General features: G+C 39.9%; 11 protein-coding genes across 11 annotated transcripts; 6 read left to right on the plus strand and 5 right to left on the minus strand.

The window, feature by feature from the left end:
- Positions 1–15097: 15097 nt before the first annotated feature.
- On the minus strand, positions 15098–22459 carry LOC137286754 (uncharacterized). Its single transcript, XM_067818734.1, has 5 exons — positions 22216–22459; positions 18987–19187; positions 18140–18240; positions 16239–16401; positions 15098–15171 (listed from the first exon to the last, which is right to left on the minus strand). Exons 1-5 carry the CDS (start codon positions 22457–22459, stop codon positions 15098–15100), a joined length of 783 nt encoding a protein of 260 aa, XP_067674835.1.
- Positions 22460–33828: 11369 nt separating this feature from the next.
- LOC137287249 (pyridoxal kinase-like) lies at positions 33829–51318 on the plus strand. The gene is made up of 10 exons (XM_067819477.1): positions 33829–33959; positions 40991–41045; positions 41306–41410; positions 43487–43570; positions 44552–44586; positions 46823–46908; positions 48010–48158; positions 48791–48909; positions 49277–49343; positions 51028–51318. The coding sequence occupies exons 1-10, from the start codon at positions 33858–33860 to the stop codon at positions 51141–51143; spliced, it is 918 nt and encodes a 305-aa protein (XP_067675578.1). The 5' UTR covers positions 33829–33857; the 3' UTR covers positions 51144–51318.
- Positions 51319–56867: 5549 nt separating this feature from the next.
- On the minus strand, positions 56868–67818 carry LOC137287250 (calcineurin subunit B-like). The gene is made up of 5 exons (XM_067819478.1): positions 67731–67818; positions 64940–65000; positions 63396–63638; positions 62686–62870; positions 56868–58866 (listed from the first exon to the last, which is right to left on the minus strand). The coding sequence occupies exons 1-5, from the start codon at positions 67731–67733 to the stop codon at positions 58819–58821; spliced, it is 540 nt and encodes a 179-aa protein (XP_067675579.1). The 5' UTR covers positions 67734–67818; the 3' UTR covers positions 56868–58818.
- A 1230-nt stretch (positions 67819–69048) lies between these two features.
- Positions 69049–79087, plus strand: LOC137287288 (translation elongation factor 2-like). Its single transcript, XM_067819525.1, has 13 exons — positions 69049–69233; positions 70883–71097; positions 71392–71579; positions 72413–72621; positions 73678–73911; positions 74096–74336; positions 74538–74739; positions 75563–75701; positions 75943–76167; positions 76540–76683; positions 76909–77301; positions 77543–77675; positions 78221–79087. Exons 1-13 carry the CDS (start codon positions 69231–69233, stop codon positions 78412–78414), a joined length of 2520 nt encoding a protein of 839 aa, XP_067675626.1. The 5' UTR covers positions 69049–69230; the 3' UTR covers positions 78415–79087.
- An 8759-nt stretch (positions 79088–87846) lies between these two features.
- LOC137286424 (translation elongation factor 2-like) lies at positions 87847–100494 on the plus strand. The gene is made up of 13 exons (XM_067818280.1): positions 87847–87922; positions 91370–91584; positions 91872–92059; positions 92939–93147; positions 93926–94159; positions 94435–94687; positions 95061–95262; positions 96153–96291; positions 96776–97000; positions 97878–98021; positions 98245–98637; positions 98946–99078; positions 99619–100494. Exons 1-13 carry the CDS (start codon positions 87920–87922, stop codon positions 99810–99812), a joined length of 2532 nt encoding a protein of 843 aa, XP_067674381.1. The 5' UTR covers positions 87847–87919; the 3' UTR covers positions 99813–100494.
- A 3220-nt stretch (positions 100495–103714) lies between these two features.
- On the plus strand, positions 103715–111410 carry LOC137286702 (dynein light chain Tctex-type 1). The gene is made up of 5 exons (XM_067818683.1): positions 103715–103860; positions 104119–104160; positions 105775–105898; positions 108488–108565; positions 110858–111410. The coding sequence occupies exons 1-5, from the start codon at positions 103834–103836 to the stop codon at positions 110926–110928; spliced, it is 342 nt and encodes a 113-aa protein (XP_067674784.1). The 5' UTR covers positions 103715–103833; the 3' UTR covers positions 110929–111410.
- Positions 111411–124079: 12669 nt separating this feature from the next.
- Positions 124080–139197, minus strand: LOC137286918 (coiled-coil domain-containing protein 174-like). The gene is made up of 11 exons (XM_067818950.1): positions 139006–139197; positions 137402–137500; positions 136383–136486; positions 135038–135099; positions 132602–132773; positions 132016–132114; positions 129676–129833; positions 128937–129031; positions 126906–127032; positions 125411–125575; positions 124080–125218 (listed from the first exon to the last, which is right to left on the minus strand). The coding sequence occupies exons 1-11, from the start codon at positions 139045–139047 to the stop codon at positions 124131–124133; spliced, it is 2211 nt and encodes a 736-aa protein (XP_067675051.1). The 5' UTR covers positions 139048–139197; the 3' UTR covers positions 124080–124130.
- A 159-nt stretch (positions 139198–139356) lies between these two features.
- LOC137286995 (transcription initiation factor TFIID subunit 12-like) lies at positions 139357–152839 on the plus strand. The gene is made up of 7 exons (XM_067819071.1): positions 139357–139427; positions 142652–142843; positions 144204–144296; positions 145130–145369; positions 146610–146724; positions 147864–147952; positions 148433–152839. Exons 2-7 carry the CDS (start codon positions 142697–142699, stop codon positions 148469–148471), a joined length of 723 nt encoding a protein of 240 aa, XP_067675172.1. The 5' UTR covers positions 139357–139427; positions 142652–142696; the 3' UTR covers positions 148472–152839.
- Positions 152840–157413: 4574 nt separating this feature from the next.
- LOC137287100 (EF-hand calcium-binding domain-containing protein 6-like) lies at positions 157414–194433 on the minus strand. The gene is made up of 30 exons (XM_067819235.1): positions 194368–194433; positions 191126–191256; positions 185455–185564; positions 184557–184676; positions 183472–183584; positions 181997–182063; positions 181258–181394; positions 177673–177791; positions 176191–176336; positions 175102–175250; positions 174303–174413; positions 173649–173769; positions 173092–173262; positions 172348–172422; positions 171088–171248; positions 169913–170080; positions 168340–168511; positions 167833–168087; positions 167450–167685; positions 166391–166487; positions 164863–164984; positions 164182–164412; positions 163036–163191; positions 162048–162252; positions 161272–161460; positions 160660–160890; positions 159520–159726; positions 158846–159047; positions 158377–158564; positions 157414–157839 (listed from the first exon to the last, which is right to left on the minus strand). Exons 2-30 carry the CDS (start codon positions 191253–191255, stop codon positions 157531–157533), a joined length of 4698 nt encoding a protein of 1565 aa, XP_067675336.1. The 5' UTR covers position 191256; positions 194368–194433; the 3' UTR covers positions 157414–157530.
- A 2552-nt stretch (positions 194434–196985) lies between these two features.
- On the minus strand, positions 196986–203168 carry LOC137287347 (smad nuclear-interacting protein 1-like). Its single transcript, XM_067819601.1, has 2 exons — positions 202997–203168; positions 196986–201853 (listed from the first exon to the last, which is right to left on the minus strand). The coding sequence occupies exons 1-2, from the start codon at positions 203090–203092 to the stop codon at positions 201041–201043; spliced, it is 909 nt and encodes a 302-aa protein (XP_067675702.1). The 5' UTR covers positions 203093–203168; the 3' UTR covers positions 196986–201040.
- A 48-nt stretch (positions 203169–203216) lies between these two features.
- LOC137287280 (biogenesis of lysosome-related organelles complex 1 subunit 3-like) lies at positions 203217–209659 on the plus strand. Its single transcript, XM_067819515.1, has 6 exons — positions 203217–203503; positions 204626–204734; positions 205545–205644; positions 206126–206145; positions 207563–207684; positions 208089–209659. Exons 1-6 carry the CDS (start codon positions 203435–203437, stop codon positions 208203–208205), a joined length of 537 nt encoding a protein of 178 aa, XP_067675616.1. The 5' UTR covers positions 203217–203434; the 3' UTR covers positions 208206–209659.
- The last annotated feature ends 23611 nt before the right edge of the window (positions 209660–233270 follow it).

The raw sequence follows: 233270 nt of genomic DNA on the forward strand, positions 1-233270 counted from the left end.
TGTTATGATCAATGACTGATGCAACAGCTGCACTCATACAGCTGCTTCCAAGTTATTCATACACATACCAATGCCTCTCGAACAGTTCAATGATAAGGCTCACAGTTTCTAGAATGTCTCTCAAACAGTTCAGTGGTAAGGCTCACAGTTTCTAGAATGTCTCTCAAACAGTTCAATGATAAGGCTCACAGTTTCTAGAATGTCTCTCAAACAGTTCAATGATAAGGCTCACAGTTTCTAGAATGCCTCTCAAACAGTTCAATGATAAGGCTCACAGTTTCTAGAATGCCTCTCAAACAGTTCAATGATAAGGCTCACAGTTTCTAGAATGCCTCTCAAACAGTTCAATGATGCGACTCACAGTTTCTCGAAAGCCTCTCAAACAGTTCAATGATAAGGCTCACAGTTTCTAGAATGCCTCTCAAACAGTTCAATGATAAGGCTCACAGTTTCTAGAATGCCTCTCAAACAGTTCAATGATACGACTCACAGTTTCTAGAATGCCTCTCAAACAGTTCAATGATAAGGCTCACAGTTTCTAGAATGCCTCTCAAACAGTTCAATGATAAGGCTCACAGTTTCTAGAATGCCTCTCAAACAGTTCAATGATACGACTCACAGTTTCTAGAATGCCTCTCAAACAGTTCAATGATAAGGCTTACAATTTCTAGAATGCCTCTCAAACAGTTCAATGACAAGGCTCACAATTTCTAGAATGTCTCTCAAACAGTTCAATGATAAGGCTCACAGTTTCTAGAATACCTCTCAAACAGTTCAATGATAAGGCTCACAGTTTCTAGAATGCCTCTCAAACAGTTCAATGATAAGGCTCACAGTTTCTAGAATGCCTCTCAAGCAGTTCAGTGATAAGGGTCAGAGCTTCTAGAATGTCTCTCAAACAATTCAGTGATGAGGCTCACAGTTTCTTGAATGCCTCTCAAACAGTTCAATGATAAGGCTCACAGCTTCTAAAAAGCCTCTCAAACAGTTCAATGATGAGGGTCGCAGCTTTTAGAATGTCTCTCAAACAGTTCAATGATAAGGCTCACAGTTTCTAGAATGTTTCTCAAACATTTCAATGATACGAATCACAGTTTCTAGAATGCCTCTCAAACAGTTCAATGATGAGGGTCACAGCATTCAGAATGTCTCTCAAACAGTTCAATGATAAGGCTCACAGTTTCTAGAATGTCTCTCAAACAGTTCAATGATGAGGCTCACAGTTTCTAGAATGTCTCTCAAACAGTTCAATGATAAGGCTCACAGTTTCTAGAATGCCTCTCAAACAGTTCAATGATGCGACTCACTGTTTCTAGAATGCCTCTCAAACAGTTCAGTGATGACGGTCACAGCTTTTAGAATGTCTCTCAAACAGTTCAATGATAAGGCTCACAGTTTCTAGAATGCCTCTCAAACAGTTCAATGATACGACTCACAGTTTCTAGAATGCCTCTCAAACAGTTCAATGATGAGGCTCACAGTTTCTAGAATGCCTCTCAAACAGTTCAATGATAAGGCTCACAGTTTCTAGAATGCCTCTCAAACAGTTCAATGATACGACTCACAGTTTCTAGAATGCCTCTCAAACAGTTCAATCATAAGGCTCACAGTTTCTAGAATGCCTCTCAAACAGTTCAATCATAAGGCTCACAGCTTCTAGAATGTCTCTCAAACAGTTCAATGATACGACTCACAGTCTCTAGAATGCCTCTCAAACAGTTCAGTGATACGACTCACAATTTCTAGAATGTCTCTCAAACAGTTCAATGATACGACTCACAGTTTCTAGAATGCCTCTAAAACAGTTCAGTGATGAGGGTCACAGTTTCTAGAATGTCTCTCAAGCAGTTCAATGATAAGGCTCACAGTTTCTAGAATGTCTCTCAAACAGTTCAATGATGCGACTCACAGTTTCTAGAATGCCTCTCAAACAGTTCAGTGATGAGGGTCACAGCTTTTAGAATGTCTCTCAAACAGTTCAATGATACGACTCACAGTTTCTAGAATGTCTCTCAAACAGTTCAATCATAAGGCTCACAGTTTCTAGAATGTCTCTCAAACAGTTCAATGATGAGGCTCACAGTTTCTAGAATGCCTCTCAAACAGTTCAATAATACGACTCACAGTTTCTAGAATGTCTCTCAAACAGTTCAGTGATGAGGCTCACAGTTTCTAGAATGCCTCTCAAACAGTTCAATGATACGACTCACAGTTTCTAGAATGCCTCTCAAACAGTTCAATGATGCGACTCACAGTTTCTAGAATGTCTCTCAAACAGTTCAATGATAAGGCTCACAGTCTCTAGAATGCCTCTCAAACAGTTCAGTGATAAGACTCACAGTTTCTAGAATGCCTCTCAAACAGTTCAATGATAAGGCTCACAGTTTCTAGAATGCCTCTCAAACAGTTCAATGATACGACTCACAGTTTCTAGAATGCCTCTCAAACAGTTCAATGATAAGGCTCACAGTTTCTAGAATGCCTCTCAAACAGTTCAATGATAAGGCTCACAGTTTCTAGAATGCCTCTCAAACAGTTCAATGATGCGACTCACAGTTTCTAGAATGCCTCTCAAACAGTTCAATGATGCGACTCACAGTTTCTCGAATGCCTCTCAAACAGTTCAATGATAAGGCTCACAGCTTCTAGAATGCCTCTCAAACAGTTCAATGATACGACTCACAGTCTCTAGAATGCCTCTCAAACAGTTCAGTGATACGACTCACAATTTCTAGAATGTCTCTCAAACAGTTCAATGATACGACTCACAGTTTCTAGAATACCTCTCAAACAGTTCAGTGATGAGGGTCACAGTTTCTAGAATGTCTCTCAAGCAGTTCAATGATAAGGCTCACAGTTTCTAGAATGTCTCTCAAACAGTTCAATGATGCGACTCACAGTTTCTAGAATGCCTCTCAAACAGTTCAGTGATGAGGGTCACAGCTTTTAGAATGTCTCTCAAACAGTTCAATGATAAGGCTCACAGTTTCTAGAATGTCTCTCAAACAGTTCAATGATGAGGCTCACAGTTTCTAGAATGCCTCTCAAACAGTTCAATGATGAGGCTCACAATTTCTAGAATGCCTCTCAAACAGTTCAATGATAAGGCTCACAGTTTCTAGAAAGCCTCTCAAACAGTTCAATGATACGACTCACAGTTTCTAGAATGCCTCTCAAACAGTTCAATGATAAGGCTCACAGTTTCTAGAATGCCTCTCAAACAGTTCAATGATGCGACTCACAGTTTCTAGAATGCCTCTCAGACAGTTCAATGATAAGGCTCACAATTTCTAGAATGCCTCTCAAACAGTTCAATGATAAGGCTCACAGTTTCTAGAATGCCTCTCAAACAGTTCAATGATACGACTCATAGTTTCTAGAATGCCTCTCAAACAGTTCAATGATAAGGCTCACAGTTTCTAGAATGCCTCTCAAACAGTTCAGTGATAAGGCTCACAGTTTCTAGAATGCCTCTCAAACAGTTCAATGATACGACTCACAGTTTCTAGAATGCCTCTCAAACAGTTCAATGATAAGGCTCACAGTTTCTAGAATGTCTCTCAAACAGTTCAATGATAAGGCTCACAGTTTCTAGAATGCCTCTCAAACAGTTCAATGATAAGGCTCACAGTTTCTAGAATGCCTCTCAAACAGTTCAATGATACGACTCACAGTTTCTAGAATGTCTCTCAAACAGTTCAGTGATGAGGCTCACAGCTTTTAGAATGTCTCTCAACCAGTTCAATGATAAGGCTGACAGCTTCTAGAATGGAATTCAAACAGTTCCACGACATGGTAATCTGGCTTCAAAGAACTGAAGCAAAATGATTCTGATTCTATACTTGTCCACTCATTCATATGAAACATAACAAGATTGATTTGAGACCAAATTACAAAACATTCATCCACATACCTGGTGACATAGCATTTAATGTCCATGAACAAATGAGTGTCAACATATCACTTAAAGGCACCATTGCAAACTCTTTCCATAATAGTCTGGTCTATGATATATATATATATATATATATATATATAGAGAGAGAGAGAGAGAGAGAGAGAGAGAGAGAGAGAGAGAGAGAGAAATATAGATATATAGATATACATATATATTCATTCACAGTGTCATCTGTGTCGTGTGATTATTTCAGATACTTTTTCATACCAGACACACATATCAGGGCATGTGCACTCAATGAACTTCCTATTAATACAATAAAAGACTTCTAATCCTTACAGCTTGACTAAATTGATAACTGAAGGTTCGAGGTGAATACCTTCCAAACAATTAATATGTGCCATATATGGAATGTAAATTGCTCTGTACATCCAAAAGTATCACACGTGATGTTGTGGGAGTTTTTTGAAATGGCCTCCATCACAGGTTGCGTAAAAGGATATACGTAAAGAGCGCTATAACGGAGGTAACTCTAAGGCGTTTTCTTCAAATAAAGATCTTCCGGTAGAGGGTATGGCAGTCGATTTAATACAACGTTGAATTATTTAATTTCAAACTGTAATCTTAATACGCAAGTGTTTATTTCTGAAAAGTGTGGCGTGACAGTGTACCTCTAATGTTCGGGACTAATGTTGTTCAAATTGAGAGAATCAACTGACAAATACTCTGATTATACACAAAACATTGAAAAAGCATGCTCAATGTATGCATATACATGTTTACTGGATATATATTTAGTAACTGATGAACTTACTGTTATCACAGAACACATATCAGCTTTTCCCTGTAAATGTTTAAACAATTACAATATACACTGTCAGTGAAATAAGGAACCCTTCCATCAAACAATTCATCAATTTCACTGCAGCGCTGGGGTGAAAAGTGTTTTCAACAGCTGTGATGCAGTGCGCTCATACCGCATGGGAAGAGATTAGGTTCGCGCGACTCCTAAAACCACAGCAAGTTATGCGTGCAAGGATTATCGCTTCGGTCGAGGTTGGAGAACAAAGATGTTTCTAGTGATACTTGCATCTTGGCTCTGCTGTAATAGAGACACTAGTTCCATACTTGGCTCCAGATTTGCAAACCTCGTTTCAAAGAAAGCTTAGCTGTAGAAATACTAACTGCATTGTTAAAAATGCTCAGCTTGAAACTGAAATGTTTTAATACATGACATGTTATTGTGCCTGTTGGTTAGAACAAACAGCCTTCATTTTTCTCGAATGTCGGGATCAGACAGAAACCGGCGCAGTCAGATTGTCAGTTTCAGGTTCTGCTTTGTACTTTGAAGAACGACGGTTTCTAGACAGTAGTTTACTATCTCAGTATTTGTTGATTGGATCGGACACAAATGCAGACACCATGTACATGTATTTACAAAACCCAACATAATAATAATCAGGGAAGCTGTACAGCACAACAATCCACACAATTAAGTATACTCAAGGCGCTTAAAAGAAGGCAAGAAAAGAGATGATATATGGATTCACTTTGGGCAAGATTAGAGAATGTATCGTTTGAGTAGTTTGTACATGGTAGGGGGAAGAACTCTTGCGTGTACTCGCGGTAATGAAGCCACCGTCCCGTCAGCACAGATATTCCCGCCCCACTCCGACTACAGTGACGTCCAAGGCCCACAATACCCTGTAATATTTCGTAATGCAAACCGAGAATAATTCGCCCTTTAGTTTGAGAAGACACGTCCACCATCTTCACGCAGCACTTCCCCATCCCATGCCTCCAGTGTCGCCCGCTTTCCTCTTCATTCGTCACCACTCGCCCATTTCACAATTATGGCTGAAACATCGCCAGCGTGACTATAAACTCATTCACTTTGTACATCTAAGTCAATCCATCTCACTGGCCTCCTGTAGGTCCTATATATTGTGTTATATTCTGTCATTCACTTGATGAAAGGACAACAGGTAGTAAATCAATATCATACGTTGCTATCAAAAATACAGTTATGCGTGTTGTTGTTACTCTTTTCAGACATGTAGAGATTTCGTCAGCTTCACATCTCTTCTTTATCTTTCTCTCTTCATTTATATGTGCACACGTATGCATCTCAGCACGTTTAGTGTGTGTGTGTGTGTGTGTGTGTGTGTGTGTGTGTGCTACTTTTAATTGTTATTCTAATATGATAATAGCGTAACGAAACCCAGTGTTTCGTACATACTTTCATACTTTGCTATCAGTGTGTGTTGCATATCGGCATGTGACACTATAACAAAATGCATTGCCTCGTCTTCTCTTAAAATGTACTGCAACTACATAACAGATCTTAATAATGATGATAATACTAATAATAACAATTCAATCATATGGCGCCTAGTATGTATCTGACTATTTGCTCACTTGACGCTGTAATCAGAATCTGATCATCATTACCCCGGATAACCCAAGGTGTCTGTTAAGTGCTAGAAGGTTATAGTCACCTGACGTTATCCAACCGGGTACCCAGTTTCTGCTGGGTGAACAGAGGCAATTTTGAACATACACTTGCGAGCATAACATGTACTTCGTTATGCGGCAGGACTGAAGTTCTTTCAGGAATCAAACTACTTGACACGGTCACCCATCAAAGGTCGCTCCGAGTTCGACGCCCCTTAACTTCAAAGGATTCGTGACCTTAACTCTATGCCCAGGACTACACACACGTTTTCTCTGGAACAATTTGATAAAACCTGGTAAATGCCATGATAACTTCATATCAAATTATAACCTTCCGAATGTGTCTCAAATGGATCGGGGAACTAAATGTTTTGATATATTGGACGTTTATGAAATATGAGGAATTGAGCAATAAAAAACGACAATATGACACATTTTTCAAGAAAATGAAATGACGTCGATGCAGTCTTTTAAGTTACATTTTAGTCTTTCTTATTACTATGCAGCTTTTCAATTGTTTTGTCCATATTTCCAATGCGATATGCATCATAATGTCTGCTGTTTTATAATATTATGTAATTTGCTTTTGCCATGTGTCATAGTCAGTTGTAACCATGTAAAGTGAATTAAGAAATATTTAAAACCTATAATGCTTAGAAACGTTATGCTGGCGTATGATTTACTGTGAAATAGCCTTGGTAACATGATACGTGCGAAAACCACAGGTATCTGTGACAAACTAATAGACAAGGAAAACGATCGGGAACATGTAGTTCTCACAGAAAGATAAAGGGAACACATGGTACAAGTATAAATAGGCCATTTCATTCTGTGGTCCTCACAAAATGTTCAATTTTTACTGCTGAAATAGCATATAATGTACCCTCAAATATCTGTCTCAAAGATTAACTATAATCTCAAATATTACATTACAGGATGCTATTTGCGCTTATCTTGTTTTCGATATAGTCAGCATTGTATCGGAGTATCGTACACTGACGGGTCTAGGCTAACTGCCTAGAATCTTCAAGGTTCAGTAAGAACACACTTTTCAGAATGTTCATCAATATCACTTTACTTCACCTCCACAGATGGTGGGAGATGGTTCTTAAAAATTTCAAAATGTCTATAGAGTTGTATTGTTCAACAACACGTGCAAGTCTTTTGGAACTGTAACAGTAGGCTTTTCCTTTGGGGGAGGCAACACAACACATTTATTTCAGTTTAACAATCCAATCAAGATGGAAGCCAGTTTCCTAGATAGCCAGTTAATATAATGTAATTAAGTTGTTACTTTAATCACAAGTCAACACATGGTTTAAGACTGCGTTTAATAAAAACAGGTCACTTTTCGTTTTGATAGAGGGCACCTGTCCACTTTGTATTTTAAAAACCAATAAAATTATTGCACTTAAGTGATAACCTAACTGAACTTTACAAATGTCAGACAAAATATTTTCTATACGTTATATTTTCTATACGTTTCGTTTAGAAAATAGCATTTCAGAATTATTAACTTTTCAAGACGGGTGATAATACAGAACGTTTATGTCCAGCAAGTGTTTCATTAGAAATCGAAAACGAATGGAGACACATTAAACGTCTTCACTTACGGGCATCGTGTTAGTTTTACTACAAATAACAAGCTACAATATTGAATTTGGACTTCACGCTCAAGGTCATAATGAAATATATCCTTCAGCATTGATTTTTGTGACAAAAGCGAAAGCACATGTTGGTGTATATGCTTTGAAAATCAACATTACATGGAATAAAACGGTAACTGTAACACACTTTGTTCTGAATTCAACAAAAACAAAACTGTGTATGTGTGAAATTGAAACATGGTAAAACATTACTCCAATCTGGGTAAAATATACAAAAACGAGAAAATTAACAATGGTGGAAGGTATGGTCGCCATGACTACACCACAAACCTGATTGTCGTCCAGTTATCATACAGTGGTTGTTCAGATGTATGAACCACCACAGGCAACCACACCAGTATCATGTGTAGCCTTCCCACAGACTTTTTAACATCTGCCCAACTCATGGAGCCTACCAAACATCGTGGTATCTGCCGTTCCCATGTATATGCCTCGGTTTATTTTAAACAGGATAAAGTCCACCTCGAACTTGGTATCTAACACCGTCCGAAAGAAGGTCAATGAGGTTTCCATCGAGGCTCCTTGTAGGCCATGGTAATGTTTCCATGAACCTGTTCTCTGAAAAGGGTGATGACAGCACAAGCCAGCCATGGCGTTGTCATCAATAAATATGTGACAACTGACAAATTTAACAAAATGTGGTCTCATTGCCGCATCCTCTATGTCCTGTTGAAAACGTTCTCCTTTGTGTTTCTCGGGTATTGTGGTGGCTCTGTGCATAGATCTCAGGTCATAATCAAGAGAAGGAGAAGACAGCACTCGGATGGTTGACCATGTTTGGCAGCTTGAGTCCTGAGAGACTCTAGGACATGTCCTGCCCCACAACGAAACACATGAGACTTGGTCTGACCTTAGGCAAGGGAGTTTGTACAAAACTGCCTCTGTTCACCCAGCAGAAACTGGGTACACAATGGGATAAGGCATGTGAATGCTACCCTTCTAGCGCCCTACAGGCGGCTGTTCTTAATAATAATAATCAGATTGTATTGTATCGCTTTGATGGTGTGGAATTCAGCGCATTGCATATGCCCCTATTACTATCACTGTAATGAAACTTACACCAAAACTCAGCCTCACTATCACTGATGGGTTCAGCTGCATAGATCATCTCCTTATGACACGATGTCTCTATACGTCACAACGCTCTTGAGTAGTGTAGAAGAAAGCGACGTTCACGAGAACAGTGAACCGGTGAAGTTGAAGTTCTTGGAGTTTACACTACACCTCTCTCTGCCTGTTTCTAGTTGTTAGGAAGGGGCGTCTGACGGGACGGCATACCCTCAGATGTCTCAGTTTCTTTCTACTGGGAACGAAGGAGAATTTGTGAGAATCCCATTCCCCACTGCAGCCCATCATACTGATGTGTATTGCCGAATGTACACCTGATCATCATTGTCACTGATGTTCATCAGTCTGCCAGGAATTGGACGACACTTAACTTCACCGTTGGCCATGGGGTTTCTCATAGGCCACAAGAATCATCTTATTTAATTTTGTACACGTACGGCAGGATATGACTGCACCAATAGTTTACCATCATGTTTTTGCATTTCCGAAAATTTACACTCTACTTACCTCAGGAGCACGGCATCACGTGAAAATGGAACCGGTTTGAGAACTTTACAAAGCAAGGTTTGTGCACAGAACTGAGGAACAGTGTGTCTCTTTAACGAGATAGTTTTGCCGTGTCACTGTTCAAAAGTTGATACCTGGTTCAGTCCAACATTTCATGACCACGTCTTCACTTGTCCCTTATCTACATTGTAATTCATGTTACTCGTGCAGCAAAACATGGCCATGAAAAGATTATGTTACGAGCAGTAGTTGCAGTGATTACAGTGACGCTCTAAAGATGCCTGACAGGGACACGTTTCACGAAGCTGTCGTAGCTCTAAGACGGCCGTAGTTCTACGTTCTACTAAAGCTCACATGAAGCACTAAACACAACTTTGCAGATTCTGATACATTTCGGTATGGACTTACAATAAGAAGTTATCAAAAATGCAAATTCACCGTACAGAGTTGAAAATAACGCGATGAACAAAACCATTCAAACAATTCTTTTTTTTCTTTTTTTTTCGCTAGAATATTTTTTTTATTTACGCTGAATGATGAGTCTGTCACACAAATTGCATTCTCAACTACACATACATACATATTCCAGTGTCTTACAATGGAGAGCATGCAGTGTACTGAAGGATCAAACTGCTGTTAATAAGATCACAGTGAAACACATGTTCTGTTATGATCAATGACTGATGCAACAGCTGCACTCATACAGCTGCTTCAAAGTTATTCATACACTTACCAATGCCTCTCAAACAGTTCAGTGGTAAGGCTCACAGTTTCTAGAATGTCTCTCAAACAGTTCAATGATACGACTCACAGTTTCTAGAATGTCTCTCAAACAGTTCAGTGATAAGGCTCACAGTTTTTAGAATGTCTCTCAAACAGTTCAGTGATGAGGTTCACAGTTTCTAGAATGTCTCTCAAACAGTTCAGTGGTAAGGCTCAGTTTCTAGAATGTCTCTCAAACAGTTCAATGATGCGACTCACAGTTTCTAGAATGTCTCTCAAACAGTTCAATGATACGACTCACAGTTTCTAGAATGTCTGTCAAACAGTTCAATGATACGACTCACAGTTTCTAGAATGTCTCTCAAACAGTTCAGTGATAAGGGTCACAGCTTTTAGAATGTCTCTCAAACAGTTCAGTGATGAGGCTCACAGTTTCTCGAAAGCCTCTCAAACAGTTCAATGATAAGGCTCACAGCTTCTAGAATGTCTCTCAAACAGTTCAATGATAAGGCTCACAGCTTTTAGAATGTCTCTCAACCAGTTCAATGATAAGGCTCACAGCTTCTAGAATGCCTCTAAAACAGTTCAGTGATAAGGTTCGCAGGTTTTAGAATGCCTCTCAAACAGTTCAGTGATAAGGCTCACAGCTTCTAGAATGCCTCTCAAACAGTTCAGTGATAAGGTTCGCAGGTTTTAGAATGCCTCTCAAACAGTTCAATGACAAGGCTCACAGCTTCTCGAATGTCTCTCAAACTGTTCAGCGATAAGGCTCCAGCTTCTAGAATGCCTCTCAAACAGTTCCACGACATGGTAATCTGGCTTCAAAGAACTGAAACAAAATGATTCTGATTCTATACTTGTCCACTCATTCATATGAAACATTGAGACCAAATTACAAAACATTCATCCACATAGCTGGTGAGATAGCATTTAATGTCCATGAACAAATGAGTGTCAAAACATATCACTTAAAGGCACCATTGCAAACTCTTTCCATAATAGTCTGGTCTATTATATATATATATATATATATATATATATATATATATATATATATATATATGTATGTATGTATGTATGTATGTATGTGTGTGTGTGTGTGTGTGTGTGTGTGTGTGTGTATAGAGAGAGAGAGAGATAAATATAGATATATAGATATACATATATATTCATTCACAGTGTCATCTGTGTTGTGTGATTATTTCAGATACTTTTTCTTACCAGACACACATATCAGGGCATGTGCACTCAATGAGCTTCCTATTAATACAATAAAAGACTTCTAATCCTTACAGCTTGACTAAATTGATAACTGAAGGTTCGAGGTGAATACCTTCCAAACAGTTAACATGTGCCATATATGGCATGTAAATTGCTCTGTACATCCAAAAGTATCACACGTGATGTTCTGGGAGTTTTTTGAAATGGCCTCCATCACAGGTTGCGTAAAAGGATATACGTAAAGAGCGCTATAACGGAGGTAACTCTAAGGCGTTTGCTTCAAATAAAGATCTTCCGGTAGAGGGTATGGCAGTCGATTTAATACAACGTTGAATCATTTAATTTCAAACTGTAATCTTAATACGTAAGTGTTTATTTCTGAAAAGTGTGGCGTGACAGTGTACCTCTAATGTTCGGGACTAATGTTGTTCAAATTGAGAGAATCAACTGACAAATACTCTGATTATACACAAAACATTGAAAAAGCATGCTCAATGTATGCATATACATGTTTACTGGATATATATTTAGTAACTGATGAACTTACTGTTATCACAGAACACATATCTGCTTTTCCCTGTAAATGTTTAAACAATTACAATATACACTGTCAGTGAAATAAGGAACCCTTCCATCAAACAATTTATCAATTTCACTGCAGCGCTGGGGTGAAAAGTGTTTTCAACAGCTGTGATGCAGTGCGCTCATACCGCATGGGAAGAGATTAGGTTCGGGCGACCCGTAAAACCACAGCAAGTTATGCGTGCAAGGATTATCGCTTCGGTCGAGGTTGGAGAACAAAGATGTTTCTAGTGATACTTGCATCTTGGCTCTGCTGTAATAGAGAGACACTAGTTCCATACTTGGCTCCAGATTTGCAAACCTCGTTTCAAAGAAAGCATAGCTGTAGAAATACTAATTGCATTGTTAAAAATGCTCAGATGCAACAGCTTGATACTGAAATGTTTTAATACATGACATGTTATTGTGTCTGTGGGTTAGAACAAACAGCCTTCATTTTTCTGTTGGGATCAGACAGAAACCGGCGCAGTCAGATTGTCAGTTTCAGGTTCTGCTTTGTACTTTGACGAACGACGGTTTCTAGACAGTAGTTTACTATCTCAGTATTTGTTGATTGGATCGGACGCAAATGCAGACACCATGTACATGTATTTACAAAACCCAACATAATAATAATCAGGGAAGCTGTACAGCACAACAATCCACACAATTAAGTATACTCAAGGCGCTTAAAAGAAGGCAAGAAAAGAGATGACATATGGATTCACTTTGGTATGCGGCAAGATTAGAGAATGTATCGTTTGAGTAGTTTGTACATAGTAGGGGGAAGAACTCTTGCGTGTACTCGCGGTAATGAAGCCACCGTCCCGTCAGCACAGACATTCCCGCCCCACTCCGACTACAGTGACGTCCAAGGCCCACAATACCCTGTAATATTTCGTAATGCAAACCGAGAATAATTCGCCCTTTAGTTTGAGAAGACACGTCCACCATCTTCACGCAGCACTTCCCATCCCATGCCTCCAGTGTCGCCCGCTTTCCTCTTCATTCGTCACCACTCGCCCATTTCCGTAACCTCCTACTCGTTCTTGTTCCGGAATAACACGCGTTGGTCACGAATGTCCTCTTCACACCGCCACTACCGGTGTTACCGTCCTTTGTCAGTGGATTTTGTGCAATGTAATTGCGTTTGTTGTCATTTTATACTTTTTATGTCACAGTTATGGTTGAAACATCGCCAACGTGACTATAAACGCATTCACTTTGTACACCTAAGTCAATCCATCTCACTGGCCTCCTGTAGGTCCTATATATTGTGTTTGCAAGTTATATTCTGTCATTCACTTGATGAAAGGACAGCAGGTAGTAAATCCATATCATACGTTGCTATCAAAAATACAGTTATGCGTGTTGTTGTTACTCTTTTCAGACATGTAGAGATTTCGTCAGCCTCACAACTCTTCTTTATCTTTATCTCTTCATTTATATGTGCACACGTATGCATCTCAGCACGTTTAGTGTGTGTGTGTGTGTGTGTGTGTGTGTGTGTGCTACTTTTAATTGTTATTCTAATATGATAATAGCGTAACGAAACCCAGTGTTTCGTACATACTTTCATACTTTGCTATCAGTGTGTGTTGCATATCGGCATGTGACACTATAACAAAATGCATTGCCTCGTCTTCTCTTAAAATGTACTGTAACTACATAACAGATCTTAATAATGATGATAATACTAATAATAACAATTCAATCATATGGCGCCTAGTATGTATCTGACTATTTGCTCACTTGACGCTGTAACCAGAATCTGATCATCATTACCCCGGATAACCCAAGGTGTCTGTTAAGTGCTAGAAGGTTATAGTCACCTGACGTTATCCAACCGGGTACCCAGTTTCTGCTGGGTGAACAGAGGCAATTTTGAACATACACTTGCGAGCATAACATGTACTTCGTTATGCGGCAGGACTGAAGTTCTTTCAGGAATCAAACTACTTGACACGGTCACCCATCAAAGGTCGCTCCGAGTTCGACGCCCCTTAACTTCAAAGGATTCGTGACCTTAGCTCTATGCACAGGACTACAAACTACCACAAAAGTTAAAATTATTACCCACTGATCAGAAATAGTAGAGAACACAAACTCCACAAGCACTCTGCAAAGTACCAATAATGTCTACCTTTCAAATAAATTATCACTCGTCGTCCCACACGTACCCGACATGTTAAGAGTCTTTTGAGAGACTCTGAGTCACGCTAAGTACTAAATGAACCAAAATCCTTAATGTTCACCCACTGATCTGATGTATGAACTTTCTAAATAGACATTATGTTTGGGTCAAGAAAGCCCTTGAAATTATAGGTGCTCAGTCAAGGGTATCATTTCGCCATCTGTTTCTAATGATCTCAGTGATTCATGACGTGGTCGGGGTGCTAACGACGAAGTTTTACTACCAAATACAAGTTATATTACCCATTGACCCCTTACCAATCATTTACGCTAGTATGAAATATATGACAGACCTAACTCTGATCATACGCGGTTTAAAGGGTATTCAAGTCCGTGTCCTACAACCACGTACGGCAGTTATGCTTGCTACACATTCTAGAAAACACAGGAAACAATGGCTAGATTTACACAATTAATAAATACATGAAAATACAAAGTCTTTGTTTATTTCAACACCTAGGTAAACGTGTACTACTCGGACAGCCAAATTATACGTAGATTCAAACGTTGTTCATGTGGCCGCCGTATGAAAGGTTTATTTATTTATTTATTTTGTTTGGTTTTTTGGGGGTTTTTTTTGCCGAAGTAAATTTATGGAATACCGTTCATTCGTGTGGTGTATACGTATTAACCAATCAAAGTCAATGCTTGTGCATCAAAATCATACACGGTGAAGCCCGTTTATTACGGAAATGCCTGATTTCCAAACACACAGTTATCTATCTATGCAATTATTACAAATACGTAATATTAATCTTGAAATTTGACTCGTGGCACACTATAATTAGTTGAACCCGTGATGACGTCATATACAGCTGAGATTGATGAACTGGATCTCTTCAACTTCATCGCTGATATTTTCCACTCTTTTTGACCGAACTGAAAGTAACAAATATGATTGAGTATGCCCGGTACTAACACGAAACCCAAGTCATGCAAGTCCCCCGCAATCTCTACAACGGTTGTGAAATGCTCCGCAAGTCGGATTTTACGCCACTTCTAGCAATGGTCAAGTAATATCACGGCGGAGGACAACAGATATGGGTTTTATACATCAAACCGTAACTTCCACAGATCAGCCTACCTTTTCATCTAACACTAACCATGACTGGTCTAAAGAATGCTTTCAGCGACCATGTCGTTTTTGTTAAATTTGCTGTTGCGCCTGTTTACTTTCACAAGGAGATTTACAAATCCCCTGTGCTAATTGCATGAAGAGTGAGTGAGTGAGTTTAGTTTTACGCCGCACTCAGCAATATTCCAGCCATATGGCGGTGGTCTGTAAAATAATCGATTCTACCCCGTGACCTTCACGGGTCAATTGCATGAAGAACATGTAGAGACCATTCTTGCCAAGGATACTGACCGGTATGATTTGCCTGTTTGTGTCATTCACATGGCATTGACACGAAAGGAATCAACTGGGACCACCAAGTTATGCTTTGTAAAATTTGCTTTTCATATGTTTAAGTTTACCTCACAATAAGTAATTCTTTGATGAGAGTATTTTAAGACCTTACCTCAGTTTCCTATTTTCAATACAGGGCTGGTTACACGTTCAGGGGGCCAGCAACATTTTTGAGTTATCAACCCGGTGGACTTCCTAGTACGTTTAGGAGTTTCATAGACTGTTAACAACCATACGTTTTGTCGTCTTTCCAGTTAACCGTGGCGCATTAACACGTAAGGATGATCTGTGATGTTACCCTGGTAACTACTCATACATAGTAATTATAGATAAAAGATGAGGTTTGAATTTGTCTATCGCTGAAACATTGCTAAAAGCGACGTTGAACTAAAACTCACTCACTCACCCCTAAACTTACACGCGGATTCTACAATGGCATAAACGTCTATTAACTGCGTTGCTTTGGGCGTAAATATTGGCAGGCAGGCGATTAACGTTAAACGTTAAACTCGTCCATTCCATCACCTTTCCATCTTACATTGTTTTTGAATGAGCTGATCCGCCGGAAGTCGCAGTTCTTCCACCTGGGTTGAGACATCCCGTTTTTCAGAATCACGTTCATCCCTGACAACGGGGTGATCACGCTTGGCGTCACGTCGCCGTGGTTGACGGCGGAACGTTCTGCTGAGGACGTTGACAATCTGGAAAAAAAGAATCGCTGTTATCTAAAGATAGAATATGCATTTACTATAATATAGGTCGCCCTTAGCGACAACAAAGACGGTTTTGTTACACTGTTTAAAGACTAGGTGACAAGTGGGGTGATATTATTTATACAGGAAGTTTGTAACTTTGTAGAATTAGAAAATGCTTCTTTGTGGGGCAGGACTGAAGCCCTAGAAACTCTCAGGAGTGAAGTTGCCAAAGACGGTGTCACCATCGAAGGTCCCTCCGAGCTTGAGGACGCTCAACTTCAGTTGATTCATGATCGGAAATCTAGGCACAGGACCACACGTCACCACAAAGTTACAGCTATTACCTACTGATTAGAAAGGGCACAAAATCCCCAAATACTCTGCAAAGTACCAATAATATCCACCTTCCAAGCATTTATTACTCATCGCCCTACACTTACGCTACAGTAAAATTTTAAATTTACTGTGAAACGTTCTGTGTGGCGCAGAGCAGTTCAGTAGATCATTGTGGATTTCACCCCAAAATGCAGTCAGTCCTGAAATGAGTGACTAGGCTTAGTTTTGCGCAGTACCCCATGCTTGTCGGAAGAGGCGACTAACGGGATCGAGTATTCAGGCTCGCTGACTTGGTTCATGCATATTATCGGTTCCCAATTGCGCAGATCGATGCTCATCATCATGTTGTTAATGATCACTGGATTGTCTGATCCAGGCTCGATATGACGGATGCCATATAGCTGGAAAATTATTGAGTGCGGCGTAAAACTAAACTCATTCATTCCCATTAAAGCAAGGCTGTTTGAAAAAAAAATGTGCAGAAACGTGGACTTTCTCAAAGCCTTGCAGACGACCCTAGTGTGACAAAACTTGTGTGCTGTGCCGTTGTCCTTCCCATAGTGCACCTCGACAGTCAGTGACATGTGGTTACATCACCAGCGGATACAGCTGACGAAGGGTTCAAGGGCTACGTCACGACTTACTGGGTTGAAAGTGACCATGGTCGTCAGATACGTATAGTCTTGTAAGATGTCTAACGACATCTTGTATCAAAATTCCACGTATCAAAATATTTGGTCTTGTCTCCAGCTCATGGGTATCTAGACTGACCCAACACCTGTTGTTTTATGGGATTGTCACGCTTGACTGGTTCATTTACGTACGGTTCCAGATAAATCCCTGTGCTTCAAATACTCATTAATACCCGGAAATTGGGCAACATATGATGCTTATCTCCTAACTGCACATCAACTTTGGAAAGAGTTCCGCTGGTATCCCCATCTTTTTGCTCCAGGGAATCTTGTTGGATACTCCGACACTGAAATAAGTTCACTGATTGATTTTTCTATACCTGTTCTAGTTTATTGAATGTATATTATGAGAGAGGTATACACGTCAGTGTGTAATTTTGGTTTCTGATGGGGGTTGGTGTTACAGGCGGAACTCACCCCAACTTTAGTCATTGTTGTTTATATATTTGTCTGTCAGCAAAACATGCTTGCCATAAAAGGCGACTATGATTGTCGTAAGAGGCGACTAACAGCATCCGATCAGCCTCGCTGACTTGGTTGATACGTCATCGGTTCAGATTTGCGCAGATCGATGCTCATGATGTTGATATCTGGATTGTCTGGTCCAGACTCGATTATTTACAGACCACCGCCATATGGCTGGAATATTGCTGAGTGCGAAGTAAAACTAAACTCTTAGTTTCTACCTTGTTTGTTATTAGTTAGGACAACTTTACCGATCTGCCGAACTCCCGGAGACGGTCTCGGCCAGGAGGTCTTTGGTTTGTTACTGCGCCCTCGCTGTGAGCCGCACGCCGGACGTCACGTAATCTGCCACCTGGAACACGGAAACAGAATTACGCTTTTTTTTTCTAGATTTGGTCTTATGTTTTGTGAAAGGTTTACTGCCATGTGTGATTGGTTGTGTAAAGGTATACTGTCTAATGATTGGGTTGAGTGAAGGTTTTACTGTCAAGTAATTTGTTGAATGAAGTGTTTACTGCCTACTGATTGGATATGTGAAAAGGTTTACTGTCTAGTGATTGGTTGGGTAAACATTTTTTTCAATTTACTTTTTGGGTTTTTTGTAGGGCTTACTACTTGTGACTGGTTGTGCGAAGGTTCTTACAATTTAGTTAATGGGTTGTGTCAAGCTTACTGTAAAGCGATAGGGTTGTGTGAAGGGTTTACTTCCTCCTGTAGGTATGTAAAAGGTTAACTGCCCAGTGATTGGTTCAAGTCAAGGGTCTACTGGCTAGTGATTGGGTTATATGTAGGGTCTACTGACTTGATTGTTGAGTGAATGGTTTACTGCCTACTGACAGGTCGTGTGAAGGCTTTACTGCCGAGAGATTGGGTTGAGTGATGACTTTACTGATTGGGTGCAGTGAATGGTTCACTTGCCTAGTGATTGGTTGGATCTACATATTCAGTATCATCTACGGTTCCTTAGAAGAGCTAATTGTCACCAATTACCTCAAAGGTTACAGTCAAGTGTTCTGACGGTACGAGGGTATGGGGCTAGACATATGGCCTGGACATATTGAGACCTATCACAACTTCTGCGATGTGTCTACTACAGACCTTCACGTTGGGTGACGTCACTGGTGAAGTGCACGGCCCTGTCTCGATCGGCTGCTGACTGCTCACGCACGGCGGCCACTGTTGGTTCAGACGCAGTTACCTCCCCAAGATCTGTTCCTGATGGTCTTGTGGATTCGAAAAGTGGATCACTTTTTCTTGATTTGAAAGCCTTCATCTGGGGGAACTGAGGCCCGTCAACGTCTGTGATTATGATGAGAAAGGTTATTTTGCTAATAATTTCACAATATATACTCATGGAAAAATTTAAGGGAACGCATGTTTCTTTGGACAATTCAATATTTCTGTTTACTAACTTCAGCGTCGTGTATTGTCGTTTTCGTGAAGAGCAGTTCACTCAAACTCACCATAATGCTTTCCATGCATGTGCACTACATGCTCTTAAAGTTACATGCACTTAGATTTACACGTGACGTGTATGTGCTCTGTCAAACACAACGGTTAAAAACATTGTTAACATGGCGAGACAGTACTTAACTTTGGCACAGAAATGGGAGGCAACTGGCATGGTTAATGGTGGAAGCTCATTAGGACAGGTTGCAACAACTTTTCACAAATCTGTTAGCATGATATCCAGACTCTGGAATCTCTATAGAGCGACTGGTGACGTCAAAATGAGGCGTGGTCGGGGACGGAAAAAGAAAACCACCCCACGGGATGACCGGACCCTACTCCTTATTGCTCTGCGAGACAGGTTCAAATCCTCCTCCAAAATCAATACGGAATTCAGGCGAAGAACAAACGTCAGAATTTGTTCACGTACAGTGCGTAATCGTCTTAAATCTAAAAAGCCGCAGTCCATTGGCTAGAATCAACATGACTGAGCAACACAAGCGCTTGAGACTGCAGTGGGCACGGAACCGTGGAGGAAGAACCGTACCTCAATGGAGAAACACCATGTTTAGTGATGAGAGCAGGTACACACTTGACCACAATGACGGTCGAATTCGAGTTTGGAGACGCGTTGGGGAACGTCACAGTGCCTGCACCATTAAACAGCATGATCATTTTGGAGGGGCTCTGTTATGGTGTGGGGCGGGTTTCCCTTTAACCACGAAACAGATCTTGTGCGTCTTGATGGCAGGATAACAGGTGTACGATATCGTGATGAGATCTTGAACTCGACTGTGATCCCTTTTGCGCGTACAGCAGGTCGAATGTTCGAGTTCCAGCATGACAATGCCCGCCCTCACATCGCTCATGTTTGTCGGGACAGACTGAGGGCTGCAGGTGTCCAGGTGTTGCAATGGCCGGGTAAAAGTCCTGATCTTAACCCCATCGAACATCTTTGGGATGTTCTTGGCCGCAATGTTCGGGACAGACCTGTTCAACCCCACAATTTGGATGAACTTTTCGTGGCTCTCCAGGAAGAATGGCATAGAATTCCCATTGGTACCATCCGTACACTCATTCGCAGCATGCCACGACGATGCCAAGCAGTTCTCCAGAGACATGGAGGACACACTCGATATTGATTTTCATCACTTGACATAAGCCTTTTCATCTGTATGAACGTTTCTCTTACTGTTTCAAAGATTAAAAGTCACGGCTATTTCATTCGTTCCCTTAAATTTTTCCATGAGTATATAATCTACTAATTCCGAAATATATAATCTGTCTTCAAGGGAGGTTTTCAATCTCTTTCTTCTGCAATATGTATTTTGTCTATATTTATACTGAGAGAGGTATTTAATCTCCATTTCCTACAACAAATATTCTGTCTATATCCATACTGGGAGAGGTATTAATCTCCAATTCCTACAACAGATATTCTGTCTATATTTATACTGAGAGAGGTATTAATCTCCATTTCCTACAACATATATTCTGTCTATATCCATACTCGGAGAGGTATTAATCTCCAATTCCTACAACAGATGTTCTGTCTATATCCATACTGGGAGAGGTATTAATCTCCATTTCCTACAACAGATATTCTGTCTATATTTATACTGAGGTAGATTTTCATCTTCTTTCTTCCCCATTAAACAGTCTATCTATATATATAGAAATTGCGCTGTCTCTCCTACAGCTACATATTATTATGCCGTATCTTCCGTGGTTACAACATCGTGCTGTTGCTCCCAGATTTACAAATTATGTTATAGCTCCAGTATTTGCAAACTTGCTCTGTCTCTACGTTTCTCCGTCACCCAGATTCCCTCTCCAGTCTCCTTTGTAGGCCCGGGTTTATATTTAATCCTCGGCAACCTCAGCTTGCATTGCGATCAGCAATATTTCAACCGGGAGGTTTGTAGATAATAAGAGTTTCGTGCAGCTACAGTCTAAGTAAACTTAGTCTCAGTATTATTCGTTACCCTCCCCTACTAAGCCTAACAACCCTAGTAGGTGGTCTCGTCAGGTAACCTTTGAGACTGACAAATCAGAACACAGCTTACCAAATCGCGAAAGTGGACATTCGCACATACAGTCCCATTTGAACTTTTTCCTCGAAAAGGTTTGTACCAGAACTATTTCGAATGTTCTTTTTCATACGATCACTCCAAGGTGATGCACCTGGAGCACACTACAACACTGTCAACAGTCGCCGAAAATAGCGTTTTTGTCAATATTCAAGGATGTCAGAAACATTGGCTAATGGTAACTATGTCATCAGAAAGCCCTAAGCGTATTTAATGCAGGTCAAATATGCGGATTTTCATTTGCTGGAAATTTTGTAAGTCCCGCCAAATTCTAAACAGTAATCGTTGCCTGATTGATTAAATCCGTACGGCCGTCTCGCGTTTGATTGGACCGTCATAGGTCGCTCAAAGGTTACCTAACGCGACCTCCTAGGCTCCAACTTGGGTTGGTTAGACGGAATAGAGGAGTGTAAAGGATAGCACTGAGACTAAGTTTACTCGGACTGTTGTTGCACGAAACTCGTTTATCTACAAACCACCATCATATGGCTGACATATTGCTGATCGCGGCGTTAAAAAAACAAACTGACACAATCTCCCTCCATTCCCAAATATTGTTTCTCTCGACAGACACATTCCCTCTTCTGCCACACACATCCTCCTTGACTTACCCTCTGTCCATTTTGATAGAAACAAACAATTCTTGTTACATCGAAAAGGAGCCCCAGTGAGAATGGATGTCTCGAACCTGGGAACCTGGTTCATTTAGGACCCTAGCATTGCCGAATATTGGCAAGAAGGGATAAATGGTTCTGGGGCTCAGACTAAAATCCTCCCTCTGAGGAAACGTCCCTCCGTACCTTCATCCGTCCCTTCTGCATCCTCCATGTCTGTTATCTGCAAGCTGCTTTCTCCTTTCCAATCCTGATCCCTCTCTGAGTCCACAGAGGCGTAGTCCCTGTCCTGCTCATACCCTGTGTAATACAGCGTGCTTGTCGGTGCCGAGACATTGAATGCCTCCTTGCTCCTATGAACCGATGCCCCGACATGAAATGTGGCGCCATCTTGTGGTAAATGGTGGTCACGTGGCATCTGTGTCCGGTCAGAGGAGGTTGTAACAGTGGTTTCAAAATACATTACAACATCCCTGTAATTGCAAAAGGAAAGAGTGAGTGAGTGAGTTTAGTTTTACGCCGCACTCGCCAATATGCCAGCTATATGGCGGCGGTCTGTAAATAATGGAGTCTGGACTACACAATCCAGTGACCAACAACATGACCATCGATCTGTGCAATTGGGAACCGATGACATGCGTAAACCAAGTCAGCAAACCTGACAACCCGATCCCGTTAGTCGCCTCTTACGACAAGCATAGTCGCCTTTTATGACAAGCATGGGTTGCTGAAGGCCTATTCTACCCCGGGACCTTCACGAGTGCAAAAAGAAAGAACACAAATGTGATATGAATTAAGATATCATGTAACATTTCTTCATATTCAATGATACGTTTTCAAACTAAACCGATTAAGTGACAATGGTTCTTGCGCAATGATAATTCATTTCAGTTTCACGTTGTGTTAGTTTCTTTGTCTGTATGTTTCTGAATCCATATATTCCAGGTAAGTGACACCCTCGATATCTCCAGGGCATACGTTCCGAAAAGTCTCCACTATACCCTGGACGCATCTACGGCTCTGTCCGATAAATTTATTACCTCCCTTGAGTGGCTTTTTATCCAATCAGGTGTCTACGCTGGGAAGTTGAGCGAATCAATCACAACTCACTCTCGCTTGTTAAATTATCTGACCGATTAAACTTGGCAAATAAACCATGCAGAGGTTCTCTGAAAGAGGCAGATGGGGTTCTTCCATATATAGTTAAAAAGTTTCGGACCTATAAATTTGTGTGTATGATTTCCCCAAATTGTGAGTCGCAAGGAGAGTAAACCTTCTCAGTTGCGACTGCTGCCTTTGTTGACACTGGCAAGCTCGGTTATAACGGCGGTCTAGCTGATTGGCTACTGTGAAAGTGCGGAGCCAGCAAAGGGAGGTAATAAAATTATCGGGCCGACCCGTAGATGCGTCCAGGGTATAGTGGAGACTTATCGGAACGTATACCCTGGAGATATCGAGGACGGGTAAGTGAAGGCGGCCTACAAATAGTCAACCAGAAACTCCAGTGACTCAGCTTCGATCCACGAATTTGAGACACTCTGAATGAACCACGTCACCGGTAGTGACCATTAGATCAGATTCTTGTGACCTGAAGCATGTAGAGGAAATCGATTTTACCCCGACCTTACCAACGTCAGTGAGTGAGCTTATGTTTACGCCGCACGCAACAACATTCCAGCTGTATGGCGACGGTCTATCAAAAATAGAGTCTCGACAAGACAAACCAGTGAGCGACTGCATGAGCATCAATCAGCTCATTTGGGAAATGCGTCAACCAACTCAGCGGGCGCGACCTCCCGATCACGTTAGCCGTCCTTAACGACCAGCATGGGTTACTAAGATCAATTCTAACCAGGATCCTCACAGGTGAGCAACGTTACTACGCCTTTTGTGAATTACAGAAACCATATGAAACGCATTGCCTTCCCATGTGATATTACACTGGTAGCACAAATCGTATTTTTGCGCATGAGCACAAGGAAACCTACGGTTTAGGTTAGACTCCCATATACAACAACCGGAAGTAGCTAAAATGCGACCGGTATAAGTAAAGCACTCCAGAGTGTGCGGTATCTGAAGCTGTATTCGTTGTAAGGCGAATTCATGGATGTTATTGAGATGTTTTACTGACGAAAATTCATGCTATGTCTATCAGTATGAGGCTGTGCATTATCCTGCTGCAAAATCTGCCGCGATCTGGAACGATTATTGTTCTCAAGTACATGTATTATAAATCACTCTCAGGAAATTTCAAGGTTTTTTTTGTTGTTGTTGTTGTTTTGGGGGTTTTTTGTTTGTTTTTTTTGGGTTTTTTTTTTTTTTGGTTTTTTTGTGTGTGTGTGTTTGTTTTTTTGTTTTGTTCTTTTTTTTGTTTGTTTTTTTAATGAGAATATAATATTTCAAATGACAGTAGGCCTTCATAATCCTAACTGGGAAACCATAACTTCTGCTATAATAAGGGGCTTCATGAAACTAGTGTTATACTTCAGTGATGCGGGGTTTACATACTGTCAAATCTACATTCGATGTTTCCGTCTCGTAGGACCATCGGACAAGTATGTAACAACGGAGACTGACTATGTTCACTTACTTGGTAAATGTAAGAACATGTCCCAACAAAGATGCAAAATACTAGTCATACCGTTTCATCTAACCTTTCGTCACAGATATTATGACGTCACAGTACCGTCAGTCACAGAAACACGGCTGGTCAAATGTTGCACACATAAAAACACGAACGATGCATTGTGTCTTGAAAATGCAAAACAGTTATTCGCCTGTTCAGAATAATATGCACTACATTTGCACAAAGGCGTACTATAAATACCTTCTTGTTGTAGGTTTTTGGACGAAAGAACCTGGGTTTATGTACCAATTATCACATGAACATGAATACATGACACGTTTTATGGACAACTTCTTTGAGATTTGGGATTTGGGATTTGGGATTTCACCTTCTTAGTAAAGTACAAATATTGGTACTTTTTTGGTTGAGTCCCATCCGGGGTTCGAACCCGCACCCTCAGAGTCAGGCACCTAATCGCCAGCTCACAAAGTCAGCCGCCTATCCTGCTCAGCCACCGCGAATTCCACCACTTTGGGACTCAACCAAAAAAGTACTAGAATTTGTTTTTCACTAAGAAGTAAAATCCCAAATGTGACAGATTTTGCATTGACTACTTTCTAGGTGGCAACGAGTAATCATACTACATGACTGGGTGGTTATAGCTGTCTCTGACCAATCAGCTGCCGTGTGACTTACAGCAAAATAGACTGTGTATACAGTCAGATAGTGACATGCATATATGAAAGCAGTCACTGTTAGGTTCGACATGGCATAGGACTGTGAAAGTTATTGTTTAAACGTAGGTAGAGTCTAATCTTGACTCTGTGACTGTATAATATCACAGTATAAACGTCAACATATCTGTGGGGGGTGACCCTGAGATAAGTCTGAATTATTTTCAAAGAACAAAATTCTAAAAAAACACATGAATATGAAAACACAAGGGACTGTAAGTTCCAACCTAAGTGGACAACAGAATTGTTTACATGCATCATGACAATGACTTGAGGCTTGAGCATTGTCTTTGAAGGCCGAACAAGCCGCCTATACACATCTGTATTTCAGTACTAAGTTCCTGTATTAAGTTATCTGAGCACAAACATAATATTTCAGAAATTCATACATGTGTTCTCGTATTTTATTTTGATGGTACTTTATGTGCTTTAAAATCTTTTGCATTCAAATTTCGGGCTGGTATTTTATGGCTAGTAACTTTAGGGTACAGTTAGCCCGACTAGCTTGGGAGGAAAACGCAACTGGCCAGCAACCAGTTATAGTCGTGTACCAGTTATCGCCAACGCCTGGATGAAGCGCTTGAGTATACAGCTTGGCTTGTACTTCCCTAGTATTTCACACGTTGACACATTACAAGAGAGAAAAATCACTGTCGATATTTTACACTGTAGATGTTACAGATATGAATCCCTCGTAAGACTAGACCCAAACACATCGAGGATGATGTCACGTGACCATTAGTGTGTTGTCATGATGTTTTATAATTGGTGAGAATTGAATGAAAACCATCCTGGTGCTTCTTTCTTTAAACATACCCATAATGCCAATACGCAACCACTAAGTTTTTAACTGAACTACATTTCAATCTCTGTTTTATGGCCTCGACAGGTACCATGCAAACGATACTGACAAAATAAAACTGCCAATTTATGCTACTTGATATGTAATATGAAAATTAGTAATGTCTAGACTCTATATTCATTGAAGCACTCTAACAGTTGCTTGTAGAAATAGTTTAGCCTTTGCCATCCATATCTAAGTCGACTTCGGGTAACAAAACAGTCTATAATCAGCTACTCCAAATCATCCTCTACAGCCAAGGTACTGCTCCGAGAGGGCTCCAGAAATACTGTCTTAGGTTTTCAGGCTATGCTGTGTCGTGGAAGGGTCCTCTGATGTTGTGGGTGGCATTTTCTATATCCATCTGACCATAGTGCATGGCTGGATGTCGTATTCGGATCAGGTTGTGGAGGCAGACACTGGTTTCTGTGATGTTACACACAACGTCAGGTTGTTGCAGTAATGTCCCTAGAAGACACTGGAATCTGGCAGCCAGTATCCTGAATGCGTTCTCCACAACTGGGGGTCAACTTGTGTAATAGTTATATGTCAGCTCTGTAGGAGTCAAATTCCTTTTCGAGTAGGGCGTCATCATGTGGGTTTGCAAAGCAATGGCGATCATGAAGTATGACATGTTGTGGTTGTCGCTGGTCAGTGGCTTAGGTGGGGGGGAATCCTATTTGACACAACACTCTATCTCTTTTAGCTCAGATGCATTGTATACCTGTGAATGGGGTAGTATACACACATTCTTGTATTAAACAAAACACTATTTTTAAATTAGCGTATCCTAATGTTTAAGATATAAAGTAGGAAGCTAAAGATGCGTGGATATTTCTTATACCATTTTGAGGACTTCGTTTTCGCACTAAACAGACCAAGGCTACCTCCAGGACCCAAAACTTGTACAATGGAGAGTAGAATGTTACATGAAACCGCGCAGGACACAAACTATATTTGTAAAATTAGGCATTAGATCCATTCTCTTCCCACAGAGGTTACTACTGTCATAACTTCCTACGTAACCTCAGTTCTAATACGGCCATATTTCCCGGTCATAGAGAAATCCCCTTGCGGCAAAAAATCGCAACGGGAATTACCTCCCTTGTTACTATCTAATCAGAACTCGCGTTAAATAGACTTAACTCCAATATGGCGGCCCCCATGGAGTTGGTTCATCAACGAGCAAAGGAAAGATTCGGTATTTCATGTTTATCTGAAAATCAGAAACTGGCAACAGAGAGTGCAGGGATCAGTCACCATGATGTGTTTGCAGAAACAAAGACTGGTAGTTGCAAGTTTTCCCGATGCATTCGGAAATTACCCAGATCTTGCGAATGATCACTCTTGAAACAACGTCTCTGATTGCACAACTAAATCTGAACGCCTCCAATCGCGAGCCTTGAACACTCGCACCATGAAAGGGCCGTATTAGAACAGAGGTTACGTAGGAAGATATGACAGGAGTAACCTCTGTGGGAAGAGAATGCATTAGATCTAGCCTTCATCGAAAAATGGTAGCGTCGTACCAGGTGACTTATTTAGGCCTCGTCCCAGCGGTAGATCTGTGATGGCCGTGCCACGGGGAAGACGGAGAATTAAGTTGTCTCCAAAGTAAGCTGGATCCCAGTTCCACTTGCAAGCGCCAACTTGCAGTGTGAGTCAGTGTGAGTGAGTGAGAGACTTTCTGCAATATTCTGTACTCGGGCCTCGTTGTATCGCGGCATTCATGGTATCGCGGCAAATCGGTATTTCCGGTTTTGCGCGCTAGACATGGCTCTCTGAGGTGATTTTGTATATAAATCGACAGCCTAACGTCAGTGGTTTGTTTACTTTTGTACCGACGGCATGCATCGAATCCCCGTAAGTTGTATCCAGCAGAATTATTACGATATGAGTTATCGATCCCGTGGGATGAGCGAACGATTTATACCTGCTGCTAGTGGTAGTACTTCCGAAATTATTTTGACCTTTTTCATTGTTACTTGTTACAAAAGCCGCAGGGGCCACTGTCTATCATCGTAGTTTGTTCGATTTAAGTCTGTAGTAAATAGAGGGTGCTGCCAATAGACTAGGCGATTTTATTCCAACGTTTCTGAAGCAATTTCATCGAAATGCTAACGGATGACCTTACCTGTTGTATAATTCTAACAACTTATTTCGGAAGTACATAGCTTTACCCTATCATTCCTTTCTATCCATGCTAGTTTTCAACAAGCAACATACCTGTTAGTCACGCTGGGAAAATGGTTGCCACAGAATCAGATGACCCTGACCTTTATTGAGGCAGGGGCAGCTAACGTCCTTTCGAACATGAGAGTGACCTCCCTTTGACCGTAGGTTTACAACTTCCCAAAAGACTTTCTATACTCGTGCTGTCCCAGTCAGTGTTCTCCGGTGTGAGGAATAGCCACGTTTGTTCATAGAGTTGGACTCACAAACAACCGAACTAATATTTAGGAACAGGGGATGACTGCGCTTCCCAATTCTTCGTTTCCCAATTCAAATTTCGAATTCTGTTTCGTTTCACCATTCACGTGATTCATAGTGACTTTTCCTAAGATTGGCAACGTAATGTGATTAGTATGTTCCATTTTGTTCAAATGCGAAGAGAAGATTACTTACGACAGACGTTCTTTTTATCCAATACTTTTGAGAGAGTCTCTCTGTATGGAATAGCCGTTAAAGATAGATATGGTGTATGGTGGTAGTGGGGGATAGGGTACCACCTAGCTAACATATAGTCTTTCTGTGTGGAATAATCTTTAAAGATAGATATGGTGTATGGTGGTAGTGGTGGGGGTGGGGTATCTGTAGGATGCCACCTAGCTAAGATGCATAGGGTTCACGTTCATGTATGTGAGCACTGAAATAATCGACCATGTTTTCTCATAATCAAACACAAACGTTTTTGGAGTTTACATTTCATAAGCATTTTAAGCTGTTCCTTGTCATGATTTAATTTATCCTTAAGACTCCCATTCTCTTCCCACAGAGGTTACTACTGTCATATCCTCCTGTTAGTAGTGTGTGTGTGTGGTAATTGACGCTAACCAATTAATTAAAAAGTTAAGATGTAAAAGATGTTTTCTACCCAATAAACTTTTTATTCAACAGATGCTAAAGGATACATACCTGTGGAGCGGACATGAACTTTCCCCGAGTCATGTGATAGACTACTGATGAGAAGTGGGACACATTACTAAACAGTTTAACCAGCGTAAAGATGTCATCTGTCTGATGACTCCATGTCCTGCTACAATCGCAACGAACAGGAGACTGCTATCACCATAATTCATTGTGTGTAAGGGCGTGCCTGCTGTAGTAACGAGCACCATGTTGTGATAATGATAATGATAATTATTCACTTATATAGCGCCTAGTATCCATGTGACTAGTTGCTCACTGGACGCTCTAATCAGAATCTGATTATCATTACCCCGGATAACCCAAGCTGCCTGTTAGGCGCTAAAAGATTATGGTCACAGGACTTTATCTCACCGGGTACCCATTTTCTGCTGGATGAACAGAGGCAAATTTAAACAAACTCACTTGCCTAAGGTGAGACCACATGTTTCTCATGTGCTTGTTGTGGGGCAGGACCGTAGTCCTAGAAACTCTCAAAAGTTAACCTATTGGACACCTATTGGGTACTTACATTCGTTTGTTTTTTTGTTTTGTTTTGTTTTTTTTTGTGCACTCATATCTGTAATCCCATCTTCTTTACTCATATAATCCTCTCCAAAAGCAGATGGTGCTTGGGCCGTTCAGACATTTTAATACAGTGTACTGGTTTAGCATCAGTGATTGAGTCGAGTAGGGTTTTACGCCGCTTTCAGCAACTTTCTAGCAATATCACGGCGGGGGCCACCAGAAATGGGCTTCACACATTATACCCATATGGGGCTTCGAACCCGGGTCTTCGGCCTGACGAGCCGACGCTTTAACCAGTAGGCTATCCCACCTGTCCGATTTACCATGAGAACTCCGATCGACAAGTGAAATAAGCACTTTCTGGATATTCTTTTGTTCAGCGTCTACAAGACGTGACTACAATGTCCATGACTCAAAGCGTTTCTAGGACGATGTATTGCAGGATATATTTCAACATCTACTCAGATAAATTGCGTACCCGATTTGAATAAAAAGTGTACGTTCGAGGAACAATTCAAAGATTTATTAATTAACCCGGCCTTCGATTGGAACGGTTCAACCGGTAGACTCATCCACAGTCCACTAGGGGCGGTTGGGTAGTCTGGTGGTTAAGCGTTCGCTTGTCACACCGAAGACCCGGGTTCGATTCCCCACATGGGTACAATGTGTGAAGCCCATTTTCTGGTGTCCCCGCCGTGATGTTGCTGGAGTATTGCTAAAAGGGCGAAAAAGGGCGATTTCATTAATGTCATGCAAAAATGTAAGTAATGCAGCCACGTTTTATTTAGAGACAGACGTCACCGCTGTTGCTAGTACCACCACTGAATCCGAGCAGTGGAGCCAATGGACACGCCAAGGATGGTCAGATGAATCAGAATGTCGCACTTGACACGTTTCTCTGGAACATATTCAACATGGATGACCAAATTGTATGCTGCTTTGTGTGTCATGCATCCCTGTGTGTAAATTGTACTGTAGTTGTGACGTTGGAATTCTACTACACTTTTGAACACATTTTACATTTCAATTGTCAATATCTCAATGAACAAAGCGAAATGTTTGTTCCATTGAACCGTTGATAAAGGCCAAGCACGTTACCGTGAGACGAACTTGAGAATAATGCCGACTCGTCATTTGAACCCGTGAATCTGAATAGCGGTGCAGTTCATTTTACCATTAAGGGGCCGAAGGTGTGGAAAGGGATAAGCTGTTGTGTAGCGTGTCAGTCTACTCTGGCTCTACTGGAACTGGTTCTGTGTGCGGAGGACGATTTCCATACACAACCAAATTCAACACTCGATTTTTTTAATGTTTAATGATAAAAAAATACCAAAAGGTTAACTTCTGTTCTAGCCTAGGCTGTGTGTGAATATTTTATGGATAATATGCTTGTGCTGTCCTCGAGGGGAATGAAATAACGTTATGTAAATTCAAAAACGGTGTATTCACAAATAAAACAAAAAACTTAGTAATTTGATAGCTCAGTGGTAGTTAATCTTGGACCTGTCCCCGATGGTACCCGAACACCGCCAACTGCTCCCTCATCATCATTTTGCCAACATTCTGATATTGTGTGATGAGCGTGTGCCCACGTTCCGTCGATGTACACCATTTACGGTACTTAACGAATCACACTGAGATATCTCAAACGCCATGCAACAGAGTCTTTTTGCTCCAGGGCTCTCTAGGACCTGTCTGTCTGAACGAGTTTTCGGCCATTTGAAACCAATTTTTCTTGAACATTTACGCACTTTTTCTTTACTCGATCCCTGTATATCCCGAATCATCAGTAGCCATTTTCATAATGCCTGTCAGTGTTGGCATTGTCTTGGTTACTATGTAGCAATGTTGAATGTACTGCCGAATTGCGTATTTATCAAAATCATCAAATTTTCCCTTCGGTACGAATACGCACTTTCCTTAGTCTTGTGAACTTACTGATACCCATCGCGGGAACCATTTACCTTCGTCATTTATTATGCGCAAGGCACTGGCAGATTTACCATCGCTGACCCGAAAAGCTGTGTGTGTGCTGTCGGAAATAGTACACACAGACTGAATGACACTGTATGCAGCCTCACATGTTTGTGTATAAATGACTTGACTCCGTTAACCCAATTTAGAATGCGACATGTTAACTTTCAAATAGTAGTCTGTTCACAAGTATACAAATGCTCGAGCAGAAACACGACGCTTCCGAATTATGGGGTAGAAAGTGATTACTGTAAGGATCACAAATCACGTGCGCGAAGTTTTCAAACCTGTTTGCCCTTCGAATAGGCAGTGGATCAGTTTACGGCACGCTCCCCACTTTCCTCTCACAAGCGCGTCTCTCGCGCACCCCATTCTAATGTTGGTTCAAATAATGCTTGTTTGTTGCGGGTAAAGCAGTTCTGTACTCTGTAAATGCTTGGGTCAGACAATCCAATGGCTGAAATCATGAGCATGGGTATGCGATGGAATACGATGACGTGTATGTTTTTAAAGATTGTTTGGTATACTTGTTCTGCTCTTGACCATAACATGTCACGATTTGTTGAGATATGAAAACTGAATGACTGATTTTATTCAGTGAGTGAGTGAAATTGGTTTAACGCCGCTTTTAGCAATATTCCGTAATATCAGTTCAAATGACATCGGGAATGGGCTTCACACATTGTACCCATGTAGGGAGTCAAACTCTGGTCTCCAACGAAACGAGCAAACGATTTAACTGCTAGGCTATCCCGCCGGCCAAATAGTGTTCAGAGCATGGTAGGTCGATGCAAGAGTAACCTTGCAGGCAAATCAAAGTTCATAACTCACTTCCAGCAGATCCTGATACGGGTCATCCTCGACATCTCTCTACGCTCCGATAAGTCTCCACTATACCCTGGACGCATCTACGGCTCTGCCAGATAAATTTATTACGTCCCTTTGCTGGCTCCGCCTTCTAGCCACACTAGCCAATCAGCTAGGCCGCCGTTATAACAGAGCTTGCCAGTGTCAACAAAGGTAGCGGTCGCAGGTTTGCCCACAGTGCGTCCCAGATTTTCGGGATGTCATACAAACAAACTGACAGGTCCGATACTTTAAAACAACATATGCAAGAACGCCTTCTACCTCTTCCAGAGAACCTCTGCGTGGTTTCTGTTGCCAAGTATAATCGGTTAGATAATTCAAAAAACGAAAGTGAGTTGTAATTGGTTCGCTCAACTTCCCAGCGTAGACACCTGACTGGATGAAAAGACAGTCAAGGGAGGTAATATATTTATCTGGCACAGCCGTAGATGCGTCCAGGGTATAGTGTAGACTTATCGGAACGTATACCCTGGAGATATCGAGGATGGATACGGGTGAGGCACTCAACTTTGAAGGAGATATGACTTCCATAAACAACTGTTCCCGTTCCCCAAGTGAGCTGACGAAATACACATTTAAATGTATTGAATGTATTTGGAAAGTGGTAGAGAGTATATCAGGATCACTAGTGACAGATAGTATTTGATTGATATAATCTAACAAGCAACGAATTTGCATCATCAATATGAACAACATTGTAACCTACAATCGAACCATCAGTTGGATTATCTTGCATCAATACTTCACAGGTTGCTTAAAAATATTAATATTATTGCAAACCTTACAGTAATGTATATTGGCGCAGTCCATAATTTAAAAAGTGAGCACTCTACTCGGTCTTTCAACGCTTAAACAAAACAAAATAGATGCTATTCCTGAGGCAAAATCATTTGACATACAAACACCGGGAACTGAGAATTCCGTCAGACTGACCTTGACATTTAATATTACTTACTTGATATAAACTAGTCACAATATTTCACTTTGTTTCACATTACAGTAGAATAAATGTGATTTTAGTGTACACTTGTGTTGAATAACTTGAACAGAAAGCCGAGTCAAAGCGCATAACTCCAGTTGCGCATCGCCTTAATTGAACGCAGTCTAAGCAGATGCCCCGTTGAACCGGAAGTAAACACTACCATGTGTTCAGAGGTCAGTCATTAAGCACGAAGGCAACATGTCGAGTAGGATGGACACTGACGATCGCCGGGTCTTATCAATTCAGAGCACAGTGGTTTACGGTTATGTCGGCAACAAGAGTGCGACCTTTCCTCTCCAGGTAACATACATGACTCGTAGAAGGTATCCTGATAGCTTAGAAAACAGCAAAGCACTTCATACTCTGGCACTCGTGACTCTTGAAACAACTTGATGCGCTGTGTCATGTGCCATGATGTGGTCAACACCACAGAAGAGGGGCGTGGCTGGAGTGGGTCAACATGGGTCAAACATTCCCTTTTGAAAATTCACGTATTCCTGCGCATAGTACTGTAGGAATATGCTGTGTTTATGCTGAGACCAACTTGTGCTAAATGCATGTTTAACTTTTTGAAAGCTTTCGGATGCCGATATAAAAAGCTCACTTTAGTACGTTTTATTACTTTTACCCATTGAGACGTGAAAATCATGAAATATATGGGGTCCTGTTTAACATATGAGTGCATGTGTCATTTTGATATGACATGATATTTCATACAATGATTTTTTTATTCTTTTAAAGCAGCAGACACTGAGTCTCCTCTCTGCTATTACATATTAAGTGCACATGCTTAACCTGAAAAGAGAATGACAATGATTATAACTGATAATTAATGACAGTATAATGTATAGTGGTGTTCCGTTTCGTCAATTTTATCAATGACTGATCGTTAGAAAATAGAATCTAGTAGTCAATGAATCGATCATGATTTCTGTGAATGATCATGATTGGTTAATTAGTATGTGTATGATGTAAGCCAGTAAGTATTTACATTGTGAATTTCCATCATTTGATGCTAAAGACTATCCATCTCAAGTCATGTATGTCCGCATCTTGTAATAAAGGCAAGCATATAAGCACATAACAAGGGGCTCCCTCATGGGCTCACACGACTGCATGGACCGATAACCGCCAATGACATGACTAATAATGGTCTCGTGTCATATCACCTATGATCAGTTATTAATCGATGGTTTTGATAATCCAAAGATCAATCATGATACTTCATCCAGGTTCCAACACTAATAATGTGATATTAATGATGCCTTGCAGGTTTAAATAACAGTCTCAGTGTAGTCTCATACCCATGAAGTTCAGGGTTAAAATAGATCTTCAGCAACCCATCCTTGCCATAAAAGGCGACTATCGTAAGAGCTTGTCATAAGAGGCAACTAACTGGATCATGTGGTCACACTCACTGACTTGGCAGACACAAGCCATCGGTTCCCATTTTGTACAGATTGATGGTCATGCTGTTGGTCACTAGATTATCTGGTCTAGACTCAGTTATTTACGGGCCACTGCCATAAAGCTTGAATATTGCTGAGTGCAGCATGAAACTAAACTCACTTAATCAGTGTAGTCTCGATGTGGGTTTGTGTTTTGTGTTGGCAACTGCATATGGACTTTCCCTGTGTGTTTGATACCCTTTAGATACCCTTGTTTAGTTTCTTGTACATACCACTTTGTTGCAACAGTCTTTAAAACACTGACATTTACATAATTGTTAGGTAAACTGTTCCTCATCTTCATGCCAGTGTCTTACTTTATAGTGACCATTTGGTTTGGACAATCCGTTATTGTCGTTAAAATTTTATTAGGCAGGGTATCAACAAGGACCATCTTCAAACAAATTTTTTGTATGACATGTCCAGGACAACACTGAGATTATTATGAGAAATAGTTACAATATATAAATAATTATCTCTGCAAAAAGATATATAGATTCAAGTAATATTTAAAACATACAACCAAAATCCATTAGTTTTCAGATATTTTGGAAAGAGATATTTATGGTTAAGATTCACCTCAATGAAGAGTGTATTAGATAATTTCAGTTGCAAATGATTTCTATTACTCACAATATTCAGTCTTTGAAACTGGATGGGTTCTCTCTTGTAAACAAAAACATTATTGTTACCTTTGATACTTGTTTAACTAAATATCAATCTATTGTCAATAAATATCTGGGGTAAAAACAACCAGATAAGTCCGTAAGAAATCAAGATATTTCTCTTCACTACTGGATGATGATACATTTGTGTATGGAATACCTGCAAGAAAAACTGTCAAAGTAAACTTTGTCACAGTATAATTCATTACACTCCCACACCTAATCTAACAAACCCTAGTAGGAGGTCATGTCAGGTAACCTTGGGCGACCTGTGACTGACAGTCCAATGAGATGCATGACAGCTGATCAGATTTAACCAATCACACAACAGCTTTGTTAACTGTTCAGGGGCTGCTCAGATCTCTCAACAAACAGAAAAAGGCAAAAACCCACAGATATTTGACCTGCAGCATATGCACTATGGTGTTTCTGTTGACATGGTTACCATTAGCTAATAATTCCACAAGCTGACATCGTTGAATATTGCCAAAATGCTGTTTTCAGCAACTGTTAACTCGCTGTTGTGGCATTCTCCATGTGCATCTCTCAGAAGGGATCATGCATCTGCATTCAGAATCATTTGGTAAAACCTTTTTGAGGTAAAAGATGAAAAGGGATGTGCAAATGTCATCTTTCGTGATTTGGTAAGTTGTGTTCTGATTGGTCAATCTCAAAGGTTACATGCTTTACCTCCTGCTAGGTTGTTTTAGACTCAGTATAGGAGTAAAATGAATAATAATGAGACTAAGTTACTTAGACTGAAAACAAATTAAAAGGGCCCTGAACAGAATTTAAAAGCAGAACATGAGTAAAGACCTAAATATGTGCATATATGAAAAATTATTCATGGCAAGGGTTTATATATGAGATTATTGATTGACACAAGTTTGATATTAATGATAATGAGTGATTCTCCTCATCAACAGTATTTATGATTATTGGTCTTTACAGCCAGTTCGATGTGTGAATTCTTGGTGGTGGGGCAGTCTTGAGGTTAAAGCGTTTGTGCATCATACCAATTATCCGGGGTTCGATTTCCGATATGGGTACAATGTGTGAAGCCCATTTCTGGTATCACCCACAGTGATATTGCTGGAATAGTACTACAAGCAGCATAAAGCCATACTAACTATGTGTAGATTCCAGGGCAGACATTTAGATACTTCACTTCCCCATGTTTGTGCATCATCCAGACAGCAGACCATGTTGGCACTACACTCTCCCTTCCAGTGTCTTGTATATGATTATGCTCATAAACACTGAGTAGCAAAGTGGAAGCCTAATGGCTGCAGCATTATCTCTTCACACTGAAGGCCTGGATTCAATTTCTGGCATGGGTGAAATGTGTGAAGCCCTTCTTAAAACCATACTCACCAGCTCACCTGCTCACCTGCTCACCCGCTCACCCGCTCACCCACTCACCCACTCACCCATTCACCCACTCAAAACTAGGCTTGAACTAGCCATCACAGGGCTTGACTTAAGCATTTAGAACTTTGAAGCTGTAAAAGGCAGCCTTATATCCCTACCATCTTGCACCCTTAATGTTTTACTGCTCAAAGAATGCAGTCTTTATTGAGAGCAGAATGTTGAAGAAGTCAAATTGATTAGGAACAAGCTTTGACTAGTGATTCTGATGGCTACACAAACAATCTAAATCTAAATCAACAATACCCAAACTAAAGCAAAATTTGTGATTATATATTGGGCAGCAGGTGCAACCTGTTTTTGTCTGGTGCAACAAGTGTACCTGAGGTTGCACTGGGTGCCAGTAGGTTTCATTTCCCTAAACTATCTGTATACTCATTTCCTTCAAAACTTATCTAAAAGAATTCTGATGCCATCGTTATAGTGGCTAATTCAGGACATCCATCGTCCAAATATTTATAGCAAACAAAAACTATGTATTCACGCCGTATGAAACTTATTTGTTATTATTTTTTCTGTATTCTTAATCTTTATCACTACTGCAGTGTACATTGCTTGTCAGCCAAACTCTTTGTCACTTCCATTAATTACTGTATATAACATTTATGGCTTTATTGGTCATCCCCCTTCACTGTGTCTGTAATCACACCAACAGAACAAGGAAGTGCTATTGTTTCTCTGGCTGTCCCTTGCTGAGTCTTTACCTGTCCCTTTTTGAATCTTTGCCTGCCCCTTGTTGAGTCTTTGCCTGTCCATTGTGGTCAAAACCTGTATATGTAAGCTCACATCTACATATATTGAAAAAGAGTCCAGAATTCTGACTGTGTAGAGACGACCGCAAGCAGGAGTACGCCAGTCACAGGGAACGCCAGGGAGTTGATCTGGAACTCCGCTCACCTCATTCATGTATACTTGTCTTGTGGAACCAACTAAAGAAGTTTGAATTCAACGTAATCTTTCATCTTCATCAACATGTTCATCTTAATCTTGAGTTAATTCCCCAATCATTGACCAAAACAGACATTGACACCAGGTTTGTAGGGAATTGTACTTGGAAGTGTTTTCTTTTTACCAATATGATATATTCCAGTATTGCCAGCTGCAGCTGCCGTGTTGATGTAGACCAATAGTAAATGTAAATCAGTAGTCATAATCATAGCTCTCCGCTTCAGTTGGTAGGTGGATATGTTGTTGCAGTTGCATGAGGGTTCAGTAAGTCCACAGATAAAAGCAAATGATGCATATAGTTTGTTGTGAGTGTGTGTTTGTAAACTTGCTTTTAACCAAAGGTAATGTTACATGCCAGAAATGATATCTGTGTACATCTAAAAATTTCACCAATTGATGACATTTTGGGGGTAATGATCAATCATGAGTTTTTGTTGAACTACACACAAAAAAATACACTGCACAACAACTATAGTCACAAAACTTGGAAAATAGTAAGGAACACTTGTACTTTCGTGTGTTCCCTTATTTGTTTCCATGGAGATCTTGGGCAAGCAGAGGTCCGGAACCTGGGAAAATTTTGACCTGCTTCATTTTGGGGGTTAGCTTTGTAGGGAGGGCTTGGCATTAGGGAAATAATATGGTTCTGGGACTGAGAGACAGGCTAGTTTCAAGTGACCTAACCTGGATGAACATGATGATCACTAGCTTCCTGAGAAAACATTTGGTAAGTTGACTGTCACTTACAGTTCATTAAGTTCATCTGTGTAGAAACATTGCCGTATGAATACCTGTGTGTATGTATGTGTGTTCCGTGAAGTGTACGTGAGGTTGCAAAAGTAATTACCCTGTGACTATGTCCGTGAATAACGATACTTTCACAAGCGTATCAATTTAGCAATTAACATGTCTAGAACATACAAATATATTGCTACAAAAATGCCATGTGAATTTATAATCTCTGTTGCGATGAGCAATTTGCTTTTAACTGTAATGAGGAAACAGCTGATGAATTGCCAACATTGACAGATGGCAGTGCATAGTTAGATGGAGGTAGGCAGGTTGGTGAGTTAGAGACAGTATAGATGGTTGTGCATTGTTGAGGTCGAGACATGCAGGTCAATGACATCAGTACAATGGGGGCAGGTAGCTGGGTCTTGTCCATACAGCCATCGCTTGTTTGGGGATCATCAGGAAGCAGCCTAGCAGCGTTCATACTGCAGGTGGGCTGGAGTTATGTGTGGGATTTATCTGTTTCTGTTATCTGTGCAGGCAGGCAAGTTTTACCTTTTCTGTATATCATGAGGAGAATCACGTGACTCTGCAGTTTCTGCGAGTCATTGTGGATTCATCCGCTCTAGTGATGACTGAAGGTTATTGTTGACTGAAAGAATTTTTAATGACATTATCATCTGTTTGCATGTGGAAATTGTGTCACTGAGAACATACTGCATAAAGTGTTGTGATGATTTAAAGTTTTAATTTAGGCACACAATACACAAAAATGCCTGCTTCTAAATTATGTTCAGAATGCAGCACACCTGCTAGTGACCAATGGATAAATATGTCACCACTTTGTGACATATGTGTAATGTGAAATATGTTGATTTCCTTTTAATGTTTTTACATAATTTATCACACTTACTGCACTGATATTTTAGTTAATTATTGTCACATTGTGACACATTACGCCAGCAGTTGTGTCACATTGCTACAGCATATGGCACATTTCCCCACCACTTGTGTCACATTTCTCCAACAGTTGTGTTACATTCTTCTACCAATTGTGTCACCATCCTCCACCACTTGTGTCACATTCCTCCACCAGTTGTGTTACATTCGTCTACCAGTTGTGTCACCATCCTCCACCACCTGTGTCACATTCCTCCACCAGTTGTGTTACATTCGTCTACCAGTTGTGTCACCATCCTCCACCACTTGTGTCGCATTCCTCCACCAGTTGTGTTACATTCCTCCACCAACTGTCACATTCCTCCTCCACTTGTGTCACATTCGTCTGGTTGTGTCACATTCCCCCAGTAGTTGTGTCACATTCCTCCACCACTTGTGTTACATTTGTCTACCAGTTCTGTCACCATCCTCCACCAGCTGTCACATTCCTCCACCACTTGTGTCACATTCTTCCAATCACTTGTGTCACATTCCTCTGTTTGTGTCACATTCCCCCACCACTTGTGTTACATTCGTCTACCAGTTGTGTCACCATCCTCCACCACTTGTGTCACATGCCTCCACCAGTTGTGTTGCATTCGTCTACCAGTTGTGTCACCATCCTCCACCACTTGTGTCACATTCCTCCACCAGTTGTGTTACATTCATCTACCAGTTCTGTCACCATCCTCCACAAGCTGTCACATTCCTCCTCCACTTGTGTCACATTCCTCTGGTTGTGTCACATTCGCCAGTAGTTGTGTCACATTCCTCCACCACTTGTGTTACATTTGTCTACCAGTTCTGTCACCATCCTCCACCAGCTGTCACATTCCTCCACTACTTGTGTCACATTCTTCCAATCACTTGTGTCACATTCCTTTGGTTGTGTCACATTCTCCCACCAGTTGTCACATTCCTCCACCACTTGTGTCACATTCCTCTGGTAGTTGTGTTGCATTCCTCCCACAGTTATGTTACATTCCTCCAGTTGTGTCATATACCCCCAGTAGTTGTGTCAAATTCCTCCAGCATTTGTGTTACATTCCTCCTTCAATTGTGTCACATTCCTTGAGTTGACACATCCTTCCTTCCATCCTTCTCCATTTTTATCTACTAAATTTGGGTTGTGTTAACATCTGTGTCATAACTGTCCTTCTTAATGTTACAGGTACATGGATTTGACGTCAGCACTATCAACTCAGTTCAGTTTTCTAATCACACAGGTACATGTCACTGATTTTGGACCCAAAAAATAATACAACTTGAAATATTATTTATTGTTATGATATATCCTCAAATGAAAAAGTCCAATTTTGAAAAACATGTTAGTTGATTTGTATAACAAAATGTGATGACGCTCACTGATGCATGTCATAGCCATACATAGAGAAGCAGTTTTCATGAATATTTCAACATGATGATAATGGACACCTCGAAGAAGGTAACCATATATATCCCTTTCTGTATATCACTTTGATTCCAGGGTATGGAAAATTCAAAGGTCAAGTCTTAGATGATGAGGATGTCACCGATCTGTATGAGGGTCTCAAGGTCAACAATTTACTGCAATTTTCACATATCTTAACAGGTAAATACACAAAAAATAACTTGCTACCCCTTTTGTTAGATATTTTTGCAGCATGTTGCTTTGTTTCCTTAATGTACAGCACAGTATAGTGAGTGAGTTTAGTTTTATGCCGCACTCAGCAATAGTACTGCTGTATATAAGCAGTCTGTAAATATTGAAGTCTGGACCAGACAATTCAGTGATCAACATCATGAGCATCGACCTTTGCAAATGGGAACCGATGACATGTATCAACCAAGTCAGCGAGCCGGACCACCCAATCCCATTAGTCGCAGTTTACGGCAAGCATAGTCGCCTTTGTGGCAAGCATGGGTTGCATAGCCTGGAACTTCACACGTCTGCACCACAGTATATCTGAAAATGGTGTGTATTGATTTTATCATGTCTAGTGAATTTTCATTAACAGAAAATGGAGAAACACAATTAAAAATATGTTCCCAATATTCCAATTCTTGTTTCCATCAACTGCAGAGCATAAATGGACTGACAAGTTATATTGATGTGGTATCTAATTAATTGTTGTCTGTGACATGTGTACAGTATATATCAGCTGATATTTAACTGTCACTTCCTCATACTTCTTATTTCTTAAATTGAGTGAGTTTGGTTTTATGCCACTTTTAGCAATATTGCCGCAATGTCACAGCGGGGATTTGTTAAATTGAATCCCAACGGTCCACTCAATATATTGTGATACATTTGTATTTCTGGTCTAACAGTTGGATGTTCTGCTGGATCAGTGATTGATGTCATGAGTATTAATCAGTGGACCTAACCACTTGACCCTATTATATGCCTCCAGGTAAGCATAAGTTGCTAAAGACCAATTCTATCTTCCATCCTCTCTCGTAATATGGTAATATGATTCCTGAGAGCATTGACTCATCAAGATCTGAGTTAGAACTGGTCTTCAGTGACTCGTGCTTGTCTTAAGAGGTGCTTGACAGGATCGGGTGGTCAGACTCGCTGTCTTTGTTGACAGATTGTCATCATATCCGATGATTAGTGCTGTTGATCACTGGATTGTCTGCTCCAGATTCAATTAATTACATACCGCAGATATAGTTGCAGTATTGCTCAGTGCAACATCATAAAATATGCTAACCAACCACAAGCAAACTTGAACTGTATACTCCACAGGGAGTTGAGAGAAAAAACTGAGTGCACACTGATCCATGGACCAAGATGTTAGTTCTTTGAGTATGCTTAATTATGAATTTGACATTCTCCAAATCCGCATTAGTATTTTCTGGTACTATATATTTAGTTTCAGTATTTAAGATCAAGACCAAGAAGAAAACATTGTGTTTGCGTAGTGTTTCCTCCAGAGCGTTTTAAAAGGGCGCTGCGCCCTCCCTTTTTTACGGTGCCCTGCCCGGTACTTGCTAGTTTTGACGGAGCACAGACTGAAAGTCAGCAGCTGTAACAAGCATCTTATGATCAGCCTAAACACTGACAGCCACAATGACACTGACTTAGAGACTGTTGTGAAAAGCTTCCTGAGAAAAAAGCAGATGAGACTGTAGGTTAATAATACATGAGGCTCAATCATTTCAATGATCATTTTGTTTTGGTTTTTATTGTGGTTTGTGCCCTTTTCAAACTAGGGTGCCCTTTTCTGTAGAAACTTCACCCTGCCTTTTTGTGGTCTGGAGGAAACACTAGTTTGCGGAATATCTGGATATCTTTATTTCTGTCATCGAGGCTTTGGTGTTGAAACAGTAGCAAGCATTCTGTTCCAAAACACCATGGTCGTTTGGTTTTGTCAATTACAGTTTACTCAGTGTCAGATAGACCTAGTTCATGTGGATATGTGAGTCAATTTTGCGTTGATTTCACAGGTTGGTTTTTAACATTCGCAAACGGAAACCTCATATCGGTCATAGACAGTCACTTTTATGACGTAAGAGATTGGCATCCGTCATAGACGGTCACTTTTATGACGTAAGAGACGTAAGCTGGTTTTCATGAAAAATGATCATAAGGCAAGGTTGCCAGATATCTTGCGTCTGTTTATCTCACTGTACGTTGAATATGTTGCATTCCATCAAATCTAACTACTGTCTTTCATTTCAGGGTACATAGGGTCAAAGTCATTCCTAGAAAAAGTTAAAGAAATAATTCAAGAACTGCGGAGTCATAATCCTAGTCTTATATATGGTGAGTTCATTTCAACAGTTACAGTAAGTATGTCACACGAAGTGTCAAATATACAAAAAAACATGTCATACATACTTTTTGAAATATTGACTGGTCCCTGATATGCTGGGTGAAAGAAATAATCTTTTCTAAGGTTCCTTCACAAGCTATGTGGTATACAGCTTGTGAAGAAATATGGACAAAAACATAGGAACACTTGTGTTTTCATGTGATCCTTTATTTTCTTCACTCAGTATATATTTCTGGGTGTTGTACAAAGTGATCATAGCGTGAAAATTGAATGTAACTCAGAACATTTCCGTAGTCAGTCTTAACACTGAGGAAGCTTTGGACAATAGTACCTTGTTCTTTTTATGCACTGTTAAGGAAGAACTTTGCATATATGCTTTCATGTTTGGAATGGATTCTGACTTTTGAACAAACCATACCAATTTTAGTATGTCTGATTCCAGTGTATGATTGTAGATTGTGTGGTCAGAAGGGGTCCTCCGACACATTTGTGTCACATTTAGATGTTTAATTCTAAAGAAATGTAATAAAGTCGTAAACCTTTCCTTTTTTATTCTTTCTTAAAGAAAGAATAAGATACTAACATGAACTGAGATATAAATTATCCCAACTTTGGAACATTCACTGAAATTTGTTATGGATTTAGTGATGAATGCCGGCCTCTGGTCTGTCTCACAGTCCTGAACCATATTACTTCCTCTTCAAACCAGCACATATGTTCTAAAGGAAAGGAGTTTAGAATTTCCCTTTGTCCCCCTTTTTAATTTTAACACTATGTCTAAATTGAGGTCTAGACAAAGTATCAGACAATATTCGAAAATATTGATGAAAGCTGCTAGGCAGAATGATTTGAATGCTAGAACTGTAGCCAAAGTCTACAATTCAATTCAGTTAAATTAAATTAATGAAAAGGCAACAGCAAAATGGAAACATGTAACTGTATTTGAAAGCCATGCCTTCTGTTTGTTTCAGTGTGTGATCCTGTTATGGGGGACAATGGGAAAATGGTAAGACTGTAGAAACATTGTGATAGTTTTTCTTCCAAAACTGGCATACACAAGAGACATCACTTAGCTGGAATATATTGATGTCTTCTTGGAGATTTTGTTCCAGTTATATGCATGACAACATCATGCAGACAATGGTGAGGGCGTTGGTTGCCATGATGTCACAATCAAATGATGTCACAGCTTTATCTAACATTGAGTTACATTTATATGCACTGATGGAAACAAGAAAGGAAATACAAGTAAAAGAGTTCCTAAATCTATTTCGATATTTTCTCCGACAGTGTTATGCAAAGCAAATACACCTGGAAAAGAATAAAGGTAAACATATGCTGTCCTTCTTCGTTCCCATCAGTACATTTTATTTTAAAAAAACAAATGGGTGAAATTACATGTAGATTAGTGAAAAATCTACTGATGAGAGTATTTTACTTGTGTGAGGTTTTGAATGATGTACCATATTGGTCCTAGTCACAAGCCTCCATGGTTAGCGACCCGTAAAGGTCTGGTGTAGAATAGGTCTTCAGCAACCCATGCTTGCCATAAAAGGCAACTATGCTTGTCGTAAGAGGCGACTAATGGGACCAGGTGGTCAGGCTCACTGACTTTGTTGATGCATGTCATTGCTTCCTATTAGCGCAGATTAATCTTAGATAGCTGGAATATCGTGGCGCAAAACTATACTCACTCCCTTCATGGTTAGTGCTCTCTTTGGCAAATTTTGTTGATCGTTATTCTGCATTTACATCACAGTGTTTGAACTATGTAACTGTTTAGACCATTCTGTATATGTTTGAAGTATGTAAGCAATGTTGTAGTGCATATACAGTATGGTTCAAAATTATTGAGAATAGCTAAAGCATTTCATATTATTAAACGAGAACAAATCAGATAAAATTGAATGTATTGTGAAAATGAACTGACCTTTTCATGTTGTGTAGGTAACAATTTAATATTTTATCAAGTCTCCTTGAGCTTCACGGCACAGTCTAAGACGGGTAGGCATACTTCCTATCAGAGAGGTTAGTGTCTCGTGAGTTATGCTGTCCCAGTATCGGACCACTTCTCTCTTCATGTCTTCAATTTTTGTCAACCCCTTTTGATTCACACATTCCTTCATCATCCCCCAAATGTTCTCAATGGGATTTAAGTCAGGACTATATGCAGGAAATGGTAATGAAGTCATATTTTTCTCCTGAAACCACTGCTTGGCATGTTTTGCGGTGTGTTTAGGATCATTATCTTGCTGCAAAATCCAGTCATTTCCATAAAACACATGTGCACTTGGAAGGAGAAAATTATCTAATATGTTAGTGTAGCGTTGACTTGTCAGATTTCCCTCAAACACACACAGCGGGGTCGTTCCTAATAAGGATATCCCTCCCCATACATGAAACTTTGGGCTGTATTTAGGTCGTCGATACAACGGTGCTGACGCAGACTTTGTCCATATTTTCACATTATTGGGATATACCCATATTGAGCTTTCATCAGTAAAAATCACATTTTCCCAGTCAAAGTTTTCATGTGCCAAACACCACTCAACACGCCTGTCTTTATGTTCTTGTTTCATGAGAGGAGAAGGAATTCCAGTCTTTTTCTCCCATCCAAGATCAATCAAATTTCTTCTAACTGTAGATTTTGATACAACTGTTGATCCCCTTTCTATCATTTCATACCTGATGTTGGAGATGCTTGCCCTTTGCTTTATAGACGCTAAAATTCCCAGCCGGACGCGATCTGAAAAGTCCAATTTTCTGGGTCTCCCTGCTCCTTTCTGGTGCCCAAAATCCTTTCCCTCTCTAAAATTCTTCCTAATCCTATACACAGTAGAAAGAGGAGTTCCTGTTCTCTCTGCCAATGTATTTACATCATCAATTCCTTGATTACACAACTCAAAAATCAACCTTCTTTTATCTTCAGCAGACATTGTTGACAGTGCTGAGGAAAATGACGTCTGCTACAAATTCAGGGGAGGTAACTCTAATTGTACTATACTCAGTAGGCCAAGATGAGTTACCTCCCTTATACCATTACTTAGTTTTAAGTATCAGTGAATCAGTTGAGGTGTTAGGATAGCTCAAAGTAAGAAGAAAAATTCTCAATAATTATGAACCAGACTATATATGTGGCCACATGGTAAAGTATCATTTTAAATGTTACTCTGGAGGAAGGTTGGTAAGAATTGGTTGATGTGAAATCATATGGTGTTTAACTTTGTTCACTCTCTTTGCAGTATGTTCCAGAAAACTTGCTGGAGGTTTACAGGGAGTCCATCGTTCCTTTAGCAGACATTGTAACACCCAACCAGTTTGAACTAGAGTGAGTACACATACTGTGTGTAACAGTATACTTTGGAAACTGTCTAAACCAGCACTCGTTGGGACTGAAGAAATAATCCGGTTTAGACAACATGCTGGATTGTAGAGCTGATGATAAATGTACATGCCACGGACAGGACAGGATTTTAACTTGCTGGATTGGACAGATGCTGGTTTTGACAGCTTCCACTGAATACAGTCGTGCCCTATTTATCCGAATACATCCCTAGATTATATAACCCCATCCTAGATTATCTGCACCCCATCCTGCATTATCTGGACCACATCTTAGATTATTTTGAGCCATTTGATTATATGGACCTATTCTAGAGTTTTTTACCCAGCCTTCATTATCCAGAGTCCATCCTGAATATCTTTACCCCATCGTTGATTATCTGGCCCCCATCCTACATTATCTGGACCTCATCCAAGATTATCTTTACCCCATCCTTGATATTTTGGACCCCCCCCATCCTAGATGATATGGACCCCATTCTTGAGTATTTGGACCCCATCCTAGATTATTTGGACCCAGTCTAGATTATATAAACCCATCCAAGATTATCTGGACCCGTCTGAGATTAACCCCATGCTTTAACCCATCATTCTGATTGCAGATTACCTCATTCTCTGAGACCTCATTCACTGAGACCTCATTCACTGACAGCATCAATGATTGTTCCACGCAATATTGATCGCCAGTTTTGACTTGATTTATCAGTTATTACAGGCCACCATCACATACCATATATTATTGTTGATAAGCTAAATTTTGAAGGCCAAAACAAGCAGGTTGTAAAGGGGGGGTCAGCTCATCTACAGCTTACACTATCGTCAAACGTTTTTTTGCTGCAGACCAGTAAGAAAACAACATTGCATTATTTCACATGAATGAACAAGAGAAAACTTTGTCAGTGAAGATGCCAAATTTGCAATTAAACATTACTAGACACGATTATTTACCTTTTCAGATCTAATTTGCTTATATGCATTGCTTATGATTATTGAATGCATTTTTAGAGCTGCAAATAACAATCACCTATGTACACATTTCCTAGATTTTTAGGTGATTTAGTTCGATCTGTTTTCGCTTGTGTTTCAGACTTTTAACAGGGTCCAAGGTAACAAATGAGAGTGAGGCTCTAGCTGCAATGGAGATGTTGCACAACAAGGGGGTGAAGACTGTCGTCTTGAGTAGCAGTAACCTAGGCAGGGATGGGGTGCTCATCTGTCTTGCCAGTTCAAACAGAGGTGATTTGGGTAGTTTAAACTATTTGCACTGGATATATGATGTATATCGAGATACATCCTCTATAATCTCCAGGGTGTGCATTCCAAATAAATCTCCAGAAATACCTTGGATGTAATTGATGCTGTTGAACACAGGATTGTCTGGTTGATTATTTACAGACTGACACCATGTAGCTTGATTGTTCACTCTTTCACGTAAATCTGGCGTCCCCTGACATGATATTGCAGAAATGTTGTTACAGCTGAAACTAAACCCAGTCATTCACTTTGTAAGGGAAGTAATCTTACAAGAATACAAGGTTAATTCCTATGTCACCTCTCCATCATGTTGTATTTGTCCAATAGAATAGACAATCGGTGTTCACCATTATTAAGGGACACGTGAAGATCTGTTAGAATTGGTCCTCTGCAATGGATGCTTGTCATAAGAGGCAACCGATGGGATCAGGTGGTCAGACTCATTGACTTGGTTGACATGTCATCCCAGTTGCATAGAATGATGCTCTTGCTGTTTGTCTGGTCCAGACTTGATTATTTACAGACTGCCGCCATATAGCTGTGATATTGCTGAGTGCAGCATTAACAACAAACCAAAAGTCATTATGTGCAATCCTGTGATGTTCCCTCTACAGATGGTGCTAAGGAATGCTACCGTATAGAAATACCACTGTTGCCAGCCATTTTTGTTGGAACTGGGGATCTGTTCGCTGCGTCACTCATGGTATGGATGCAGAAAGACAACAGTCTCAAAGTAAGTGGAACCTACTATTGCAAATGTGTTCCCATGTACTTCATGCATGATTAACACTAAAATTAAAGGCAGGGAACACTGAGTAGTTTTAAGAGAGCAATAATCATTCCTGCATTACAATTGTCATCCCAAGTACACCCCAAAGTTATTACTCTAGAATCCCAAGAAGATAAATGTTTATAGGCCCAGGTCAATCTCACAGTAAAGTTTTGTTGCAACAATCTAATGCTAAGGAAACATTCTTTTTCCCAATCTGATTGATGACACTCTCATTTGCTGAACAAAGTATAAAGGAATACTGTTTGTATTATGTTGTGTCTTGATGATCTATATACAGTGTTCCTATAAAGGGAGGAAATTGTTCCAGGTTGCTTTTGAGAAGACAATATCTACTGTACAGGCTGTGATAAGGAGGACTCTAGACTATGCCAAAAGTAGGTACCATTGACCACTAGCGTGTGCCCAGATTAAACACAACAAAACTGTCAAAACTGTCAGAGTTTGTCTTCAGCAACCCATGCTTCGTATTGGAGACAACTGATGACACTGGGTGGTCAGGATTGTTGAATTGTTTGACACATGTTGTTGAATCCATTAGCAGGGGTTCAAAAATATTTTGTAAAGCCTCATGCCACAGGGCAAGTGACTTCAAGAAAGTGACTCGTCTTGACTAATTTTCCACTTGCCCTGATTTTACGACACAATGCGTGATGTTAATGTTTACTTTAATAGCTTCTTTATGAGCAGATATGAAATGTAATCCAAAATTATTTGCAGTTTGAAACCATAAGTGAAAATTAGTAGTCCATGGACAATTAAGATAGCATTATTTGATTGCCCGAAATGAAAAGTGACTTGTCCCAGGTGATGAGATTTTTTAACCCCTGATTAAGTAGACTGATGCTCATCTTGTCAGTCACTGGATTGTCTGGTCCAGTCTCAGTTATTTACAGACCACTGTAATATAGCAGGAATATTGCAGAGTGCAGAGTATGAGAATACATAAACCACATACTACCCTGAGACTGTGCTCAAATTGGGTACCTTTGGTAGCACTGATGCTAGGCCTATTCAAAAAGTGGGAACCAGATGCATTGCCTGTAACAAGTAAAGAAATAACCTCAGGGTGTATGTCTGCAATATGTTTGGGGAAGTGGGGTAGCCTAGTGGCTAAAGTATTCAGTAATCACACTGGAGACCTGGGTTCTATTCCCATCATGGGTGCAGTGTGTGAAACCCATTGCAGATGTGCCCAGCCATGATATTGTTACTGTTAACAAATTGCCATGACTACAGGTATAAGAAATCCCCTCTGAACCATCAAAATAGAACACAGACAAGTATAAAATATTCAATAATATATTGAGCAAACAATGAGCAAGTTGCAACGAATCACAATATAGATTTCTAGAACAATGCATTTGAGTCACAAGTCTAAGGTAATGAGTCACGAATATAAAATATCAACTCACCAGAATGGTGGCATTTTACAGTGAGATCAGATATACCAACTGAAGGTAGTTTCCACTGTGAGCAGTCAGGCATGGAGTGTCAATGTTGAATATGATGCTGTTGACAACAGACGTTGATAGGCACAGACACAAAACTCTGTAATTTCAAGTGTAAGTATGTGTGTGTCCGTCATTACGACAATCAGCCTTTATATATATTGATACAGTGTCAGGAACATTCCAGCAAAATGTGAATGTATTCATTATTCAGTCAGAACATTCACAAACAGGAAGTAAACAATAGATTGCCAAGGGCCAGGTAACTGGAACTCTATCAAAAAGGCCTGCCGCTAAAAGTACTATTGAACATGAATGATAATAAAAGTGACCCCACAGTGCCAACTCAAAACTCTAAACTCTTATGACCCAGTGGTAACTATCACTTAATGAATAATAATAGAAATTACACAAAACACACACTCGTAACAATATTGCTGGCATATTGCTAAAAGCAACGTAAAACTAAACTCACATTCTCACTCACTCACTTGAAATATATTTCACAGGCACTCTCAACGCGGATGTGTAAGTGCTACACCCAAACTCTGGGATGTAAGACCTCATTGACAAATGATCGTAAAATCTGACTGTAACCTTTTTCTTCCAGAAGTTGCTGGTGAGAATATGAAACCAACTCCAGCCCAGATGGAGCTGAGACTGGTACAGAGCAAAAACGATCTGGAAAATCCTGAGATACTATACACTGCAGAACTGTTCTCGTGATGATGACCCCCAGATAGGAGGATCAAACACAAGACAGTGGCACTTCCGACTGTGCTATTATTGTTTTCTATATTCTTCACAAAGAAACTGATTATGTTTTTGATGTTTGAAAGCTGTTATTTATGTGAGAATGTGAACATTTTTTCTTGGATAGATAAAAAGAATATTTACCCAAGAATTTCAAATTAATCAACAGATATCACAGATGTATACATAAATCAGAAACATTATACACAGATAAGACCATTGTCATATTGTCCTTAAGGTTTTCATCTGCATTTTGTCATGTTTCTTTTGTGTTACAATTGTGAAAGAACATAATAGTAAAGACTGATGTCAACTCATGCAAGCACATATCAACATTGTTCAAACAGAAATAGTTCTTGTGTTTGAAGAAATTCAAATTGTCTATCATGGCAATGAAACATTTAGTATACATTAGTTCTGTGCATACCAGCATTTTATCAGAAAAAAAAGAATTCATTATTTTTCCTTTGCGATCGTGCAGAAATTCATTTTTTTTTTTTCTCAACAGACTGCTTCTTGATATTTCCAGTGAAACAAACAATATATTTTGTTATTTTTACAGCTCAAGACAATTCAGGCCAACATACTCTATTTTCTATAACTGTATAATGTTTCAGCAAAACCTCAAGAAAGACACAATCTGATGGGTTGTTTATACAAATTAACAAGTGTTTCTGAGGCTTCTGTATGAATTAGTCCCTAATAAATTAGATCTACAGTAACCTCCTCTTCTTCAAGCACAAATTCAATCTGTCGGGGTATTTCAGAGAAAAACCTTTTATCTGCAGATTCATTTGGTCCGGCCCCAGTTACAAAAGGGATATTTCATATTATATTATGAATGTTGGTAATAATATATTTCTTACTGCCTATTTTTCTAAACAAAGTTTTGATATATCTTGTACAGACAAGATCAATGAAGTATGAATGAAATATGAATAATTTTTCAGTTACAAAGAAATGTTTGTGCATTATAGGAAGGAAAACAGTACAGTCAAACTCATGCAGCTCATCTGTGACAGGAATTTGAAGTTATACTGGATTATATAATTATAGTGAGCTATGCAGTAGTTCTCTTTCTCTTCCCACAGACGTTACTCAAATTATCTCTTCCTCTGTACCACTAATCAAATATTACCATATTTCCCAGTTCTCGTAAAATCCCTAGTAGCAAAAAATCACAACGTGAATCATCACCCTTCTTTCTATCCAATCAGGACATGAGTTTGATCAACTTTGGTCTAATATGTTGGCCACCATGGAGATAGTTGATCAACTTGTTAAGGAGAGATACAGTATTTCCTGTTTAACTGGAAGTCAGAAACTGGTAACTGAGAAAGCAGGAATCAGTTGACACGATCCTTTTGTTGATGTGACACACAAGACTAGTAATGGCTGGCTTGTCCATTGTCAACGAGTGTGATGGAGATGGCACTGCACCAATGTAACATGACTGAGTACTGCCTGAAAGAAAAAATTTGTGCATAGTGCAAGAAAGAGGCTCTAGTTTCTCGAGGCATATGGAAATTACAGAGGCTTTGCAAATGATCACTTTTGAAACAACTTTGCTGATTGCACAACTAAATCTGATTACAGCCATTTAGGAATCCAGAAAACTCGCACATGAAAGGGACATATTAGAACTGAGGTACGTGGGAAGATATGACATGAATAATCTCTGTGTGAAGCAATTGTAATGTTGTTAGAATAATGAAATAAAAGAAAAATGGCATCAGAGTTCCTAGGACAACCACCAAGTATTGTATAGTGAGTTTATAGTTGGAAGTGGCCTATATTTACTTTAAGAAACACCAAATCAAAAGGTGTTACATGTTCAGATAATCCTTTCTGTTATATCTGTTGACAAGATGCTCCAATCTTTACAAAGCTATTTGTATTTGTTTGATCATTTCAAGCCGAGATCTGTTCTCATATACCCCACAGTTTTGCCGGAGTTGATTGACAGGTGGGAGACGCAAGAGCTTTTTTATCGGATATATTTGACGATATGTGTTCATTTCCCACCAAAAGCGAAGACAAATCTTCAAGATTTGGCAAACCTGTGAATAGTGTAAACCGTAGAAGTTACATTTCCTTGTTGCAAACCTTGACTGACAGAAATTGTGTACGTTGAACAAAGTTAAGTTCAGTCGGCTTGCCATGGAGCATGGTTTTTAGGAGCCAATGGCAGATGAAATCTGCCTTAAGACAAAACTGTTGTCTTCCAGCACATACACTATGGGTAATATCAAAGGAACCAACACTCAGGCGTGGTACAATGATAAATACCTCATTCAGCACCAGTTATGTTTTCGGAATAATCAGATCATCTAAACAGAGCCCAGTTTGTATAGAACGTGTGTTTCAACATGCTTCAGTGTTGTGTTCGCATGTTCACTTATCCAGTGTATAAATATCTGCTGTAATTAGATACCAGATCCAGATCCACAACAAAATTGTAAAGTTTGTAAACTGTTCAGTTTACCATAGACTCGCAAATCCCGTAGCACTATGAACACATGGTGGATCAGGACCATTGCCGCAGGTTTGTATCTGGGCCCAAGTGAACAATGCTAAAAATAACAAGCCTGTCAGATTACTCAGCTGAAATTCCCCAGATAGCATTTAGAGTTTGGCCATCATTGGCAGACATTGGCCCAACGTTCTAACACTGGGCCAACGTCTCAATGTTGTCTTGGTCTAGGTCAGCTGTAAATGGAACAGGGTCTGTGGTATTTCTCAAAATTCAGTGGGAAGATATACGCTGGATGATGAAGCAGGACTGTTGTTGTTGTGACATACTGCTCATGTGTCCAGTGTAACCATAAAGCTTGAATTCTTGGTGAAAGCAAAATGTGTATTCCGTCTGCTAGAAGCTTTAGACAATGCATGAAAACACAAGGGACCTGTCACTCATTTGCAGGATTTGAGCAGGGATCAGGCAAGGTCCAAAAATAGCACAGCCGCTTTTCAGGGATAATCAAGTACATGACACGAGGAGCGGCCTTGAAAATATGTCAAGTGTAAAGGGATCTGTTTGTGTGTTCACAGGTCTTAATGCCATGGTATTAATGACTGGTTCCTGGTCAGGTGATGTTAGTGACAAGGGGAACATTCTTCGAAACTATGGCAACCATAAGAGGAGAGAGGTTCACTAGTTTGTAAACAGCCTGATTCCCTTCCCTCCTGAAATACTTGACCTGGAGGATTTTAACCAAAATACATTCCATCTGAAATTTATTGCAGCTTCAGACTTCTTTATCATACATTATCTGGAGAAAGCATGTGTCAATGAATGTTTAAGATCCCCTTAACTGGAGGGATACATTCCAGGGCCCAGATTTTCAAAACTCTCTTAGTGCTGAGGCTGTTGTAAGTAGCTGTTAACTTACAGCTGTCTTAGCGCTAAGATATCTCTGATAATTTATGCCCAGGGTTCTTGGCCCTGTCATTAAGTCATGTTAAGGTATCGGAGGACGTATCTCCTTAGAGTGAAGATCACATATCAGGTCCAGAAGCAATAAATTAGTTAGTTTGGTGACCTTTTAGCAATATCACTGCAGGGGACACAAGGTATTTGAGCTCTCAGACTGGAGGTCATTTTTCAGAACAGGGCCAAAAGCCATGTGTGCATGAGTTTAATTTATACAGCATTATCACCACAGGGCTATGGGCTTCACGTATAGGGAATTGAATCCAGGCTGTCTGCATGACAATCAGACAATTTAACCATTAGGCCACCCCAAACCCTCCAAAGTCTATTAAGCAGTCAGAGAGCTTTGTAACGTGTATGTTATATAATTCAGATATTTTTATTAGCATTACTGTTGTTATATTATTGTGATGTCATTTGCAGATACAAGCTATGCATTGCTCAGCGTGGCAGTATTCAGTAGCAATATTTGTGTGAAGTGATGTTTGTGTGCAAGAATTACCACTGTGTTATAGTGTACTGCGACTGTAGATACGCTGATCTCATATTTGACAGAAATCCTAACTAAACCTTTGAAATCTGCATCAAAATGGGAAGCCCAGTACATGAGTGAGGCCACTAAAATACGGTCTAGTTGTTTTTCCAGTATGTGTTCATGATTAACATAGAGATTTTTCTGAGTTACATCTTCTATTTATTCTGGAGTATGCTGTTTTAGGGCATGTTCTAGCCCAATCATCAGGTTGAACTGAACAGTACTTCAACAGTTAAATGTTACAGTTCAGTTCTACCTGATGATGGGGCTAGAACAATTCTGAAACATTGTACTCCAGAATGAAAAGAAGATGTAATTGAGAAAAATCTCTATGTTCATCAAATAACACCTTCTAAAATGCAAATCAAGCATTTGTGTTTGTGTTTGTTCTTAGTATGTCACTGGCGGATGCAGAGAGAGAAAATGTGTGAATATGTGAAAACCTGATGGCTATTTCAGAGATTTTTCTGACAGCTCCAGGATTAGGGGGAAAGTGGGATGCACTTTAAAGCTGGAAATGACCCTCCGGGATTTTTTTAGTGGTGGGGAGGGGTGGAGTTGTGGTGTGTGAGAGAGGGGGGTAGTGTTCATTGTATGTGTAGCAACAATTCAACAAACTGCTGCTAATTAGGCTGAAGGTTAGTAGATAAAGGGAAAGGTAATCCAATGTGGGCTCAAACCTAGACTATTATTAGTATATGTCCTCGTGTGTTAGAAAGTGGTTTTTGTTGTTGGGGGATGAGGTCATTAAATAGCCAAGAAAAGAAAGTAAATGAGCATGTGAAAATGTCAGTCGATGTTATTCATGAATTTCTAGTTGTCTAATGGACAAGGTGTTAAGTGTATTTCATCAGAGGAAGTAGGAAACTGATGTTGCTGTTATTCAGCCGAACTGATTGTGAGGCAGTATGATTAGAGGTGATATTGTTTTGGATGAAACAATACTATTTTATTAAACCTTTTTGTAGAGTTATTTTCATGTGGGTCATGCAAGTATTATGTTCAATGTAAGGGTGCTCCTCATAATCTCACCATGTGCTGATGTGATGTTATTTATGCGGGTAGTTTAATATGATCTGAAAGTTGTGAGCATTTTGTATGTAATTCTGCAGCTTTGGAGACGAATGTCAAGTCACGGATTAATATTTGATGAAAGACAAAATTTGTGTAGCTTTGAAGAACTTACTGTTTTGCCACACCAAACTGGCATTTTAACACATGACAGCTGATTTAATTGTAAGCTCATCCTGATTAGCTAAGGGACTTAACTCTGCATATCATGATGAGCTTGTTGTATCACTAGACCATCAGCAAACCCACCCAGACTGAAAATAAATTTTTAACTATAACATTCAAATCCTAATCAGTGTAAAGTTATCTCCCTTAGCATCCAGGATCTGCTTAATTGCAAGATTTTCCAAGATTAGTTTTACTAGTGTATGATATATCAAAGATCTGCTTTCCCTTAGGACAAATGTGATAATACTAAAATATTGCTACAGTACAGAGTGGCTGAAATATAAAGAGAATGCTGCTTTCACTCACAACTGTTGTTTTCGTGTACCACAGAACAAGCATCTTTAGCAGTGTTAGAGCATCCATATTGTTCCTGATGTAAGAGTAGTTTTGTAGGTTTTCTTTTATAGTGTCTGTTGCATCACAACTTGATTCAGAGATATACATCAGTTATACTAGAGATATATTCAATTAAAAACATTAAACATTCTTGTTTTTTATGTTTTATGTTCATATAAATAATTTATGTATATTCATGTTGCATGCCACAAAGCACATTCAGTCAAACAAAACAGAAAAATTAAATGGTGTGCTGCATGGGTTTATTCATCGTTCATGAAAACATCCTGTGGAGTCTGGATTGAATTTGAATGCAGTACCCATCAACATACATCAACATACTGCATGTCACTGCAACATAATTCCACATGCTGCATTGTCCCTTCAGCATACTACAACATATTTTCACATGCTGCATGTCAAACATGCTTTGGCAAACATTCAACATGCTGCATGTCACTTCAACATGTTTCAAATTAATGCATGTCACTTCAGCATACTTCACACCAAAAGATGTCACACCAAAAGACATTAAAATATGGTGCTTATTGGTCCCTGCCTGGCGCTCGGGATAAATGGTATAAAAAGAACTGGTTGTCTCAGAGTCTGAGTGGGGTATGCATGCTTACCTGTGGCATAGTATTTCAGCAAGCAGGCACTATAGCTGGCACTATAGCTGGCACTATAGCTGGCACTATAAAATCAGCTGAAGTCTGGGCTAATGCAAGCAGACACATAAACATGCATGCACAACATCATATGAGCGAAACGTTCTTAAGCATGATGTTAAACATGATTTCATCTCACCCTATTCCCCAGAGGTGACATTGCATTTCAAGTCTGAATGGAGCTAAGCTAGGAGTAGCCATTCAATGAAATGGGAACAAGAGAAATTTGTTACTAAGCTTGAGACAGGAGAAATAATGCCATGGTGTTAAATGGGTCTACGGTAGAAGTACCTTACATTTACATGGAAACTGAATAACTGAGGATGTAGGTCATGAATGTTTTGTTTAACAAGTAGGATATTGGTGCCGTGTGGGATAGGATTTTAGGTGACTTTTAACCTCACTGGCAGCTTGGATAGTATACATCTGGGGAGCTGATAACATATCAAAAGCACACTGATCCACAGACTTCAAGCAATGATGTAGTGCTTTGAGCATAAATATGCACACAATTAGTAGTATTCAAAAGAGTGACTTGCAGTGAGAGTTCCGTCTGTAACCCCACCCTGAAATGTAGCCCATTTATTAGGATTATTTTGGGGATTTAGGGTTAGCTTTAATGTCAGGTTTTAGGGTTAGGGTTTAGGTTTAGGGTTTAGGCTTTTTATCCAAAACACAGGATACTCTTTGGCATAGACAAAATCAAAAGCAACTACGGGTGAATATGGGTGGCCATCTTTCCTTACAACTGTATCATAGTTTGTACACTTCGGCAATTGTTCCATCAGTTCCTGTGATGTCAGACAATTCAAAACCTGGGTCTACTTGCACAAAGCGATCTTAGCCCTACGACTATTGTAAGTCTATGTTGGAGAATGGGTGTTACAATCATTGTAGTAGCACTAAGATCACTTTGTGCAAGCAGGCCCTGGACTGCACACAGATACTACGCTTTTCATGATCAACAAGTCAGCAGTTGTTCACCACATGATGAACCAGAACTTATACCACTCAGTTTCCACAGGCATTTCATGTGTGTGCCCCTGGCATTTCATGTGTGTGCCCCAGGCATTTCATGTGTGTGCCCCTGGCATATCGTGTATGCCCCAAGCATTTCATGTGTGTGTCCCAGCAGACCAAGACCATGGAATTTGCATTACACAGTTGTGCCTTCACCACCAATGCTGTGTTTGCATCCAAAATTTCTCTCCAATTCCATTAATCAGCACATCACAGTGCTCATGAGTGGGACTTCAAGTGGAAAGTTTGCCCGATATATCGTTCAAAACGGAGCTGCACAAAATTCATCCATTCCCTCACAGCCTCAAGGTTCAGGGCTCATCTTCCAGCACATAGATAGATCCAAGGAAGCTGAACATTGTGCACGATGCTACTTTGCTGCACTGGCAAGGTCTCAGTGACATTTCTCATGGGAGTCTAGAGGTCCACTGTCATCCGCTGCATGATTTCACTGTCTGGAATCATCTGAAAAAGAGCATGTTGTAAACAGACATTATAGCTAAAATGGATAGAATTATCATGAAAACGACCGCTCGTTATCAGAAATGCGCGGTCCACTGTAACTTGATAACGCCCGCAAAATGCTTGACGATGGGCCATTATCAAGCCCGTTGTTAGGTGACGTCATATTTAGCTCAGCTGTTGAAGTTCAATCACCTACGGCTCGAATGAACTTGGGTTCATTATTGACCATATATCTGGCTCACATTCGTCACATGTGCCTGTGCCATTATGCACTTTCCTGCTTGTGCCATCCATAACGATTGTGCCATAAATGGCAACATACAGCAATGAAAGTATCGACTTGAAGTCTAACATTGTTGACCACTGAAAACAATGGCGGCTGGTAGTATGAGCAAAGGTCAAGGTCGAATGTCGTCACTTTCAATAGTGACATCATCTCTGTTGTTCTATGACGTGACTATATTTGTAAAATGTGTGTCAGTGACCTCTGTCGTTTTGTTGTTGGCAGTAAATGCTTCTAAACCGATGCCGCTGTTTTTATTATTCTTTTATAAAAAATTCTATTCATTTTAGCTATAATAACGGTAACGCTATTTTTCAGGGCATTATCATTTGCAGAAGCCCTTGGTCTTTTCAACTGCCCTCCTTCGTCGGGCAGTTAATGAAAGACCTCAGGCTTCTGCAAATGATAATGCCCTGAAAAATAGCGTTACCCTTATAATAATTTACAAGTGATGAAGAATGATGGATGTTCATCTGAAAAAACATAAACAATGGGCAAGTGAATTAACAGAAACAATTATGCATACTCATAACAGTTGAAATGAAGAGTTTATGTTTCTCTGACACCAAAAAAAAATATGAAATAATTATTGACCTGAGATCATCATGTACAATATCTAGGAAAGAGTACCCCCTGTACCCGTCTCTTTATACATAGAATATTTCAACCTTCCCTTGTGTAATATTCCACCACTGAAATAAGATCATTGATTGTTTTTCATACCTGTCTTAGTTTAATGAAAGCATGTTTAGGGTTCGGTATCCATGTCAGTTTATAATTTTGGCTTTTGATTGGGGTGGTGGGTACAGGCAGAACTCTTGCCCAATATCAATCTGTAGAATTTTATCATATGAAATTTCAGATTAGCCAGTCAGTGTCGGTCGGTGCTTCAAAACTCTCACATCTGACTAATTAAGGACAGTTAATTAATGATATCTACACAGACGGCTGGTACAAGATGGTGGTTTACAAGTGTGCTAAGTGAAAAGGGCATTCTCTTAGCAATGATATTTTGGGCCAAAGCAATATGATATAGTAACCTTCCATAACTGTGTACGTCATGAATTCCCAGTTTCTCATTCTCCATATTTGTCACAGTCCTGACATGGGTATAAGTTCATGAATCACAACTGAACATGCACATCATGCGTATCCAAAACAACTGGCAAAAAGTCTAGTCCCCAAACTGCTTCCCAACCAGATCAGAGCAACACAGCTTCTCCCCATATGCTGGCTGACCATTACAGTCAAGTCTCGATATTTCAGCCTCCATGTAGCTGACAACTGGCTTTATCCACTGCTTTTGTTACTAACAAACTGAATAAACATAATTTAGTCTCATTTATTTAGGCTGACATCCTCATTAATCCGACAATGTCCTGTGCAACAGACGAGAGTGACAAGACTTGACTGTTGCTGACAAAAGCTGAATTCATTGAATCCCAGTTACATGACAATTTGTTATGCTCATGTGAAGGCCTCTCACCTGAAGCTAAAGCTAACTACACCAAGTATACTATCACGATCTAAACCTGTACATTATATTTGCAAAATATGTTTGATCACCCATAACAATAGTTCTAATATTTTAATGATAAAATATGATGAGTACGCATTATCAGTCAATATTTATAAGTAATAATTATGGAGAACACTTCATTTGATATAGAGAAAACAGTGCAGATCAGTGCAAAGGCTGACTTGCAGTACATTTTAACAACATTATGCAACAATGTGCTTGATCAGTTCATAATGAAACACACCTGTTAGCATACGTAAAGACTAAAACATTCAAAGTAAATTTAAGCTGAGGCCATCCCCTGTTTTTTTCCCTGCTGCCTTTAGGTTTTCTGAGGACAAAGATCCATGAAACAAGACATAAAATTGTTCTGGCCTTCCAAACTTTCTAAAAGAAGAACATTTTTTAATTTAAATGAGGGCTAAACTTTCCTACAATCGCCAGTTGCTGAAGGGATGGTGTAAATCCAACTTGGGTCCATGCAGGTAGCAAAGTCCCATGGTTCCTAGTAAGGTGATCTACCATCAGTTGGTGGCGATATTTGGTCCATTTTCACTATGTGTTGTAGTTTATTAATATATACCTTTAAATGTTGTCAACTAGTTCTAACTTGTAACTGTGATAATCTAGCTATTCTATGGTTCATCGATGAGGTTTCTTATTCCTAATATATTTAGTATTTAAAATCGAATTCCCATCCCAATATGGCTGAAATATTGCCAATGTGACATTAAATTTTAATGTAATGTAAGTTTGGTTTGGTGGTTGTTTAATGTCCCACTAAGTGGCAGTGACCTATAAATAATCCAGTCTGAACCAGACTATCCAGTGATCCAGCATCATGAGCATCGATTTACACATCAGCGATATGATGACACTTCAGCGAGTCTGACCCGCTAATCCCATCAGTCCTATTACGACAAGCATGTGTTATTAAAGGCCAGTTCTAACCTGGACCTTCACGGGTGTGCCCTGAGTGCATATGGTTTTACGCCTCTTTTAGCAATATCACTGCAGGGGACACCAGAAATGGGAATAGCAGGGTTGAACCTAGGTCACCAGCATGTCAAACGAACACTTTAACCACTAGCTACCAAACTGTCCCCAGGTATGCCAAGACAAATAAACCCTGGGCCAAAGCTTAAACCTAATCATACTATCCCAGTGTTCACAAATAGTGTCTGACCCTCTGACAAATCCTGCAGATTTGCCAACGGTCAGACAGAAGTCCCCAACCTGCTGGCCCTAGTGTCTGACTGAATATATCACAATAACTTTGTCTGAAGTTGTTATTTGTGGCATGTGACACTTGTTCACTGTTTATAAATTTATGTTTATAATGTTTGTCATTGTATAATGTTAATAATTCCAATGCCAATTATGAGAAATGTTAAATCTGAAATGTGTGTTTAATTTTATTCTTTGGGTCCTGTGAATTTTCAGTGGGTCAGACAGACATTTGAAACTTACAGGACCAAATGTCATGTTACTTTGAAACACCATTCATGAACACTGCTATCCCCTCTGGGAACCAGTTGCTAACCTAATCTGCACTTACGACATGATGATATCTTAGATTTATGACAATTTAATGACATTTTCAGGTTACCATAGTTTCAAAGAAAGGTTATACCAATTTTTGTACAATAATTTTGTCATATTTTGGGGGCTAAAATCATTTATAAGATCTGGGCCCTGTGCTGCCTACTCAACTGAATCAACTCTTAAATAATGGTCACATGATCAGAATGATATCGAACACAGACATTTCAATTTGATAAGGACACCCGGAAAGCTTATGCGGAAGAACCAACATTGAAAATAAAAGACAACACACTTTAAAAATAGGATCAGCAAGGCCAGTTAATACTGGATTTTGCATTAGGATGTAAAATCAGGCCAGACCAATTTTATTTCTTGTTTCACAGATCCAACTGCCATATTTTCTCAAGAAATACTTTCTCATACTAAACTGTACAAAAACAGAACTATTCACAAGATATGATTTGTAACTCACTCTGATGAATTCATCCTTTCTTATCTCTCCTTCACTTGCAAGGTCAGGGTGTCTTAGTGCCCGAAATGTAAGGTCAAGAATGATGTTGTCACTGACAGTAGATCCAAGCAGGGTCTTGTAGATGCGGAACATTTCATCATGGGTGAACACATTTGTCTTGTAAACATCAAACATATCAAACAGATCTGAAAACACAGAAGCACATATTCATCATTCCAAATGCATAATGCAGAAAAAAAGAAACACTTCCTATGACCCTTGTAATGGGGGCAGAGATTTTAAAAGTCTAAAGAACTGTTTGCTTGTTTGAAAGGTTGGTTGATAGAATTTTCCTGAAACATACTTGGTAAGTAACATAATTAAGGTGTATTGGTTGTTTGGTTGTTTTATTGTTTAACGCCACACTCAGCAATATTCCAGCTATATGGCTGTGGTCTGTAAAAAGTCAACTCTGGACCAAACAATCCACTGATCAACACCATCAGCATCAATCTACATAGCTGGGATACAATGACGTCTCTACCAAGTCAGCGAGTCTGACCATCCGATCTCGCTATTCACTTCTTATGACAAGGTTGCTGAAGACCAATTCTAACCAGGATCTTCACAGGTAAAAGTGGACTGAGGAGCCTAGGAAATAAAAGTTCATCACAACATTTCAGCTCAGTGAAATCTTTATGGTACTTTGTAGGCAGCAATCATAAACTTACACTCTTTCTTCTTCTGAGGAGATGTCTTTGAGCTTAGAATGGCACAGACTAACAGGAACTGCTTGGGGTAGATTTTCTTGGAGCTGGGGTCCTGATAGCTTGCAATCACCTGAGGGGCAAACTTGTTTCCACAAAACTCAGGAATCGTCACACATACGTCATTTGTGATGCCACGAATACCTCTCTCTGAGGGATCATAGTTGGAATAGCGCTTCAACAGACGTTCCAGATCTCGTGGTTTGACTGAAATAGTTATATTTTCACTAAGTGTTTCTTTCAAAGCAGGATTATCAGTTAAGGCATTTGGTTGGTTATACGAGTACATGTGTGCAAGTGCGTGTACTGTGTGGGGCATGAGTGCCAAGTTCTACAACAATACATGAATTTTCTTCAGTACAGCCCATACCTCCTCTGTCTCTTTTTGAACATGATATGCAAACAAAAAAACTTCATCATATCCCAATTCAAATAATAAATATGATTTATAAAAATTGGAAATTTCAGCCAATTCACACCAATCCACACAGATGTCCTTTGAAAAAATATGTGCACTTTAAACAAGAAAATATGATGCTAATACTAGGGTACTTGCCAAATAAATGATTGAAAAAAAAAGTAAACCGACATTCTGTCTGCAAAATCATGGCAGTAGTTCCTGTGTGCACTGGTTTTGCCACAGTATTGATTAATTCAACACCTGGGTCCTGTTCCAGATAGTGGTCTCATACTACAATTATCCTCAATATTTCAGGGGTATACATTCCTATAAGTCTCCACTATACCCTGGATGCATCTATGGCTTGGGCCGATAATTTTACTACCTCCCTTTGCTGGCTCAGCTTTCTCAGAGTAACCAATCGGCAGAGACGCCATTACAACCGAACTTGCCAGTGTCAACAAAGATAGCGGTCGCAGCTGTGAAGATTAATGCACAGTGTGACTCGAATTTGGGGAAATCATACACAGAAACTGACAGGTCCAAGTTACACTTTAAAGCATATATGCCAAGAACTCCTTCTACCTCTTTCAGAAAACCTCTGCATGGCTTGTGTTGCCAAGTTTAATGGGTTAGATAATTTAAGAAGCAAAAGTGAGTTGTGATTGCTACGCTCAACTTCAAAGCTGAGACACCTGACTGGCTAATAAGTCAGTCAAAGAAGATAATAAATTCATCCAGCCGAGGCGTTGATGCATCCAGGGTTTAGTGGAGAATTATCAGAACGTGTTCCCTGGAGATATCGAGGATGTGCAATGAGTGCCATATGCCAATGTTCAGGAGTGGGAGTTACGATCACCTCAAGGATGAGAAGTCTTTGTGGAACGGGGCCCTGGGACCTATTTCACAAAGCAATCATAGCCCTAAGGTAATCATAACTTACATTCATTAGCATAGACTTATGACTCTTATGACAGCGTTCAACAGTTTTGTGAAATGGGGCACTGGTCCTTTGGGGCTTTTTTCCCCATCAAACTGACATGCCGTAATAAAATTTGATACTACTTGAACTCAGACCAAATTATTGTTGCATTATCCAAAGACTTACACGGAGTTATCTGTGCCAATTCTCGTTGCTGAGCCTCTGTTAGTGCAGAACTGGCATTCCCCTGCAATATGTCAACATTAGATTAGTCTCAAAACATGAGCAGCACCATGTCAAATATTACGTTTGTGAGGTACTGTTGAAATCTTGTTCTTTCACTTGAAGCTGTTGTCAGCAATATCTCATTATGGGGAAAGCTATGAGTCCATGTTTGTTGTAAGAGGGGACTAATGGGACCATGTGGTCAGACTCTTGGAATAGATCCATTCTGATGATATCAAAACAGGATTTTCTGGGTTTGATTATTCACAGGCCACCATCATACAGCTGGAATATTGATGACTGCAACACTAAAAGACAAAGATTTGACATTGTGCTCGGCGATATTTCAGGTATATAATGGCAGCTTGTGAGCCATGACACTTTGACCAGACAATTCACTGTTTGTGATAAAATTTAATTCATTTTACAGGTGTAGGAGAAACCATTCCTACTCGGGTTTATAAGAGATTGTGAACCCTGTGAGGAAGGATGTCCCGACTCTCAGCATTCAGTCTCTCGTTAACCTGAGGATTGTTTTCTTCAAATTATCAAACATTTATGTGTAAAATATTTTTAAAAATAATATATAACAATTGGTATCACTAAACCCTAGAGCCTTAAAATTGATCTCCATGGTTCAGATGTTGACATCACATGGCCGTAACATGGCTGATTTTCATGAAAAGCTTGTGTATTCCACATATTGCACGTGTGCTGCCCACAGTACACTTCTTGTGAGGAACACATGGATCATATCATGCTTCACAGCGATCCTTTGTAGCCTAGTGGATAAAACAGCCAAGCTGGAGAGCAGAGGGTTGTAGGTTTGAAACCTGGTGTCACCACAATATATTGGAAGTTTCTAATGATTATTTTATGATCAGTGCACAAGACAAAGACATTGCTTTAGAAATTATCATGGCAGTTTACAAATCACATCCTAGGAATTACAATACCCATACCTGATTATATAGTGTGATACCATCATGAAAAGACTGAAACGAGAGCCAGGTTGATAACTGGGATTACACTTATCAGAGGGGTACACAAAAAACATAGTGTAGACTGTGTCCCATTTTTGTGGAAGCCGAGGTGGTTGAGTGGGTTAGATGGCTGAATTTGTGTGCTGGTGATTAGGGATTGACTCTGTGAATGATGGTTCAAATCCCTGCTTAACCTAACAAAAATACTAGAATCTGTACTTTCACTGAAAATGCATAATGGACCCAAATTAGCATGTGTTACATCTGACCACTTTCCAAATGGCATGTTTAGTCATGGCCAGGGTAGCCTTGAGGATAAACACCAAGATTCTTATTTATCAAAGAGGATACATGTCAAATCTTCCTATGAACCTCTGTTCTAATACAGCCGTATTTCCCAGTTCTCATAAAATCCCCTAGTGGCAAAAAATTGCAATACAAATTATCTCCCTTCTTTCTATCAAATCAGAACATGTTACATTGACATAAATTCAACTTGAGTAATACAAGCAAATGTGGGGACACAAATATCCCTCATCTGTCTGAGGACATGTTGATGTGACACACAAATATCTAATGACTAGCTTGTCCATTGTCAAAGAGGGCTATGGAGACGCCATTGATCAGGCCATTACAAGACTGAGTTCTGTCTAGGTGAAACTATTTTGCGCATCACGCTGGGGAAGAGGTTTTACTTTTCCTGAAGCATATATTAATTACCGAGACCTTACTAATGATCAGTTTTGAAACAACGTCGCTGATTGCTCAACTAAATCTGATTGCAACCAATCATGAATCCTGAACACACCATGAAAAGGTCATATTACAACAGAGGTACGTAGGAAGATTTGGCAACTAACCCCTGGGGGAAGAGAACGCAAAATACTGTGTCAGATTCCCCATATGGATAGTGTATGAAGTACATGTAATGTGTAATACACTACATCAATATTAGCACAAATGGTGTAACTCCATTCACATTAACTTTACAGGTAGATGGAGACCAAGTTTTCCCTAGAATCCTGACAGAAGGCCTTCAAAGGTCATAACCTTTCAAATACACTGAGTTTGAAACATATAGTTACGCACCCTAGATCACTAAGACTGCTTATGCTTGGTTATAAACTGGCAATATGTATACCCTGCATCCCAGTAAACCTAACTAGAATACTTCAATTAAATATTTTTTATACCACAAAACAGACAGAGAAATGGTCTAAAGAAAGAGATAAAAAATGACAGGTGAGTTTACTTTTGGTTAAGGTTATAGGGTAAAGTTTAGGTTTAGGTTTGGGTCTAGTTTTAGGGTAAGGGTAAGGTTAGCTTTAGGTTAGGGTTTGGGTTTGGGTTTGGGGGTTTTGGCTAGGGTGATGTGACACTAAACAATGGTAGGAATGGTAGGCTGGTATGTATCCGGTATTCTGTAGGTGTACCTGGGGTTGCTATAATAATGATGATGTTTGGAGCTATGAGTGTGATAGTGACTTGATATAGGAGTATAAGTGAACGAGTCTGTGGTCTTTAAATAATCGAGTATGGATCTGACAATGCAGTGATCAAAACCATGAGGATCGATCTGCGCAACTGGAAACCGTCGCGACAACCAACCTGACCACCCGAACCCGTTAGTCGCCTCTTACCCCAAATTTTCTTAACTTCTGAAGGCCTTCGCGTATAGACTTGATAGGAATCGATGATTAAGCGAGTGTCAGTTACATTACAGATATAGTCATTCATAATGTAAAGAAAATAACTGTAAATTTTCAGACCATTTTGTCAGTCAAGTCCTTTATTCAAACTTTCGTCGGCTGTTTACTTGTTGTCAAGTCGCCATTTTACGCCAAGGGATACAACTCTAACTTCGTCACTCCACAAACTTGGTTTCTGTCTACTGCCTAGATGCGCATTTCAAGTAGCGATACTAGATGGCGTGACCGGTCTCTTTCATCTGGTTATTTTGATCATGAGCGCGTCCTGCCATCCGTGACAGCCATTAGAAACTCCAATCATTGCTTGACATCCCCAACACGCCCTCATTACTTTGAGAAGGGATAACAAACTATCACTGTGTGGAGCGTAAATGCGCTGGTAAGACTGTACACCAGTCAAACCGCGATTTCGCAATACTTTGCAATCTATAGTCTGTTTTAACTTTAACTTTCTCAGTACATTCTTTTTGTGCTTATTTACTTTTTCATATGTTATCATATCAGTTGCGATGTTTTAAATCTTTTCACTGCTGCGTTAATCTAACGACCTATGCACCAAACCTTGATTCACTGGGTTTAAAATTAGTTGCATTCACTATTGTTTGTGTAATCTGAGCTTGGTAATTATATTGTTTATCATCACTAGTGTCTTACTACAATAAAGAAAAAGAACTCGGAGCTATTTCGGCCTAGATAAAAATGTAACAATAATGAGAGTATGAGAAAGATTTAAAAACAAGCTATACGAGATACTGCACATAATTCATATATCTCCATGCGGTGATATGTACCGACACTGACTGCACGTGATATATTGTACTATCAGGTGAAAACTCAGTGTTAGTGAAGATAAATTCCTGAAATCTAAATACGAGCTCTCAAAGTGGCATGCATTATGTTTACAAGTTATTATCTCTCGAAATATTATTTGAATATTGTCTGTGTAATATGCACCAGCTAAATCTTTTAATAGCACGTGGTAAAACCGTCGTATAATGAAGATATGAACGACGTATAGACTTTATTATTTTCAGTGGTGCTGTACAAATGCTAGTGAACCTTCATTCAACAACTGTTTCGTAATACAATATTCAGGTTATTGATTGCTGATCGGTTGCTTGTTTAATCATGTCCAATCCAGTGGCTGATCAATAAATAATACATTGAAATCTGTCGGATCACACCACAGTGACCAATTCTTGAATCATGGCAGATGAACACGTGTAATCAGTATTACATTTTCTGTGCACAACGAATCTGTCTCAGTGATACTGCGACACGACTTGTCTATACCTCGTTTCAGAAAACGTCTAAGGTTGCTTTTATGAGAAACTACACGTATGTTTCTATTAATAGCTACTCCGTTTGCCAGCAGACTGAAATTGCGAAATACACTCGCCTGGAAAAGCGAATTTCGCAATCCGCTAGCCAGGCGATATATAAGGCTCGAGCCTGCGTTGGGTCTTCATTAGAGATGTGATCTTTAACAGACAGGCGCAACGCGCTCGAGTTTAATTCCTACAGATCCGCAGGCACTTCGGGCTGAAAAACACCATAAACATGGTGAGTACTCTTTATCGTTTAACAAGGGATAATCTACACCATGTATAGTCTCCCTCATTACATCGATGAAATTAAAGTGCAATGATTTTATATTTGATCAACTATATTATCCATCGGTACTTGCCTCGTTTGCAGTTTGCGTGAGTTATCTTTTGTTTCTTTGTATATAGGGGGGTGAGTGAGTGAGTTGAGTTTTACGCCGCACTCAGCAATATTCCAGCTATATGGTGGCGGTCTGTAAATAATCGAGTCTGGACCAGACAATCCAGTGATCAACAACATGAGCATCGATCTGCGCAATTGGGAACCGATGACATGTGTCAACCAAGTCAGCGAGTCTGACCACCCGATCCCGTTAGTCGCCTCTTACGACAAGCTGAATCGCCTTCTATGGCAAGCATGGGTTGCTGAAGGCCTATTCTACCCCGGGACCTTCACGGGTCTTTGTATATAGGGGTTTGGGGCGTTGTTTCTGTTTTGTTTTTGTTTTTATTTGTTTTTATTTGTTTTTATTTGTTTTTATTTGTTTTTGTATTTTGTTTTTATTTGTTTTGTTTTGTTTTTTTGGTTTTGTTTTGTCGTTGTTGTTGGAGTTGTTGTTGTTGTTGTTGTTGTTGTTATCGTGTTTGTGATATGAAGTGAATATTAAGCGATGTAAAATAGTAAGGAAGCGATATTCCACGATGGGCATTTTACATTTGTTCTCATGTTACCCGGTGCAATAAGCCTCTCAGACAGATTGGGTTATTCGGGGAAATATTTCAGCGCTTCTTAGCAGTGCTACATTGGACTAGGCGATCTACAGATGAATAGTATTATCATTGTTATTGTTTACTGATTTTAACTATGGTAATGCAGTTTGTATTGTGCTTTGATAGAAATTAACGAACACGTGAATTTTTAATTATTCGTTGATCTAGGACATGCGAAATACATTCAAGAAGACTTTTTCTTCAGCATCAATAGATATCAGTAAATGCTGTTGTCTGTCTAATTCAGATGACTGTTAATTTTTATCTCATATTGTATGACAGTTGATGTATATACTTTATAATGGCAGCCATACTGTTCCAGGTGAATGCTTGTCGTTCACTATGAAAAACCTTAATATCACATCCACCAGAATATTGACCTAAATTCTTAAATCTGATTGTAGTAGGTTTTGCTGAGAGGAATACTTGCAACGCACGTTGAATGGATAGCCTCATGAACAAATTTATTTATTTATTTATTTATTTATTTATTTATTTATTTATTTATTTATTTATTTATTTATTTATTTATTTATTTTGCATTACAAGTCAACGTTGTTTGAAACGTTTTCCCACGCACAGGCCGTCGTGTGATTGCAATGATTAAAGGTTACAAAAATATATATATATATATTTTGAGATGACCCCCGACTTGAAACGCTTAACAGTACACTATACCTGGAGGTAAATATTGTAGCGTTTCAAGTCAGGGGTTACCTCATGTGCATGTGTTTATTGCTCCGGCTTTGGATGTGTTTCAGACACCACAAAAAGCTCCTGCATGCTGTTTTATTCACAAAGACTCAAACTACTCTCCATATTGAAGTTAAGATGGATTTTAAATGGCGATTAAATTATTCGAAATATTTATCGAAATAATATTCGTTTTCCTATCAGGTGATCCTGACAACCGAGCAGAAGATGGAAGTGATGGAGCGGAGAGACAACATCCGTAACATCTCCGTCATCGCCCACGTCGACCACGGCAAGACGACCCTGACCGATTCCCTATTGGCACGCGCAGGGGTGATCTCAGGCTCTCAGGCGGGGGAGAAACATGCGACAGACACACGGGCTGATGAACAGGAAAAAGGCATCACCATCAAATCAACGTAGGCATTTTATTGATAGGTTTCGAACGTATCATTTCATTATCAGAAATATTTAATATGTTACAGTATCATCTGCCTGGACGTAAGAGAACAAGTCACGATGTGTAATTATTTTTTAAAATTAATTTATTTATTTATTTATTTATTTATTTATTTATTTATTTATTTACGTGAGTTCATTTTGCGTCATGCGGCAGTACAGCAGTTATAAAGCGCTAGCCACAATGGTTAACGCGTTTTTCGAAAAAAAAACACAATAAATGTTTATAATCTTTATATCTTCATTTCATATAGCGCAATTTCCCTGTTCTATGACGTCGACGTGGAAACGATGTCGCATGTTCCGGGTGTCAACGCTGACGCCAACAACTTGTTTGTCGTCAACCTCATCGACTCCCAAGGTCACGTGGACTTCTCATCTGAAGTGACGGCAGCGCTCCGAATCACCGACGGCGCAATGGTCGTTGTCGACTGCATCAGTGGTAAGCAGCCAGTTTCTCGATCGTTTGGAGATATCTGACCCGGATTGTGTGTATCAAATTTTGACCAAAAAATTTATTTAGTTTTTATTTATTTATTTTATTCTCTTTTTCGTTTTTGGTAAAACGTTTTATTTAATCCTCTTAAGGGTTCAGGAAGTATTTTTAATTATTTTGGTATATTATCACACATGCAAGTCACGATTTAACATATTTTCCTTACAAGTTCACGTGAACAGAGGTTGCTGATACATTACATGTTTGACAGTATGTTTGTGGTTTCACATAATTCGGGAAAATGGAAAATAGTAGAATTGCCAGCTCTTACTGGCCCTCAATATCTTACGCCTTCCGCTAGAGGCGATTGAAACAAATCGGATATTGAGAATTTCTTGGACCCACGTCATTATACCACTACGGTGTGTGACGCTTATGATGTCAACCATTAGAGTCGATTATAGTTTGGCCGCCATGGATGCTGGAATACTGGCAAATGTAGCATGAAACAAAACTTAATATATCAACGTGAAATGTAGATCAAAATGCCTCCGCGTTCCCGTCAAACTTTGAGTAGTATATATTGAGGGCGTGAGTTTGGTTTTACACAGCTTTTAGTAATAATCAAGCAATACACGGCGGGAACGCTTTTTAGCAACATTCCAGCAGTATCACGGCGGGGAACACCAGAAATGGGCTTCACACATTGTATCCATATAGGAAATTCGAACACGAGTCTTCCGGGTTACGAGCAACAGCTTCAACCACAAGGCTACCCCACCGTCCATAGTTTGTATTGAGAAATAGCCAGATGGTGACCAGTGTTACCTCTTCCTTAGGTGTGTGTGTCCAGACAGAGACTGTCTTGAGACAGGCGTTGGTGGAGAGGATCAAGCCGGTGTTGATGATGAACAAGCTAGACCGGGCCTTCTTCGAGACGCAGTTGGCGCCGGAAGAACTGTACCAGACGCTCAGGAAGATTGTTGAGGATGTGAACGTCATCCTTGCAACGTACGAAGACTCCATGTCTATCATGGGGGACATGACGGTAAGGGATCGGTTACAGTGGTATAATCTGTAGACAGAATACGGTCATCAATATTTCTTAGACTCAACTATTTTGTGGTGGTAAGTGGACGTATGGATAGGACTCGGGTCACAAATCCGTTGAAGTTAAGCACGGGGAGTTCTTGGATGGGTAACTGTGGCAGAGTTTCTAGGGCTTCAGCCTCACCCCACAACGATATGAAACGTTCTGTCACCTTAGGCAAGTGAGTTTGTTCAAAATTGCCTCTGGTCACTCAGCAGGAAATGGGTACCCGGTGGGACAAGCCATTTGAAGTTAAGCACGGGGACGTGTTTGGTAGCTTCACTCCTGAGATTTTCTAGTGCTTCAGTTCTATCCCACAACGAAACACATGTGATACATATACTTTTACCTTAGGCAAGTGAGTTTGTTCAATTTATCTCTGTTCGCACAGCAGAAAATGGGTACCCGGTGGAATAAGTCATGTGACTATAAACCGAGGTAGTTATACGGGGTAGTAATTATCCTGGGCTATGAGCATGCTGTCGATGTGGAGTTATTATACATGGACTAATTATCAAATTAACATTATAGATTATTATTATTACCAACACACTGTAATTTTACTTCCTAACAACAAATGTTCGGGACATCTGTTCGCACATACAGTCAAATGGTCAGTTAGGTACATATTCGTTTATCCTTCCATTTGTTACACCGCAAGAATTTTACTGTCCAGATTAAGAGCTCTCGTTGCCTGATAACATGAAACATGAATTCAAACACTTTCCTGAATGTAAAACTGTAATTTGAACAAAACTGTTTATTTATAATTTCTATATACACAGGTTTTATGTGAGCTTGTTATCCATGCCAGTGTTATCATGGTCATCAAACTGTCGTAGCGCTACGAGCGTTTCATGGATCGGGCCTCAGGGTCCCTATCCTCAAAGTGTTTGTAACATTACGACGTGTCGTAACTCTGTAGTGACTCACTGACTTGCGAATGTTGCAGCGCTAAGAACCTTTTGTGGATCAGGAACCATGTTCTTATGTTCACATTTCATTGTCTGACAGTTGAGTCCAGCCAAAGGTAACGTCTCCATGGGCTCCGGCCTGCAGGGCTGGGGCTTCAACCTGCGGCAGTTCGCCCGGATGTACGTCAAGAAGTTCGGAGTTAAGGAGGAGAAGATGATGTCCCGTCTATGGGGAGACAACTTCTACGACCCCACGACCAAGAGGTGGCGCTCCGAAAAGGGAGAGAGTGGAGAGAGGGGTTTTAACAAGTTCGTGGTGGAACCTTTGTTCAAGGTTTGCAAAATATCTTACATTGACGCAAATACTATACAATCAAAGTGAAAACCGATCGTCTTGCGTGTTATGGCTGTATATGGATGCCAGATTCGTGTCATTTTCATTCAAGTAAGAGCAGACTTTTCGCCTGACTTAAGGACATCTTGATTTCACTGTTAAACATTTGCCTGTTTGTCGCCAGGTTCTGTCTTTGGCAAAGGCTGGAGAGAAGGAGCAGACGAGAAATCTTTTGGAGAGGCTTAACGTGAAGGTCAAGGGCGAAGACATGGATCTGGAGGGTAAGGAGTTCATGCGTGGCATGATGAAGAAGTGGCTGCCAGCAGCTGACGCCATGTTGGACATGATCCTCACCCATCTGCCGGCTCAGAGATACAGGACGGCTGTGCTCTACGAAGGACCGCAGGATGATGTTGTTGCGATTGGTAGGTTCTTTGTGGAGATTCACAACCCTCCTCAAATGTCAGAAAGTGACAAACTCGCCCACCACACTAGTTTCATATATCGGCTATAAACCCCTACAGTAAGGAGTTTCAATACAAGGTCAGATTACCTATGTCGGACTGCTTCACAAAACAAATACATTCATCTGGAATACCTCAATTGCTTTTTGAATGTGCCTTCAGGAATGAAGAACTGTGATCCTGAGGCGCCCCTGATGCTGTATGTGTCCAAGATGGTCCCGTCTACGGACAAGGGCCGCTTCTACGCCATAGGCAGGGTGTTCTCCGGCCGGACCTTCACGGGTCAAAAGGTTCGCATCATGGGCCCCAACTACAACCCGAACGTGGAGAAGAAGACAGACTACTACGACAAGAACATCGCCAGGTAGGCAGATTCCAGTCATATTGTGATCGGAATACATGTGATCATACTGATTGAGACAGATGATGTTTCAAGGAGTTCTTTGAAGATCATTCAGAAGCGATGGACTTAAGCCAAAGAGTCTATTTAGACATCAACTTCTTTATTTGTAAACACTACGTTTTGGAAAAAAACTGTTGACAGTCTTTCTTCATGAGATCAGTCCTTTCTCAGTACTATATACTCATGTATGTCAGTAGTGTATGTGTCACAGTTTTCGAGCGATGGGGTAGCCTAATGTTCACTCGTCACGTCGGAGGCCAGAGTTCGATTCCCCACATGGTCACAATGAGTGAAGACCATACATTTCTAGTGTCCTCCGCCATAATATTGCTGGAATATTGCTAAAAGCGGGGTAAAACTAAACCCACTCACTGCGTATAGCTGACAGCAGATTAACCAATGAAGCTGCATTAATTCAAAACGACAGTTTTCGCAATTAATAGACAATGACTGGGAATCTTGGAATGTTTTATGAAAGCTTTCCTGATCCTTTTTTATAGTTTGGTTCTTTCATTGATCTGTAATTCAACCAATAATAGACACTATTTACTGATTGAATCAGGCTTTTGGAATCTTGAAGTCTTTTTAGAACGTTTTGCTGATCTGGAATCTGTGTTGATGATAAAAATGTCACAACCTGAATCTTTGATGTTGTTCATTTTCTTTTCATAGTTGTTATTTATCAAATAACATGAATCGAGCTTGTTAAGCAGTGAATGTAAATTAGTTGACGATGTGTTGATTACGATGCTATGTTTGTATCTCTCTGTCAATATGTTCACAGCACTGCTATAATGATGGGAGGAACGGTTCTCCGTGTGGACAGTGTGCAGTGCGGCAATCTGGTCGGACTGGTTGGTATTGACAAGTATCTTCTAAAGACAGGAACAATCACTACCTACATGCAGGCTCACCAGCTCAAGGTAAAACTATTGTCTTCTTTTTATTAACTGGCGGGGTGGGGGTAGCCTAATGAGATGAATGTCCCTTTACAACGTCCGGGTCATAGACGAATTGGGTTTAGAACGTAAGTGAAGATAAGCCCTCGCTATGCACTTTACAACATTACGTTAGTGTGTTCGAAATACTTCCTGTACTGACAATGTTTGTCGTCTTTTATAGAATCCTGTTTAAAAATGTGCTGAGTGTGTATATTTGTTCCAGGTTCTGAAGTTTTCCGTGAGTCCGGTGGTGCGTGTCGCCGTGGACGTGGTCAACCCAGCCGACTTGCCGCGTCTGGTGGAAGGACTGAAGCGGCTGTCCAAGGCTGACCCTATGGTGCAGTGCAACTCTGAGGAGGGGCAGCACATCGTGGCGGGGGCGGGGGAGCTTCATCTTGAGATCTGCCTCCAGGACCTGGAGAAGGACTACGCCTGTGTCCCGATCACGGTGAGTTGTTATTCTACATTAACAACAGACGTCATATCACCTGTCACCACGAATCGGGCTTTGTCTGGAGTAAAGGTAGCCAGGGGTAGCCACTTTCCTTTTCTTGAAGTTAAATGGATAAAACTAATTTGCGTTTACAGATGTTTTCTGATGTGGACAGAGATATGGGTGGAGATTAGAAGCCTTTACTTTTTGTCACTTTCATGAATTCCTGTATGAATTCAAGAGACACAGATTAGTCTGAGTCCTATTATGACAAATTCCTGGAAAGAAACGAGGCATTCCCTGGCATTGTGAATTTCCGCAACTCGAACATCGTCAGTAGAATTTAATACCGAGTCCTGATTACTAATTTTGAAATTCATGTTCAAGAAATCCGAGCCAGTGGTGAGCTATCGGGAGACGGTGAGCGCCGAGTCAGACAGAGTGTGTCTGGCTAAAACTTCCAATAAGCTGTGCCGGCTGTACATGACTGCAGCGCCATTGCCGGAAGGACTCGCTGAAGAGATTGACGAGGTATGCGGAACATGTGATCGAATTATTCTGCAGTAATATCCCATGCAACTGTTCCTTTTTATCACTATTACAAATAATTACAGACATCAATGATTATTTTTAGTCCCATCAACCTGCACCCACCCTCTGCACATCTTCCCCAACTAAATAAAAGCAAAGAAGGTTACACTGGTGAACTGATCTTCCCTAGGAATATTTCAATATGTTCTACCATTATTTTTCCAGAACACCGTAACAGCAGTACAGGAAAGCAAGGAACGTGCGCGTTATCTTGCCGACCGTTTCGACTTTGACTTGAACGAGGGAAGGAAAATCTGGAGTTTCGGCCCCGCCGGAAGTGGCCCTAACATGCTCGTGGACAAATCTCGAGCAGTGCAGTATTTGCAGGACATCCGGGACAGCGTTGTGGCTGGCTTCCAGTGGGGTTCGTCAGAGGGAGTTCTCTGTGAAGAGACCGTACGTGGGGTCCAGTACAACATCGTGGACGCCAACATCCACCGTGACCCAAGTCACAGACGTGGAGGTCAGATCATACCTGCCACCAGACGATGCATGATGGCCGCCATGTTGACAGCCAAACCGAGGCTGATGGAGCCCATGTTTCTCGTTAGTGTCGAGGTGAGTATTGTGGAACTGTGACCTACAAACGTCAGTGAGTGGGCTGGGTTTTGCGCCGCTTTAAGCAATATTCCAGCAATATCAGGAAAACGTTTTAACCCCTGGGCTTGCCCATCAGCCCTTGACGTGCTTAAACTCACAATTATCATCAGTGAAATAAAACAGATGTGTGAAGTAGTAGTTGTATAAGTGAAGTTTTTATTTTACGGCGTAAATTAAGCATCTCCTTGTTGTTTTTCAGTGTAACGAGTCAGTGGCCGGCTCCGTTTTCAATGTGTTAGCGAAGAGACGAGGTCTGATTGTTGAAGAGATCCATCATCCAGGCAATCCAATGTGCACCATCAAGGCACACATGCCTGTCAACGAGTCGTTTGGTGAGTTATGAATAATTTTCATCACTCACAGTTCTCAGACATTAATACTACTAAAGAACAGAGCCAACAGGTTGTGGGTGCCCACCCACCATACTGCAGGCAATGGTCCTGTTTGCTATATTGTTCTAAGTGAAGTGTGTTAGTGACGGGGTATGGTCGTACGCTGTTTCAGCAAAGTCAAAGCGAGGGGAACACCTCAAATGGGGTTCACACGTTGCACCCACGTGGGCCATCGAATCCACCTCATGAGCGAACCCTTTAACTTCTAGGCTGCTTATGTGTGCGTGCGTGCGCGTGTGCTTGTGTGTTTGAAATTGGTTCCCACATGTTTGTAAAGGGCAGACCTATGACCAGTTTCATGACGGAGTTTTGACTCGCTCTCCCAAGTATTCGACATTCTTGGTCTCTGAAGGCAGCGTTGTGTTTCAAAAGCTTATTGCAGTATATTTTGTTAAAACTGATCTTCAATACAATGTTTTCGTGTTTGATAGAATTCTCCATATGTATTAACCAACAGCCTCCTTATCTCCATTGCAATCTTCCAGGTTTTACTAGTGCGTTGAGGGCCCATACAGGTGGACAAGCATTCCCACAATGCCTCTTTGACCACTGGCAACTACTTCCGGGTGACCCGACTGACCCAACGTCACGGGCTGGACAGGAAGTGTTGGACATCCGCTCGAGGAAACAGATAGCAGCTTCGATACTCCCTCTCGAGAACTATTTGGACAAACTTTAGACTGTTTAAGTATTTGGTCATATTTAGCACAGACGGGGAACAGGTTCTGAAAGTTTGGTTTGATTTGTTTCTTATAATTCAACACGCATTAAGGGACTAGTCCTTTGTTACCTTTAGGGATGAGGACAAAATTATGTATGATAGTCCCTTGAAGGGGGTTGGAAGAGCACCATAGAGGTTCTTTAATTTTAGTACGTTAGAACATCAGGGACAAACACAAAATCCTCCTCTACCACCCCATAAGAAATAATCGGTCCGTTGTTCAATTACAAATATGTTCACATGTATCGAAATAATTTATGATCGATACGTTCTCTTCTTTGTCATCTTTAAGGTAAATATGAAAACGTAATATATTAACTGGGAAAACGTGCTGTGTTGGATTCATTGTACTAAACAAAATGTTATGCACAGATAAATCCCCTTCATCCTTTTGCATTTTTCGTTAAAACTGTTTCATGAACAGTTTCCATGCGGGGGGCTTAGTAATGAGCCTCCGTTTTGTGAAGGGACATTTTAAGACGCAGTGTTCTAATTTTGTTAAACTCTACGTTCCTCGCTGTAAATAAGACCAAATCCAAAGTGTGATTTTCAACAAGAAAATGTACGGTCAAAGTTATAGATGTTTCTGAAAAGGAAATATGACAAGAAAATAAAAACGAGATGAACACTTCTGATTCTTATTTGTTATTGAGATCGTTTCATACAATCCCTGTATTGTCTGGTCCAGTCTTGATTATATACAGACCACCGCCATATAGCTGGAATATTGCTGAGTGCGGCGTAAAACTAAACTCACTCACACAGTCATTGGCCACATGCAATATGAACTTAATACCTATCAGCTATAGACCATAAACATAATAAATTGCTTTATGGCTCGTGCACATGAGTTCTGTCTCTGCCACATTGTGTAATTACACAGGCAGGTAGGTGTGATACGTGTACACGTGACATGCCATTATGTCTTTGGGTTGCAAAAAAAGTGCATCTAAACTAGTATCCAAAAGAAACGATACCACTTGTTTGCAACGACATAAAATGAAAACAGAACAATAGACACGGTTAAGATTGGTGTTATTCTTTTGATAAATCATTTCTCAATATCTGTAAACGAATTCATTGCGGTCACATTTGAACACTGAATTTGACAAGACTTTAAAGATGGGTGGGGTCGAAAAATGAACATTTCCCTAGAGCACTAATCAGAGAAACAATATGAAATGTCAACTGAAACGTCTCAAAGTCAAGTCAGTAGCGGGTATGTCCACCATCAGCCTCAATACACGCCAGAACACGCCTGCGGATTGATGACGTCAAACGTCTGATGACGGTGGGAGTGATGCGTTGCCATTCCTCGAGAAGATATCGTTCCCAGTCCTGAACGTTGACTGGAGACTGATGGCGACGTCGGATTTGCCGATCGAGGTGGTCCCATAAGTGTTCGATGGGATTCATGTCCGGTGGACATGTAGGCCATGGCGAAACCTGTATGTTGGCGTTGTTAAGGAAGTCCTGTGTCAATCTTGCTGTGTGTGGCCTTGCATTGTCCTGTTGGAATATTAATCCACGAGGTTGATGCTGAAGAAAGGGCACCACAACAGGTCGTAAGATGTCATCACGATAACGTTGCGCATTCAGATTTCCACGAACTACGACAAGCCTTGTCTTGACGTCACCACATATGCCATCCCAAACATTAACGTTGCCAGCGTCGGACTCACCTGGCCCACATCAATCTGTCGTGTCGATGTCGAGGCGTAAGGAGCAGTTGGGATGACGGGGCAGGATACCATACTGCCGTAGTCTCCTGTAGACAGTCTGTCGACTGATCCGGTGACCCAGTGCTGTAACCGCCGTGGACGTCGCTGTTGCGGTGCGGTTCCTCAGGTGAATTACCCGGATGTAACGATCTTCACCGAGTTTGGTTACTCGTGGTCTTCCACTCCTGGGCCTGTCTGACGTGTGACCTGTCTGTCGTAGCCGCTGCATCAATCTGGTGATGGTGATGCGTGCGCAGCCTAACCTTCTGGCGACGTCGACGTGTGACGCTCCTTCTTGGATCATTCCATCTCTCTCTCTCTCTCTCTCTCTCTCTCTCTCTCTGTGTGTGTGTGGCTGTCAAACGTGACATGTCTTGTGTTCCTTTTGTTGCTGTGATATCAACGGATAGACCCATCCGTTTTATACAGTTTTAATGCACGTGCAGAACATGCTAGAACGAGAAACGTCACTTTCACGACATTTACGTTTTTCCCGTAAGTGGTAAAGTGTTCCCGAGATTTTACATCAAATACGGTTTGTTTGGGATATGCAATGCGGATTGGCTCGTTTTTGTAAAACAAAATCACTTAGTAATAAACTAATTTGAAAAAAAAGTTGGTATCGTTTCTTTTGGACACTAGTTTGTTTTCATCGGATTACTGGATTGGACGGAAATCGTTGCAAACTCAGATTGTCAGCTTCAAGATCTGCTTTGTACTTTGACGAACGACAGTTTCTAGACACGCAGTAGTTCACCATATCAGCATTTGTTGATTGCATGGATCGAACGCAAATGCACAGAGCATGTATTTACAAAACCCAAGAACAAACCTGATCTTAAGCTTGTCCATTTTGCTAAAACCAATGAAATTATTTATATCATTGACGTTTCTAACCCTTTTGGGACCAATGTGATAGGCAAGATTCAGGAAAGCATTGATAAATATGCGGATATCGCCCTTGAAATGTTTCACTTGTATCTCAAGTACTCTGTCGTCAGCTTACCGGCCTGACTGTGCCAGGATCACCGAACCCTCTCTGCTACATTTTCATCTTAATCTGTAAAACCTAATAATAATTATTTATTACCGTGTCATATGTTAATATGGTAATACCCTGGGCACTTTACTTCATACAAACACCGAGTCAGTTCTTGCCTAAATGACACCAGATACATACATGCATACACACACACACACGCACACACACACGCACGCACACACACACACACACACACACACACACACACACACACACGCACGCACGCACGCACGCACACACATACATACATACATACATACATCACGCCCATTCACTTTTCATGCTGAATGCTAATAGCCACTTTCTCAACTCTCGTACAGTATTTAACACACGTTTAAGAGACACTTGGTAACATGCAACTAATCAAGGAAAGAATAAAATACATTCAAATATGCAGAAAGAAACGCTCATTCACATACAAGTCACATAGATTGTGGTGGTATATATACTAGGCACATAAAGAACGTGTGCATAAAAAAATCCAAAATCGAAAATTATCAAACCTGTGTAGACACATGAGGATTTAAACTCAGAGACAAGTGACATGAGTCTAACATGCCAAGTTCCGTGACGTCTGTGGTTTTGTCCTTGAGCCGTGCAATACGATGTTGCACGTGCATTCCGGGAAAGAGAAACAGAGCAAATGAATGCCACACAATACTGTCACCTTGGAAAGCTCAACACCTGCCCTTGCGATCGTTCAAAAACTAAACGGCCATTGAAACGCATAGCATGCCAAGGCTAACGTCTGCACAACCTCATGAGGCCATTGGGATGGCCCGAGGGGGGAATGTCTCAACGACAAGTGGCTGCACATTTCCACTACCACCGGAACACCATTTCTGGACTGGTGAGATGCTAGGAACTCAAATGACGTCATCGATCTGCCACGCTCTGGACATCCACGTGGAAAAACGCCAAGACAGGACAGATGGATAAGGGTGACCCATCTTCGCCACAGGTTTCAGACTGCAGTGACGACTGCCCGAACCATCCCAGGACCTCGCCATATTCACACCAACACAGTTCGACGACGTTTACGTCATCACAGGATCTGACCAAGACGTCCCGCCATACGTCTTATCCTGACACAACGTCATCGACAAGCTCGCTTAATGTGGTGCCGAAATCATGACCGCAGACTTTTGATTTGGTGACGAAATGTTGTTTTTACAGATGAGTCCAGGTTTCACATTTCCCATAGTGATGGACGTCAACGTGCCTGTAGACGTGTGGGAGAACGTTATGCACAGACCTGTGTCTTGGAGAGGAATCGCGTTCTTGGTGGTTCCATGATGATTTGGGGTGGAATAACAGCACGCCAAAGAACTCCTTTGGCGATTGTTCAGTGCAACTTAACGGGTGTGGGCTATAGGGATCAGATTCCTCGACCTGAGGAAATTCCTCTACTGCAACGTCATGACCCTGGGTTAACATTGCAACAGGACAAGCCCGCCCTCACACGGCAAGGGTTGCTATGGATTTCTTGCAATACCACAGAGTTGACTTACTGCCTTGGCCTGCAAATTCACCGATTCTCTCCCCGATAGAGCATCTTTGGGACGAGATGGATCGACGTCTGCGCCGTCTTCCTCATCCGCCAGAAAACGTCCTTGACCTTGCAAATGAACTTAATTATCCCCAGCCCTTGGGGGAAGTGGTTTCGACATCTATATTGCGCTGCGCTCATAACCCGGTGAGTGGGTTTGCGGAGCTTGAAACAGTATGCCTGTCAGGAGTATGGGGTCGTGATCAGTTGTCTAATCTTGGACGTGTACATAAACAAGTAAATCTACTCGTTACATAAAAAAGCCATGATGATTGTGATAAGCAGACTCTGTCACAGAGAAAACTGTATGTCTGTCTGCCTGTGTGCTGATGACAATATGCAATGCACAACTTCAATTACTGACCATTTGCAATTTGAAATTAGCACCTATCGGGCTTATACGCCATAAACAAAAAGCCGACCAATCATATCGGCAAATGAACCAGTGGCCAATGAAAAACCCCGTTACACATGAGTGCACACCCAACGGTATTGATTGGGTTCGGTATCGCAGCTGCTTCGTTTCGAGGGAGGTAAACCCAAGTACAAAATATTGCACTTATTTGCGATTATACGCTTATAATTCTGTTTATTTGTTTTTTCACATTCACCAATGCATTTTATATATCATGAACAAGTGATAACTATGTTTTACTATGTTAATCTATGATATTCTGGTTGCATGTGACCTTTAATAGAATCTGGCGTGACATCCAACAAGCCTTCCTTGCACGTTTGATAGGCTCTGTGCGTCGTCGATGCATTGCTGTTCTCAATGCCGATGGTGGACATACCCGTTAATGAGCTTGTGACATGGTCGTTTGACCCCTGTCCAGCTTGTGGGTTCCTGACGTCATTGTCAATGAGTATCCCATTGAAATGTTTCCGACTTGTTAAGGTCTCATGGTCCCTCCATTAAAGTTTTTATGTACCTTTGACATTGTTGTCGTACTTATCACGTGGGATAATATTTTCACAAAACACAATTTCTTTATGAGCCTAGTATAGATAGAAGCTAGCTTTGCAATAACCTGCTATGATACATGGGTTGTAGAGATTTACAAAAATCATATGGATATTGTCTGACAGGAGAGAAGCAGTGTTTATTCAAGGTCGAATGTCGCTGCCTAGTGATTGAGTGTTTGGGGTACCACGAGGGTCAGTCCTGGGCCCAGTGCCTACTGTCTACACAATCCTTCTTGGTGATATAGTCAGATCCTTCAACCTCAGTATGCATCTGTGATGAGCTTATTTCCACAATCGGAATATTGATCTGATCCGCAAGTACCTGGACTAGATTGTAAACATCTTTGGAGAGGGGTTTTATAAGTTGAACGAACTTGTCCCAAATCCTTTTCAAATTGTGAAATGAACTAACTAAATCTTGACTAGACAACAACGAGTGATTTGGTGCAGGCGTATGTGACATTGTGCATTGATTACTGCAACTCGTTGCTTAGCGGTTTTCCGGAGCGATGCCATCAAACTTCTCTGTTCTCTTGTGATAGATATTCTTGTGTAATGACACGTGTTAATGTCTTGTTTACACAGTCTGTACGTTCTTAATTTGTTGACATTTAGCTAGTTTTGATCTTTAAATAAATCTTGATACCACTTGGCTCAGTCTCTTGAATCAAGTACTAAACTAAAACCACGAAGTTCAAGCTTTTGTAACAAACTTTAATTTTATTCGAACAGACCAATTACGTAAAAATCTACAAAGCGAGTTTGGTTCCGCAATACATAGTTTGTGAAAATAACCGATCACCGCAATCTTTATCTTTGGATTTTAACACAACTAACCTAAATCACCTCTACATGCTACTGAGGAAGAATGTTTCCTCACACCAAGGGACAGTCTTGCAGCTTTATTCTGAGTTCTTTATGTTGATTTATTCCCAAAACACTGGCACTGTAATTCATGATGGGTTTCACATAGTTGTTATACAGCTTTATGAAAACATAATGTCTAAAACCTACAAGGAGATTGATTTTTACATTATAACACCCACGGCTTTGTTGAAAGATTCACACACCTCCGTCAATGGGGATGATCCCCACTTAGATGACCAATTGTACAGATAGTGTAGAAGTTGTTGTAACTCAGTAGCATCTGGAGCTATCAACACAATGTCACCTGCATATAGTAATATGGATATAACCACTCTATATCGGCTTTTACCAACTTAGGTAGCTACGTCATCAACATATATAAAGAAGAGTTTAAGGGAAAGACCACATCCTTGTTTTACTCCACTGGCCACACCACACCATTCAGTTGTTTCAATGTTAATTTTTACACAACATTGCACATATTGATAGACTGACTGTATGGTAAACAGAAAATGCCCATTTATCTTAAAGCGGCTTGTCATCTTTAACCGCAACTGATCTCTGAACGGAGTCAAATGCCTTTTGCATACCAGCTAAGCATAATTATGTACATAACTTTGAGATTTTCCTGTTGTGCAAAATTTTGGTTCTAGAGTGTAAGTGGTCTTGGCAAGATCGCCCTTTTCTAAATCCATTTTATAGATCATTAAGCATGTTGTTTTATTATATTCAGAATTTTGGCGTAGATCTTGCAGGTTCTGACAATAATGTTATACCTTTGTAACTTAAGGGTATACGTGGATCCTCACATCATGATTCAGGTATAGGGCTAATGTTGCCTTTTCTTCACATCTTAGGGACCAGCCCTGATGCAAACATGCAAAGTATCAACACTAGCGTTATTCTTTAGTACTTCTGCTTGTAAGTGATCGATTCCTGCAGCTTTATTATTTTTCATAGCCTGTACTGCTCTTAAAACCTCTCTTCTTGAGATTAGTGTATTAAGGTCTTCACATTCAAAAGTTTGTTTGTATTTGTATGAGACTCCCTGTAGTGAATTATATGCTCCGTACCTGGTGTTGTATCAGCACTGTTTCAGGGTGGGTTCAGTAGGTTCTGAAAGTCTCTCTTCTCCGCGTATCCATGATGGCTGTCTTGTCGTTGCTCACTTCATTGTCACCAACACTTCACTAGGTATTAGTACTTTTCTCTCATTCTGATTGCCCATTCTTCCAATATTCTTCCAAAATAGTTTCTGGTTTGCTTAAAGAATCACACAGTTGATCTTGTGTGTGCTTCTGGGAGGCTCCTTTGTGTCTTCTTTGTAGCTTAAAAAATGTCTGTCTAGCCAAGCAAAATCCACTCCTTAGAGCTGTATTAATTGGGCATGTTTTCCTCCTTTTAAACCATATCTTTTCTTTTTTATATGCATTATTCCATGTAGCTTGTGTCATCACTGCAGTCAGGGTTGTTTCTTGATTTACATGATTTACATGATTTGTAATGTTGATTACCTGAATACACTTATGGCACAAACTGCGATACTTGTAGCCACTGCAACTAAGGAGAAGTATTTCACTGGTTCACGTGTTGCAAACAACAAACTGTTAAAGGAGCACTGATTCGGGGCGACTAATGTTTCTCGCCGACGATACAATTACGAAACCAAGCTGCAAGTAGGTCAGCACCTGCTCCTTCGACCGTGATGGACACGGGGACTTGGCTACAGTCGACGTTGGAACTATTTGTGCCAATGTAAAAATGTAACAATAATAAAGAAAAACGAGAAAGATTTAATCTCAAGCTATACGATATGCTTCAGATTCTTATACATATCCTTGCGCTGATATGTACCGGCACTGACTGCATGTGATATTGTGTCATCAAGTGAAAACTCCTTGCTAATGAAAATATATTCCTCAATTCTAACTATGTCCTCCCGAAGTAACATGCATTATGTTTACAACTTCTTACGCCTCGAATGCTATTTGAATATTTTCTGTGTAATATGCACCAGCCAAACCTTTTAATGGCATGGTTTTAAAATTATCTATAATGAGGATCTGAACGATCTATAGATTTTATTTCTTTCAGTGGTGCTGTACAAATTTCATTTCATTCAACAACTGTTTCGCAAAACAATATTCAGGTTATTGATTGTTGTTTGTTTAACCATGTCTAATCCAGTTGCTGAACAATAAACAATACATTGAAGTCAGTGAGATCATACCACCACGACTACTTTCTGAATCATGTCAGATAAACGCGTATGAGTCTTACATTTTCTGTGCACAACAAATCTGTCTCAGTGATACTGCGTACGACTTGTCTATACTTCGTTTCAGAAATGTCGCAGGCCGCTTTTATTACAAACTTTATTACCCAAGTGGTCAACGTATGGGTAGTTGCATACGAATGTCGTACGTCACGAGTGTCCTATCGCGTTCACCTGTGTCGTAACGACCTTGACCTGAGATTCTAACGATTTGACTGGACAACAGATGACCTCTCAGTTACGTCACGTTGCGGCGGAACTACATTTCCATTCATAACAAACACGTGAATTCCTCCATTCTGCAACTTATATTTGATTTAATACCGAACGCGTAGCGTGAGGTTCTAAATACAAAAGTTAGAGCTATTATAACTTCTTTATATACGTCTGCTTTTCCATCACATTACGTTTCTCTCCATTCTACCATAACCGCATTATTCAGATTTTAAACAAACACGTAATGTGTCGGAAATTCAGAGACATATAATGTGATTATATACCTCTGAATGAGTTTGATTAACCAATCATTGAAGTCACGGTAGAATGTATGCATTGTGGGAATGCAAACATTGCGAACGTTGCCGTGTCGCTGTTTACTTGTGAGTCGAACTGTGACGTTAAATCCCTCGAAACCATACGTATAGCAAAAATACGCTATTTTGGCAATTTAATGCATGTAAGACGTGGGTAATGAATAAAATACCACACGTGGTCTCATTACATACGAATTATTTCGCTCGTTCAGATACCATAGCAAGGCCACTCGTTTCGTATAATTCGTATGCAATGAGACCTCGTGTAGTATTCTCTATATACGTATACGTTGCTATTAATAGCTACTCCTCCGTTTGCCAACAGAATGTCATTCCGAAATACACTCGCCTGGAAAAGCGAATTTCACAATCCACTAGCCAGGCGGAAAATAAGGCTCGAGCCTGCGTTGGGTCTTCATTAGAGATGTGATCTTTAACAGACAGGCGCAACGCGCTCGAGTTCAATTCCTACAGATCCGCAGGCATCTCGGGACGAAAAACACCATAAACATGGTGAGTACTCTTTTCGTTAGATTAATTATGTCAATGTTTTTTATTTTATATTTGATCAACTACTATGTTTTAATTGTCAATACGTTTAAGCATTGTATCCTTTCATAAGAGGTATGGTCAATTCTGAAATCTTTAAGTTTACACTGAAATTACCATTCTTTGGGAAAACTCATTTTCGGTATTCACCTGCTTTCCACTTTGTCGAGGGTTGGTGTTTGTTTGTTGATTGGTTCGGTTTTTTTGTTTGTTTGGTTGGGGTTTTTTTGGTTTTTTTTTTTTTTTTTTGCTTTGTTTTTGTTGTTGCTTTGTGTGTTTTTTTGGGTTGTTTTGTGGGGGGGGGGGGCTGTTTTGTTTTTTTTTGTTAGGGGGTTTTTGGTTGTTTGTTTTTGTTTGCTTGCTTTTGTTTGATTGGGTTTTTTGTTCGTTTGTTTTTGTTTTGTGTTTTTATTTTGTATGTGCAAATATTATATTAGTCAATATTTTTTGTGGTACGAAGTAAATATTAAGGGATATATAGAGAATCTCACCCATGCGTGTGCTGATATCAAACATATCAACACGAGTTAATACGAGGCTTGCCGATGATATTTTCACCTTTATGAACGAGAGTTGATATACTTGACATCAGTAGACACGAGGGTGAGATTCTATTTATCATTCAAAATCATTTTTCATTAGGTTTCAATGACAAATGTTCATCTAGGAACACAGCACTGCCATTAGATTTGCAATGCAGCGATGTCATATCTTTGTCAGGGCATTGTAGCAAATCTACTGTCAAAACGATATCTCGTAGCAGATATCGTCTGATCTCACACAAGGGATATCTCCCGTGGAACACAGTTTTGGATGATAAAATAACTTAATAAGATATTCCACCATGGCCATTTAACATTTGTTCTCATGTACAATGATTTTACGTTTGATCAACTATATTTTCTCATTTTCATTACGTTTTAGCCTTGTATCCTATCACAAGAAAGTATGGACAACTTTGAAATCACTAAGTGAATATTTACATACCACTCTTTGGGAAAAATCATTTTCGGTACATGACTCAGTTGCAGTTTGTTTGAGGTACGTAGTTCTTTCTTTGTATTTGGGGCGGTATTTTTATCTTTTTATCAATGTTTATTTGTGATATGAAGTAAACATTAAGGGATATAGAAATAGTAAAGATATTCCACGATGGGCATTTAATAAATGATTCAACGCTTTGGAACATTGTTAGATTGGAAATAAGCGATCCACAAAAGAGTAATATTTACTATTTGTAGCTATGGTAGTGCAGATCTAGGACATGCGAAATACATTCGACTAGTTATGCCTTTTCTTCAGTGTCAATAGATATCAGTAATTGAAATGCTGTTGTCTAATTCAGATGGCTGTTCATTTTTCTCATATGTTATGACATGTTGATGTATGCACTTGATAATGACAGCCATATTGTTCCAGGTGAATACCGGTCGAGTCATGTTTCACTGGGCATGATGAAAAACATTATTATCACACCCACTTGAATATTGACCTAAATTCTTAAATCTGATTGCAGCAGGCTTTGCTGAGAGGAATGGAATTTTCTTGTTTTTTTTCTTCTCTTTTTTTTTTCTTTTCTTTTTTTTTTCCTTTTTTGTGTGGGTGGGGTGGGGTGGGGGTGGGGTCAACAATGTTTGAAGCATTGCCCCTCATGCTTTCTAATTGTGATACCTGATGTGCTTTTTGTGTTTGACCGTAATAGCAAATGTTCTTCGCAAAATATACATATGGAAATTAATTAAGCAACACCAAATTCAAAGACACATAAAAACTTAACAAAGTTTAACGAAGTAATTTTGATGATTGATTATTCAATTTTGATGTATTGACATACAGCATGAGCTTTTCATGGGTTGATATGACGCGCGTGAAGCTTGCACAGCGCACGTGCATTGCTTTAACCTCAACTTTCGAAAAATGCACTTTTTCCCTGGGGTGTTTACAAGCGCAGGCTGTCGATTGCATTCGGTTTTTCATTCATTTCAATGTCATGGCACGTAGGAAATTATCAGAGGCCACTCGTTGGCAAATAATCGGCATGAGGAATGCTGGTATGTCTCTAAGACAAATCGGGACTCAAATCGGACGACATCATTCCATAATTTCAAAACTTTTGAAAAAATACCGGGCCACTAATGAAGTTAAAGACCTGCCTAGACCAGGAAGACCCAGGAAGACCACAGTCCGGGAGGACAGAGCTTTACTGAGACTTGTACGGCGCAGGTCCTTCGACTCGAGCTCTCGGTTGAGACAGGAGTGGCTTCCAGGGAGACCCATCTCGAACAGGACTGTTCGGAATCGTCTGAAAGCTGCAGGATACCGGGCAAGGAGGCCAATCAAGCGACCCAGACTGTCTCCAGCCCATAAGGCAGCCCGACTGGCCTGGTGTAATGACCGTTTGCACTGGAACATTGCCTCTTGGAGGAAGGTCCATTTCTCAGATGAGAGCCGGTTCTTGCTGCACATGGTGGACGGTCGTACTCGGGTCTGGAGGCAGAGGAACACAGCAATGGCTCCACGGAACATCCAGGAGACTGTGGCCTTTGGGGGAGGTTCCGTTATGGTATGGGGGTGCATTTCCATGAACTGCAAGTTGGATATCATTACCATCCGTGGCAACCTTAACGGTGTTCGTTACCAACAGGAGGTTCTTGACAGGGCTGTGGTACCTCATTTTGAGAACCATCCTCTGGCAACGAGACCCATATTTATGGACGACAATGCTAGACCTCACAGGGCGCATGCTGTAAATGATTTTTTGCGGCAAAATGCAATTGACAGAATTCCATGGCCTGCCATGAGCCCTGACCTCAACCCCATTGAACATTTGTGGGACTTTATTGGCCGTCGTGTGAGGCAGAGAGACCCACCAGTCCATAATCTCAACGAATTGACGGCTGCCCTGCATGAGGAGTGGAACAGGATCCCCCAGAATCAGATCCGGAGACTCATCCAAGGAATGAGGAGGCGTCTGGAATCGGTGGTGCGTGCGCAGGGAGGACACACTAGATATTGATGAAAGTCGGTGTGCAGACTCTCAGATGACTGTTCTTTCTTTCCATGTGACATTTGTGTTAATACACCTGACAACAACGTCTGTGGATGAATAGTAAATTGTGTCCATTTTTTCATGAATTTAAGACAGTTTTAAGAATTTGGATTTCGTTGCAATAAAGCAAAGTCTTGATACTTTTTCCCTTTAAGTTGTTTGTCAGAGATCGTCTGTTGAATAAAAAAGTGTCAAACTATATCAACCCGGCATATTTTGATTGTCAGAACACTTCAAAGTTGCTCCAATAGAAAAAATTGGGGTGTTGCTTGATTAATTTCCAGGTGTATATATTATGACCTACATGTAATGCTAATATCGACGTTATTCGAAATATTTAGCCGTTTTCGTTTCCCTGTCAGGTGATCCTGACAACCGAGCAGAAGATGGAAGTGATGGAGCGGAGAGACAACATCCGTAACATCTCCGTCATCGCCCACGTCGACCACGGCAAGACGACCCTGACCGACTCCCTGCTGGCACGTGCAGGGGTGATCTCAGGCTCACAGGCGGGGGAGAAACATGCAACAGATACACGGGCAGATGAACAGGAAAAAGGCATCACCATCAAATCAACGTAGGTATTTTATTGAAACATGTTTTAGAGTTTATCATTTCATTATCAGAAACATATATGTTTGCAGAGTTATCCGCAAGGACGTCAGAGAACAACACACACACTCTATCTATCTATCTATCTATCTATCTATCTATCTATCTATCTATCATCTCTCTCTCTCTCTCTCTCTATATATATATATATATATATATATATATATATATATATATATATATATATATATATATATATATATATATATGCATGAGACAGAGGTTACTGAGACATTACATGTATGCATATAGGGCCATTTCCCTCTTCTATGACGTCGACGTGGAAACGATGTCGCATGTTCCGGGTGTCAACGCTGACGCCGATAACTTGTTTGTCGTCAACCTCATCGACTCTCCTGGTCACGTGGACTTCTCATCTGAAGTGACGGCGGCGCTCCGAATCACCGATGGTGCAATGGTCGTTGTCGACTGCATCAGTGGTAAGCAGCCAGTTTCTCGATCGTTTGGAGATGTCTGACCCGGATTGTGTGTATCAAATTTTATCAAAAATCTATTTATTTTCACTTATCTACTTAATACTTTCTTTCTTTATTCATTTATTTATATAATTTTATTATCTTTTTATTTTTTTTATTTTTTATTTTCATTTTTTATTTTTATTTACTTATTTTTTTATTTTTTTATTTTTTGTTTGTTTCAGTTTGATTTAATCCTCTTTAGGGTTTAGGAGGGGTGGGTTATTTTTATTATTTTTGTATATTATCACACATACAAGTCACTATTTAAGATATATTTCTTACACGTTCACGTGAACAGAGGTTGCTGAGACATTACTTGTTTGACAGTATGTTTCAGATAATTCGGGAAAATGGAAAATAGTAGAATTACGAGCTCTTACCGGTCCTCAATATCTTATGCCTTCCGTTAGAGGCGATTAAAATAAATCGTGTAGTAGTTACGATTTGTTGTACATACGTCATAGAACAAAGGCACGTGACGCTTATGATATCCAACATCAGTTTGTATAGTGAAAACCCGAATGCTGGAATATAGCCAAATGACGGATCAAACACAAATGAATATGTCAACGTGAAAAAAAGATCTAAATGTCTCGGTGTTCCTGTGAAACTTTGAGCAGCATATATTGAGGGCGTGAGTTTGGTTTTATGCCGCTTTTAGCAACATTCCAGCAGTATCACGGCGGGGAACACCAGAAATGGGCTTCACACTTTGTAGCCATGTTGGGAATTCGAACACGGGTCTTCCGTGTGACGAGCAACAGCTTCAACCACAAGGCTACCCCACCGTCTAGTATGTATTGAGAACTAGCCAGGTGACCAGTGTTGCCTCTTCCTTAGGTGTGTGTGTCCAGACAGAGACTGTCTTGAGGCAGGCGTTGGTGGAGAGGATCAAGCCGGTGTTGATGATGAACAAACTGGACCGGGCGTTCTTCGAGACGCAGCTGGCACCGGAAGAACTGTACCAGACGCTCAGGAAGATTGTTGAGGATATGAACGTCATCCTTGCAACGTACGAAGACTCCATGTCTATCATGGGCGACATGACGGTAAGGGATCATTTACAGTGGTATAATCTCTAGTCAGAATACGGTCATCAATATTTCTTAGACTCAACTATTTTGTGGTGGTAAGTGGACGTATACATAGGACTCAGGTCACAAATCAGTTGAAATTAAGCACAGCGAGTTCTTGGATGGGTAACTGTGGCAGAGTTTCTAGGGCTTCAGCCTCACCCCACAACGATATGTAACGTGCTGTCATCGTAGGCAAGTGAGTTTGTTAAAAAATGCCTCTGGTCACTCAGCAGGAAATGGGTACCCGGTGGGATAAGCCATTTGAGTATTAAGCTTCTTGTGCCTCATTATCAGAGTGATAATAATCCTCCGTTCTGCGGATGCTGTCGATGTGGATTTAGCGTAATATTCGTGGACAAATTATTAAATTAAAATTACAGAATATTATTATTATTTATCGCAGCCTCAGGGTCATCAAACTGTCGTAGCGCTACGAACGTTTCGTGGATCGGGCCTCAGGGTCCCTATCCACAAAGTGTTTGTAACATTACGACGTGTCGTAACTCTGTAGTGACTCACTGTCTTACGAATGTTTCAGCGCTAGGAACCGTTTGTGGATCAGGGTCCCGTTTCACAAAACTCTCGTAAGCCTAAGATCTCGTAACTTTTCTCGTAACTTTCCTACCTCCTATACTGTAACATTGGAAGTGGGAATGCTGCGAGAGAAGTTACGAGATCTTAAGCTTACGAGAGTTTTGTGAAACAGGGCCCAGGAACCATGTTCTTATGTTCATATTTCATTGTCTGACAGATGAGTCCAGCCAAAGGTAACGTCTCCATGGGCTCCGGCCTGCAGGGCTGGGGCTTCAACCTGCGGCAGTTCGCCCGGATGTACGCCAAGAAGTTCGGAGTTCAGGAGGAGAAGATGATGTCCCGTCTGTGGGGAGACAACTTCTACGACCCCACGACCAAGAGGTGGCGCTCCGAAAAGGGAGAGAATGGAGAGAGGGGTTTTAACAAGTTCGTGGTGGTACCTTTGTTCAAGGTTTGCAAAATATCCTACATTGACGCAAATAGCATTCAATCAAAGTGAACAATAGGATGTTGAACACCTGATTTGCTTTGACAGGCACGATCCGCGAATACTGGTATGGCTCACACCATGCAAGAAAATGGTTTTTTTTATACACATATGGATTTGTCTTGCGTTTATGGCTGTATATTGATGCTAGATTTGTGTCTAACATTTCCATTCATGTGAGAGAAGGCTTTTCGACTGACTCGGAATCACTGTTACCACATTTGCCTGTTTGTCGCCAGGTTCTGTCTTTGGCAAAGGCTGGAGAGAAGGAGCAGACGAGAAATCTTTTGGAGAGGCTTAACGTGAAGGTCAAGGGCGAAGACATGGATCTGGAGGGTAAGGAGTTCATGCGTGGCATGATGAAGAAGTGGCTGCCAGCAGCTGACGCCATGTTGGACATGATCCTCACCCATCTGCCGTCCCCGGTGACGGCTCAGAGATACAGGACGGCTGTGCTCTACGAAGGACCACAGCAGGATGCTGTGGCGATTGGTAGGTTCTTTCTGGAGATTCACAGCCGCCTCAAATGTCAGAAAGTGACAAACTCTGCCACCAAACTAATCTCATATGTCAGGCACAAAACCCTGGTCTTCTAAAGTGACAGATTCTTATCATGCATATCACTGACTGGTGTTCAGAATTCGAAAATTAAAAAAGTATAACTACATTGCTCGGAAACAACAAACGAAACATTGCAGGCAATAACCATTTGAAGAACGCTTGGAGAAATATATGTCATCCAAAGAGGATTTGTTTTTAATATGAATACGACCTCTATAATAAGAATTTTCAATTCAAGGTCAAACTAGGTATGTCAGACTGGAATACTTTACCTGATTTTTATATGCGCCTTTGTGTCATTAAGGAATGAAGAACTGTGATCCTGAGGCGCCCCTGATGCTGTATGTGTCCAAGATGGTCCCGTCTACGGACAAGGGCCGCTTCTACGCCATAGGCAGGGTGTTCTCCGGCCGGACCTTCACGGGTCAAAAGGTTCGCATCATGGGCCCCAACTACAACCCGATCGTGGAGAAGAAGACAGACTACTACGACAAGAACATCGCCAGGTAGGCAGATTCCAGTCATATTGTGATCGGTCATACTGATTGAGACAGATGATGTTTCAAGGAGTTCTTTAAAGATCATTCAGAAGCGATGAGCATAAGCCAGAGTCTATTTAGACATCTTTTCATTTGTAAACGCTACGTTTTGGAGATAGTTGTTGACATTCTTCCTTCAGGAGATCAGTCCTTTCTCAATACTATACTTATGTATGTCGGTAGTGCATGTGTCACAGCTTGAGGGCGATGGGTAGCCTAGTGATCACTCGTCAAGCTGGAGACCTGAGTTCAATTACCCACATTGGCACAGTGAAAGAAGCCGATCTCTGGGGTCGCCCGCCACGATATTGCTGGAATATTGCTACAAGCGGCGTAAAACTAAACTTGCTCATTTTGCATAACTCACAGCAGATCAACCAATGAACCTGCAATAATTCAAATCTTAAAGTGCTTCGTGAAAGCTTTCCTGACCCCTTATATATTTTGGTTCTTTTTTATCTATAATTCAACGAAACGATAATGATGGAAATTGACAGTATTTACTAACTGAATCAGGCCTTGAACTCTTGAAGTGTTTTTAACGTTTTGCTGATCAAGTTTCACATTTTGAAGATGTACATGATCTGTATACCGTAAATCATGAAATTAAGGCGTCTCTAATTTAACGCCAGTGCGACGGTCTAGTTTGAAATGCGTCACGACATTAATGCGAACTCAGTAATCTGTTTTTGATGATAAAATGTCACACCATGAATCTTTGATGTTGTTCATTTTCTTTTGATACTTGTTATTTATCAAATCACATGAACTGAGCTCGCCAAGCAATTAATGTAAATGAGCTGACGATGTGTTGATTACGATGCTATGTTTGTATCTCTCTGTCAATATGTTCACAGCACTGCTATAATGATGGGAGGAACGGTTCTCCGTGTGGACAGTGTGCAGTGCGGCAATCTGGTCGGACTGGTTGGTATTGACAAGTATCTTCTAAAGACAGGAACAATCACTACCTACATGCAGGCTCACCAGCTCAAGGTAAAACCGGTGTCTTCTTTTTATGGACTCTGGCGAGGGGGTAGCCTAGTGGTTAAAGCGTTCGCTGGTCACGCCGAAGACCCGGGTTCCATTCCCCATTGTGTGACGCCCATTTCTGGTTGCCCCGCCGTGATATTGCTAAAATATTGCTGTAAATCTAAACTCACTCACTTACTGAACTGATGGACTAACCCTTGAAACCCAACATACGAAATTACAAATTTGTCTCGTCTCATCTTTTGTCTGTACTTTCTGTAATTTCTAATTTTTCCAACTTCCATAAATATTCTACGAGCTGTGTTCACTTTGACATCAAAGGATGATACTGTATATATGAGATGAATGCCCTTATAAAACGTCCGGGTCGTAGACGAATATGGTTTAGAGCATTAGTGAAGATAAGCAGATCCTGACGCACGCACGCACGCACGCACGCACGCACGCACGCACGCACACATGTGCTGAGTGTGTATATTTGTTCCAGGTTCTGAAGTTTTCCGTGAGTCCGGTGGTGCGTGTCGCCGTGGACGTGGTCAACCCCGCCGACTTGCCGCGGCTGGTGGAGGGACTGAAGCGGTTGTCCAAGGCTGACCCTATGGTACAGTGCACCTCGGAGGAGGGGCAGCACATCGTGGCGGGGGCGGGGGAGCTTCATCTTGAGATCTGCCTCCACGACCTGGAGAAGGACTACGCCTGTGTCCCGATCACGGTGAGTTGTTAGTCAACATTAACAACAGGCGTTGTTTTGAACAACAGACGTCATATCATCACCTGCCACCACGAATCGGGCTTTGTCTGTAATAGTGGGTGAGTGAGTATAAGTTTACGCAGCACTCAGCAATATTCCAGCTGTATGGTGACAGTCTGTAAATAATCACGTTTTGACCAGACAATCCAGTGATCAACAGCATGACCATCAATCTGCGCAGTTGGGATGCGATAACATGTGTCAACCAAGTCAGCGAGCCTGACCACATGATCCCGTTAGCCGCCTCTTACGGCAAGAATAGTCGCCTTTTTATGGCAAGCATGGGTTGCTGAAGGCCTATTCTACCCTGGATCTTCACGGGCCTTGACTGAAATGAAGGTTAATACATAATAATGCTAGAATTTGCTCCTAGAATCCAATGTGATGCTGCTTTCTGGCATTGCATATTACCCCGACGGAATCGTACTTTCAAAGCTGCTTCTCAGCGCGGTATAGATCAGAATAGATCGGTACATCTGCTTTTCAGGTACCAATTTTAAACAGATGGGCGAACAGAGTGCAGGGACACAAGACAGTATGAGACCCAGGTCACATATTTTGGTGTCTCGATCGGGATTCGAACCTGGGCTTTTGGCATTGCAGACAGAAACGGAAATTGGGAGCCTTTACTTGGTCTCGCTTTCATGAATTCCGACAATATATTTGAGATACACAGATTAGTCTGTCCTCTTATGACAAATTCCTTTACATCTTAAAAAGGAAATCTTGAAAAGGAACCTTCCCTTGACCTGGCGTTCATAAATTCCCGCAATTCGATCACCGATCGGTATTAGCGTTTCGCCAGGCCTGATTACCTATTTTTAAATTCGTGTTCCAGAAATCCGAGCCAGTGGTGAGCTATCGGGAGACGGTGAGCGCCGAGTCGGACAGAGTGTGTCTGGCTAAAACTTCCAACAAGCTGTGCCGGCTGTTCATGACTGCAGTGTCATTGCCGCAAGGACTCGCTGAAGAGATTGACGAGGTTTGAGTAGCATGTAATTGAGATAGTCTGCAGTAATATCCCATGCAACTGTTCTTTTTTATCACTATTACAAATAATTACAGATGTCAGTGATTATTTTTAACCCCATCAACCCGTACGTCATCCCTTGCACACCTTCCCGAAACAAAAAAAGCAATATAGGTAACGCTGGTGAACTGATCTTCCCTAGGAATATTTCAATATGTTCTACCATTTTTTCCAGAACACAGTAACAGCAGTACAGGAAAGCAAGGAACGTGCGCGTTATCTTGCCGACCGTTTCGACTTTGACTTGAACGAGGGAAGGAAAATCTGGAGTTTCGGCCCCGCCGGAAGTGGCCCTAACATGCTCGTGGACAAATCTCGAGCAGTGCAGTATTTGCAGGACATCCGGGACAGCGTTGTGGCTGGCTTCCAGTGGGGGTCGTCAGAGGGTGTACTCTGTGAAGAGACCGTACGTGGGGTCCAGTACAACATCGTGGACGCCAACATCCACCGTGACCCAAGTCACAGACGTGGAGGTCAGATCATACCTGCCACCAGACGATGCATGATGGCCGCCATGTTGACAGCCAAGCCGAGGCTAATGGAGCCTATGTTTCTCGTTAGTGTCGAGGTGAATATTGAGGAATTGTGACCTGCAAACATGAGTCAGTCAGTGAGCTGAGTTTTACGTCGCTTTAAGCAATACTCCAACAATATCAGGACCGGGGACACCAGAAATTGGCTTCACACATTGTATTCATGTCATGAGGAATCGAGGTCTTCGTCGTAACGAGACAACGTTTTAACCCCTGGGCTTCCCCATCAGCCCTTGACGTGCTTAAACTCATAATATCATCTGTGAAATAAAACCCAAATGAGAAGTAGTAGTTGTGTAAGTCAAATTTTACGGCGTAAATTAAGCATCTCCTTGTTTTTCAGTGTAACGAGTCAGTGGCCGGCTCCGTTTTCAATGTGTTAGCGAAGAGACGAGGTGTGATTGTTGAAGAGATCCATCATCCAGGCAATCCAATGTGCACCATCAAGGCACACATGCCTGTCAACGAGTCGTTTGGTGAGTTATGAATAATTTTCATCACTCACAGTTCTCAGACATTAATACTACTAAAGAACAGAGCCAACAGGTTGTGGGTGCCCACCCATCATACTGCAGGCAATGGTCCTGTTTGCTATATTGTTCTAAGTGAAGAGTGTTAGTGACAGGGTATGGTCTTAAGCTGTTTCAGCAAAGTCATTGCGAGGGGGACACCTCAAATGGGCTTCACACGTTGCACCCACGTGAGCTATCGAATCCACCTCATGAGCGAACCCTTTAACTTCAGGAGTACCTATGTGTGTGTGCGCGTGCGTGTGTGTTTGAAATTGGTTCCTACATGTTTGTAAAAGGGCAGAACTATGATCAGTTTCATGATGGAGTTTTGACTCGCTCTCCCATGTATCCGACATTCTTGGTCTCTGTAGGCAGCGTTGATTTTCACAAGCCTATTGCAGTATATTATGTTAAAACTGATCTTCAATGCAATGTTTTCGTGTTTGATATAATACTCCATATGTATTAACCAACAGCCTCATTATCTCCATTCCAATCTTCCAGGTTTCACTAGTGCGTTGAGGGCCCAGACAGGTGGACAAGCATTCCCACAATGCATCTTTGACCACTGGCAACTGCTTCCGGGTGACCCGACTGACCCAACGTCACGGGCTGGACAGGAAGTGTTGGACATCCGCTCGAGAAAACAGATAGCTGCTTCGATACTGCCTCTCGAGAACTATTTGGACAAACTTTAGACTGTTTAAATATTTGGTCATATTTAACTCAGACGGGGAACGGGTTAAGTAAATTTGGTTTGATTTGTTTCTTATCATTCAACACGCATTAAGGGAATAGTCCTCTGTTACCTTTAGGGATTAGGATAAAAGTATGTATGATAGTTCCTTGAAGGGGGTTGGAGGAGCACCATAGAGGTTCATTATTTTCATGATATTAGAACATCAGGGACAGACACAAAATCATCCTCAGCTACCCCATAAGAAATAATCGGCCCCATATTTAATTACAGTTATGTACACATGTATCGGAAATAACGGTTATGATCGATGTTTTCTTCTTTGTTATCTGTAAGGTAAATATGAAAACGCAATATAAAAAGGAACAATTTACGATCAACTTGGAAACATGCAGTGTAAGTCGCAAAATGTTATGCACGCTGCAGTTTAACCCTCTTCATACTTTTGCATTTTTCGTTGAAACTGTTTTATGAACAGTTTTTGCATGGGGTTGGGGGAGGGGGGTGTTTGGCGGCTAGCATTGAGCTTTCGTTTTGTGAAGGGTAATTTTAAGACGCAGTGTTCTAATTTTGTTAAACTCTATGTTCCAGAATATGATTTTCAACGGGAAAATGTACGGTAGGCGGTATGGGTGTTTCTCAAGACGAAATGTGACAAGAAAATAAAAACGAGATCAACATTCCTGATTTCTACTGTCTTGTTATTGAAATGGGTCCAAGTGTTATTGTTTGCAATATTCCAATGACACTGTCGCCAGTTCACTGTCAGCAAAGAGCAGTTGGGTAGCGTTCGCTCGCCACGCCGAAGACCGCGTTCGATTCCCACATGGATATGTAGCAGGGCGGGGAACCATCCCACAGACGACATCCCTACCTTGTCAGCTGGTCAGGATCCGTTGTTTCGTAATAGGAATTTCATTGCCGCTACAGGTACAGAGCGTGAATACCATTCTGATTTGACATTGCTGGAGTGTGGTTAAAAGAGTCGTAAAACCATAATCACTCACTCACTCACTCTCACTCACTCACTTACTCACTCACTCAGTGTCAGTTACACCTCCAATGACGATCGTGAGTAGATCACATTAACAATCACTCACTCCCTTTCAATCACCAAACCTCACGAGGACACAAGCGTTAGAGGCTGGAAACCTAATCTGAAGCCCGGGGAAGGATAAAGGGCGTCGCATAAATCCACCAGCCCAGTATCAACATTTGAACTATTGACCTAATCTGGTGTAACACCCCGTTGTTAGTATATCAGGTATGTTACAAGTGACAGCTTAATGTTGGACGAAACCTGTGAAGATTAGGACTACAATCGGTCTTCAGCAACCCATACTTTTCCTAAGAGGTGGCTTAGTTCATCGGGCGGTCGACACATGTCATCGTATCGGATAGATTGATGGTTATGATATTGATCACAGGATTGTCTAGTCCAGACTTGATTATGAGTGTGACAGTTTCGAAACAATGTACAAATAAGTGAAATAACGGCTAAAACGTAATTTATGCTACCAGAATTTATAGGTCTGCATTACAAAATGTAAAGTCCACATTCATAATGAAAAAGAGGATATCAAATTCAAGTGAGTGAGTATGTTTAGTTTTATGCTTCACTCAGCAATATTCCAACTATATGGCCACGGTCTGTAAATAATCGAGTCTAGACCGGACAACCCAGTGATCAACAACATGAGCATCGATCTGCACAATTGGGAACCGATGACATGTGTCAACCAAGTCAGCGAGCCTGACCACCCGATCCCGTTAATCGCCTCTTACGACAAGCATAGTCGCCTTTTATGGCAAGCATAGGTTGTTGAAGGCCTATTCTACCCCGGGAACTTCACGGGTCGATATCAAATTCAAGAGGCAGTTTTGTCTACAATACAGCTCCAGATATATGTTATAGGCGGATCCAGATTCTTACAATTAAGCAAAGGTCAGGCTCGACAGTCGTGATGCAACCAGGGCGGTTAACAAGACTAGCCTTATGTATTCGAGCCGAGAATAAACAAGAACGCGCAGGACCGTGCTTACAGGAAATAAACATCACGTGTCTCATTATCACCATGGTTACGTATGAATCATGAGCTTTTGTCATTAGTCTCTTTCCTGCACCCCAAAGAGGATTAGTTTACCGCATACCCTGTGATCATCACAATCGCAGGCATTTTAATCTTCTTTCAGATTAACGAGGGATAAAGTGTGCTACGGCTGGGTTATAATCTCATGGAAACTCACCAGCGACACAGTTTACAAAAATATCATTTACCTCGATAATACTTACACCTGTGTAGATGACACTTACACCTGCCTAGATGATACTCACATCTGCCTAGATGATCATATCTGCCTAGATGATACTCACATCTGCGTAGATGATACTCACATCTGCGTAGATGATACTTACACCTGCCTAGATGATACTCACATCTGCCTTCATGACTTACATCTACGTAAATGACATTTACATATGACTGCGTAGATGATACTGTCGTGGATTATTCCGTTTTCGACCGTGGCACTGATACTTCCGTACAATCTCGTCTTTGTCGGTTAGGAAGTTACTGCCGTGTGTAAAACTGGTACATTGTTGTTTTGAATGTTCGTTTTCAACCACAGTGCAATATATAGCATGCAAAAAAATCTTGGAAAGGACAAGAGGACACATTCGTTCCTTCACACGACACGTGTTCCTTCACATATTCCATTCAGTATATGCGTGACACACACACACACGCACGCACGCACGCACGCATACACATACACTTTTACCACGCACGGGTATTTCTAACTAAAACGAATATGCTGATTAGAGAAATAGTCACCTGATCGTCTGGTCCAGAGTCGGAATATTTTAAGGGCAGGCGTCACATGTCTGTATGTCGTTACACACTTCAACGCCACATCATGCAGCTGGTTGACTTTCACGACGACCAAAAGATTTATCTTTAGCATCGGGTTGGTTTTATGCGTGTGTGGACAATTATGTTTTGTGCGTGAATTGCTATACTAGTAGCCGCTGGAATTAAGGAGAAATACTAGACAACAGTTCACGTGTTGCATCTAACAAACTGTCAATGGGAAGCAACGCAAATCATTCAATTAGCCCACGTGATCAACAGGTGTCAGTCAGCGACCCAACATATTGGGCTCCGGACCAGGATTGGGGGACCGTATGTTAAAAACAATGTGGTATCCCCTTAATTGAATCCAAGCAGAATCCCCTGTCATGTATACGTATGTCCATTTCCCACAGTGTCGTGTAAGTGGTGTCGTTGCCGTCGTCGTGCATGTTGTTGTTGTAACGAAGTCTACATCATTTATACGTTTAACTGTTTTGGTGAAAGGGATATTTGTCACGATGTTTTGACTGAAATCACAAACAGAAAACTTTTAATGCTTAGAAACGGCGAGTCCACCACTTTCAACAATGCATTTTTTCCAAGGACCACATTGCATTGTTTTCGAGTGCTTTACAATCAAAATTATAAGTGAGCTTGTAAATAAGAAGCATTTCTGGTTCAAAAGAAAGATTATAATTTATGGACTGAAAGAATGCGAAAGAAATATGGCTTTGTCTAATCGCTGTTACAATTATCCAGAAAACGTGTTAGGATTACACAATGCCATTTTAGAAAGTGTTCAAATGTAGCCTATGGCAGCCTATGTTATACACTTTTTTTATGCTAGTCCTAGGAACGTACAGATTCTGGCACTATTGTTGAGTTGAATCTCATCCGGGATTCGAAACCACACCCTCGGTGTCAGGCATCTAATCGCCAGCAGCGGCACACCAAATTGAGTGACAATGTGTGCTGTCGATTAATACGTCGGATACGAACCAGCAAATAGCGTGTTGAAACTGATATTGAGAGGAATAAGTGGCAGAGTTATGCCCCTTGGATTTACGAGATTTTGCGAGAGGTTGTCGTTGTCAGGAAACGGGCTAAAACGGGTACCTGTTTGCAAACAGACGCACTTTTCAACGGGATCTCGACCAGGTAGCATCGAAAATGGACGATTTTCAGTCAGCAGAAGAGGTAACATATTCGCTCTTTCTTATTTGTATCATATGAGAGCTACCGTTGTGGCAAACACAAACAGGTTGACTCATGCATTGCTATCTTGTGTCTGACAGACGAAACAAGATGGCCTGATGAGAGTGTTTTTCTCTTTCGGTTTTTATTCAGTTCTTCAGTAGTCCTTCAGTGATTAGTATGTTTGTAACATGTTAAATCATTTTTCCTTTGAAATACAGATCTGGATTCATACTTTGACGAATAATATTTTCGTTTCAGACCTCATTTGTTGTTGATGAAGTGACAAACATTATCAAAGAGGTAAGTACATTACAGTTTACAGTAGTATTTCCACATACAGGCTTCTTTAATCCCTAACCTTTCTTTGTTTGCCTACCCCTGATTATTTAATAGTACCAATCACCATGCATTATATATGCTGTGTCCTTTGATGACAAGCATTATCATGGTCATCATGGTAACCGTTTTATTGCGTAGACTTACAGCTAGAGAAACACATTGAAAACAACTCATTCTGTGGTAGAAGTGCAGACTACAAGCCAAACCTACCTCCTAATAATGTAGCAAACATTTAAAATCTTGGACTTTTAGAATGTTACAGATGGGATGCTTTGTTTGTTTGTTTTATCTTCACAGAATACATTACCATGCCATCATATGATTCCGTGGTACTTACGTTTCTAATGACATAATTTGTCATGAACCACTCACCAAACTGCCACATATCGATTGATTACGCTTATTAGTAGGTCATCACGGCAGTGAGCGAAAAATGTTCAGACTTTCATCAATTTGTGTTCGAACAGTCGTCTACTTGTAAAGACTAATGTAACTTTACATTTTCCATAAACTTGTTCAGTTCCAAAATTTTCCAAACATCACAAGTTTGCTAGCTGATATAATCATAAAAAATATTCATGTCACCTAAGGAGGAAACCCTGCTCTATTTTTTTTAAACTATGGAAGCCCGATAGGGTCATGTCTTAAGTTGTTTCTTCATGTTCTGTTTCATGTATTCCATTGATCAACTCAGCATATTCTGTGAACTGGAAATTTATTCTGAAGAAATATGACTATTCTGTTAATTCTAAAATCGTTGGCTGTATCACAATTTATCAACTTCATTATTACTGTAATCCTACTTTGACACTTCCCGATTGACTGTACATAACATGTGAGATTGTGACAATTGGCATGCACCTGTAAGTTGTTCTGTAGGGAACACCATGGAAACATATGTCACCAGAGTTTATGCACAGTGGCTGTCTGTCGTCCGATACAGACAACGACTTGACAATATCAGCGATCGTATTCATAGTTGTAAATTTCTTAATACCACGGAAACCCATGAGGGTATAAGCTGTGTCTTATAGTACATCATTTGAGAAATAGTTAGAATATAAACATAAGACATATGAGATGAATGTGGTCAGTGAGATGTTTATTATCACTACATAAAGCAATATGTAATTTATAATATAAAAGTTCAGGTCTTTATTGCTCAGCTCCCACATTCTCAGTTTTTCCAATGTTGTTTTTCTAACTATGTATAGCTAAATTTAGACATAAAGTAACCATTTTCTATTCCAAGTGCCTATAGAATCTTGCACATACCATGTGAATTGTGATTCTGCTTTTTATCAAAGTAATTACAAATGCACCAAAAATATTTGAGCATTCTTGTCAGAGTTTTGCCCAAGAATAATTTTCAGTAGATGTTTGTTTAATAATATTATTATTTGTGCTCACTAAACCAGAAACAAAACATTTTTCAAGATCTTGACTTCTGAGTAGTCTGTATCGATCGAGCTGCAGATTGTGTAGGATATATATCAGATTTCAGATTTCATCTTCCTGATAATTGTCTAGTTTTTACAATCTATTGAAACATTGCTTTTTCCATGTCCATTTCAGGCTATTGAAGGAGCAATCGGTGGCAATGCCTATCAACACAACAAAGTGAATCAGTGGACGTCAAATGTGGTGGAACAATGTCTAAATCAGCTTACAAAACTGGGAAAACCTTTCAAGTATATCGGTATGTTTTTTTCCGTTACTGAAAGTGAATTTTGCCTGTATTTTCAGTAGGGATGCCACAATACATCAATGGATCAATATTTTTTCAGAAACGATTCAAAACTATATCTGTGTTTAGTTTTGAAAGTATCAGTTTAAATTTGTTTGTGTATTGTTTACATTTTTATTTATGTTACAGTTGAGCGTTGTAATATAAATGATTATTCTTTATCTCTGAGAATAAAAACTGTTGGTCTTTTCATGGATAGTTATAAAATGTGAAATATTATTAAATGTTCAAAATGTAACTATATTTATGCTATATTGTTGCAAAACTATTGTGACATAGGTATCATGATACATATTGACTGATGACACACATGTATCATAATACATATTGATTCATGACACATGTCTATTATGAAGTCCTATTTTTCAATCTAACATTCCTAAAAAGCTACAGAGTTTGTCTTTAGGATTATATTAGGAAAAGATACTTAGATATCTTCATTGAGGATAGGAAACACATCATGGTATTGGTCTGTGGTTGACACTTTCTTAAATATCACATTGAATCAACTGTCTTTCAATGATTGCATTTTCTACAGTATTATACTATCAAGCCATCATTATCTTAATCTAATATCATTTTTGTATTAAAGAAACAAAACAGCACATCGTTATTACACTACAATTAGAGATAAATATGACATAGAGACAGATATGAAGCTGTCAGTGTAAGCTAGCTTTTGCAATACAGTGGAATCTGATAATCCAGACTTTTTGTAAACCTGTCTTCTCCATAATCTGGACTGCTCTCTGAGTGCTGGCAAAATCTGCCTTCTATCTGTCATTAAACATGTTAAAGCTTGATTTATATTCTAGACTCTCTCAGTTACAGGTTACAGATAAAAGTAACAGACAGACAGTCCCGACAATCATCTTTCTGTGAAAACAGTGCTTTTTAAAATTTTATGTGGACTAAATGACAGTCCATTGAATAAACATCTCTATTACTTTCGTTCTCAATGATTAATTGATTCTTAATACTCAAATTACCTAATGTGACAGGATTAAGTCAGTGTCAGTTTAAAGACCTATAAGTGAGGGATTACAGACTGACCAGCATAACACCAAGATATGTGGTAACAGCCAAAATATAACTAATCCGGACTACTTTATATTCCGGACAAATGAGTCGGTCTCAGGGTAGTCCATATTAGACAGATTCCACTGCACTTTAAAGTAAACTTTGCCATTTTAAACCCAAGTGACTTAGTACAGAGGTTGTAGGCTCGATGTCTGATTTGGTTAATATCACAATGGTGGTCCATTAACATAATATGCTAGAAATATCTCTCTCTGTTCATTACGCAGTGACTTGTACTATAAAACAAAAGACTGGTGGAGGGCTCCATGTGGCCTCCTCATGTTTCTGGGACAGTTCATCTGATGGTCAGTCCAGTTCAACAGTAAAATAGCTCTGTGGTGTTATGTGTTGTTCCAAAGCTTACTGTCTGTCAAACTGATTATTACTGTTGTCACCAGAGTCTGCTGCAGCATTGTTTGTCACATGAACTACATGTTTGTCAAACATGTTAATTGTAAGACGTCAAACCTATTTATCATAAGATGTGAACTTCTTCCTCAGCAAAATCTCAGACCATACCTAATACATTTACTTCAGATGTTCCATTACCCTATTATATTTTGTTCCATTGCCCTAGTGTAAAAATCAATTTGTTTTAACTTAGTGAAGACATTTTGAAAGAGAACTCTTACCTTGCATTTGAAGATGCTATAGTGAAAGATCAAAGTTGGGACAGACTTTATCAGAAGATAGAGTACCCTTTTTGTGAAATGTATTTCTTAAGTATTGGAAAATGAGTGACAAACTTTCATTCACTCCGCCAGAATGTTGAGATTTTATTTTGATCCATTAGTTGTCAATTAGTGATAGGCTATAATGGGCATATACACCTTTTTGAGAAAGGGGGTAGAACCACATTATTTTGCCTACTGCTGTGCCTACTCTGCAGTGCTAAAGCCTCTAATGAAGCAAGTCTAGATTTCCTCATGTTCAGGTCCTGAATCTCTGGTCTCCCTGGCTCTCCTTTTCAATTAAAATGGGTTTGTTTGTTACTATAAAAATTATATATATTCAGAGACTAGTCCTTAGTCTAGAAAGATATCTTTAGCCGTAGCTATATACATAATGATAATAATATTATATATATTCAGAGACGAAGCCTTAGTCCAGAAAGGGGAGTGCACAGTTCAGAAAGGGGATGTGCACAGTTTATTTTCAAATATTTTCACAGGTCATATAATGAACTTTCAGGACAAAAAATCTGGATCTTCCTATGACATTGCAGTGAGTTTCAGTGGTTATCATGGTTAATGGGGGCTTGGGGGAATGAGAGCAGACACAAATTCACCCCCTCTGAGGTTGCATAGGTGTGTAAACAACTTACTTGACTGTGGATGTCAGCCTAATAATACTTAACCATGGCTTTTATACATGGTAGTACCAATAGGAATGATTCTTGTTATGGAGGATACATCGTTTTGTGTTGTTATGTATGTTTGTATCGCTGTTGTCTGCTTACAGTGACTTGTGTGATCATGCAGAAGAATGGCGCTGGTCTCCACACTGCTAGTTCCTGTTTCTGGGACAATTCCACTGATGGTTAGTATCAGTCACAGCTGCAGTCATTGCAACCATGACAATACATGGATTCATTAAAGGTTCAATAGTACAAAACTATCAGCTGTCTGGGAAGCTACCTCATAATGTATTTTTGAAAAATGATACATGTATAGGTTACAGTGTAAAATCAAAATGTTCGAATGAATTGATGAAACATGGGATTAAATCGACTCTCATGCCCTCTGCCGACCAAACATTATTTCAAGCCCACCCCATAGAGCTATGTCCCTTGGAGCACTCATTACAAATATCCTGTAACACAAGTTGTGATTGAGCCAGTTTCGCAAACCCCAACAACAGTGTTTGCAACAGCTTTCAATGTACAGAGTTTTCGTTTTCATTCCATATATGACAAGTTTTCTTGTTTGGAAGCTGTTCGCCTCAAAGTTTCAATCATCGATTTTATGTAAAGGATAATATAAGTCTCTCATTGCATCAATGGAAAGATAAAGTGAATGCATGTGTCCCCAATAAATAGAATAAAGGCCAAAATATTGTCCGGAATTTGTTACATTAGGGTTTTAAACCATGCTAATAGGAGTATTCTTTGACAGAATAGGTACCGATATATCCCATGCTTGTCTCCCTGTGCTATTTCCAGGATTGGTGTACCAAGAAGTACACCATGTTTGTTCTTCCAAGGTGCAGGTGCTTCTTGGTCGGAATAATTACCCTGCTACCCCTGTAAACCTCTGGTTTCTTTTGGCAAATCTCAACTGAATTAGATTACCAGTACGTTGTGTTGGTTACGATGACTCCCTGATGAGATAGGTGCCCCCTCCACAGTGTCTTTACTAATATCAGAATCAAGGCACTTTTTCTCAACACTGCATAGATTTCAAGATGGAATAATCCTTCAGCGTCTCATGGTTTTTCACTAGTGTAGATTCCATAGTCAGTCTGTGTTTCATGGTTTTCTGTTTCTACACATTCCACTGCCAGATAGGTGCTTCCTCCACAATGCTTCTGTCTTGGTAACACGGTCAAGGTTGATAAGTCTCCCTGAGTGTCATGTTTTTCTCCCAGTGAAGATTGCTGGATGGATTAGGGCCCTGTATGTTGTACTAATCTCCCAGCAACTGTTCTTTTGATGAGATCACAGGTCACACCCTTATATGCATAATAACTGTAGTATTACTGATTTCAGTCACTGCTAATTTGTAATTCATTGCACATGACTTTATATGCTTCTGTGGGCAGTTATTCATGTAATGATATGTAACATCATTAAGAAGAGTTGAATAAACATGAAGGTGTAGGATTTTACAAAGAGCAATTTTTCATCATATTCACAAACTGAATACTGTAAAATATGTTTAAAGGTTTTACATGTTCAGTATATTCTTTGAAATTTCTGAATTTGTCAAAGGAAAGCCAATTATGTTTGCCTATTTGTTGTAGTGAACACTCTGCATTAATATACAGTGCATATTCTTTAACCATACTCTGAGTTAATTGTCTGATCGCCTTCAATTTACTGTCACGAAGGCTTATCTGTATTATCAGTAGAAGTACAGGTTATGATAAGCATATTCTTCCTATAGGCTGGAAAATAAATATGTATGATAACTGTGTATTATTTGAACTGCATTTATAGAATTTTCTGTTCCACTCAAAGCAGGCTAGGGTTACTTTTCTTTTAGTTTTATGCCACATTTAGCAATATTCCAGCATTATGACATCAAGGGATACCAGAAATGGTCTGCCCACATTTTACCCATGTGCTGAATTGAACCTTAGTCTGATGCGTGAATTCTTTTACAACTATGCTACACCACTGCCTGAATGTCATTTGATAAAACATTGGTAAGATTTTCGAAATCATGTGAAGCATACCATATGTTATTTGGCTGTGGCACCCATGTTTAGGGCTGGGTACCATTAATATAACATTCATTACTATTTCCATTCAATAAACCAGTCGCCTATATTGGTTACACCTACATCGGTTGTCAGTCCAGATTTGAGGTACCATGTCCTGCTTGACTGTCTTAAATTCTTCTTCGTTGACAAGGTTTTATATATTGCATGTATGTATTATGAATATAGAACTAGTTATAGTCACAACACAACTCATTACCCACCCGTCCCAGGTATCTGGTTACCCGTCCCAGTCTTACCGTTGTTCATGCCTTGGTCCCCACTAGCTAATGTTTAAAGTTCCTGAATGGACAGACCCCTGAACGTTCACTTGCTCTTTACAGTACAACTTATTATGTTTAATGATATTCCATGGCTTGTGGTGTGATTATTTTGTTGAATTGTTCACAGGTAGCTGCACAGTTAGGTGGGAAAACAAGATGATGTACTGCATCGTCAGTGTCTTCGGCCTGGCCATCTGAAGAAACAACACCCAGGACTTGTACAGATACATACAACATACATCATTCATTCACAGCTTGTGATACACCTACACTTTATTTATGTGGACTGTTTGATTGTAATGTTTGTGGAGTTACCATTGTCCCATTTTCTGACTGGGATGACTCAAGAAGAGTTAGCTTGTGGTGTAGATCTTGTTTCCTTGAATGTTGGACAATGGAACATTTCATTACTTATGTCATCAAAGACAGTGTTTTATGTGTTTTATCTTACTGACTTAGCTTCTGCTTCTGTTTGTAGAACTCTATAGCGACTTGACTTCTATGCTTGGACATTAGGAGGTTGATGAATTGCGTTGCCAAATTTATGTATAAAATGTGGTTATTTGGGGTTTTAACTGTAGGATGCATAATTGTTAAGTAAGAACACTTCCTCTGTTTAGTTCTTTCACTTTTTCTGCAATTTATTGATCATTGATAAAGAAAATAAATCATCATATTCAGTTTTGGTTGTGTTGTGTCTGAGAAGGTTTGGGTGGGTCAGTGGTCAGAGTTATCACTTTTGCTACACAGAGTTCTGTCCCTTGCGTTGATTTAGTTTTGAATGCCAAAGATATTTTTCCAAGGTCATGGTAAACCCATGAGGTTTGTCTAACTTCGCGAATCATCATTCAAGTGGAATCATCATGGGTACAAGGTGTCATTCCTTTGGTTATGTTGAAGTTATGTTAAAAGTTGCTTTTCCAGAAGTTATTACTCTGGGCCCTGTTTCACAAAGCTCTCGTAAGCCTAAGGTCTCGTAACTTTTCTCATAGCATCCGTAGCTCCTGTGTTACAATATAGAAGGTACAATGGCTATGAGAAAACTTTCGAGTTCTTAGGCTTACGAGAGTTTTGTGAAACTGCTCCCCTGACATATAAACCTAAAGTGTGATTCTCACTATATATCAGGTCATGCATCTCATGTTTTCTCAGAATAGCAGCACTGGAGGTTTTTGTTTTGTAGGGACATGTTCGCTAGAAAGACCTCTTCCAAGGTTTTACTTGCTACAGAGTTCTGTCCATTACATATCAACAATGATTTAGTTTGAATCCCAAAGATATTATCCCAAGGAGGTTGGTAAGACAGCACCATCCCTATTGCCTGAGTTATTGTAAACTCATCAGGTATGTCTAACTTCACAGATGCTTACAGCAAGTCATCATTCAAGTGAAACCTTCTCGATTAACAGCCATGGGTATAAGATGTGATACCTGGGGTTATGTTGAAATTAAGAGTTGCTTTTCCAGAAGTTAATTCTCTGCTGGACGTATAAACGTGAAATGTGCTTCTCTCTATGTATTTGGTCGTCTCTTGTTTTCCTAGAATAACCACATTCAAGGTTTTTGTTTTTGTAGGGACAGGTTTTACTTTTCGTTAGTATGACCTCTTCCCAGTTTTTACTTTCTGCAATCATCTTTTCTTATATGGACGTCCACATTCAAATGATATGAGTTTTGAAATCAATTGAAAATTATCATTCAAGATTAAACTCAAGGTGCAAATGCATTTGAATTCCCAAGCAAGATTGGAACTGCGACTCTCAGATTTGTTGGGAGACGCTCTACCACACAGCCACTGGGTCAACAAAGGATGTACAAAAAAGATCTATTTATAGTTACTACCATTAAATTCTCTTCGGTTGTTATGTAGCTTCATTAAATCACAGGCAAACTAGTGCAATTTGGATTGCGCAGTGTAGAGAATATGACCAGTCTTCTTATTATGCGAGCGAAAGGAGCAAAATGCTCGCTTTGCTTGCATATAAGAAGACTGGTCATATTCTCTACATTACGCAATCCCATTTGTGCTACAGTTTGCCTGAGATTGAATGATCCACTGTTGATGGTATATATGTTACAAAAAACACTCCTCCTCCCCCTTCGGTTTTATATTGTCTACCAAAACCTTGGATGCATGTTCTCTCCTATACATATGATCCAATGTACATGTATATGTTTTAGACAGTTTTCAAGCCTTGAATAGGATTAAAACATATTTTGTACCTACAGCTAAGTTGCACAGTGTAAGACAGCTGAATATATTGCTGCATACAAACGCACTTTGGTAGACCAGTTTGAAGGATCAGTTCTGATCAGAGCTGCTTTCCCTCTAAAATTACCACACAGGTGCAAGAAGGCAAGGTTCACATTTTAGACCTCAGAGAGAACAGAAAAGAAAATCAGTGTGAGTCAAATATTTGCTGATGTCAATTCATTAAAAATCACTTCCTTCGAACCATTGGATAAACCTCTGACTGATTTTACACTACCTGGGCCACACTTTGAAATGTTTGGAAAAAGAAAATGCTATTGGACCATCTGGTTAACACAAAGGAAGTGATCAGTAGTGCTATGTGTTCTTTCACAAATGCAATCTCATCCTCTGTCAGTGTCACTCCTGGGCTCACACTTCAGTAGATGTTTGCAATACCCTGAATCAATTTCTATTGTTCTTGTGATCATAAGTTATCCACACTTGAGTCTCAGAATCAGTTTGGTATCCTTTGATGAAAGGGAGGTAACATCTATTATTAAGTGATATTAAGATATCCTTTCCATCAAATAGATGTTATATGGTTTCCTTTTGCATTTCAGTCAATTATTTGACACTGACTGATTGCCATGTTGATTGCCACCCCAACTTTCTGGCTAACAAGTCACATGATTGGTATGTTAGGCCATTATAGGTCTTGCAGCATAGCCCAAATATTAGCAAATCAAAAACAAGGGCAGATAATCTGAGACTACAAGAACAGAGTAAGTTTACACATATGCAAGCCTAGGAGACATAGAAGACCAGATTAGCTGGACAAACTTGTAAATCAAACATACATACATAATGTACAGTATGATAGATAAAATAAACCTGGGTATAGAAAGCCTGAATAGAAAGTTGTCGGTCCCAACATATGGAAAAGGGACACTGTCTAACTTACTTAACCTATTTCTGGTTCATGGTACTCTGACATAAATAGAGTTGTAGATTGGTCAAAAGTAGCCAAAATGATGGCACAGCTCAATTCCAAACTGCATACCAAACATCTAGGTGAGTGCCCTCTGGGATACTTGAAAAACAATTCAACCAGTTGACAGATATTTTATTTAAAAAACACACAGTTACATGGTGACATACATCACACACAGAGAGGAACATACAATGATAACAACGATCATTTGTAACAGTTAAAATTACTCAATATATGCACTTTGAACACTTGCTACTTAAACTAAGTTAAACAACACCAGTACAATATAACCTCGAGCTATTCAAATGTATCTCATTTTGGGAGGGTTTTTTTCAAAGTTCCAAGCAGAACTTGGGCCTGATTTTGAGAAATTTGTTTAAATGAACAACTAGAATTGAGAAAATAGTCAACACTGTTTCTATCATGCGCTGTGTGTTTGCAGTTTGTTCATAATCATATTCATAACAATTTATGGCTGAAATTATTTAGATTTTGAAATAAACATCAACTTTCTCCTGCTGAAATGATAAATCTGTGTGTCTTGACTTTTCATGCCTAGAACTCTGTGGTTGTTGAACTGAATAGATCACTTATTCATGTAATCATATTAAAACATCTCATAATTAGCATTCCAAGTTCACAACTTAAAATACCTGCTACAAACATGTGTCTACTGCTACCTTTCTGTCAATTAAATATTGCAAAACATCTTATAATCAGCATTCCAAGTTCACAACTAAAAATACCTGCTACAAACATGTGTCTACTGCTACCTTTTTGTCTTTTGGACCCTCTATCATTGTGCCTATCATGGGTGTCAAATATGACCAGGAGTCTTCACAGTAATTCTTCTGTGTTTCAAACTAGAATAGCTTAGAAACAGGTAGCTAGTCACTAAATACACACCAATACATAGAGCATTAAAATAAACATATTACAAAGTTCTAAATGGCAAACCATTAATATATCAAAACAGTAATAAATCAAAACATTCAAAAGTTACATCTGAAGAAACAATGTTTAACATAATTTGTGGTGTCTAAGTATCACTGTAACCAAATCTTAATCCACATAATCAAACTTAGAAAAACAATATCCAAAATTTTAAAATCACCACATATTTACCTGTATATTTAATGAGCCTTGTTTACCTAAACTTAACTAGATCACCCACCACCTAGTTAGCCCTAAATGGATACTCATCAGTTCCAAATAGTACAAAAACTTCATAGGGATAGTTAACCCTCATGCAACTGGTAAACTAACCCAAACCAATGGCAGAACATGTATTCATATAGTTAAGCACAAAGTTTGCCAACTCATAGTCAGCTTGATCGAACAAAACAACCTAATACATGTACTCCTGAATAACAAGAAGCAATTAGTTACACAAGCCTGTGTGCAAAATATCTATTACATCTGAAAGTGTATGTTAAATCTGGAAATCAACATCAACATTTGGTATGTTTGTCCTCACAAAAACATGCTGCTATGGACCTAACAATCTGAACCCCAGACCTCGCTCAATGTACGCCGTAAAGTACATGAGGATCTGTTGGGCAGTGATCACTGAACTAAACATATAAATGTAGGAAACATGAATTACAAAACCCAGAGTAATCAACAAAAACAAAATTTTACAACAAAGCTGACTGGGTAAACCTCCAAACTGAACAAGAAAACAAAGACACTTGCACAAAGCGATCTTAGCACTACAATGACTGTAACTCCCATTCTCCAACATAGATAGTTCTAGTGGTAAGATCACTTTGTGCAAGTGTGCCCAGCTCTTTGTTTTCTGGACATTTCCGTGTAAATATAGCAGGCTGCATCATTAATATAACTAAAGAATCCATTCCCCTTAAGATACTTACAGTAGATAAACCACCACTAACTTGGGTATTGAGGATATTAAACAGACATGGAAAAAATTCAAATTGGTATTTAATATAGCTAAAATCAACATTAATACAGCACATCACCTAAATCATTATGTACAAGGCCTAGTGCATAAATTCAGGCAATCCATAAAATCTGTAAAACAACACAGCAAAACTTAGAAAAAATAAAGATAACAAATTTAGCAAGCCACTTTCTCCGCTATCAGTAGGAACACTAACATAAAATAAAAAATAAATAAATGAAAAAATAATCAAACCAAGTTATCAAAATCGCCTTGGGACGAAAACTTCCTTCGACCCCAGTACAGAATGCACTGGTATCAACACCCACATCGCAGCCCTCAAGGCAAACTACATCATGCAGTCATCGAGACAACATCTTTCACATGCCCATAATGAATGGTCATAGTAACGTCACTCCAATCCTAGCCTATTAAAACAAAAGAATCTTCCAAAAGTGATGAAGTAAATACCAAAATTAAAATTATAAACTAGAAAATCAACTGAAAAACACAAAAATGCCATAAATTTGAAAAGACTGCCATGGGCATAACAAGATTGCAAGTAGGTCCAAGCAAATTAAATACCTATTGACATAAAATAAGACCACACAGACAAATGCATACTCTGCAATGAAATCGCCTGAACACTTCCTGCTACACTGCATATCCTAGAATGGTGTTCAAGTGTTCACTGGATACAAATACACACCTAACACACCTACTAATTATAATATAAGTCTACAAAATACTATTAACACCCTCAAAGCCATAGGTTTGTTTACCATCAAAACCATCCTCCTTGGTCACACATAATCTCCCATAACCAACAAGTGCTAATATAATAAAAAGCCTACAAAAACCAAGCAACCACCCATACAAGTGTGTTTCAAGGAAAGAAATACAAATACAAATTTTACATGGTAAGCATAGCAAAAAAACTCACATTTCTCTTCTCATCATTCAAAATGGATATTTTAGACAACAGTGGAATGAGTCACTTAAATGGGTGTGCAAAATCAACTTTCGACTGCTGCCAAACACTCACTGCCAATTTCATACCAGCCAGCAACGTACAGTCTTTGCTCACAGTAACCTACAGTGTTCCTGGGTCACAACAATGTTCCTGGATTCCAAGCAAGGGATGTCGAGCTCTGATACCTGCTGCTTGTAGAATCTCTGAGATGCACGTTTTGCCATTTTTCGCAAAATCATGTGCCTCATCACAGCCAACATGTTGCATTTGGGGGCATGATTAGTCAGTGTGTGGGCAAACCGTTCTGGCCTTAAAGGATTTTGCAAACTTGAACAACTTTGCCAAAAATTCAAAATATAAGTCTTTACTTTCTTTTGACCACTAGTTTAGATTTCACCCTGACACCGTGAAATCACAGAAGAGATTGTTTCACTAAGACCAGGGTTGTGCTGCTTCCACATACCCAAAGAGATACAGTTAAAGGCACTATGTCACACACTACTGACACTCTTTGGGCCTATAATATACATATTAAGGCATAAGCACTCACTTTAGCTTCCTATTTATGCAATAAAAGACTTAATATCCCTCACCTGAAATCGATTATTGAAACTTCTAGGCGACAGAGAATACCTGCCATATATGGAATGTGAACAATTGCTCCATACAAATACTATCAGTAAAGAGGTTTATAATGTCATCAATGTCATCTGGTAATGTATTACAGTGTTCAAAAAAACCTTAACCACACTTGGCAGTATTACATTATCTCTAAACTCTGGCATATGTAACAGTAGTTCCACAGGACACATAACTGCATTGAACACGTTAATCAGACATTTCAGCATGATTAAGTTGCTTGTAATTACACATTCACAAAAAATAAAATACTTAATACTAATAAAATGGCACTTGTTTCTTGAACATCCAATCTATTCAAATAAAACTTTCACTCATGAAATATTTTTGTTTTTCAATATATACCACCTCCAAAAATACCTTCTCATGTCTACTTCTGTTGCGGTGGCGAGAATCATCATATACTAGAACTTCTGATTTAATCTCTCCCAGTGACGACAAGCCAGTTTCATATTTGTCAAATTAAAGCGGAATATGTACTTTGTTCACACCAAGCTTTCATATTCAGATAAGTGCAAAGTGAAAACATTCATGTTTGATGAAAAACTTACATGGAAATGTAAATGTTTCATTCTAAATGTATTTATACAAAACATACACCACATCAGTTAAAACAATAACTATATCAAGATTTCACATGATTGAGCTTTCAGGTTCAGTGAACATAAACAAACATCAAGGGAACATTAACAGATGTCCCCCTTGTGACCAGTGAATGAGGGTGAGTGAGTGAGTGAGTTTAGTTTCTCTCAGCAGTATTCCAGCCATATCTGTAAATAATCAAGTCTAGGTCAAACAATCCATAATGACCATCGAACTGGGAACCGATGACGTGTCAACTAAGTGAGCAAGTCTGACCACCCAATCCTGTCAGTCGCCTCTTATGGCAAGCATGGGATACTGAAGGCCAATATTCTAACCCAGACCTTCACGGGTCTCGTGACCAGTGAATAACTGAATCTGAAGTGTGACAATCAGTGTGTGTTCAGTCCTTGATATAATTTCAAAATGTGTACAGTGGAGAAAAAACTGGGGGATACAATAACACTGACAACAGCACTAGCTCCAGTGCAACCAATGCAGGTGAAATCAGCAATATTGTAATGCTCATCACATCGTCCTTTCAGAAATGACATACTGAGAGCGATGAAAAAAATCACCAAAAGTTTAAGTCACTAGCAACACCATACTCTTCATGTTTGAGTTCATTTCTCGCTTCATTTCTCAAATTTAGTGAGCATATTTTCTAATTTGAATTGCAAAATATAACAATGACAGGTCTTGGGCACGTCAGCAACATCTCATGGATTAATCTTGATTCTGTTGTCGTTTACGTTGGTGTTTAAAATGTCACATACCAGCTTTTAGTAGTCTTTTTACTAGTTTCGTCTGGTTTTATGAAAGACATTGTTCTTACAACTGTATTGTTACAGTTTCTAGTCTTTATTCTGTTCATTCTGATGTTAATGATTTATATGTACAAAATGGCTGAGCTCCTCTCCATGTACAGCTGTATAAAACTGAATCCTTTCCCTTCACTTCTCCTGAACAAAATTAGTGACCCCACCCTTAAAGTCATCATCAGTCCCTCTACCTAGCCATAAATTAAACTATTCCTTTGTTCTTCCATATATTGTTAAAGATCGTCAACAGTAGCACTGAGTTTTCGTGTCCGAGATTAAAGTCTTGAATGTCACGAGTAAGTTTGGTTCTCATTGTCAGAAACACCTGTAAAATATCATATCAATGCTTTCACCAGTCGACCCTGGTTTTAATTTAATGTCCAAGCTAGAAATAGCTATGGAACTGGTGCTGTATAAGCACATAAGTATTACACATGTAGCTAGTAGCCGATAACAACATCAACATACAAGGACCACTTCATATACGAGAAGAACAGATTAATTTGGCCAGTCAGTAGGGTCCCATGTGAGTGGGAGAAATTACCTTTTCTCCCCCTCCCACCCTCTAGAGAGATGCCCTTTTTAGATTGGAACTGTTCATTAAGTACACACCAGTACTGATTGCTTGCTTTTACCCACAGCTTTTGAGCTTTATTCATGAGAGTGTGTACACACGTCTTGACAGGCAAGCAACTCCTAGTGACAGCAGTCAAGATAAAAAAACCCTGCTGTGTCATGCTGTATCACCATCACTATCCTGGGCATATACATCTGACAACAGGTCAACACCATCCATAGACTGCATAGTGGAGAGGCATTTCACCTTTCTTGTTTTTTATTCCTTCATCAGCCCCCCTATTCAGAAATGCTCGTATCACTGAATGAAAGTAGTGTTCGTACCTCAGTAAACTGTGAGGGTGGGTTCCACCATGAAGGACACAGTGTAAAGCTGTATTACCATCACAATCCTGAGCATTTACATCTGACAGTGGCAGCAACAGTTCAACACACTGAATACAGTGTCTCCGTGCCGCACAGTGCAGAGGTGTTTTACCTTTCCTGTTTTTGATTCCTACATCAGCTCCCTTCTCCAGAAGTGCTTGTATCACTTCATAACAGCGTATTACATGAGACAAGGCACTGAAGTTTAAAGCTGTATTACCATCACAATCCTTGGCATTTACAGCTGACAATGGCATCAATGCCTCAACACACTTCATACACTGGTTCTGTGCCGCACAGTGCAGAGGTGTTTTACCTTTCCTGTTTTTGATTCCTACATCAGCTCCCTTCTCCAGAAGTGCTTGTATCACTTCATAACAGCGTATTACATGAGACAAGGCACTGAAGTTTAAAGCTGTATTACCATCACAATCCTTGGCATTTACAGCTGACAATGGCATCAATGCCTCAACACACTTCATACACTGGTTCTGTGCCGCACAGTGCAGAGGTGTTTTACCTTTCCTGTTTTTGATTCCTACATCAGCTCCCTTCTTCAGAAGTGCTTGTGTCACTTTATGCGTGTGGGGTGCATCAGGCAAGTAATTAACGGTCAAAATGAGTAAATGTAATGACATGGTTTCATTTATGACGATCCCAGTGAAAGATTTATGTATTTGCACCCCTAGAGTATATGAGATCTTTAAACTTCCGCGTACAGTTATGGAGTGGGGCTTCTATTTTGTTTATCATATATTGCTAACCAACACCTAACATGCTTATATATCTTCCTTTTCGTAAAATCTTAGCTTCCTGTTGATTTGTATCGGAAAATGTATTACTATCATTTTAATTAGATAAGAACATCAACGTTCCTCGTGTGTACTCAGTCTGTATGCATATATAGTATGATATCTGAAAGCCAAACCATAATCAACTTTACACCTTCGAGAGGAAATAATTGAACGAACAATAAATAAGCATGTCTCTACGACAATATACCTCACAAAAGAGTTTGTCACTTACAATGTGTCCTACCAGGGAGTCTGTAGAAGTCATACCGACTCGATGAGCCAACTACCTCTGTGACTCGTCGGCCCGTGAAAGGGAAATCCCCATTTCTCCGTCAATATTCGCTCTCTTACGGGGTAGGGCGAAGCTCGTCGAAGTTATCACTCGCCATATCGGTATATGGTCTTTGATATAGATATTCGCAATGAAATTTATGCCTTAACATTTACTTATAACTATCTTAGCGATGAGAGAGCTTCGAAAATCTAGTCCCTGCAGTTGAAGTTAAAGTTATCTTTAACTGATAACTAATAGCTTGAATTGGTGCCTTTATAAAATAAATGTGTCTGTTAAGATATCGACAAATATTTCCGCCTATAAAAAACTGTGGGTGATTGTTCCAATACGGTTGGACGAGCAGTCAGTGTGTATGAGCGTGTGTGTGTGCGCGCGCGTCTCTCTTCTTTCAATTTCTTTTAAAATGTGGCATCAGTTGATAATCAAGAATTATTTGGACCATAGCTGTACTGAATTAGATACGATAACACTGTTCGTATGAGGCGCTTCGAAATTATGGTAAAGAGAGTACCTCAAAAGATGTTGAATGTAAACACCAAAATTCGGGGTGGTTGGAATATTGCTCGGCATTAGAACTGTCATGGTCATAGAAGCCGTGATATCGCTACAAGCGGCGTAAAACCCAATTCACTCACTCACGACCATGAAATTGTTTCTTATTGTGTTTTATAAGGGAGTCTATATAGAGGGGGAGAAGAAACTCCTCGAAAAGCCACTGAACGTATGTCTCGGGTCATTACATAACCGGTGTAGCCAATGTGGTGGAAGCGTAGTATTTAAGATTGAGCCCGGTTTATTTTCAACAGCTGATTACGTTCGCTGAGTGTTGTAACAACTGAAATCCAACATGTAGAAGATAGGTTAACTAATTTGTCACTTCAGTTTAAGTCAAAAAATTTTATTAGTGTCCGTATTAGGACAGTAGATTTGTAGTAAAGTTTTAAGTCGTTTTTTTTTAGCTCACTGGCTCTTATTCTGGATTCACCCCGAAGATAGACTAAATTGTGCCGATAAAAGCTTCTTTCACACATTCGTTTAATTTTTAGAAGGAGAACATACCTTTAGCTGAAAGGTATTTGCAAGTAATAGTGACAGTTTTATGACTTAAACATTGTTAGGGTATAATTGAGGTGTGTGACAAATATGACATTTCGCCATTGAAATGCTATACGCCGTTGTTTGAGTATTCCTAGTTACTTCTTCAAAAACACCTTTCACATACTCCTTTAATTCATATGAGGGGAATATACTATCAGGTGAAATGTGTTTGCAAGTAATAGTGATAGTTTCGTAATATAAAAAAGAATGTTAGGGTGTATTTGAGGTGTGTGAAAAATATGACATATAGCCGATCTGATCTGATTCGCCATTGATGCTTGAGGGTTATAGTTCCATAACTTCTTTCTTTCTTGTTGATCTTATTATTTCACAAAACTGGAAAGGTGTTCTAGAACGCTTTGTGACAGTTTTACACTTTATTTTTGAGGGCAGTGTGACAGTGTCAGTTAACATTTTGTTAATTTCCATTCCATTCCCCACATGCACTAAGATATCTGAATTAATTATTAATGTAAACAAAAATGTCTCAAAGTAGATTTTGTAAAAGGACAGTTGATGTTAAGACGTGATCTCGCGATACTTTTGCGTTCTTTATCATGTTTTGGGAGGGAAGGTCGCGGTGTATCATTTCTTTCATTCATTCACATATGTACTTCTTTCTTTTCTTTATTTCGTTCATTCATTCACATAATTCTTGCTCTTAATTCTTACTATAATTCATTCATTGTAAAATTCCGACGGATACAATAAACTGGCTGAAGTTCTCTTAAACCAGGGATAATCTACAACGTATATACTCTATATCGTCTCCCTGGTTAAACACAACTGAAGTTGCACTGGGAACGAGCCAAGTCACTGTGTGCGTTGGAGCATGACGAGGCACACGTTAATTAGTACAGGTGGTAAAGAAAGCAAGCGAGTGACCTATCCCTGTTGTAGAGTATCCCTTGTTTTATCGACAAAACAGTGATGCCTAATAATTACCAATGCTTCGGACGAGTTTGTATTGTGATGACATCGTGTTATACTTTTAATTTCATTTCCACAACAACTGTACAAAATAAATACAGGCCACTCAACGTACCAGTCTAAGTGAACTTAGACTCATTATTACTCTGGCACTTCTAGTGTAAGAAACCTACTGAACCTGAGTTGTCTTAGACTGCGCAATGTACCTCTTTGGTCAAACAGTATTTTCGATCCTATTCCTTGGGAGACACAGCCAACCACTGACATACCATTAAGAAGATAATGCCCAACAAAAAGAGCGATCTTTTCATCTTTTCTGAAGTGATGGCATAAAATTAAAAAAATAATTATGTCAATATTGATTTTGATTTACGCAAAGTTGGTGCCATACGGGTGTGATGTTGTCCTTCAAAGCTCATTGGTTAAAGCACTGGCTCGTCATCCCAAAGATCTGAAGACCCGGTTCGATTCCCCACATGGGTACAATGTGAAGCCCATCTCTGGAGTACCCCTCCGTAATGAAGCTGGAATATTGCTAAAAGCAGCACAAAGCCATACTCGCTCTTATCTGCAGTAATTTTCTCTTATTACACATTTTGCCATTCATGAAAAACTATTCTGGTTTCCACTATGATGCTACATATAAGAATCCAATTTAGTTTACTATAAATATCTGTCATTCAGATAACAGGCAGTAGAATTGTTGCACAGTATTACTATCTGAAAAATATTGCAGCTTTATTAGAGTGAGGAAAGGGCGTCACACCTTTTAGCAATATGTGTGGAGTTAACCCCGGCCTCCATGAAGAGTTAACACCTCAACCACTAGGCCACCCCACGCCCTGCGTATGACATAAACAAGAGCCACAGTAATGAAGCCTCTGATTCTTGGTTTTCAAAACACCATTTGAATGATTCACCATCTGGTAATACTGATGTTAAGATGGAACCGATGTGATTAAAATTAGCTACTAGGTATGTGATCCTTGCCTGATTGTATGTCCTACTGAAGCTAGTAAGGGTAGACAGGTAGATCAGACTGTCAACCACTGGTTTGGGTCAGGTTTGTTTATTATAAGTCACAGTGGTAACTTGGGATATTTTAGGACTGTGATACCCTATATGATGCTGCTAACTGTCTTGATTATCAGTCAAGTGAGACCCAAAAAAGAACAGCCAGCCCTTCATGTAGACCATACTTTATAATCATTTTACATCTTACAGGTTCATTTTCACATTCATACACTGTCTTTAATCTGTTTCAAGAAGGTTGCAACTACATCTTCTGTGGACTGTTCACTAGCCACAGGCTTTGATTCAACCATAGTCTCCTCGGCAACCGTCACAACTGGCTCATGTTTATAAATGACTGGTCCACCACGGAAGTGAGCCTTATCACGTGATGCAGTGGCCAAGTCCTCGGTGGCCTGATGCTGGGCTTGTAGGGCAGCCGTGAAACTGCCAGGCTGGTAGGGCTGGGCGATGACATCTGGAACACCACCACACACGGTCGGAGCATCACTGTCCTCATTCTGGACAAGACGAGTGTCCAGAACTGATGTCCGTGGTACAAAAATAGGTTTTTCCTGCACATCTGTTCCAGCAGTTCCTGAACTGTATGTGTGTGATGTTGGATACAAAGATGGAATTAAAGCGTCTGCTCCCACCTCTGTCCCATGAGACGACTGTGATTGCCGTGATGTGACACCAGGTGGTGCGGGTGGGAGTGGGGTGTTCTGGACTGAGGTGGCTTGGGGTGGGACATAGGTGTTGGGTGGATGGCCAAAGGTATCTGAGGGTGGAACTGAGATGTTCGGGAACTGAAGACCAGCATGTGCCATGGCTGACCCAGAAGGATAACCACCAAGACTTGGATACAAGGATGAACTGGGGGGAACCGGAGGCTGGATGCCCCACTGAGGAGGTGGCTGGAACCCTGGAGGAGGTACAGAGAAGTCTGGGGGTGGGGCAAAGTCAGGTGGTGCCCCTGGAGGTTCATGTATCATACTGTTCTTCAAAATTTCTCCATCCCTTTTCTTGTCCTCTTGTGTACAATCTGTTCTCCTGATCTGAGTTGGTAGAGGTATTTCACTCACATCAACAATCTCTGCTTGCGGTTTAGTTTCTACACTTTCTCTGGTCAGTATGATCGTTTTGGGCTTAAAGTCTGCTGCAGAAATATTGTAGTGTTGGCTTGTGGTAGATTTTTTCTTTGGTGGTTTTCTATCTTGAGGAGAGTCAAAGTATGCAGAGGGTGGTGCGAATTCATCCAGCCGTTCATTCCGACGCTGTGCAAAATACCTCTCTTCCTTGAAAGCGAGGGTTTCTGACAGGAAAGAATAAATGTTGATTATTAAGTTTCAGGACACAATCAGCAAAGAACATGTATGTCTGAAAGTTGTTTGCAATCCTCACACAAAAGTTATGATTAGCACAGTACTCTCTCTCTCTTTCTCTCTTTCTCTCTCTCTCTCTCTCTCAGCATTTGTGCAGTGAATGTATAGTGTATAGTACACACTCTCTTTGCCCTTGTCCCACTCCCTCTCAGGTGCATCCTTCTTCCAGCTGTCATCTCGTTTAAGAGGCTCAATCTCAGATTTATCCTGTTTCACCTCCTTCCCCGCTGGTACCTGACTCTGTCCAGACAGCATCTCCTCCAACCTGGGTCCAATCTCTTCCTCCTCTGTGGCATCAACAAGGGCATTTCAAACGAGGATTACAAACAAATTTGATAGGTATCAGAACAGGATAGGAAATACATTAACCAGGTAATTACACAAGTAAAACTTATGGGGCAGTGTGCTGTAGTCTCATTATCTTGCCAAATAAGACTGTATGAACATCTTATCTGAACATCCAAAATTTGAAAAACAAACTGCGATTCAGTTTGGTGAAATAGGCATTGCATTTACTATATCATACTTTCAATGACATTTTGCAGTGTTGCATCCCTTGGTTGCACCAGGAGCTGGTGATTGTGGGTAAGAATCATGTTTGAGTAGGATGGTTGAAACCATATTTGTGCATAACTTGGTGCTTTTTTCCCACTTCGAGTTGCAATGAATGAGTGAGTGAGTTTCCTTTTACGCCGCACACAGCAATATTCCAGCTATATGGCAGTGGTCTGTAAATAATCAAGTCTGGACCAGACAATCCAGTGATCAACAGTATGAGCATCGATCTGCACAACTGGGACCCGATGATGTGTCAACCAAGTCAGCGTGATTGACCACCCGATCCCGTAAGTCGCCTCTCACAACAAGCATAGTTACCTTTTCTGACAAGCATGGGTTGCTGAAGAGCTATTCTACCCAGACCTTCACAGGTCTTGACATGCAATGACTAAAATGGAGTATTGTTTAATGTGGCATCAAACCCAACTCACTCACTCTGCAATAATTGTGTCATTGTGGTTTCTTTCTTCACCCGAAAACATGATTGTGGGACAGACAGCCACAATCCCAGCGCTATACCAAAGCCCTAAGGCTAAATAACAAGGTGAAATGTTGTGCGTCACTTTTATTTGTGCAGGTAACAATTTTTTATTGCCATTTAAAAAAAATAATTTTGCCTTGGCCTGGTCCCTATCAAATAGTATCATCCATTTGTCCACTATAAGAATGAGTGTCTGTAAGAATGAGTGTCTGTAAGAATGAGTGTCTGTAAGAATGAGTGTGACTATCTATAATCTAAGACTATGTATGGATAAAGCTTGGTGGCAAATATGAAAAAACTCCAGCAAACGGTTCTTGAGATATCTAGCTGACAAGGAAGGGTAAGATCTTGAAATGAAGGTCAAGGTCACCAAACCTGACAAGCAGCTTTCTCAAACTGTGATGAACTTAGGCATCAAATATGAAAATATGAAATGTTATAGGCAACCGTTATTTACTTATTCCATTTTGTACGCACGTACGTACGGACAGACAGAGCCTAATGCTATATCCCCTACTTCGCGCTTAACGTGAGGTGGAGGATAAAATTAAGTCTGGTCAGTAAATTATAAATGTTACCTGGCTCCTCAGCTAGTGGCACCCCCTCCTTCAGTCTTCGTCTTTGTTTGACCTTGGCAAGTCGAGCATCCATCATGGCCTTTCTCTTCTCCTTGAGCCTCTCCCGTCGACCTCGCTCATCTTTCGTCTACAATACATAAGTAGCCAGTCTTTGACAGTATCAAAGACAATAACATCAGTAGCTTCAACATTCATAATGCTGATTTCACTGTTAAAGCAATAAGATGCAGTACTGGTGAAAAATCAAAACTGGGAAAGCAGTGTGGCAATGTTACAATTCATTGACATTTTTACATAGTGGCCAGCATGTTCTAGTACAAGGTATGCAAATCAGCTTCTGGTAAATCTTTCCCTAGAAATCACCCCTGTACATTTTGTGAATTGTCCAACTACTAATTGGTGAGGATAAGGTAACCCAGTGATTTGGTTGACACATGTCATCGTATCCCAATTGTGCACATCGATATTGTTGAGCAATGGATTGTCTGGCCCAGACTCACTTATTTACAGTCAGCTGCCATACAGCTGGAATATAACTGGGTGGGGCGTAAAACAAAACTCACTCATTCACAAATTCATTCTCTACAAAAGCCACACAACTAGAAAAGTTCCCACATCAGCAACACTGCTCGAAAACTTCCCTCTGGGATTTCTAGGAAACATGCCTCCAAATAGAAAAGCAGCACTGGCTCACAGGCTTGTAAGAGGTCCAAAAGCTGGTACTGGCAAACAAGGATAAGTCCGACTGGCCCAGAGAGCGCCTTACGACTAGTGCACAGAAATGAGCAAACCGATTTGGTTTGTGAAAGGCAGAGCAGATGCAGGCCAGTGCATGTGCCGTGCATGACGATGAAACTGATTCCTCAAGTAGCCTTTCTGATAAGGCTCTCACATGATCACTTGATCATGGACAATCTGGGTCTCCTTCACTTACAACCGTAAGTATCAGTGGGTCACACTCATACATGCCAATACAGGTTAATTATCAGGTTGGTGGTAAACTTATCCCTGTTTGCCAGTAGGAAGGGACAACCTGAAACCAGCCAAAGGGAGCTCAACATGAAGAATAATCAAGGGCCAGAGGAGGGAATAAGATGTCACAAAACACACAAGGAATGGCCCATATTGAATTAATGTATTAATTTGACTCCCCACATAAGTACAAAGCTACAAAGCTTAAAGATCACTTCTGGTGGCAAGTGCATGTAGGGACCGTTCATAATTTATGGCCTGAGGTATAATGATTTCTATGGAGTTGCATAATCAATGAATGCCCCTCTAGAAGATAGTGTACAGAATTGATGAACCCAGAAAAAAATGGGCGGGCCTGCCCAAGCCATAAATTATGAGCCCAATAATTGCCTGTTGCAACGAGAGAGAGAGTTTTCATCATATTCCTACTGTGTAAATCGATGCTCCTACATTTTATCACTTGATTGTCTGGTCCAGATTTGATTTCCCACCATATACTGTAAATCACAAAATTTTTGTGTCATGATATTTTTGAGAGTGGCGACCAACAGACGTTTTTGCGTCACGATATTTTTGCGACTTGCCTAATTCTCAAAACATAGTTTAGTTTGACAGTTTCAAAGCTTACTTGCATCTGAAAGTTAATCCAATCACATATTAAAGTCTGCTGCTAATCTTGAACACTTTTGTTCAGGTAACCATTGTTTGACATGTGACATGTGAGTACGAGTAATGCTAGTAATTAGTCATTCTTCGAGTTGTTGTCATTGCTTAATATGTGTATTGTCTAGATCTCTTGTTAATTTATATGAAGTGGTGAATAATAAAGCAAAGATAGGACAGGATGTTTGCTGATTAGTCATTGCATTCTACCAGCAAATTGCGTCATGATATTTTAAGTCATTCACAATTTTCGCAAAAATACCATGCTCGCAAAAATTTAATGATTTACAGTATCTGCAATACTGCTAAGTGTGACATTAAACAACAACCAATCAACTAATCATACAGAAAGGATGTCCATAACAGGCAGCTTGTCTGTTGAAGCATTTCACCTACCTGATCCCTCAGCTCATTCAATGCATCCATCTGTTCCTGACGTTTCTCTGAGTCTTTGTCAAACTGGTAAAATCCAACTCCATGAGTTCGGATCTCTGCAACAAACAAATAAACCTCAACAAGACATTCAAAAACCATGACCTTATCAAATGTTATAAACATAATGCCGACATCAGTGCTTGCCTTCTAGCAATGTTACCAAAGTCATTACAACAGTATCTACTACAGCGTATCAGCTTCATGTGGAGGAATTAAACATGAATAATGTAAATGTCTAAAGTCATTCAGGTCATAGATGTCTGCCATCTACAAGCAAAAACATCTTAATTTTGGCAAACATGATTTCAACTTCATGCCACACCATCCTGGTAAAGGCATGGCAAAGGAACAGAATGGAGACCATAGATACTGACAAAGAATCATATAAAGGTTGAATCTGACATTCATACCGAAAATCAGAGATTTCTGCCATGTCTATGGGGTACAACTCTGGACAACCAAAACCTAAGTCAAATACATTTCTCTTTGTTTTTGAGGAGCACCTTTAGAATACAGCAGCACAACTTCTGACGAGGATGACCTAACTTACCCTAGCCCTAACCACCTAAAATTACGCAAAGGAGAATTTTAAAGTTTGTGGTGCTGTATTCTAAAGGTAGGCCGTTTTTGCAGTCGTCTAACATGCATCAGACAAAAAACACAGCATATATACTCTGCTTGAAGACGTTAGAGAACTCACCATCAAACTGGACGTTGGAGTAGTGTATGTTAGACTGCTTGAGAGCCTCCTGTTCTTCTTTCTCCCACTTCTGTCTCTGTAACTCGCGATGCATGTCGCTAGACATCAAGGAAGGGGTGTCGGTATCGTCTTGGGGAGGTGGTCGATTTACAGCCTCTCTACAAGTGTCAAGATTTTGTTTACCAGCACTTGTAAAAACAACACAACATCTGTATTATCAAAGAACAGTTTTCTGTAGTTAATTCATCTGCCATTACAAGCCAAAGGATAACAGCAAACTAAAGGACTCAGTCTAGATTTCTTTAGCAAGGATTTTGATGAATACACAATGTCATTACAGTCAGGCCGCGTTAATCCGAACACTTCTGTTTTTCATCAAAAACGTTCGGATAGTGAAACGTACGGACTACTGAAACAAACTTTTATGAACACAACTACAGTAGGGTTACTTCCCTTTGACATGGCAATACAAAAACATACGAACGTATACAAGTTGGCTGAATGTGCGATGTGTTTGGGGGCAAGAAATCAACTTTCACGTTGGTCAGTTTGACATTGGCATACTTGTGACTAGCAGCATTGTTACGAAGTAAGATCACGTGTCAACCACGTGATTGCATCTGTCTGTCAAATTATCATAGCCAATCACAAAACATATCCGATGTCCGAAATTGTGCTCTTGCCGATAGACTGTCCGAATTCTTGACCAAAATGTTTACACATAAGATCAAAATTGGCTTTAGGGTTTTCTCCTTTTTTGTGCGGCAGTAATTTCACATCTTTTACGCCTAGGGGCGGGACTTGCCATTATGACTGACAAGCGTCGGGTGATCTCATTTTGACACAATCAGTGTTTTATACAGGAAGTAAGCATGACAGGTATTACTCCAACTAACCAAAAGTGAGACTTACTAATTGATCAAAATCACAAACTAACGACACCTTCAACTCGCAAGTGTCACTTGACAATTACCACTGAATGGGGCTCATGGTGTGAAGGGATTATCCCAACCTTTTTGATGTACCGCCGGATTAATGAAGCAAAACTATGTGTAATTAGCTAATCTGTTACCGCTGATTAACGTTCGGATACGGAGAGTGAAGCATCGGATTACTGAATCAACAGGTAATGAGTTTACATAGTAAACAAGATTGGTTACAGCTAGCTATTGTTCGGATATCGCGGGAATCGGATTGTCGGGGTCCGGACTAACGCAGCCTGACTGTATATATTTGGGCTTACACTTTTCAGATCAGTTGCCTCACTCTGAGAGTATGGATTTGAATAAAGCATGCAACTCAACCCAACCAGAAATACAACAGTCCGCACTTTACTGAGAAAGTGTAATCATAAACATAATATGTGTTATAAGGATTTTGATTAATAGCAGTCTTGCTCCAAAATGAGTTCTCAGAATATAAAACAATGTCTTCTATATGGATCATAAGTTGTGAACATCTATATTCTGTTGGGTTTTTTTCACTTTTCTTTCGTACAAAGTCAACATACTTTGAGTACACTATTCCCGGACATTTCATGTAATTTTTGGATAATGTTCTTCTAGATGTACACCACCTAAACCAATTCCACCCCCTACCCTCTGACTTCAGCCACAGATATGGTGTTTATTCCACCCCCTACCCTCTGAATTCAGCCACAGATATGGTGTTTATTCCACCACCTACCCTCTGACTTCAGCCATGGATATGATGTTTGTTCCACCAACTACAATCTGACTTTAGCCATGGATATGGTGTTTATTAAACCACATACAATCTGACTTCAGCCATGGATATGGTGTTTATTAAACCACATACAATCTGACTATAGCTTTGGACATGGTGTTTATTCCACCACCTACAATCTGACTTTATCCATGGATATGATGTTTATTAAACCACCTACAATCTGACTTCAGCCAAGGATATGACGTTTAATCATCCACCTACAATCTGACTTCAGTCATGGATATGGTGTTTATTCCACCAACTACCCTCTGACTTCAGCCACGGACATGGTGTTTATTCCACCACCTACAATCTGACTTCAGCCATGGATATGGTGTTTATTCCACCACCTCCCCTCTGACTTCAGCCATGGATATGTTTATTCCACCACCTACAATCTGACTTCAGCCATGGATATGGTGTTTATTCCACCACCTCCCCTCTGACTTCAGCCATGGATATGTTTATTCCACCACCTACAATCTGACTTCAGCCATGGATATGGTGTTTATTCCACCAAATACCCACTGATTTCAGCCACGGATATGGTGTTTATTCCACCACCTACAATCTGACTTCAGCCATGGATATGATGTTTATTCCACCACCTACCCTCTGACTTCAGCCATGTCCTTATCCTGTTGGATCAACTGTGGCAAGTCTTTTCTCATACACCGCCGAGATCTGCCAAGGGAGTCTGTGTAGTCCACCCTAGTGAAGACATTTAGGAGACAAACATCATATGTTGGTCAATTTCCTGGTGTTACTTAGTATTTGAATCGACGGCATCAGCCAGAGGTTTTAAGTGAAATATTCCCAGTGCTTGAAATACTCAATAACACCCACAAATTGGCCAAAACATTATGTTTATCGACTTTATGAATACAAAAACTCCTATTTAAAGTTTTTATTTTTTTTTAATGTGTTTTTTGGAAAATACTTGAAAAAGTGGTGCCTACCCTAAAATTCATGAATAATTATGCATTCCCCTTTAAAAGTTGTGAAAGATATAATCTGACAGGAAACCGAACGGATACTGACCTTGCTGACTGTTCTAAAACAGAAATAGAGGTCCCTAAAATTTTGTTTGACTCCTACTTAAAAAAACACAGAAAGTGCTGTGAAGAGCTGACTTAAACACATTGAGTCTCCAAGACCTTGATAGCAATATAAAATAGCTGATCCCAAAACTCCTCACCACTCCTCCTGGGGGTCTGATGGTGGAGGAACAGGCTCAGACAGCATCTCCTCATCCTGTTTGTCAGATGGGAGTTGTCTCCCCTTGCTACACTCTCTGTCTCTTGCCTCCACAATATTGTCAATAACCTTCTTCTGGAAATCAACAAGGAACACTCCACTACCATCTTCCTCTGAAATACATCAAAGCAATGTTGAACTACATGACACTCACAACACTTGTTCATAAAGCAGGGATGAGAATGGGTAAGAGTGGAAAAAAGAGGAAAATGGGATGGGCCTCTTTGGAGTCATGTTAATTGAAACAATATAACATATATCATGAATGACACCAGTGCCATCAAATTCACGGAATTCCTGATAAAGGTATGATATTTGATGGTGATAGGTTTGCTTGTTAATGAACAAGGCAGTAGTTGCTTCACAACGTTTATTGTGTACTTCTCTGATCATTACAACTCAAAGGAGGTTACTCCCACACTGGCATTTACAAAGAGTACAGTTGAACCCCGTTTATCCGGACGTTTGGGTTTCACATACGTGATCGCGTCAAACTTATGGTGTCTGCAGAAAGTAAACTTCCGGACGGGATCACATGACAAAGATCTTGTGGCAGGCTATTTTTAACTTACATCACGACAGATAGTAGGGGTTGATTTAAAAGTGTTATATACAGTACAATTACAGTGTAGTTTACCTTAATCCTACTCAACATGTGTTTTCATTACTGATGAGATGTTCTCACACACACCAAATCTTAATGAACAACCCGAGTGACACACGTCCCTAGTGTTTTGATGGCTAATTAACCATTCACATCAAAGGCCTTCCGATGGATTATGAATGAAATCACATAGTTATGCGGTAAACATGACAAATACACATGCATGTTGCTCAGATTTCTCCGTCCGGATACCTGGATTATATGGGAATGGTTTGAAAATTCACCGCCCAGGTCCGAAAACGCAGGGTCCGGTTAAGCGAGTACAATTAATGAATGTAAGTTTCGTTTCACATAAAAATCATCCGGAAGGCGGGATTTCCGGATATGTGGGGTCCGAGTAAATGGGGTTCAACTGTATTATGACAGGTTCACAGCCTTAAGCCAAACAAATGTTCAACACTAAAACTAAAACTAGTTGAATGGGGGCATCAAAATACACTACTCCAAAAAGAACTTAAATGACTTATTTGGCAAACAGTACAAGAACCTGTATCGAAATGCTGCACTCACAAAATAAAGAAGTTGATATCCATAAAGTTTGTTCTATATGTACCTCTTAAAAAAAAGTAGGGGGACTGTACTTTCAATGTACGATTGTCGAACTTGGGAGATATATGGGATTGAATCAATGTTGATCCAAAAATAATGGATCTTTTGAGAATGCATCACCACATGGATTTCATCCAATTGACCCTGAAAACCCTGGCCATGCACAGATGCAAGAAAATTATTGAACAAAATAGTCTACAGTGATTTATTGACCTGCTTGAAAAATGTCAAGATTCATAATGACACCCCATGCACATGTAGGAGGCTCCCACGTTGTGCACGTGCTTCCCTTGCATTGTTTGCATGTGGTGATAACGTGAAATGATGCTGCATACACAACATGAATGTCATTGTAACGTTCCTCAATGGGGTTTCTTTCTACCAGACTTCAAAGTTCAGGTTTCCCTACTTTTTTTTTAAGAGCATAGTATGTTTCAACTTCTAAAATGCCACTGAAACAAGTTACTGATTCTTTCATTCATCTGTCTTGCAATTAGGCCATGTGTTGTTTTACTGCTTTTAGTAGTATATTTACAAACTGATACAGCTGTTCTAGTTTATGGATTAAAATATTTTACTGATATGAAAAAATATATTAGAGAACCTCTTTTGAGTACACTATTTCAATACTGGAATATTTATTCTGCTTTCGTTATCATTATATGAAAACTACCTGAAAAAAATTAAACGGATATTTCGCTTGGCTTTGAGGAATGAGTGGATAAACAGTTTTGTTTCTGCTAGAACAACATTTGGTCTGTTTTCACAGTATCCATCTAGTATCCATCTGACTAGTTGCTCACTGGACGCCGTAATCAGAATCTGATTATTATTACCCCAGATAACCCAAGCTGCCTGTTAGGCACTAGAGGATTATAGTCGCAGGACTTTATCTCACCAGGTACCCATTTTCTGCTGGGTGAACAGAGGCAAATTTGAACAAACTCACTTGCCCAAGGTGAGACCACATGTATCACATGTGCTTCATAGTGGGGCAGGACTGAAGTGCTAGAAACTCTCCGGAGTCAAGCTGCCAAACATGGTCACCCATCCAAGGATTGTCCGAGCTTGACAGTGCATAACTTCAAATGATTTGTGTCCTGAGCTCTATGTACGGGACTACTCACCATCGCAGATGATGTACTGGATTGAAATAAAACTTACCTGGAATTTCAGAACTGGAGGAGATCTTGTCATACAATTTGGCCTTGGCTTCTAAAGCTTTTCTGTTGAATGACACAAGAAGACAGGAGAATGTAAAACACTTTGTAACTCAAGTACATGAGAGGCAGAATGTGTGAGTGAGAATTGACCTACAAATGGAAACACCTGGGCCCTACACTAAACAACAAAGTAACAACAATGTAGCCTACACTGGTTATTGCCAACACCTGGCTGTAGCACTTGAGCAGACAGCATGATTTTACTCGTGTAACCTATCGCTTTTGTGATGGGTGAAATATTAGGGAAGTACAAGTCAAGCTGCCTGTGCAAGTGCTCAAGTCAAGTGTTGGTGATAACTGGTACACACTTGGTCACTAGCCAGTACAGTAAAATTGTATTGTTTGTTTGTTAACAACACTCAGCAATATCCAAGTTGGAACCAGACAATCCAGTGACGATCAAAATCGTGATAATCAACCTAATACAGTGGAAGCTGTCAAACCTGGCATTTGTCTGCCCAAGTAATCCAGCAAGTTGTCAACACTGCCATAAAATCTAAGTCCCTTCCAAGGCTTGTACATTTATCATCAGCTTCACAATCCTGCACATTGTCTAAGACGGATGATTTCTTCAGTCCCAGTGAGTCAGCACTCAGCTACCACTGTATGTCATTCCTGTGATCATGCAATGTGCATGGAAAAGCGCACAATATAAATGGACTATTTTGTATAAAGCGGGATTAGCCTCAGGATTGTTTTAAGCAGTGGGCTATGAGGATTGCTAATAATATCATTTCAGTTTAGCTGATTTCTTGTTTAACACCACACTCAGTCATATTCCAGCTATATGGCCAAGATCTCTAAATACGCAAGTCTGAACCAGACAATCCAATGATCAACAATATGAGCACTGATCTATGTAACTGGGATGCAATGACATCGAGCGAGCCTGACACATAATCCCGTTAGTCGCCTCTTACATGGGTTACTGAAGACCACTTCGAACCCAGATCTTCACAGGTCATATCAGACCTGTGACAGAAATAACCAACTTTATAACTTAAGAATACAAGGTTCAACCATGGTAATCTATTCAGACCAAATGACGAAATTCGAGATCGAGAAACCTGTTTATTCATGACTGTAAAGTAACCACTATGCTTGGCTATCTTACGGGATGCTTCAATTACTCCACACTCAATCGAGTTGGTTCCATGGTGATTGAATCAATTTGGTTGAAGTGCTTCAGATAGTACTGCGGAGGGCACTGTAACGTGTACAAAAGACGACAGGCTGCCACACATACTCGTTATGTATCGGACTGATAAGTGTGTTTATGACCTCACCTTGACCTAACAAGTACATCCTCTTCCTCCACCTTCTCCTCCAGGTCCCGCTGTGCTCGTTCCAACACACCCTTGTTCTTGCGACTAAACAGGTCAGGCTTAGTCTTTGGACAAGTAAATCAAACATGTCACACACAATTTGCCTACACCAAGATAAAATTTGTATTTTGAGCATTTACAGAGAACTATTTCATTATTTCTGGATAATTGTGATGATTAAACCATACCACGCATCATAAACTATACTTATATGAATGAAATGGTGACTATGAATCATCTGCTCTGTTCTACTGTTTTTCTACTGTTTATGTGGAGGATCCAAACAGAGATGTAGGTAACATGTACAATTTACATTAAAGCATTTGGTCAACAACAAAAATATGGCTTCAGTTGTTCTTACTGTTGAAATCAACTTGACAACTACTGGCTGATATCTTGCCTCTGCACGCACTACCTGTTTTGTTAAGAACACATAGTTCATACTGACTAACAGTAATATTCTTCAGAGTGAGCATAGCAAATAAAACTGCCTAGCTAGTGAGCAAAGAGTTCAGGTTCAAAACCAGGCATCAACACTATATACTGGAAGTTTTCAATAATGTGATACCTTATAATCGTATGCAAGAATACTGGCAAGACAAAGTTATATAAACCTTAAAAACGTCTACAAATAAAATAATTTAAACTCAATGGAAAGCCCTGAACATCATTCAAGAAAGCTTAGGGCATTCCTTCAGAAATCCCCAGGATTTCCTAGAGAATGCAAACTGACTGCAGAGGTTTACACTGTAAAAGAAGAACTCAACAACAGAGTGACGTCACTAGAGATTTAAAAATTCTCAAGAATGCCTAGTACAGTAGTAATTTTCATATCAAAATGTAAAACTTTCCATATCAAAATGTTAAAGCACTCTTATCTGCCCCTGTCTTTGTACATGCATACTGACACACTTCCTTCTCATAAGTGAAGTCATTTACAGGATTTAGTTGTACTGCCATTACATGTAGTTTCAGATTACCTTTTCCTGAGTTCTTCCTTTGATCAGTGTTCCAGTTGTATTCTTCAGCTGCTTGAACTCTTCATGCTTCCGATACAGCTCAGCTTTCAAATCTATCATCTGTCAAATATAATACTTCCAGCATTAATACACCAATGAAAAAGTGAGTGAGTTTAGTTTTATGCCTATTTAGCAAAATTCCAGCACTATCATAGTGATAGGCTCCAGAAATGGGCTTCACACATAGTATCCAATGGCAAACACTCTCACACCAAACATCTTAATATTAGTGTCAATATGACTTGCGCATAATTAGATATAGTAATTTGTAACACATATCCAATATTTAAAAGAAAATGAGAGTCGCACATGCCTTTATTCTTGAAAAACACTACTTAACTTGTAAAGCTCAACAAAAGTACATGAAAAGGGGCCCGATCCAGGATATTTCACATCCAAAATAAAGACAGACTCATACCAAGAAGCATAACATCAAACCCATCAAACATGCTTCCTACAAGGAGGAGCACTGCAGCGGATGCCACATTTTGGTGATACCATTTGCTTGATAATAGTGTTAGGAACTACACTGAAACATCAAAAAAGGAGTTGTCTAAGATGGAGAGAGAACCTGAATCTCTCATCAGAAACCATGTCATGTTTTTCACAGAAAACATCTATTAATACTAATGTACTGACCACTGAGTAATTACAAATATGACAGGTATTGTCTGGCTACAACTTTCAGTTTCATGGTTCACATATTCTTTTGTGAAAAAACATTGTCCTTAGACAGTAAAATAGCCAAAAATGACAGTTAGTGCTAATCCTATCAAAAAGGTTTGTTTTGAACAGAAAGGAGTGCCAAAAGCTAATCCTATCATGAATGGGTACTTTGACTGCACAGGAACACCTAAAGCTACCATAAAACAGTGCTGTGATCTGAAAGGGGTACCTAAAGTCAATCCTATTTCAAAGGGGTGATTTGATTGGAAAGGTGGGTAAGAGTTCCACCTGTACCCTCCACCCCATCAAAAGCCAAAAGTACAAACTGACATGCACATGTCACCTCAAATATGCACTCATTAAACTAGAACAGGTATAAGAAACGACCAATGAACATATTTCAGTGTTGGAATATTACACAAGGGAAGGTGGAAATATTCTGTGTAAAAACAGGGGGGTACAGACGGAACTCTTTCCGGAAGGTGTTCCTTATCATGTCATAGGGGTGATGCTAATCCTATCAAAAACATGATAAAGGGGTGCTTTGATCAGAAAGGGGTACCAAATGCCAATTCAGCTGTAAAGGGGTATTTTGATCGTAAAGGGGTACCTAACACTCACCCCATGGTAATGGGGTACTTTGATAAAATAGGGGATCCAAGGGATAAGCTGGAATACTCGTACGTTGTATCATAGAAGTCAAACTAATCTACTTTTCAAAATAGGATCCGGTATCTGTAAAGCGACAAGTACTTTATGATACACCTATTTCATTGGGCTGATACAACTGCCTCTAACAACTGGGTCTGCGATGGGTAAACTGCCAACTGCAGTTGTGGACGATGACATGAATGTAAGTTGCGCGAAAACTGGAGGTCTAACTAAATAAGAAATCTTACAGAGGAAGCATTCATATTTCCCGTCTTGGACGATTTTTCCATTTTGTCGTACGTGGGCAGTTACTCAACACGAGTCATCTATACCACTGTAACAGAGATGACACACACAGGTGACACATAACTAGCACACGTCCAATGTTAGTCTAACCACTACAAGAAACGGAAGTTACAAACACATTCACGATATTTATTATTGTCGTACAATAATATTTGTTGTCATCTGTTGTATTATTTCCTGTCAATTTCCATTCCAAAGCTGTAGGTTGTATTTGGATGCCAGTAAAGTATACTTTAGTATCATTATTTCAATTCCGAAGATATCTTTAGAAAATGCGATGTCGTATATGTTCTATACCATTGACGGCAGAGACTCGTTAAGATGGCGGCTGGTCGGTAGCTGTGCTGAGAGAGTTTGTACAAATGTACTGATTATTTCATAGTTAACTCAGTCGCCTGCATTTTCTGTCATGTCTTATGTATTATGCATGTGCTTATGATACTTACGTTGATGATATAGTATTTATTGGATTGTATATTTCGTCATATTTAAACCTGTACAGCTTGACCTAGCCTTGATCATTTTCAATACGACAATAGTGCACAATACTGAACATGCTTCCATCGACAGTACACTAGAGAAAGTTCACTCTACTGTCGGTACTACCGTCTTTCTCTTTGTATCTTCTATTACTTGTAAGCATTTCAATGAAGAAAAAAGAGTTCTGGAGTAGCCTAGTGATTAAAGTGTTCGCTTATTACGCTGAAAACCCCAGTTCGAATCCCAACATTGGTACAATGTGTTAAGTACATTTCTGATGTTCCCCACTGCAATATTGCTGGAATGTTGCTAAAAGTGTCACGAAACCTCAGTGACTTTTAACGGGAAACCATTTTCATACGCCTCTAGATTATCTTTTGAACCATTAATCATGCAATTTCATTGGTTTCACATTAATTTCAGACTCGCTGTGCGCATGCGCAGAGCATGTAAAAATATGAACTGGTCAAGTTCCGCTTTCCGCGTACGTTTACCGATAGTGTATACACCCTCTAAAGAAAATGAAATATCAAACCAAATTATGACATAGTTGTATGTCTATTAAAACTTATTTGTATACCTGTATGTACAAAAGACCAGGAGTAGTGAAATAAATAGCTTGATTTATGTCAATAAGTTCTTGTAGAAACACATCTCACCACCACCGTTCTTCCCGCACAACCCCTTCTCAACTACTATCAAAACACAGATTTCTGATTCAGCTGCAACCAAAATAGGACATCAATACCTGGAAAGCATATGTAAATCAATATATTTAGTCAGCTATGAACTGTTGTCACTCATAAATAATTATTATTTAATCATTTTGTTTTGGTAAGCATACAACCAAACCGGAATTTGACCAGTAAATATTTTTACTCACTCTGCGCATGCGCATAGCGAGTCTGAAATTAATGTGAAACCAACGAATAGTGTTTATACTGAGACAGACTGTACCAAAATTTTATTGAGTCCATTTGTCCAGGGCTCTTGGGCACTTTTAAACCAGTGAGTAAACAATTGTTAAATACACTGAAAATTCTTCTTCAATTAACAGTTAATTTTCTTCTGTCCATGTGCCGCCCTAATCAATTCTAAATGTACAAGATGTCCCACAAGCTCTTAACAGCATTAGATACAATATTTGTGCATTACTCAATTACTGTTAATCCCTGGTTTAGTGTTACGCCACTCTTATCAATATACCAGCAATATGATGGTGGTCTGTGGACCACACAATCCAGTGGTCAACAGCATGAGTTTCAATCTATGTAATTGCAGTATAATAACATGTGGTCAACCAGACCTGACCATCCAATGCTGTTTGTTGCCTCTTATGACGAGGGTTACTGAAGATTAATTATGACTCGGACCTTTATGGGTCTACGCACTTACTTAACCTGTTACTAGTGTTAGTAGTGTCTTTTACTAAACTGTACACTTAGATAATGCCTGAAGCTGCATGCCAACCATAGTATGTTACTGAATTTGATCATGATTATGTGTCCTGAAAATCAGAAAATGTGCTGGCATAAATTGTGTGATTTGGTGTTTCTCACATCATTGACATCAGGAAGAAAGAACCCTCTGTCCTCATGGGCAGTGTATCAGCAAAGATAATCCTCCCAATGTTTATGTTCACTTGGTGACCATTAATAACAAATAAAGAGCTTTATGAAATAATGTAATAAAACTTTTTTCCAAATGAATACAGGATCATGTTGTGGAGTTGAAAGAGGTAGACAGTTGATATATGTCTGCAGTAAATGTTTATCATAAAATAAAAAGATTCATTGAAATTAATGAAAATTTGTTGTTTCAGATAGTTTGTGTTAGAGATAGTGGAATAGTGACTCTTTCCCAAAATAATGCTTCAAATGCATTGTCGCTGTATAAACTGCCACTTCATAGAAAATTTTAATCATGATAAGTCTGTGGCAGGTTATGATTTTATGGATTGTGTTGTCAGGCTTGATGATCATGGTGCCATGGTTGATTGTGTTTCATTGTAAAAAGACGGTCTAGTTTTTCAACACTTTCATACAGCTAGAATACTGCCAAGCTTGATATTAAGTAATGTACATAGTATTAATTAGTTGTAGAATGATACTGTTGTTTTCATAGTTTCATGATTTATATTGATTATCAGACATGTTAGAATGCAGATTATTTTTATACTTATACAGTGTTCGTGTTATTGCAGAAACCTGCATTTATTCACACTACAAAATAAACCAAATACACAAAAAATATTTTGCTTGCTTGTTTTGGACACACAGACTCTGATCTACTTAATTGAAAAAAGTACCTTAAAACATCAACTTATAAAGAACCAATACATTTTTAATTGATTTAGGATTGTAATGAAATTTTTTAAAATTTGGACTAAATAATTATTTGCTGTTTCATTTCTGAATGCACTCATACAAAACTTACAGCGAACACTGCTTATAAGAAGAAATATAAAGTTGATCATGTTTTAAATAAGCTTTTGAATAAGCCAAACAGCAGCCTGATTCTCAGGCTCAGATTTTGCCTTTTGCTTGTTGTGAAAGACGAAGCAAACAGGAATTAGACAGGACAGTGCACAATAGATCAGCAGATCATTGCTAACACTGACAGTTTCCAGGAGCGAAAGATGATAAGGATGCAGTATCCTTGTAAGCACAAGACAACATCCTCTCTGGTGCTGTTTGCCAGTCTTAAGAACCGCTCAATTTCCTCTGCAGAGTTGTGCCCCTTAGCAGTGTCAGTGCACAGTGGCATTGTGTTCAACAAGTCCCAGATTTGCCAGGTTGTGAACCATGGTTTTACAGCCCCATGTCAGTGCTCATGGGTAGCAAATATCAGTAATCCATCTCACTGGACTTTCATCCTGGACTAGACTGACTAGCTGTCATTTGATTGAAAATGTGAAGTGCTGTTTTTATTGGTGTAAAATCCAAGTCAATTACTGATGCTGCTGAAGTACTAGAATGAACATTTTTCTGTGATTCCCTTGACCTGTGATACACTAACCTACAACATCTATGCTAACATTATAGTAACAAGCTTATGAATGAAGTACTAACCCTGATTTTCATAGTAACAATGAACAATCCTTTCCAGTTGTAGACGAAGCATGCTATCAGATATGGAAGGTGTTTGAAATGTATGACAATGAGTGATGCATCCAACATGAATTGCCAACCTAGTGGAAGTAGTGGTATGGTCAGTACCACAGTGGCGCCCCCTTCGTCAGGCGCGCCACCTAAACCAAGCATTGCAGACACCATTAGACAAGTGGAAGGTCAGATAGCGGTATGTGGTGACGGGTGGCACTGGTTTCAAACAAACTGTTTTGTTCATTCGTCATCATCATCGTTGTCATGGAATCCAGATCATGAATATTCATGAGTTGGAAGTCATGAAGGAAATCATATCATAGTCATAGTGAACGTTTTTCAGCTCTGTTTTACTGTGTAGATGACAGGGGGACATTGTCGTCTAGTAGTGGTGATGTCTCTTTCTGTGTGTTTTGTTTTGTTTTGTTCATGTATGGTCCTTTTTTTTTATTTTGGTGTGTGTCTGTGATGTTCTGGTTATAATTATGTCAGAAAGGGGGACTAAGCTCATGGACATTTAAAGTTCTAGCAAGTTCTATCCACTGCCCTTGCTCCTAACATGGCTAATGCTTATTTAACATGTGTATCTCCCTAACAATCGATAACGGTTAATAGTATAATACACAGCCATTGTCATGGTTTGACTGTCTTGTGCGGTCAGTGCACCCTGTAGACATTCCCCTTGTATCTTTGTAAATGAGACTTAACAATATTGAGGATAGTCCCCCTTTTCAAAGGATGCATCCTGTGTTTGTGAAAACTAAGCCTAGTTACCATTATGATATGATGGTTAACCAACAACATCGTAGATTAATTTCCAGTCCTTTTTCATCTCTTATAAATTATTAACAATGCTTTACATATATCATTATATCATATGTGTCATGTTTTATTTGAAAAGTTTCCATATATTGAAATGAAAATCAGTGTAACCATGGTAACCACATACTGAACCAAAAAATTATTTGGAAAGTTGAAGCAGTGACAACAGTTTTCCCTAGTAAGCTGAATAAATAAATTGCACCAAAGGGAATCCTTTTTAAGATCATAACAAGTTGTTCAGGTTCTTTTCAGAGATCAAAAATTCCAATATGAGTTGTCAGGCCCATTTCGAAGTTCTCTTCTGAATCAAAAACACCTGTAATGTCCACACATAAATGTTAACTGTCATGTCAATTTTTATTCTTGTAATATTTTGTTCAAGATGTTGTAGTGTAGCAACAATAAGATAATTCATTTCACAATGATTATGAGTGGATTTACATTTCACCTGGAATTTAGAGCATGTGGATCTGATCACCATGCCAACCAAACAACTACTCTAAAGTAGAATCTGATGAATGGAAGGTTGTTGCTATACTATATACATGCCTGGTATGTAATATATATTCAACCATCATGGATGAAGATGTATTTCCAAATAGGTGATAAATCAGTTTTAACAAGAGTTTTGTATGGACACCCAGTGAGAACCCAGTGACTACTGTCACCAATCCAAGGACTGATGAGTGTCCTTGAACTCCTTGTTGACCATGACTCTCCCCCATGTGTTACAGTCCTATGGTCCTGGTCCTCACACTCCACAACAGAAGGAAGAGTTGGCCAAACTCACATCGTACCTCCACCGGGCTAAGCTGGAGCAACAAAAGGTATATCATCGTGTGACGTGTGTTTGATAGGAGCAGGGAACCACAGACGAATTGAAGTAATATGCTCTTCAAAAAATGTACAGGAACCGAAAGTTTCTATTTGGATAGGAAGTGTAAATGTTAACAAAAGTTTCAAGGACAGACATCTTATGAACGCACCACCATTTCCCTCTATTACCACCCCTAAACACAACGCATGATATACACGTGCACAACGCATGATATGCACGTGCACAACGCAGTAGCCTCATGCATGGGGGCCCATTCTTTATTTTGACATCTTTTCAAGACGGTCGAGAAATTACTTTGAACATTAATGTTGACACTCATCTTACATCACACATTTGTTAGTGTTATTTTCTAGTCATTTGTTTTAAAATGGAAATCATATACATGCAAATTACGTGCCATACACCATTGTACACCAATCATCTTTCAAAAGCGACTACATTCCAAATAACTATGGCTGTAGGGAAGTGCAAATGGTGATGGACTCTCAAAACATTCAATAATATCATTTCAACATTGATTGACTCCAATACATCTCCTAAATATTTCTACTTGTAAATAAAAATGAAGTTCCCCTACTTTTTTTGAAGAGCATACATGTGGATATAACAGGCTCAGCAGGCTCTGGTTTACAATGTAGAAAGTGTGGCGTGACTTGTATATCATGTATTGATGACAGTGGTTTGGGGGTTTTAGAATGGCTTTAGAATGTTTCCTTTCCAACAATGTCAGTTATTGACAATTTTGTCTGTGTAACAGTAGTGTTGTAATAAATATCAATATGTCTTTGTAGCATAATGGTAATACCAGTGTGTTCACACAAGTTATTGCAGATGATGAGTAGCAACAAGTTGCCTGACAACTCCCTGGGTCCTGCAACTATCTCCCCAATGATGGCAATCCCCCAATCTGCCCAGAACCTGCGCCCTGCCCCCATGCCAGCCCAGGCAACAACCTCTAACGGAGCCTCTGGGGGTGAAGGTCGTGTGTTGGACAAGCGCCGCCTGCAAGAGCTTGTGAAGGAAGTAGATCCTCTAGAACAGCTGGATGATGATGTTGAAGATGTGAGTCTCGGTTTACTGATCATCATGCTTTAGCTGTATGTATACCACTCTAGCATGACTGATAGTAGTTGGTTAATTATAGTGAGAGTATATTATTACATTATACAGCTCTGATTTTCCTCTACACAATTATACATGTGTTTATGATAATAATAGTAATAGGCCATTTATATAGTGCATAGATCCATGTCGGTGACATGTTCAAAGCGCACAAAATGAAAGGCTCTGGAGTATCTGTTCTTAAAGATTCAGTTCAGAAGTGAGAACAATTCAAGTTTACTTCAAGACATCCATGTTTGGGATTTCACTTTCCTAGTAAAGTACAAATTCTAGTATTGTTTTGGTTGAGTCTCATCTGGAATTTGAACCCAAACCCTAATCGCCATTGGAAGTCACGGTGGCTGAGTAGGCAAGGCAGCTGACTTTGTGTGTTGACATGGTAGTGAGATAGCTAGAAAACATCATCAAGAGGTAACTAGAAGACATGGTAATATTTATTGAGTATTAGTGATAAGATAACGAGTAGACATGGTTGAGAGAAAACTAGTGGGCATGGTAAGGAGAAAACAAAGAGATATGGTAGGGAGATAACTAGATGATACCTCAAGGAGATAACAAGTAGAGAAAGTAATGACATAACAAGTAGACATGGTGAGGAGGTAACAAACTGACATGGTGAGAAGGTAACAAGTAGCCATGGTAAGGAAATAACTAGTAGACATGGTAAGGAGATAACATGTAGACATAGTCGTGAGATAGCTAGAAGACATGCAAAGAGATAACTAGTAGACATGGTAAGGAGTTGACTAGTAGACATGGTAAGGAGGTATCTAGAAGACATGTAAGGATCTACCAAAGTAGATATGGTAAGGAGATGACTAGAAGACATGATAAAGAGATAACAAGGAGACATGGTAAGGAGATAAGAAGTAGACATGGTAAAAAGGTAACAAATAGACATGGATAGGAGATAACAAGTAGACATGATAAGGAGACAACAAGAAGACTTGGTAAGGAGATAACAAGAAGACATGGTAAGGAGATAACGAGTAGACATGATGAGGAGGTAACAATTAGACATGTTAATGAGGTAACTAGTAGACATGATAAATCGAAAACTACTGTTATTATTAATTAGATGGTTGCACAAGTACAGACACATTTCTTTAGCAGGTAGTCTTTGTGGCTGGGTATTTCAACAATAACCTTGATAACCGGAGTAACTTTTGCTGTTTTGCAGGTTCTTCTTCAGATAGCTGATGACTTCATTGAGAATGTGGTCAGTGCCTCATGCCAGATTGCCAAACATCGCAAGTCAAACACACTTGAAGTAAAGGATGTCCAGCTCTATCTAGGTCTGTTGACACATTTTGTCATAAAGGTTGTCACAGAAACTCAGCATAGGTGTATATCAACTTTGATGTCACAATATATGATCCTGATCATAGATGTGTCAGTATCCAACACAGATATTCCTGTAGCTATGTGATGTGGCTGGTGTTGATGTGTGGTGGAGTTGCCTGAAAACCTCCCAGTTGTGATCATGGTAATCTTACTATTTAGCTCATCTTGATGTGTGATATAGATAAGTGATAAAACTGATGTAGTTGTGTGATGAATTTCATATGGCAGTGAGGTATAACTGATGTAGCTGTATGATAAAACTAATGTAACTGTGTGATAAAACTGATGTAGGGTTGTGATAAAACTGATGTAGCTATATTATAACACAGATGTGGGAGTGTTTTGAAACTGATGGAGATGTGAGATAAAACTGATGTGGCTGTACAGTAAAACTGATGTGGCTTTGTGATAAAACTGATCTGGCTGTGTGATGAAAAGGATGTGGTTGTTGGTTAAAACTGATGTAGCTGTGTGATAAAAATGATATGGGTGTATGATGAAACTGATGGAGCAGTGTGATAAAACTCATGTCACAGTGAGGTAAAACTGATGTAGCTGTATGATGAAAACTGATGTAGGTTTGTGATAAAACTGATGTAGCTATATTATAACACTGAAGTGGGCGTGTGATAAAACTGATGGAGCTGTGTGATAAAACCACTGTACCTGTGTGATAAAACCATTGTTGCTGTGTGGTAAAACTGATGTGGCTGTGTGATAAAACCAATGTGGCTTTGTCACAAAACCGATATAGCTGTGTGATAAAACTGATGTGGCTGTGTGACAAAGCTGATGTGGCTGTATGATAAAGTTGTTGTAACAGTGTGATAAAGCTGAAGTGGCTGTGTGATAAAACTGATGTGACTGTATAAAACTTATGTGGCTGTGTCATAAAACTGATGTGGGTGTGTGATTAAAGAGATGTAGCTGTGTGATACAGTTGACATAGCTGTGTGATGTAATGGACACATCTGTATGATATAGCTGGTATGGCTAACATAACAGCTTGATACAACTGAATTATTGGTGAATGCCACATTAAGCAACATTCAATCACCAATCTATTACTAATTCAACATCGTATCCACAGAGAGAAGTTGGAACATGTGGGTGCCTGGATTCGGCTCGGAGGAGATCCGCCCATTCAAGAAGGCAGCTGTAACAGAGGCTCATAAACAGGTGAGGATGCTGAGGAAAATCATTGTTCACTAACTTGAGAATAAAACCAGGATTGCTGGAACAAAAGTGGGATGGCATTGTGCAGAGTTGTGTCCCTTTCCCAAATTTCTCTTTGGAAATGCGCAAGCGAGTTTAGTTTTACACCTCACACATCACTCAGCAGTGTTCCAGCTATATGGCAGCAGTTTGGAATAATCGAGTCAGGACCAGAGAATCCAGTGATAAACAGCATGAGCCTCAATCTAGGCTATTAGGATATGGCGTGTCAATAAGTCATGTTAAACAATAAGAAATTTTTTATGAATTTTTAGTTTCCCCAGGTCATCAGTAATCACTGACGAAGCGAGATCAATCAATTGCCTGATCATTTCATCAATCTATCCAGTACAACATGGCAAACCCAATGTCTTTTGACTAAGGTTAAACCTTTGATATTTTGTTCTCAACATGTCTGTTTCTAAACTCCATTTTCTGTTTCAGAGGATGGCATTGATCCGCAAGACATTGAAGAAGTACTAATCATCTTCACCTTCAGGCCAACCACTGTTGTGTCACCTGTCATCAAGTCCATGTAACAATATCAGGGTCCACCACTCTGTCTCCTCCACTGGTTGGTAGTAGAGACAAGGCCATGGTGCACAAACCAATCTTAGCATGACGACTTTCATCAAAAGTCTCTGTCAAGTATGGGAATTACTATCAACTTAGTGCTAAGATCGCTTTCTTGTTTTAAGGACCTGTACCGTAGTGACTGCTCGAGACTTGCTACAAGGGAATACAGTACCGGGCCCTTATTCTGGAAACGTTCATAGCCCTAACTATTCTTAACTTTCATCGTAGTCAATGTGTCAGGAATGGGTTTAAGAAGTTTGCAGGGCTACAAACGTTCTGAGAATAGCTAGCCAGTGGCCCATTCAAAAAAGTGATCGTATCACTATGACTGTCGCAAGTGTGTGTTAAAGTATAGGTATTAAAATCATTTTTGTGCTACAATCGTTTTGTGGAGCGGTACTCAGATCTGATTCTAAGAACCTAGGAATACATTCATGGCCCCATGGCACAAAGTGATCATAGCAGTAAAGTAGATGGAATTTATCACTCTCCTACCCAAAGTTCCAAGCATCCAGCGTGGTATCTATAACATGGGCGGGCACCAAATTATCATTTGTCACATCTCTTCACAGTCCATCCAAGATATTGCATGTTAATCATCAGTTTCATTTCTTACAAGTCTGTATGTCTAGAGAGAATCATATAAGATAGAATGCTTCACCGTAAGAAAACATCCTGAAGAAAAAATTTCTGTTTGTGTATTTATCCTTTGCTTACAATAGTTGTATGGCTCCAGGTGCTCACATTGATACACTTCGGAGAACTTGCAGTAAAGTAGACAGTACACTTGTAGAAATATATGTTTTGTGATGCACCTCACTGTCGCAGTTGCAGCAGCATATAAATATCGGTATGCAACACACGAGGAATGTGTTAGGAATACATAAGGTTTGGGTGGTCTTATTTCGTAATTGGCACATTTCTTTACAGTCAAGAGGAAGTCTTGTCATGTGATATGAAAATTAGTCCATGGCAACAGTGTTAATACCACATCATCACAGGATTGTGTCTTTAAAAGTATGGAAGGTCGTGTCCACTTATCATTAACCCTAAAACTTCTTTGTTTCTACTGTTTTATTATTAGTTGTATGGACAAACTTGCCGTATGTTTTTCAGGACAAAATAAATAACTATATGCCCTCTTTGGCTGACAATATCCTTACCTCTACTGCAGATGTTTTGTGAATTTGGTTAGATATTTAATAAACCCCTTGATGGAACAAAAGCATAACTCACTTAGTCAGTTTGATACAAGTCTGTAGTAACTTGTGTTCAACTTTTTAAACTGGGAATAATTTTTGTTGTTTACAAACTTGTAACACAACACAATTATGGACTTATTTAAGTACTTGTTTTGAAGGAGTGAAAAATCAGCAATGTTGACATAGCAGGTGTTGACCTCAAGTATGATTTATCGCTGTGCTGTCATACCGATAGGGCGATGGGGTAGCCCAGAGGTTAAAGTGTTCACTCATCGTGCTTAAGACATGGGTTCGATGGACATAATGTGTGAAGCCCATTTCTGATGTCCTCCCCCATCATATTGCTGTTATAATGCAAAAATGGCGTAGAACCAAAGTCTCACAATAACTGTCATTCTGGTATAGTTCTGTATGTTTCTCTAATCAATATCAAATTATGACAGAGTATTCAGGAATATCTTCTCAAGTTATCTCTCTGTCACATGGATCCAGAACTATGTTTTTGGCTATTCATATGGATCCAGAACTATGGTTTTGGCTATTCAAGGAGTTACATGTTGGACACACCCACCTCATATTTATCATTTAATATTGGACTGTATCAGGACTTAACCTTAAACCTATATCAGCATTACAAAATCATTAACTTCAACCATATCAGATATTCCTAAAAATCTTAATCTCAATTATTACTTTACCTGTATTTCATTCAGCCTAGAAAATCTGTAAAATAAGGAATGATATTGGTCAGACATTAATTTAAAGACACATGAAACATTGCAGTATAGTATGGCTGGAAGTATGACAGCAACAGAAATATAACTAATCTGTTTCCATGCTACAGTGCCAAGTATTCAAAGAATCTTAAGGATAACTGTTAGTTGAAATTTGCCATTTTTAGTGGTTTTGCTGTAAGTTGCAATTATAAGGACTTGTGGGATATAGTGTTTTTGTCGTCTTATGTCGGCGTCAAGGTGGTTCCACTCTGCTGATGCGTATATCAGACTGTGACATGGTGGTGTGATGGGTGATGATGATTTTTATGGAGAAGGATTGATCCCCTGAAAAGTTATGTTAATAAGTCTGTCAACAATAAGTCTTTCTCTCCTCTCCCACCCTCATGTCTTATACAAAATCAGTGACCACCTCCATAGTACATGTGTACAAAATTGATGACACCCCCAACCTTCTAGGAACACACCCATCACACACACCTTAGTCACAAGTAGTGAATGGTCTCTAAGTGCTGTGACCTAACAGCAGGGCCACACAAACTCGCTTGTAGACAAACTTGAACTAGCCACATATTCACGGGTAGTAAAGGGGAGAATTGGTTGTTATTTCTTTGTGCTAGTCAGTGAGGGAGAGCTACACATGACCAGGGTATCTTAGGTTCTTGATCGTAAAGGTTGATATGATGGTCATGGGAGGTGTCAGTTTCACTATGGACAACCAAATAGTCATGTGAATATATAGAAAGACTCACAATATCTGTAAATAATGTTGACATTGTAGGGCAAAGTAGATTATTCCTAAATAATATTTGTTTTACAGTCATTAGAATGTTTAGTGACTGAATATTTAGTATGACTTAGCAGAGGTCCATGTAACCATTTTTGTTGAACGATTATACATGGTTTAAGTAGATTGAAATGTTACAGCACAAAAAATGCCCACTGAATCCTCCTTGCTTTGTAGAAGTAGATTGACGTGTATAATTCTTGGTGAAGCTACATTGTGTTACAGATTGTCCATCAACAATAATATCTTTGATTATGATCATGGAAACTATATGTTGTTAGGAGATCTTACTTTCCCGATGTCATTTGCTCTGGGTCATTTCTTTGCATGCTGAGGATATTAGTTTGTTTTTGTCAGCCTGTGGATTAAAATTGTGTATTGTTAAGAAACAAGCTGTACATATTCATTTGCTTTGTTAGTCCTTTCTCTTTTGTATTTTTGATCATATATTTCATGTTAGTGATTTGTGGGGTTGGAAATGTCAGAAGGAAGTGGATTATAATTTCAAACCAATAAGTTGAGATTTTATTTTGAATAATTTGTATAATTTGAAGTTTCAGTTCTACAAGTCAGTTAATGTTAGCATGGAATTCTAACTGTGACAGTTTGGTAAAACATTTCAATTACTCTTCAATGCTGATATTGTTATGCATGACATTCTGTAGTCAGCTCAGAATTGGTCTCAGCGTGAATGTTGAAAGTATGATTGTTAACTTCATCTAACATAATACAGTATTCATATTTTTCTCTTCAAACCCGTTACAGGAGATCATTTGCTAGGTAGGGTAAAGATCTGAAAATATTTATATTGTGCTGGACCAAATAATGTTGAAATCATTTAAGTGTATGAATATACAATGCCATTTATAAAGTGATCAAATGTAACATGTCATATTTGGGATTGCACTTTCTCAGTAAAGTACAAATTATAGTACATTTGTTTGTCAGAGTCCCATCACGGATACAAATCCAAACACAAATTCCATGGTCTAGGCTACCATCTGTCCGAGTTTTATTTTGTAGACGCCATGGCGGCTGAACAGGTTAGGCAGCTGATCATCTGTGGCGATTGGGTGCCTGACTCTGAGGGTGTGGTTTAAATCCTGTAACATACGTTACATTCATTTCAAAGTCCGTGGTCTAGGTTACCAGCTGTCCAAGTTCCATTTTCTGTGGAAGTCACAGTGGCTGAACAGGTGAGGTAGCTGGCTTTATCTGCTGGTAATTAGGTGCCTGACTCTGAGGGTGTGGTTTGAATCCCATAACATATGTTACATTTAAGTTTAACATCCACTGTGAAGCCTGCGTAGAATAGCTTTCACTGCTTCACGTTTGATCATGTGGCGTTAGAATGTCCATGTAAATAGTAGTGTATGGTGTCTGTGTGAGCCCATTACTGTCCACTTGGCCTTAATTTGAAATGAGAATGTTGGACATGGTGGTTGATTGTCAAATTTACTCTGCAGCATGTGATACGTGACTGAAACACCTGAATGAATTTGTAAATAATGACACATGCGATCATGGTATAAATTTACATTTGTACATGTAATATTGTTTTGTCATGTTTATGTCACTTTGGCAAATAGAATGTGTGTCTTACTGTTGCTAAAAACGGCATAAAACCACATTCACGCTCTCTTTGCCAAATAATGGTACAAATGCGTGAGGATATGTTGTACAAAGCAATCTTTGTGCCTCCACTATTGTATTTAAATATGGGCATATCATCAGGGGTAGAACAGGCCTTCAACATCCCATGCTTGCCATAAAAGGCGACTATGCTTGTCGTAAGACTAACAGGATTGGGTGATCAGGCTTGCTGACTTGGTTGCCGTGTGTCATCGATTCCCAGTTGTGCAGATCATGTTGCTGATCACTGGATTGTCTGGTCCAGACTCGATTATTTAAGGACCTCTGCATACAGCTGGAATATTGCTGAGTGCAGCGTTAAAACTAAACTCACTCACTCACTCATCCCAGCACAGAGATGGCTTTTGTGGAACAGCACCCTAAAATGCAGCGTTTCACTGTGGAAATCTCTGGTTGTGGGTACAGATTCCAGATTTTCAGGGTTTTGGTTTCTTGATTTATCAAGACCAATGCATAAATTCTACCCTAGTCATCAAAAACCCTTGAACCATTAAGGATGATTATTGACCTTGACCCATGCATACTAAGGCTGTTACGATACGCTTGCATATTCATTGAATCAGACCGTTGCCCTTCATGAATACAATTTTTTTTTGGCATGGTCACCAGAACCGAATATGAATATTTACATTTTTTTAATGGAGCATGTTTTACTTGAACCCTTATTTCTTTTTTCAAAGGGAGATAAGCAAGTGAGTGAGTGAGTGAGTTTAGTTTTACGCCGCACTCAGCAATATTACAGCTATATGGCGGCGGTCTGTAAATAATCGAGTCTGGACCAGACAATCCAGTGATCAACAACATGAGCATCGATCTGCAGAATTGGGAACCGATGACATGTGTCAACCAAGTCAGCGAGCCTGACCACCCGATCCCGTTAGTCGCCTCTTACGACAAGCTGAGTCGCCTTTTATGGCAAGCATGGGTTGCTGAAGGCCTATTCTACCCCGGGACCTTCACGGGTCAGATAAGCAAGAATGGTATATGTGCTAGCACTGCATTAGTGCAAGTCATCTTAGTTTGCAAAGGCTGCACATTAATATATACTGTTGACTATAACTGTTAGTATATTACATGCCAAATTTGAGTGTCACTGGTTCTTACTTTATGACAACAGTCAACATGGGGGTTCCATATTGTGCATCAATCAATATTGTTTTCATGAATAATTATTATTCATATTCACTTCCCAATATTCGCAATGCACATCATATTCGTCACATTGTGTATTCATTGCATCCCTGATCCGTACACATTACCTAAGACATCAGTGATCATGACAGTAGTGTTAAGTTGAGTGCAATGCATATATACTCTTAAAAAAGTAGGGATGCTTCATTTTTTTTTTTTTGCTTACGATTAAACATATTTAGGAGATTTATCGCAGTCAATCAATGTTGATATATTATTGAATGTTTTGAGAGTGCATCACCATTTGCACTATTTTACAACCATAGTTATTTGGCATGTAGTCGCTTTTGAAAGATGAGTGGTGTATGGCATGTAATTTGCATGTATACGATTTTCAGTTTAAAACAAACGACTAAAAACATACACTAACAAATATATGATGCAAGATGAGAGCCAAAATTAATGTTCTAAGTAATTTCTTGACCTTCTTGACCAAACGTCAAAATCAAGAATGGGACCCCATGCACTACTGTGTTGTGCACGTGCATATCATGCGTTGTGTTTAGGGGTCGTAATAGAGAGAAATGGTGGTGTGTTTGTTAACATTCACACTTCCTATCCAAATTGAAAATTCAGTATCCCCTACTTTTTTTAAGAGTATATCAGGTGACTGCCCAGAAATAAAAGTGCTGCACTTGACATGACATAGGTGTCATTTTGTCCAATCCATAAAGACACACATCAAGATTGGGAAGTTATTTTCAATATGTTTATTGAAAGCTCTCTACATGCATCAAAAGAAAATGCATATACAATATTTGGCTGAGGGTACATCAGTAGGAATCACACTGGCAACATATCTAGTAAAAACATTAGATAAATACTTTTGTAAAAACACAGAATCACAGCCAATATAATAAAATAGGCACATTTTCAATGTTCATAACAATACGACACAGACTGGTGAACTGGTCAGAGCATACTGAGGATAGTGTTTCTGAACATGACATGAAGGAAAGGATCTCATCCAAGTTGTGCATTGTACAAGCTGTAGCTGATCACAGAACAGCCAACATGAGCAGTCTCTTAATAGACAACATGCCAGGAAACATGTTAGGCTCCACCCTTGTTACGATATTGTTGAACAAATTCGGATGAGCGAGTGAGATTAGTTTTATGCTGCTTACAGCAATATCACAGCAAGAGATACCAGAAATGGGCTTCACACATTGTACCCATTTTACCCATTTGTACGTGCTAATGCTTGAACCACTAACCTACTCCACCAACCCCAAAGCTGGACGAATGATAGCAGAAAAAACGTCACATGCATTCACAAGGAATGGCTAAGAAAGGTTTGTTGAACAGAAGTCCTCCAATAGTTCCCCTTTCGTTTAGCACACATCTTGGGGCTTTTTAGTTGTATGGTAGGGAAGGTTGTGATTACCTTTAAAAGTGAGGCTTGGGTAACCCTGTATGCAGAAATATTTATGTTTTGAATCATGTCCTACACGAAAAGAGTGTTTGCATAATGTAACGAGAGACAACATCACAATGATATACAACATCCACTGTAGAACACATACAACTGAGCAAAAACAGTTTTCGGGTGTCATTTTGACATGTGAACAAAATATCTTCCTGTAAACACCTTACTGTAAAACAATACATGTCTACAATTTCATCTTTCAACCTTATGAAACACTGACCTGTGTCCATCTGTCATTACAAGTTACAACTATAGTTAGTCTGCAGTCACTTGAAAGTCTTTTTTTCAATTTGATTGTTATTTGATATAAGAATATGAAACCATCTCTGGCATGAAACTGTTTAGATTATGCAATATCTTACTTTTCAATACAGAAACAATTTAATAATTGATACAATAGATATTTTGTTTGATATTCTGTAGAAACATATAAGATATATAAGAATATGAAACCATCTCTGGCATGAAACTGTTTAGATTATGCAATATCTTACTTTTCAATACAGAAACAATTTAATAATTGATACAATAGATATTTTGTTTGATATTCTGTAGAAACATAGCAAAACTGTAATACTGTTAGTGTAGAAGGCATTAAAAAAAAGTACTGTACATACTTACAATGTTTATATACACACTGAAAATGAACTGGTTCAACAACATAAAAAAAATTCACCTATTATAAAACATGCAATGCCTAATATAATCTGAACAAAGATTTTGATTGTGATTGTGAATTCCAGCAACTAGAATAAACAATATCTTGATTTGGAAAACAAAATCTTCAAAAGCTCCTCTGAAATAAATCACTGAAATCATATCTATAAATCGAAAATAACAGTAAACAGAAGAATGTAGGAACCAAAATTCAATTTCTGAAATTATCACTAAACTTCATATTTCCAAGTCATTTAAAAAAAAGAAAAAAGTAGTACCCCTTGTGTTCCTCAAATACACAAACATATATTTATTTACATCGATGAAATAGTCGCAGTGCTGGCAGCAACCCTGTAGTAACAGACACTAAATATTTCATGAAGTCTCTGTACATCAGAAAAGCATAAAAAATATATTTATGAATAAAGATTTCATAACATTTTCATATATTGCTTCCAGTAAATGTAATTCAGTTTCTTGTACTTTCTCAGTGCATTTAGACTGAGAAGGCATACCCAGATATCAGTATGTAACATATACTCAAAACCAAAAGTAACTGTGAGTTGATAAATGGAGAGACTACTGAACATTCATCATGATGATATCTACAGTCAACAGTTTCACATATTATCTTAAACAGAAGGTTGCCTCTAAGGAAAAGCTTGTTTGCCTACAGTATTAATCATTTTCTGTTGTATCGAACCTCAGATAACTAGAAACATTTACAAAAGTCCCTTCAACTTTGATTTCTGTGTTGGACTATATACAATTTCTCCATTTAGACTGATGAAGATGAATGCTTTCTATGCATAGACATACAATTTACATATTTATCAACCAATATGAACAATAAGCTACTTGTTGAGATATTGTATTCCTACTTGATGTGATTTTGATACAGATACATTTCAATTTTCTGATGTGAAAATATAAATAATTACACCAATCGCCTAAACATGCTCCTAAACATGAGCCTTGAAGAACACAAAATATCAAATTTAAATCTGAAATTTCAAATGAGTTCAATATTGCTTAAATGCTTTGAGAACAAAAAAAATTAAATTCAAATTTAAAATGAGTTTAATATTGCAAAAATGCCTTTAGAACACAGAATACTAAACTGAAAGCTGATAATTCGATTGAGGCTAATTCATTAGAAAAAAAATCTTCCGATAGTATAGAATGAGTCTGCAAGGTGAATGCCATTACATATTATCTCCACAAAGTGGTGTTTTGAGTTGAAGAACTTGATCATTACTTTTGCCTATGAATTCACTGATCTAGTATTGCTGGTGCTTGCTGTGCGGGATGTCTCAGGAATTGAGATAGGCTCTCAGGAAGTTGTTGTAACTGATGCAACCGCCCACGTTCTTGTCATAGTAGGACATGAGATGGAAGAACTCATCCTCTGACAAATTAACGTTAAACTGGCGAAGGACCCTCCGGAATTCCACAGCATCGACCACACCTGTCGCCCCCTCATCCAGCTTCCTGAACGTCCGCCTCATCTCCTTCCAATTGTCTGTTACACAGCTGCGAAGCCGCATCATTGCATCATAGAACCTGTCACTTGCAACACCAGGCTGGATCTGAGACAAATGGTGGAAAGGTTCTTTCAGTGCCTGAAAGTCATTTCATAATAACTGGTATACTGACATCTTAAGTTTGAGGTACTTCTTTAAAGAGAAATTAAAGTGCAGTCTTTCAGAAAAGCTACCATGATTGTATCTATCTTTAGCAAATTCAGGACCTAGATGAATGAGTGTAGAGCATACTGGTTCACGAAATGAAACTAGCCAATACTCAGTAGTGATCTCTGACACACGTGTAGTACTGGAGCCCCACGACTCACACATTGTAACCACTGAATATTCAGTAGTGATCGCTGACACACATGTAATACTAGGGCCCCACAGTTCGCACATTGTGACCATACAATGCTCAGTAGTGATCTCTGACACACGTCATACCAGGGCCCCACAGTTCACACATTGTGACCACCCAATACTCAATAGTGACCTCTGTCATGTATGGGGTACTGGGGGTCCACAGTACATCCAATTAAACCACCAAATACCCATTACTCAACCCAGGAACCCTGCAAGGAATGGACACAAATCCTGCATAAACACATATGCAAGACCATGAGAGCTACATACTGTCATCTTCGGGGGGTGAATCCTCTGCCGTGACAGAAGACTGGAGTTTTCTCTCTGCTTGAGATTCAGCAGGAAGTGTCGCAGAAACTCTGCATAGGAGAATGTGCCGTTTTCCTGAAGGTCAAACTTGGTGACGATCCGGCGGAAGTCCTCTGGTGGCATTTGTACGCCAAAAGCATTCATGATGTCTAAAAACACAAGTTGGATCTGTTCTACAATGGCTCATCTTGCAAATGTGACCTATATCTGATACAGGATGAATGTGCTTTAATGTTTATATCACTGTTACTGCAACAAATAAGTTTCATCTTGTTAGATCAGAAAAGTCAAGTGATTTGTGTCTTCATGCCAATTGTTTGTTCTTCACAATATCAATCACTGGATTGTCTTATCAACAGGCCACCATTATAGAGTTAATCCAGACAAAATTATAATTATTATTATTTTGTTCCACACTATCACCCCTCACCACGGAAGTCATAGATGTCGATGGTGCCAGTATTGGCGGGATCATAATGGCGACACTGCCGCTGGATCTCCTTCCAGTTGCGGAAGATGACCTCCTTGAGGCGACGTTCTGCCATGTCAGCGTTGACAAGTGGTGTGGACATGCGTGACATGGAGCGTGATGTGGCACGTGACTGCATGGTAGCGGGACGCTGTTGTTCTAGCTGTTGAAAATACACAGATCAGTCAGATGATTACTCACATCAGTTCAAAGAATCAGTTCTATTTTCAGAATATACATTTCATAAAAGTAACATAATTTTGTAACAATGTACATTTTTACTGAAAAAAAATAAAACAATTTGATACAAGATGTCCATAAAATATCCTGTTATTTCACTACATGAATAAAATTTTATGATGAAACTAGTTTCTGTTTTTTGTCAGACGAGAATTGACAAAAAAAATCAAGCATTTCCGAGTCCAGGGAAAATTAAGGAATCATTCCCCCTGTTCCTTTCTGCTTAACAAAGTCAGCACATTTATCGCTGTAATCAGACGGTTCCTGCTACTCTCCCCAAGAGATTCTAAAACTACAAATATCTTGTAACCATGGAAATATGCCACTCATAGTGTAAATCAGTAAGGCAATGGGAGTAGATCTCAGTCAAGATGTTCGTTCTTCAAAACACCCACCCGTGATGGCGCCCTTGCTGATGCTGATGTTTGTGGTCGGTTTCCAAATATAGCTTGTGATGGGTTCGCTTCTGGTGGCGGTACTATTTCATTGGCTGGCTGAGAAACAAGAGGAGCATCTCCACTGCCAGAGAACTGCTGCAGGAATTCCTTATAATCTATATTCCCAAAGTCGTTGACTGGCAAAGAACTCCAGAGCTTCTCAAACTACAAATATAACATGAAGAGTGTGTAGGTGATGCTGTCTTAAAACATTTCTTAAGGATAGAAATTTGCAAATAATAAAGAAACAACTGATTTTGTGTGTATTTTGAATTTGATTAACACAAGTGTTTGGTTCTAACTTTACAATTTCAAAATATGGGTCAAGGTCACCCAAATCAACTGGTGTCTACATAATCCCTCAATGTCACCAAATTTGGAGACACTGGATGCAACAGTTCATGAGATATTGTGCTAACATGAACCGGGACACACATACGTACATACATAAGTACAAATGCTGCTGAATACACAGTCCCCATTCTGCATTGTATTGGGTGACATCTAAGAGTATGAAATGTATACTATTAGTTCTTCAAGTTTACATAGACTTAAAGCTTCTCTAGAAATGTTTGCTTCAAGTAATTACAATGAATCAAGTGCAATGAAACTACCTTATGTGCAGTATATCTCTCTAAATAAACTTTCCACAAGCAATAACAGTGTTATAATCCAACAATGTTTTCAGGATGAACTTTTTTCACCTGCTGTGTATTCCCACAGTGTTAGTGTTGACATCACCTTAATGTCTGTTTTGATGCAAAATGTACAATGGCAACGCAAGCACAAAAATCTCATGTTTCATACCCATGGTTACCATGATTTCACTGCAAGAATTATTATTTCCATCCTAGTTCATCTGCTAGTGAGGCAGCGGGAAAGACTAGTGGTTAAAGTGTCTGCTCATAACACTGAAGACCCCAGTTCAATTCCCTATATGTCTACAATGTGTGAAGCCCATTTCTGGTGTCTCCCAACATGATATTGCTTGAATGTTGCTATAAGCAGTGTAAAAACATACTCACTCACTCACTCACTCTCAATATGTGATTCTCTGGGTTGCCATGGTAACACCAGTTATACCTCCCTTCAACACACCTGTTCATCTGTGAGCCGGAACACATGCTTCTGCAGCACCTCTCGGAAGTCTTCCTTTGGTACGACTCCAATCCTGGCATAATCAATGCCAGCAAAGTCTCTGTCAAGCTTGTAGTAGTGAGCAGTGACGGCCTCTTGGAGCTTCTCCTGCACCTCATCTACAGTCATCAGCTGTGTTCCTTGTCGGCCTTTCATAGTCTCCTGCAGGATGCCTAACCAACGTTCCTGGTCCTATCAACCACAAAGGTCAAAGCTCAAAAGTCAAGGAACAAAGGTTAAGGCAGTTATGTCAAGGGACAAATCATGGAAGTCAAAGCCCAAAGGTCAAGTTACCAAGGTCAAGGATCAAAGGGCAAGTTAAGGCAGGACAGTCAAGGAAAAAGGTCACAGGGCACCATGTCAAACATCATTGTGTTGTGCATTACCAAGAACTGTCCTAGTGTCATACTATTGTGTTAATACAGGTCATTGCTGGCGCTGTTTATATTTATCATCACTTTTCATAGAATCATTGATATATGTAGGAAATTATAATGTTATGTGCAGCAGATTTATTCAGATACCACCACTGACAACTAGCTCAAGAAAATGCAACAAGGTTTTCCCGTGTACCTGCTGCTCAGTGTTGCCGTACTGGCCGAGGAATGTTGTGTAGTCCACCATGTTGTCCACCAGCCTCAGCTTGGACTTGAGGTGTTTCCACTGAGGTTCGGACATCTTGAAACAGAACAGATCCAGAATACGACGGAAGTCTTGCACCGGGATCTTTCCCTTCTCATGCTTGTCAAAGGCTGCAAATGCCTGTTGGGAAATGGATAGGTTATCACTGGTATTAACATATTACCATTTCACATTTTCTCTGATTGTATGCACATAAAAAAATAAATGTGGAGTTGATTTAATCTGTTTATAGGTGAGCACTTTTTAAGTTCAAACAGACACAACAAATAATGTATATGTCAATCATCGACAAGAAGAATATTGCGGTATTTTCATGATGGCAAAAACTGTCAAATGTTTATCCACTATATAATCAGTTTACTGTCATAAACTAAATTTTGTCACAGATGTAAGACATAATTTGATGACATCGTATTGTACTGCCTGTATGACAACTCATTATTAACCATTTAAGGTCTGAACTGAAATTGCTTGCTAACAATAATTACTGATAGATCTACACGCTAAGATATTCTTAATGATGCATTTTACATCTTGTAATAAGGAAATGCACTGTTAAGAAATGCTTGGCGGTGAAATCTTACTATGAGAAAGCAATTTAATGAATGACAGATAAATTTCACCTTGAAATCAAGGAGAAAATAATATTTGCAAATTGCAAAATCTTCCATCTTAGTGTCTCCACTTAGGCATTTATGAGTACATACCCTTCCTATAGCATCTGCTTGTGTCCTCATCTTGTTTTGTAGCTTGTTCTCTGCATCAGCTGGATGCAGACCCTGATGCTCCTCGATACTGACATCTTGCAGCGGACCTTGTTCCTGGTCACCATAAGATGACTTGTGGCCATCTTGAAATGCCCTAAGGAACATGCTATAGTCTAATCGGCTTGTGTCAGAGTGCAGTCCAAGCCTGGAAGAATCAAAGGTCAAGGTCATCAACACTAGATCACGGCAGGATATTTTGCCTCCATGACCTATGGAAGATTTTACATATGGAATTGATATTTTTTTCATAGGATTTCTACTTTCAAAATATATAAACATGAAAATGCAATGCGATATTCAGCTATGTAAATAAATTGTTACAAATTATCAACTGACTCCAACAAGCAAACTACATTTCTGAAGTCAGGGTTGTTACACTTTTCTAACTTACATGTCAGACAGGAAAAATTCATTGAATCTGAATGGTAGCCAAGTCTAGCCATGACACACTCCCCAACTTAGACATAACCATGGCAAGTAACCATGGCAACTAACACAGAAATATAAAACATAAATAAACATAAATACTCCATAATTACTTTACAACATTGCACTCATTTGTTTTTACTGTCTCAAATCTCAGTGACCATATAATCCAGCTAAACCATGGTGGCTTGTAAAAAAACACTCTTCAACCAACCAGTGATCGATATCATGAGCAAAATTACCCATGCCATCATGTTATTCACTAAACCACAGCCCTGACCAAACAAAATTAACAAATAAACAAACATGGTTGGGTATTTATTCTAACAACGACTAGCCACTAGTTGAAGGCCATGAAGCTGACAAACATCCAAACAAAGTTATCTACGACTGAAAATGGCCTTCACCTTCATAAACATTCATTGATAAACTTTGAATCCCAAAGAGGTGAGACATTGATTAAACATGGCAGTCAATTACTGCAGTTACACCATGGTCCTACCTGTCCAGCAGACTGTCAAACTCGTCATCACTGATGAAGAAGTTCAGGTCCACCAGCACCTTCTGTATCTCTTTTGGTGACAGCCAACCCTTCTTCTTGGTGTCATACTTTCGGAACGCCGAGTAGAAGTCGATGTAGTGGTCCCTTATCCGATCCCTACAGACACATAGCCACAGCCTTATAATTTGTCTGCAGTGGGCAGGATGACCTTTGTGCTGATTTTCACAATCCTTATCATGAGATGCCAAATGAATGAATGAACAAACAAACAAATGGAAAAATATAAATATACACTGAAGATAATTGTTTTGATGAAACTAGATCATGAACTGCAATGCATGTAAAAAAATCTGTATTTAGTCACATCACAAACTGAAGAGATTTTAACTTGTATGTTTGACAATGCAAGTAGCCAGTTCAATATCTAGACAAAATTACTCTCAATGTTTCTTTGGTTCCAAGTGTTTAATGCAAGTCACTGTATTTTTTTGTTGAGACCAGCTATTCCTGTAAGAGTCAGTAATGTGAGTATTTCTGATACATCATTGGTATCTACTGGCAAACAAGGACAAGTGCAACTGGCGCAGAGAATGCGCTTATGAGAAGTAGGCGGTGCATAGCAATGAGCAAACCATTTGAAAGGTAGAGCAGGTGCATGTACAGTGCATGATGATGAAATTGATTCCGTGCATTATTATAAGCTGCACACGCCTTGCTCATAAGATTCTAATGTGGTCAGTGTAGCTTCACCCATCACACTACACTCGATCGCGAACAACCTAGGGCCCCTTTGCCCACAATGGCAAGTGCCAGTGGGTGGCAGTTATACATGTTAATACTGATCATTTGTCAGGTCAGTGCTCAACTTATCCTAGTTTGACAATATTTAGTTGAGGAGGGAAAGTGAGAGTAGGTGACACAGATTTGGCATCACTGATGGGTGACGTTAGTAAGCGTCACACTCCCTGAACCATACAAGTTTCCATTATACTTTAATATATAAAAGCCCTAAAAGAAGCAAGTCTAAACTTTCTCCACTTTCTTAATCTCCCATCTAACCACTGTTTCATTTTCAAAAGAAGTTATTTGTTTTTCTCCAAATGATGCAGCATGAGTCTTGAATGACCAGCTTCTGTATGTACTGACCTCAGCTGTCTCTCGACCCACTCTGCCGTCATCCTGCTGCCGAGACTGGCTTGTTTCTGTGTGATGTCCTCATGCTTCAGCTGCTGGGCTCTGTTGTGTTCCTCCAGATGGCGCTTGCTCTCATCAATGATTGTCATGCTTGGCCCCTCGTCCATCGGCCCAAAATTCTCTGCTCCTAACTTGTGGAGGAAGTCTTGGTGTGATATGTACCCCTTTCCTTCCTCGTCGTACCTACACATGGAATAACAACAGTGCAATTGCATCTCTATCAAAAACCTAAAGCAAACTAGAATTTGATCAAGTTTCAGCACTTGAGTGGAGAGAATCCATACAGTGGTTTAACAATCCTATCTGTCCAAATGGTGGTGGAGTAGCCTAGTGGTTAGAGTGTTTGCCCGTCACACAGAAGACCTCAGTTCAATTCTCTACATGGGCACAGTGTGTGTTGCCCCTTACTGGGTGAACTCCTCTGTGATATTGCAGAAATATTACTAAAACAGCACAGCACTAAACTCACTCGCTGTGAAGTCCCAGTTGTCTTGTGCAATCCCATTGTATCTTTAGTGACGCTTAATCACTTGATTATTTACAGCAGGAGCATTGGTGAGTGTGGCATTGAAAAAACAAAACCTACAAATTCACCAGCAGAATGCTCTTGCCTGGCAACCCAAACTGACCCACCTTGTCCAGAGTTTCTTGAACTCCTCACTGGTCATAGGCATGACAAACTTGTAGAGGACTTCTCTGAGATGCTGGCGCCGGATCAAACCCTTCCCTGTATTCTTGTCCATTTTGAGGAATGCCTGAGGAAGAGAAACACAGAAATACTCAGCCTCTTTTAGATACCAGTCCATGTAACAACAATGGTTATGATGTTCCCATCTGCTCAGATAGCAGAGGCTGTGTCCAATACACCTTGAAGGCCAAACAAATTTGGACAATATTCACTTTTAACTCTAAATCCATCTCATCATGCAATTCTTTTCAGTGCAATTTTGGTGAGGTGAAATTGTGTTATAGACCAATGTATGTGTGTATATATAAGTGTGTGCATGTGTGCATGTGTGTGTTAGTGCACCCATGTATGCGAGTGTTAGATAACATATCCCAATTTCAAGCAACAAAATATCCAAATAAATAGAGAATCTATTGATATCTTTTGATATCAAATATATCACCACAAGTTGATAAAGTTACTAATATCCAAGGTTTGCCAAGGATATTTTTACTTATATTAATGAGTGTTAATTTAATATCAAAAGACACCATTGTTGATAGCCATGTATCATCAAAAATCACTCTCCATTAGTTTTCAATTAAAACTGTACATCAACATGGTCCTGTAATTAAAACAACAGTGTGGCAATGTCATAACATTGTGACGTCATCATGTTCATGACATCACAGCATTGTCAGGGCACTGTACAAAACCTATCATCAAAATTATATCTCCAAGGAGATACTGTTTGATCTCATACAAGCAATATCTCCTGTGGAACACAGTTTTGGATGATACAGTTTTAAATATCTGTAACCTACATTAATCCTCCATTATGCTCACAACCTACCATTATGTAGTGATTGAGTTAAGATTTAAAGTTACATCGGCAATATTTCAGCCACATGTTGACTAAAACTAGTTCTAAATTCATAATACATACGACCCGTGAAGGTTCCGGGGTAGAATAAACCTTCAGCAAGCCATGCTTGTCGTAAGAGGCGACTAACGGGATCGAGTGGTCTGGCTCGCTGACTTGGCTGACACATGTCATCAGTTCCCAATTGCGTAGATCGATGCTCATGTTGTTGGTCACTGAATTGTCTGGTCCAGACTCGATTATTTACAGACCGCATTCATATAGCTGGAATATTGCTGAGTGCGGCATAAAACTAAACTCACTCACTCACTCATAATACATACATATATATAAAACCCTGTCAACAAAGGACTGCAAAATTACTAGATTATCACAAAAGTGAACTGAAACTAGCTAGCACATACAGTTAAAATTATTAAACTATTTTCGGACAGTACAATGTAAAAATGGGCTACTGATCGTCAGTGCCATTATATAACTGAAACTGTTCAATGCAGTACTGAAACCCAACTCACCCAACCCAACCCAATTAACGATTTTCGCAAAGTTTCTACACAGGTCATTGTGTGTCATTGGTGATTATCCAACATGAGTTATGCAACAGAGCTTACATCAGCAAGATCACTCCACTGTCGATGGACCTTGACCTTCAGCATCTCGTGGGCCTCCTCTGCTGTCAATGGCTTGGGTGGAAGGACATTATTGTACCTGTAATCATCAACCAGATCAAACTCAAACTCACAAAGTGTTTACTACAAACTGCAGGCGCCATTTGTCAGATGTCTGTATGACCCATGAAGATCCAGGTAATAGAACTGGGTGTCACTGTCCAAAGTGATCTTAGCGCTAAGGTGACCATAATTCCCATACCTTAACGTAGACTTAAGGTAGTCTTAGTGCTGAGGTTGTTTTATACAATGGCACCCTGATCATTAGTAACCCATGCTTGTCATAAGAGCCGACTAACACGAAGTACATTTACTGGAGTTTCTTCTTATATTCTGTTATCATATACCAAGAACACAAAGTTAAGCGCCAGCCTATTTCAAAACTAAGATGTGAAACTGTCTAAATGTTAGGCCGAACTAACTGGGAAGACCATTCCATATTTAGAGAAGGTTCATCCGGTAACTGTTTTAAAGATGTCATAATCATTTGTATTTACAATTAAAGGAAATATTCTTACAGATATAATGACACTGCTTTTAAATCAAAATAACCATTCCTGTTGTGCTTATACAAGACTATTAAATTTAGGTTTCACTTGTTAAAAGTGACAATCATGTGACCATATAACTGATTTTCACTTTTCAAAAGAAGGTAACCTTTATGAGGAAAACAAAATGCATGTTCTCCCAAAAGTGCATGCATCCTGTTTAAAGTAAAAGATAATTTCCATTATGGTTTTGCTTTTAAACTCAGTGTACTAAATCAAATTATGATAGCTCATTTTTTGTGAAAGATTTCCTATGTGCCAGCCTATATTTTTGCAAAATATACCGAGTGGCGCTTAACTTTTCATTCATGGTATAATACTGTGATCTTTGGTTCATTTACTGGTTTCAAAGAATCAATTACACACTAAAATAAGAACCTCATGAAAGAAGCCCCTACATCTACAAAGTGCATTCATGTATGCTGAGATAAGAGTTTCTGAAGGAATCGCTTACATGTGTACAGAGTTAAGCCACTGATGTCCGTCTATTGTATCCCGGACCTCGAACCTGTCCAGGAATTCCTGGTAGGTGATACGACTGTCCTTTGAGATGCCCATCCTGCTGCACAGCTTCTCAAACTCCTCATCTGTCATCACCAACATGAAGGCATCCAGCATGCGGCGGAAGTTGGTCTTCCTCAGACTTCCAGTGTGGTTATCGTCAAACTTGTAGAAGGCTCCCCTCAAGTCCTACATGTGTTAGATAATAAATTATGGGCCAAACGTAGATTTTCTTTGCTTCAGCAAATCAACATGATTGCAAAATAAAAAGCCACCAGAATAACATTTTGGCCTTTACACCAAAAGCAAACCAAACACAGTTTTTATACAACTTACTGCAAAGTTTTCTCTAAGTTTTGCTCTGAGTTTGGACTCCACCTCGAGAGCACTCATGCCATATTCATCTCCCCTGATTGGGTTCACATGGTGATTGTCTGTCCGCATCACGTCCGGTCCAGCACCACCTGGACGAGGGTCATCAAAACTGGCCAGGAAGTCAGAGTAGTTCATGAAGCCACCATGGAAGTCCAGCTTGGACACAAGGACGTTGAACTGCTCATCCGTCATCACAATTCCAAAAGTTACTAACACCTGAAAATATTTTTGAACAAATTATTCATTAAAAATTATGATAGATTCCTTGTTTTTACTATCCCAGACATCCTGAAAATTGGAACATTCTCTAGTAGGCTACTTTTTTTTAAGGGTATATTATCAACACATTAATCCACTAAGTAATGTGTTAAAATATGTAGTATAACATGATAACAATGTACACAGGGCAACAGTGAAACTGATGCATTGTTCCTCAAGGCTCTGCTGATATTGTGAAAGATTAAGTACCTGTCTGAACACCTTCTTCGATATTCTTCCCCGACCTCTCTTGTCAAAATTGAGAAAGGCCTTCCTGACACCAGCATGGTGTTGACTGAGTCTGTCCTTCAGTCTTGTGATGACCTCTTCTGCTGACATGGTGCCGGTTCTGTTAAAGGCATGAACTTCCGCCATGTGCTGTCTGTAACACATGATTTATGCATCAGACCTCAACAACCACTCACAGTGACAAATGTGTCCAACATCATTCACAGCAACAAAATGTGTCCTGCATCATTCATAACAACAAAATGTTTCCTATACCATTCACAGCAACAAATTGTGTCCTGCATCATTCACAGCAACAAAATGTGTCCTATATCATTCACAGCAACAAAATGTGTCCTATATCATTCACAGCAACAAAATGTGTCCTGCATCATTCACAGCAACAAAATGTGTCCTGCATCATTCACAGCAACAAAATGTGTCCTGCATCATTCACAGCAACAAAATGTGTCCTGCATCATTCATAACAACAAAATGTTTCCTATATCATTCACAGCAACAAATTGTGTCCTGCATCATTCACAGCAACAAAATGTGTCCTATATCATTCACAGCAACAAAATGTGTCCTATATCATTCACAGCAACAAAATGTGTCCTGCATCATTCACAGCAACAAATTGTGTCCTGCATCATTCACAGCAACAAAATGTGTCCTATATCATTCACAGCAACAAAATGTGTCCTATATCATTCACAGCAACAAAATGTGTCCTGCATCATTCACAGCAACAAATTGTGTCCTGCATCATTCACAGCAACAAAATGTGTCCTATATCATTCACAGCAACGAATTGTGTCCTGCATCATTCACAGCAACAAATTGTGTCCTATATCATTCACAGCAACGAATTGTGTCCTGCATCATTCACAGCAACAAATTGTGTCCTGCATCATTTACAGCAACAAAATGTGTCCTATATCATTCACAGCAACAAAATGTTTCCTATACCATTCACAGCAACAAAATGTTTCCTATACCATTCACAGCAACAAAATGTTTCCTATATCATTCACAGCAACAAAATGTTTCCTATATCATTCACAGCAAGAAAATGTGTCCTGCATCATTCATACCAACAAATTGTGTCCTGCATCATTCACAGCAACAAAATGTGTCCTATATCATTCACAGCAACAAAATGTGTTCTATATCATTCACAGCAACAAAATGTTTCCTATACCATTCACAGCAACAACATGTGTCCTGTATCATTCACAGCAACAAAATGTGTCCTATACCATTCACAGCAACAAAATGTGTCCTGTATCATTCACAGCAACAAAATGTACCCTGCATTATTCACAGCACATACCTGTGCAATATATCTGTTATATTTGGATACACTGTATGTAAATCTATTGAGTAAATGTCACAAAATCATAAAGGAACAACTGTGTGCACCAAGTAGTTCATCCTCAGGTCCCCCACTCACTCACTCACTCACTCACTCACTCACTCACTCACTCACTCACTCACTCACTCACTCACTCACTCACTCACTCACTCACTCACTCACTCACTCACTCCTAACCTTTCTCTCTGCCCTTCTTGGCGCTGAAACTCTGTGAGTTCACTGCTGTTGTTGATCTGTGTGCTGAGGCCGTTGATGTCACCAGGAATGATGTCAATGTCCAGTCCCTGAAGAAACTCCACATAGCTGACCTTTCCATCTGACCGACTGTCACAGCGACGCAGCAGACTGACGAACAGAGTGAATTAAGTCAAACTTTCACCTTCTTTCACATCTCATTTCATCACCTTCTATTCAAGAAATAAGCACTAACATCAGTTTCACTATATAACATTGTATGTGGACAGTCACTATTTCATAGTGGACACTCAATTTGTGACATTTAAAAAAAAAATATTTTCATACATATTTATTCATCTTTAGTAGGGATTTCTGTCTCATTTTCTCAATTTTTTTGTCTGTAAATTGTTTATACCACATTCAGCAAATTTCCAACTATACAACAATAGTCTGTGAACAACAGTCTGGACCTAACATTCCAGTGATTGACATTTCCAGCAATATAATGACATTCACAAAGAAACCCATTGGGTTGAACCACCTCATCCTGTTAGACACCTCTCAAAACAAGCTGAAGACTGAAGACCTTATCTCAATCTTTACTGGAGTTTTGCAAATATAGATGAAATTTTCTCAAATGGACCAGTATGATTCTTAATACTTAAGGGGGTGATGGGGTAGCCTAGTGGTTAAAGCACTGGCTTGTCACGCCGAAGAGCTGGATTTGATTCCCACATGGGCACAGTGTGTGAAGCTCATATCAGGTGTTCCCCTGTGATATTGCTGGAATATTGCAAAAGCAGCATAAACCATACTCACTCACTCACGCACGCACGCACGCACGCACGCACGCACGCACGTACGCAGTGCACTCACTCACTCACTCACTCACTCACTCACTCACTCACTCACTCACCCCAGAGGAATAAAATTTACCAATTTTGTCTTGACACTCAAAATATCAAACATTTTTAACATTTAATTTTTAATCCATGTTCAAACACATAAAACATACAATTTCACATCAGGCAATGGTGCCTGTGTTAAAACAGGAACTTATCCCTTCACAAGACAAAACATGGGTTTAAAAATGGCAAGAAAATTATTCATCATGCATCGATTACAATTAGAAGTGCCAGACAAAAGACATGACAAAAAACATCACAAGCACTCACTGTTGGAAATGTTCCTCAGAGACAGGTAATATATAATGATCAATAACGCGTTTCAAGTTGACAGGGGAGATAACTCCCTCAGCTCTGTGGTCATAATATATTATAGCCTCAGCTACAGCCTTCCAGTGCTCAGTGATCTTTTCCCGTAATAAATCTTCTATCTGTAATAAACATCCACAGTCTGTGCTCATGCAACATAAAGTGTTAAAAACAAATCAATTTGCAGTGAACTTGTCAGTAGGAACAGAAATCATACAAAGCCATGCTGCTGAGTCATCAGTTTCCATGCTGATAACCCTTACATGCAAATTCAGCTCAACAAGGGAGATACTTCCACTTTGTTTCCTGTTTATTTGTGGTCGATTAAAAACAGATATAAATCTCGAAATTATCTGTTATGATTATTACCTCAAAAGCGTTACTTTTGTGACGTGATAAAAAGGCAACAAAAATATGCATCGTGGAGAAAGAACTTATATGTGTTTAATCAACTTTGGTGAAAATCTTTGACACTGCTCAGTAAGCTGAATCATTCTGAGTGAAACCTAACATCTAACTTTCATCTTACAGAAAAATAACATAGAAAATCATGGTTTCTTTGAACTCATATAATCAAGACAAAATAATCATGGGTTTCCCAAAAAACATTTCATACTGAGAATGACTTTTCAATAACTACTGTTGCAGAAAAAATTCAAAAAGAACTTGTGACATGACAAGAAACACAGGAATGTGATAAATGTGATGGTGGCACTCACAGACAACACTCAGCCAGATGGTAGAGTCATACACGTAGTCTGGCAGAAAACTTTTCATGAGAGTGTTTGGTCACTTTACTCAAAAATTACATGTCCAATCATTTTCTAATTTGGCAAGATGCATTATAATTGCTCTGAGATTGTGAAGTTTTAATTTCATGAATTATGATTTAATAATAAAAATGTTGTTTTACGAACTATCATTAAAATATAATGACACAGCTCACTATTTATTGCAAGGGAGGAGTGCAGAGAGAGGAACAGCCGGGTGTGCTCTTGATTAATTTACCAGTGCTGAACCTTTCTTGCACACCTGGCTGTTCCACTCTCTGCATTCCTCCCTCATAACAAATAGTGAACTGTGTCAATATTTTTGTAGAACAATTGTAACATTGCCAAATTGGAAACGATTGTAGCTGTAGTTTCTGACTAGTGACCAAACACCATCACAAAACTTTTTCTGCCAGACTATAGATAGTCAGTCATATACAAACATACTTACAGTCTCCCATGCCAGTATTGCTGGTTGCTGTTGCTCATTAACTCTGTGACAAGAGTTTAACCACTTGTGCCCTTCCTGTAAAACAGAAATACATTCAGGAATTGCATGATGTATAACATTTAGACATTAACAAATAGTCATGACACAGAAAAAAAACATTCACTCACACTTTCAGATAGTGATGGTTTAGAGGACAGCCACTTAAGATTTTGGTTGGTTGGGTTGTCGTTTAACACAGCACTCAGCAATATTCCAGCAATGATTTGTAAATTGAGTCTTGACCAGACAATCCTGTGGTCAATGACAGGAGCACTGATATACGCAATTGAAATACATGTGTCAACCAATCAGCAAGCTTGACCACCTGGTCCCATGAGGTTCTTAAAGGCTCACAGAGGCTAGGCATGAGTTAAGGAGCATTCACTTACTCCTCGGGGTTTATGGGTAGGGGGAGGAGGCCAACATATCGTGAACCCATTGTTCAAAAACATGGCAAAACTGAATAATAATGCTTCCATAAACCCATAAGTAATAAGTACCCATAAACACATTCTGCCTCTGCCAAGTATACATCAGACCAGGCAATCCAGTGATTCATAATCAGCAACCCCAGTCTTGGTGAGTGATGAAAATCCCTCAACCACATCACCAAGTCTGACCACCCACTTCAGATGCACACAGCACAGAGGTTACAAGTAAATGCATTTTTCATTGATTTTTTTTTTTTTTTTGACATATTGTCACCTTGGTTTCCTTTTCCTCAAAGAAGTCGAGGAACTTGTGGTATGAGATACTGTTACTGTGGTGAGGATCTAGCGTCACCATCAGTTTCCTGAACTGTTCTTCATCCAAGCGGAATGCAAACTTCTCAATGATACGACGCAGCTCTTTCCGTGTGATCCGCCCATTTCGATTCTGTAGATGAACGAATTTGGTTGTACAGTAAACAGACTTCAAATCAATTCAAAGTCAGTACAGTCAGAGAACAGTTTAAATTAGCTGTCTCGCAGGATGCCTGTTATGGCTACTGTATCAGAGAACTGAAAAAGGCTAGTGCTACAACCTTATATCTTACAGAGGGAACTACTGCCCTTAAGTCACCTTGCACAATAAATAAATACACACCTTGCCACCTACTCGGAAAAACTTGGGTATCCATGGTGTCATAACTGACTGAACATTGGAATCATTGGTGACATGTAGGCTTGCTAAAATACTGGAACATGCAGTAGACAGACAGCCAAATATTGTTTGTTGCACAAATTCTACTAAGATTAAAAATGATACAATCATAAACTTACAACATCGAATTCAAGGAAGGCACTCTTGAAAGAGGAATAGTTACTCTGGACGTGGCGGTAGAGCTGGTACCAGATGTCGTCTGCCTCCATCATCCTCTGGGTCTCCATGATGGGGAAGAACCTAAACAAACGATGAGTGAGTGAGTGAGTGGGTGGGTGAGTGGGAGGGTGGGAGCAAGGGAGGGGGTGGGTGAGTGGGTGGGTGAGTGAGTGAGCGAGTCTAGACTGACTCTGCTTACAGCAATATTGCAGCAATATCACAGGAGGTGACACCAGAAAATGGCTCCAACACATTGACTACCCCGAGACAGTCATCATGAAATCTGACACACAGAAAAGCTGAAATGTTTTAAGTGTTTAACAAGAAATATTTCACACACACAATAGGACATGGTGTTTCTGATTTCCGTGAAGGCAAAATTTCAAGACTCAAGACTAGCAGTCATCCATAACTGCAAAGGTAAAATGCCATTCAGGGTCTCTTAAACAGGTCAACTCACTGTCCAGGGCCTCATTTTCACAAAAAACTGAGGTGATTGCATGTCACTTAGGTAACTTTAGTGCAATGTTAAAGAATGGGAGTTAACCTGGCTAACCTTAGTAAAGGATGATTCATGAAAGGAGCCCCAGTATTACAAATACAATCAAACTCACTTGTGATTAGGTTTGATGGGCAGTGTCTGTCCATTTCCAACCATCCATGGATTCTGGAACTTTTCCAAAAAGGCTTCCCAGGATATCTTGTGGCTTCCCTTTACACCGCACCTGGAGAGTGACAACATCCAAGGTCAGATCATTCACTCAGGCATTCTAATTCTAGGTATAAGCCACCAAATATTTAGGCAACTTTTAAAAATGAACTTAACAGGCTGTTGTCAATAATAACATCCACAGCACTTCATTTAAACAATAAATTTAAATGATGCTTCCGCATGTTGTTTCAGTGAGGTCTTTTCATCAATATCTTTTGATCTGTGGATTGAGTTTTCCTTCACAAACAAACTACCAATGAAAGATGTTCACAGAAGTTATTTCCACAATGAAGTCAAAGCAATTTAGAAAGATGATCCTTATTTGTATCTATTGCTCACATTGTTGGCAGTCAAGTTGTCTCACATTGATCTTAGGTTGTTTTTTTTTTGTTTGTTTTTGGTTCAATGCTGCACTCAGCAATATTCCAGTTACAATGCGGTGATGTGTAAATAACTGCATCTGAACCAAACAATCCAGTGATCAACATAATGAGCAAGCCTGACCACCGATTTCATTAGTTGGCTCTTATGACATGCATGGATTACTGAAGACCAATTCTAACCCAGGCGTTCATGTGTCATCAGATCTTACTGGAGAAAGGAACATAACTGTAAAAAGAAGTGAGATCAACCAATAGGCCATGTTCATTCCAGGAGCTAGAATGGAATGGATACATCACTAGAGGATTGCAGCAACCTACCTCTCCATCAGTTGACTGAACAGCTGGTCAGACATAGGGATGGTGAAGTTGGTGAGGATGGCCTTGAGGTCGTCAAGGGAGATGAACCCATCCAGATGCTTGTCAAACGACATGAAGGCTTTCTTCAGGTTTAAGTAGTTGGACTTCATCTGTGATATTAGCAGTAGGAGAGGATAACAGACATTATACACTGATACCAGCTAGATGATACATTCAGGTGATGAAACACAGTGATGGATCTACACCAGTAGCACAAACTCATTTGGCGGATGATCAGACAAAAAAGTTTGAGCCGGCAACAGGAGAGAAACAGTGGGAGAACAACAGGACAAAAACAATGGGAGAGTGAGTGAGTGAGTTTAGTTTTATGCTGCACTCAGCAATATCCCAGCTATATGGCTAAGGTCTGTAAATAATCGAGTCTGGACCAGTCAATCCAGTGACCAACAACATGAGCATCGATCTGCGCAATTGGGAACCGATGACATGTGTCAACCAAGTCAGCGAGCCTGACCACCCGATCCCGTTAGTAGCCTCTTATGACAAGCATAGTCACCTTTTATGGCAAGCATGGGTTGCTGAAGGCCTATTCTACCCCGTGCCCTTCAAGGGTCAACAATGGGAGAACAAGAGGACAAAAACAGTGGGAGTACAAAAGGACAAGCACAGACTGGCAGAACAATAGGACAAAAAACAGTGGGTGAAGTATAGGACAAAAACAGTGGGACAGTGGGAGAACAATAGGAAAAAAGACAATGGGAGAAGTATAGGACAAAACAGTGGGAGAACAATAGGACAAAAACAATGGGAGAACAATAGAACATATTAAAACTGTTTTGATTTCAGTTGGACAAAAACAGAGAGAGAACGACTGAGGACACAGACAGAGAAGACTTTGTCAAAGGATGCAGTTCTGAAAAATTCATTTGGAGAAGAACAGGGTTGAAAAGTCCGAGATTTTCACTATGTTTTTTTATATTCAATTATTCTCATGTAAGTACCAACAAAACAACTCTTTCACTGTTGTTCCAAAATTAGTTTGACTGTTTTGCAAGATCAGACAGAATGTTACATAGACGTCACACTGACCCTCTTCCTGAACTCCATCTCAATCTGGGTGAAAGTCATCTGGCTGAGCATCTGATGGTCCCGCTGCTGCTGGTTCCGGATACGGAAGTCTGTCAGGCCTCCCGCCTGCTGCTTGTCACGGTTGGTCACTGCCGGCCAGGTCAGTGCTGCAAGTCAGTATAAATACCCTCAATGAAGCTAAGGTTGTATTCATTCATCATCAAGCAGAGCTACAGATAAGATTTAACTCATGTAGATTGTGTACCACCTGTTTTTTTTCAGAGTGGGTATTATGAATATTAAGTGGGTATTTCATTTTCTGCTACCCCCTGCTTTCAAATACATGGGTATTTCAGTGACTTTACACAGCTAAGTATATGTCACTGAGTACGTTTACTAAGCAGGCATGTACTGGATTGTGAGGGCTCACTAAAAACATCCTGTACCTAATTACCCAGTGCCTATAAGAACAGGGTCACGAGGACCAGTTGTACCATGGTGCCAACTGTAACCAACTGTGACTAAACCATGCATGTCCTACATTCTGCAACCAAGGCTTGTTTCAAAAGGTGACTTCATATATCAGATCTGTGTAAAAACAGAAATTGACAAATGTCTACATCTATAAATTCCAGAGGGATAAGTGGAACACAACTGTTTCCATCACAAGAGCATGGCAAATGATTGAAAATATAATAAGATTTATAACTGTGGAATATTTTTATTGTGAATCATAGAATAAGTCCCCAGCAAGCAGAGTATTGCAAGATGTAGTCTATCGCTTAATTCCTGAATATATATTACTTTGATAGTAACAAATAAACCCATTTAAACTGGAAAGGAGCCCCAGTGGGTTGGGAGATTCAGGCAGCCTGGGGAAAATCTAGACTTTAACATTGCTTCAGCATAGCAGGGGGGAATGTGGTTCAGGGACTGCTAAACAAATAACAAAAGTGGTGACGAAACTGCAGTCATATATAGAGGATATTATAGAGTGCCCATGTCATACTGCGCTTACAACAGGAGTGACTAAATGTTGCTATTTCCCAACCGAGAGCAAGGGATATACCAATATGTAGACACAAGTGTTTACTACCAAAGTCGTCAAATTGAGGAAAATCAACCCAAATCTACTTTCAAACACTGGCTGCCTACGCGCTGTCAACGCCAACGCTGTCAACTTCATAGCAATGCTATTATGTCACGTCACCATGACAAATTGATATTTTGCCCTAGGGCATCATATGAATATGAACTCGGATATGTTTGCTCTCACAAAAAAGTTGGAATATGGGTAAGTGGAGAATCGTGATTTGTTTGTTTTTCCAGCTATATGGCAATGGTCTGTAAATAAATGAATCAATGATATCAACAGCAGGAACACTGACCCATGCAACAGGGACACAATGACATGTGTCATCCAAGTCAGCAAGTGCAGCATTCAACACTGCATGCTGAAACAGCAACAGCAACAACAACAGCAACAGCAACGGCTACACCTACCTCCTGGTATTCCTGGGGCAGGCTTACTGTTGGGTCTCTGCGGCGTGACTCCCAGTCTCTGTAGAAATTCCTTGTAGTTCACTGTCCCGGTATGGTGGAAGTCATATCTCTGCCACAGTCTGCAAGACAAGTTGATTGATGTCCTCAGTTAAAATGACTCAGAATAAAGATAAACACCCATGTCAAACTTTCACAAGTGAAACTTATGATTAAAAAGGTTGGTTCCTTATAATCAGCCTTTATTCATCACTTTTGGGTTGTGTAAGATCTCAGAAAAAGTAGATCTCAACAACTTTGACCCAACATGTTTGACTGTATTTCTACCTTACATATGTTTACATATAACATTTTCTCTCTTAGTCAATGTGAAAAGAGTGAGTGAGTGAAGTATAGGAGAAAGCACTTCTCCTCAGCTTTGGTAGACAATGTACCAAACCCTGATGGTTTTACATTGTCTACCAAAACCGAGGAGAAATGTTTTCTCTATCACATATACTGTCAATGATGGGTAATTACAATGTAGATGATCATTTAATGAAGCTACATAACAATAACTGCAGCGTGAGTAAAATCAATTTAATGACAATTTAACCCCTCCACCTTTGTTGGCCTGGTGGCCATGTGATAGAGTGTCTTCCTAGGCATGAGAGAATTGTGGTTTCAACCCTGCATCGGAAAATCTTTGTATTGTGAATTTAATCTTGTACAATATTTTTCAATTGATTTCAAACACTCATGTATCATTTGAAGTGTTGATGTTCATAAAAAGTTAGGAAAAGTAAAACCTGGGAAGCGGTCTTACTAACGAAAAGTAAAACCTGTCCCTCCAAAACAAAAACGTCAAATGTGGTTATTCTGAGAAAACAAGAGATGACCTAATATATAGTGAGAAGCACATTTTAGGTTTATATTATCAATTTAAGACGTTTTTAACAATATTCCTGCAGTATCACGGCAGGGCAGATAAGGAATGGGCTTCACACATTGTACTGGCATGAGGAACAATATGAAAACAAACATTCAATTTTCATGTATGTGAAATGATTAAAGACAGTGCTTGAAGGTGCATCTGTGTAAGCTTCAAACTAGACATTAGTGGCCATCTTGTGACTGGCAACTAGTGCTGGGAATCAGAAACCATATCTGCTATCAATTACCAGGGGACTTGTGGTGAACGATTATCGATTATAATTGAAATATATACATTTTTAATGTAACGACCACTTTTAATGGGTTTTACCTAAGTTTGCCTTATTGAATGTTTTTTTATAACTTATACTACCATGCAATGAAATGCCTGCAATAAAAGTGATTAAAATTTTACAATGTGCACATGTGCATGTTTGTTTGTGAATGGTTTGTTTACATCATTCAAGCATGTTAAATTGAAACAAAATTCTGATTAATCAAAAATAATTTTTTTCACAATCAATAATCATTTTTAATCCTTCTTTTGATCGATTTTCCATTCTTTTTAATCACTGGAGCACCAGTGCTGCCAACCGTCAGACTAGGCATATTTCAGGAACTGTATTCTAACCCCAGGGTTTGGGTACCATTTTAACGTAGGAGTCAGTTCAGCTTTACGCTGCTTTTAGCAATATTCCAGCAATATCACAGCAGGGGACACCAGAAATGGGCTTCACACATTGTACCCCTTGGAATTGAACCCAAGCAAACACTTTAACCACTAGGCTACCCCACCTCCCTCTATCCTAGGACCTAGACCTTAGTGCTATAAATCAAATTTCACTGACATCCTTATTCCAACTGATCAACAGTTAAGCATTCAAAGTATGAAAAAAAAGAAATAAAAGAAGACAATTGTTTTTCATTTCTGACAAATCCTGAAAATATTTCCTTACAAGATCTGAAGCTACACAAGGTGGTCTCAATAGACTCACATTCTACCATTTTTGTACACTAAAGAATAGATAAGTGACTCGCTGAACACTGTCCCATGACGGAAAGAAAAGAAATAAACGAAAACGATTGTTTTTCATTTCTGACCAATGCTGAAAATATTTGACCAAACTGACCCATAACATGATGATTTTAAATAGACTCACATTCTGCTTGAGAGACTTTAGCATTTCTATACACAATAGAACATAAATTGACTTGGTGAGCACTAAGTAAAGAGAAACACATGCCATTGTCCTGTCAAAAGTCTAAAAGCTCTATCACAAAGATTGGTGTTACACAGATACATACAGTATGTATATCAATTCACAGTTAGGGGCGACAGTAAAGGTCACACAGAAAGCGATACTGACAAACAATTGAAGTACCACAATGGAGTCAATCAAGCGTGTCACCACGGCAACCAACAGGAGATTTGTTTACGTTACAGGAAACCTGTGTTATCAATAAAACAAATGAACAGGAGAGCCTAAAGGAGCATATCAGTGATTGTGAAATGTACAGTTACTCTCGTGGTAACAGACTCGAAATACCAACACTGCACAGAGTGAAGTTATCTTTCATACAATAGAAGACAAATTTGCCAGTAAAGACATGAAATTTGCAACAAAACATCACTAGACAAGATTATTTACCTTTACAGTTCTAACATGCAAGGATTAAGATTACCACGCCCATTTGTCTCATACACAGAGCAATCATCTGTGCATGTTTCACTGCTATCTACCAGTAATTCAGATCAAACCTACCCAACAAAACAAGATGAATTTTGATGCAGTGATCAGGAAAATATAGTATCTGAAACTATTATTTTACTAAGGGAAATATGTTCTTAAGATTATTGCTCTATAAATGTAAAATATATATAATCATAACTAAGGTCATTCAAAGCAACTTTGGTGTCTTGCCAGACATGGATGGACATGGTTTTTATGCATGGAACAATTTGACATGTCACTATTTCCAGCATGCAAAAAGTTTACTGACATCACATGGAGATTGTAATGCTAAAACCTGCCATCAAGGTATGTACTGTCACTAACAGCATCTTAAATTAGCACTATGTAAAAGGAAAGGGGTACGGGTGTAACAAGGTCAGGGCAAATTCAACAATTACCACTGTATCTATCACGGTAAAGGTACGCACACACTTCAAGTCAATAGGTTTACCTAAAAAAGCAGCACAAATTGAAGCAGCACTTTGGGAGCTAGGGTCTTCAGGGAGCTAGGGTCTTCAGAAACTTGAAAAATCGTGATTTCTCAATTCCAAGCCAAAATCCCTGCTCAGAATTTGTAGTGGTAACTCAACCATTTTCTTGTTTATTTCACAGTATACACAAACATGTTGAATTGCTAGCACCTGTCAGCATGCTGAATTGCTATTCTTTTCAGAGACACTTACTCTTTACTGTGAGAATGAGTTTATGTACACTTAATCAAACAAGATTGAGTCATGTCCGGGGTGGGTGGGGGGGGGGCATTAACGACCTTGGCCTTGAGCAGCCCCACACTGAAAAGAGTAGGCGATCTGATAGGACATATTTCATTTATAGCCAATGAGTTGAATTGCTTGTCAAGGAGGTGGATTTTTTATTTGTTCACTGATGTACCTATGATGATACATGTATCAGATTTTTTCTTGGTTAGAGAAAAATATCTCACTTGTCAAACTGCTGGTCTGTGAACTTGAAACAGTAGTTCTCCAGCACCCGTCGTAGTTCATGCCGCTGAACTTTGCCGTCCATGTTGTAGTCAAACAACTGCATGGCCTTGATCACAGCCTTCAAGTTGCCACTCAGCTGCATATTCAAACAGTCAACATTCAATAATCAAATAAACCGAATATACAGAAGAAACCTGTGCCCTTCACAACCAACCGACTGCTGATACTGAACAAAAATTGAAAAATATTTTTTCCACATTAACACTGGCTCATTGAAGAATATTCTGTAAGCTAAAAAATGTCAACAGTGCATGTTTTTCAATATGCTCAAGCACCTCTGTTTGTTTTGTTATTTTCATTTCCAAACCACTGACTTCCAACACAGTTCTTTAAGCTATACACATCTACTTCAATCATTCCTTGTTTTCAACATTAACAATTATCTCCATGTTGTGTTTCAACATGTTTTTAATTCTCTACCGTCAAATGTTGCAAGATTTACTGTACTTGTGATTGGACAAATTAAACACACAATATTATGTTCTTGTTTTAATTTTTAATTTAATTAAATTTAAAAATGCTTACACGATTACGCATCCTGACATTTCAGGTTGTCAATATTAGATACTATGTTGGCATTTTTCTTATGTTAACAACTGACAACCAATAACATTGCACTAATTGTGAACTGGAAACAGGGGGAATAACTCCAACCCCCAAAGAGTAGATAACTCTTACCTTCTCTCTGACCATCCTTTCAACCACATCCATGTTGATCTCTTTAGTGGGAGGCTGATGGACAAACCTGTTGAAAAATAACATATCATCTACATTCTGATAGGATTCTATTTATTGTCTGATCATTCAGTTTTACATTTGTTGTAAAATCTTCATGAACAATGTTGCAGATATAGGCAAATAAACCAGAATCTTATATTGGATGAAAAATAAATATATGAATGTGGACACAGCATCATGTTTGACATTAACAAAAGAACAAAGTTACATTAGATTCATTAGATCAAGAAGGGGATAATCTGAAATGGGTCATAATATCAGTGTACCATGGCATAAGCATACTTTATTACAGGAGAAAGTATGGTTTGCCCAAGGCTAACATCTAGTCTCTTTACAGAAAAAATAGTTCCTAAATTATAATCATAGAATATGATGGGCAGGAGCACAGGACTTTCTTCACAAAACGCTGGCAATCTAGAGTTGTCAAATATCAGGGATTGGGAAAGGCAGGGGCCATTTTGCATATCAGAACAAATAATGGCCCATTAAATTTTTTAAGTTTACTATTGGTAAACTGGCAGTGGCCCATTCTAGAATCAGAAAATGGGTAATAATCCTGAAAATGGCTCATTGTCAAAATTCCCTGTCCCAATCTCTGAAATATTCATGATAGCATGGCCCATTTTGGATATATTTGTTTCAGGGTCTGTATGACAGATAAGGTTTGCCCCTTTGAACTTTTAAAAATGTGAATACTACTATGTGCTACTCTAAATTCAACACAAGTGGTTGAGCTGGAACGTAATGATTAATACCTGGGTTCTACTCTATATGTCTGTAATATGTGAGAAACCCTTTCATATTGCAAAAGGTAGCGTACAACAAATCTCACTCACTCATTTAATTCAATATAATAGAAATAGTTTCTCATGTGATATTATGCTTAACTGCTGGCAGATGAAGGCAGCAACTCTGTTCAATCACATTGTCTTTAACAAACTGCAACATGTTTAAAGCAAAACAGACAGCCACAGGTACAAGTGTTTCCAAGTTTTCCCCATCTGTTCATCAAGCATCTACCTATGTTTTTCAGAGTATGATAAAAAGCATCATTAAAAAACTGAATAACAGACAGGGTAAAAAAATCTTTTCTCATCAAATAACATATGTGCTGAATCTCATCTATTTTCACAATTAGCTACACATATCATGTCATTCCTTGAGTAAACATGCTAACCTACAAGAAATATAATGCTCTATATCTATTCAAACTAACGACGATCACAGTGACTGGATTTTCGCAATATTCTAGCAATATCATGGCAGGGGGGACACAAGAAAAGGGCTTCACACACTGGATGTATGTGGGGAATTGAACCCCTGCCTTTGGTGTGACAAGCACACGTTTATACAACTTGGTTACCACTCAGCATAACATTGAAGTGACTGGATGTGAATATGGTAAAATGCTCTACCTCTGCTGGCCACTCATCCATTTCTCTCGGTTGCCGCTGCTGTTGCTGTCTTTCCCATGGAACTTCTCCAGGAAGTCTTGATAGCGTACAGTTCCATTAGGATTCCGCTGCACCTGTAACAATAAAGGCGTTGCAGTTTTGTAGCAGTGACATACACTCACAAATTGAATTCTACCTAATTGGCATTTTTGACAATATTTTTAAACAGGAGAGGTAGATAAGTATATATCACAGCGACACGCATGTGTAATCATGAATGAGAAAGACATACTGGTAGCTTATTTTGATGTGTTTTCCAATGCTGAAAAGTTCAAATGTCAAGCTACCCATTTATTCAAATTAGATGTGATCTTCGAGTAACCCATGCTTGTCAAATGCAGCATAGACACGATTCAGTGGTCAGGCTCGCTGACTTGGTTGACACATGTCACTGTATCCCAAATGCGTAGATGAACACTCATGCTGTTGATCAATGGACTGTCTCGTCCAGACTCAATTATTTACAGAGTGGGGTGGAGCAGAGTGAAGTGGAGAGGAGTGGGTTTTATGCTGCTTTTAGTGATATTTCAGCAATATCATGGACACCAGTAAAAGGCTTCAGACATTGGAGTGGAGTGGAGTGGGTTTTATGCTGCTTTTAGTGATATTTCAGCAATATCATGGACACCAGAAAAAGGCTTCAGACATTGGAGTGGAGTGGAATGGGTTTTATGCTGCTTTTAGTGATATTTCAGCAATATCATGGACACCAGAAAAAGGCTTCAGACATTGGAGTGGAGTGGAATGGGTTTTATGCTGCTTTTAACAATATTTCAGCAATACCGAAAACCCTGGTTCAAGTCCCAACAATGTGTGAAGCCCATTTCTGGTGTCCTCCCCATCACATTGCTGGAAATAATGCCAAAAGCCATGTAAAACTGAATTCACTCACTCATTCACTCACCCTGCAATGTGATAAGCTACGCCACCACCCCGAAACTCTTCAGAGAGAACTGTGGCACTATAGACAATGACGTCAATAGGACCAGCAGTACACAGGACACAGAACTGATGTTAATTAGTCACATGAGATTCAGAAAACACACCTTGACTAAAACTGCTTCATACTGTTCTGATGTGAGAGGGAAGCAGAAGGACTCCAGAACTCGCCGGAACTCTCCCTTGGTTATACTCAAGTTCTGGTCCACATCATATGTCTGAAAGGCCTGGAACAACAGAACTAACTGGTAAGAAATGTGTAAAGCACATCAGATTCATGATGCTTCATCAGAGATCATATATCATTTTATGGTCCCTGGCTTATATTGCAAAACAGACACACAGATTTTACACCACTTTGACTAGTATTCAATGGTATCAGGAAATGTCTGTTGTATAAGGTAGGACCTTTAGTTACCATTGCTTACAGCTGTTTACAGTTGCTTACAATTGCTTACCACCAGTTACATTTGCACAACAATAGGTGTGGTCCTTTGGTGAACCCAAGACTAGCAGATTCTGGTTTCACTAAGGGAGACAACTCTATGCAATGAATTGACCACTGAGAGCGAATGTACTTGAACCTTTTTTGTTGTTTATCGAGATGAGACACACAAAATGGAATATATCCAATACACACAGTTGCCTACCTTGCATTATGTTGCCATGACCTCTTACAACACACTCATTTGACTATTGCTCAAAATGTATTGCTTTTTCGCCATAAAGAATACATCATTTGAATGTTTTGGCTATAGCAATTACATTCCATGTTTCTTTTTTTAATTTCTGGACATTGAACATCCATGACTAAATGTTCATATGCATTACTATAGTTTTTCTCAACATTTTCCTCCAGGAAAACCCCATAGCATGAGATAATTTTTCAGAGACTTTATCTCATTACTTCAAAAGCTAATCAGACAAGAATCTCCAAATGTTCAGGATCAGTACTGTATATGGTATAAGTATGTGGAAGACAGTTGTATGTCCAGTAGTATCTACCTGCTTGAGACTGTCAAACTTGAGTCTGACTTTCTCTCGGAGCTGAGCCTCAATCTCAATACTGGACATTGCCGCATTGCCCGTTTTGGCTTTGACAGGATGATCTCCCCCTGCAACAGATAACCAGTGGTTGCAAAGGCAAAAAAAATATTGTTTTTCAAAATGATAGTCACATAAGGGATTTTTTCACATGGATGTTTATTTATTTATAATAAATCAGTCAGAAAATTTCAGCCTCCCCAGTGAAGACCAAAGAGGACTGGTCTTCCTCAACCCACGATACAACTAACGGGATCATATCCCAATAGTGTAGATCGATGCTAGTCACCTTCTAATTTTGCCCATTTGTCCTTAAACTGTTTTTGTCCAATTGTCTTCAAACTGATTTTGTCCAATATTGTCTAAAACTATTTTTGTCCAGCTGTCATAAACCTGATTCTGTCCAGTCGTCTCAAACTGTTTTTTGTTCAATTATCCTCAAACTGACAATTACACGCAAATTATTTTAAACATGAAGATTCGGGTTAGAGTTCATCTTCTGTAACACATGCTTGTTGTAAGAGATGTCAAATGGAATCAGGTGGTCAGGCTTGCCGACTTAGTGGTTGACTTAGTGGTCATCGATATCAGTTCCCAATTGCACAGATTGATGTTCATGCTGTTGATCACCAGATTGTCTCGTCCAGGCTCGATTATATAAAGATTGCAGTCATATAGCTGAAAAATTGCTGAGTGCTGTGTTACACAACAAACAAAAAGCATCACAATCTGATAAGAAAGCAAATAAGGACCTACTTTCTCAGAAGTGGTTGCTTAACAGCCCTAGAACATTTACAAAGAGGTTTCCCACAAAGAGTACAGGCAAGAGATTTTCTAAAATACATAGATGCAAATTACTTAATACTACTGGTAAAAAATATATGGATGAGACAGTTAGGAACTGTCCACATACATGACTTCCAAATGTAATTAGATGAAGGAAAACTGACAGAAACTTATTTGATACACAATATTTGATAAAAAAAATATATACCTGCATTTCCCTTTTGTAAACACCATGTGTACATCGTTAAACCAGCAGAAAAAAATAATATGCACCTTAACACCTATTAGGCTATCTGCCACAAACAATGACCCCTGAGGGTATCAGCAAATGAACCAGTCAATGAAAGTCTTCATTACACCCACTTACTCTGAATGAGTTGTGTATCCCGGGTGCTTCGTCGAGCATAGCAGTAAACCCAAGTGCAAAATAATGCACTTTGGATGTGCAATTGTATGCTTATAGTTTTGTTTATTTGGGGATGTAAATGTAGACAAAATTGATCATCCCCACTTAGTTTTTTATTTTTTAGAACAAAGAATCTTAATCTTCTTCCTTGATTTTTTAAAATGGTTATTGATAACTTCTATGACACAACACCAAGCAAAACATTGGTCAAAGTTCCAAGCTGTCGTTTACTAAACACTAACAGTTATGAAACAATCATTAGTCAGCAAAGTTAATCCTCTCTGACAACATAAACCTAGTGCTCAAGATCACACTGATTGTATGTTGTCAGGAAGGTAGAATCAAAATACCAGATGCTGTTTTCCAGGCAACAGGTCAAACACTACAGTAAATCAAACATGAGGACTGAATGATTTCTCGGTGTGTAAAAATGTCAGTGACACAGAGAGTGAGTAAACAGTTTTGTGCAACTGGCGTCCTTAACAACCCCCAACTGCTGTGAAACCACTCACTGGTTATTGCAGTCGTTGTTCAAACAACAACTTCTTTTCTGGATCTGAAGTAGGCAATAACATTGCTGTGAGTAAAAGGCAAGATCAGTGTTTGTCCAAAGTTTATGAGACATGAAAATTTAGGAATCATCATGACTCCCTGGTGTCATTAGAGGGAGTCATGGACATGTTTTGGCGAGTCTTCAACTGTGATTGTTTAACAACATTTTAAAATCAAGGTAAAGTAGATCAGGTAATTTAATCAGCACTGAGCAGTTAAGTGTCAAACAATAAACTAGATAGTTGTAAACAACAGTGAATTACAAGCTAAGATTATAAGAACTTAGGGCCCAATGCATATTTGAGACAATTTGTGCATCAAATATGCAGGTTTTCTGCATCAGGGCAAACACTGCAGGTTATCAAACCAGCAACACAAGACAACTGTGGAAAAAGCAAATAAAATACATGTCACGCTCCAGGATAATTTCAAGAAAGGCCACTGAACTTTGAATAATTATTTCACAAAACTATATCCTTACTCACTTGAGGCACCCCACTAATGTAATTGTTCACCTCAAAAGGTACTGAAAATGAAGCTTCAACTGGGGTGGGGAACCCAGTATGGAACTCAAATGGGCACTACAGATTGATGGCATAATGAGACAGGATGCTTCAAATGGTACTCCCCAAAATTAACTCCCCAATATTAAATAAATAGCAGGGGTGCTTCCAGGAGTGCTTCCTAAACTTTGGTTGTAAGCTGATGGTGCTTCAAAAAGTACTCACTTGAATTCAACAAATGGCATGGGGGCTACCAGAGGTGCTTCCTCAACTTTGGTTCTAAAATGGTTAAAAGATGGGGGCACTCCAAATGGTATGCAATATAAACAAACAAACAGCATGGGGACATCCACGGGCGCTTCCAAAACTTTGGTTAAAAATGTGAAAAAAATTGGGGGCGCTCCAAATGGTACCTTTTAGACTCAACAGTCGTCTTGGGTACTTAGAGGGGTGCTGCATAAACTTTTCTTTTCTGATAACAAATCAGAAAACAAATCAATAATCAATGTTACAGTCAGTTTGAGTCAGAAACGGACCGATGAATTGCAAATTTTATCATTGCACAAAATTGCCACATAAATATAAATAGTACACATGTTTATCATTTCCTAATACCCAACAGCTTTCTGATATTTGAACATTATTAAGAACAGAACCTCAAAGTATCAAAGTACACACTCTGGCGACTCTTACACTCTTTTGGGTCTAAGAAAGTTTCAGGGGAGAATAAGTAAGCACTCTGCGAACACCCTGATACCATTCTCTTGAGAAATAATTTTCTCAGGGTAATAAAGCAGAAGTGCGAGGAAGGGTTCTGACAGTGTGTGGTTATTTTACCAACACCATAGAAAACTGTTGCAGTCATTATCTATAACTCGAGTCTTTTACTGACATGCCTCAAAACAAAAGTTATGTTTTCACAAAAAAGAACAAACTTCTGGTTTAAAGTACTATTCAGGTTATACATTTGCAGGTTAGCATTTTTTTTGGTTGGATGTGTGTCATCACAACCTGACAGTAGACATTTGTTTTCAAAATCAGTCACTGGTCCAGACTTGATCGTCAACAAAATGTGATGCAATTTCAGTGATCGTAGAGAAAGATATCTAACAGTTTTGTATGCATAAATATCTGGTCCTTGATTTTCAAATCAAGCGCTAAGATAGTCGTAAGTGCCATACATTAACATTAACTTACGACTATCTTAGTGCTAACAGATCTTCGAAAATCCAGAACCTGGGCCTATCTGATTTTCGAACAAAATAGAAAATTGATTTCATACAGTGAAATTAAGATTTTGAATCCTCATAATTTTACCTTGCCAAATGAATATTTACATCTCAGAATTTTATTCAAAAGTTGTTTAACAAATGATCATGGTTTCAAATGACTTTATTTGTTTGCATTACAAGGGGGTATGTGCATTAAATGAAACAAGTAAGAACAAGTTAACACTCATCACATCTTGCTCATGCATTTTTTCACTGTTCCAAATACTGCGCTTACCCCCTTGTAACACAAACCAATAATAACATCTGAAAAACATAGCATATATCGACAAATTTATAAAGTCTAAACTCCTTAGCAAGCCTGGGAATTTTATTAATCTTATATCAACTCATGTTGATACATTAGATATCAAAAGCAGTCTTCTCTCTTTCAATTCGCGCATTATGTATAAACACATAATCATACAATCATAACCAACATGAATAATTCATACACAGTGAAAGAAAACAGTAAATAATACAGTCATTACAATCTACTCCATTGTTACTGTGCTACTTCATGATTTATCACTACTCCTGTGTAACTAAGCAGTGAAATGCCAGGCTTTCTCCCTGGACACAAGACAGTGTTTAGTTCCTGCAGTCAATGCATCGGTGCCTCCACGTGGTATCTCTGTGACAGGAGATTACATCAATTGAAGCTTTGATCACGCTATATAATCCCCTATTGAACATTCGACCAGAGATTGTATGAAATGTCACATTGATTCACGCTAAGTCCCTGTATACAAGTGGAGGAATGAATAGAGGGGTTCGATACCAAGCACCTTGTGAGTTGGACTCCTGATAATGATCAAGTTCTAAGGAGAGATGGTCATTCAAGTATTATCTATAGCTGATTATGGATTATATCTGAAAGGTCATTTAAATCATGACATATATTGTGAATCATGAGGTTAATATCCTACCAGATTAATGTGGGTGTAGGCCCAGCCTCAAATTGTTCGGGTCAGTCTTTCGATATGAATGAAAGTCCTTGTCATCAATGTGGCTACAGACAAGGCAGTTACTCTAATTATGCTATAAGTATTGAACATACACAGTTCTTTCTTATTGTTGCAACTTATTGTTGTAACTCAAGTCATAATTTTAGACCTGATTGATTGATTGATTGATTGATTGGTTGGTTGGTTGATTGATTGATTGATTGATTGATTGGTTGGTTGGTTGGTTGGTTGGTTGGTTGGTTGGTTGGTTGGTTGGTTGGTTGATTGGTTGATTGGTTGATTGGTTGATTGGTTGATTGATTGATTGATTGATTGATTGATCATTAGCAGTTCACTATAACATCTTGTTTCGCGGAGTGCAAAGTAGCCTAAGTGCCACATAACCAGATAGTTCATTAACAATTGTGACAAATCAAGTTTCTGTGAACAATTACTGAACCATTGATATCATCTGAGTGATTGTTGTTAACGTAAAGGTGTGCAAAACAAACTTGATTGGTTGAAATTCACATTTAAAACAATCACAGCTGTGTGTATGTTATTCAACAAACTTGACAAACATGTCAGTTCTGAAAATAATAAATATGCTGCTGCAAATTAAGCATGTTAAATTTTGCTTACTCTACTAACTGGTTGGCTAGTCTAGCTGACCAGCAATTTGTTGAAACTATTTCATCAAGGGATACGCTGTCCTGATCATTATTAAATATTGTCACCAAACACAGTTTATCACAGCACAGTAACAAGGCTGACATTAAAGCAGAGTTAAAAATTACTGCCTGGCTGACTGTCTGGAACAGTCTATTTTCATCTCTGACGGTCAAATTTTAAAAGCAGCCTGTCCGGTGGCCTGGCAGATATATATTCATACCCCTTACAATAAATATTTCATTATGTCAACAGGTTCTGTTGTCGTCAGTTTGAGGTGCTTAAGGTCTTATGAAAATTATGCTAAGCCACTTATAATTGGACAGGTATAAGGAACATTTGTCGCAGAAAAACGTTACAATATAGACAGTAAACTATTCAGAAAACTGATTTTTATGTTACAATGACAGGTAAGTTTGTATCCGGACTATGATTTTTTTAAAGGTACCAGATCTACTGTCCGGGAATTTTCAGAGTTTTAAACACTGCATCAAGACTTACCTATTGCTGATGGGCGCCCAGTGCGTGATGGAGTCCTCACTGCCAGACTCTCTCGTGTCCTGAGTGCTGGTCTGGCTGTGAACTGCACCCCCTGGGTCTCCGGGAGGAGGCCCGCCATCACACTCGCCATACTGACAAGAAATATATACCATTATACTCACCATACACAACACATACAAACCAATATACTAGCCATATTGACAACAGATATACCAATACATTAGCTATACTGGCAACAGACATAAACCAATACATTAGCTATACTGGCAACAGATATAAAGCAATATACTACCTATACTAACAACAGATGTATAGCATTACACTTCACATACACACAAACACACACACACACACACTCACACACACACACACACACACACTCTCTCTCTCTCTCGCAACACACACACACACACTCGCAACACACACACTCGCAACACACACACACACTCGCAACACACACACAAACACACACACTCGCAACACACACTCGCAACACACACTCGCAACACACACTCGCAACACACACACTCGCAACACACACACTCGCAACACACACACACTTGCAACACACTTGCAACACACACACACACACACACACTCACACACTCACACACACACACCAGCTATACTTTCAATAATAGCTGAGTATACTAACAATTAGTATTGACCATCTCTGTTACCATACTGATCTCACTTGGCATAGGGACAGCTTATATGCATCATTTATGTGACAACACTACTCTCTCCTGAAAATACTGCCAAAATCTTTGGCACCGACTGAAAATACTGCCAAAATCTTTGGCACCGACTGCTGTTACAGAGGCAATACTAACAGCAATTATATCAGTTTTCATGAATAGCAACTGACCCTGTGACAAATCCGGCAGATTCTCCTATGGTCAGACAGAAGTCACCAACCTGCCAGCCACAATGTCTGACTGAATATATCAGAATGCCTTTGTCTTGAGTGGTTACGTGTGGCATGTGATACTTGTGTTCTGTTTTTAAGTCTTATGTTTGATATTATAGTCCTTAACAATTTCAATGATATAAGAAATGTTTTGAAATGTGTGTAATTTTATTCTATGGGTCTTGTGAGTTATCAGTGGGTCATACAGACCTCTGAAACGTACAGGACCCAATGACCTGTTACTTTGAAACACCATTCATGAACACTGTTATATCATCATGATCTGTTCTGAATTCTATGGCAATAATGTTTTGCATGAGCATCATATTTCATACACCAAGGTATGATACATTTGCTTACTGTACTGTTAATTTTGTATTCCCTAGAGCATTTGTTTTGCATTGTGTTTGCTTATTCGTTGATGATTCACTCTGTAAACAAACGGAAATGGTGAGGCAAGTGATTAGTTTCTGTCCAGTGTAACAGCCATAGCAAAGGATCAAAGTAGCCTAAATGTTATTGATATGAATGTGATTATAAAACTCTTTCATTAAGAACATAAGAACTTTAGGCCTGCCTTTACAATACAGCATCACAAACTTTCAAATTACATCACAATACCTAAAGACATAATTTGTGAACCTTTGTTAACAAAAACAATACTCTTTGAAGTCAGACTGTTGCTGAGTGTGCCTAAAGCTCCCTTCAGTGTTCTTGTCACTGAGTAAGCCAAGTGATGTAGGGAGTTTGTGTCCTGAACATGGACACCAGCAGCATGTTTTATGGCAAGTGCCAGTTTATGATAGGACTTTTATTTCAAATATATATTACATTTCAATTTCAACTTAACTTTCTGGACTGAATGAAACATTAATAGGAACGAATGCATGTATATTCTTATTAATTCAGTAATGTGCACCATTGCAGAGAAATGGAGTTTAATTATTAGTATATTATATTTTTGGAAGCAGTAAGAACACATTACACTGGACATGTTTGCCATTTTCATGCCTCTTCAGTCAGTGTATTCTACTTGCGAAGATACACAGAAACGTCTAAAATACATCATGAAATGGTTTAATGCGCCACAATGTCTACTGTGACCTGTCTCATTTTCTGTGACCAATTCAGTGTTCATTTCCAAAATGTTGCAAGAATGACTGGATAAATTTGCACATAAAGTAATAGTGTGGATGTAGCTAGCTGTCATGATTATGATCCAAAGGTAGTGGGCTCATGTCCAACAAATTCTCATAATCTCATCATAGAGACACATGACCTACGACAAAAGACCGACTACACAAGAAGTTGTGGTGATGTATTTTAAAGGTGCTCCAAACTTTAATCTTATTAACAAACTTCCTAGTTTTATACACATGAAAAAAGGATTATTTATTTATTTTTAAAATTTATGTCGTAAGCTTGAAATCCTGGATTCATGATAAACAGCATTTCTTAATGGAGCCTGAAAATAAATAACTTCCTTTGTCCTACTTTCAAATGTTACAAATATCAGAGTTTCTTGAGATGATCCCAAGGACACTTCATTTTTAATGTGGATGCATACTTCAAGGTCGACTCCAGACAGATAATAAATGTTTAGTGCCTAACTAATCTTCTGCACCAAACTTCCATTTTGTAATCTCCTCTAAAATATTGGAGGTGTATTATCATGGATTTTTTCAAGGATCATAAAAAATTTAGCATTCACTGGATATGATAAATGACTGATTATTAAATAATGGCAATTAATAATCAATTTTATAGCTGGCCATGCAGCACTGAGTTACTCATTGATTTCAATATCAGCTACAAAATATATAAACCAAATATGTTTTATATGGGATGATGTCATGGGATGCACATCACATTAGAGTTAGTGACTGTTATTTTACACTTCACGCACGATGTGGTTTCATATGACAATCATCCAGATACTTGAAAATTAGAACTCTGTGTGTTTGGAATGTTGTCAGCATTTATTTATGTGTACAAAACAACAGATGGGAAGTTGATGTGTTTTTGGTGGTGGTGGTGGTGGTGGTGGTGATGATGATGACGATGATGATGATGATGATGATGATGATGATGATGATGATGATGACAAAAATACATTTAGGTTATTTTCCGAACGTAGGCATAATACACAGTAGCCATTACATTGTTACCGAGGTCAGTTGACAACGAAAGTGTATAAACTGTAAGTGTCACGTTCAGATAATCAAAAGCGACTCAACTCCGGGTTGTCAGTGTTATGTTAAAATAGAGTCAACTTCGAGGTTTTAATCACCGACTTCTTCAAACTTTCAGCGTAATGACACAGGGAAGTTACCTGATCAAACGCTGTTTGCGCTATGGTTCCTTTCAGTAAATCCAACACGGTTCCATGAAATTATTTTTGACCGTTACCAACACCGTTATCATAAGCCAAGGTGCACGCAGTCAGTGCGTTGCCATGTGCCGCCAACTCTGTTGTCAATGGACACGAGCGCCACCTTTTACGTAAGGGAAGTCACTCTGTAAAACCTGTTGACTGTTGCATTTGCAAACCGCGCCTGAGTGGCCCCCGATCTAGCCAAGGGAATAGACGAAAAATGTGGAGGCATCAGTTATTACGTTTTCACGTCTTTATTCTTAATACAAAAGAAAATTTTTAGTGTAATAAATAACAGAAAGAAGTCTAATTAAAGTACATTTTTCTTTCATTTTTTTACTTGCATCATGGATCTGTTTATTTACTTCAATATGAATATTATAAATTACATACATTAGGTATTCAATTTTTTTTTCATTTTTAATAAAACTATATTTCAGAGTTCTACACAAAGTCAGACACCTAGGAACAGTCCCTGGTCGCAGTAAGAACAGGTACGTAGACATTTACAGTAAATACAAGGTTTTGGAAGCATTACAGCAGTATTCCAGGTCAGTGAGCAATGTATGCTTGTTTGTAGCTTCAGTCAACAGATTGTATCAGATTGTCAGACTCGGTGTACATTGTATATCATTGTATCCCAATGACAATGAAATTTTCACACCAATCACTGGTCCAGACTTGATTATGTTCAGTCAACATCTTCTGCAATTGACATTGCTGCCTGTGAAATAACCTAATAAGCCTGGGAAGATATTTCAAAGAGATGCAGTTCTTAGATGTTCACTACTATAGGAAAATCAAAGTGCACAAAGACACACATGAAATATTTAGCCGTCCTTTAGTTCATAATGGGTACAAATCTGGAATAGACTTAAACAGCTCAAACAGGGGACAGAATTTCTGAAAAGCAACTGTACACTTCAAAAACCCAAACTTCATTTATGTTTGAATATGATGTTCAAAACGTGGGATAGAAATAATTCAATCCAAAACATTTTAGGAAAAAGTGGGTGGATGTTATGTTTGTTGTGCTGCTCTCACTTCATCCACATCAACCCTTGGCCTCATCAAGCATGGATGCTCTAACACTGAAAAATAGCTATCTACCTCTCTGATTGGCAGCAAGTTGTGATGTCCCTGTTTTACTGCTGAGAAAGCTCTTACAAGCATGGGTTTCTGCAGACCAGTTCTACTCCAGACCTCCACTGGCCTGTTTATTAATGTGCTAATATTTGGATGGCAGCATTATACAGCTTAGCTGCTCAAAGGCACTTTGCTTTTCCATTAATCAATGGATGTCAAATTGATGATACAATCTCAACTCCCTAGGGATCATACAACTCTTGCAGCCACTGAGTTTATTGTGGCTTTCCCATCCATACCAGGTACCCATTCACAGCTGGGTGGACTCTGACACACAGTCACAGCACTTTGTCCAAGTTCACTGTACGTTGCTGTACCGCAACTGGGTGTTTGCACATATTCATGTAGCTACCATCTGGTCATATACCAACAGATTCATGGGTTCTTTTCAGTGCACAGGGTTGTGTACCAAGATTGCTGGACCAACAGCCTGGCACCTTAGATAGCTCATCTATCACACTCCACAAAGAACAGGGAATGTATATCTTGCTACACTGACAGTTCAAACAAACCACAAAGGACCATTTCTCGACAATGCTGGATCTCTCATCAGCCCAACCTGCATGACATATAACGTGGCTAAATGCACATCATATATTTCTGGTATGCTAATTTTTTTTACAATTGAGTGCAGATGGTTGTGTGACTGCAAAGAATATCTATTATCCAACTTAACCGAGTTAATGCCAAACATTTTAGGACTTAGGACATTTAGGAGTCATCTTTATGCCCTGACCAATATTCAGTGAAGGTCAAATGTTTGTGTTGAGCATAACAATAATGCTGCCACCAAAAATATTGTACCCATGGGGAATCGAACCTGGGTCTTCAATATAATGAGCAGACACTTTGACCACTTGGCCACCTCACCTCCCCTGACAAACGTAGAAACAGAATGATTGCTCTCATGAAAACGCTGGGGTTTTTTTTGCAAAAGGTGTCATTAACATCTTTTTGTGCCCCAGTGCCTGTCATGTCAAGAAAGAGGCTGCCAATATGTATATGTTGTAGGACTGTAACAATGCATCAAACTATCAACGGATTGCAATTGTTTAGTCACCGATAGCAATGAATCTATGGTATGAAAAACTATCGATTCATAAGTGTGAGTATCGATAGTTTAGTTATTGACTTCTGTTGACAAATGTGTCGCGCAAAATGCAGGAAGTACCAGATTTATACATTTTGATTTTGAGTTATATATCCACACCTGGTACAAACTTGATCTGGACTATAACTACTTCAGCTTGTTTGTATGTCATGTAAACTATACATTCATTTAGGAAATGACTTCAAATGAGACAATTCAAGTGTCAAAATAGAATATCACTGTTGCAATAGTATGCTGCACTAAACTATATCGCTCTTGCAATACTTGTTTACCCTCAATGGTCAACAACCATCAAAGATGAAGACAGACACCAAATAATAGCATCTCTTGCTTTATTTCATCAGATACAATGCTGCACACTCACAACTGTCACGATATTTACCAAATATAAATACTATTTAGATTAAGTCATATGAAAATGAACTTCATGAATAAATCACAAACTTCCAACAGCATAACATCACATACACTTATGTAGCCCATTTGGACCAAGCTGCACTGAGGATTGGATGTATATTTTCCCAACACTTTTGACAATAACAATGGCTACCCAGTTTCATAATTAAATACACAAAAAAATCCTTGAGAAACATATCCTTTACAAACTTAATGCATTTTAATGAGTGAGTGAGCTTATTTTTATGCCACTTTTAGCAATATTCCAGCAACATCATGGCCTTGGACACATGAAATGGGTTTCACACATTGTACCCATATGGGGAATCAAACCTGGGTCTTTGGTGTAATGAGCAAACACTTTAACCACTATGCTAGCCTCCTATCCCTAATGCACCTAACTTCAGCGACAAATCAGTCAGCATGGCTTCTACATCACCTTTAACAATATCGCAGCAATATCCTACAGAGCACAACAAAATATTGGCTTCACACAGTGTACCCATGTGGGAATCCAACACAGGTCTTCAGTATGATGAGCAAACACCTTAACATTTAGGCTACTCCAGTTTTCACTGTGGTCAGTTGTGCAGCATCTACTTGAAACATTAGACAAGAGCGAGAGACAAAAAACTGTCTAAAGTCAAGTCCTCAGAACTCACCACGACGAAGGTATAAAAATAGCAACAATTTGGATGAGGTTAACTTGTGACTGAAAGTATGAGCAAATGGTCCATATCATGAAGTAACACTACTACTACTAACAGCATCTGACCACCATCTTTCCCCAGTCTACTCATCTCTGACAAGTGATGTCCTGGGGTTGTTTTCCTTTTGTCCGAGTACTGATCTTCAGCAACCCATGCTTATCATAAGAGGATCAGGTGGTCTGGCTCGCCAACTTGGTTAACACATGTCATCATATTCCAGTTGCTTAGATTGATGCTAATGTTGATGATCACTGGGTTGTTAGGTCCAGACTCATATAGCGTTAAACAACAGTAGTCTCACTTGGATTAGCTCACTCAAGAATATTCTAGCTAGATGTAGGCAGTCTGAAAACAATCGAGTTTGAAAATATCAATGCAATTGGGATAAGATGTCTGTAAACCAAGTCAGCAAGCCTTACCAACCGATCGTATTAGGTGCCTGTTAGTAGTGTTACAAGCCTGGGTTACTGAAAACAATTTCTAACCTGTATCTTCACATTAGTTGGAAATGATGTTCATCCATGACAGATACATGTGAGAGTTGTTGTTGCCGTTGACTTGGGCATGAGTAAAGCTACATCTACCTGGAACTGAAGGACATGTACATGACCAATGAAAGAAGCATATGTACCAATAACACAAAAATACCATGGTCAGACATTTCACAACTGAATCTATGGCTAAATAAAAACGTCATCAGACAATATTCCTGCCATATCATGATTGTCATTTAATGCTTTTTTCAGCGATATTGAAACTGGTGAACACTTAGACCTGACAAAACTGTGTTATGAGCACATCCACACTGTGAGCAGGATACTCATCTTGACCACATTAAGTTTCCTCTCTCTGACAGGTTGCAGGAGCCATTTTCTAGCTGAATGTGCATGACAACTAACTTTACCAAATTGTCACTGTAATCCTTATGAAGGCTAAAAATGTTTTCTAAGCAAGCTTTACAATATAATCCTTTCATATATTTGATCCAAAATACTCCCCACAATTAACATCTCATCCAGCTGCCTCTTGAGCAACGCCATCTTTGTAAAGATTAACAAATGAGGGATTAGTACTTTTCTCTGCAGATTTAAGCAATCATACCACAAAGACAATTGCAACTTCTGTACTTTAACACAGGTGCCTACTTCTAATATCGCTTTATTGAGCAGCTCTAGGACTGTCAACTGATACTGTTTCCTTTAAAAAGGTATCATGAGAGGAAAACTTCTTAATTACATTTTTTAGCCTCTTCTCCAGACACTTTGAAAACATTCATTTATTTCTCTCTTATATTTGGCAACAGGGTTACAAAAGATATATTACATTGTTCAGGGTATTTATATAATAAACACATCTAGACCGATATTCAGGTTTGAATCTCATTTGATGTGTGATATCGATTGTGAAGTACATCGTGCATTTTCATTGAGTTGCAGCATAAGTAAAATACTCAAAATTGCTCAGTAACCATGGTTACAACTGTCAAACACAAATTTTCAGATCAGTTGAAAACTAAGAAATCACCACTGTGGCAACATCAACTTCAGGTGTTGATATGATACAACAAATGTTCAAAACAGCTCCAAAAGCTATTTCACTTCCCCCCAATTTCTGGTCAGAAAGACAGGTAAGAAGAGATTTGATTTTAACTTCAAGTTCTTTATCAAAAAGTTAATCAAAACATACATTAACCTCTTTGCAGGTTTTCTAATAGTTACTATATGAATAGTATCAATGAATCTTCACTGGACAGGACCCATAGTTACATACATATGAATAAACGTATGACAAAAGCAATGACAAAAATGACAACTAAATGATGACAAAAATATGCCTGATGGATATATACAGTGCATAAAAACATGGGGAATGAATGACAAAATCATTCAGAGGTATATTTTCATTAACAAAATGCACCAAGTTTATTTGCCAAGTGTTACAGTTACTCTGGTTACTGAAACAATTTCTCAGCACAACAGACCCATTTCTAGCACACATTCTAAAAAAAGTCCCCAAATCAGATCATTTTCCCACACCGGTTTTCATTTTTTAACTACTCTTGAACTGAAGGACTTTTAGTGTTGAGCACTGTCCATTACAATATTTTATGTCATACAAGAAAGTTGAAATCACTGCTTGAGTCTCGGTGTTTTCAGTAGGTTTTGTAAAGCGCATGCTAAAATAAAATCATAAATATGTACCGGTAGTCCAAATCTTTTGCATTACAATCCTGAATCATTTCAAAATTTATTGGTTTAATTTATATGTTGCTGTTTTAAGGTACTTTTTAAAGTTAAATAGATCAGAATCTATGGAGGCAAAAACATTTACACAAAATGTTTTGTTTATTATGTGAAAAACACAGGTTTCTGTGTAAACATGAACACTGAGTTTGTACAGTTAACACTAGATGAACACGTTCTGTCAACATATTTCATTAATCATGTATTAGCAGTAACCAGGGTTTCTTACAAAAGCGCGGTTCTAGAGAACACCAACAATGATTTCTAAGGGTCTGTGTGGGTAATCAGTAGAGAACGTTTATGTGAGACAGTTTCCCTGTCACACATTCAAGTGACTACATGAGAAGGGGTCACTCATTTTCGTAATCAGGATGTCGAGTGAAGGATTGAAATGCTGTTGCGTACTGCACGTTCAGATAATGACTTCAGAGCCTGGAAAGAAACAGTGATCATGTGGACAGTGGTCATGCCTGAAGGGTGAAAGAACAGACACAGATCATGAGATGACTACTCTTGTTGTGTTGTATGTACACTCTTGATATTTATTTTTGTACATCTCTCCAGACACAGTATTCTAAGTTTTCTGCATCCATTCTCTACATATGTGCATACTGGACACACATTAATGGGTTGTGTAAAAGCCTGAGTAACCATGGTAACACTAATAATTTTTTTAAAAACAAAAAGTGTTCAGGATGATTAGGTATTCTGTTACCAAAGGGACGTGTATTTCACCACTTTCTCAACCTGGCAAATGTAAACTGCAACCATACATGATCTCTGTGAACATAAATTTGTACAAACTAACTGATCCCATGGGACATTATAACCATATACACTATACACATTGATACCAATGAAATGAGAGAATGCTAGATAACCTTGCCATCATGACACAAAGTTAAGAAGGCCAGTGGTCCTTGAGGTCAGGGGTATCCAAAATCTAGGAACCATGATCATGATGATGGTGAATGACAGGGCTGCTGGACTTGAATAATTAATTTTAAGCACAGCTGACATGTTTTTTACGAACTGTCCTCCTCATCCTCATCATGTATCTCGGAGGTATCTGCTTTCTCATGGAGGAGAACATACTCCCTTGTGCTGAAACCAAATTTAAGCACATCCTTCTCCAATAGTTCTACGTATCTTTGGGCCTCTATTTGTTTATTGTTAACAAAGGTGCCATTGGCAGACCCCAGATCTATCACATATGGCTTCACTTGTCTGCACAAGGCTCCATTGTCACGCCGACCTTCTACAAGTCGGAACTGAAGAGCTGCGTGTTGTTTAGAACATGAGGGGTGATCAACGGGTATATCCGCCACTCGTCTATCTCTGCCCAGAAGGAAAGCACTTTGTCTGTGAAGATGTAACATGGGAAGGGCTTGGTCGCCTTTAAACGGGTACAATCTCCATTTTCTTCTAGGCTTCCTAGCTTCAGGTGGTTCATTATACTTAATTACCACACCTCTGTATGTGTTTGTGTCTTCCGCCAACTTTCCAGACACTTCAAAGTTGGGTTTCTCTTTTTCTTTGGGCTCCACCTTCACAGGTTGCGCTGGGCCAAGATTGCGGCCTTGTCCAAACTGAAACTGACCACTGTCATCATTTTCTCTTTCTCGTTGTCTCCTTGCTTTTCGTCTGCGATCGTCATTCCGTTCACGCTCTCGTCTCTGAGTTCTTAAGTCATCATCTGGCTCCTGTTTGATTTTCTTATGTGGGTCGTATTTATCAGGTCGGTGTCTTTTGTGGTCACGGTCGCGTCTTGCATCTCGCCTGTCATCTTCATCACTGTCACTATGATGCTTGTGCTTTTTGTGTTTTTTATGCCTACCCTAAAACAGAAAGAAATTAACACATAAACAACTACATTCAACAACACGTTCAACTTGTGATACTGAGTGAAAAGGTAAAGAGTTTGTATTATTTACAGACAGCATGATACATTTGAGTAAACATATGTAAACATCCTTTTGCAAATACAATTTCTTATGGATTACAAAGTGGATCAATTGAAACAGGAGGTCACTTTCAAAACATAACCAATAAAGGATTAATTTTATAAGTATGATGAGTTATTCCTGAGGTGTACTGATAACGAAAGAATGAGCAATGACTTAGGATTTACTCTCTTTTCAGTAATATTCCAGTAATAACACAGCAAGATACACCAGAAATGGGCTTCACACATTGTACCCATGTGGGTAATGAAACGCATGTCTTCAGCCTAACAAGTGTGCGTGTGCGTGTGCGTGTGTGTGTGGTGGGGTGGTGGGTTGGGGGGGCTAAAAATTTCTTGAGGGGTTTGGGTTTGGTGTTGAGTTTATGATTAAGGATTACGTTCAGGGTTAGGGTTTCTAGAATAAAACATGTATTTTTAGGCATCAATACTAGGGTAAGATGTTTCCCGGAAACCATCAATGCTGGGGTAAGACTTGGGTAAGCTTTACCCATTAACTTTTAACAATGAGGAAATAGAGAAAAGAGTTCCATCTCTACCCCTCTCTTTTCACATAGACAATCTGCACCTTCCTCGGTGTAATATTTCATCACTGAAATAAGTTTATTGTTTTTGTTTTTTTTTATACTTGTTCTAGTCCATTTAATGTATATTTAGAGTGTGGTATGCGTGTCAATTTGTAATTTTGGCTTCTGACTGGGGTGGAGGGTACGGGTGGAACTCTCACCAAGAAGGATACATATGATATAATCTTTTTATCATGTTCACCATGTTCACGCATGAGATAAGTCTAAATAGATGTTGCCAGGTCTTCGGCAAAACAATAATTATTCTCAAATTGAACTTTTGAATCCAACCCAGCAAGTATATCTGGACTCATCAATTCCCTAATTGATATTAATGAAACATTTCGGCATTTTAATTCAGTGCAGTGAGACACTGATACTCAAATGACATTTTCAGTTTCAACACTGTTTCATAAGTAAACAAACGTCAAAGACATAATTGATTGCCTTACTCGGTTATAGCGTGGACTATGTGATCTTGATCTTTGTTTCTTTCTTTTCCTTCGTTCAAACTCAACTCTTTCGTCTTCAGATGAACTATCAGACATGACTACAGACACAACAAACGTTTAAATATCGTAATTTTCTAAAGCACTCTTTTGGAAACCGGATGTGACAGTCACACGCCACCTATTAGTGAAAAAATTGAGGCAAACGAAATATGATTCACACAAATCCGATTTTTAACATGGAATATTTCGCCAGCACTGTCAATATTGATTAGAATAGATGCCAGCAAGAAGAATTTGCGCACCTACATATATGAGTGAAAATATAATATGCATTATCACAAGTGCCCATTATTTATGTAGTACCTAAAACGAATTAGGAATCAGTTGAAGGGACGCAACTCAGTGTAAGAGGCGGGGCATCAGAGCAGATAGGAGCGCATGATGGAGAGGGGACATTATAAGACAGTCGTCCAGGGAGAGGCATCTGAGTCTGATGATGAAGAGATGGTACTTTAATATGCATAACAACTGTAATCTGTCCAAGCACTGTTCATTTGATACCTGGTAGCTGAGAAGTTGACAGGTTGTTGACAGATGGTCTTCCATGAAGTGAAAATATCTGTGACGTTTAATGATGTTTATATTTTTGAGACATCAGTTATTATCAGATTCATTTGTAATGAATATGTGTAAACTTCAGTCCTGAAATGTGTTGAACATCGTTTTTGACAAACCGATTCTCAAGTGAACGTCAAACTCCCGCTGTTTTGATCTAGGCAAATGTTCCCATACCTATCTATATATGCGACCCGTGAAGATCGGGATAGATGCTTGCCACAAAAGGCGACTAGGCTCGTTGTAAGAGGCTACTAACAGGATCAGGTGGACAGACTTGCTGACCTGGTTGCCACATTTCATCATTCCCAGCTGCGCAGATCCATGCACGTGCTGCTGATCACAAGATTGTCTTGTGAACACCCGACTGTTTACTGACTTCCACTATGTTGCTGGAATATTGCTGAGTGTGGCATAGAACTAAACTCACTCACTCACTATCTATAAAAAAAATTTCAGCCAGACCACATGTGGTCTGGTTAGCTGTAAAACTTGCCAACCCCAACCAAAACTTACCTGCTTGCAAATAATTAAGGTCTGACAAGTGACATAGTTTATCATTCATTTGGAAATCATCGTTTATTTCTACAAGTGAAGCAATAATGATGTATCATCCTGCCATCTTCGTATACATGTGTAAATTTTGACCAAACAGATGGGCTGATGAATTTGAGAATCTAGCAGTCTGTGTTGAAAATAATCCCATCGCAGACGGTCAGGCAGATTGGTATTTTGAACTCAGCTATAACTGGTACATGCAAATATATCCTGGCATGGTGTAATATGTAGAGCATTGTCTGTTCCTTGAATGCATGAAACTGGTTTGTATTTTGCTTGATAAGATTATATATAAGATTACATTATAGTTTTGGAATATCTGGTTTGAAATGTATTATAATTACACATGACGATGTTTCAAGATATGGTCCATTGGATGTGACTAACTTCAAATCAGAGTCTTGACAGTGTTTTTAAATCTGTTGCTCCTTGTACCCTACTGATGGTTATTTTCAGATGCCAGATGTCATTCCTCAGGGAACAGTTATATCGGGTGAAGCATCAGAGTCCGAGGAGGAGGTGGACACTAGTCTACAGGGAGACCAAGAGTTACCTGCCCTGAAAGGTGAGTTGGGAGTTATCTGCCTTGAAAGATGGCACTTCTTTTCACTGTGGAGAGCATACAAGATTATCCTTCTTGTTCATCACACGTGTTATGTCATTTGTGACATCATCACACAAGCTAGCTGTATAGCTGTACATTTGGGCCAGCAATGCATAGAATGCAGACTTGGTAGTCCCAAACCTGATTCAGGCCAATTGTTCTATTCGTGTTTTACATACAGTATTCCTGGGTACACCTACAGAATACCGGATACCTACCAGCAATATTGTTTAGTGTCATGTCATTCTAACCCTAATGCTAACCCAAAACCTTACCTTAACCTTAACCTTAACCCTAAGCCTTACCTTAACCCTAAGCCTAACCTTAACCCTAAACCTTACCCTATTCCTAACCAAAAGTAAACTTGCTTGCTTTTAAAGATCGCTTGATTTGAAAAGTATACAGTATTCTGTATTGTTATCTATTCCTGTTCAGAATTTATCTCTCTGAAGTTGAAATTACTTAAAATAACAACGGCTGTCTTGTGTGAAGTCAAAATGGTGATCCACAACACCTACTACTTGTCACAAGATTCAACACAAATGAAGATCGGATGGTCAGTTGTTTTCTGTGTGTGTGCATTTGATTGTTGTTCTTATTTATTGAGATTTGTCTACCAGGTCCAAAATTAATTATTTACTCAAATAACTCTTGCTAAGTATATGTATCTTATTAGGGTAGTGGTAGTCATAGCAACAGATGTGTTGTTATGAGGATCTGCAAGATCAGGAGAACTGTTAGCCAGACTATCAAAGAGATTTCACTTGTCAGTTGACAGAAATCGAGGAGAGGACATCCAAGGGAGTGACCCAACTCAGCTGCCGATTCTCACCACAACCCGTATGGTGACAAGCAAACCAAAATATGACACGTAAGATACATGGACTTGCTTCAGGAGCAGCTCACTTCCTTGACAGTAGACCAGGTCCAGACAGTTATTTACAGGCCGCCATCATATAGTTGTAATATTGCCGAGTGTAGCATTAAACAACAAACTGACAAAGATAATATCAGTCACTGTATTCGGTGGTCTCTGTGCTCAATGTGTCACACTGATCTATCAGCCATCAGTCTGCCCTGGCTAAACTCAACTTAAATGGTGAGGAAGTTGCCAACTACCGAGAAAACTAAACCCCAAATATTCTTCTTACAAATATGGACCTGGTCCCTTTTTCACAAAGCTCTCATAAGCCTAAAAACTCATAATTTTTTTCGTAGCATTCATACTTACTATACTGTAGCATAGGAAGTACGAAGGCTATGAGAAAAGTGACAAGATCTTAGAGTTATGACAGCCCAGAGGGCCCAGAGGTACATAACATTTATCTGATGTGAGTATTTTGTTGTTTCAGGCTGCTGCACAGAAAGCTCAGTAAGTTGAATGTCAGAAAGTGGTGTATCCTTTGAGTAGCCTTTCATTGTGTTGTTCACCAGCATCTGAATATATTAAAGCATATACAGTCTGGCTGTCTTGATCCAAACAATTCCCTTTTTCATCAAAAACATTCAAATAGTGAAACGTATGGACTACTGAAATGAGCCATCATGCACACCACTACAGTAGAGTTACTTCCCTTTGACACACTGAGACAAGAACATAAAAACGTATACATGTACATGTATCAAATGACTTCATTACAGTTTGTAGACATAACTAATGACATATTCAACTAAGAGGTGTCATTTTGCTTATCAATAACCATTTAAGTTTACTGATTGAAGATCAGCGATAATCAAAAGGAAAGGGGATCTGAACCTTTTTGATGTACCTCCAGATTAATGAAGCAGAACCAAGTGTAATTAGTGAAGAGCTGGATTAATGAATTAACAGTTAAAGAATTTACACTGTAAACAAGATCAGTTACAGCTAGCTAATGTTCGGATATTGCAGGAATATCAGGGTTCTGACTAACATGGTCTGTTTGTAAATACAGCTAGCATAAGAATCAGGAGTATGAGCAGTGTGGTAGCACAGTGGTTAAAGTGTTTTTGCTCTTCACACCGAAACCTGAGATCGATTTCCCATATGGGTACAATGCGTGATGCAAATTTTACCCGTGAAGGTCCCAGGGTAGAATAGGCCTTCAGCAATCCATGCTTGCCATAAAAGGCGACTATGCTTGTCGTAAGAAGTGACTAACGGGATCGGGTGGTCAGGCTTGCTGACTTGGTTGGCACATGTCATTGGTTCCCAATTGCGCAGATCGATGCTGTTGTTGATCACTGAATTGTTTGGTCCAGACTCGATTATTTACAGACCTCCGCCATATAGCTGGAATATTGCTGAGTGCGACATAAAACTAAACTCACTCACTCACTCACTGACACAAATGTCTGCTTTCCCCTGCCATAATATTGCTTCAACGTTGCTAAAAGTGCAGAGTTATGTCCCTTTGCCACACTTGAAAACCAGTGGTTATGGGTTCATCAGTACAGTGATTTTCATCAAAAGGGGTAAACATCTGTACCTACATTACTTCAGCCTCCCCTCCCAAGTACAGCTGACATGTCCTGATATAGCTGGAATACTGATATAGTATTGTTCAGCCCAAATAAAACTAGCTAGCCTAGTGGTTGAAGTGTCCACTCGTCACACCAAAGACAAGGGTTTGATTCTTCATATGGGTACAATGTATGAAGCCCATTTCTGGTGTTCTGTGCCAGTATGCTGCTGGATTATTGCTAAAGGCATTAAACCACACTCATTAGACTCACTTCTCTCCTTCACTCACTCACTTATTCTCTCTCACTCGCTCACTCTCACTCACTCAGTCCTATGGTGTTTTCAGGGGAGAGAAACGTTCAGTTCCACAGTCACCTGGTAAGCCTGGGGAGCCACGCCTACATGTCCGCCGCCAAGCACATCAACAATACCACACAGCAGCTGCTCAAGTCACATGTTGCTATACAGGTGAGGCGGGTCAACCAGTTTTCCCCTTCCTTAGGGTTAGCCTAGTGGTTAAAGTGTTCACTTGTCACGTCGAAAGCCTGGGTTGATTCCCCACATTGGTACAATGTGTAATGCCTATTTCTTGTTTCCTCACAGTGATATTTTTGGAAAATTGCTATAAAGGTGTAACTCTGTTGTAAGGTCTATTAATACTATTTAGACTTTTGAACCTATTGATAATTTTGACACAAGCAAGATTAGTCGACCAATTATTTGGATCAATCACTCCAGCATTTGTCATAAGGTAAGAGAAACATAATTATGATTTGTTCCTAGATAAAGGATCATACTTGGTGTAATACGAGAAAATCTATAATAGTCATGCTTATATAGCTATGTGTATGGTGGTGTGTGTGTCTTTGCAGGATGTGTCTCACAACATGAGGCTGATGACCAACGACCTGTTCCGCTTGGAAGACAAGATCAACATTATCTCCTCCTGTAACCTTTTACCTGACATCAACATAGAACTGTCGTCATAGCAACACCATCTCCTTTAATCTGATGCCTGGCATCAACATTTTTACTGTTGTCATGGCAACACTATCTCCTCCAGTAACCCATTGCTTGACATCAAGATAGAACTGTCGTCACAGCAAAACCAACTCCTGTATTCTGCAGTTTAAGTAAACTTATCCTCAGTACTTTTCGTTGCACTCCACTCTAACAAAACCTTATGGGAGGTCGCGTCAGGTAACCTTTGAGATTGACCAATCAGAACACAGTGTACCAAATTGCGAAAGTGCACATTCACACATACCTTTTGAACTTTTTATCTCGAAAAGGTTTGTAACCAAACAATTCCGAATGCTATTTAGCGTACGCTTGCTTCCAGGTGATGCACACGGCGTACGTACAACCATGACAATGGTGAGTAAACAGTCGCTGAAAATAGTGTTTTTGGCAATATTCAAGGATGTTATCTTGCGGAAATATTATCTAATGGTAACCATGTCAACAGAAACCCCAAAGCCCATATACTGCAGGTCAAATAACTGTGTTATATGCGGATTTTTGTTTGTGGAGAGATCTGTGTCAGTGACGTGAATATTTTGAAAGTCCCTCTGATCCCTAAATAGTAGCCGTTGTCTGATTGGTTAAATCTAGTTAACCGTCTCGCGTTTGATTGGTCATTGGTCGGTCAAAAGTTACTTGGCACGACCTCCTACTAGGTTTTGTTAGACTCGGTGGTGCAGTATAACGAAATACACTGAGACTAAGTTTACTTAGACTGCTGTATTCTGTTGCCTGACAACAACATAGAACTGTTGTCATAGCATCACCATCTCCTCAAGTAACCTTCACTTCCATCCGTCAGTAAAGCCTTACCATTATCCCTCCCAGACATCAGCTGAAGTTAAAGAGTCAATGAAGTCTTCCCTTTCTTCCATACAGCCAATTGTGCAGCAATATACAGCAATATGTAGGTAGGGTAAAATTGGCCTTGTGTAAAACATTCCTTTAAAAAACTTATGGTTCTGTGTAAAATCAGATGTGGCCTTCACATTATTCATTGCAGACAATTTACCTGCAAAGCCAGCTCATTCATGTGGTGCAGTCAATACTTTGGTTTAAACTGATTGCCTTTTGAACTTACGTATTTATTAACTTAATTCATCAATTATTGGAAAACAAATTTGTCCAGGGAATTAATAGACCAGATTTCTGCTGATAAAACATAGCAATGTTTGCATTTATTGAGAAATGACATATTTTTCATTATCCCATGAGTGTATGATTTGTTAATTTAATGGTATAATCTTATTTATTTTATTGTTATCAACAAAATGAGTATTGATTTGTTTATAAAGCCTGTGTGGATTAAGAACTATTTTGTCGGTTAAAGAATTAGCACAGTTTGAATAATGTGTTTGTGTAAATAGATTATGCAATGTGGATGTACCATAATTGTGTGACATAAACCAATCAAAAGAGAGTTGTGTTCAATGATATTTGTATATTTAGAACTGCTCATGTTGTCTAGTGGTTAAAGCGTCTGCTTGTCATGGTGATTACCTTTGTTTGATTCCCCACAAGGGTATAATGTGTGAACCCTTCCCATTTCTGGTGTCCCCAGCTGTGTTATTTCTGGAATATTGCTGAAAGCGCTGTAAAACCATACATACCCATTCACTCTTTCATGTCATTCAAAAATGGTGTCAGACTGTTGATTATCAGGGTTCATTTAGCTTTTAAGAAATGACTAAAGGTCAAGGGTTACAAAGGTCAAGGACACAACACTTTTACCATTGGAATTCATGACAACCTGAGACATCTGCCTGATCTCTCAGAGGATGCAGTTCTATACACTTGTAAGCTCATCAGCAAGCCATGCAATGCTTCAGGCTCGGATTTAAGTCATACATGCAGATCAAGCTGGTTCTGATCTGGTTGCCTTGAATCGATTACATAGCCTGTACATTCTGTACATACTCATCTATAATAGCAGATGCTTTTGAATATGTAGGAGGAAATCTGTGTTGTGTCATAGTGTGAATTACTATATGTGATGTGACATATATACACCATGAACTGTTTTAGAGGCATTTTAGAAGTTGCTGAGCTAAAGGTGAAGGAACAAGTTTTATGGATGATCAACTTCTTTATTTTCACAATGGCGACGTTTCGGTATGGATTCTTATATGCTTGAAAATAAGAATAAGAATCCATACTGAATCGTCGCCATTGTGAAAATAAAGAAGTTGATCATCCATAAACTCTTGTTCCTTCACCTATATATACCATGAAAAGAAATGCTAATTTTCTGTAGCAAATGTTTTCTTAATCTTTGAAATTTGATCACATTCCCGTCCACCTCCGTGACATAGTGGTTCGAGTGGATGCCTGGAGAGTTAAATATTTGGTGGTTCCAACCCTGACCTTGTCTAACATGTGATGGTATGATGTCATATTGGTACTTATATTTACCCTTCCTGGTTGATTGGTTGTTTTACGCTGCATTCAGTAATATCACAACTATAAGTCGTCTGCTGTGGTTTGTAAATAATCAAGTCTGGACCAGAGAATCCAGTGAGCATCAATCTGATTCGTGCTTGGAGTGAGTGAGTGAGTTTAGTTTAGTTTTACGCCACACTCAGCAATATTCCAGCTATATGGCGACGGTCTGTAAATAATCAAGTCTGGACCAGACAATCCAGTAATCAACAACATGAGCATCGATCTGCGCAATTGGGAACTGATGACATGTGTAAACCAATTCAGCGAGCCTGACCACCTGATCCGGTTAGTCGCCCCTTACGACAGACAAGCATAGTTTTATGGCAAGCATGGGTTGCTGAAGGCCTATTCTACCCCGGGACCTTCATGGGTTGCATCTGCTTGGAGGTTACAGAAAGGGGCAGTTGGTGACCGATGCATAATCCTGGGCATTTGGGATGCAATGGTGGGTGTCTGACCAACCGATCCGTTAGTTGCCTCTTTTTTTCTAGCTGCCTCTTTGCCTGCAAGTCGAGGTTAGCATTGGTCTGAGGTTTAAAACCCACGTAAGAGTCCAGGTAAAAAGTCTTCATAAAATGCATGTTCATGTATGTCCGTATTGTGACAATTATCTGAGAAATGCATTTCTTTGGTCCTTGCTCCCAAATAAAGCTAATAAATCTGGATAGAACCCTGAAAGTGTTCTAAATGTCGTCTGCTTTTTATTAGCCAGGTTAACCGCCTCAGTAGTCAAAGGAATTTTACGTCCACTTCGGTAAATTAGGCAATGATTAAATCGTCTGTTAAGTTAGCGTTCGCAATGTGCTTTCTCATTTTTGGCCCATAGTTACATTAACCTACTAACATAGACACGTGTCTGTTTGTTACATTAACCAGTTACCGTTATAGGAAGTTGTGAGGACTTCCCAGCTAGTTATCTGGGAAAAGAGTGAGTGTGTGTGTTTAATTTTACGCCGCACTACGCAGTATTCCAGCCTTGTGGCGGCGGTCTGTAAATAATCTAGCCTGGACCAGACAATCAAGCGATCAACAACATGAGCATTGATCTGCGCAATTGGGAACCGATGACATGCCAACCAATTCAGCGAGCCTGACCACCTGATCCTGTTAGTCGCCTCTTAGGACACGCATAGTCGCTAGTCGCTTAGGAAAGTAGTAGTAGTAGTAATAATAGTAGGAGGAGGATGTGATGTGGCTACTACACGTAGTTAGCGTGAATTGACGAAGCGGAAATCAAATATGAACATGAAATGTAACGCCTGGTTTGTCATCTAAACAGTAAAAAGCGGACGCGTGTTTAAAACACGTCCCTGTTGTACCTTGGCCAACACGCAGCGTCATGTACGACAAATTATCAGCTAGCTCTTTGTTGGGTTACTTGTGTTGACAAACGTCCTGGTTGAATTCAGTTTTCACCTGGCCTCTGGCAGTCCAACAAATGGTTCACAGAAGCTAGTTAAACAGACGGTTTGCTGTTGACTTGTTAACACAACGACATTTGAAAGTATGATGGCGAAGAGCCTGTCTTATTCAAGGATTGATATTCCCGGGGTCATGGGTCAAGGAAATATGATACCACTGCTGATGATGTTGGTTTTTCTTAATAATTTGTGTATGAATATTTCCATGCCCGTGTTCTTACGGGCGGACTGTTGAAGACCCGGGTTAGAATAGGTCTTCAGCAACCCACACCTGTGTAAACGTATCTGTTGCATAGATCGATGCTCATGCTGTTGATCACTAGAATGTCTAGTACAGACTTGATTATATACTTGCCGCCATATAGGTGGAATGTTGCAAAGCTTAACTGTCTCACTCATAAAATGCGACTAACCGGAACAGGTGGTCAGGCTTGGTTTACGCATGTCATATCTTATCTCAATGGCGAAGATCGATGCTCATGCTGCTGATCACCGGATTGTCTCGTCCAGATTAGACTATTTAGAGACCACCACCATTTAGCCGTGAATGTGGCGTTAAACAACAAACAAAAAGAAATACATTTTACGGGCGATTACAGAATGTCTAGTTTTTGTAAGTTTGTAAGATACACGGGTTAGGAACATTGAGTGAATGAACGTATATTATTTTACGCCCATTGTTCCAGCGCTAATGCTACGCTCGTTTGAAATTGTGCTTGTATTAAGGTAAACCAATGGTTCATCACGAGAACAACAGAGGTGCTGTAGCGCTCATTATTATGCACGCGCATTGTAATAAGGCGGCGGTGTAGGTTAGTGGTTAGTGCGTTAGCTCGTCACATGCAAAAATCCAGGTTCAATTCCCAACGTGGATACAATGTGTGACGTCAATTTCTGGCGCTCCCCGGCTAGGATGGTACACAGTGAGGCCAGTAACCATTTCACATTTTCACAACACTTGCAAATTTTGGGGTTGCCCCGAACGACCAGGGTTCGATTCCTCACACGAGTACAACGTATGCAGCCCATCGGTGGTGATATTGCTTGAATATTGCTCAAAGCGGCCTAAAACAATACCCACTCACATCAAATTTGTGAATCCGGCAACTGCTTTAAAGTATATGGTCTCCGACACCTGACCCAGCTACACACGCCATGTTTACTATGTAAATAAACTGCAGGCACAGGGACCATGCAATTCCCAGTTTCTACGGGGCAAAGCCCCATACAATAACAACGTCTGAGATTGCTCTTTAAAATAGAAAGACAAAATAGAACACCCTGTCTATTGGGTCTGGGGTAAATATCTAAAGAATTATTGCCTCAACCGACCACGTGTTGCACGTGCATCAGCATTTTTTCAATCGAGTCTTGGGAACAGAACCAGTTGGAACCGGTTTCTGTGATGTCCAACGCTGCAGTATTCCAGCTGTGAGTGAATGAGTGAGTATGGTTTTACGCCGCTACAGTGTTCCAGTGATGTTGGCTTCATTTTCATAATGAACTAACCCGTGAAGGTCCCGGGGTAGAATGGGCCTTCAGCAACCCATGGTCAGGCTCGCTGACTTGGTTTACACATGCCATCAGTTCCCAATTACGCAAATCGATGCTCATGTTGTTGATCACTGGATTGTCTGGTCCAGACTTGATTATTTACAGACCGTCGCCATATAGCTGGAATATTGCTAAGTGCGACGTAAAATTAAACTCACTCACTCACTCACTCACTCACTCACTCACTCACTCATAATGAACTAGCTGAGTCATGCGTATTGGGTACGATGAGCACCAGGTGTTATTGCGTTGTGGTGACTGACTATGGTTTTGCGCCGCTTTTATCAATATTCCAGAAATATCACTACAGGGCACACCGGAAATAGACTTCACCTATGTGGGGAATCGAACCCGGGTTTTTTAGCTTGAGGAGCGCACACTTAGACCTGTTGGCTACACCACCACCCACTATTCCAGTGATCTGGAGATCATCGGTCATCGGTTCCCAATTGCGCATATCGATGCTCATGCTGTTGATCACTGGATTGTCTGGTCCAGACTCGATTATATACAAAACATCTGGAATTCTGCTGAGTGCGGGGTAAAACCCACCAAACAACGTTTTTTGAAGCTAAGGGTCATAACTGCATTCAGCTGCAGCAGATCTCAGTGGCACATCGTGTGCTCCCTAGTAATCATGTGCAGCGGTTTTGTCACGTACATCCAAACAGGACGGCCAACGTAAAGCAAATCGTACATGTTAAAACTGGTATTCGATCAAGTTTTACCATTTACTGTTTAGATATCGATACAGTGCTATCACAGTCCTACCTAACAAGGAGCCTTAAAAGTTCTGGTATACAACTGTAAGCGGCATAAAACTAGCCTCTGCTAGTTCATTATGAAATAATGGGTTATCCCATCACTGTGTATTCAGTTTTCGTCGACACGTGATCCCAGCAAACTTTGATTAATATATCATCTGAAGTATTCCATATGAAATAGCACTTTTTCTGCTCCAAAAAGTAAGCCGTTTTGAAGATTTGGAAAGATTCATCGTATGATGTCAGTCTAAAAAACATTAGATAATAACATCAATGAACACATCCATGATTAAATGTCTCAGATCATATGTAAAAGGCTCGATGAATCGTGTATGCATGAATGTGGGTGCAGCTACTGGATAAGAAAGACAGAAAATCGATTTGCGTTGTGCAACTTTTCACGACCACGAGAGGGCGTCATATTTCATGAATCATAATGCTGTGTATTTGATCCTTTAGAGACAGGTTCGGATCAAACCACTTGGTCTCGTGGGAAACAATGCACCTGTATTTTTTTGCAGTGGACAAACATACCGACCAAACAAGTCAGATATGAACACAAGAGATCTAATTACAGAAGGCAGAGGACGCGTTCTTATTTTGTAGAGGGTGTAGGTGGCAAATTGTCAAAAAACGCCGTTTTCGATTTGATAAATTGCGTCACATCATGCGATCGGGGATCTTTTAAGTTTTATCGACTCTTCGAACATCAGTTTCGCCTGGAATGTTTTCAGGTCTGTCATAGATGACACGTCGTTATTTGACACTAATGTCGTTAAACGTCATAAAACCCACTCATTGAGCAATGTGGCTTAAACGCTCAATGCGAGTATGGTGGGTCCTTCATTGCCAAAGCAGTTTCCAAACTCCACATGCTTGGGGTCGGTGGGTTAGCATAGCGGTTAAAGCGTTCGCTCGTCAAGCCCAAGACCTGGGTTCGATTCCCTTCACGAGTACAGTGTGTGAAGCCCATGGCCATTTCTGTTGTCCACAGCCGTGATAAGGCTGGAATAGGCGACATAAAACTAAACTCGCTCACTTACCCTCAGACAAACTGGAGACGAATGGTTTAGATGTGTTTGACCTGTCCGGAAAGATTGTGTCATTGTTCATGCAGTCTGTCATTGGTTTGTCTGCACCAGATTCGACCTTTTATAGGTCACGGGCGTGTACATGAAATACTGTTGAATGTGACATTAAATAATATTCACACATCACCGCCCTAGGTTCCTGCAATTCTGTACGTGACACGTGTGTCATATCAGTACACACGATCTTCTGTGCATGAAGTAATCGAATGGTGTCCACACAGCACAAACATGTCAGCTCGAAAAAGGGTAAACTATACACGCGCGCATATACCGACGCACAAACACATAGTAGTATGTGATGATATACTAGTACCCTGATCGGATGTCTCGAAGTTCCGATAACTCGATATTTTTTCTTGATCCCATGAATATCGAGATAACGATACTCGACTGTATATTTAATGAATTCTTTTTAACATGAAGTCCGGAGAACATTAGAAACAAACACATGCACACGTCCCCACAAACATTTATGCATACCATATGTCTTTGTTTGTTGTTTGTTTGTTTTCTATGTTGAAAGAATTCATCGTATGTATCTGCACTGCATACATGTAACATCTCCGGTATCAGGTATCTATCTGAACAACGGATCAAATGTCATGCATCTCCAGCCCCGGGCGGCAAATCGCCTTCTCTTTGATCTAATGATATTGACAGGTAAATTCATTTCTGCAGCATTGGGTTGCATCTGGAGATATTTCAGTCGGCCTTGACTTGGTGATATTTCCCTCTGTCTCACTCATTATGTACCATATGCCAAGCAGCCAAGATGTCTGTTAATGCCTTATATAAGCTGATGGGACGCCTCAAAGCAGTGCTTCTTGAGGTAAGAACATAAGTGCTTGACTAAACCCACAGGGTGTACGTGCATGCTTTGCCTTAATGTAATGACATTATGTTACACTTTAAATCACGCTAACATCACAGCTATATTCTCTCACCATTCTACCGGCGCCAGAGACAGCTTAATGGCGCTGATACAAACGTCCATGATTGCAAGCCAGACACTCCTCTGACGATTTGAAAATATCAAATTATGAGCAGCTGATAAGATGGGTATCACTAAGTAGTGGTGTTGTCTATGTCTTTGGAAATTATATATTTGTATTTTTTCTTTCATTTTTTCACGCATCATTATCGACATTTTGCCGACAGATACATGATTAGAATTGGATGTTTGTGAAAGGGGAAGGTTTATTATTGCGGCTAATTCCAAACAATAAACTAACCTCTTGGTGCGTGCGATGTTGGTAGTAACCAAGGTGCGTGATATGTTGGAAGTGCGTGCAATGTTAGATGTTAGAAGTGTGCAGTGTTGGAAGTAGCCCCCGGTTACGTTCAATGTTAGCAGTCCAAGGGTGCGTGCAATGTTAGAAGTAGCCTGTGGGTGCGTGCAGATTTGGGATGGGAGTAACCTCAAGCTATGGGCAACATTTGGAGAAGTATCTTGGTGCGTGTAAAGTTGAGGATGATGGGGTAACACCTGCGGCGCCTGCGGCGACTGCGGTGCCTGCGGCGCCTGCGGTGCCTGTGGTGCCTGCGGTGCCTGCGGTGCCTGCGGTGCCTGCGGTGCCTGCGGTGCCTGCGGTGCCTGCGGTGCCTGCGGTGCCTTAGAACCAGCCACTAGGGGCAGGTGCATGCTTTGCTGGAAGTAGCCGATTTAGCCCCGCGGTGCGCGCAGTGACTGTAGGCTAGTGCAATGCAGTGGTAAGCCTCTCGTTGCGTGCAATGCATTACCAAGCCCCAGGGTGAGTGCAGTGCTTGAACGCACCTAAGGTGCGTGCAGTACCTACACTAGCCTATCGGTGCCGACAAGGCTTTACCTAGCGCCTAGGTGTGTGCAATGCGCAGTTGGCCTCTCCCTGCATGTGTGCAATACATAAATCCTAGCCCCAGTATGCCTGCAATGCATTTCCTAGCTCCTAGGTTCCAGAGCATGACCTAACCGCTCGGTGCCTGCAATGTTGGAAATGGCCCCTAGGTGCGTGCACTGTTAGATACAGCCCCAAACTGCCTGCAATGTTGGATGTAGCCCATAGATGCCTGAAATGTTAGAAGTAACCTCTAGATGCGTGCAATGTTTGAAGTAGCCACTAGATGTGTGCAGTGTTAGAAATAGCCCGTTGGTGCGTGCTGTGTTAGACGTAGCCCCTAGATGCGTGCAATCTTGAAAGTAGCCCCTTGATGCGCGCTATGTTTAGCCCCTTGATGCGTGAAATAATCGAAGTAGCCTCTAGATACGTGCAATGTTGGAAGCATCCCCTAGATGCGTGCAATGGTAGAAGTAGCCCCTAGATGCATGCAACGTTAGAAGTAGCCCCTAGATGTGTGCTGTGTTGGAAGTAGCCCCTAGATGCGTGCAGTATTGGAAGTAGCCCCTAGATGTGTGCAGTGTTAGAAGTAGCCAGTAGATGCGTGCAGTGTTGAAAGTAGCCCCTAGATGTGTGCAGTGTTGGAAGTAGCCCCTAGATGCATGCAAAGTTAGAAGTAGCCCCTAAATGTGTGTAGTGTTGGAAGTAGCCCCTACATGCGTGCAGTGTTGGAAGTAGCCCCTAGATGTGTGCAGTGTTGGAAGTAGCCAGTAGATGTGTGCAGTGTAGGAAGTAGCCCCTAGATGTGTGCAGACTTGGAAGTAGCCCCTAGATGTGTGCAGACTTGGAAGTAGCCCCTAGATGTGTGCAGTGTTGGAAGTAGCCCCTACATGCGTGCAGTGTTGGAAGTAGCCCCTAGATGTGTGCAGTGTAGGAAGTAGCCCCTAGATGCGTGCAGTGTTGGAAGTAGCCCCTAGATGTGTGCAGTGTTGGAAGTAGCCAGTAGATGCGTGCAGTGTTGGAAGTGGTCCTCAGATGCGTGCAGTGTTGGAAGTAGCCCCTAGATGCATGCAAAGTTAGAAGTAGCCCCTAAATGTGTGTAGTGTTGGAAGTAGCCCCTAGATGCGTGCAGTGTTGGAAGTAGCCCCTAGATGTGTGCAGTGTTGGAAGTAGCCAGTAGATGTGTGCAGTGTTGGAAGTAGCCCCTAGATGTGTGCAGACTTGGAAGTAGCCCCTAGATGTGTGCAGTGTTGGAAGTAGCCAGTAGATGTGTGCAGTGTTGGAAGTAGCCCCTAGATGTGTGCAGTGTTGGAAGTAGCCCCTAGATGCGTGCAGTGTTGGAAGTAGCCCCTAGATGTGTGCAGTGTTGGAAGTAGCCAGTAGATGTGTGCAGTGTTGGAAGTAGCCCCTAGATGTGTGCAGACTTGGAAGTAGCCCCTAGATGTGTGCAGTGTTGGAAGTAGCCCCTAGATGTGTGCAGTGTTGGAAGTAGCCAGTAGATGTGTGCAGTGTTGGAAGTAGCCCCTAGATGTGTGCAGTGTTGGAAGTAGCCCCTAGATGTGTGCAGTGTTGGAAGTAGCCCCTAGATGTGTGCAGTGTTGGAAGTAGCCAGTAGATGTGTGCAGTGTTGGAAGTAGCCCCTAGGTTCGGGCTTTGTTAGAAGTAGCTCTTAGATGCGTGCGGTGTTGGAAGTAGCCCCTAGGTTCGGGCTTTGTTAGAAGTAGCTCTTAGATGTGTGCAGTGTTGGAAGTAGCCCCTAGATGCGTGCGGTGTTGGAAGTAGCCAGTAGATGTGTGCAGTGTTGGAAGTAGCCCCTAGGTTCGGGCTTTGTTAGAAGTAGCCCCTAGATGCGTGCGGTGTTGGAAGTAGCCCCTAGGTTCGGGCTTTGTTAGAAGTAGCTCTTAGATGTGTGCAGTGTTGGAAGTAGCCCCTAGATGCGTGCGGTGTTGGAAGTAGCCAGTAGATGTGTGCAGTGTTGGAAGTAGCCCCTAGGTTCGGGCTTTGTTAGAAGTAGCCCCTAGATGCGTGCGGTGTTGGAAGTAGCCCCTAGGTTCGGGCTTTGTTAGAAGTAGCTCTTAGATGTGTGCAGTGTTGGAAGTAGCCCCTAGATGCGTGCGGTGTTGGAAGTAGCCCCTAGATGCGTGCAGTGTTGGAAGTAGCCCCTAGATGCGTGCAGTGTTGGAAGTAGCCCCTAAATGTGTGCAGACTTGGAAGTAGCCCCTAGATGCGTGCAGTGTTGGAAGTAGCCCCTAGATGCGTGCAGTGTTGGAAGTGGTCCTCAGATACGTGCAGTGTTGGAAGTGGTCCTCAGATGCGTGCAGTGTTGGAAGTGGTAGTCAGGTGCGTGCAGTGTTGGAAGTGGTCCTCAGATGCGTGCAGTGTTGGAAGTGGTCCTCAGATGCGTGCAGTGTTGGAAGTGGTCCTCAGATGCAGGTGCCTGCAACAGTAGAAGTAGTCCCTGGGTGCTCGCCATGCTTGAGTCAGCCCAAAGGTTCTTGCAGTCGTTCCAAGGTGACCGAAATATATAAGTAGCTCAGAAGAGCCTCCAGTGTTGGAAATAGTCGCAAGGTGCGTGCAATGCATGAACCAGCGGGTCTAGACATGCAGTGGTAATGATACGAACGTCCATGATTGCGAGCCACACACTCTTCAAAATACCAAATTAAGTATTTTCTGTCGGAAGTGGCCCTCAGGTACGGGCAGTGCTTTAAAAAGCTCCTATGTGCGTATAATTCCTGAACAAGGTCCTATGTGCGCTTAATGCTTGAACAAAATTCTAGATGAGGGCAACGCTTGAAAAAGCACCTAGGTACGGGCAATGCTTGAACAACCCCTAGGTGCGTGCAGTGCAGGAAGTATTTCTTTGATGCGTGCAATGACCGCACAAGCTCCTAGTGCGTGCAATGCTTGAACAAAGGTGGGGGCCATGTTTGAACGAACCCCGATGTGCGGGCAATGCTTGAAGAAGATTCTTGGTGTGGGCAATCCTTAAAGCCACCACGAATACGAGCAATGTTAGAAGTACCCCCAGGTTCCTGCAGAGCTCAAACGCGACCTCGGGTGCGTGCATTGTTGGAAATAGCCATGGGTGCCAGCTATGCTGGTAGCAGTATCTCCAATGGTTAGATGACGGTATGGAGTGCAAACGGCATCCCTTTAAGAACTCGGACAAGCAAAAACCTGAATCCAACAGAAGCATTTTGACGCAATGAATGTTGAGATAATTCTAATTGCTCCCACCTCCTCCTTCACATCATTGGGAAATCTGGCGCCATGTGTTGCCAAGTTTTCAAGACACGAGTCGAAGATGTAAACACAAATCTGCTCTAGCTGTCCAGCTCAGACAAAAGAAACAACGAATCTCGATGTTCTATAAAGCTTTATGAGAAACATTTAAACACACGTAAAACAACAATCGACTCTAATTGATCATCTGCTACGGGATAAGGTGCTCCCGACCTTTTCGTTCCCTGATCGTGACGAGTGTCTGTTAGATTCCTGAGGCTATGCACAGATATGTTACATTTAATTGTCATACCGTCTTGTATGTAACTATCCCCCAAGACAGTTGGCATAGTGTATAACTCATTTTAGCATGTGAGGGACGAGGAATGAGACGCATTACGTTTAGATTTCGCGATATATCCATACTTCATTACCTTGGCGTCAACATATTTGGTAGGTATAAATGTAAGGTATTAAAACTGCTCTCGGTTTTAAACATTTCAGACATTTCCAAGATAGGTATTTCTTTGAAATGAATATATCCTTCAGTAAAAGTGAGCAAGTTAAGTTTTATAAAAAATGGATGTTGTATCATGATTTTGCAAATTTTAAACGACTTTTTAAATAATTTCTTTTTGCACCCTTATGAAAAAATATGTACATAGGCTGGATGAACTTAAACAAACGTACTGTAGATTTTTTAAACTTGTTACTGCTTGACAAGTACTAGATGAGCTAGCGCAGTGAACGCGTTTGTGAAAAGCAGGCGGGGCAAGTAATCTGGACGAATACACTTGGTTGCTACAGGTAGAGTGACTATTAATCACGTGCAATACCTGCTGACCGTGGGGTGAAATCAATACCGCTACTGTTTTACACGTGTCTGGTGGAGCGATTTAGTTCAGCAAAACACCACCACGACTCGATTCGCGCGAGGAAATTGAACTTTTCAATATTTAGACGACAACCTGTTTCCCTCTCATTTCAAATGGAATGTTCTGGAGGGCATTCCCACACATGCAAATTGGGGTAATTTTTCGTGGCTCCTCTAATACCTGTCAAGCAGTAGGGTGATTGGTGAAGGAACGTGTGTTGTAGTGTCTTGTGTTGTTCTTGTTGTTCTTGTGCTTTGTTTAAAAATCCTGTTTTTCCAGTTACCAGTGAAGTTTTTTCTTGCAAAGGTCCTAGCGTCCCCTGGCTCTATTGCCTTTTCTGTAACAGAGGAAGCAGGAAATAAGAATGTTCAATTAAAAAAAACCCTAGGCTACACAGGGGTGATTACGGTCTCATAGGTCTGATGCGTATTATATCGTTAGAAATTGGTCCTTCAAGACGGATGGTGTAACGACTTGTTATCGGTGTCAGTGACCAGTGTCAATGTCGTGATGACCACCTTTCTTTGGTATTGGCAGGGTAGCTGCTCATTAAAGCACCACATGATTGAGAATGGGCACATGTCAACCAAAGATGGTCCCAACTTGTGCTCCCGATCGATTCTGGTCCTGTTGTAGGCGTCCCTCCATCTCTTTCCAAACATGTTTTATGGGGTAGAGGTCTTTATTGACAGGTTGTCATGGCTATACTGCGATGCTATGCTGCCTGTTACAGTATGTTATAGCACGTGTATCAAGTAGGCATGCTTTATCCTGCAGCAACGTTACGTCCCCTCATTTGGAACAGACTCTTGTACTGTGATTAGACGTACATGGCTATGACACAGAAGCAAAACTGGACGTATCGATGGACGTCAATGGCAGAGGTTGTGTTCTTTCACCTTATATCAGCCTAGACATGATCAGATCTGTTCATGTGGCAGTTCGGTATCGATTCCTTTGATGCACCAACCGAATATGGTTGTCTCAAATGAACGATCGTAACAGTCACAAGTATCGTGTGTGGGCACGTGCGTGTGCGTTCCTTCGCGCGCAGATCAACCATAGCTATTTACATTATGTACTAGTCTGTCATACAGACCCTGAAACACTTTTATTAAAGAAGTTATCCATTTAAGTCTAGAATAACTGGCAAGTCTAGATGTCCATAGTTTCTGAAAATGAAGAAAGTCTCTGGGCGTCTGATCATTACATTTTATGAACACTTATTTTTTACTTAGATATGTTCATTTCAGAGACTAACTAGATGTCAGTATAAAGCACATGCAGTTGGTGATTTAATTATTATGTTAGCACGCATTGTGATCTGTATTTTTTTTTTTTAGAAATGGATTAAATACAATTGCTCGCAAACTCTGATCTTTGTGCATGTTAATCGTCCCATTGTTCAGCATGTTTCATGCGTCGGGAAAGTAAATATATTTACTTGATATTTCGATATTATCGGGGTTGGTCGTGTTTTCCTGACAGGGAATTGTGTCACACCTGCCTGTGAAGGGACACACCCACCTTGGACTGACATTAAGTAGGTGTTAAGTACTCATGTTTTAGCCAGCCTGTCTGGGACAATTAATGTCATCTCACAATAACTCATAGGTACTTCTGTGCGTCACAGGTCACATGGTAAACAGAGGCAGTTGATGGAGTGTAGCTATGTTGTGGCTGGTTGGAGAAACGGCATCCCTTTAAGAACTAAGAACATTAAGATATGGTGACTGGCTAGGGTTAGGGTGTAGATGTATCGTGGCTGGCTAGGGTTAGGGTGTAGATAAATGGTGGCTTGTTAGAGTTAAGGTGTAGATGTATGGTGGCTGGTTAGAGGTATGCTGTAGATGTATGGTGGCTGGTTAGAGTTAAGGTGTAGATGTATGGTGGCTGGTTAGAGTTGAGGTGTAGATGTATGGTGGCTGGTTAGAGTTGAGGTGTAGATGTATGGTAGCTGGTTAGAGTTAAGGTGTAGATGTATGGTGACTGGTTAGAGTTAAGGTGTAGATGTATGGTGGCTGGTTAGAGTTGAGGTGTAGATGTATGGTGGCTGGTTAGAGTTAAGGTGTAGATGTATGGTGACTGGTTAGAGTTAAGGTGTAGATGTATGGTGGCTGGTTAGAGTTGAGGTGTAGATGTATGGTGGCTGGTTAGAGTTAAGGTGTAGATGTATGGTGACTGGTTAGAGTTTAAGGTGTAGATGTATGGTGGCTGGTTAGAGTTGAGGTGTAGATGTATGGTGGCTGGTTAGAGTTAAGGTGTAGATGTATGGTGACTGGTTAGAGGTATGGTGTAGATGTATGGTGGCTGGTTAGAGTTAAGGTGTAGATGTATGGTGGCTGGTTAGAGTTGAGGTGTAGATGTATGGTGGCTGGTTAGAGTTAAGGTGTAGATGTATGGTGGCTGGTTAGAGGTATGGTGTAGATGTATGGTGGCTGGTTAGAGGTATGGTGTAGATGTATGGTGGCTGGTTAGAGGTATGCTGTAGATGTATGGTGGCTGGTTAGAGTTATGGTGTAGATGTATGGATGGCCGGTTAGCTATTGAGAGCTATTGTAGCTATTTTGTGGATAGGTATATGAATTGAGTTACGGTATTAGCAATGCCGGTTGTGGTAGATATGGATGATGTAGTAGTATAAACAGCAGCGATATTAGCAGTAATGGTAATAGTGGAAGTAACAGCAGTAGTGGCAGTGGTTGTATTAGTAGCAGTAGTAGTAGTAGCAGCAGCAGTGATAGTAGTCGTAGTAACCGTCGTAGTAATAGTAGGAGCAGCAGTAATAGTAGTAGTAGTCGTAGCAGCAGCAGCAGCAGCAGTAGTAGTAGTAGTAGTAGTAGTAGCAGCAGCAGCCGTAGTAGTAGTAGCAGCAGCAGCAGTTGCAGCAGCAGTAGTAGTAGTAGTAGTAGTAGTAGCAGCAGCAGCCGTAGTAGTAGTAGCAGCAGCAGCAGTTGCAGCAGTAGCCGTAGTAGTATTAGTATTAGTAGTGGTGGTGGTAGTAGTAGTAGTAGCAGCAGCAGCAGCAGTAGTAATAGTAGTAGTAGCAGAAGCAGCAGCAGCAGCAGCAGCAGTAGAGAGACAGATATATTAGTTTCGGTTCCATATGCAGTTGTAGCGAGCGGTGCTGTGGCTGCCGTTACGGATGTAGCAGTGTACCCGCAGCACTTGTGAAGACGTGGTTAGATTTCAGCACTTAAATAAACCGCACAACACACATACAATAGTATGTCGAGGTTCGTCCAAACAAAAGATTTTTTCATGACAGTATTTAGAAAAACTACAAACTACCTGACATCCCAGCATAAATCTTGAAATTAACAACAATCTTTTTACTGTTACATTCCTGGCGATTGTACCTGAAACAATATAGCGGCGCGATACATGTTGGCATGCCGTTCAGAAACTGGAACGGGTTACTTCCTGTGTTTACAATGCGTTGTTTTATGGGGACCTGTCAACACTGTATCTGCCAAAGGTATTATGCAAGTAATTTCGCCTCTCTTGCGCGTATACCGACAGGCGTTTATTGACGTGACATTTAATAACAAACAAAGCTATTGCTTTGTGTTATCAATGAAAAAGATCCAATGTGCGTTTGTTTACGAGAATACCAAAGTTGAGACTGTATTTTTTTATGTTCTGCATATATTTAAAAGTGTTTTTGCTATCCGGACGTGCACTCAATCCCGTTTAGTGCACTGTTAGAAAGAGTGGATAGTGAATGTTAGACTGAAAATCATTAGGGGAGATTTATTAGAAGTATCCTAATGGTTTATTTGTTGCAGAATAATGTTTATGGGCAAAAGTCGTGATTTTGTGATGTCTGTTTTGTGCACATGCATGTGCAGTAGCCGGAGAGAGACTTGGTCGTTAAAGGGACGTTCTCACTGTTTAAAAAGCACGGGGCCTATTTCTATCACAGCCATTTGATTGTCGAATATTAAGCGATTCCACACGACCCGTAAATCTTCATATTCAGGTGCATTAGTAGTAGTAGTAGTAGTAGTAGTAGTAGTAGTAGTGGTAGTGGTAGTGGTAGTGGTAGTGGTAGTGGTAGTGGTAGTGGTAGTGGTGGTGGTGGTGGTGGTGGTGGTGGTGGTACTGGTAGTGGTAGTAGTAGTGGTAGTGGTAGTAGTAACGCGTTCAATTTTACAAACGGTAGTAGTAGTAGTAGTAGTAGTAGTGGTGGTGGTGGTGGTGGTGGTAGTGGTAGTGGTAGTAGTAGTGGTAGTGGTAGTAGTGGTGGTAGTGGTAGTAGTAACGCGTTCAATTTTACAAACGGTAGTAGTAGTAGTAGTAGTAGTAGTGGTAGTGGTAGTGGTAGTGGTAGTGGTAGTGGTAGTAATGGTAGTGGTAGTGGTAGTGGTAGTGGTAGCGGTAGTGGTAGTGGTAGTGGTAGTGGTAGTGGTAGTAGTAACGCGTTCAATTTTACAAACGGTAGTAGTAGTAGTAGTAGTAGTAGTGGTAGTGGTAGTGGTAGTGGTAGTAATGGTAGTGGTAGTGGTAGTGGTAGTGGTAGTGGTAGTGGTAGTGGTGGAGGTAGCAGTTAAAGTTGTTAATAAATGTTAATAAATGTTAATATGTGCATATATCAAAAGTAATTTTTATTGATGAATGTCATTTTGTAGATCGCATATTTACACCACCTCCTCCCATTGACCAAAAAACTGTAATCGTGAGTTTCGAATTAAAAAGGTTTCCCTGATATGGTTCATGGTTTGATTGCACTATACCCAGACTCGAGGGTTTCACCCAGAGTGTTAACGTTTGAATTGCTAACTATATATTTACTTTTCGCTCATCGCGCTAAAACCCGAGTTCAAGTCCTTATATGGGTACAACGTGTGAAGTCCATTTCTGGTGATCCCCGCCGTGATATTGCTGGAATATTGCCAAAAGCGGCGTAAAAACACACTCACTCACACCACAATAGTGTGAAGGGTCGTTCATTCGCAAATGAAGAGTTACCTCCCCTTGGGACTCCATAGCCCTGAGACTATTTCTCAGGTCCGTGTTTGCCTTGGTTATGGTTCTTGTCTTGTCAGCGCCTTAAACTTGGTTCCTGTGTTTCACCAGAACTGAACGTCTGAGGCCTGCATTAGCTCACAACTTTACTTTTACAATAATCGTGGTGTAACTGGCTTTTTGTTTCCAACGTGGTATTAAACAGAACACGCTTATTTATTTACTCCTTCAACATTCGACGTACCGGCTATAGTAAGACCAAAGTACTGTAATGGTGTCATGCCAAACTCACGAATTATACCACAAATTAAAATAAACAACATAAAAAAACGAGACAAACAAGGAGAGATTTAGAACTGCTTTGTCATCATCTACTTTTAGCATCCTTACTAAACAGAGGTATATCTCTCATCAAATACCAATCCATATTACTAACAGCCAGAACATTTTATAGGTTATTTTATTAATAAATTACACGAGCATGTGACATCTCTGGTTGGGGCGGAATGTGGTTTAACGAGGTCATTCTACCGTATTTCCTCTACTATAATACAATAAACGCAAATACTGGCCTTCAGACGTGTTGACTTAGTTGACACATGTCATCGGTTCCAAATGGCGCAGATCAATGCTCATGCTGTTGATCACTGGGTTGTCCGGTCCAGACTCGACTATTTGCAGACGGCATCTATGTAACTGGAATATTGATGAATGCGGCGTAAAACTAAACTTACCCAAAAAGCATTGGGTCTCTTATATCGAATTTCCTCTAATAATTTTAAGTGCCGGTAACTTCAAGACCCGGCGCACATTGAGGCCAAGCGCCTTTATGCTTACTGGGTGTAGTTGTTAGTGGGCTGCTTTATAGAGGAAATAGGGTAATGGCCAAGAGTGGAGGTCCGCTGAAAAAACAAACGCCAGGGCACTCATTAGAGGAAATAAGGAACTACAATTCCTGCCAATTTACTGCATCTCTCGTCAGACTCACTTCAAACAATTAAATTCGCTTCAGTGCCCAATTGTATGACGTTAGACAAAACGTTAGTTCTCTATGGTGTTACCCGTGAAATATGTGTCATTACTTACAAACATAGAGGACATTACTTCGGGCTGAATCACGGGATGAATGACCACAGGCTATAGAGCGATTAAGTCCCACTAGAAAAGGGTAATCGGATCTATTTCTGTTTTTATGACACGAGGACAATGAAAAGGTTTGGTTCGTCATATCAACGTTTTCTCTGAATGTAGAGCACTTATCGCCCCACTTAGTTCAATGTATACGTGGAACAGGATATAAAGAATGGGTTTGGGGGTAAATCATGTATGGCGTAGGGCTTAGCTGAGTTATGTCCCTTGAGTACGCCAGGAACCTATGATTTCGGGTTAGAATCTCAGCTATCCCGATTATGTTGCTAGGTTTGTCAGCATCATACTCCTGTTCGTGAGTTATGTCACGGCAGAGGTCTTCATTACTTTGGGTGACCCTCCCACATTACGCTGAGATGTCTGGTATAATGCAGCTATGCAGCTGACTCGCTCGCGCACTCCGTGTTGAGGAATAGCTTCCTCGTGTTGAGGAATAGCTTCTGAGTGAGAACAGTGTTAGGCTGCTTTAGTAACAATGAGTTCGATTCTCAACATGTGTACATGTGTGAAACCCCAACGTCAAATGTACTCTCACACATGTGAAAACGAAAATAAATATGTCGGCAGTACAACTTTCCCTATTGAAGGGGTTTGTGAATACAGTTTCACATTAACGGAACAATCGCAGGGCATTCGTGTGTGTACCAGACAAGCAAGTGAATGCCGGAGTGAGTGAGTTTAGTTTTACGCCGCATTTAGCAACTTTGCAGCATTATCATGATGAGGGACACCAGAAATAGTCTCCACACATTGTATCCATGACGGGAATCGAACCCAGGTCTTCGGCGCGACGAATGAACACTTCAACCATGAGGCTACAACCCCACCGACCCATGATGATGATGATGATGATGATGACAATCCATGTGTGCGTGTGCGTGTGCGTGTGCGTGTGCGTGAGCGTGTGTGTGTAGAGCAAACCACATGATCTCTATTTAAGTTTGGATCCAGTTTGGTTACCACCGCCTTCCCCGCCTGCTGCTGCGGGCGACGAAAATCTCCCGGCTAATTTGAGCTGGTCTATAATTGACTCTGGTGCCAAATAATCGGTTCTGGTGAAACACTTATATCGCACACACTTGAGAAGCTTGCGTTGATCACAAGGCTCAAGAAGCTCATATAGACACTGACGATCACAATACTGCAACCAAGGCGCACTGAGCTTTTTGCAATCCAAATTTAGCGCCGTATTCTTTCTGCTCCCATGATGATGTTTCCGGTGTTATAGAAAACGCTCGGTTACTTGTGATGATTCCTGCTGCACATTATTCCTGCAACAAAATACAAAACCCGCGTACATTAACACGAACGGAGATAAGAAAGAGATGTTAACCGAATCGCTACAGTACGGTATACGACCACAGCTGAATGAGTGAGTGAGTTGCTTTTCGTTGCACTTAGACTAAGGCTTAGTCTCTGACTATGTATAATTTTTATAGTAACATACAAACAGATTTTAATTGAAAAGGCGCTCCGGGGAGACCAGAGATTCACAACCTGATAAAAAATCTAGACATGCTTCATTTAAGGCTTTAGCACTGCAGAGAAGACTTGGCAGTAGGCAAAATAATGTGGTCCAGGGACTGTGAGACAGACTAAGCCGCATTGGGCAATATTCCAGCTGCATCACAGCGGTCTGGACATAATCGACTCTATGCAGATAATCCAGTGATCAATGGCACGAGCAATGACCTACTCATATGGGAACTGATAGCTTTTGTCAACAAAGTCAGCGGACTGGTTTATGCGTGACTCTCCTTAATCCGAGGGACGGTAGGGTGGGTAGGCAAGTGGTTAAAGCGTTCGTTCCTCACATGGAAGAGTCGGGTTCGATTTCTCTCATGAGTACAATCCGAAACTTGCTTACGTAATCAGTAGCTTACGACATATCAGCTACGTGATGCCTTCCACTGTTCTATACCTCTCCTATACCACACGAGTTACAAGTTAAGATCTTTGCTACCGCTGAACTAAGTCACACATGACATATCAATGAGTGAGTGGGTGAGTAAAACGTGTAATTGACGTGACATAATTTCAGCCATATTGTGACAGTACGTATACAAAGACGGAACCAGACATCACTCCGTTTGGCCTGATGGCTGTAAGTAGGCACGACGCGATGACTCACGGGGTAGCCTGCGCCCCTACCCTATAGAGTTACCCGGGGGTCGGGGATATTTATAGGTCCATGTATAACAGCCAATCAAAGACATGAATTACAAGAATGCACAGGAATGCTTAAAGGTGAACTCGTCCAGGAGCTGTGCCCATCAAGACTGAACACGTGAATGACTGAATAACTTAGCATTAAATACTACCTCAGTACATACAAAAGCATCATTGCTTGTTTTATGTGGCGATTAACGGGATCGGGTGGTTTGGCTCGCTGACTTGGTTGACATATGTCATCGGTTCCAAATTGCGCAAATCGATGCTCATGTTGTTGATCACTGGATAGTCTGGTTAAGACGCGATTATTTTCAGACCGCTGCCATATAGCTGAAATGTTGCTGAAACACATACATATAGTACTGCTGCGATCTCTGTTATCGTTTCTTTCATGTCATTGTAACCCAAATGTGTAGACTGGTGCTCGTAAACTTGATCACTGGATTGTCCGATGCTGTCTTGTCAACTTGCAACTGATGAAGTTTCCATCAATAGTTACTGTTTTCTCTCACACGCCACTGATGGTCGTTGTGTGCCCAGTCTTCACCATATTCGACAAAAGCCAGTGATCGACACATAAGTTACTGCGTTTTAGTCTCGAAGATAAAACAGCGAAAGGTATGTAAGGCTAAGTTAAGTAAATGAACTTTAAATCATTGAAAACAAGAAAACTTGAAATGTATTTTGACTACAATGAAGGATATATATGCTGCCATTAAAGCAAACCCTTTGCGACATAATAGTTCAATAGCACATTCAATACATATAGTCGTCAATAATTTTGTTCATTGTTTTATTATTATTTTCTTCTTTTTTTCAACTCTGTGTCAGCAATGTAATTACCACTCCCCTTAAAAACTTATCTTCGTGATACCGATGATATTAAACTGTCACATGTATAAGTAAATCAGTTGTATCTATGTCATGCAATGACACAACAGATGAATACATCGTGTGATCAGAGTGACTCATGCGATAAGATCAGAGTGTTCGCAAAGGCTGGGTGGGGTTTGAGTGAGTGAGTGAGTGAGTGAATCCAGGCCCCGATTTCTCGAAGCAAACTTAAGTCTGAGTTTTTGACACAAATTTGAGAAAATGCAGGAAAATGCATTTCCCAGATTAAACTGGAATCGAAATTAAATTCAAACATAGCAGACAGTTTGAGTTTGGTGAATAGATTTCTTACGTTCTTCGGACTTTTCCATTTTTAAAATGAAACTGAGTTAAAATTTCAGAAAGTTTGTTTCGAGTAATCGGAGCCAGGCACGGTAACAACAAGTAGCATATTTTATCAATCTGGGCCTAGATTTTCGAAGCTCTGTTAGCTCTAAGATAGTCGTAAATGCCATACATTAACATATTATACGACTATCTTAGCGCTAAGAGAGCTTCGAAAATCTAGACCTTGACTACAGAGACGATGGGCAGTTTAACAATCGACACACATATCGCGTTTCTGTTCCTCTGTTAAAACCTGTCTATCTTTTTCATATGGGACAATTTACCAGCATATAATGCGAATGTGTGAGGACTATTCGTCGCAATATTCTAACAATATCATGGCGGGGGACACCAGAAATGGACGTCACACACTGTATCCATGTGGGGGAATAGAGCCTGTGTCAGCGTGACGAGCGAACTCTTTAACTTGGCCATCTCACCGCCCCTATGACTACATAATAACATTACGCAGGTGGCTGCGCTAAAATGTCTTCGTGAAAATACTACCGCATACTTATACGCTTTTAACATTTCCACGCGTGGCGAATGACGTAATATGTTATGATATTATGTACAGCTCACTTCGGATACGCATGTGTAAGCTTTGTACCTGCATCGAGATGAAAAAGATAATGTTGTTTTTATGGGTTGGGTGTTTGAAGTGTTAGACATCAGGGCAATCTACTGCCACGAGACAGACATGTTCTACGCATATACACTTTCCTTTGAAAAAAAAGTTACAATAGAAGCCTACGTGTTGATTGTATGATAACCTTCCCTCTGCTGCAGGCGACTCATGTGTCCACGAAAACACAGTATTGTCGATATCCTGTAGTGCGAGGGTCCTGATGGTGAACTAATGGGTATACCTGAATATTTGAGTTCGATTCCCATACTGTGTGTGTGTATGTGTGTGTGTGTGTGTGTGTGTGTGTGTGTGTGTGTGTGTGTGTGTGTGTGTGTGTGTGTGTGTGTGTGTGTGTGTGTGTGTGTGTGTGTGTGTGTGTGTGTGTGTGTGTGTGTGTGTGTGTGTGTGTGTGTGTGTGTGTGTGTGTGTGTGTGTGTCATACATTACAAACTCGTTCAAACGGAATGGGTTATGCGTGAAGTCCATTTCTGGTGTTCCTTGATGTCGCTGGACTATTTCTTAAAACGGCGTAAAACCACAGTTACTCACTCATACATGATACATCTATGTCGTTGTTACCGATGTTGTTACATCTGATCGCCTCCACTACGTAGTGAATAGAGCGTTGCCCCTGTCGCGTTACACCAAAAGACGTTATGAGTTAGTGTTTGTTGATGCCGTGCCTGGGTCAGTGGGTTTAGTTTTATGCCGCTTTTACCAATATTACAGCACAATGACGGCGGGGGGACACCAGAAATGGGCTTCACACATTGTACCCATGTATGGAATCGAACCTGGAAAATTGTCTAAGTTTGTTCAGCGATGACGCAAGATTCAGCTGTAACGGCAGATATACGTTTTCAAACGTACGTTCAATGACCTTCGACATTGCTATAGTTCATTGCCGACGTTACCCCGGATGTGATACTGAAACTACGCCATCTAGAGACTGATGATGGGCTGATGTGATACAGGAACCACGTCTCTTGATTACGCCAGCTAGCGACTGATGATGGGCAGATTTGTTACAGGAACGACGTCTCTTGATTACGCCACCTAGCGACTGATGATGGGCTGATTTGTTACAGGAACGACGTCTCTTGATTACGCCACCTAGCGACTGATTGTGTCTGTCAGCCAGTGACGGCGATATCAGAATTACGTCTCATGATTACGCCACCTAGCGACTGATTGTGTCTGTCAGCCAGTGACGGCGATATCAAAATTACGTCTCATGATTACGCCAGCTAGCGACTGATTGTGTCTGTCAGCCAGTGACGGCGATATCAAAATTACGTCTCATGATTACGTCACCTAGCGACTGATTGTGTCTGTCAGCCAGTGACGGCGATATCAGAATTACGTCTCATGATTACGCCACCTAGCGACTGATTGTGTCTGTCAGCCAGTGACGGCGATATCAAAATTACGTCTCATGATTACGCCACCTAGCGACTGATTGTGTCTGTCAGCCAGTGACGGCGATATCAGAATTACGTCTCATGATTACGCCACCTAGCGACTGATTGTGTCTGTCAGCCAGTGACGGCGATATCAGAATTACGTCTCATGATTACGCCACCTAGCGACTGATTGTGCCTGTCGACCAGTGGCGGTCATACCAGAAGTATGTCTCTAGATTACACCACCTAGCGACAGATGTCTGTCGACCAGATACGGTGATACCGGAACTGCATCTCAAGATCA

Source organism: Haliotis asinina, chromosome 6 (assembly GCF_037392515.1).
Source record: "Haliotis asinina isolate JCU_RB_2024 chromosome 6, JCU_Hal_asi_v2, whole genome shotgun sequence".
NCBI classification, from domain to species: domain Eukaryota; kingdom Metazoa; phylum Mollusca; class Gastropoda; order Lepetellida; family Haliotidae; genus Haliotis; species Haliotis asinina.

Excerpts from the sequence above, each read along its gene's own strand:
- LOC137287100 (XM_067819235.1), bottom strand. The coding sequence starts at position 191,255 with ATGGCGAGTGTGATGGCGGGCCTCCTCCCGGAGACCCAGGGGGTGCAG. Across the intron at positions 162,253-163,035 it reads TTTGACAGTCTGCTGGACAG|GCTTGGACTGCACTCTGACA; the intron begins GTAGGACCATGG and ends TGATTCTTCCAG. Across the intron at positions 157,840-158,376 it reads TTCACCCCCCGAAGATGACA|GCACTGAAAGAACCTTTCCA; the intron begins GTATGTAGCTCT and ends AATGACTTTCAG.
- LOC137286995 (XM_067819071.1), top strand. The coding sequence starts at position 142,697 with ATGACAATGAGTGATGCATCCAACATGAATTGCCAACCTAGTGGAAGT. Across the intron at positions 145,370-146,609 it reads TGGATGATGATGTTGAAGAT|GTTCTTCTTCAGATAGCTGA; the intron begins GTGAGTCTCGGT and ends GCTGTTTTGCAG. Across the intron at positions 146,725-147,863 it reads GGATGTCCAGCTCTATCTAG|AGAGAAGTTGGAACATGTGG; the intron begins GTCTGTTGACAC and ends TCGTATCCACAG.
- LOC137286918 (XM_067818950.1), bottom strand. The coding sequence starts at position 139,047 with ATGGAAAAATCGTCCAAGACGGGAAATATGAATGCTTCCTCT. Across the intron at positions 132,774-135,037 it reads CTCCAGTTCTGAAATTCCAG|AGGAAGATGGTAGTGGAGTG; the intron begins GTAAGTTTTATT and ends GATGTATTTCAG. Across the intron at positions 125,576-126,905 it reads GCCACTAGCTGAGGAGCCAG|AGGAGGAAGAGATTGGACCC; the intron begins GTAACATTTATA and ends TTGATGCCACAG.
- LOC137286702 (XM_067818683.1), top strand. The coding sequence starts at position 103,834 with ATGGACGATTTTCAGTCAGCAGAAGAG. Across the intron at positions 104,161-105,774 it reads TGACAAACATTATCAAAGAG|GCTATTGAAGGAGCAATCGG; the intron begins GTAAGTACATTA and ends TGTCCATTTCAG. Across the intron at positions 105,899-108,487 it reads AAAACCTTTCAAGTATATCG|TGACTTGTGTGATCATGCAG; the intron begins GTATGTTTTTTT and ends GTCTGCTTACAG.
- LOC137287288 (XM_067819525.1), top strand. Across the intron at positions 71,098-71,391 it reads GGCATCACCATCAAATCAAC|CGCAATTTCCCTGTTCTATG; the intron begins GTAGGCATTTTA and ends CATTTCATATAG. Across the intron at positions 71,580-72,412 it reads CGTTGTCGACTGCATCAGTG|GTGTGTGTGTCCAGACAGAG; the intron begins GTAAGCAGCCAG and ends CCTCTTCCTTAG.
- LOC137286754 (XM_067818734.1), bottom strand. The coding sequence starts at position 22,459 with ATGCCACGTGACCACCATTTACCACAAGATGGCGCCACATTTCATGTC. Across the intron at positions 19,188-22,215 it reads GGATGAAGGTACGGAGGGAC|ACGTTGACGGGCCTCAGTTC; the intron begins GTTTCCTCAGAG and ends TCATAATCACAG. Across the intron at positions 16,402-18,139 it reads TCCGGGAGTTCGGCAGATCG|ATTGTCAACGTCCTCAGCAG; the intron begins GTAAAGTTGTCC and ends CTTTTTTTCCAG.
- LOC137287280 (XM_067819515.1), top strand. The coding sequence starts at position 203,435 with ATGATGGAGAGGGGACATTATAAGACAGTCGTCCAGGGAGAGGCATCT. Across the intron at positions 206,146-207,562 it reads GCTGCTGCACAGAAAGCTCA|GGGAGAGAAACGTTCAGTTC; the intron begins GTAAGTTGAATG and ends TGGTGTTTTCAG. Across the intron at positions 207,685-208,088 it reads AGTCACATGTTGCTATACAG|GATGTGTCTCACAACATGAG; the intron begins GTGAGGCGGGTC and ends GTGTCTTTGCAG.
- LOC137287250 (XM_067819478.1), bottom strand. Across the intron at positions 63,639-64,939 it reads ATTGGCACAGATAACTCCGT|TCAAACCACGAGATCTGGAA; the intron begins GTAAGTCTTTGG and ends TAACTATTTCAG. Across the intron at positions 62,871-63,395 it reads TCCTCAGAAGAAGAAAGAGT|ATCTGTTTGATATGTTTGAT; the intron begins GTAAGTTTATGA and ends CTGTGTTTTCAG.
- LOC137287249 (XM_067819477.1), top strand. The coding sequence starts at position 33,858 with ATGTCGAGTAGGATGGACACTGACGATCGCCGGGTCTTATCAATTCAG. Across the intron at positions 41,046-41,305 it reads TCAGTTTTCTAATCACACAG|GGTATGGAAAATTCAAAGGT; the intron begins GTACATGTCACT and ends CTTTGATTCCAG. Across the intron at positions 44,587-46,822 it reads TGGGGGACAATGGGAAAATG|TATGTTCCAGAAAACTTGCT; the intron begins GTAAGACTGTAG and ends CTCTCTTTGCAG.
- LOC137286424 (XM_067818280.1), top strand. Across the intron at positions 92,060-92,938 it reads CGTTGTCGACTGCATCAGTG|GTGTGTGTGTCCAGACAGAG; the intron begins GTAAGCAGCCAG and ends CCTCTTCCTTAG. Across the intron at positions 98,022-98,244 it reads TCGCTGAAGAGATTGACGAG|AACACAGTAACAGCAGTACA; the intron begins GTTTGAGTAGCA and ends CATTTTTTCCAG.
- LOC137287347 (XM_067819601.1), bottom strand. The coding sequence starts at position 203,092 with ATGTCTGATAGTTCATCTGAAGACGAAAGAGTTGAGTTTGAACGAAGG. Across the intron at positions 201,854-202,996 it reads ATAGTCCACGCTATAACCGA|GGTAGGCATAAAAAACACAA; the intron begins GTAAGGCAATCA and ends TTTCTGTTTTAG.